Here is a 245,386-nt window from a genome sequence, read left to right as displayed (position 1 = left end):
TTCGCGCGTGTTTTTGCTTGTATTTTATTTAATAATTCTATACGTTTGAGCAGTTACGATTTGAATCTTTTGGCTCAGCAGCGGGAGCAACACATTAACGGTATTGAGTTGTGATGATCAGCAACGCAGATATCAGATACGTATTAGGATGGATCAAATTTTTAGGAAAACACTCAAATAATTACAAAAATATAAAACTTTCTATTATACCGGAGTCTAGTTGTGCCCGAATTTATATCCTGTTTGAAAATAAAAAAAAACTTCTATAAATGACCAAAATTAGTCTTTCTGAAGATTATATTAGGGTCTATTGTGACCTCTCCTAAGTCCCAACGTCTTAAGGTGTTCTGGTGTTTCAGACTCCAAGTTACAGAACCGGGAATTCGCACAACTTGAGCTTACAGTGGCCAGTGTAGAAGGAGACAAGTAGTCTTAACATGGACGTGTGATGGATATCTGAAACATGGATTCTGATTTATTTACCAGCTTGATGGAAAAGATTCTATGAAGGGCTCAAATTAGTGTTTCCGAAACTGAAATATATTATTTAATGGACAATTTTTTTGCAGATCTGTTTAACGTTTTCAACAGGTATCCAGATTTATATCTTATCTCAAATTAAATCCAGAAATGGAAACATTTTTAAGAATTTAAGATTATTTATATTAGCAGAAGTTATTATCTGAAAATAAAAAAGTCCCTATTAAAGTCTCATGTTTCCAAAACTTTACAAATAATATTCCACTGAATCAAAAAGACCTTTCCCACGACAATCGAATCTAAGTAACGGGAAGGGACCCGGATTTTTATCCAGTCAAGCACTGTCAATTCGGTACTACTTCTCGGAATTACTTCATGGATGGTTTTTGCCGCTACAACAACAACAACAAACAAACAACAAGAACTATGAACTATAAAAGACATGACTTGTTTAGCAGGGATGCTCAGACCATTCCAAAACAGGTAGGTACATAATCGAAACACCGAAACAACCAACCACTAAAAACCAATGATTAGATACATTTCTTTCAAGAAATAGGATACAGAAAGTAACGAAGTATATGGATTTCTCATATCTCAGAAATTTCCTTAAACCTTACAAAATCAAAAAGTTTGTGTGGCAGTTATACGCTATAGCATTCCGATCTGGAAAATTCGTTCGGATATTGTAGTAATCCTTTGGAGAACAATCCTTACCAAACGTTATGAAAATGCCATGCCAGATAAAAAAAGTTTTCCATACAAGAAGTTGTTACCGATCGTTCAGTTTATATGGCAGCTATATACTATAGTGATTCGATATTGGTCATTCCGACACTTGAGCACTTTCATGGTTAGAAAAGTACGTGTGCAAAATTTCAGATCGATATCTTCGAAACTGACAGAATAACTCTCGTCTATACAGACGGACTAACAGAAAGACAGAAAGCATGGCTTAATCGAATCACTTTAAAGGGTCTCTGCCATTGCCTTCTGGGTCAAAATTCATGCCAAACTTAATATACCCTGTCAAGGGTACCTATAATACTGTATAAGTTATGGATATTATTAAGCATACTGTAGACTTAGACCTAACCACTTGGATATTACTATTTCGTGTGAGATAACGTCATTCACAAATTTCACATTGAGAGATGTCACTGATAATCTTCTCATGAAGTACTATATTCACTGCTGTTGCCTTAAACCATAAAATACCGCCAGACAATACGTCATGGAACTGGAAAACCACTTTATAACTTTGACAAATATGTAAAGCTGCCTTCCGACAGTTTAAGAACAACTTATATTGCAAATTGGCACAACAAGATTTCAATATAATCTTGGACGACAACAGTTATGGCATAAACAAAGTGTGATACACGATTATGACGATACGAGCCATTATGTGACGTTAATGTCAATAATATACTCTTTGAGAGTACTAGGCGAAGAGAGTCAACTATGTTAAGAAAAATATAATATTAGGCTAGATGAAACGAAATTTCGAAGATTTAATTAATACACTACTCTCTTGTCGGCTAACTCGATACTTCGTTAAAAGAGCACAACAGATTTATGCGAGTATTTGCTGGCTTCGATTCGCCATTTCTCTGCTCGCTATACTTGAGCGCTGCTCTCTTGTTAAAACTGTTTATTTATAAGAAACAACGAAGTTATCAAGTGTTGAGTAATTGGTACAAGAGAATATCACCTGTTTGATTAAAGTGTAAATATCGTCAATGATATCAAAGTTTGTTTAAATATTTATACCAGTTAAACCATTGTAAACTATTTTATACCAATTTGTTATACCAGTTTTACCATTGTCAACCATTTTATATCAACTCTACAAGAGTTTCCTCGCGTGCGCTGCTAGTTTACTTGATCAGCTGGTATAATTTGTTCGACTCACTACTCTTTAAAGCTAGACGAATCGAAGACAGCTTTTATTTTCAACTTTGAGCTTAGTAAAAAGAACACTAACGAATCGATTCAAACAAAATCCTTTAGAAATGATTTATAGCAGTTGCTTGTTCGATTCGCCACTCTTCTCTCTAATAGTCAAAATTTGCTAACAGTACGGCGATCCATCCTAATATAGAACTACTGCATTTAAAATATGCACACGCTTGTACTTTCGTGTACATGAATGTCATTTTGCCGGAGAGTAGTACAACGATAAGATAGTAAACAACTCAAGTAGTATGTCAATTAATGTTAAATTTTTTAGATTGACAGCCAGGGATATCCTTAGGGAGATACGTATACTTGTGACACATGCTTACACACACATATATATTTTTTAAGTACGTATATCTTTAAGTACAATATATTACGCACACACGCCCGATAAGATTGCTGTATGTTTCCGGAGATTAGAAATGACGAGTTATCAACAAAATTAAAGAGTTATATACAATATTCATGAAACATTTAGAAGCAATTAAATTTGTTTTGCCTTTTGAACAAAGAAATGGTTTTTCCAAATTTGTTGGTAATTTCAAAATAATTTGTGGTACCGAGTAGTCTTAATGATTCTTAGTGATTTACTATTGATGATTTGAAAAAGTGTGCTTGTGTCATATAAAATTTGTTTACAATTAACAAGTTTGCCAACTAATAAGAATCAGGTAATTTCATTCACTAATTCTTTTAAGAAATATAGAACCTTTATATCAATTAAAATAAACAAAAGGAAGTGAAATCGCCAATATGTTGAAAATTTTCAATTACTTATTCGAGGAAAAATATTTTCACCACTTCTTCCAGAACAGACGGATGTTCCTTGATAATAGTATCGATTTCAAACTGAGTCTTCGTTGCAGATCCTATTTCTTGGTATGATTCAATCAATGAAAGTCCGACCCCCGCTCTGTACACATACATATGTGTACTTTGACAGCTGATCAGTATGGAGAAGCAATTTCAAATCCGGGTGACTGTCTGTCATCCGTTCCTCCTTTTTGTGGACTGGCAGAGCATACTTAAAATCCAAACGTCGGGATTGCTTTCGTCCGACCATATTCTGCAAAGAAGCTGATACATGCTCCTTATCAGTTCTTCGCCGCCGTGTTGATGGCTTTTCGATCCGGACACAGTCAGCTAGCTTAATGAATTTTCTTGCGCTGGAATTTAGTAGTAGCCCAGATAACCTTATTTCGGCATCGTCGAAGTCGATCAGCCTTTTCCTTCAGCGGGTCCCGAACCCAGCACACAGCCCTGGGAATGGATGGTCCGCCTTCTCACTTAAGCTCGACTTCAAAAAGATGGTCTTTCGCTACCCAGAGGACACTTGGTCTAAGACCGGAAGGCGTGAGCTACTTGGACCACATGTAAAAAAATCATTTTTGGCCACTCTCACGCGAATGGCGCTCAGAGAACTTTTCTCAGTTGCGTGAACTTATACACATGACTCCATCTTCTCCATTCCTATATATGTAGGTGCTCATGCAAATTATATGATGTACATACATGCATATGTACAGAGCCAAGCCTCCTGTGGCCATTAATAATGAACATTTATTATTAGCTTGCCTCCAGATATTTATTTCGGTTTTTGCATTTTTTTGTTGCTTACAATCCGTAGAGCTGGCGATTTCTATTAATAAAACACATAAATACATAGATATGTATGTATATATTTGAATATGTATATCAGTACATTATATATCATTTTTTGCTTATCCTATTCATTAAATTGTGCAGGCAAATTGTTGCTGTCAGCTTCCCTTTTTCATATGCCGGCAACTTCACCCTCCTTTCGCCGCGCACAAGAACACCCACATAATTGAAACTGAGTTCATTTTGTAGATTTTCGCAATAAGTTTTTATATAATATATATATAATACATATATACATGACTATGTAAAGTGATATGAATCAACAATGACCCAGAAAAACAGCTCACAGCACAAGGACACGTTCAAGTTCATGTGTATTGATAATGAAATTTTCCACAGTTGAGCAATTGGACAACGCACCGAGGAAGTCAATGAACGAGACAATTATTGATGTTCGCACAAGTGTTATAGGAATTTTAATTAAAGTAATTATTAATAATTTTAAGATATTTAAAAATTCGTAATTAGTATTGCTTATAAATGTTAATGCGATTTTATGCCCTGAAGAGGGTATATTAAGTTTGTCGTGAAATCAGATCCTATAAAGTATAGATATGCGCATATCTGTCCATCTTTCCGTCTGCCTGTTTTTTTTTACACGTTCTTTCCTTCGCAAGAAGCTGCTCATATATCGAAATCGCCTCTACTGGATCATTATAGAATACAGCTGTCATACAAACTGGCCGATCAAGAGCAAGATAACGATTTGGTATACCCTCTAATGCCTTCTACATTTATATTATTATTTGTTTAGGGTATCATAGCTTCGAAGCTTCTTCGTCGAAGTTTCTTCTTTTTATAATTACTTTTGAATATTGCTAATTATTTGCTTTGCATCACACTTTTACTTTTTACTGTTATCGATAAAGCACAAAAAATTCGACTGTGCAGGCACTTAATGAATGCTTCGGACTGTTTTTAAGATACTCATACACACAGAAGAAGCTAATCGGTTAATTTACCACTGATTGTTTGCCAATCATCATACTTGCGCTTAAACACTCACTTCAGAGATAAAAGTAATCACGTGGCCACCATGAGGATCGTTAAATTTGAAACTTTTCCCAGAATTGAATGAGCTGATACTTGAAAATAAAACAAAGGAAATGGACAATAAAGACTACAAACCGGGTGAGTGTGTCGAAAAGAAGTCTTAAAAGCAACAAATAATGCTTTGTTAGTAAATGAATTTTACAACGGTTTGAAATGGTTCCACAAGATTTCATATTTTCTTATGTTCTATGAAAGAAAAGAAACCGTATAAAGTAGTGGTTGCACCGAAGCTGAACCCTTCGCAAAGAAATTTATTTTGTTCTAACAGTATTTATGGTAACTCCATACTATAGCGATTCGAACTGAGCAATTTTTAGGGCAATATAGCAGTTTCTTGGACAATTCATGCCAAATTTTAATTCACGAAGACATTTCCTCAAATAAGAAAGTTTTCCATTACAAAACTAAATTTTATTCGGTGAGTTTATATGGCAAATCGTAACTCAACTTTTTGTGGAGGATTTAGACGAGATATTTTTCAGGTAGTTGGAAATGAGTTTTGAATTTGTCTATCGGATAATAAGAGAGAGCTCAAAGTTGAAGAGATTTTCTTAGAGGTATTTAAAAATGTATTTTTCAGAGAACCAAGCGAACTTAATATTATTTTTTTTTTACCCACCCTAATGTATTTATTATATAGGATATCCGTCGTTTCTTTCTGGGTGCTACAAACTTAATATGTCATGTTTGGAAATTTGGGAATCATTGTGTTTCAATATGGCAACTCACAACTTTATCATTAAGTTTGTTATTTCCAATATTTTGACATACGATCTCTATTTGTTTTATTTACAGTAACTTAAAATGTGCATCTCGGTCAAAAAATGTTATTAAGTCGCGAACATTTTCGCACGATTATCTTTTACAACTTTCCACGTGAATATCCCCAGCAACTTTTGGCAAAGGAGTTCCATCAGGGTTCAGTGTTTATGAAAGATATGTTAAATTCAATTGAGGTCGTTAATCTCTCCATAAAAAAAAACCAAAAATTACACTGTGTTGGAAGTTTAAGAAACAAAGTTTAGACCAAATTTCTTGAAAGACAAGATAAAATAAAAAACCATCGATATATGAACTTTTCACATAAATTGTGAGGTTATGTACCAACGGTGTTAATACAAACGTTTTTGGGTTGTTTTGTTACGTTCAACTTTGCCATGCAATTTGTTTCAATAGGATTTGTAGTTTTGCCGGAAACGGATTTAAAGCACATTTGACCCTTAAAAATTCAACCACGCTTGCTTCTCTTTTGCCTCCAGCTTTGTTATTTCATCTTTCGCTTCCTATGAGTTCCATACATCAGTTTCGAAGGCTTCTAAATAATCTGTTATTGCGTATTGTTTGACGATTAACGCACTTGAATTTCAAAATCAAGAATTTTAATCACCCTGAGCCGCCGCTTACATTCTTATTTCCTAATATAATCTCTGCTTAGAGTGGCTAGATTGGCGATTTAAAACTAAAATAACATATGTATATCAAAATTTTAACTCAAAATAACTTAACAAATAATATCATTTATATCACAGCGCATAATATCAGACATTTTTGGATTTTATCTGCAACTGTCACGGGCTGGAATGTCCGCAACAAGGAGCGGTACTTCAGTTGTGAGTTGCTTAAAACCCGCCTTATCACAAACCAATTTATGGTCAAGTGCGTCAATAATGAAGTAATAGCAAAATATTTCTTCTTACCACTGTAGTTAGTTATAGCAAGTACAAGCACGAGCTTATGTTCTTAAGTGTTGCATTTGTCAATATCGCCACTGCGACTTTGCATGCCGAGAACAATTTATTGCGTGATTTTGTGGCAAAAATTAATACACAAACACTTGAGAAGCACGATTGTGCGATTAAGTGATAACTTGGTTACACTTTTGCAAAGTAATATTTGTAAATAATTAATTTTTCTTTTTAATTTAATGTTAGTAAAACGTTAGAAGTACGTCATTTATATTTATTTGTAAACAAAAAGTAATCATATTTTAATAAAAGCAAGAATCTAGCAAGTAAATAACAGTAAAAAGTGTGTAAACTGTGTGCTAATTGCACGGTGAAGATAAAACTCTCATTGATAACTTTATTTCGAACTTCTTGTGACATATGATGTACACAACTGGCATACAGAAATAATTTCTTGATTACTCATACGCCGTGGGGGCACGTGAAGTGACAATGGTCGGGTTTTTGGTTTGGAAATTTTTGACATGTGATTAATGGTTGTGTCAATGATATTTGATTTTTGGAAACTTCGATTTATTTGTGGAATACAACTCGAAGTTACTACAACAACAATATACAAAAAAATTATTTTTTTATTTTTTATACTTTAGAAATGCTAAGCTATTGATGTATGCCTAATTTGTCACTAGGTTATTCCAATTCCATTATTTACTTTTTACCGAAATTATTTCTTGGGTTTTTGTTTATTTTAAAGTAGCTTTGATAAGAAAGTTATTAGATGAGAATTCTCAAGAAAACTTTTGAAGGGCAGTAATGGACTAACAAAAAACAAGTCATCTTCCTCTTTGGCACCAAAAGCATTACACTGAGTCGATCTGGATCGAGAATACAAAACTTCGCTAGTTGCTTCGGACTCTATCATTTGGAAAGTCCTGTCAGTTGTACATCTCAAGATGTTTGGAGACAAGTTCCTATGATCTAAGTGCTTTCATTGGTGCCCACTTATTTCAACCACGCATGGGTTTCGAATCGAAGAAACACTTCGTTGGAACATCATCTATAAGAGATCTCTAAGAGCTTTGTTATCTCGGTTTGTCCTTGTCCATGTTTGTGCGTCCTATAATATTACGGCAATGATAACAGACTTATGAAACGTAATCTGCTTTCGAATTGCCTATCAAACACAAAGTAGCACTTGATTTTCTGGCTTAGAGTGTTGATGGTATTAATACTCTCACCGAAATAAATTTTTCAAATGTATGGCTACCAGCAGTGACGTAGTTTTCAAGATACCAGGAATCTTTGTGTTGGACCTCCAGGTTCTTTGTCTTGTCCTCGTTCACCACAATACCACTTCTTCGTTTATTTTTCTAGGCGTGAAAAAGCTACGCTGACGCCTCTGTGGTTAATGTCCTTATGTCAGTGTCATCTGCATTCCCTTTCAGTAAATCTTTCTTTTTAGAGTAGATAGAGCCACTGTGATTCAGATCAGCAGAGGATATTAATTTATCCTACATTATATGGGAGTGGTACTGAAAATGAAACAGCTTGAATATAAATACTATTTATTCTATAAATTAGACAGCATAAACCTCTTCCGTCTACCAAAGCACTGCAGTGTCGCCCAAGCGGGGATCACAGCAATTATAGAAAGCATTTTTGTGCTGAAAAGCACTGTGGTCACAACAAGAAATACATATGTCACTAAAAACAGATTAACAAGCGACTTTGAAATCACTAAAGTCTGAGTTTCATCTAAGATAGTGAAGAAATGCCTTGATCTCTTGGTGGATCTAACATTCTATTCTCCGATAAACATGCAATTTCTGTCGAGACTTTATGATATTCCTGGAAACTGAAAAGCAGATGAACTAGCCAGCTTAGTAATTCATAGTCAATATATGGTGACAATGACTATTGTGGAAGCTAGCAGTAAGTACAAGGAGAGGGACTATAAGACAACTTCTATGCGAATGCAAAACTTTGTATGGAATGACAAACGAAATTATTGGACGAGCTTGGAGGTATTTCGTCCAAAAAGCGTGTTTACTCTCTGAAGGATAGACATGTACCTTGAATGTATTGTGTCTGCCATAAGACAAACTCGTATTATATATAGGTACAATTTGAGCAACAGTTTCTGAATTAACGATTACTGATACCTAGATAATTCAATCCATGAACGTTTAGAGTTTGTGTACTTTTTATTTTATGCTTCCGTCCGCACTCATCTCGCACCTCACTTACTTCTAACTACAATTATATGGAAATATAAACTTTTTAGTTCAATTTTAAATGAGTTTAACACATTTGAGCGCATTATCAATTGCCCGAGGTTTATTTAAATTTTTTTAAGTGCTCGCATTATCGGTTCAGTTAATTAAATATAATTAAATTTGACTTTATTTACGAGGTATGCCTGACGTCATCCACTTTCAGTATTGAAACCCCCTACTTGGTAATATCTGATGAATGACTGACTGAGTGCTGAAATTTTCTCTGCTGCTTTTCACGTTCGATTAAATTGCAATAGAGATGAAATGAGATAAATGGTTGGAGATAAAAAAAATTAACATTCTCAGTATATAATATATAGTTTAAGTTAATGTAATTACTAGATACTTAATGGCGTATTGCGACCTAGTCGCTTCGTTAGTGATGGTAAAGTCGTATGAATTGCGGAAACTACAATACTGAAGCACCTGACCTAAAAAATGTCGAGGTAGTAATTCCGATTCTGAAACCCATTCAAATGGCTATTTGATAAACAAAAAGCTTAGACCAGAAATTCTCGATTGTAGGTCGATACTTTTACTGCTAATGTGTAACTATTTCACCAATAAATTCAAATTGAGATCAGTTTCTTAGTCGAACTACGACTATTCCTTTTTGACCTTCCACGCATCATCCTAAGTAACTCGTGCCTACGACTAGTAAGTTCCCAAGTCCTCCATGCAGTGACTCATCTGCTGCGGTTGCTATGGAAGGTAATTGCGTTTATTAATAATTGAAAATTATCTTTGTTACAAATATCAATAAATTACTTGCAAGAATTCAACACCTTCATTTCTCGTCGTTATTTCTAATTTCAATTCTTTTGCATCACATCCTGCCGAACGGTACGCTAATTGGTACTTTAGAGAATTACTTCAGTAAGTAAATATTAGCTAATATTATCTGCTTACTGCGTTCTGGTTTCTGTACAGTTTGAGCTCTATTGTAAAACTTTATATGCACTTCTTATTGTTGTTGTTGTTGAGTAGCTTTTTAACTCACCTTAACCTACTTGAGAGTCAACATAACACTTCATTTGATTATAGGAACATACCCACGTACAAGCATATTTACATTACAGCAAATATTGATGCAAACGATTGTAATTAATTATTATTTATTTTAGATAAATTAATTGTTGTGCTTTAAATTGTTCATATTGCGTATGTTAAATAATTATTGTGACTCACTTAGAATATAGGGTTTCATCTAAAATTTCCTAGTGGCGTTGCTATCAAAGCGACTGTCAAATTAAACACATGCTTTTGACATTGAGATGTAGTAAATGATAAGGCTTGTTTATCAAAAAATCATATAAAATATTACAAAAGTTCTCATTCCGTGTCGAAAACTATAAATTTTCTATACAAGTACTTCATTTTGATCGAACGATGTGAATGGTTGCTACTACCCATAGCACTGCACTATTCGCGCTCCGCCAAATGACAAGCCTTTTGAGAAGATAAGAGCGTCTGCAAGATTTCTGATCGATATATCACAATTTGAAGTAATAGTTGCCGTTTATACAGTCAGATAGACGGGAATGGCTAAATCGGCTTAACCAGTCACGCTGATTATTTTTATATATGGTAGACTTCATAAGATCTCCGTCTAACACATATGTATACTACATAACGACTCGTTTTTGACTAAAATTTCCTAATGGGATAGCTGTCAAACCATGAAAGTCGATTTTAAGCACACGTGTTTGACATTTATATTCAGTATGGTTGAAGCTAAACTTCCACTGTATATTTTGTGTTAAAAACAAACGTAAGGGGTGTATAAATAAAAGAATTAAATTCTTTACAGTCCGCAGAAATCTTGAACTAATCTGCTGGCTCCATAAATAACTTCGAAACTAACTAACACCAATTTTTTCTCGACAGGACGCAACAATGATAACAGTAATGTTCTAGCTGGACTATTGTTCGGACAAACTTCGCATGCTAGCAATCGTTTCGAGATAAAATCTTATCGAAACATGTATCGTCAGTTGGTCATCTTGGTTAGTACTAAGTGATTGCGTAACATGACATTACACTTTGTGAAGATATGTCAAGTAAAGGAGTATGACGCAAGCATCCGTTTGAAAGCGAGCTAAAGTGAAAAGGCGTGTCATCCCTACCCAGTGTTGTGCGCTGGGTTTAGCGCCCGCCAAGTAAAAACAACACCAATGAAAAGGACACAACTGACGTTGAGAAATATCAAAAGCTCAGTCCGGCTCGGGCAGGACTTCCGAGGTTTCAGACAAGGTGAAGGCGTACGCCGATGACATCGATATCATTGGCCATAACAACCGCGCCGTTAGTTCTGCTTACTCCAGGTTGGACAAAAAAGAGAACCAAATGGGTTTGGTAGTAAACGAGGGTAAAACGAAATATCTCCTATCATCAAACAAACAGTTGTCGCATTTGCGACTTGGCTCCCACGTCAGTGTTGACAGCCATAACTTCGAAGTCTTTGATAATTTCGTCTAGCTTGAAACCAGCATTAACACCAACAACAACGTCAGCCTCGAAATCCCTGTCCTACTACGTGGTGCAGAGCTACTTATGTACGATGACAACATCTGATAAGTCGGCGTTTTCGAGAGAAAGCTTCTTCGGAAGATTTATGGTCTTTTGCGCATTGGCAACGCTGAATACAGCTGTTGATGGAATGATGAGCTGTACGAGATTTACGACGGCACTGGAAAATAAGGAACAACGGTTACGCTTGCTAAGTCATGTCGTCTGAAATATAGACGATTTTAACCTTTTGTATCCATTTTATTTTACATAATATTTTTAAAGCTCCAAATGAGTACCCTCTATATTTATGCATATATATATACAAAATACAAAAAGTGTGCTAATATGGAAAATTTTAGGGTTTTTTCTTTGCGAATTGATCGCAATCAGTTTTATTATTATGTATATTTCTGCATTATTTGATTATAATTGTGTTAAATAAACGTCAAGTTAATGGAGCAGCAGAAGTTTATTATGTTTATATTTGAGTTCTAGCATTTGATAACGGTAAAGGACTCTAATATCGTATCAGCAAGACGTCCGACCAAAAATCGTGTTTTGCGTGATATGGTTTATGGCAGCTCTACCATAAAGTACGCTTTTATTATCAAAAGCCATATAAAGCGCAGACATGACCTATCACTATAATTTATATACTCTCGCAAAATGCTGCAACAGAGTATTTTTGTTCATCTAACGGTGGTTTGTAACACCTAACCCGAATCGTGATAGACATAATGGGAAATATGTATGACGCAACGAAAATTCATATCACTCAGATGAGTCAAAATATTATTGAAGATTAGCGGAATAGAACCATTGTCATCCTCACCAATTAAGATATAATTAAAATTTTTTCGATAAAGTAATCGTAGCACATTTGGGGTGTAAACTTTTTAAAGTTTAGATGGCCTCGTCCTAATACGTTTATTGTAAATATCTCACAAACCGTTCTTCTTCTTTACTGGCGTAGACACCGTTTACGCGATTATAGCCGAGTTAACAATAACGCGCCAGTCGTTTCTTCTTTCCACTACGTGACGCCAATTGGATATTCCAGCGAAGCCAGGTCCTTCTGCACTTGGTCCTTCCAACGGAGGGGAGGTCTTCCTTTTCCTTTGCTTGCCCCGGCGGGTACTGCGTCGAATACTTCCTGAGCTGGAGTGTTTGCGTCCATTCGCTGAACTATGTCAATATCGTCGTATATCTCATACAGCTCATCGTTCCATCGAATGCGATATTCGCCGTGGTCAACGCCACAAAGAACCATAAATCCTTCGCAGAACCTTTCTCCTCGAAAACTCGCAATGTCGACTCATCAGATGTTGTTAACGTTCATACCTCTGCACCGTATACCAGGACGGGAATATTGAGTGACTTCTAGAGTTGGATTTTTGTTCGTCGAAAGAGAACTTTACTTCTCAATTGCCTACTCAGTCTGAAGTAGCACCTGCTGGCAAGAGTTATTCTGCGTTGGATTTCGAGGCTGATATTCTTGGTGGTGTTTAACTGGTTTCAAGATAGACGAAAGTATCTACGGCTTCAAAGTTATGACTGTCAACAGTGACGTGAAAGCCAAGTCGCGAGTGCGACGACTGTTTGTTTGTTGACAGGAGATATTACGTCTTGCCATCGTTCAGACCCATTTGCTTTGCTTCCTCGTCTAGTTTGGAGAAAGCATGGTGTTGAGACGGATGATGAAATCGACGAAGAGGTGGTTTGTGTCGATGTCTTTCCACGGGTCGTTTCCATGATTTTGCGTATAGTGAATATCTAGTCGCTTGTTAATTTTTCAGGTCTAAAGCCACACTGATAAAGTCCAATCAGTTTGTTGACGGCGGGCTTTAATCTTTCACACAATACGCTCGATAGAGCTTTATTAGCGGGGTACTCATAAACCATTAAAGCTATAAAAATTTAATGTGCTGAGCGCAAGACATTATAGAAATTGCACTCTGCAAATGGATGAAGTCAGACAATAACCACACCCGTTCTCATATCCTTTTTTTATTGAAAAGTTTTTAAAGTGCCATAACTCACTAAGTAAAACTCAGCAGTATCTAATTTCATAGTTAAGTTAGTTACTTTTTAGCAACTATGTTAAGATTGTTTAATGGGCATCCACTTAAGGTGAAATCCTATATCTCAAGAACGGCTCAACCAATTTGAACCAAATTTGATACAAAACATACCCTTAACATTCCAATGCTATTAATAATAAAATGAGCGGAATCGGATCACAGCCACACATGTAACATATGCAATATAACACAATTTGAGATTCCATACGATTATTTGACTTTAGTTTATACAAAACACCAACCAATTTCGAAGTAAAACTTTGTAAAAATAGTGTCTTTAAGGCCACGATACTTCTAAAAACGTGGCATTAAGTTACTTCTAAACAACTAAAGAAGAGTTAAGTTCGAGTATAACTGAACATTTCATACTCTGGCAACTTGCAATGACTAAACGGGGTAATACTTTCATTAGTACATAAGGCATGTTAAATATATGAGGTTTACAGCAAGTTTTCATCCAATTTTATTCATTTTAAGCACAAAAATGCACTGAATGAAAAAATTCTGTGAAATTTTCAATTATATGGGAGATTGGCCGATATATCCAGTACAAAGTCACTCGGAAGTTCGAATAGAGAGAAAATATAATAAGGAAAGGATTCTCTTCAATTTTCATTTATATATCTCACGCCCCGAAATTTTCTGTAACTATAACTATAGGTGCCAGGGTCCTAATATTCGCTACCTAGGGTTTGAACAGTTTTTGTTCCATCCATACAACGTTTGGTCATAAAACTAGTGAAGACAGACCACAAACTGTTTACAATTACTTTTCCCAGATACCGAATATGTGCCTACAGCCTACTTTTTACCGTTACTGTCGGTCAAGCTGTGAGGTATATTATTGAAATTCAGAGAGAATATCTTCCCGAAAACACATGTTCTTGTGCAAAAAATGGGTAAAATCGAATTCATATTTCTCAAAGCCCTCATAAAATTACCATAAATTGTGGTAATAGCTTATTGTTTGTACAATTTGCAAAGTAATATGAGATTTTATGAGTTCAGATACAGAACGTGTGCTTTTGAGCTTTGGACTAATATATATTTCGCAGATCTCTTGACTCTGCTCTTGTATGAGTTCGATTTAAAAACATAACAACTCAAGCATTTAAAATAATACAAGTATCCGATAAATACCGTTATGTTGTTTTAAATCTCATAAATCATATTCACTCAATTGAAGTCTCGAGCCGTTGCCTCTTTCGGCCTATCAATACCCTTGTCCTCGCAATGCAGGGCCACAGATCTCTCGCAGCTAACTCCACTAGAGCCGCAATAAAAAATTACCAATGTTTTTATGGCTCTTATTTATGCTTAATCATTTTTAGTTTACACACTTTGTCAATCAGTCGAGTGCCATTAAAGTGATTATAATGTTAACTCAAGTGTTTGTGTTATATAAAAAAAATTAAAATTTTTTAACAAATAAATTACGCCGGCAAAAGCTCATTCAGATCGAACAACAACAATCGCTGAATAACAACAATTATCATCAACCATAATTGTTGTTAGCACATGCCTGGTATATGTGATATACACCAGTGGTTATGTGCATGTGTATGTGCCTGGTATGCGTGTCAATAGCGCTGATAAGCTTCAGTTCGTCAAAAAGTCGTTCGAAATTAATTAAACTTCCACTAGTATTCACGGTAGCGCTTTGACTCTGCGCAAATTGCGTTATGAGCAAAACAGATTTATTTACATGAATTCTAATCGCGAGCTGTATTAGCCATTCTCATTAAAGTGTTGTAAAAAGTGCTTGTTAGGAAGGAATTAACTGTGATTTAAGCATATTTGTGCTATTAACTTATAAATACAATAAATAAATGTATTTTGTACAAAAAAATATTGTTTTGCATAATAAAAGCAGTCGAATTAATTATAATGACATTCATGGGAGTTTTCTCTGTGACTAACGGCATTGGAATTTCTAAGCAATTTAATATAACAATTTAACATTTCACAACAGCGTGAGCAGCGTACACTTAAAATTCCATGTTGATGTGTCTACACTGGTGGTATGAGCTCTCTTATTAGAAGACACGGCGTAGTGTGAAAGTTTTTTAATTACTTTTCGCATGCCAGCTAATACAAGATTGTTGGGGGTTGTACATACATATTGTAACAGCTTGTAAAACATTTCATTGGCTTTTAAGCTATTATGTTCGATTCGAAGAAATTCAGCTTTTAATATCTATTATTTGCACACATTTTTCTCCAGAGTTAAGTGTAATATAAATGGCTTGCTAAAAACCCAAGCATAATTGTCATTAGCTGAACTCTAGGGTATTTAACAGTTATTGTAGATTGTAACATACTGAATTCTCCACCATAATTTTATAGTTAAAATTTCAACAGCAAATCTGTTTTTCTTCAGGAATAAAAGGTGTGTCCCAAAACGAACTGAATATGCACATAATAAAGTATTATCTTTAAAAGTTATAATTTATGCAAAATAGATAAATTAAACACAAAATAACGCATGGAATCAGCACATGCATGGATTTTCTTATATCACTTATAAGTATGTTCATTCACACTGTAGCCATAACCAAAGCGAATGGCTGGAATATCATCATAAAAAACTCCTGTAGTTTGCCGTTTGGAAAACATAAAATATTTATAGATCAAACAAATATTCATTTTGTCATCGAGAACTCGTTTACTTTTTTTGTCTTCAATTAATTAATGTGCAAGAAAATGCGCAAAGACCTGTTTCTTACCAAAATCTTCAGATAAAGTTCTCCAAATAGTGTTTTTTTTACACATATTTAATCCCTCTGCCAACATTCTCGTGGTAAAATTTGCATTGCTACTAGTAATTTCACGAACTTTTTCCGTCAATTCAGCAAAACTACAAGCTATTAAACAACATGGCCCTTGATGGTCCTTTAAATATTCGCACCCATTTTTAATAATGTAAACCACAAGCATAAACTTTTTCTTATCAATTCGTATACCCAATATTTTTTTTCAATTGCACCAATTTTTTTTTATTTAATATGACTAAAGCATTAACAACTGTCATCGGATTTACATGTGGTTAAATGCGTTTGAAAGGGAAGGACGTATTCTTATAGTGTTGATTATAGGTAGCGCCACGTCTTGAATATTTTATATACAAAGTTCGGCGATTTTTGGGACTTATGTGACCAATACGACCACGCCTATGAAGACCATCCTGATGATCCGATTTTGCAACACTTCTACCAAATAAGGCAGTCTTATAAATGGTCAGAAATAGCACGTCTGTTTGACATTACGTTTATTCTTCCTCAAAGAGTTTGCTATGTAATCTATTGAGTTTCATTATACTTTTTTTTAAAAACCTTTTTTGACAGATCACGCGTGAATTTCTTGTTCTGCATTATTTGGAATTGCATCATGGAAGTACTTATGCCTGAACAACATTGAAAAATCGCTCAACTTTACTACGAAAATTCACGTACTATTCGCAACAACGTCACCCATCTTGAGACCCAGCATTCATGATTGGATAATATTCGACCGAATAAACCACGTCCAGCAAGCAGTGAAGACAATATAGCAGCCGTAGTTGAGATGTACACGAAGACTCCGTGAAGTCGCTTCGGGGCCGCTCAGCATCTTAGACTAACGTATGGAACGACTTGGCGCATTTTACGTCGAGATCTTAAATTTTAAGCGTACAAAATACAGCTTCGCTCTGTGGCCTCTAGAAAACTTCCATGCGGATCCTATGTTTTCGAGCCAAACTTTGTTCAGAGATGAGTCCCATTTTTGGCTCAATGGGTATGTAAAAAAGCAATACTGCCTCACTTGAGACGAAGAGCAACATCACGCTTGTCATTCGCCAGTTACCAGTCGAAATTCTCAAAACGAGCCATCGGAAATAAATGCCAAAAAATGTTCTTTCGAATGATAATGAACCTTCCCCATTAAATTTGTAGTTTATGAGTGGTTTCTTTAAAGAAGTGGGGAACCTCGAAATAGATCACCCAATAAAACCTAAGAAATGAAAAGGGCAGTGTTGAAAAAAACGCTGTGTTTCTTTAACATTTTTGATGTTATTGTCATTAACTGAGGTGGGTAGACCACTCACATGAGGCATTTCTCAGTTTAAACTGACCAGTCTGGGTCATTTATGTTTCAATTATAGCTTTGGGATATTTTGAGTATGTTAATGTCAGATGGCACCTGATGAGCGAGAAAGGTGGTGAGGTGGCTTGGAAACGCCATCAACAACTTATATATAACAAATAATTTTGATGAAATGAACACATAAAACTCGATTGTCTTTTTCAAAATATTAATCTATGAATATTCAAAATCTGTTATTCATAGACAGCCATAGGAATCCTTGAACAGTTCCTTCAAGTAGCTTAACAGAAATTGGTGGAAATGTATCGAGAATGAAGTATTTTATAACGATACTGCTTCGACATTCATGTGAGCTGATAAAAACATTAGTACTAACTATAAAAGTCAGTTGCCACTAACAAAATAGTTGCCAAAAAAGCTTCAAACAGTTTTAGATCAACCACCCCACATTTGGAGGTTATAGCATTTTTATTAGCCAATTCGAATTTTTTCGATTCCTACATTCTAAGCTAGCGCTGACATAAACTTAGTGGGCTAAAAATTTAAATGACTTCCACTTGCCATATACCATACTCGTGCACACTTAAATGGTGCAGCGAGGGCAGACCTTTTTGTGATTTCTCCATTTTCCACGATTTAATTACTTGGTACACAAACAGTTGGAGTGCAAAACTGAAAAGTCAAAACGGCGTAATTAAGTGTTTTATATGCCGAGCACGCGCACGCAAGTGTCTAAATTGATTAAAATGTTTAATGAATACTGAAAATCATACTGTACATGAACTTGAAATGCACAAATGTTGGAGGGAAATATTTTGCACAAATGTAGACGCCAGTTCATATGCCATACGCCAATTTCAGTTGGAGGTCTCTCGAATTTGCATATGAGGATGACACATAGCTGGCATATACAAAAATGGTATAATAAAGGTTAAGCATTTTGAAAAATGCACAAAAAATCGGTTCAATATACGGTAATTGTGAACATTTGTTTTTCTGTTTGTTTTTTGTGTGTTTCGGGTGTCACTCCATTTTGGCGGAACTAATCTCAAAAAAGTTATGAATCAGTTAATAAAACCTAATTACAAAAGGTTAATAAATACTTGCTTCAGTTAAATAGTTCATAAAATGCATCGAAGCACTAGACTTATATGGCTTAAATATAGAAAACATTGCACACTTTCAATCTAATCCAGGCTATACGGCGATCTGGACGGAAGTGTGGCAAAGAAAATAAAAACGCGATGGAATGAACTATTTGTGCGCAAAATTCTTGTGCAAAACCATATATGGGAAATATACAAAGTTCATACTGGCATTCGATAGAAGGTACTATAGGAACATGATTGGAATATCTAGTGGTCATAGTTTGGTGGTGCCAACCGTCTGCAGAATAGGGCTGACATATCGAGTAGCCTGTAGGAAATACCAAGAGCGATCCGCCAGCGAAACAACAGAGCATCTCTTGTGCATGTCTTGTTGGGACTTTATGCATGATTAAATTTGAAATCATAACCGACCTATGACTTGTATTAAACGGAAATCCTTTAGCTAACTCTTTCCGCCTACTTTAATTAATATAAACAACCTTCAACTCGAACTAACCATTTCGTGAAGATATCTCGTTAACTAAAAACGTTTTGTAAACAAGACGGATGCGTGTAATATTGGTAGTCGAAAAAGTATTTTCGTAATTCTAATCAAAATTCAACTTAATTTTTATATTTATAATGAATTTAGATGAACCAAATATGTACCATTTTGGTCAACTACTTTTTGCCATTTTTCCGTTAGGGACATTATTCCATCAGCGTAAAACTGTTCTGGTTTCTCGGCGAAAAACTGCCAGAAGTAATTTTCACAGGCTTCACCTGAAGCCAGCTTTACGTCATTAAGGGAGTTCTGCATTGACCGAAACAAAAAGTAGCCCGATGATGCAAGGTCAGGGCTATATGGTGGATGAATAAAAATTTACCAACCAAGCTCACCCAGTTTTGAACTACTTTTCATGTCCAGTTACCATTCGCTTCAGAAATCGATTTAATTTCGTTTTAACAAAGAATCGCAGATGTTAATTCGGTCCATTAAATTTTTCACAGACAACTCATGTGGTACCAAAACATGGAACTTCTTTTTGTAGCCAGACTTTTTTAAAGGGTTCAAAACCATTTGATGATGCATGTTAAGTTCCTTGGCGATGTCATGGCTGCTTATGTGATGGTCCTTTTCCATAACTTCATCGACTTTTTCAACAATAAGTCGACCAGAGCGATGTTCATTTTTTGCATCGAAATTTCCGGAAAATGACTGATACGGCATCGTCTCCGTAAACTTCACAAATATCATTGGTGGCTTACGTGGCATTCTTCCCTTTTTTATACAAAAATTTCTAATTATAGCGAATTTCTTCATTACTTTCACTCATTTTGAACAGCTCTAACTTTTTTTCAACTTACCCGAATTTATGTTTGGCTAAATGAAGCTTAAGATCTCACCTTTCCAACACTATATGGATGACACAATGTATTTGGTAGCACTGGAGATGTACGACTGCAACGACATCTATTGTCAAAATACGAAAAGACTTTTTCGACTATCCAATATTTCAGATCGATATCTGAAACACCGGTAATATACCCCGATGAGGGTATAAAATTATGTTTGCTGAGCGGTGATTCCCAACAAACGTAACATGGCAATTCATAGCTCACATTAATAATACTTATAAAAACCAAAACATATTCGATAGTAACCTTGTTGTTCTTCTAGTCGATTCAAAATTTACTTCGCTACGCTTATTCAATTGTCGTTGATCCGCTTTGTGTTTTCTCAGAATTCCAAGAACTGCTCATTGCTTTGATATTCCGAATTCGCCAAGTATCTTCAAATGATGTATTTATGACATACTTTGGCACTTAAATAACACAATTGACGTCATTAGCAGACCAAATGTTTGTTTATATTTTTTTACCAAAATAAATAGTAATAAATAGTGCCTGCAGCACATATGTATACATCCTATCGGCAGTTGCCTTCCTTACCACCAGCAGTTTAATTGATTTGCGATCCATCTATTCCGTCAAAAACAAATACCTAGAATAAATGTCAGTAGGTGAAATATAAACTGTTAGCATATGTTTGTTTGTTTGTATGTATGTACTGCGATTGGTTTTGGCAATACCCAACTGCGTGTAGTTACCGCAAAAAGCGACCGCCTTGGAATAATAAACACGGTTTCAATTCACCATTCGGTCATTGAGTTGGCTCATTTGCATGAGCGGGCTGTTCGTAGCAAAACAAAAACGAAATACATATACATATAGTACATACATACATTTGTGAAATTGTGTGAGGTGAAGTAAAAAGCAACAGGTAAACTGAGACTGTGTACAGCGTGACGTTTATATGACGCTATTGACCGCAACAGCACGTGACTTGACAGCAAGCCAAATGATTGACCGATGTTTGGTTCATGAATTTGTAATGGATGGTTATGTACGGCCAGATTGTCTGATAACGCCATCAGTTTGATGGAACTGCTTTAAAGTTAACAGTTTAAAAAATCACTGTGGTATAAAATATGGTACTGGATTGGAGACAGATCTATAGATCTCAGAATTATCTACATGTACATACATGGCCATTGAAATATATGTCTGCTGAACCTGAAATAGATAAAGTTTCTGAACATTATTTGATGAGATTGAAAAATATTTTGGAATAGGGTTGCCATCTATAAAACAAATAAAAATGAAAATTTTACAAAATTTCTACTCAACAGATGGTATTTCAAAAAAAATTGTGAAAATTTTTAAAAATTTCAAAAATTTCTGATTTTGTATTTTTTTAGTAACATAGTTGCCATCTAATAGTCTAAAAACATAAATAACAACAAAATTTAATAAATTTAAATAAATTTTATTAAATAAAAGCCTGCCGAACCTAAAGTCTCTAAAAGTTTTTCGGATGTTTTTCGATGAGGCTATATTTTAAACATACTTTGGAATAGGGTTGCCATCTATAAAACAAATAAAAATGAAAATTTTACAAAATTGGTACTAATTGTAAGATATTTCAAAAATATTTTGTTATAAATTATCCCGCAAATTTTCGGTTTTGAATGTTTTTAGGAATAGAGTTGCCATGTACCAGTCTAAATATCAACAAAATAGAAATAAATGTCTGCCGAACATGAAATCTCTAAAGATGTTTGTTACTCGATGAAGTTTTATTTTAAATTTTAAACGTATTTTGGAATAGAGTTGCCATCTATGAAAAGTAAAATTTATAAAAAATAAAAGATTGTACTAAATGCCTGGTGTTTAGTAAAGGCTGCCATGAAATATTCAAAAAGTTCTCGAGTTTGATTTTTGTTTGAGTAGAGTTGCCATCTAGGACATTCAACTTAAATGTTATAAAAAAAAAACTTAGAAAAATCGCTGCCTCACAAAAAACGTTTAAGGAAGTTCTCCGAATTATATCGCTTTATTTTAAACATATTTGGGAATAGGGTTACCAACCATACTTAACTTAAAAATAATCGAACAATTTGTATACTCCCCAATAGTAAAATTAGACATGCTGCTAATGTGAAACCTCAAAAATAATTTTATATGCCAACCACCTGGCACGTGGTCGAAACTCGTGGCTGTTGCCGCCTTTTCACTTGAACAATGGTAAGCACCGTCGCTAAGCACATACTTGATATACCCATAAATTTCTTGTAACTGTTATAAAAAACTTAGCAGATATAGTAAATTATTAATACTTAATTGATTGCTTAATTGCATTAACGGTTGTTCACCGTGTTCTGTAACTTAATAGTTAAAAACACTCATAAATACTTGAAATAGAGTCCGCGTTTATGTAAATAGTTTTCTGTAGCCAACTTAACCACATGCTAATTTACAACAATAAAACTGTAGAAATTGTGAAATTTTTTTTCATTCTTCTGTTTACGATACTTTAGATTACCGCAAATACTTGTGAAATGGCAGAAATCTGTATTTTTTGTCAATAAAATTTATAGGTATACTATAGAATCGGGAACCACCATTCAGAACATGTTCACTTCACATATATTAGAATTTTTTATGGTTTCCAAACTGATACCATATTTTCGATGAAATCTAAAATCCCAACACAATAATAGCGTTTTATATAATTTTTTCGGTTTTTTGACCAAATCAAATCTTCGTGTTTATAAATACTAATTATAATGTAAGTAAGTATATATTTTATGTAGCACCTTCTTTGTTCTTTGTACAGATCTGGCTAATGGTATCGTGCGCTATATATTGCATATACGTTCATTATAAAAAGTAATTACCTGTCTAAGATCACCTGAATGAGTTGTTCCTCACTTTGGCAACCACTGTCGAGCGGAGTACGTCCACTAGGTAGCTAAAACATTTCGAATGATCTAGTTAAGGATCACCAAGAATAGTATGATAAAAACGTTACAATTAACTTTACTAGGTACAAATATCACACTTAGTCGGCCACTGATAAACAGAGCCAGTTTCATCTTCTGTTATTATTTCACAAGTTTTATTTGCTTGTTTCAATCATCATTTTCTTATCAAATAAATAATATATTTAAAGTGAAGGAAATGTTTATGTCACTTCATTATGAACACTTTTCGTTTCTTTAGTCTGCAGTTCGTTCCATGGCTGCGCTACCATTTGGCCAAAAAACAAATACAACAAATTCGTTACGAAGAGAAAAGCAGCTGTGAACAAGAATATGATATTCCACTGCCAAGGATCGTTCTGAAAAGATATGATAAAACTAAGTGTGCTATATTATTTATATAACTGTTCATCAATATGTCGATACCAAACAAGGTTATTGATAGGGTGATTTGCTCTCTAAAACAACTCTTCGATATAACGCTAATATAAGCCGCAGTGGTATTATCTATTTACTTGCAAAATTAAGGAATTTGCCTATCTCGGAACCGGCAGAAATCAGAAAATTTATAAAAAAAATACCAACAATTTAATCCTGGAGATCAAACACAGCATAACTTTTCTCCACTTTGGGATTGGTTGACAATTCAGAAACAGAACTCTCTCTCTACGAACAAAAATTACTCTATAATTGTCTTATCATTCCCGTCCTATTACAAGAGAGAACTGCTCATCGCAAGAGTTTTGAAGACGTCGAAGGGTTTCAATGAAAAGACCAAGGGTATAGGAATCTGTATACACTTGGAATGTACAACTGGAGTGACGTCGTAAAGCATAGAGGCTACTGGCGAATTCTTATATTCCCTATGCAGATCAACCAACGGTTGTAATTTGAAAATATCGTTATGGACAAAATAATAGGTGTGAGTTTAGCCGCTATAGTTTATTATGCTATAGTGCTTCATTAAATTTAGTTGCCGATATAATAAGCGTAAGTAATATTAAAAAAAATATGTGGTTATTTCCAAGTATTAATCGTATAAATTTAAGTATTGGAGTATTTGTAATTTAGAATGAGTCGTAAGCGTCAAATGCGACCTGTATGCAACTGCCTAGTCACCCACCTGATCCCAACCCAATGGAGAACTTGTGGAGTGACCTTAAAAAGAGATATGCAGCCTTTTCATGTCAAAATAAATAGCAATTGTGGCGGAAAGCTACTCAATTGGAAATCTGCAAAAAATTAAATCAATTCATGCCGAAAAGAATTGGAAAAATTATGAACACTCACGGAAGATGTACAGTTTATTAAAAACCCGTGGACCGAATAGAGGTGAACTTGATTTTTTTGTTTTCATTTAGAAAAAAAATATTTTACATCTATTATTTTTACCAATGCTAATACTTGTTTAAAAAACAAAATCAATTCGCAATAATTTTCGACATATTTAGGTTTAATAAAGTCTTTTTTTTTACTTTATTAAACCTAAATATAACTAAAACGCAATTGTTTAACTTGCAAATATTTCAAAGCTATTAAGTAAAAACTATTATTTTGTCCATAGGTGATTGGAATGATATCGTTTCGGATGAAAATTCATTAACTTCTGGACAATATCTTAAATTGACGCATAGTGCCCGGCTTTGGTGGATCATTGCTTTATTCCGACTATACCAGTTATCTTCGACTTTAACCGCGTAAGCGGTGTCTACGCCAATAAAGAAAATGTCAAAGTTTGGATATATATTATATATATATTAGTTGCCTTGCCATAAAGGTGACAAGGGAACACTCTATGAACTATACTACCATATCAACCTCTCAGAAGTCGGACATCGTCGCTAGATATGAAGTCTATCGGCAAACTTTAATCACAACTGCAAGGGCAGTGGAGCCATAAACAGAAATCACAAATACGATGTTAAAATATTTTTTTGTATTCCGTAAAGAATGACTCTACATTCTATCGAGAACCTGAGCTTAATTAATCTATTTTATTTTGCATCTGTGTATATTCATCAATTTATACTTAGGTACTTATTTTTCTTAAATAAAATCGCCAGAAAATTACAACCTGAATGTTCTGCTCTAGCATCTACGGCAGATCCTCACTTTAGCTAAACTTTTGCTAGAACTGATTTAAAAAACTTTTGATCACTTAGATTACTCACCTCATCTTTTACGACTTCTGCCACAGCTATGGGCGAAAAAATGGCCGCTATCATGACGAATGTGCCGGTAACACCAGAGAGGAGTGGAGCAAAATTTGGCGCCAGGTCAATGTGATTCAATGAACTACCAAGCGTAAAAGTCGAAAATGCGACAACGGTAATAACGATACAGGAAATGTTACCCACCGCATTGTCCTTGGACAGCAAGCTCATAGTCGCCAATGCAGTGGCGGGCACCCAGTTCGAAATCGTATTTAATGACTTGCGCACCAGCGACAGACGCACTTTTCTGACTTTCAGCAAATAATGCGAGATGATTGTCACCATATAAGTGCTGATTAACATAATGAAAAATGGCAGCGCCGATATTAAAGCATTTATATGGATCTCGTAAGCGTACATGCCGTTCAAATATATGGGTATCTGCTGGCCCATGGTCGCGATCGTAAAGGCGTGACTAATTTTATTTAACAGCAGCACCAAATAAGGCACTGAAGTGGCGATCGCGCACCAGGGTATGGCAGCCTTGCGGCGGTTTTCGCGCATACTAAGAGTGCCGGCAGATTGTATGAGCTGCTTTTCAGTGACTGATATACGTTTGGAGACCCATGGTGATTCAGCGCCAAAGATTGACCAGAAAATGCACCACACTAAGCCGGCGAGACCTGCAATGCAAATGTAAAAGAAAATAAGTTTAAATTATTGCTTTAACTCACTTAAGTACCTGGCATATAAAAGGCCGCTGGCCAATATAATGATGACACTGATAAAAAGCCGCTATTCATCAAGCCTAAGGCTACGCCAAACTCCGCGCCAGATTGCGAGAAGCCACCGAGCAGACTTCGTTCGTTGAGTGGACACCACTTGGCTAGATGTCCAAAGATTGTGGGAAATAAAACGCCCTGCGCCAAGCCTTGCAACGCGCGTAACAAAATAAAAGTGATGAAATTGCCAAATATCAGACTCAGCGGCAGCACAATGCATATGAATGAGGAGAAGAAGAGCGAACAGAACAAGAGCTTGATGCCACCATAGGTACTACAGATATAGCCGCTGGGTATTTGTACCAAAATTGCACCCCAATAAATACTTCCTAGCATAGTGGACTTTTCGTGCGGCGTCAATGAGTAACCCTGCCAATAGAATAGTGAAATATATTTAAAAATTCGAGTTATTCTAGTTTGCAGAGGGATCGAGAGCGGCATTGTTAAAACAAAAAATAAATTTAAAGTTTAGCCCAAAAACAGCTTAAATGAGGCGCTAGAATTATTTCTTTCCCAAATATTGAGTAATCGAACTAGCTCATCCCATAGCGGACTTCTATACCAAAATTTAGCGTCAATCTAGAGCAAAGGCATAATTCTCGAATCTGCCCGTCACTTCCAACGTGGACCTCTCCCGAACTACTGATTTCTTTTACATACCTCCGGCATAAAATGAGCGTACGTGCCGTTGGCGGTTGTGAGTACAACAATAACTTCGGGCACATTGACACGCTGATGGAAGGTCAACACCAAGGAAGTGAACAACAGCAAAATTTGTGTGTAACGCACTGGAAAGGAGCTACCTGGAAGAAAAATATGCGACGTTTCTTCCAAGTTCCATCTCAATCTTCAAAGCTTACCTAGACACATAGCCAATAAACTCTCAGCATTCTTTGATGATTGTAGACAATGCTTTTCATCCTTATTTTTTGTTTGATATTTCGATGCAGAATATTAGCAGTTATGAATGTCGTGTAAAAATATATATTTTAGATAACACACACCAATTTTGATTACTCTTGAAAGAGTAATGAAGTTGAAATATTTTGAAATTTTCAATATATTATATGAAATTCGAACACAATTTATTTTCTTTTTGTTACATCAAATATACAGAGGTGGAAAAATAAAGTTTTAAGTCAGTCATCTTCTGATATTGTTATAGTTCTAGGACGAGTTCTTGAAAGAGTTTCAGCTTACAAATAATTTACGCGATGTGTCCTCTTGATCTTAAAATTTTTGAAAACCTTAGAACAATGAAAACGAACCATAGAAGAATAAAAATTTTAAAGAGAATTCTAAAAAGCCAAGGAAGTATGAGTAGCTGGATCACCTTACCGAGGCTCATTTAAAAATCCAATTTCAATGGCCTTCTTAAAGTGTTACTTTAATTCTAAATAATTTAAATGAATTTTGATTTTTAAGCACATCCTTTTAAGATTTTTTTTCGTTTGGGAATATCTAACCCTCATATCTTTGAAAACAAAGCGAAATATGCAAAACAACCCAACGTGTCATTTATTGGAAATATTCTGTAGAATTTTGAAGACCCATTTGGCTAGGCAGCTCATCACACCTCATCGCAAAATTTATCGAAAGAAATAATAACAATTTCGTTTTTGACGAACTAGAAAGGTAAAAGGATCAAAAACTACAGAAACATGAAAAATAATTAAACCTAAATTAAGTTAAGTAGAGAGAGATAGAAAATGGGTGTTTTTGTATTAAGTAGTGAAAACATTAATATGTAACAGTATTATATATTAAACAATTTTCAATTTATTTTACAATATTCCGAATTGTGTCGACTTGAAATGACACTACTGTATTGTTTGCAGCCCGATTATCCTTGTTTTCGATTTTGTCCCAAGGTTGTACCACCATTTCTCCAAAGATTAAATAAAGCAGGTTTCCCAAAAACAATAATGCAGCAATTATTAGAAAAATTATGTTCCACTGTGAGCGATCATTCTGCCAAAAATATAATTAACATTTAATATTTAATTCAAAATAACTTTCAACACGCTTAAAGATAACCCACCTCATCCTTAACGATCTCTGCGACAGCGATTGGGGAGATCACACCCATGCCTGTCATGACCATATTTGTCATACCCACCAACATGCCACCGAAATTCGGCGAGAGATCAATATGATTTAGCGAACTGCCCACTGCAGCCGCCGCATAAGTGGTCACAGCGACAATCAAGCACGCAATATTTGCCGAAACATGCTCTGTGCTCAGCAGCGTCATCACGACGAAAGCAGCGGCAGGTACCCATGTCGAAAGGGTGTTCATGGACTTGCGCACCAAAGCCAGTGAGCACTTGCGGACGACAAGCAAATAGTGAGCGGTGTAGGAAACCAAGTGTGACGTCACGAACATGAGGAAAAATGGCAGCGACGAGAGCATGGCATTCACATGTATCTCATAGTCATACAGACCGTTAATATATAATGGTATTTGTTGCATCAGAGTGAAGATGCTCAAACCATGACTCAACTTGACTAGGACTAAGACTAGATAAGGCACTGAAGTCAAAATGGCGCACCAAGGTGTTGCCACATTGCGTTTGGTGATGGTAGCAGCTACGCCAACTTCGTCGATGAGTGTACATTCCTTATGTGAAATATAACGGCACTTATGTGGTGACTCTGCACCAAACGCCAGCCACAACGCCGACCATATTACACCAGCTGCACCTGTTGGAAGGCAACACGACAATTACATATAAATATCATAAGCAAAGCAATTACAACAAACACACGCACCGGGCACATAAAATATCGCCATCCAACCAAGCGACGTCACTGCCAGCAAACCGCTACATAAGAAACCCAGTGCCATACCCATATCCAAGCCCGATTGTGATACGCCACCCAGCAGACTACGTTCTTTCAGTGGACACCATTTGGCGAGATGTCCATATACGGCGGGGAAAACAATGCCTTGGGTACAGCCCTGCAGCACGCGGAACGCTATAAAAGCATCGTAACCGCAGTAGACGAGCACATATGGCAGACCCAAACTAATGAGTGAGGAACCAAGCACGCAGCACAGCAGCAGCTTGACGGTGCCGTAATGACTACTCAGGTAGCCGCTGAGTAGTTGTACTGAGAAGGTGCCCCAAAATACGCTGCCCAACATGCTGGAGCGCTGGTGTGGTGTTAAGGATGCGTAGTCCTTTGATAAAGATACAATAATTTTTATTTATATCTGAAGTGTTTTATTAAAGAGGATAATTTTTTAAATCGGTAAATTATAGGTAGATTATCATTTAAATGCAAAACCCCTTATTTGACATAAAATTTGTGGAAAGATAATATCCAAAAATGTCAAAATTTTTTGCTGCTCAACGAAGGATGGACCAAATTCTCTACGGATGTGTCCAGAGTTCAGGAATATTTGATGAATATTTCCGTAAAGCATCCGCAATTCCCGCTTTGTGAAAATATTATTCAAAGCTAGTAGATAAACTTGGCCAAAAAGCATAAGCGCTGCAGCTCCTTGTGAGCTGTTCGCATATGTGATCTTTAGACAAAGTTGTTTTGGGTTATTATCCGAGGCACTTTTGTTGCTTTCATGACAATTAATTGCCGCCGAGTGGGCTGTCAGCCCTGCGTCGACGAGGCCGTACTGTAGCCACGTGTTAGCTTTTATACCTAAGGCTGTCAGGTAGGCATTCTATCTCAGATGATGTCTAATTGGGGTATGCCGCCCTTAATTGGTCATCAGAACCTTTCGAGTGAGTTCAACTATGCATAGATGACAATGAACCGTAACTGTACTTATAAAATCTTGAATTAAGCGTCGGAGGCCCTATAAAGTGTATGCTTGTATATAAAAGATCAGTATGCTGAGCTGAGTCGATTTAGCCAAGCCCGTCTGTCTGTCTATCCGTCTATCTGTATATATACGAACTAGTCCCTCAGTTTTTAAGATATCGTTTTGAAATTTTGCAAACGTCATTTTCTCTTCAAGAAGCTGCTCATTTGTCGGAACCGCCGATATCAGACCACTATAACATATAGCTGCCATACAAAATGAACGATCGAAATCAAGCTCTTATATGGAAAACTTCCTCATTTGAAATGGTATCTTCACGAAATTTGACATGGATTACTGCTTAAGATGATAATATAATCTCCGAAAAAATTGTTCAGATCAGACTACTATACCATGTAGCTTCGGTGAATTTAAAGCAAAAAAAAAATCTATTGCTAATGTTGTACTCTCAAAATCATCGACTTTTCAAACTACTTTCAATTTTCAAACAATTATTCTTCTTGTACCTACAAATTGTGGTTGAGTTGTGTTTGCTGTTTCATTTAATTTGTTAAGCACAACAATTGCCACGGACAAATTAACCCGCTGATAGAAAACCAATAGTATTGCGGTGAACATCAGCAGCACTTGGATGTAGCGCGCAGGTATTATGAATCCTGGAGTAAAAAAAAATATTATATTAATGTTACCTTAGAAAACTTTCTATTGAAACAATGAAGGCTAACAGAGACTCTCCTACAGTATTTGGCAATGTTTGTGTGCATTATATATTTACAAATATTAAAAGGTTAAAGAAGAGAGTTGATAAAAAATGTAAGACACAAGTTTTTCACAGTGTCCCCTTTGTGGAATTCCATTATACCATTTCCACGTAATTCAATAAAAAAATTTATTGTCGCTGTCAAAATAAGCTCTTTTTAACCCAATGCAACCATGCCAAAGCAAAAGCCTCGGCTGCGATAGCTTTCAGTGCCCTCAGACAATGATTTTTAATGGCCGGAATGAACTCATGACACCTTCACCGAAGCGGATTTTCCAGTTTCGAAAACACAAAAAGTCACAGAAAACCAAATCTGACTAATATGGTGACTCTTGACTAATCTGATGACTTTTGTTTCGTATTTGAGCAAAGACTCAATCGCAATGAGGCTAAAATGTGACGACGTATTATGGTGATGAGAAATTCATAAATCTTCCGTCTAAAAATCTGAAAGTTTACGACGAACTGCCTTTTGTAGGTGGGTAACGTTTCAACACGGCCAAATAGTACTCCTTACTGACCGTTCGACCCTGTGGAATGCACTATTCCACAGTAATCAGAGAAAACGATGAGAATCACCTTGAATTTCGACCGATTTTCACTTGATTTTATCGTTTTGGATCGCTTTTACAGCGTCATTCGCTATATGTTTGGACCGTCTATACATTCTATTTATAAACCCACACTTCGTCACCATTTATTATGCATTTTATGTTTGTAGGGGCCTCAAATGCGTTGTCAAAACGTTGTTGCGAAGAAATCCGACCTTTTAGTACGCGTCTTGCATTGACACACTTCATACCCAAAACATTAACCAAAATGTATTGAGACGAGCCATAAAATATTTTGAGATATTTTGATATCTTTATGAAGTCAACTTGGTTATTTTGAAAAATTAAGTTTACGATGAACTGCCTTCCGTAGGTGGCTAACGTTTCAACACGGCCAAATAGTACTACAAAATGAAAGCAAGCGAACCATTGTTGTGCTACACGAGCCGATACAACATCGTCTCCGAAAACTTCACAAATTTCATTGGTGGGTTTAGTGGCATTCTTTACTTTTTTATACAAAAATTTCAAAATATAGCGAATTTCTTCATTATTTTCACTAATTTGTGGACAGCTGTAACTTTTTTCGAACTTCCCCGAACTAAATATTTTTTTGGTTAAATGAAGCTTAAAGTCTCATCTTCCAAAACCATGTGGTATGACCCAATGTGATTGCTAGCACTGGAGATATACGACTGCAACGACATCTACTGACAAAATACGAAAATACTTTTTCGACTACCTAGTAGATAACAAAAATTTATACGATTTCTGACCGCAGTTTTTATGAACCGGGTCAGCTTAAATTTGAACAGATGGTACTTTTTCACAATTACTCATTTAGGAATCGAAGTAATATTTATTTATTTTATTTCTTAAGTATTTTTGTGCACATAACTTATTTGTATTACTAACGCCTTGATTACCATCAAAATAAAAAAAAATATCAAAATCTTCTATAGTATTTAGCACGGTCAATGGCTTTTCTAATGGAACTCTCTGCATTTGAAGGTAAACACAAAAGACTTTGGACACAAACTTGCTTCTTCCACGCATATTACCAAACTGCCAAATATTAATGCAAACAAAATTTACAGTTAAGTACCCAAAACTTTTCACTTGCCATTTTGAATTAAGTCGAACGATTTTGTCACCATTTTGCGATTATATCAGGTTCTTAATAAAATCTTCTTCAACATAATTCTAGTTAAAAGTACTTTGAAACTACACACAAATTTGCAACACCAAACTATTATGCGACTAGCCACCAACTGCCACAAATAAGCGCTTTGTTATTGTCTTCACTTGCTAAGCACTTGTGAGGAAACCGGTTCACCGTGATCGTTCTACGGAGAGTCCAAAGCTTGAGTAACTGGAAGGCAACATGAAATAGCTTAACGCACAAATGCACTGGCAGCGACGATTTATTTTTAGATGCTGCAACTTATGCCGCGACTGAATGCAGTTGCGTTGCATAAAAAGTGAATTGAAAATGAAATGTGCAGCATGCCAGCGGAGAAGCCTATAAACAGCTGTGTCCCAATTGAGAAAATTTTATATGGGAAATGCAAAAACCATAAAAAACACAATCTTTACAATGTCATTGTGTAAGCTCGCACATGTTCTTCACGACACTCGTAGGCATACTTTACAGCGCAGCGCACAAGGAGAAAATACTTGTGTTGTCAGAGCACTTAACAATTCTGTTGTAAACACTTATACTATTCAATTACTACAAATAAGCAGTTATAAAATCAAATATTAGCTGTAATGAGTCTAATTATGAGTTGTGCAATTGTTCATTCAGAAAAATGTTACGCTATGGACTTCTGTTACATATAGACAACAGCACGTGTATATTGTCATACTAAGGTTCAAGATCTGGAATATATTTTTACTATACTACTACTAATAAGACTAAATTAGAGATAGATAATATATGCATTATCATAATAAATTTAAATGTACAGCCCTTATGAATAACTAACAGTCAAATAACCGTAAGTAAACTGATGGCATACTTTTAGGCACGAATAAATAATTTTACTCCGATTTTAATTATACTTTTAGCTACTTTCCGCCTCATCTATGAATAAATATAAATAAGTAAGGAAATTTTTGCGCCTTGTAGCATTTCGGTCAAGTGAAAATACTCACAGCGCTGAAAATTTAATTTTTGTTAACCAAATGTTTTACTTAACAAATAGTGACTATTATATTAAAAAATAAATTCGCTATTTTTTTGCTTTTTCTCTTTGCGCTCTGTTCTTTCATACACAAATTCACATGTAAAAGCTAATTTATTTATTCGATTCTTCAGAAAACAAACTTAACTCGAACTAGTCCCTCTCAAATACGTGTGCGAACCATATCGGTAAAGAAATTTTCGTGGAATACTAAAACATTTAAACACAAACGTAAAAATGTTTATTTTGTTCTCTATAAGTCAATTGGTTTGTGTTTGACAGATACTTATGTTGTTACGAGGCGATAAGTTTGACTGGCGATTTTCACCATGGAAAAAAATGTATCATAGAAGTTTTTCGAAATTTTTCATTTCCAATGAAATCTCTGATGCGGAAACATTAAATTAAGGCAGAAGTATTTTAGGGAGTCGACTTTATCACGAACATTAGTATCTTAGTTGCACCAAGTATTCTGTGAAGGTCGTAAAGTCATCAAAACATGCGAGTCCACATCTTTTAACGGTCATAACTTTAAAAAAATTACAGAAAGAGGGCTTGAAAGTCTTCGATTTGGCGTCAGAGAGATAGCAGAGGATCTCAATATCTCAGTGAACTACTTACGAATAATCATTGGCGGGATTTATGATCATGACATTCAAAACTGTACAACATTCGCTCCAAAAATCAGCCAAAATCGAAAATAAATAAGTTTTGCTAAAGAAATTGGAGGCCATTCCAGTCGAGGCTTATGACAATATTGAATCAAGCGTTGTCAAGCTTCTACTGGCTGGAGAGGAGCTCATTTTGACGGCGATAATAATTATTTATACTAAATTACATGAAAATTTGCTTATATTTTGGTGTGTCTACCAATATGTACGACATAATGACCAGTCGTGGCGGCCATGTTTGTTTAAGGATTTGTATCAAATTTGGTCAGTGTGTTCAGTAAAGTTTGCCATTTCATCATGTCACTTTCATGTTGGTACAGCGATTAGATATTTTCCAAGATTATTAAAGTAAATTCACGTCTTCCGGTGGCTACTGTAAGAAGTCTTCACGCATAACCGGTCGACTTAAAGCTCCTTCTGAGCGCGCTATTTAACGCATAAATGCAAAATTCTAAAATGATTATAGTTTCTACGATAATGTGTCACCTTCCCGTCAAAGAAAAGCTTGTAGTTAAAGAAATATCGCCGCCGAACCAGTCGGTTAAACGTCATTCTGCACATTCGGGTCTCTCTCCAAAGATAACATAGCGAATTTTGTGGTTGGATTTGGCTTTCGTATGGCATTCGTATGAGATTGTGCTGGCACAAGAACTGAAACCAATAGACCATTTAAAGCACCGTAGCATTGCCGATTAAGTGCTGAAAATAATGGAAGTTAACTATGACGGTCCAGTTAAAAGCCCCCACGATTATTTTATTAAATCGTAACGCCGTCTTGTTGGAAGACCATTTATATACCTTATTGATGTGATATTGATACTTCCTAATCTCTCTTCCCTTGACTTATACCAGTTTTTTTAATAAATTATATTATGATTTTATTATAAATTACAAGTTATATTTTTTTATTATTGTTATTATAAATTATATAGTATATATTTATACAGCATCAGATTGCTATAAATCGAGATCTTCATTATTTACTGCTTATCTATAATTTTTGTTATTTTATTATATTGTGAACTTTATGATTACAACTGTTTTTCTATCGAAGACTAATCTTCGATACAATATTGCACCACATTCCCGTCTCTTTTCATTATCTGGTCACCAAAGTATCATCCAAATGATGTGACGTCCTCACGTGTTGAAAAGCTGAACACAGTATTATGTCAATGCTGGAATTAAGGGGAGTTAAAAATGTCGATTGAGTTGCTTAGCGAACTTAATGTAATGATAAAGTGTTCTTCATACCTACTCGGTTTCAAAGGGTGATCAATTTCTAGGTTCCCTGCTGTTTTGAAGAAAAAAAAACAGAAACTTCAAATGTAATGCGAAATGTTCATTATCAATCGAAAGAACATTTGTTGCCGTTTATTTTTTGAAGATTATTTGCCGCGGCTTTATTTTCAATGACTCGCTCGAGTATTCGTGATGTTTATCTTCAAGGCTTGAATCGAAGCGGGATTGTCCGCGTAGACTTTAGACTTTACATATCCCCACAGGGAAAAGTCTAAACATGTGATATCACACGACCTTGGTAGCCAATCGACCGGTCTCGAAACGTGAAATTATTTGCTCACCAAAGTGTTCTCTCAATAAATCCATTGATTGATGCGAAGTGTGGGAAGTTCCGCCGTCTTGTTGAAACCAAATGCCGCCGAGATCTCGAGCTTCAATTTCAGGCATCAAACAGTCAGTTAATATGGCGCGATAACGGTCGCCATTGACGTCCACATTCTTGTCATCATTTTTTAATAAATATGGACCAATGATTTCAACGGCCTACAAACCACACCAAACTGTTATTTGTTCTGGATGAAATGACAGCTCTTGAATCTCCTCAGGTTGCTCTTTGTTCCAAATGCGACAATGGGCCTCATTGCTAAACCAAATTAGGCTGGAAAACGTCGACGTTCTTTATAGAACGGAACTTTTCGTAATAAAGTTGAAAGGTTTGCAAACGTTGTTCAGGCGTATGTCTTGTAATCATGAAATGCAATAATGAACAAAATTAACATGACAGCTTGACATAACTCACGCGTAATGTGCCAAAAAAAGGCTATAGAAAAAGTAACTTTACTTGGATCACCCGATAGAGGAGTATAATGTCTCCGATAAGCAAACAGCAGTAGAGTCCCCTCATATAGTTCGAAACAGAAGTTCGAAAATATTGTTTCTGCTTTACTTAGCCGTTAGGAAGTAGTCGTCCTCGTCTCTGATCATAATGAGACCATTTTGAACCAGATTTTTCAAATGTCACTATTCGGTTTTTGGCGTAATTCCTTAAGTTAAAGATTTTTTAGTCTTAAAATATTCATAGTAGAAGATTTGGGCTCCAAAAATAAACTCTTTCAGACTTTTTTATGAAACTATGTTATAATAAAAGGGAATGCTCCGCTCAAATTTAGTTTACTTGAAGTTCTGCAGATTCTTGAAACAAGAAATGAAGCGACAGCCTAAAAATGCCGTTTTTTTTAATTTCTGTTTATGATGAAATTGCATTATTTTAAAATTTTTCGAGTTATAAGCGATCTTGACGCCGCTAAGACTGTGATTATCCACTGCTGTAATGATTCTGGACAGTAGATAAACCCCATAAAGATATGAAACTAGAAGATATTGTCCGTACAATGACACACGGTTGAAAAAATACCAGAAATTTTGAAAAGCAGCATTTAAAAAAAATTATTTTGGTCGTGCTTTGACTGCGAAATTTAGATTTTTGACCATAATCTAATAATCCATTGCGTGGAGTACCAAACTACAACGATTTATTTTAGTCATACAATGTGAAACTGTTAGATAAGTTTGCATTTTTGAATATTTTTTTTAATAATGATTTGTTTATCTTTCGCAATCACGAACTATTTCAGCAATACAAAGTCCAGTGACTGCAATTTAAATAGCATTCCCGACAAGCTCAATCTTATCGGAATTATAATAAAAGACTATGCCATAGAAGAAAATAGTAAACGACTTCTCTAGCTTGATAAAAATGAATTTGTTTATAAGCTGCAATTAGACAGTTGAAAGCAAATATTTGAGTTCCGTAAATACACGCATTGACAGCCGCGAGTTCAGATCAGCATTAAGAGTAGTGACTGCTACTGCAGACGTTTCACCCAGTCTACTGGTAAATTAAAAACAAATTTCATGTCACTGTTAGATTATTTTAATAACTTGGTCTAGACACACTCATTTACAACACGAGTTACATTATTTACTATTATATACATATATAGTTTATACATTATTATTATGTTAGGACTACATTCACGCCGTCTTCAGAAGATTGCATACTTCTAAAAGATCGGAAAAAAACAATAAAAACTATACAAAACCAAATATGAAATCACATATTTTCCAGAACATAGTTATTTTAAGCGTTAATCATGTTTCAGCTGCTGGTTGCCAGCACTACCATTGTCTACTCCTTCCTCGCCTGCATACGTGAGTTCGGTCTGTAGCATTTCTGCTTTCACCAACTGCACTGTGCTCTGAGTAAGCGGACTACTATTCAATTCAGATTTAGAAGCATCGTTTTGGTAACTCTCCATGTTATCACGCATCAAAAAGTCGGGTGCATCCCATGGTTGTGTTAACGCAGATCCGAATATAATATAAACCAAATTTCCAAAGAAGAAAATTGCTGCTGAAATAATGAAAACAATTTGCCAAAGCGCGCGATCGTGCTAAAAGAGAGAAGAGAGAGATAGAAAGATTAAAGTTATAATCGCACTGTGTACGCATAGCAGTACTCACCTCATCCGTTACAATGACGCCGACCAGCAGTGGCGTTACGATTGGCACAAAATTGGCAATCGTATTGACAATGCCCATCAGCACACCCGCATGATTCGGCGACAGATCGATCGTATTCAAGGTGCTGCCAATTGTAGCGCCCGCATTAAAGCCGACGTTCAAGATCATCAACACGATCGCCAGCGTCTTTTGTTCTTCGTCCAGAAAACCGATGGCGACCATTAAGCCGGCCGGTATCCACAAGGCGATCGTGTTGCACACTTTACGCAAAATCGTTAGCGTAAGCAAGCCTCTGGCCATGACGAAATCGGCGCTGAAGAGAAAAACAAAAGTCAAGCAAAACATTGCCATATATGGCAGTGCTGAGAAGAGCGCGTTACTCTTTATCTCCATATTCAATACGCCCGCCATGTAGGAGGGTATCTGCGCTTGGAGTGTTGTGTAGCCCCAAGCTTGTGCACAGCGCACCACCAGCAGACTGAGGAATGGCACCGAAGTGAAGATCGCCAACCATGGCACCGGTATATTCTGTTTATGGAAATCATCCTCACGCATCAGATCGGACTCGATATACTGACGTTCCTCAGGCGTTATGAAACGTGCCGACGGCGCATTATCATAACCAAAGAATAGCCACAATACGCACCAAACGAAGCAGGCGCCAGCCGATACGTATGATATGCCAGGCCAACCGATCGCACTGCTGGCAATGAGACCACTTACACCCATGGACATAATAATGCCGCAATCGGTGCCGCAGTGACTGATGGTGCCCAAGAAATTGCGTTCCTTTTGCGGTGACCATTTGCCCAGGTGTTGATGTATAGCCGGAAAAATCACACCCTGTGCGAGACCCATTATAATACGTATGGTGCAGTAAGCTTGCCAGCCGCCAAGTGGTATTAAAATCGGTGTCAGCACACTGCAAATGGCAGAGCAAATAGTCGAACCCAGCATTACGACCTTTGTACCGAAGCGACGGCTAAGGTAACCGCCAGGGAATTGTGTGACGACATAGCCCCAATAAAAGCTTGAAATGATGACCGATTTGTGCTTCTCATTCCAATCGTATTCCTGGAGGGAAAGTGGAGAAAAGTGGAAAATAACATTCGATTGGACTTATTATTTTTTGTGACAAAAGAAACCATAAGTCTTTTAAATAAAATTACGAGTTTTCTCTTCAATTTTGAATAAAAGATATACTATATACCAAAAGCTCCAAATAGTAGATTTCACAATTTTGTGGCTCTTCAACATTCCACCATTGATGCAAATATTAGTTCTTCGACCTAATCAAACCTAAAATAAGGTTACCTGGGTCTTGATATATAATTCCGCTCTCTTATAATCTTATATATGGATTGTAATATGCTCAGCACAATTTAACACAAACAATTAATACACTGAGAGCCGCTTACCGGAAAATTTGGATTTGTTGTATTGGCATTGGTCATAGCCACCACCGAAACGGACACATTGATACGACTAAAATAGACGACCACAATATTGAAGAATATTAGCAATGCCTGCAGATGGCGTATGCCAAACCAGGGCCCTAAAAATAATGAAAAGAAAATATAATTAAAATACTTACTTCATTCAAGTTGCCATACACAGCTTTTATTGACATAAGTTGTATGGATATATGGTATATATTAGGCGTAAGTACTCTACTACATATATATATTATTGTACTTCGCTGCTACCTGTAGTTGTGTTTGTATACGCATTTGTTAACAGTACACTCAAACACCGAAATTTGCGACACTCCATCAAGGCATGCGCGGCAATCGCGATAAGATTTTGATCACCCATACCACTGTATACATAACTGATTAATCGTGTTTTGGTTGATCCACTCATACACTTAAGCACAGGTGTAAATATTTGAATTGCTTTATAATGGTTTTACGGCAATTAGCTTATCGCTTAACTGCTGAATGAATTTATAATGCATTCAATTGAAGTTGTATTTGTTGTAGTAAATATTTGATAATACTTAATGTTGCATAGGGTGAAACAGCACTCTTATACTAATCTATAACCTATTTCCGCGAGAGATATTTTTCTGTAAAATCGTTTACGTTCTTTCATTTAGACAAACCCTATTTTTTTGCTTATTTCAGGGAACTCCGATGTCATATAATTTACTGCATGTTTTTTGTTAGTTCGATTTCGTATTGACTACTATGATTTTTATAGACTATAAAAGTACGTGACTAAGATAAGTATGCAATGAACCATATATTTTAGGCGGGAATTGTTAATTAATACAAACGTAATGGCATAATGGCAATAAGTTGAAGCCATCAAAAATGATTCAGCATCAGAGCTTCCGGTAACATTTTATTTTATGGCAGTCGTCGAAGTTAAACCATAAATATATAACCAAATATTTACTTGAAACATGAAGATTATTATATTAAATACAGTAGTCTTTATACAGTTTAATATCACGGTGAAAAAATTTCAAATCGATCTTCGAATATCAAATCCTACTAAATTGAAAAACACATAATAAATCATAGACGTGCGAGTGACATACAAAACGAACTTCCTCTACAGTGACTTCAATGTCCAGATGTGTGTGCAGCAACGTCAGGCCGATCAATCTATCTTAAAGCATGTTTGTGCTCAGCCACGTTTCCACGTAACCAAGTGTCGAAAAAGAGCGTTCAGAGCTCGCATTCGTCACAGGGAGTGTGCAAAATATGCGAAGAAAACTATGAACTATGGGGTATAGGTCTACATCGTAGTTCTTCAACGTTGTTATTAACCAAAAGGCCTTTAAATCTGTCTATAAAGCAGTCAATGAGATTTTCCATTTCTTTGGTATTCAAAGCACATATTTTTCTGGAAGCAAAAAACTCAGTTGAAATCCATCCAATCATCCAATATTTCTCTAGAAAAGCGCGTGTTCAAATCTTCACCAGAGGAATGGACGCTAAGACCCTGTAGTATTCTTCGCAAGTTCTCGCGCAGAAATTTTCGCGTTTTGATTGTCGGCCGCAGATTCTTGGTTTTTCTTCGTCAACTTTCAGTTCTGCCGCCATTTTTGTAGTGTCTCAATAAATTGATCGAAAATAATGCTCAGCTTTTTGCCTTCGATTTCGGAACGTTAAAAGCAACGTATCTATCACATTTAAAGCTTTTGCCAGATCGATCGATTCTTTCTAAAGAATCACGCTGAGTGAATGAGTTAGGGATAGAATATCACAAACGTAAAAAGTCCAAATTATAAATTCAAATTTGCTCACGGCTGCGTTACTTTTCCCGTTGATTAATTATTTTTCCAGTTGCTAATTGTTAGAGCTTCGACGAACAACGAGAATTTTGCGGCAAATTGTATAACTGCATCGTGCCGTTGAATCCATCTTGTTTCTCATAAGATTCCAGAGTAAAAAACACTCCGTGCAATGTCAGAATGCTCGATACACAATGGCTTTAGCTGTCAGCTATTGGCTTTTCTATGATGGAAAATAAAAGTGTCCCCCATTTTCCTCCTCTGAATCCGCCACTGTCTTAATTATCTGTTGTAAAGTCGTCTACACGTGAAACAGCTTTCCTCAAAAGCTAAGCGACCAATCAGACAAACAGATGCCCGGATAAAGTAATGATTTTAAGTAAAGGTGTTAAAAACTCAGAGAATCATAACAAATATGTAGAATCCGTTAAGGGATGCAAACCCCTCAACCCCTTATCTTATTAAAATGCATAAGAATCTGCCTGAAACCATAGGGCATGACATATTTTTTAAAATATGAGTAAAGTTACAAGTAACTAAGCACCGTGACTAAATTAACTGCAATAGGCTAGTTTGTAAAGAAGTGTCAGTACATATGTGTTTAATCAAAAATTAAATCACTTGCCTAGACTGAATATAAGGTTAGAGAGAGCGATTGAGATTTAGTCGTTTGTGAAAAAATTCAATTCTTTTAGATTTACGCACATATTTGTATTTGAAAAAATTCTTCAAAAATTTAAAATTCATCCGGCAATTTGAGGTACGAACGCATTTGGATGAATTTTCTGAACTTAATGTAATCGGTTACCGAAGCTTTAAAAGCATTGCTCTCGGAACGCTGTTTTCAGAAACGGCGGAAAAAAATTCTCCGAAACGGTTAGACCGATCAACTCGAAATTGTCACACGGCTTTCTCTGACATATTTATCAGGTAATGATTGCAGGAATAATAAATATATTTTGATATTAATTTTGTTTTTTTTTTCAACCATTCAGAAGTGTAAAACTATCTTTACTTGGGAAGCCGATCGCTACCTGTATTCAGCTGTCTTAATAATAGATTTTTTGGGTTTTGGTTTTGAGATAATTTGAAGCACAGAAATTGTCCTCAACACCAAACACGTTTTTCCGAGGTCTTCCTGAAGATCAGCTGCGAGATCAGTGTAATTCATAATATTTCAAAATAAATTGCCAATTATTATAATACTTCAAACTCTATAAACAGAACATATTTTTTATTTAATAAATAAAAGAATTTCAAGAAAAAATATGTATTTTGTAAATTACAAGTGAATATAACCCTTTGAGCGCATTCATTAAAACTACTTGAAAGTTATGTGAGCCTATAAAAATGACACAGTTTAATCATTTTATCAATTTGATTCAAAACAAGTAAGGAAGAGGTAAATTCGGGTGCATTCGGACATGTTACAAGAATAAAATCCAGTGAAATACCTTAAGGTGCCTAACGTCAACCAGAGGTTCGAAATCCCAGCAGTTTTATATACATATGTACGTATACCATATACAAGTATACTTGTACAACTCTTACACTGAGTGACATATTTGACAAAAGGTTGTTAAAACAAGTAAGGAAGGGCTAAGTTCGGGCGTCACCGAACATTTTATACTCTCGCATGGTAAAGTGATAATCGAGATTTCATTATCCGTCATTTACATATTTTTCAAATACCGTATTTGTGTAAAGTTTTATTCCGCTATCATCATTGGTTCCTAATGTTTATACTCGTATTATACAGAGAAGGCATCAAATGGAATTCAAAATAGCTTTATATTGGAAGAAGGCGTGGTTGTGAACCGATTTCAGCCATATTTCGTACATGTCATCAGGGTGTTAAGAAAAACATTATATACCGAATTTCATTGAAATCGGTCTAGTAGCTCCTGAGATATGCTTCTTGGTCCATAAGTGGGCGGCGCCACGCCCATTTTCAATTTTTAAAAAAAGCCTGGGTGCAGCTTCCTTCTGCCATTTCTTCCGTAAAATTTAGTGTTTCTGACGTTTTTTGTTAGTCGGTTAACGCACTTTTAGTGATTTTGAACTTAACCTTTGTATGGGAGGTGGGCGTGGTTATTATCCGATTTCTTCTATTTTTGAACTGTATATGGAAATACCTAAAAAAACGACTCTGTAGAGTTTGGTTGACATAGCTGTAGTAGTTTCCGAGATATGTACAAAAAACTTAGTAGGGGGCGGGGCCACGCCCACTTTTCCAAAAAAATTACTTCCAAATATGTCCCTCCCTAATGCGATCTTTTGTGCCAAATTTCACTTTAATATCTTTTTTTATGGCTTAGTTATGACACTTTATAGGTTTTCGGTTTCCGCCATTTTGTGGGCGTGGCAGTAGGCCGATTTTGCCCATCTTCGAACTTAACCTTCTTATGGAGCCAAGGAATACGTGTACCAAGTTTCATCATGATATCTCAATTTTTACTCAAGTTACAGCTTGCACGGACGGACGGACAGACGGACGGACGGACGGACAGACGGACGGACAGACGGACGGACAGACAGACATCCGGATTTCGACTCTACTCGTCGCCCTGATCACTTTGGTATATATAACCCTATATCTGACTCTTTTAGTTTTAGGACTTACAAACAACCGTTATGTGAACAAAACTATAATACTCTCGTTAGCAACATTGTAGCGAGAGTATAAAAAAATCGTTATATATATGTAGTATCAGTAGTTCGGGGTAGTATCGGCCCGATTTCATTTATTCTTGATGTTACTACATACTACTAATATGCCACATACTAATAAAATGTGCCCTGAGATTAATTAAAGTACCTCATATACTAGCACAAATCATATGGAGTAAAGTCAGCCGGATGTTGGAAAATTTTGATATTAGTTATAGGCAGCTAGGTCAAGTTTTCGCCCAATTTTATCCATTTTATAGACAAAGATACGCTGTAATGAGTTAAAAATACGCTCTGTGATTTTCATATGTTGCCCGATATGTGCAAAATAAGGTCAATTGAAAGTTCGCAAATCGTTAGGTAAGCTATTTGGAAGTTAAGGGAAGAATTGACAAGATTAAACACGTTGATTTGGCAGTCAGCTATATTTCAACTCGTTTTGCCATCATAATCATTTATATGTATGTTTAAATCTTATATACATCTCGCTTAGTTTTAGTTGTAAGATATAACCGTTAAGTGGCCAAAACTATTAAACTCTGTATCAACATGTTGCAAAAGTATAAAAATAGTTGGGAGCTCTTTGCAAATATATCTTTTTCTTGGTCCTGCTAATTTCACATTCATTTTTTTACTACTTCAGATAACTTTTGATTTAAAGTGATCTATAATTTTGAAACTCTAATCAATTTCTCCCACAAATATTTCCAACGCAATCTTCCTTCACCTCCTCTTGAGTTATAGTAATGTATTAGTTTCTTAATAGATATTTGATTACAACATTTGATATGTCTTAAAAATTTTCTCCAGCAGAAGGCCGCTTTTAGTTCAGGCGGAGCCTTATTAACTAATCACTTTTTTATTGAAAATTTTTGAAAAATCGGCAATCAAATTTTACCAATAATTATTTTTAAACTCTAAGCTTCACAAGCATCTCTTTCGATCATTTTTTTCAAATTTATTAGCATTAAATTATTAAATCGGCGGTAATATTTCACAATACAATTTTTCAATTTTCTGCTTTCTTAACCTTTTTGAATTTGCATTTTTCCTTTATAAATAACCATTTTTTATTAATAATTTTAATAGTTGACAACCTTTAGTTTTTTTTATGTTTTAAACAACCAGAAATTGCACCGAAGAGTCGGAAAAAAGTTTAATTCAAAACCAATTTCATTCGCACTTCACTGTTATTATATTTTATATATTACGAGTGTGACACTATTTTGTTACGCTACACAATTGCATTGCAGTACAACGATTTCACTGCCGTATTTAATGAAATTTCCCACAGAAAATCCGCGAATATACTTTTTAGTCGGGATTGATTTACTATTTACTGCAGTGGGTGTTTATAAGTACTGCGACTACTTCACTTCATTTTAACGATGCACAAATATATGATAATAAATAAATATTCAAGGTATAATAATAATTAAAATGTTCGATACTGATCGCTTTTCATGTGTCGCAGTTGTTTACTTTTCTACCTCGAACTACTGCTGTTGTCATGTCTGCTGCCGCACGCCGCCCGACACTTCAAAACAGCTTCAACAGTGAGTGTCGCTTAGTGACTGCTGTCTGGGCGCAATAAAGTGCGTAAATTTCAACTGCAATTTTGTATTAATTTTTTAATTTCACTCTTCGCATTCATTGAGCTATTGCTACACCACACATACACACACTAAAAGTCTCTCAATGGTTCGAAAATCGCCGCGGAAATTTCGAACTGTCTGCGCCGCTGGCAAGTGGTGAACTGCGTTAAATGTTCTGCATTTCTAGATTGCTCAGTCCATTGAGATATCCTTGATATAAATAAGCACACAACGGCGGGCGAGCTAATCTTATAAACAAAATAGCCGTTATAAAATATTTTATTGCCTAGAACGCTTGCGCACGCTTAAGCACAGACCGGTTGTGACTTATCACTTCATATGCACATAGTAAGTACATGCATATGTATATACACTTGTGTTGGCAAATATTTAAGCGTGCTCTCAGAGCCATATAGAGAATTAATAAAAAATATATGAAAAACTAAAATTCCATGGTTTCCCGCTGCATGCTACAGACGGTGCTGTGACTTTTGTAATTTACATAAGTAAGGTGAGGCTGAGAAAAAAATTTTCGAAAAAGTCCGCTCAACTTGAAATTTTCACCCCACCTTCTTAGATATATTGCTCAGGTAATGATTTAAGTAAAAACTTGTTTGATAATTATTTCAATTTTTGAGCGTCTCTAAGTTTTAATTTGTTTACAAAAAACAACTTTTTTTTGAAGCCTCCAATTCGTCATGTATCAAAATTTTTACAATTTTGTGGACAATAATATTTTTGAGGGTTTATGAATTTGTTGTAATTTTAAGCCGAAAATTATTCCTCACCGCTAGGCACCTTTCTTCGAAGGTCTTCCTGGAGATCGAATACTAGATCAAGTTAATCCAAAAATTTAAAAAATTATTATTAAAAATAATGTAAAATTTTTTAAATGCTCAGTTTTGTATATTTTACATTTATTATACAAAATGCCTCTTCAAAAGAAATTTACAAAAAACACATTTTTCCTTGAGAAAGCTGCCTTATGTCCAATATTCCATTTGTGCTTAGTTTTGTTGCCATATCTTCATCTATGTATTTATAAGTAAATAATTTTAATAAAAGAAAAGTCAGGAACTGATTGTGGTAGTTCTCAGATTTCTTCCGCCTTTATAAAAGTGCTTATAGGATATCATGAGAGTTCGACATTCGAAAGTTTGCCTACAACGAGTTTATAAAGTATGTAGGTTGTAAAGTAACTCTAGAAAATATCTATCTTTCAGAATTTTCAATATAAAAAATAGCGTAGTCCAAAATTTCCCTTACATTACCCATACATTTTTACTTGCTCACCCTAACATATAGTATATATACGAGACCTTACATGTGGTATGTAAGCATCAGCTTAGAGAGTACCAGTCACAAACCGCTTCAAAAGAAAGTGAAAAATCCATTACATAAAAATCTACTCAAATCCTTATCACTTGCATTATATGACATAAGTACTCTACTATACTATACTACAGATATGTATGTGTAAAATATAAAGGTTATAGGCTTTATCGACTATACAAGTATAGATCATATATAATAGGGTGTGTAGCGGAATTTTTTGCGATGCGCTATTCACATCTTAGCTAAAAATTCACAAGAATATGATTATGGAGAGAGGAGTGGAAAGTATAGTAAAATAAAATGGCAGAAAATATAGATATATTGGTAGTCCAAAAAATCTTTTCGTGTTTTGTAAATAGATGTTGTTGCAGTCGTATATCTCTAGTGCAACCAAATTCATAACAAATTTCAGCTTATTTTTTTATATCTATAACGAACTTTAATGAACCATATATGTAAAATGGTACAGGTCGAGCACTATTTGCCATTTTTCCGCTAGAGACATTATTCCTTCAGTGTAAAATTTTTCCGATTTCTCAGCGAAAACTGCGACAAATATGTAATTTTCACTGAAACCAACTTTACAGTACTCCATTAAGGGAGTTCTGCATTGACCGAAACCGTTGGTATGTAGTCCGATGATGCAAATCATAAAAGATGTGTGTGGTCTAGCGTTGTCCTGATGGCAGAAGAAGCCCTTTCTGTTGATTTGTTCTGGCCGTTTTTTTCGATTGTTTGCTTCAGTCTCATCAGCTGTTGATATCAAAATGTAGAATCAATCGCTCGACCAGGCTGGAGCAGCTCATAGTGGATGATTCCTTTCCAATCTCAACAAACCCTCAGCATAACTTTTCGAGGAGTCAATCCTGGCTTTGTGACCATTTGTAGAGCTTCACCACGCTTGCACCATGAGCTCTTGCGGACATTATTGTCGTATTTGATCCACTTTTCGTCTCCTGTTACCATTTGCTTCAATTTTCATTTCGTTTTGGCAAAGAATCACAGATGATAATTCAGTCCATTAAATTTTTCATAAACAATTCATGAGGTACAAAAACGTCGAGCTTCTTTTTGTAGCCAGACATTTTTAAATGGTTCAAAACCGTTCGATGATGAATGTTAACCTTAACGATGTCATGGCTGCTTATGTGATGGTCTTGGTCAATCTTTTCCATAATTTCATCAACTTTTTCAACGATAGGTCGACCCAACCGTGGTGCATTTTTCACATCAAAATTTTCAGAACGGAAGCGGGTGAACCATTGTTGTGCTAAAATAACTAAAATAAAATAACAAAATAACGAACTGATACAGCATCGTCTCCGTAAACTTGACAAATTTCATTGGTGGCTTGCATGGCATTCTTCCCTTTTTTATACAAAAATTTAAAAATATGGCGAATTTCTTCCCTATTTTCACTCGTTTTTGAACAGCTGTATTTGTTTTTCAACTTCTCCGAATTTAATTTTTTTGTGAAATGAAGCTTTAAATCTCTTTCAAACGCCTTGGTACGAAACGACTTTTTCGACTACCCAATATTTCGGAATTTCCGTACATAATACTATTATTTTATATCTATTTTCTATCGGGAGTAGCGTGCGTTTAGAGTTTAGTTGAGACGTTTGTTTCAGTGGCTCTGTTAGCTCTTGTCTTATTACAGAAAAATTATTATGGGTCAAATAAGAATTCTTAGTTCAGGCGAATCTGCTGTGAACGGCTCCACAAAAGATTGCCCTCAGTAGTTTTCATTAAAACAATTGCTCGAGTTGCTGAGTGCTACTGTAATTCACTTAAACAGCCAATATTTTACAACCGAGGTTTTCATTATACTACAGAGATAAAGTTTTATTAATACAAGCTTATATTTATATGTTTATATTTTTATATTTGGTTAACACCTGGGATTTAAGAGTTTTATGAGTATTTATTAACACGAAAGAAATACCTTATTTGTTTATTTAGTCTCCATAAACACAGGTTTAACTATGCCTACATGCTATAATATTTCAGCTGTGTTTAAATTTATTAAAAGCTTATTGACACTCAGAAGTAAATATTTTTTAACGCCTAAAAGTATGTAAGTTACAAGCAATTAAACTTTGAATCTTTTTACTACGCAAATTCCACTTGGACTTTTAGTAGAGGTATGTATGTATATTTAAGAAAACTACACTGAGAATTACTTTACTTTAAAACCAAGTTAGAACCTCAGAACAGGGTAGTTTGCCACGAAATTTGTGACGTATAGAAGAAAGCGTCGAAGACTCTATAAAATATTTACATAAATGATCAACGTGTCGAGCTGAGTTGGTTTAGTCGTGTATATCTGTCTGTCCATCTCTACGACCGTCTTTTCGTATGTCTGTCTATACATATAGCGTGTATATCAATTTTTTAAATATCGATCTGAAATTATGCACACGTCTGTTTCTCTCCAAGAACCTGCTCATTTGTCGATATCGTTATAACATACAGCTGCCATACCACATATCAGCTCCAACTCAGGTCCTTATATGGAAAACTTTCTTATTTTAGAAGTTATATTCACGAAAATTGCTACGGATTATTATCCAAAGCAACGCTTCAATTTTCGAAAAAAAAACTTTCAAATTGGATCACTATAGCATATAGCTGAGCGATGAAATCAAGTTCTTATGTTTTTTTTTATTTATGAAGGGCATTAGAGCTTTGTTGTTACCAAAGGTGACAGTTTTTCTTGTTTCTTTTTTCTTAATTTCTTCTTTTCTACAATAAATTTATGCATGGTTGTCATACCGACAAATATATATAAATATAAGTTTCAGTTTACTTGCTCGTGGTATAAAATTTCAGCCATTAATTCTTAAACACATTGACAGTCAGTTGGCAACTCTCTTAAGCAACGTTTTCTTACAAAGTATTCTAAAAAGGCATCCGACTCTCGAAAAACCTCAAGCAAATTCAAAAATTAAATCAAAAAATTTAATTTTTCAAATTAATTTTATAACATTGTTGCTATAAGAATTTATTTTCCATTAAATTATAATATCAGGAATAAACTAATTAGTATTATCTAAACTAATATTACTTTTATCATAATTAATACTTAATAATAAATAACTTAAAATTCAAAAAAATTATGTACAGTAAAAAAATTTGGTAATGAAGATAATAAACAGCTTATAATGATACCCGGTTTCAGCTGAACTCTAGCTAATTTTAAGGGTACAATATAGCATCACAGAATTTTTTCAATATTTTCTATTTTTTAGAACATCTTTAGATTGCTCCACCAGATAAGGCATCCCACTCCCGCTAGAACAGCCTTCACTTTCGCACCGGGCAACACTTGAGACATTAACTCTCCTAAGCTTATCGCTACGCGCAGTTTTTGGTACTTCCTCAATATTGTTCCTTAACAGATAGTCAGGCGCGTCCCATGGCTGAGCCTCAGCCGTGCCGTACATTAGGTATATCAAATTGCCCACAAAGAAAACACACGCGGCAATTATGAAAACAATTTGCCAGTCCGAGCGATTATGCTGAAAATATAATTTATAATTATTAAAAATATGTATATAATTTATGCAAATTAAACAAAAACGAAAGAAAGAATAGACATACCGCATCGGTGACCACGAAGCCCACAACCAGTGGCGTAAACAAAGACACCACATTAGTCAGCGTATTCACGATACCCATTACGACGCCCGCATGATTCGGCGATACATCAATCGTGCTGAGTATACAACCCATGGTAATACCACCGTTGAAGCCGACATTCATGGTCATCAAAGCAATAGCCAAAGATCTGTTTGTATCATCAAGGAATCCTATACCGATCATAAACAACGCTGGCAGCCACATGGCAAACGTATTGGCGATCTTACGCACCGTCGTCAAGCAGAGCCAATTCCTTTCGATCGCCATATTACCGAAGAACAAGTAGATGTACGACATAATCCAACGCGCTATGTACGGCAGGGCCGAGCACAACGCATTACTCTTTATATTCATATTATATACACCATTGAAGTATGAGGGAATCTGCGATTGCGCGGTGCTAAAGCCCCACGTTTCGGCACAACGCACAACGAGTAACGCCAAGAAGGGCACCGAAGTGAACATTGCCAACCATGGTACAGGTATTTTCCGTTCGTGAAAGTCTTTCTCACGTCTCATAGAAGTCTCAATGTACTCGCACTCTGCTTTCGTAATAAAGCGTGATTTTGGCGGATTATTGGCGGCAAATATGTGCCAAAATAAACACCAGACAAAACCAGCGCCAGCTGAAATATACGAAATACCCGGCCAGCCGAGCGCGCTGCCTGCAATCAAGCCACTTACAAGCATTGCCAACACCATGCCACAATCGACACCCGAATATATGAGTGCGCCCAGCAAGTTGCGCTCTTGTGGCGGAGACCATTTGGCAATGTGCTCATGTATGGCGGGAAAGAGTGCTGCCTGGCAGAGACCCTGTAAAATACGTATAACACAGAATATTTGCCAGCCGCCCCAACACACCAGATATGGTGTGGCTAAACTGCATACGGACGAACCGAAGACACCTATGCTCATCACTACTTTCGCACCAAAACGTCGACTCAAATAGCCACCGGGAAACTGTGTGACCACGTAACCCCAGTAGAAGCTGGAAATTATATAAGATTTTTGTTCTTCAGTCCAGTCGAATTCCTATAAAATATTAGTTAAGGTTAGTTCTTCTGAGGGAAAGACGAAAGGAGTTATATGCTAACCTGAAAATTAGGATTCGTGCTTTCGGCGTTTGTCATCGCGACCACAGCCACCGAAATGTTTAAGCGACTTATAGAAACCGCAACAATATTGAAAAATAGCAGCAGAGTTTGTACATGGCGTACGCCAAAGCGTGGTCCTGAAATAGACAAATTGGGCAAACCAATTTATTTAAGACTATAAACAGAAGACATTAGAATATTTTCAATCATACCTCAATTTATCCACAAACAAGGAGAGCTATTTTGTAATTTTTAATGACCTCTTTCGGCCATGTTGAAGAAGAATAAGCGGATTATGGTAACAGCATTTGTAATGGCCCTGAGATTATAACTTATATGCAGATACCGTTCATAATCTAACGGGCTTAACAGTTTCAACACTACACTCGATCACTCTTAAGCTTCATTTAACCAAAAAAAAAATTAAACTCGGGGAAATTGAAAAAAAAGTTTCAGATGTTCAGAAATTAGTGAAAATAATGAAGAAGTTCGCAACATTTTGGAATTTTTGTAGAAAATGGAAGAATGCCACGCAAGCCACCAATTTTGTAAAATTTACGGAGACGATGCTGTATCAGTTCGTGTAGAACAACAATGGATCGCTCGCTTCCGTTCCGGAAATTTCAATGTGAAAGATGCACCACGCTCTGGTCGACCTATTGTTGAAAAAGTCAATGAAATTATGGACAAGATTGACCAGGATCATCACATAAGCAGCCATGATATCGCTAAGGAACTTAACATTCATCATCAAGAAGTCAACCATTTAAAAAAGGCTGCCCATAAGAAGAAGCTCGATGTTAGGGTACCACATAAATTGTCTGTGAAAAATTTAATGGACTGAATTAACAAAGAAATGAAATCGAACCATTTCTGAATCGAACAATAACAGGAATCGAAAAGTGAATCCAATATCACAATAATGTGCGAAAAGATCAGCCTTGCTACCATTGCTCCTACCTTACTACTAGCCTATAATTTTAATTATAAGTTAGTCATGTATAATAATAATAATAATATCATGTTCCAAACGTGGTGAAACTCAACTAATGGTCGCAAAGCCAGGATTGACGCGTCGAAAGATTATGCTGAGTGTTTGGTGAGATTGGAAAGATCATCATCCACTATGAGCTGCTTTAGCCTGATGGAACAATTGATTCTACATTTTACTGTGAACAACTGATGAGATTGAAGCAAGCAAACGAAAAAAACGGCCAGATTTGTTTAATTAAAATTAATTATAAATATAAACCCACTACCCAATATATTAAGACCTTCACAATATATATATGCTCATATTTTTTAATATATGTATATAAACCATATCGGCTTTAAAAGTCATTATTTATGATTTAACTCCGGTCGACTTCTTTATACTTTTCAATATATTTAGAAATATTTATATGATTACCATCTTATCCATAATTACCACTTGAGACCAATCTGCTTTCACGACCATCATAACCTAGCCTAACCCTTTATACATTGTTTTCTTTCAAACTCTTGCAATAAATCACCTTGAAAGTCGATAATAAATTTAAGAACCATATAAATCATTAAAAATCTTGGCACTGTGATCTAGCGGTTATAAAGATTAAGCTCCTTGCAAGTGCCTAATGTTTTATTACTTTGGTCGAGCCGGATATTTTGGCAGCAATGGTAGCTATTGTTCTCCCAAATATAATCATAATAAATAACATAATCAATCTAAGTAAATGGTATATATTATCAGAATACAATAACCTGCTTGCCTCGGTTAACAACAAATTAATTATTAGTCATCTCATAAGCTATCGAAAAAAACAAATAAACAATAAAACAATAGACAAAATTCAAACTTATGTATCTTTTTAAAATATCCCGAACAAATATTCTATCGGTGAATTTCATAAAGATTATACAATATTTATTATAACTGTACAAGTACAAATAACAATCATTCGAAATAAAAAAAAAATTAAAATGTTTTAAAACTTTTGTAGTTTCATCTCACAATGTTGGATGCACTTAGCTCTATTCGTTATCTATGTTAAGGAGTTTTGATCCACTGAACTCTTTCAAAATTATATTACTTCTCTTAATAGTCGACTCTGACGCGTCTATCAAACGCAGCTCGGCAAATCGGAAGAAGATCTTTAGTGATCTAAATTCGACTACTAAATCCTTTTTGGTCAAATTTTCTCCTCAGAAAAAAGTGTTCTTTTTTAGTAGAGTGATATCAAATAATATTAAAATCCTAAATATTTTATTAGTAATAAAAACTTCTTTGCAAGTACAGCTGGTTTCTCATACCACTCAAATTTAAACACTCCCTGCCTGCTCGGTCTAACTCAACTATTCTGTTTTTATACATATATCTAGGTACACGTCAGGCTTTGTGTGCTTTTTATACTCTCAACTGGGTATATTAAATTCACGATGAAGTTCATAACAGAAGGAGATCCTATAATGTACATAAATATGTATACATATACTCGTATATAAATGCTCAGGGTTTCTTGCTGAAACGATTTAGCCATCCTATATCCGTCTGTCTGTCAGTCTAATTGTATATACGCGAATTAATCTCTCTGCTGTTATTGTTGTTTTAGCGCTAGGATGGTGAGAATTAGCTGAGTTGTCGTCAAATGAAAGGCCCAAGAAACGTGCTTTTTCGACGGAGCGGGGTGTCAAATGAGTGGGGTTGGTGGGGCACGCAAAGAAGTGGTCAGTGTCAAGCGGAGACTCATTGCACACGGGACATATATTGGACATGTCGGGGTCAATTCTGTATATGTAGGAGTTAAATCTGCTACAGTGTCCAGAACGAAGCTGCGCAAGGGTCACTCTTGTCTCTCGCGGCAACTCGAACTCTTCGTTTGTAATGGGTTATTTGATTGATAGCTTGGTTTGACGCCATTCACTAAATGGGTGTCAGAGAAGGAGTTGATGGTTCCACTGTCAATGGCGGACAGTGCCTGTTGGAAGTTTGTTGCGTCCGAAGTTTGATTGACGTATTGTCTGATGTCGTCAACGTAATTGAAGAATGGCCCCTTGATGTTCCTAGGAGGCGGTTCCGCTCCAAGCAGGTGTTCGATAGAATACATCAGTAAGCATTCTGTCGTAGTCCGGAGTGCAGTATTCTGACAGGTCTGAAGCTTCCTCGTCTGCGCTGCACTGCATCCAGGAGACCATATTGGTGGGGCGTAGTTAAGGACCAGCCAGCTGGTTGCCTTGTAAGTTGTCAAAAACTAAGTGCAAGTTGAGCAGCCGTAGATGCTAAGATCGCAGTAGTGCGTTGGCAACATGGGGTCAAGTAACTTGTGGTCCACTCCCTGTGCGTCTTATGGCCTGAGCTGGTTTTAAAATGGCTCCATCCATTACATGTATTACGCCAGATCGAAGTGGAGTTTGGATGCAGCCTCTTGGCGGATACGCAACAGAAAAATTCCTCCTGGGCCGGGTTGGACTCAATGCCAGCGCGAGTCAGGAGAATACGGAGCAACCCTGCTGCAAGGAGTTGCTCCAGTGACGACAAGCTTAAGCTATGATTTCTCCATACAAAATAAAAATTATATTTTACTACATTACTTCTTAATAGAATTGAAATCGGCTTGTAACTGGAATGCAACTCTTTGTAAATTTCTGATATTCCAGGATGTACATTCGGTTGAGTGTATTGATAAAATGGCAATAAGTTGATGAATTTTAATTATTAGAAAAAAATACAAAATGAAGAACACAACCAAGTATCTAGTTACCGTGCGAAAAAGAAAAACAAGTTTCTCAACTAAAATCTCTAGGTAAAAAATTAATTCGGCAGTGCGAAATAGATAAAAAGCCGCCATACGAACAGACCAATCGTTGTATATAAAACCTTTTAGTTTAACAAATTTTATTCATACAATTTGGTGTAGATTATTGCTCAGGGCAACGACACAGTCCTACAAAAATTTGTAAATCGGATCATTATAGCTTATAACTTGTTTGAAAGAAATTTTACATAAAGAACAAATTGTCAGACAGATCACTATGGTATATAGTTGTCATAAAAACTAATCAATCTCAATAAAGCTCTTGTATGGAAACTTCTGTGACGAGCCAACCAAAGCTGACGTTTCTTCTATTTTTTTTTTATTTATATATGAGTGGTTATTTCCTTTCTTTGTAAATAATCTAAAATATTTTCATGTATTTGGCTTATTTTATTTTCCTTTCTCTTAGGTAAATGTTCTCATAAATAATGTTAGCTTAAGAACTACCGCCCGCTTCGATAAGAAAGTGTTTTCTTTCCTAAGACCTAAGGTCACAGTGCATTCCTCATTATTAATCACAAAATTTTTTTTTATTCTGATATAGTACATTTTAGAATTGCAGCAACAATTATAATACCAATAGGTAACTAAACTTTTGAACTATTTTGCACTCAATGTAGTAACATTTGGATCTTAATGAATTTCATATGAATCGGAACAACTTTTTATAAACCTTGTTAAAAGACCGACGTGTTTCTAATTAATTTGAAGAAATATTTATCATTTTATTGGACTATTTTCCTTTTTATGTATGAAAAATTCCAATACTTTAGTGACTTTGTAGACTACTTAGTCTCTATGTTAGGCAACCGTTTGATTTTTACAATATAAAATAAAAACAGATAACTATACCAGTGAAAACCAAACTATGCTTCCTCATCTCATGCAACGGAAAATTTCGAAAATGTGTTCCAAATCATGGAATAACAAAGTTAAGTTTTGTTTGGAGTACTTTGTAGTTATATAGTAAGTTCCCATCCCGTGTCTTAAATTCAATTTAGCTAAATTATTTACATTTCTAAATTATTATCTGCTGAAATGATTCTAGTTTCTACTATATAGTAAAAATATTATAACTGTCGCACGTGCATCCCACGCAGGTATCAATACACGATTTAAAAAACACAAAACAGAACGAACGATGGCGTCTATTTTCCACACAAATTGAATTTAAGTACTGGAGAAAATAGATAGTTGAAAGCGAAATGAGAAATATTTGTCACCTAATGGAAATATACGTCACCTATGCCGTCTAATTAAAAAAACACGTGAATATGTAATAATGTTACACGATCAGTGGATCGCATTTTACAAATAGTTACCTTTCGACATCTTTATTAGGTTTTAAAAAATTGATCGGTCAGTTTGTATGCTAGCTAAATGCTATGGCGGCCCCAATAAATGAGCTTCTTCTTGGGGAGAAAATGAAAAGTGCAAAATTTCAAATCGATATCTGAGAAACTCGAATATATACAGACAGATAGATTTGGCTAAATTGACTCAGCTCTTCACGCTGATCATATATAGATATCCATTAAGGTGACGTTGTTGTGAGCGAAACGAATTCCCCCTGATGTTGTTGAGAGGCAAAGCGAGCAAGCGGCCAACCTTGGTTTAGAAAATTATTCAATTCATATTAATTTTGAATAAAAACGTGATAAGGTAAGTGATGGTTATAATATCATGAACAGTTTCCACACCATGGTAGGAGATAGAAAAAGAGAGTTTTCACTGTTGTATACTAATGACTTGCAGAGGTGAATAGAGAAGATACAATCTTCCATAAAAGTATACAAATGCTGGCAAAAGCCGATGATATTGATATCATTGGCCTCAAAAACCGCGCCACTAGTTATGCTTTACCCAGACTGGATAACACAGCGAGGAATATAGCAAGACGAAATATATCCTATCATCAAAGAAACAGTCGTTATATTCGCGACAGGGTTCTCAAGTCACTGTTGACGGTCATAATATCGAAGCCGTAGATAATTTCGTCTGGCTTGGAACCAGTATTGACAGCAACAACAACGTCAGACTCGAAATCCAACTGAGAATAACTCTGGCCAACAGGCGCTACTTCGGATTAAGTAGGCAATTTGGAAGTAAAGTCCTATCTCTTTACGAACAAAGACCAAATTCTACAAGTTACTTATCATCCTTGTTCTGCTAAGTGGTACAGAGGCATAGACAATGACACCTGATGAGTCGGCATTACGAGTTTTCCAGAGAATGGTTCTGCGGAAGATTTATGGTCCTTTGAGCCTGGGCCACGGCGAATATCGTAGTCGATGGAACGATGAGCTATACGAGATATACGACGCCATTGACATAGTGCAGTGAATTAAGAGACATCGGTGACGCTGGCTAAGTCATGTCGATCCATTCGGACACTACACACTCTCCAGTTCTGAGAGTATTCGACGTAGAACCCGCCGGTAGAAGCAGAGGAAGAGGAAGACCTCCAATCAAAAGACCAGGTAGAGAAGGACCTGTCTATACTTAGAATGGCCAAACAGTGAGAAAGAAGAACTACTGACGTGCTTTTGTAAACTCGGCTACAACCAATAAAGAAGAAGAAATTCACTTTATTCAAAAAAATAAAAAGAAGAGTAAAATAACCACACGCTTGTTTATGCCAATGGTCTTGACCACTCTAGTGGCACATAATATGAAAATAACAGAAAGGGGTTTACAATAAATTTATAATTTACAATAAATTGAATATCGCCAACTTGATTTAAGAAGTACATATAAACATATTTAGCAATGACGTGTTTTGCTAATACTAAATTAGTCAAGGATCTACCAACCTTTATCCACACCCACTAAAATTTGCTCCATACTCATTTTCTTAAAATTTTCACAGGTTCGAATTCACTTTAAATTTTTCGAATAATATCCCTAATTTTTTTCTATGTTTGTCCTGTTAAAATTCTTCTAATGCCAATTTGCAACAAATCTTTCGAAAGCACAATGCTTTTGGGCAACAGCTACTCCGCGACTTTACTAAAAACCCAAAGTATCGATTGTATTTATTTGTTTCGATCTATATTGTTAATACGTTAGTGCATTCGTAAGTATTTGTAATCGCCTCACAATCTTGCCTATTTAGTAAAAATATAGTATATCACAGTCATCGTGTGATACTCAAAGCGAGCGGTTGTGTGTTTTTGTGCTATTGGTGAGTTTTGGTAATCTCTCACAAGATGTTTCATTTCAAGCACGAGTTAAGGAGTGTTTACAGTATTTTATAGCGAACAACGAGAGATTTGCCCCCAGTGGGACACTCTCTTGGGGATACAAGGTTCGCCCATCAATTGTTATCAACGAGTACCAAATCAAACATCAAAAAGCAAAAAAAAGTCAAGCATTTCCCATTAACGTTTTCCCAAGCCTTCCGCCAACAACAAAAGATAATCCAAGATATTTAGTGCTAAGTGCAACGAACACTCAAAAAACTATAAACAAATGCTTGTGCTTTGCTGTGCACAAAGCGTTAAAATATATTAACTATTAAACTATTATGACTAATAATTAGTGGTTTTTATTAGTCATAATAATTTAAAATACATAACTCAAAAATTCATAAATTTAATAATATCTCAGAAGATGAAATCATTGAACATCGAAAAGAACAGGAAGTTGTATCAAATTCCCTAAATACTACATAAAGCAAACGCCAATACATAGTGGAGTCGTTCTCCTGACCTTTGATAAATATCGCTTACCTGAAAAAATTTAAGTGTCATGGTAAGGCAGTACTATCCAAAGCCTATGAGGTGCAAAATCTGTCAACTTTTGGGTCATACAACAAAACGATGTACTAAAGCCCCTGCTTGCGACAAGTGCGCTCTCCCCTCGTCCCAATTCCCTCCCTGTACTCGTTCCTTTTGCATTAACTGTTCAGGTAAACACTCATCTTCTGACAAAATATGTCCCAAATTTAACAAATGAAACAAATAATAGCCATAAAAACGGACAAAACGTGCTCCATGCGAGAAGCAATAAAAATACAAAAAACTCACTTTTCTCCTACTCTCAGCGAAAACTCTGCTACATTCGCTAGTATAACAAACAAGTAAGGAAGGGCTAAGTTCGGCTGCAACCGAACATTCTATACTCTTGCAACTCGCTAGCATCAAAGCCAGGGAAATAATTTGTGGGGTAAAACCAATCATATGGAGTAAAGTCTGCCGGATGTTCGAAAATATTATAATATATATTATAATATAGTATCGAATTTTACTTATTCTTCGACAGTTTCTCGTAGAAAAAAAGGAAGATTTCAAAAAACTTGGAACTAGATATCTTCAAAACTCTTTCTTTAAGATTGGAAACCGTTTTGAAAAACATCATTCTGAGAAAAATGAGTTTCAAGATTGGAGTCGCTATAGAAACCGTAATAATTACAACTTCGATTTCAAACTTTAAGAGGATCTTTATTATAGTGTATGCTGCCCGATAATGCAAAAATCGATTTTTCTAAAATTTCACACTGAGGCCGATCCCTTAATATTTATTAATGATGTCGGTTTGCTTGGATTAACTTTTTATAAAGTGCAAAGGGTTTTCTAGACTAGTTTTCCTCTGTAGAAGTTATTACTAGCAGTTGTAAGTAGTGGCAAAACGGAACACTTAGTTGTAACGACTTTAAGGGGGGAACCTGCTTAATCCTGCTTCAAAAATCGATCTTTTTTACATAAATCTCTATAAAAATAATATAAGAATATGTCCCCAAAGTTATAGATAGGAATTCGAAATATTTTCGAAGCTTGAAGGGAAATAGTGACCGTGCGTCTAGCAGATATATAAGCGCTTGGGCAGAAAGCTGAAAACTTTGACGCGCGATTTCTCGGTTTTTCATTTGCACGATTTTTCCTAATTGGCGGGCAGGATAGAAAAAAAAAACTAAACGTCATATGAAATTGAGGTAAAGTTTATTTGGCATTAAATTATTTTTTATTTAAACTAAAAAAAAAACTATGAAAAGTCAATTTTGAACATATTTTTAAACAACATAAAGTAAAATTTTTTTGGTCAAAAACCACTTGCTTTAAATTTATACAAAAATTTTAAAATTTTACAATTTTTTTTTGGAATTTTTTTAGTTTAACTAGAAGATAAATTATTAAAAAACATGAATCTCTTTGATTTTTTTGTTTCCGACAGAAATTGCGACCTGCATCCTGCCCGCCGTCCGACAAATGCACATGCGAGATGCAGCGGGCAATTGCTTCCCGAATTTGTGAATGATACTAAAACATATAACTATAAACTCTAGAAATTTCGCTTTAATCAATTAATTTTTTTCCTCCCAAAAACCTCCTCAAAAAAATCGAATTTTTTAAGCCTCTAAAGCAGGCTCCCCCCTTAAATCGATATAGTGTTAACAAATAAAACTTTATTATGCAAATAAGTATTTATTATAATAAGTAAATTATTTAGCTACAGTAAAATACTTTTATTTATATTTCTGAGTCTAAATATGCCTGCAAATAAAATGAGATGTGGAAAAAATACAAAATTGACTGAAATTGATAAAGCCACAATTTTGGCTTTGAAATCGCAAAACTTGAGCATATAAGTACTACTATCGGTGCTTTCCTTCTTAAATATGTAAACGTCAAACTAGTTCCGAACGCTCGAAGAAGACTACTACCAAGGATGACCACCATACGAAGCGGATTAGTATTTAGAACAAATTTAATACAGCTGAAGACATCAGAAGCGAAGTTCAAAAATTAAAGGGAACCAAAATCAGTACGCGAACAGTACGACGGTGCCTGCAACAATGCGTACTAACTGCCTGTCGAGAAGAGTGTTTGAAAGTTTTAATAATGATTGGGGTTTTTCTATCTTGGTATTGGAAATTTGGCTTTGTTTGATGGAAATGTTAACGCGATTTAATACCAACAAAACTTACAAGAAAACCTGGTCCCTTCAATTGAAGAGCACTTTTCCCATATGAACAACGTAATTTTTCAGGAAGATTTTGCGCCGTGCCATCAGGCCAAATGAGAAGGTAATATTTTTTATAATACATCACCATATTAACATTTCATTTCTAAAAAGATATGGTTAAAACACATTTTATTATTTTTTTTTTTTTTTCAGATAAAAAAATATTTAGCAGAATTTGGTGTTTTATCACTGGACTCGACTGGGAACGGTCCTTATATGAACCCCATAGAAAACCTCTGGTACATCACGAAAGCGCGGATAACCAAAAAGAGACCAAGGGTTTTTCCCGAACTTGACCGAATAATTGAAGAAATTTGGTATAACGGTGTACCGGCACAAATCTTACAGTCATTAATTGATTCCATGCCCGAAAACCTTGGTAAAAAATAAAGAAGGCACCATAAAATATTAAATAAAGACATTTTGTGGCCTCTACCATTTATACTAATTTATAAAAAAAATGTTTCTAAAGTATCGCGTTTAGTTTTGAGCACATTTTTTATAAGTATCATATCGGAAATCGAAATATCAGATATACTTTGTTTCGGCTTCTAATCGAAAATGGAAACATTTATTTTGAACTGCATTTTTTATATTTTTTAGGAATACTTATATAAATCAAGTTTCTTGCAATTTTTCATATAATTTTTTTATTTTAAATAAAATCAAATAATCACACATTTCTAAGGTGTCCTCTTTTTTTTTGTCCGATACTGTATGTACTTTTAGCGCTTTCCTAGTCTATATATTCATTGCTAATAATATATAAAATTTACATATATTTTTTTAGTATAAACAAAATTTTATAAGTCTAAAATTGAATATATACATACAAACTTATACAGATAAAGTGTTAAACTAAATAGCCCAGTTCATATTTGGTAGCGACCTCGACAAACCCCGCTATGTTTGCTTGCCTTTGCCAATAGCGCACTTCTAGGCGCCACGGGAGATATGAAAGTGTATGTGGCTTGAGTTCTAGTGCTGTCAAAAATCATTATAGCTTTTTTCCGTAAATTCAATGTTAACATAATCAAATAGCCAGCAATGTTAAAAGTTAAGAAAAATATCTAGCTGTAATTTCAGCATTGAGAAATCAACCTTACTAAATAGTCGTTGGAAAGAGAATTATACGGCGAGCAGGAGCAGAAAAGCAGTGTCAGAGGCTACTAATTACAAACATTGACTTCCAAGAAACCAAAGTAAGCTGCTTTAGTGTTATTAAGTCTAAATAAGCTACTTTCTGGCTGATTCTATTTGTATTTCTGTTATCTAAGTTAGACCTTGTGGTTCGCAGTTTGGAATCACAAACGACTATTTACTACTTCCTTGATTATACTGACTGTTTCACCGCACACTAACTTTTTTTTAGCTTGTACTCTTATGAGCTTGGCCCTAGAAATCTTTGTTTGATCCGTGTATGATTAAAGCTTAAAGGCACTTTCAATTCTTGAGGCCACTCGAGCTCGTCGTCTGCAATGAGTGGTGGCTTGACTCCAAGTATGCCATTGACTGAAAGTGAAATCGGTGAAGGTGTTTATGGCTTGACTGTAAATGGCGGTCAGTACATGTCTGAAGATAGTTGCGTCCGAAATCTGGTCGGACCATTTCTACTAAAACACCCCAGCCGAAATTGCTTGGAGAGGAGTCCACTATGCTACTTAACTGGCAGCATATACGGACCTCACTGTGCAGATGTTTATTAAGAGACATGAAGGAGAGAGTCCGGAGTGCAGTGTTCTGAAAAAATTCCGCAGGGACACTAGATTCCGATTGAGGACAGACAACAAATACTTAAGCACTTGATTCCGATTGCGTTCGAATAACAAACTCTTTTCATTTCGATTCTAGAAATATGCGATGAAACGCTTTGTCCATTGTTTACAGAGTCGGCAAGTATTCGTACGAGAAAGGATAAGCGTTTGTCCGGTGCAACATAGTCAGTTGAACAAAAATTTATTAAAAATCGTTACTAAAATAATAAACCATGTTAATACTAATAAAGCCTTTCGTCTTTAAACTAATTCTTAATCTAAAATTTTCACGCTCTAATATATAATTTAATAATATATAACGAAAACAATTAGAAGCTACCAAAACAGCTTATTAATAAATTGCTTGCTTTCGCTCCACTAATTATTAACTAGACTTAATTTAAGTCTGTCCACAACTCGACTAACTATTTAATATCACTTATTGAGCCTCAGTGTTCCGCACGTTTCTCTTTCGACTTCGTATCGTCAATTTTTTCCACCACTGCCCAACCTTCTTTCTCATCTTTACCGCCATCAGCAGCAAAAATTTCCTTGAAAGTGCTCTTTGTTGGTACCTTTACTGGTTCCTCTACGTTGTCCTTGTGCAAGTAATCGGGTGCGTCCCACGGTTGGGCTTCTGCCGAACCGAAAATTATGAAAATCAAATTGCCGACGAAGAATACAGTCGCAGAAATGATGAATACTGTTTGCCATTCAGCGCGGTTGTGCTGGAGGAGAAAAGAAATTTACAAGCAATTCATAAAGAAAACGTTTCAAGAATCCGCGAAATACCAACTTACCACATCTTTGACTACAATACCCACAACCAATGGCGTAATCAGTGGTATAATATTAGCCACCGGGTTTGTGATGCCCATCACAACACCGGCGTGATTTGGTGACAAGTCTATCGTACTGAGTACACAACCGACAGTTGCACCAGCGTTAAAGCCGACAGTCATGGTCATTAATGAGATGGCCAAAGCTTTATTGCCATCATCGAGGAAGCCAACGCCAATCATGAGTAGCGCTGGCAGCCATAATGCCAACGTATTGGCTATCTTACGCATAGCGGTTAATGACAACCAGCCCTTCCTTACAGACATATTTCCGAAGTACATGTAGATATAACCTAATATCCAACGCGCTATGTAGGGTAACGCCGAGAAGAATGCATTGCTCTTGATATTCATATTCAACACGCCGTTCATGTAGGAGGGAATTTGCGATTGCATCGTGCTGACGCCCCAAGTTTCGCAACAGCGCACCAAAAGTAGTGATAAAAATGTCACAGATGTGAATATACCTAACCATGGTACAGGTATTTTCTTTTTATGGAAATCTTCATCACGTTTCAACGAATTTTCGATATACTCGCACTCAGCTTTCGTTATAAACCGCGATGATGGCGGATCGTTCGATCCCAAAATCCACCAAAGCAAGCACCAGGCAAAAGAAATACCGGCCGAAATATATGAAATTCCCGGCCAACCGAGCGGACCGCTAGCTATCAGACCACTTACAAGCATCGCCAACACGGTGCCGCAATCGACACCCGCATAGGCAAGTGCACCGATAAGATTGCGTTCGTGTGGCGGCGACCACTTGGCAACGTGCTGATGCAAAGCTGGAAATAATGCCGCCTGACAGAGACCCTGTACCATGCGTATGGCACAGAAAATCTTCCAGCCGCCCCATGGCACAAGGAAAGGTGTGAGTAAACTACATAGCGCCGAGCCAAAGAGACTGATGCCCATCACAATCTTGGCGCCGAAGCGTCGACTCAGATAGCCACCGGGAAATTGTGTGATCACATAGCCCCAATAGAAGCAAGATATTATGTAGGACTTCTGCTTCTCCGTCCAGTCGAATTCCTGTAATGCAAAGAGTTTTACTTTTTTAAGAAATACTAAACTTCCAAGTAATGTTTTAGTAATTATTACCTGGAAATTGGGATTTGTGCTTTCAGCGTTTGTCATTGCCACTACCGCTACTGAGATATTCAAGCGGCTCATATAGGCAACAGTAATTGATAGGAAGAGCAGCAAAGTCTGCACATAGCGCACGCCGAAAAGTGGACCTGAAATATAATAAGTTTAATTAATAGATCTCTGACAATAAAAATCTTAATGTTATATTAACTAAGCTTAGATTCTGGTGTTTGATCTCCGCGACTGAGATAATGTCGATCACATTTGGGTTCTTGAAACACTAGTACTTTGTGAAAGTCTCATACATGAGTGCATCGTCAAAGCTTTTGAGGCTGTGAAAAATCAGTTGAGACAAAGTACTCCATTAACTCAGTGACTGGCCTTTTAGCGTCGATATTCTTAACTCGCACAGCGAAGATATTGATTAGTTCTAGTAAGTCTCTAAGTTAAAGCGCAGACAAACCAGCACTAAGTGGAACAACTAAAAAAACTAAACAATCGCTTCCAATACAGCCGAGTCTACGAAATTGAAACGTATCCCAATTTTTTATCCGGTCAAAGACTGCCAACGTGGCAGAATTTTTTCCCTACAACAATAATAACAGCAGAAACGACCAAAATAAGTTTTAATTACTATAGAATTTATCACAGCAAAGTTTCAAACCCATTTTCAAAATTACTTAGCCCTGTCACCTACCTTAACGTCTAGAGTAGCGGTGAAGTAATTTTTGGTAAGACAAATTTTAATTTAGCAGAGATTTTGAATTCTCTTCATAAATAAGTAACTTTTATCGAGAAGTTTTCCTTTTCTGCTAGATTAAGCCCTTTAGCTTCAGAGCGGAAACTCGAAATTAATTTTATATGCAATTTTGTTAACAGTTATCGATAGAATACTAGGTATTTAATGCTACAAAAACAATTAAAGGTATTTTCTCTGCAACACTCTTAGCTTATTGGAATAATTTTTAGACAATCCAAAGACTTAATGCTGATCTCTGCCATTGTATCACCACACGAGCCTCAGTCTCTATCACGGACATTTATCTATAGTTTTTTCAAACCTAGAATTGTTTTGGATACTATGTATACTTTACTAGTTGTCAAAGCAGTATTTATTATTACGTACACGCGTAGATAGTAGATAAAATGGGGATAATAATCTACATAATTTGCTAAGGGTGAGTGTAGTCTTTCTAGTTTGAACCGCCATCAACAGATGTCTTCAAACCTTCCACTAACACACTTTCCGCCTGATAAAATGCAAACGTTTTCATTCATAAATTAATCTAAAGCAATTGAAGAGGAAGTTTCAATGAATATAGATTATAATCTAAACAAATTAAAACATTTAACTGCATATACTTGAGAATAATACATACAGTAATTGATAATGATAATGTCAGCGAAAGCGTAAATACTTAAAAATGTCATGACTTCGCAGAGTTTTGTTATGGTAATTTCCATAAGTACTTTGCAGTGCAATATTTGATGACGTTAATCGTCTGTTAAAGAAACCGATATAACTGGAGCATGCAAAAGAAATGGAAATTCCGATTTTGATTTCGATAACAGTGTGCGGTCTATTAACTTTTTTCAAATTTTTTCTACGCGTCTCTCTAATACGAAAACTAGTAAGGAAGGTCGGCGTTTTACACACTATTAAAAATATAACTTACATAATGACCGACAAATTGAAGAGAAAGACCACTCGAATGGCGAAAATCTGTAGTACATGGGAGCTGGGGCAATTCGTGAACCGATTTCAAATATTTTTGGCATTATTATAGATTAAAATAAATTTCTTATGATATCTTACATATTACAATGCAGGAAGTTAGAACAACTCTATATAGACTCACTACAACCCCTGACCTGATTTTATCCATTTTTGGCAGCTTGACATGCTTTAAAAAAAAAAGATGCTCTCTGAATCTCATTAAGTTATTTTACAGATTGACCGCTATTTCCGGTATATGAAGCCATTATTAAGCTTCATCTTGTTTGTGTAATTTAAAGCTTCTATATGGGCAGAGGACGTGGTTGTCAACAGATTCATTAGATCTCAGCAAGCTTGATCGATTTAGCTTTAGTGGTTTGTGAAATATATATGTTAAATCTAATATGGGACGGAGATACGCACACTTTTTAAAAAGTTTCAAACCACTTTGTGGATTAGTTTTAGCTCTTTAAAGGTTTCAATTAACGAACTAACCATATTTTATTGCGCGGCAACAGTCCTATTTCGCTCATCAGCAGCACACGCTTTCGCATAGTGCCAAGGAACACATGTACCAAGTTTCATCAAGCTATCTTAATAAACAGATAAACATCTGCTATTCAACTCGTCTCATCCTCCTTATTACATATAACGGTTAGATGGACTAAACTATTATACAATCAGTTTTAACACGTTGCGAGAGTATAAATGTAGTCGCTGTATGCACAAAAGTTAATTTTTCGAATTCACAATCTATTTCAAAGGCTGCTGAAGAGTTTCCACTTCAGTCTTAAGTATTCCGTAGTTATTAGTATTATTATTAAGTATTTAATAGTTATTACTTTTCAGATATATAATACTGTGATCAAATTGAAATTTTTAATTTATGCTTCGTATTTTTTTTTCTCTAAGTTGGTTGTACTGTTAGTGACATCTATGCTAAATTTCACATTAAAATATTGACTAGTGTTTGAGATACGTGTCGTTTTGTGAGGCCTAAAAGTGAATTATTCGGTTTTTACTATGTCTGAATTTACTGAATAAAGAAGCGCGATAATGCACCATCTCATACTGCATTGGTTATTCGTAATCATTTCGAAACATTTTCAATTAATATGGTTCCTCAATTACCGCATTCGCCTGAATTACCTTCGTGTAACTTCTGGCTATTCAGCAAATTCACATTACCACTCCTAGGAAACCGTTTTGACTCAATTGAGGATATAAAATCTGAATCGAAGAAGGAAGGCTCTGATGACCATCCCGACGGAGGATTTTTCTGAGTGCTATGATGACTGAAAATTTGTTGGCATAAGTGTATTGCATCGGGAGAGGATTACTTTGAAGGAAATGAAATGAAAAAAAGTCACCTTTCAATTTGATCATATATTTGTATATTTTTTTTTTTGTCGAAACCAACGTGTTCTTGACATGGCAGTTCAAGTTATCTTTACACAGATATTTCTATTTTGAATATATATCTTGAGCGATTTTGCCATTGTTACAGTTTTCTCAGTGTAAAAGTTTTGAACCGATCTTTTTTCCACTCATATTTCTAAAGCTTTTATCTATTGGTTTTGTTCGGAATATATCGATTCATGAACACCCATTTTATGCCCTTCGAAGTAATCATACCAAGATATATAGCGGTTCTGCCAGCGGTTTTTCCAATAATCAGAGCACTTAAAAATTAATTTTTTTGATATCTTTAGCTTCTCCTTCGATGCAGCTTTATCTCCTCAATCATAGCTTAACGTCGACCTTTAATGGACCTATTCAGTTTTGAGAACAAACAATGCCACAGAGGGCCAGGTCTAGGGAGTACGGCGGCATCGCTAAGGTGTTCCTTTTGGTCACATATTCGCAACGATGTGTGAGCAGGACCGTTATCATTGTGCAAAAGCCAAAATATATATATCTTCTTGACCCTTTGAGAATGTTTTGAATCGACGATAAACGTTGATTTTGTCCAAGGTAGCCACAGTCAAAATCGAAATGCGCACTTAATTTGGTTTTTCACGCAAAATTTTTTACACGCTATTTGATCCAGTTTTTGACATAAGCAACAAGCGAAGACGAACCAAAGCCGTCGAAGCAAAACAGCTGTCAAAGCCAGCCAAGCCAGCAAGTAAGGGATATGTGTGCCAAGATGATGCCATGAAATAACCGAAAATATACGTAGCTTCCAAAAGTTCAAAATTCGCGTTACTTTTTGTAGAAACCTAGTATCTGTATGCTTTATTTTCATATTTATTAGACCATATAATCAGCTTACTACTGCAAAATTAATTGATAAACAATTATTTTCTCTTAAAACCGCGTTAAAATTAATATTTTCTAGAGTAAAAAAAAGGCCGAAACTAAGCGAAGCACCCTATATTGTAGTAAACAAAAAAAATCTCATAGAACCCAACTTCCTAAACAGATTTCGGCAAACAAAAAGCGAAATAAACAAAAAAAAAATATATTTCACTAAATTCTTTTAACTATTCACCAACCTTTGTCCACTTCTGCTTCGATTTTCTTTTCACTCATTTTTTTCACTGTTGGCAATCAAAACTTAATACACAATTACCGTGATTTAAAAATTTTATTTAGGCGTTACTAAGCACTTTTCCACCGCACGTTTAGGATCACTACTCTCCTCATTAAGCGAAAGCTGTCTGGCAACTTCGCCAAATATTCAACGCGTCTGTTGTATTTATTTATTTGGACTAACTACTGTAAGCGCACTTCATGCGATGAAGTCTGTCGATATGCGTTGTGGCTAGTCAACGGATCAAATGTGATAACACAATGACAATTAATTTTATTTACATACATTATACATTATACATATACATATATACGAAATTGATGGATGTCAATAAAACCGAAGATAAACAAAAAGCTGATAGCACAAAATATTTATTGACAGCGATCTCGTCTACACAACGCGATTATAGGTGGAAATACTCGTAAAGGCCAAAACGTGCTACTTAAACTTAATTATACGAAAAGTTTATTAAACTTAATCTAACTACTTTAATTTGAATAATAAAATAGCAAGCCAAGTGCATGCTCTCCATGGGTTGCTAATGAGACTAAGAGAGAGGGAGAGTTTTAACGAGACTGAGGAGAACTACTAAGCAAAGACTGGTGCATCATATAGATAATGCTATAATGCGAACCAATTTACAATCTTCAGGGTATAAAAGGTTTGTCGCGATGTTTGCAGTACACACAAGGAAGCGCCGCAGACCCTATGAAGTATATATCGTCAGCTAAAATGCAAAATACCGTAATATCACTTTTTATAAGTTTACAGCCAAAGGAACACTCATATTGGAACAAAACTTGAGGTTTGGTTATAAAATAGTTATATATTGGTTATGCATTGGTTATATATTGGTTATATATTAGTTATATCTGACAGCAGCAGCTAAATTTCGATTCTTCTGATGATACGTTGTTTTGCATTTTAGGTGACGATACAAGTATATAAATGATCAGCGTGATGAGATAAGTCTGTCTGCTCACCCATGTGGCTTTTTAAACGCGAACTAGTCACTCAGTTTTTGAGATATCGCTATGAAATTGTGCACAAGTAATTCAACAAGAAACTGTTAATTTGTCGATATCGCCGATATCGGCTTATTTTAGCATATAGTTGCCATACAAACTGATCAAAATCGAGATATTATTTAGAAAAAATATTTGATAAAATACTTTCACGAAATTTGGCGTGGCTTATTGCCAAAAGCAGCGGTATAATCTCCGAACAAATTTTTTCCGATCGGACCATTAAGTGTATGTTTTAATTGTTTGATTGAAGGAAATTTAATTAAATATTATTACTAAAAATTGCCATGTTCATGTAGCACCCTTTGCGAACACTTCGCTATCAATTTTGGCCGCAGTCGACACGTCCATGTTGACGCTGGCGCTGGTGGGACATAATTTTGTTTGCTTCGGTTCTGCTTCCATTCACACTATAAAAAACCAGAAAAATATATTGTTACTATAATTTTCTATAATTACCCGCAAAAAACATGCGCTTTTTGCTACTGGATGTCAATTACAATGCAAAATTATTTTTGTGTTTCAGCGTTTTTCTTTTAATAACTTTTAATGCCCTGGACTCGGTTCAGTCTAACTGTGTATAAGCGCACTAGTCCCTCAATTTTTGAGATATCGATCTGAAATTTTGCACACGTCATTTTCTCTCCTAGATGCTGCTCATTTGTCGGAGCCGCTGATATCGCACTACTATAGCATTTAGCTGCCTAACAAACTGAACGATCGATATGAAGTGCTTGTTAGGGAAACTTTTTTATTTGACGAGATATCTTCACGAAAATTGGCACATGTTATTGCCTAAGGCAATAATAAAATACGCGAATAAATTATTCAGATCGTACCACTATAGCATATAGCTGCCATACAAACTGAACGATCAAATCGTCTAGCTGTATGGAAAACTTTTTTATTTGACAAGAAATTTGGTGTGGTATCTTGCGCAAGACTACGCCACAATTTCCTAACATATTGTAACATATAAGTTCCACACAAACTGCTCCATCATAATTAATATAAAATTCTTTATTTTTACCCTTTATGCTCTAAAGAATGCCTGAAGGGTATTATAGCTCTGCTGTTACCGAAGTTAACGTTTCTGTTTCTTTTTTTATTTTTTGTAAATTTTTCAATTAGTTGTCAAAAAACGGTTGTTGATCAAACTTCGCAAATCTATTATCGCATTTTTGTATCGGGAAAAACACAAAGTGCTTTTTATTGAATAATCAATTAGTACGTCAAAATAATAATAGATGATATAATGGTTACAAAACTTCACACTCGAAATTAGTAAGGCGAAAACTATCGCTTCCAAGTACAGCGTTTGGCAATCGGTTTTCGCGTATTTATTGGTCAGTTTGGTTGTGATTTTATTGTCGAAATCGAAAGTTCTACTTACAATATTGAAATGAGCATAACAGATAGTTTCAAAAAGTCGTTATTTCTAGCACACCAACATTATCACATGCTAGCATGTCCCACAGCCAATTATTTCCCATAGACCGCTGTTAAAATTAACAGCAATGTAAACAGTTGTTAACGACTTGAAGCCCTAAAAAATAAATTATACAAACAATATATATAAAAACAATCATTGCTTTTCTTATTGCTATCATAATTTTTTTTTGTTTGATAAAATTTATTTCCACAATAATTAATTAATTTACAGCACTAAATTGATTTCAATAAAATATTTATTTGATTCTTTAAGTCTAAAAATCATCAACCCATATTATTCACTAATCAAGATTCATAGTAATAAGCCAATTGAGTAATATTAAAAAAGCGAAATTTTTACAATCGACGTATAAATTCGGCTCTAATTAACACCTGTTATATACGCACACACTCACATAAATTTATAGAAACATAAACATGTATGTATACCTACCAAATTCTGTCTGCTATAATTGAGTTCATACACATTTTTGAGCGAGCGTAATGGCAGAGTTAAAAACGCTGTAAACAAGCAACTAACTGTTAACGAACCGGTATGAAACTGTCAACCAACAATGTTTGAAACCCGAAGCTTTGCGCAAACCACAATAGCATGTAAGTACATACTAAGGGAGCTTTATGCACGAGTACACACAAACTCTCTTCCTTCACAGTGACTATGATTAATGTTGAAAGCTTTTGGCTTTTGCTGTTCACTGTTATATCGAAAAGAAAAGCTTCGTAAGTATAGCAAATGCTTTCCGAACGAAAATCGAAAAAAATTTCAATAATTTTCACGAAAAAGTAATACTTGTTTGCTCTCGTCTTTGGAATTTCGTGTTCAGAACTCTAGAATCTATATTTCTTATAGAAACTATCCCCTCAAATGGGCCCACTATATATCAAATACGAAACATAATATGTTTTTAATATAAATTGTGACAAAAAAGTACCCGGAAATTTTAACTCCTCCGGTTAAATGATATTTCAAAAAAATTTGGCTATGTTGGTAGGACTGTCCTAAAGGGGGTACTCTCATGTGAACGCATACATTTTACCACTTTTTAGGGAAGTTTTTTTATGAGACAACAAAGTTTAATCATTTTAATTTTTTAATATACATATTTTTATTTGTATTTTGAAATGTACAAAAAAAAATTTTTTTTTTCGTTTTTTACATTTTTAATATATATTTTTTTTTAAATCAAAGTAGTCCCCAACAAAAAAAGTAGTTCACTGGTCATGTTGTCTGAAATAAAAAGTTATTATTCAGTAGTTCTGCGGCTATCGTCCCTACCAAATATAATCAATTTCATTAAAAAAAAATGTCGAACTTCAAAAAAAGTCACGAAAATCTTGTTTTTTCCGTTAAAAAAAAAAAATAAACAATTCTGGGAGGTAATAAGTGGAAGAACATACATATGTAAATTTTAAAGCAATCGGTTGAATACTTGTTTTTTTAGGACCATGACAGTTTCAGAGAATGATGATTCGAGAAAAATGCGTTTAAAGTTTCAAGAGAGGTAGACAGTCGCTTACGACACGTTGGCGACTATGAGCTGTAACTTAACAAATACTATGAATTTCGGTCTGAATTTTTCACAGCATGTTTTCAATAGGTTTTATTGTCAAAATATAAAAAAAATCGATTTTTCGAAGTGTTTACATGAGAATACCCCCTTAATTACTTTGCTAAATATGAACCCGATCTGACAGCCAGTTTGTTTACAACAGCTGCTTTAATCGGTACACCTCAGTCGTCCGTTGTGATTTTTACATTAGATAAAGCAAGTAAGGAAGGGCTAAACAAAATTCGTTGAAGAAGCTGAAGGTCATCCCAAAAAGTGCTTAAGAAAAGTGTTTCGCGGACTGGAAAATTATTGTCATACTTGTATTACATCTAGTGGAATTACTTTAAAGACGACAAAATAAATATTGAAAAATAACAAAATATTTTGCGTTTTATTTACAATTTCCAGCTTCTTTTTTGTCACAATGTAAAACTTGATTTAATACATATGCACATATATCAAGAAATTGTATATACAAGCATTCCTATGTAATATAAATTTACATCCTTGACGTTAGAGCTCACTTCAGCTTGTTACAGCTGGAGTGCATATCGCCGTTACCGCACACACATGCTCACTAAGCACTTTATGCGGAAACTCCGAATTTTGATCACATTTCTTCGATAAATAATCTTTATCATCCCAGGCCTGTAGATCCATCTTGCCAAAAATCAAATAAAACAAATTACCCGAAGCAAAGACGACGGCTGCTATTATGAAGACTAACTGCCACTCCACGCGATTATGCTGTAAAATAAAAACTTCGAGTTAATACTTTTTCACCCCCCCCCCAAAAACTCATTTCTGCACACCTCGTCCTTTACCAGCACACCAACTAGCAGCGGCGTAAGTATCGGTATCACATTAGCGGCTGAGTTCACGATGCCCATAAGAATGCCAGCATGATTCGGCGAGAGATCGATAGTGTTCAGCGCACTGCCAATTGTAGCACCAGCGTTCGAGCCAACGCTTACCGTCATTAAAACAATCGCGAAATTCTTCTGCTCCTCTCCGAGGAGTCCAATGCATATAAGACCAGTAGCCGGTATCCAGAAGGCGAATGTATTGAAGGTCTTGCGTATAGCTGTGAGTGAGGCTATCTTACGATTGAGCAACACATCCGAGACAATCAAATATACATAGGACATGCACCACATCGCCAGATAAGGGAGCGCAGAGTAGAAAGCGTTGCTTTTCATGTCCATATTCAGCACACCCTTCATATAGGAAGGCAGTTCAGCTTGAAGTGTGGAGAAACCCCAAGAATGGGCTGAGCGTGCGACTACTAATGCCCAAAATGGCAATGAAGTCAATATAGCATGCCAGGGCACTGGAATCTTTTGCACTACTTCATCTGACTCTGTTTTTTTCGTGACATTCTGCGAGGCTTCTATGTAATCAAGTTCTGCTTTCGTAATAAATTGGGACTCCGCTGGTTTATTGGCGGCTAACAACAGCCAAGCGACACACCAAACTAAACCCAAGGCACCAGATACATAGAACAATCCTGGCCAACCGATGCTTGAAGCCGCAATTAAGCCGCTTAAGAACATGGAGAGCAATGTACCGCATTCGATGCCCGTGTTGGCTAGCGCACCCAACCGATTGCGTTCATTCACCGGACACCAGGCTGCGAGATGTGCATGTAGGCAGGGGAAGAGAAATCCTTGAAAAAGTCCCTGTACAATACGTATGCCACAGTAGATGCTCCACCCGCCCCAATTAACGCAGAGCGGTGGCAGAAGAGCAAATAAAGAAGAGCCTAGTGTTGAGATAAACATCGTGCGTTTGGCGCCCAGGCGACGACAGAGGTAGCCACCGGGGAATTGTGTGAGGAAGTTACCCCAGAAGAAGCTCGACAATATGTACGATTTCTCCATATCACTCCATTTATATTCCTGGAATGAAACGAATGTTTATTAAATAAATATGTCAAACGATAATTACTTAATCCTACCGGAAAGTTGGGATTTGTAGTCGCCGCATCGGTCATGGCCACCACAGCTACTCCCGCGTTGAATTTGGCAACATAATTTACAATAATTGACGTGAATAGCAAGAAAATTTGTACGTGACGTTGCCCGAAACATGGTACTGAAAGCGGAAATAGAAACACAAAGAGTTATTAGCTTTCTGCGCTATATTTTTAAAAACACATTTAAAAAAATTTGAAATAACGAATAACTTTGAGCTTAGTGTGACAATCGTCAGCGCCAGGACTCTCTACTCATTCGCCTAACTTATGGGATTAAAACTCTTTTGAGGACTCAGCTGATTATTTTTGACCGAATTATTGCGGTAAGTGAAACACTGGACTCCAAATGGGCTTAGGCTGTTCGACATCGTAGGGGGACGAAATATACATAGTTGTCTATAGTACTAGATTCCAGCACAAGAAAATTCGAATCGAAAAGTTTGTGATGGATGGAAGACATGTATCCAGTGTTCTTGACGTGCGTGCACTCCGAGGACCTAACATCAACTCTAAATACTATCTTGTCGTAATGAAAATACGCGCCCGCCTCTGTACAGTAAAACACGCCCGTCAACAAACACCGGAAAGCTACAACGTTGAGAAGCTATTGACACAACCGGAAGTTGAAAAGTTTTCTACTCGATTTGAACTTCTGTTCTCTGAGAGCACTCAACTCGATTAAAGGAAACTGTGGGATGGCATCCTTATGTACAGCTCCTTACGAACAGCTGCAAGCAGAACCATTGGTTTTCGTAAAGGTCGAAACAGCTGGTCCATGGGAAATGTCGTGTCGCAGTGGGGAGAAAGCGGGCAGCCTAACTCGCAATGTTAAGATCGAAGTTATGGAGGGAATACTTCTCCAGCCTGCTGCACGGCAGTATAAGTGTACCATCTCGAGAAGACGAACCCGATTTCCCAATCTATGACGAAGGAATAGATGTTCCATTGCCCGACTATGATGAGGTTCAAATTGCAATTACCTGCCTGAAGAACAACAAAGAAAGATAGTCACACACCACCTTTTCGTCGTTTTAAAGCCGCCTTCGTCCCCCGGAAAGGTTATGCCTATATGCCGCTATGTCTGAACTTGGTACACGATACTTCTTCAAAAAAGAAATCCACTCATGAATCATTATTAAGACTGTTTAAGAGAAAGGTTTTACGGAAAATTTATGATCCTTTTCATATTGGCAAGGGCGAATACCGCCGATGAGCTGTACGAGATATACGGTGTCATTGACATAGTTCAGCGAGTAAAGAGAAGCTCCGCTAGCTAGGTCATGTTGTTCGGATGGAAAAGGAAGGAACACTCCAAGAAGGTTCCCTATTCACTACCCGTCGGTGCACTCAGAGGAGAGATCGGATGGAGATGGATCGGGCCGCACTTCTACACTGCACTGTCTACGTCATTATAGAAGATGGAGATATATTATCCTAATTTCCTTCTCCATTCTCGTATAGGGAAATCATTGATCACTTAAAAACTCCGAAAATTTTGAAATGTAGTTAAAAGAATCAAGTTTGTTCTGCGTGATTTGTTTAAAATAAACAAAAATTTGATCACTTGATATCACCGAATTACTTTAACTGTTCGATATTTCTTTTGCTGTTCCTTTGGTGTGTTTAATATAAATAAATCTCATCACATCCCTGCTTGAAAAAAAATTCTATGAAAACATTATTTCATCTATGTAAATAAATATTAGACACTGTAGGTCAAATTAAGGCTGTCAGCTAGGTTATCCATGCTCTATTTTAACAAGGCAACTTAACACTTTAACATTAACACCTTCAAGATTTTCATACATTTCATTTTCGTTGCTTGGAGTTTATCAATCATAACAAAATATTTTTAAATTACTAAATATTTTAAAATTATTAAAAAAGATTTTTATATTATTAAATATTTTAATAACATAAAATTTTTTTATATTTCCGCCAGTTCAATTTCACTTCGATTTTAACAACGAGGGCAGTTCTATACAAGCTGCATTCGTCTCTTGACTCCAGGCTCAAACTGAAATTAAATTTTCTAATAACACCAATTTTCAGCTTCAATCTTTTAACCAATTCATACGTAGTTACAGCAATTGGAGTTTTTTTTATTTTATTCAAAAAGTGCAGCAGCTCGCAATAATGCCGACTCACTCAGTCACTTTGAGCGTCCAGCTGGAAATACGAGTTAAAGCAAATTAATGTAAAAAGCGTATTAGAAAATGAATATATTGAAAAAATATAAAATACCTAATAAAAAAAGTATAGGTATATTTGCCGATATTTATGTTTATATATATATATATATATATATATATATTTATTACTTTTAATATTGAAAGAACTCTGATATTAAGTCCTTATAATTTCAGCATTAAGAAAAGGTTTATAAATATTATTTGTTGTAAAGCAAATACACAAATATTACATATATATATATAGATGGAATATTCGATTTGATATATCTCTATCCATATACATATATATATAACTTTGTTAGCAAATTTATCAAATCCACTCCAACAAGTTCTTCACTGCATACTCATATGCTTTAAACCAGGTGTCTTTTAGACTACAGCTGTTCATCCTTTTGATAATAAATCAGCTATTGTTTACTAATTTTTTGCAATGTTAAATCATCAAAAAATATTTGCTGAATTTGATTAGTCAGTAAATATGTTGTGCAAATTAAAAAAACTCAAACCGATGACCTATATTTTCACGTGCAACTTTTTATCGCCAACAACTGTTTTAGTTTGGCGACAACTGGAATTCACCGGAACAACAATGCATAGTCGCGCTGTAAGCTTTTAGAAAACTATTCATAAAATGTAATAATTAGAAATATGTATCTCAATGTTTAAGCGTAATCAAATCGAGGTGAATAGCATTCTGCTGATTTGAACTGAATCGCGTGTTAATATGATTTTATTGTAATTTTTATGAGCACCAATTATTGCGATTTTCAAATTTCGATTTGTCGTGCTGCTTATAGCAGTTTAATTTACTTTTGATTGGGATATACTCGAAAACTAATCGATCAAGTTTTTAACACTCAAAGCATATACTTTTTTCATCGTTAATCTTTTCGTTTAAACATTTGGTAATTAAACGTTCAGTAATGACCTCTCCCTTTGTAGCCCATCGAAATATGCGTAAATATATTCCCCCTTTTAATAAAGCATATAACGTAATAGACATGTCATCAGCGTTATGCCTTCGCAAATATTAGGCAAAAGCAAATTGCCTTACATTATTTCGCTAACAATTAATTTGTTTACTTTTTGGCACTTTAGGTGAATTTTGTTCTTCAAACCTGATCATAGAAAGTTCAATGAATTGCAGTTCGTGCAAACTGACTACGGTATTTACAAATATACGGTATTGTATACAGCAAATTAAACGTCTAACACCTTTTGCTTAAAGTACAAAGTTGTCGGCAATTAGATCTGTAGAGTAACCGGTATTAAGTTTTCACAAATATTATGAACTGTGAATGTTCTTAATTATAAAAGAAAAAGAAATAAATAAGATAAAAATAAATGATAAATAATTTTACTCACGCAACTCTGTTCTGATATATCTCAAATTTTATCAAACCATTTAGTTTGCTGCTCATTTCATTATCTCAGCCTTTATTTTTTTCATCAATTTTATTATATAAAAATTCAAAAAGAGTGGGAACTCAATTTTTTAAGCGTTTTAGTCAAAAAAACATTTTGTAATAACTACTTTTGTGTTACCAATTAATGCAATTAAAATATTGGAACAGGTGGCAACACTAAACAAAATTTTAAATTCAATTTTGAGCCCAATGCATCGACTATTTGATACATACATATCCTTAAATGCTTCAATAAGCTTTTTTTAAATTTTCATACCGGTGGCATCCTTTTAATTTGGAAATATTGGACATATGTATGTAATTAAGCTGTGAATACGGTACACTACAATTAAATTCAACAAAAATACATAAAGTATATATTACAGCCTTACTGCAATAGTAATTTATTAAATTAATTCGTTTGCAAACAATTTGGCTTCGATGTGGCAACGCTTTTGAAAAATCTATAACTTTCTCAAGTTTTTCTGGTCTGTTACTCATATTATTATCTAAACTTTTTTTATTTAAACGATTTATTTATATTCAAAGAACTGAAAAGGTGGCAACTTTCTACAAAAATTTTTTACTCATTTCGTTTCTTAAAGTTTCTTAATTCAACAAATGTATATTTTGTAATAAATAAATTTGTATCACTAATGTAATGCAATAAGATTTTTAAACAGCTGGCAACCCTATAAAAAAATTTAAATTCCATTTTAAACCCTCCAAAGCGTCACCCATTTCTTATATATGCTCAAATGTTTCACAAAGTTTTCTTAAAAATTTCAAACAAGTGGCATCCCTTAGATTTGAAACTATTGAGCTTAATTAAGTGGTGAATACTGTACACTATAATTAAATAAAACAAAAAGCTTTGTTATATATAGTTCATCAACTCAATAATCATTCAGCGCGATAAATAGAATTGTCTGCAGCTTATAATATTCACACATTCAATACAACACACAATACATACTATATTTTTCAAAATTTGTATATTTTTGTCTTATAATATTTAGCGTTATTTATTACAACTAACTCTATATTAACATATTTACATACATCGACACTGGCAACACACTTTACTACACTAACGGCAATTCTTTTTACGTGATACTTTTTCTAGGTTTTTCATCCAGCTCTGACTTTTCGCTCTTCTCCGCTGGTGGTTTCACGTCAACCACGCTTTTGGGCAGCAAGAAATCGGGATTGTCCCATGGCTGTAATTCCATTCTACCGAAGATAAGGTAGAACAAATTACCGAAGAAGAAAACGGCCGCCGCTATGATGAACACTATTTGCCACTGCGTGCGACTCTCCTAAAGTTTCGAAAGAGAACTAGAATTAATGAAAAGTCCCAAAAATGCGTGACTCGTATTCAATACTTACATTCTCTGTAACTATCACACCAACCAGCAGTGGCGTGAGTATCGGTATCACATTAGCCGCTGAATTCACGATACCCATGAGGATGCCCGCATAATTCGGCGACAGATCGATGGTGTTCAAAGCGCTGCCGATGGTTGAACCTGCATTTACACCCACATTGGCAGTCATCAGCACTATCGCCAGTGTTGTTTGATCTTTATTCAAAAAGCCGACAGCAATCAGACCCGCAGCTGGCGCCCACAGTGCCAGTGTGTTGAATGTCTTGCGTAAGGCAGTGAGTGAGAGTATATTACGATTGAGCAGCACATCGGACACAATCAGATACACATAAGACATGCACCACATCGCCAAGTATGGCAGCGCCGAGTAGAAAGCATTTTTCTTCATGTCCATATCAAGTACACCCTTCATGTAGGAGGGGATTTCCGCCTGTAGCGTCGAGAAACCCCATGAATGCGCCGAACGTGCAATCACTAAGGCCCACAATGGCAGCGATGTTAGAATAGCACGCCATGGCACTGGCACCTTACGTTGCACTTCGCCCGCCTCCAACTCCTTTGTGACAGTCTTTTCAGCGTTAATATAATTGAGTTCTTCGGTTGTAATAAATTTCGATTGGCTCGGTTCATTGGCAGCTAAAAATATCCAAGCGACACACCAAACTAAACCCACGCCACCGCCAAAATAAAATAGACCCGGCCAACCGATGCTCGAAGCCGCAATCAATCCACTTATGAACATAGAGAGCAGCGTACCACATTCGATGCCCGTATTGGCTAGCGCACCCAAACGATTGCGTTCGCTCACCGGACACCAGGCGGCGAGATGTGCATGCACACAGGGAAACATAAAGCCCTGAAAGAAGCCTTGAACAACACGTATACCACAGTAGATACCCCAACCGCCCCAACTGACACATAACGGCGGCAAAAGACCCATAACTGCAGAGCCCAGTGTTGACACAAGCATAGTGCGTTTGGCGCCAAAGCGTCTACACAGATAACCGCCGGGAAATTGCGTGATGAAATAACCCCAAAAAAAACTCGACAGAATATATGACTTTTGTAAATCGGTCCAATCATATTCCTGAAACCGAAGTAAGCGTGGTATTAATGAAAGTTATTTGCGAATCAAATAATCTAAAGTATTTGTTACTTACCGGAAAGTCAGGATTCGTCGTTGCGGCATCTGTCATGGCAACAACAGCAACACTGGCGTTAAATTTTGCAACATAATTCACCACAATCGAGGTGAACAGCAGGAAGACTTGTAGATGTCGTTGGCCAAGCAACGGGCCTAGATAGGGAGCAAGATAATTAGTATTTTTTACATCATGTAATATAGCTTAATATTAAACAAATTAGCATTATTGTGTTATGGAATTGTTATTGTTCTTTGATTTTTTTTAATTATAGTAACTGAAATTTTATTCAAAATAAAAAAATGATATTTTTCACTTGCACTAACACTCGTTTGCTGATAAAGATTTGCGTTTTCCTGTGATCAGTATTTAAAGGTTGCCACTTGAGTTGTATTGTAAAATATATAATTCGTTTTTATTACGGCTAATCTTTATAAGCTTTGTATCGCATTGCTAGTATTCGTAGTGATTTATATGGCGAGTAATGGACTCGCTATCTTTGAGTTGCGTCAGTTGTATTACCTGTATTAGCAATATATACATATGTATGTATGAGAATTCGGTAACTAATCTAACACTAGTCGATATATTTGTATGTACAGTGTCGGACAAAACATATTGGAATCATACCTACGAATTACATTATCATCTCCTATTATCACAATTAATTTTTGAGCAACGATCCAATTTGCTACTAATTTCGACGTATGATTTGGGTCGTTGTCGTGTTGAAACGACCATGAAAGTGGCATATTCCACTCGGCATGGGAAAGCATCACGTACTCAAGGATATCCTTTATATGAATCGATCCATAATGCCATCGATTCGATAAAGAGGTCCAACACCAAACCCGGAAAAACATTTCCATACCATAATGCCACCTTCACCATGCATGTACCTTGGCAGTATCGCGAATCCAAAATCTTATTTTTTGGTCGGCGAAATTTTCTCATTCCGTCTGAATATTTCAAATTAAATTTTGATTCATCAGAGAAAAGTGTTGTTTTCCATCGTTTTACTCACCAGTTTATGTGTTCCCGAGCAAATCTGAATCGTCTTAATCGATTTTTTGTTGTTATAAAAAGCTTTTCAGCTCCCCTATAACTTGCTAGCCCACTTGCACACGCTCTTCTTTGCACAGGACGGCTGCTAACTTTCCAATTGAAAGCTTTAACCACGCTCGTTGTCGACCAACCTTCAAACTTTTTTAGTTCTCTAAGTATTTTTGAATTGTCATGTCGCGTTGTAGCTTTGGGCCGTCCTAAACGATGGTGACTTTTCACAGCTCCACTGTCCCTAAATTTTTTTATAATAAAGCTCACGGTTGATTTATTGACATAAAATTTTTTGCAAATGTCGTTTTGTGCTTATCCATTCTTTTAGTCTTTAATAATTACTTGTTTTAATTGAATTGAATGTTTGTTTCCAGCCATGGTCAGTTTTGTTATTAATTTCTTCGAAGTAAGTAGAATTTTAATCGCGTCACAACTTTATATGGAAAGACACTTGGTTAAACTAAAATGATGCTGACTTTTAATGTCTTTGTTCAAATTGCGTGGAGAATGTAAAATCGTCAGAAAATAACTGTATTCTCGACCGTTATCGTGGAAAACTGCGACTAGTCCTATATGTTTAGTCGCAGTGAATATTGGCTACTTATACATAATTTCTTTCGTACAAAATATAGATTATTAAAAAAAAGGTTTTTCATTGTTTCACTAAATAAACGATATGCCTTTACATTTAAGTACTTTTTTTATATCCAAAAATGGTAATACGACATGTTTTTAGCATTCGTAGCCATCAGTTCAATATGTTTTGTCCGACACTGTATGTTCCTGAATTGCTTTTTTCTGCTTTTTATTCTATGTAATTACGTATTTACTTCTGTATTAAGTTCAGTATACTGTATATATATGTATTAATAATATATTTGTTAGAAAAAGAGAGCTATATTAATAGAAAGAGATACGTCGAGGATGCGTTCTCTATTGGGATAGTGACTCTGATTATAGTTACAGAGCTGTGTTCAATTCAAAAGTGTGCTTTCTTGAACCGACCTCGTCAGGCCAACCCTAAACGGATATATAACAAAAATGTTATTAATTGTTCAATTATTTTAAATAGCTTTCTAAACTGACTGGGTGAACTAGAAGCGGAAAAGAAGTTAGCAGACCACACATGCATTCAATGAACTTCTTGACCTCTAGCAAGCATTAAAATACATTTTCTACTGAAACATAGCCCTCATAAGCATAATATTTCCGAGACGTTTTTTTCTGCCTGTTGAGTCACGCAAGTTGAGAAAAATTAGGTTTTGCCCAGCGTTCGTTAAATCTTATCGTCGCTGATCTACATGATATATGGATACATGTTCTTTATATTGCAGAGAAATTATATTTACAACTCACATAATTCTCTTTCAATGATAAAAAAAAAGTGAACGAATTTGTGCTCGCGAGAGAGAAAGCAAGCAACTGAACATGCTATTTAGGTCGACTTAATCGATTTATGGTTGAAGTTTTGAGTAAGAAATAAGTAGCAGTCAGACATGTATCAAAAGATTTGAATTTTCCAAAAATAGTATTGATGAGATGTGGGTCTATCTTTTAGGAAAGACTGCTCAAAAATCTTTCGAATTCCAAAATCTTCCTCGTTTTGTGAAATGGCAACTATTACTTAAAGTTTTGTATACATTATAAAGCATATGATTTTTAACTGTTATTAAGGTGTTACATGGGTTTTCGGGTTTAAAAAAATCAAATTTTTTATTATCTTATTCAATTCTACAATTCCTTCAAAATATTTTCCTAAATTTTTAAGTTGATTCGAGTAATAGTTTCGGAGATACAGCATTAAGAACTTGTGCGCTCGAGGCTAGCTAAGCTAAATGCGCCGCCTTTAAACGCATTTTTCTCGAAACTGTATTTTTTACTCCATTTATCTTCATAAATTTTTTTTTTAAGATACAATTCTTAAAGACCTGGAGAAGAATTTTTTTTTTTTGATTAAAACTATTTGAAAAAAGGTCGCAAAATTTTCACGGAAATTTTCAATTTTTTGTAAAAATATCTGGCAAAAATCCAATTTTCAGTTTTTTTCCTTCGTCCAAGTTCATGGTATAGGTTTTAACTGAAACATGTATTTTTTCACTTTAGATGATCCTGTAAGGAGTTATCCTGCCGACGCGGGCGAATCTGTTTTCCGAGAGGTTACCGGAAATGGCAACGCAATGGCCGAGTTTATAATATTTTTATGCAAAAATTTTGGAATTTCTTTGTTAATAGTGTCTGTTTGTAACAGAAAAATTTAAATTAAAATATTTAACTTTTATATGAGAAAAAAATGGTTGCAAAAAGTCTGTTTTTACCCGAGGAAACCCATGTAACCCCCTAAAGTTTTGATTAAGCACATAATGAAGCTTAAGATTATCAACTCTTTGCGTTGACTCGAAAATAGATTCCTTTTGTTAATGGTAACCAAATAATCAATTCTAAATAGACCACATCAATTTTGCTAATATTGACATATTATGTTTTGCTAAGCGCTTCGTCTAGCTTTTCTTTCAATTTGGTGCTTTCCAATAAAAGGAGAAGCCTTCAAATGTTGGTCTGATTCTCAACGAGTAATGGATCATATCAGAACCATTTTCCTGACAGAAATATACTTGCAGGTTTGTCATTGACTGCCAGGTATTTTTGATATACTATAGATCGGAACTAGAAACTATAAGGATATGAGCGCTTACTAGTTGGAAAATTAAGGTTCGCTGACCAACAGGTTTATACAAATTACACTCATATAACATATTTTCTGGAAGGATCAACCAACAAACAACGTTGCTCAACAAACTGGATTTCCATCTCAACCACCCGCCTTCAAAATTTTTTAATAACTTTTAAAATTTGAAAACTCAAACTTTTATTTTAATTTTCACTTCATTTGCACTTTAGTTATTCACCTTTATTTATATCTGCGGTCATTTTGCCTAAACACTTAACAAATCCAACCAAAACGTATTTATCCTCGAGAGGGTATATTTGGTGTACGCGAGAACTGCCAACCAGCTGCTAAGGCAATCGAACGCGAACTCGCCAATAATACTCAAAACAGAAATGAGGAAGCTTCTTTCAGCCAATTCTGCCTGCAAACGCTTACTAATAAAACAATCTTTTCAGGTATTTATTAAATATATAAATCAAAATCTCGACCATTGCACGACCAAGATAACTAAATCCAATCGAGCATGCGTACAATATTTATATACCATATAGTATATATATGAATGCTACAGGTGTACGTCTCTATATGTGTGTGTACTTTGATTGGGTGATTGCGTTGAATGGGCTACTAATCCCCGCCAAACTATGGTGTGATGTGGGTAATCATTACACTTCCCATGCTGTTGTTGTAATCGTCTAGCGCGTCGATAATACATAGTAGACTGAACTTAATAAGCTGGATGTCCAAAGAGATATAAGTGCTTATGGAGTTAGTAAACAGTCTCAACAACTGTGAAGTAGACTGCGCTGGTAACAATGTAACAGCACCAGTTCTTATCAGGTTTCCCTTAAGCGTGTAATCGAATGGCAGCCAATGCAAAAAATTAGCGTTTAGTGTAGGCATCATAACATTCAAATTAGCGTTCGAAGAGAAATGTCAATCGATGGCATGCATATATATAATATACAAATACATACATGTAAACAAATATCTGCGCCTTTTCAACACCCTAACAGTACAATATCCGCATCATATCAGCGATTTACTTTATCAGTTTTTTTTATTTATTTAGGCACACACAGAACGCATGAATCAAATAAATCATGATTTACACTGCTTTTTGTTCTCTATCAGCCCACATATTTACAATCAACTTGATTTAAAGTTAAACTGTCAGAGTTGTATGTACGTGTTTGGTTGACATCTTAGTCAACTGATGAAAACTGAATCAATGCTCGTAAAAGCGAAACACAAAATAACATTTCATTAATCGTAATGCGTAAATATTATTTATAAGCACAAAGTCCATTGGGATTTCCCGATTTGCAATTACTTCTAATCAACATTTGGTTATTATCCGTATTGGTTTTATAGCTTATGGGGAAATGCTTTTTACTTTTTATAAATTATAAACAGTATGGTAAACATGCATGGAGCAGCTAATGTGGTAACGCAGCTGTGCTTCAGGTACTATCAAACATCTTAAGATTTAGTAGCGCGTGAGATATTTTCAGGGGTCCATTGATTAAAATATCGAACAAAGAATTTGTACCAAATTTTGTATTGCTAACTAAATTTCGTGTGCGGTATCGTGGCGAATGTTGGAAAAGGCTTACGGTGACTCAGTTGTTTCAAAAACACAAACCTGCTAGTATTAAGAAGTCTTCAAAGACGGTCGAGAGATAGATCGTTGAAGACATGCCTCATTCCGAACGACTTTTGACCTCTTCAACTGATGAAAACACTAAGTAAAAGTGTAGAATATGATGTCTCAAAATCGTCAGGCAAGTATTAGACACCTGACAAAAGAACTCTGTATCTTTTGCGAGTCCGTTCGAATAATTTTGGTAAATATTTTGGGTATGAAATGCGTTCTTGCTTGTCTCGTCCCGATGAAGCTGAATTTTTTTCAAAAAGAGTACCATAAACAGGTCTCTTTAGTCATATTTGGTAATGCGAATTTCGATCCCACATTCATGAAAAGCATTATAACTGCCGATGAGACATGGATTTATAAGTTTGACATGCAAACAAATCAACAATCCTTATCCAAGAAAACATTTATACATAACTTTGTAAATATATATTGTTTTTTTTAGCCAAATAGAGCTTAGTAATGCCTACTGTCAACCATTAGATGTGTGAGAATCATTTCAAGTTATTTTCCAGTACCACACCACTAACAAGAGAAGATGAATACCTTTGCGCATAAAAGGGCAAGGCAGTTTTTAAAAATTAACAACCGTTTTAATTGAAGAAAAAAAACTACTTGTATTCGTTATGCTTTTGGCAGACAAACATTCAAAGTTTGGTACCTGATGGGTTCCAAATATTTTATGTCGAGATGATGTTAAAACTGGGCATTCACAGGGGAAGTGGAACACCGTTTCCCTAGTCCCTTCAAGCTCGCAGCTGCGAGAATTATTATAAAAAGGCAGGCTAATTTTTAGCGCTCTCCAAAAGGACAATGCCCCGTTATACTATATGTAACTGAGTATACACCATTTCTGGACCTAAATATTAGATCATTGATTCTCTTTCTGCCATATTTGGGTCATATGTATCTGCTTTTTTATCTTGCAGCTTGTTATTGAGTTCCATCTACTTTGAGCTATTTCTTCAAGGTACGTTCTGCAGCTATGGACTACATCGGAGTTTATACAAGTGCGTATTTGGTATCAACAAGGTTAACAATGCCATCCGGTTGCTTTCTATATCCTCCTGTAGCTATACAACATAACTTCACAGATCTACCCTATACCTAGTACTTCCACTTGGAAGAGATATATCAAAATCATTGCAGTATACCTTGACCTCTAAACCACAGTCCATTTTGGACTCGTAGGTATAGAGAGAGCTACTATCCTCCTTCCTTACAAAACCTGTTCTCCATTCATGGCATAATTCCATTATCCTTATACCAGGATGCAGGAATATATTGAGCGCATCAGTCGAACATGATTTAATAGCCCTTGTAATCCCTGCACTGGCTGTTCTCAGTATTTTATTTAGCTTATTGATATTATAGTGTTTCCTTATTATTTTTAAAAGATTAAAAAAATATTATAAGAAAAATTAATTGAAAATTCATCTATAAATTCGTTAAATGATCAAACCACAAGCTGAGATCTTTATACTCGGTAACAAGGAGATAATAACCGATTTTGTTAATTTTTGGATCAGAGTTAAAGCAAAATGCTTATTTTAGGGCTAGGTGTGATGAAACAAAAGTGAACTCATTAGATCACTGAAACTTTGTGTTTTCAAATATATTCATCTTTTGTTAGGCGCAAGACTGGACCCCAAACTTCTAGGTATAAATCCAGCACGCCGCTGGAAAGGCAGCAAAAGTCACCTAGCAAATTAGCAGACTAATGGCCAACAATGGCGGCCCCGGGTAAGAAAATAGAAAGCTCCTAATGTCGACGGCGATTTGGAGAAGTCGACTTTTACATAACCCAGCTATTATCCGGTCACTTATACTTCAAAAAGTACCTCCACAGAATGGGAAAATTCGAAGAGCCGTCAAGGTAGTTTTCAAAGTAAACAGGACTTTAAAAAAAACGGAACAAATGGCTTTTTCGGCAAAGTCAATTTATTTTATTCAAAATATTTTCCTTCTGCTTCGATCTTTTTGCACGGTCCAAAAGTATGTCGAACGAGTGTTTTAGCTCGTTGGCCGGTATGGCCGCCAGTATGCCGGTACAAGCCTTTTGAAAGGCCTCTACGTCTGCATAGCGCTTTTCTTTCATGGGCAAATGCATTTTTCCGAAAAGGAAGAAGTCGCACGGTGCCATATCAGGTGAATACGGGGAGTGATTAATGGTTAAAATGTGATTTTTGGCCAAATAATCGTTCTCCGAATGTTGGATTCTGAGCAATTTTTGGCCACCATTCAATTCGTGCGGAACAAACCGTGCACACACCTTTTATAAGCCCAAATGTTCGGTCAAAATGCGATAAATCGATGTTTCGGAGATGTTCACTTCCATTTTCATGAATTTCAATGATGATTTCGGTTAAGTTTTGATGAATTCACGCACAGTTTCGGTGGAATTTCCGGTGATCACGGATTTTGATTGGCCCACATGTTGATCGTAATTTATGTCCACACGACCACTTTGAAAACGTTGAAACCACTCGTGCACTCTGCTGCCGGATAGGCAGTCATCGCCATAAACGTGTTTCATCAGTTGAAACGTTTCGGTAAAAGTTTTACCAATTTTAAAACAAAACCAAACTTAATGTTGGCTCTTTGTTCGAAGCTCATTTTCGCACCGATAACAAAAACATACTGACAGTTAATATGCAATAACTTCACTTTCAATCAATAAAATGTCATGAATGTCTCACTGGACAATCGATAAAGATAGCAGATTCTGACGCATCAGTCGACATATAGATGGCGCCACCAGGGGGCGCTAGATTGGAAAAGTCCTGTTTATTTTAAAATACATCATGTATATACTTAATCACAATCAAATTTTCAACCGTTATGACATGCCTTGATTTCCGGAAAAAATTAACTAATTTGAAATTTAGTAGGTCAGTTGGCAATATTTCAAAACGTAAATGAGAACTTATTACACAAGGATGATACACAGCAAGTAGTAACGACTAGTGCCTACTGTCATTAATCATAATTTACACGTTGCTGCCGACAACAGAGAGCTAAAATCTGAAATTTGATAAGCACAATTGTTTTCAAATATTTTGTTATATTATCGCCTTTCACAGCTGTTTCCGTTCAGTTCAAAGCCAGAAGTATTATTTATTTGCATACCAATTACTTTAATTAAGCTAACGGCTATTTGCACAGACGAATGTTATTATGATATTAGCTATGAAGTGTTTATTAAAAACAAATAATAACGTGAGCCTCGATTGCGCTGAAGCTATAATACCCTTTACAATTAAAAAAAAGTTTTGATAAAAGTGCTTTATTTTGATCGTTCAGTTTCTATGACAGCTTGTATATGCAATAGTGCTTCGGGCCAAAACAATTATATGAAGATAGGAACGTTGGTTTGGCAATATTTTGTACAAAATTTCATGAAGACTCATCAAATAAAAAAGTTTTTCATACAAGGACTTGACTTTGATCGTTTCGTTTGTATGTGAGCTACATGCGATGGTGGTATGATTTCGGCAGTTCTGACAAATAAGCAGCTTCTTGAGAAAAAAACGTGTGCAAAATTTTAGGTCGTTATCTCAAAAACTGAGAGACTAGTTCGCCTATATATGGACAGATCAACATGAGTAAACTAACTCCGCTCATCACGGTGATCCTTTCTACACATATTTATATTTTCCTGGGTGTTACAACCTTCGCTTTTTCATTGGTAGTGGTAGGCTTGGACGATGACAACAACTGATGAGTCGACGTTGCAAGTTGCAAGGTTCTGCGAAAGATTTATGGTCTTTTGCGCGTTGGCTACGGCGAATATCGTATTCGATGAAACTATGAGCTGTATGAGATATACGACGCCATTGACATGGTTCAACGAATTAAAAGACAGCGACTACGCTGGCTAAGTAATGTTGTCCGAATGAACGAAAGCACTCCGGCTCTGAAAGTATTCGAAGCAGTACCCGCCGGGGGAAGCAGAGGAAGAGGAAGACCTACACTCCGTTGTAAGGACCAAGTGCAGAAGGACCTGGCTTCGCTGGAATATCCAGTTGGCGCCACGTAGTGAAAAGAAGAAACGGCTGGCGCGCTGTTGTTAACTCGGCTATAATCCGGTATGCGGTGTCTACGCCAATTAAGAAGAAGAAGAAGTTACAAACTTCGTGACAAACTTTATTTAACCTTTTCAAGGTAAAAATATAGATATTTGCGGCAAAATCAAAACTTATTTATAAGCACACAACTGTAAACGTATTTGTAATCCATCGAACGCAAGAGCGCACACTTGACCATTATATTATCGACCGTCGGCACTTAGTGACAACCTGATAAGCTTGATAAATATACAGCTTGTTCAATTTAAGTTCAATTAATTTATTTAAAAAATCTATGAAACACCTGATTATCAAAAAGGTACAAATTCTGTGGGAAAATCTCATGCAATCACTTTCGCTATAATCGAACTGTGATTGCCTTTCTTGCTTTGTGATTTATTTTATCAGTAAGCAACAATATATGCCAGCTATAAAAATCTATTTTAAGTTTCTGTATTTTATCTAAAAATTATTTGCCACTTTAGCTGTCTACTCCTTTACTGTTTTGTACAGATTTCTGTTTACCCACGTCACACTTACCTACATAAGTGTATTTGTATTGATTGTATGGAGTGTAATCGTTACCTACCGGTTATTATATATATACTTATTTGTTTTGATTCCACATCTTAAGTATGCGTTAAAGCCACTTAGATTACACCTAATATATTTAGAAATTTCAAGCACCCGCTTACATATTTCAGAATTAGTTAATAATTTAAATCAAATGAAGAGGAGTATTATTATTTTGCAAGTCAAGTACTCCAAGTTACTTTAAAGCAAATAGATTTGTTGTCAACTGTGTTATTGTACTATAAATTTATTTAGTTGTTAAATAATTTCGTCAAGTGTCTATTAGAAATGATGATGCAAGGAAAAACAACATTATTTTTGAATTTGCAAAGCAATTTTGGTACGAAAATCTAACTAGAACCGATTAAACCGCAGCTGTTACACTACTCGTCAAAAGTTAGAAAGCGATGAATCGAACTCACAACAGGTGTAACAGGCATAAACTCTCTCTCTCTCTCCATCTTTCTCTCTGTTGGATTCAAAAGTAAAATTTTATCAAGAGAGCAGAGGGATGACGAATAGCAGACAGCTTATGCTGGGTTTTCACGTAAACCCTTTTGTCGTTCATTATCAACGAAGACATAATAAAAATCGAAGAATTCACTTTTAGAGCCTAACAAAACGACGCGTATCTCAAATACTAATGCATATTTTGATGTGAAATTTAGCATAGATGTCACTAACAGTACATATTAACAACTTACAGAAAAAATTTACCGATTCGTAAAACACGCGAAGTATAAATTAAAAATTCAATTTGATCACAGTTGTACGCGTTGCAAAAAAATATCATTTGATCCCGTTGCGGAATTTAACCTTTTCAAATCAGACGGTAGTAAATCAAGTCCCTTAGTAAAGTTAAATTTTAAGCAATTTTTATACCCTCAACATGGTATGTTATGTTTGCCACGAAGTTTGTAACATCCAGAAGGAAGCGTCGGAGACCCTACAAAGTATATATTTAAATGATCAGTATGTTGAGTTGAGTTGATTTAGCCATGTCCGTCTGTCTGCATATATACGAACTAGTCCCTCAGTTTTTAAGTTATCGTTTCGAAATTTTGCAGACGTCATTTTCAATATCTTCAAGAAGCTGCTCATTTGTCGGAATTGCCGATATCGGACCACTATAACATATAGCTGTCGTACAAACTGAATGATCGGAATTAATTTCTTGTACGGAAAACTTTCACATTTGACAAGATATATCACGAAATTTGGTATAGATTATTTTCTAAGGCAACATTGTAATCTTCGAAGAAATTTTTCAGATCGGTTAACTCCATAGCTGCCATACAAACTGAATGATCGGAATAAAATGCTTGCATGGGAAACTTCCTCATTGGACGATATATCTTCAAGAAATTTAGCATCAGTTATTGTTCATAGAAATAATGTAATATCGAAAGAAATTGGTCAGATCGGATTATTATAGCAATTATGCTTGCATTGGAGACTTATTCAGTTAACGTTTTTCCATTAAGTTTAGGTTAATAATAAATCTCCTTAAAATTTTGAAGAACTATAAACGTCTGAAAGATCCATTTTTTTATTAAATAACCTTAATGTTTCTAGCAAATAACCTGCCTAAAAAAAATCAGTAAAATGTTTTCCTTTGGATGAAAACCACTGGCCGGTTACGTCTTTAGATTTACTTAATCACATAGTTACTAAAATAAATGCACCTGTGAAGGGTATATTAGCTTCAGTGCAGCCGGAGTTAACGTTTTTTCATGTTTTTATTGTTTACGTCCATTTTACTTAATTGTATTTAAAGTCTCCAACACTTCTTTTTATACTTAATACTTTCAAGTTTTACTCATTTTCATTTGAAGCCGGCTCTATATAGTCGTCCCCAGCTTTTTTCTATGCTTAATAATGCAATAATTCTAAAACACTGCTTCCTTCCGCGAGATTCCTTATACTTATCTGTTTTACTTTCGTCGCAAATCAACCGATGAGTTAGCGTCTAGCACTTAAGCGTAATATTATCTAAATAGCAACAGTAAATACTTATAAATAGGGATTTAATTGTACTTAAGTATATATGTATCCCCTTCCTTTGTGGTACCAGAAAGTTCAAGGTTTGAATCAAGAGATTCTCATACTATATATCTGCGCTATGTTGACGTAAAAATTATAAATCGACCAATGGTAGAAAATTTTTTAGACCATAAAGTTTTTCAGACTGAGCAAGTTCACTGCATACACTTATTGACCTCTGAGTTGATTAAAGGATATTAGGAAAGCTGAGTAAAAACTACTTTTCATGGTAATGTCTAGGTCTCATACCCTAAACAACGTATACTGAATTTACGCGAAGATTGTAACACCCAGAAAGAAACGTCTTGGATTTATAAGATTTACAGTGGTGGCAACTAATAAATTTTAGAAAACGTATATGTATCTTACCGTTAAACTTTGCAGACTGTTGATTGAACATGAAGTTATTATAAGTTGGCATTTTTCTTTTTTTTACTTAACGCTTTTAAACAAAAAAAAATTTCACTCGGAAAAAAAGTCCATTTTGAGATCAACTCTTAATAATACAAATGCAACTCTGAGTTTGAGTTCAAGTAACACTATTATAAAGGTATTTTTCCGTTACTGTTGAGCTTCCACATTGGAAATTTTGCAATATCGTTAGTTTTTGTAAATAAATTCTTTTGTTAATTCAGGCAAATCAACGTGATTTTTGTTTTATTGAAAATAACAAGAGACAAATTTAGAATTATAAGAGAATTATATCCGATTTCCGAAAGGAATGGCACAAAACAGCATTGCTATAAAATATGATATGCATAAAAGCACAATTTCGTGAATAACTAAAGAAGTTTCTGTTATTCACCGATACGATCGCGCACGCAAAACGAACGAAAGGGCAGAGAATTTAATAGTCCACTATTGAAATTGTCCCATCACAAATCATTAAAGGTTTAGATTTGCAAATATTCACAAGAAGTGTGCGTCTGTGAAAAGCTTCACCTCCCGCACACAAACCGATGGTTTCGGTAAAACACAAAGTCAAGCGTTTGAAATTCCCAAAGAGCATCTAAGTTGGTCAATTAGTAAATGGAAAACCGTTCTGCGCTGAGATGAGTCAAAGTTTAACTTAATAGGCAGTGATGGAATGCCTTATGTGCGAAGATAAATAAAAGATACGATCCTTATTATTGCAAGAAAACAGTTAAACATGATAGAGGCCATATAATAGTGTGGGACTGCTTTTCTGTTAACGTAGTTGGGCCATTATATAAGACTAATGGAATTAGAAAGCAATGCGACAACAAATTTATTTTGGAAAGTGTCATGTAGTCCTCTGCTGAGTGGGAAATGCCATTGTGTTGGCTCTTTCAACAGGACAATGGCCCAAAGCATACGGCTAAATATAAGCCAAGTCTAGGTTTGAAGCAAATAACGTTGACGTAATGGAATGGCCACCAGAGTCCCCAGATCTCAACCTTATTGAGAACTTGAGGGAGCTGAATAACATGAGCATTGAGAGGAATAACCTTACAAATGGCGAGAAACTTTTGTTTTATCTGAAGCATCTGACTACTATGGAGCTTAGCTGCCATATAAACTGGAAAACCAAATTGTTCAAGGCAACGTGAAAATATCTAGCAAATTATTCTAGTCGGAGAGTATTAAGGCTTTAATGCAGTGGAAGTTTGTTCCTGTTAAAACTACAAACACACAAAAAACAAATAAAATTGCTCAAAATGAGTTTTTTATTTATTTAATTATGCTTTTTACTAGCAACTATTGATTATATATTTCCAACTACTTTACAACTAAACTACAATTTATCGTCTATAGAATATCGGTAAACCCGCTCAATAAACAAAGTAATTTTTGTGCTAAGTGTATGTATGTCAGTGTCATAGATAAAACTTAACCCAAATATATACTTATCTAGAAAGTTTTATTCGAAAACAGAGCCGATTTTTGCTTTTCTCTTAAATATTACGATATTTTGCTAAAACAAATTTTTTATTAACTTTCCATTTATAATTTGACACAAATTTTCTGTTCCTTAAATTTCTAAAAAACTTTTTGATTTTAATATCTCATTAAATATCGAAAATATTTTTAAAATATTGCTTTTATAAGAGATACTGCTTACTATACTAAGTATTTTATGATAATTTAACTTTCAAATCTGCGCAGAAAAGCTTTTCGCATTCTTTTCTTTGTAATATAGAAAGCTTTATTTAACGTTTTACTTAAAAAATTTAGGCTTCACACCAACTAACTAAATATTTAGACTATTTAGAATTTCAATAAGCCACTTTGGTATCAAAAATGCAACCCTGTCATTATAATGTTTATGGATTTCCACTCCTAACTCTTGCAAGCTTAAAATACGGGCTTCCCTTTCTTTATTTAGAATTTCAATAAGCCACCTTGGTATCAAAAAATGCAACTCTGCCTATTATACTGATAAGCACTATGAGTGTTTAACGGTTCTCCTCCTCTTCCTCTTGCAAACGCAAAATATCGGCTTTATTCATAAAATAATAGCTTGGCTGACGTCCTTTCAGATCTTTGGTTGTACGCTTGGCACCTTTTTGTATGAGTATGCGACTTAAGCTTTCGATGGCGTTCGTGCCCATGGCATAGTGCAAAACAGTGCGCTCCAGCTAAAAATATGGCTGTCATACAATCACCAGTTTTGTACAAATAGCACTACTTACATTATCACCGATTTTCAGTGCGTCAGGATAGATATTTACAAAATGTTCGACCAATTCCTCGTTCTCTTTCAAAACTGCAATGTGCAAAGCTGTGCGTCCTGTTGTGTAAATATAAGGTTTAAATTTCCTGTTGAAGTTTTATGAATTGAAATTGTGAGTTACCATAATAGTTTTTGGCTTTTAAGAGCCATTTGCCATTCGGTTCTGCCACGATTTCCTTCGCACGTCCGACATTACCGTCTCTTATCATTTGATGCAATTCTTCGCGCAGCTCCTGTCGCATGTTTTACCAAAGATAGCTTCAATAGAGCACATTTAATCAACATTTACTTACCTCTAATGTGCGCAGATTACGTAGAAAGTTTGCAAGCTCCTCATGCCCACGCTCGACAGCTATATCCACTATACTCAATTCGTTGTCATCGGTAATGTCGACGATGTGGTCATAGCCTTCCACAGCGAGTATTTCGAATGGCTTAACATCGCCTGCAATGACGAGGAATTATTGTTAATTCTTCGTTGGAAATATTGAAAAATTCTGGTTTGCTCTTGCAGTTTCTCCTTTACTTTTTCATCGTCTTTTCAATTTTCTGTTATAATATATTCTAATATCCGTTCTTTTGAGAAAGGTTCGTGCTACTATTTTTCTTTTCATTATTTACCTGTCTATTACTAAGCTCTATCTCTGCCTATTTCCAAAATATTTCGAATTGTTTAACATCGCCTGTGAAAATGATAATTAATCGAAAACTTTTTGATTAAAATATGCAATTTCACCCTATAATTTTCTCTATTAGTTTTTTAACCTTTGAAAATTAAATTTTTCACATTCTCCGAATACATTTTTTAGCTGAAGACTGTTATAGCTTCGGTGTAAGGTCTTTCATGTCGTTTTCTCCGGCTATGCATTTACTCTCATTCTCCTCTCTAATGGCTTTCCAAATTTATGATTCACCCTAATTTTTACCTAAGTCTTTACTCTATTTTTATTTGTTTCTGTTTAAGCTTTCCTTTCTCCGCTTATCCTCTTCTGATTCTCATGAACAATCTCTTTTCCTTCCACCAACAACACATCCGTTCACACTCACCAATCACAGCCAGCGATAACACATAACGATCGATATCTTTCGCATTCGCTGGTTGATTTGCCTGCAGCGATACATCACGCGCCGTGCGATACAATTCATCGCGATATGTTATATCGACATTCGATTCCTCAATTAGATGCATTAGCGCACCGCGTCGATGCGAACGTGCACATGCGAAATGGAGCATACTTTGTCCATGCTCATCGCGATCATCAACATTTGCTTGCGTTTCCTCGTCCTCATCTGCATTCGAAATGTGATCTTCGTCAATGCGATCCGCATCGCCATTTATATTGTTGGCACTGCGCAAACCGGTGCCAGTGCGACGTACCATGCCCGTGTGCGACGTTATTGTCGCGGTGGAATTTGTCTTGCCACTATTACTCGTCTCTGTCGGATCGCGCTGGTGTAGATAATTTTGCAGGTAATTAGCGAGAAATGCAACGGGGTCCTCGGGTCGTTTGTTGGCGATTTCCGTGAGAGCTTTAATGAGCGGATCTGCCAGATCTAAAAAGTGTAAGCAAAAGTTTGAATATTACCAAATGAGCTTATCGTTATACCAACTTACTGTTCGCCAAATATTTGCCTTGCTCCGTTTTGAAAATGGGGTTCATTTGACTACTCGCATTTTCAGCTTGACCTGAAATCGAATGAAAGTTGCACTAAATGTGTTGTTTAGCACTAAAATAATATTTTGTTTACAATATTTATATATGTAAGTTGAAGTTCTATTAAAAAAAGCGAATTAGTTGAAAATTGCCGAAACTTTTTTTGGAAGAAATACTATATGTGCAATGGGGTGGAATCTGCTACCCAGAATCGTGGAAATTTTAAATTATCTGTCAGTGATTATTATCATGAATTGCATTAGAAAGAATTTAGTGCAATTAATTTTCTTTCGAAATTCAAGTCAAAAACATCTCCTATTAACTTCTCCTGAATCTGAGCAACTTTTCTTGAACTAGTTCTTAGTATCTGTAAATTAAATTTGTCAAAGCCCAGTTGTGTATTGGCTCAGGATGATGTACTTGCTAGGCCAAATACTTTTGTCTCACTATCTGCAGAATGGGAACGGGTAGGATTTCCATTGGCTTCTTGCGATTCTCTACTAAATGCTTGTGGCTATGGCGAGCTCGGCAATCGCTGGTCAGATACCAGCAACTGTACAATCACAAGGTACTGCTGCTCCTCGGTATACTGTAAAAGATCTGAGGAGCTCCTAAGCAAAGTTTCTCTTTCAATAGTTATAGGAGTTTCAGCTGGAAACTTCCCGAACGTCATTGATGCGGTAAGATTGACAGGACACCGATTGCAATTAGAAAGAGGATGAGATAGAATATATCAAATACTTAATTCTCGAATGTCTAGCATTTTAAAATTTTTAACAACCATAAATAAAATAACTTAATACATATATTTCTCAAAAATTATTGGACTTTATTAGCAGTCTTAGTGTGATCATCTTCAATCCTAACCAAGTTGGGTCTCTAAAACTTTTTTCCCAATTCGGCTTAGAGTGAGATTTTTGACCCTGCGTTCTAACGAACTGATTTTGTTGCTGTTATCGGGAAACCGGTTTACATAGTTTAGAATTTAGTTTAAGTTGTTCTACTTCAAGGACCGTGTTTCCAATAGGGATGAATTGATTTCTGAGTGTCGTGAAGAAAATCCACAAATTATTCAAGAACAACCATCATATTCACCAAAAATGACAGTTTGGTTTTTGAACAGGTGGAATCATCCGTTACCGTCAAGAGCGATAAAGATCGATGTTAACCAACTTTTTATTGCCGTAATTGTAAGTAATTGATCTTAACAACATCTGGTTCCAACTACGTGCCACATAGCACCTGCAACAACCGAATAGTTTTAAAAAAAGTTTGAAGATCGGATTATTTCAAGAATTTGTGTTATTGAATGGCCTCTAAGAAGTTGTGATTTAACACCATTAAACTAGCTCTCGAGGAGTAATTTGAAGTCATTGGTCTTCAGCTATAAAAAAGACTCTCTCCAAGCTTTAGAAGTCACTAGTGAACGTGCTATTCATGAGATACGACTTGATTTAGTGGAAAAAGTACTCGCAAATTGGGTTCAAACCAGGTCTTCTCTAGTGTCCTTAGCATTATTACTTAAAGTTAATAGAAGAACTACTGTTACAGTGAATCTCAAAGTCCAAAATTTTCGGGAACTAAATATGTAGTATTATATCATTCATTAGTTTGGAACATTGAGCTATGGAGCGATGGTATGAATATTATTTGAACTAGTTAATAACTAAGCATACACGAGAACCTTTCACAGAATTAAAACAAAAACTTCTGTTGTAATTAAAAATATCTAGATGAAGCTAACACCGGTTAAAAGTGGAATTTTCAACGGTGTTTCGAGTATGTAGAATCTTGCTTAATCCTAGGGTATGAAGTGACTTTTAATTAATTTTTTTTGGAGAACTCTGGGGTGGGATATATTCAAGGCTAAGGATCAACAAGCCGAACGTAGATTTATTTTCGATCCGATTTGTTCTAAGTGATGAAACGACTGTTGTAATGCGTAAAAAAAGTCAAATTAAATGGTACAAGTTTCAAATTTTATTGTGGAACAATCACCAGATAGAATCTTTTACTGTATAACGATAGTTGAGTCAGCAAAATCGTGCAAACTAACAGAGCTAAGAAGCAACAGAACATATGTAACATATAAAGCACGATAAAATCTTATGAGGCAACCAAGTCAAGGCCAAGCATAATACTCAAGTCGAAAACTAAAGACTGGAATTCGAAGCAAACTTTCAACAACTGTGAAAGAACTCTTAAGCAATTGAAAAAAAATAGTAAATGGCAACTGAAAGAAAAATGTATTTAGACATTTCGACTAAACATAATTTTTGCAACAAAAACCAAAAATTACAACAAAGACACAGGACACACGAGTGAAGACTAATAAATGTGTTATGAGTTAAAAAGAAAATGTACGAACCCGAGTTTGTTGTATTGCAAGTGTTCAGAACCCACAAAGTCTCAGAAGTATGTACGAGTATTAGGGATGCGCCGCAATCGAAAGCATTCAAATTTAGTACGCTTGCAATTATATTTACAGTTTTATCGAGGGTGATTAGCAAAGACGAGAGAAAATGATATCTTTATGTTTTGTAGAATGTGGTAATATGTTGTAGAATTTGTAATGCTTTGGTGTAAATTTTCATATTTGGCATATCTTAATGACTTATGATGACATATTTTAGTTTTGATATTTTATTTATTTTGATTTAATTACTTAAACTCCACTCCTTCTTCTTCTACTTCTCACACGCCACTACTAACGCACTAGTTACGCTCCACTAGGCTGTTCTTTTTGCGGCGAAATATTTTCACCAACATCGAGGCGATGTGCTTCGAGTTCGTCAGCGACATGTCCTTCTCCAGCGACACAATATTGGTCACCGCTGTGCAGTAGTCCTGAAAGAGCACATACTCAATTACACCCAAGCTCTGCATATTCACTAACTGTACATCCGATTTAGAGGTCGCGCAAGTGATTAGATTCAGGCCACGCACCGAGCACAGGTGACGTAAATTGTCCACTTCTTTCATCAGATTTGGCAGATTAATTGTCGTTGTAAATTTTAAGCCCGTGCCCAAGTAGGCTGGACGCGCTTGCAGATAACCCAAAAAATAGCTCTCCTTAAAGTGCAGCTCACGTTCGAGAAACGAGATAACGCGTCCAACACGCGTATATGCCACACCCATATTGGCGGCATTCGCGTCGCTCGATGTAGAGATCACGCGCAAATGCTCCTGACAGTTTAGCCAAAGCGCCAAATTATTCGCCGAGTTAATATATACACCACGTCCATAAGGCCAGAGGCTGCCATTGAAGGCCAACGACTCGGCACCTTGCACTGTATCTTTCATATCCAGCAGTGGTATTAATAGACCCAATTTCTGCAGCGTTGCATATATTTCGGAGTTCTCCTCCAGTATCTCCGTCAATGTATAATAGCTGCCGGACTCAGTTTCGCCGATAGCCTCAACAAAATGATTAGTGAATATTTTACCCATGATCATGCGTTCGGCCTGTTCCACTTGTCCAATTGTCAAATTAACCGGCAGCTCGAAATCTTCTAAGTTTCGTGAACACTCTACGGTGCAACGTTGTATAAGATTTGATTCGTCATCGAAGATAAAGGCGGCCGTATTGAGTCGCACAGCATTCTCCATGGGAAAGAAGGCAATACGCGGATGTGGCTTGAAATCCTCATTCACACTCATGCAATGCATATCTTTGATGAGTGGCACGAGAAACTCCTGAAAGACCACGTAAACATCGAAATCCGGCGCTATGATGCCACAACTGATGTCCTCTTCTAGCAAACGCACTTTTGAAGTCTTACGCATTGAAGGCCAAATAACATCGAAGAGATTGTGATCGAGTCGGGTTTGTCGCAAGCGTATCTTCTCGAAGACGCTACGTTTTAGAAAGCGACTTAAATAGCTTATGACCGACACTTGTAGCGTTGAGGCAGTCAATGGTTTACGATGCGCCAGCGCCGAGGCTGCCGAACCACTCAACGCTTTGCTCGACTCTTCGATTACACTGAAGCAACGGTCGAGCGTCCGATTAATATCGACATCTTGCAGTTGTCGCCTCGAACTGTGCAGATCATCTGGTACTGGTGCAGGTTGTTAGTTTTGTGGTTTGTTGGAGGTGCGATGAATGTATGCAGTTGTTGAAAAGAGTTGAGGAGAGAGAGAGAGAGAGATAGAAACAAAGTGTGAGGGTACATGTGTTGTTGCGCCGATGAGGGAGAAAGTAAAATTTATGAGCGGTTATTCTTTGCGATTTTTTGTCATCATTTAAGCAAAATAAGCAACATTTAGGCGAAACGAAAGAGCAATACTTACGGAAGCAAACATAAATTGAAAAAGTGCAGACGAAGTTTTTTTTAATTAAGATGAAATAAAATCATATATGTTATGATGAGCTAAGTTGAAGTGAATTCCAAATTGTTAATTTGGTTTAAGTTTAAATAATATCATCAAAGAAATTGTCAAAATTGGCCAATACTAAGCTACGTAGAATGAATGTCTGACGACACACCTGGGACTTTAGAACACCTATTGTGAAACCACCGACACTGAAATTCTCTAACTAGACTGTGCTGATGAAATTCACCGATACAAGTAAACCTCGACCGATATTTGCGACTATTTTCGTATATAAAGTTTTGCATTCCCATAGAAGATATTCTATAGTCTCTTCCTCTTCTATATCTTGGCTGCTTATACAATAGTCATTGCTTGGGAACACGCTGCTGGCAAGTCTGTCAATCAAACAATGAGCTTTTAGCACTCTTAGAAGATTTTTTATGTCATTCCTTTTGAATTTTAATAGACGGCATGTATGGCCCATGTTCCATTTAAGTCCCATTTGCCAGCTTGTTGAGCAAGTTAGAGATCGTCTTCACCGCGACTCAGCTATACCTCTAACATGTTGTTCTATTAAATATCTACAAGATCTATAACAAGCTTTCTCTCCTATTGTTAGCCTCGTATCATTTACTAATGGAGTCATAACCTCTGGAATTCAGTGTTTCTTAGTTAACAGTACCGGCTCTGAATTGCTTGCATTCAAGTTTAGTGCGCACGATATGGTCCATTGATTTATGCATGTTCGAAGTTTCCATTTCTAGAGAGAATAAAAATGAGTAATTTTGGCTTCGAAAAACTTCCTGTGAGGACAAAAAAGTTTGAATCAATGCAGATTGTTGACAAATACAAGAACGGCAAAGAGTAACCTTGAGAGTCACTCGAGCAACGATTTCGGCACTTAAACACAAAAAACTCAGAATTCGTGACTAGACACGAATGAACAATTTTCCATATTGATATAGTTTGACCTTATATTGCAAGGCTGGTAAAAAATTAAGGGGCGATCAAAATAAAGGTAGTTTTTGCACTTCCCTCAACGCATAGTCAACAAAATCGGGCTGCTGAGCACCATCACCAATCTTCATTCATTACTGGATAATATTCGATCAAATAGACCTCGTCCAGCACGCAATGAAGAAAATATAGCAGCCGTAGCTGACAGTATACACGGAGACCGAGGAGACTCGATTTGGTGCCGTTCACAGCAACTCGGAATGACGAGTGGAACGGCTTGGCACATTTTACGTCGAATTCTGGAATTGAAATCATACAAAATACAGCTTTGCAAAAACTGAAACCACTCGACATTCCCAAGAGCCAACGCTTCGCTCTATGGGCATTTGAAAAGTTCCAAGAAGATCCGACGTTTTCAAGACAAATTTTGTTCAGCGAGGAGGCTCATTTCTGGCTCAATGGATATGTAAACAAGCAAAAGCGCTACATTTGGGACGAAGAGCAACCAGAAGAGATCCAAAAACTGTAATTTCATTCAGAAAAACACGGTTTATTGTGGTTTGTGAGCCAAAAGAATCATCGGTTCATATTTCTCCAAAAATGATGCCGGTAATAATGTCAATGCCGACCGTTATTGCGCCATGATAACCGACTATTTGATGCGTGAAATTTGAGCTTGTGATCTCGGCGACATTTGGTTTAACAATACGACGCCGCTTTCCACACATAGCATCAATCAATGGATTTATTGAGAGAACACTTCGGTGTGCAGCTAATTTCAAGCTTTAGGTCAGTCGATTGGCCACCAAGATCGAGTGATATCACACCGTTAAACTTTTTCCTGTGGGAATATGCAAATTCGAAAGTCTATGCGAACAATCTCGCTTCGATTCAGGCGTGTCATTCTCCAGTTACCAGACTCAACGGATGGACAAACTGAGACCTAGCCGCGGACAACATTTGAAAGAGATAATCTTCAAAAAATAATTTTTTTTTCCAAACGTAAATAAGCAATCCCCATTAAATTTGAAGTTTCAGTGTTTTTTTTTTATGTAAAGAATATCGAAATTGGTCACCCTTTATTTAGAAAATGGCAAATAAAACTACCACTTGGCTCAGAGATTACTCCATGTCTACCATTTTTTCCGGCCGATACAGAACATACTCACTGGAATACGGTTCAAATTGGAAAAGGTTAGTTAAAAGGCCAGATAAAACCCAAAATTGCCAGAAATCTGTGAACAAGTTAAAGCTTCAGATGATCATTACCTTGAACAATATTATATGTATATTATATGAAATGTTTTTGTTTTTAATAAACATTAGAATATTAGTTAGTTATAGGCTAAATATACTATATGTTGCAGATTTTTAGCCAAGCGAGCTATACAAAGCTCTGATATCACTCTCGGCTATAAAATATTACATAATGAGGGTAAAGAGTGATCAACTCAATTAAGTAAACTAACTTAAAATATCGCTGTAATGAGTTTTTCACCATATCCAGGACACCCAAATATAGAGTTCATATAAACAAAACTGCACTTAATTAGTGTACATTATACATTTTCCAAGAAGGTAGTGCACTGCTGTTAATTTGCTCTATATTCTCAGACTTCACTTACTATGAACGAGCCTTGCAAGGCACATGGCACCAAATATTGAATTAATATTTTACTAGTTTGGAGCACTCAACAACACAGCAAAATGAAGTCTGTTCAAATATTCGTAAATAATTGAGTTAGTACTTTTGAGTTAATCAATAAAAACCGTTTAAAAAGTTTACATACAATTTAAAAGAAGAATATCTAAAAACAAACTCACATAACCCACCTAACTAATTTTAAAGTACTCTTTTAAACTTACATTTATAATTATTATACTTTTTATAAACTTTTAGTTAACTTTTTATGACAGTAATTATAATTTATGCAAACATACCAAAAATGTCGTCAATATTATTGATGAGACTGTTGAAAAACTCACGATCGCCGATTGCTCGCGACATTTTTGTAGATTTTATGACAAGCTTTTTATTCGAAAACTAACCAGTAATTAATAAAAAAGAGTAAACTTTTGCGTTAACGGGCGCCACTTTTACAATAATTACACAATAAACAGGGTAAACACTAGGCACGAATAAAGGCGGTCAACGCAATCAATTGTGACCCAGAAAAACCGCAGGCAGACGTGTGTTGACCACAACAGTAAATCAATGACTGGCAGCGGCGAAAGCACACGACTCCCCCATACAAATATGGTACATATACTATGTACATATGTACTACATATGTATAGGTAAGCACACGGCTAAAGTGACTACACAGTTACATATATGATTATATATATTTAAATAAATGGTTGGGTCTTTGGCTCTAATGTATGGCCGCTAGGGATTACGGTTTTAATAGTGAACCGCACAGGAGGCCCCATGACATTCAGTATCTATTTTAAAATCATTTTTAATTATTCTACTATTATTTACAATGGTATTTCTAATGATTTAGTATGCTTACTAAATAAAACTTTTTTATACACATCATAATTTAAAATTTTCTAACGAAATTCAAGCGATTCAAGAAAAGTCAGGCAACGTCAAACGTTTTAGTTTGCTAAAACAAATTGATAATTCACTTAACCCCTATCTACAAATTCTATTGGGTAGTCGAAAAAGTCTTTCACATTTTGTCAACAGATGTTATTGCAGTAGTATATCTCCAGTGGTACCAATCACTTGTATATATTGTTTCAAATGTGAGGCTTCTTTTAACCAAAAAAAATTAAATTCGGGGAAGTTGAAAAAAAGTTACAGCTGTTCACAAATGAATGAAAATAATGAAAAAGTTCGCCATATTTTGAAATTTTTGTATAAAAAATTAGAATGCCATGGAAGCTCCCACTGAAATTTGTGAAGTTTATGGAGACGATGCTGTATCAGTTCGTTTAGCATATCAATGGTGTAGCTCAACAAATGGTCGCAAAGCCAGGATGGACGCCTCGAGTGTTAAGTGGGATTGGAAAGAAATCATACACTATTAGATGCTCCAGCCTGGTCGAACGATTGATTCTGCAACGCTAAAGCACACACATCTTTCATGACTTGGCAAAAGCTGGGAGAGCTTGGCTGTGAAGTTTTGCTTCATCCACCATATAGCACTGACCTTTCACCATCGGACTACAATTCGTTTCGGTCAATGAAGAACTCACTTAATGGAGTAAAGTTGGTTTTAAGAGAAGCCTTTGAAAACGACTAGCAGAATATTATCTTTAGCAGAAAAATGGCAAAAAGTGGTCGAGAAAAATGGTACATATTGGTTCATTAAAGTTCATTACAAATAAAAAAAAAATAGTTGAAGTTTGATTAGAAATGCGAAAAGATTTTTTCGTCTACCCAATATGACTTGTCCAGAATTCGTTTCCGTACTCCTAAGAATGCTAAGTAATTTTTCAAAAATTATATAACCGCCATTTAAAGCATTATCGTCTCAATTTTACTACAGAAAGTTGGAAAACAAAGTATAATCCTTACAAAAATATCTCGGAAAAGTTAATATAATTTCCTACAGGGCACAAATTTGCACACATACAAACAAAAGTATCCGTCTTTATGTGTAAACTTGTGCTAGCAATTCAGTCGGCAGCAATCGCTGCCTACAATGCCCTACACAACGTCAAAGGCTGATACAGAAAATGAGGCCGCAAGCGAAAGTAACCGCTGCAACCGCAAAACAAATAAAATTATTAATTTAAAATGAGCTAATGAAGTCTACCGTGAAGCCCACAAATCGACTGCTAGAACAAATTATAAGCTGTTATACTAGAAACGACAGCAGCGTGGTTAAGTGATGAAGGTGGATGTATTTGTGAATGTGTGTGTGAAACTATTGGAAAACCCCACATGTCAAGCGTGTTAAAAGGAATGTAAAACAAATCAAGATGAGGTGTTCGAGAACTACTTTTCGCCTCGTTGAAATGGAAAGTCTAATAAGAAAGAAAAATATATTTACACAAGTGCGCAATTTCATGAACAAAGACACACATTTCAAATAAATAAAAATTAGAATAAAAAGGCATAAGGGCGCTAGGTAGCGGCTAAGCAAAGCTCACGCTGCTACTTTTGTTTCTATAGCCTTAGTGTAGCTACAACAGCAATGCATGATTTTTATTTATTTTTTATTTAATGTATTGAAGATAAACAAACGACGCCTTACCTTGATCATTAAGCAGTTCATCTTCCAGCTCTTCAGCGCCAAAATTGCTCAATAACTGTTTATAGTTGAGTATATCTTTGGCTTCGTCTTTATTTTGATAGAACTCTGGCGTGTGCCCAAGCTGCATTTTTTTGGACGGTGGAAGATAATAGAGGGTAGTTTCATATGTACAGTTATTAACAGATTTAAACGCTATTAATAGACTATTGATTTTCATGATGTTGATTTTTATATGTTAAATAATATTTTTAAATTGGTAATTACTGCTGATATGTTACTCATACGACGTGTTATACCTATATTGTCAAGATATAAATTGTATTAATAATTAGCTGTTCCCGAGAAAAATATAAAAATTAATAAATTGGTTAAATAAAAGCAGAATAGAGCATTTTTGAAAGGCAAATTAAACTATAATACCTTTCACAGCTACATTTCATAAGCATAAGAAGGTAAACAAATATCTATAGCTTGAGTTTGATCGATCAATATTTATGGCAGCTATATGATATAGTGATCTGATCTCAACAATTTTTTCGGAGGTTGTAGTGCTACCTTGAGTTACAATCCATACCAATTTTCGTTAAGATATTTTGTCAAACAAAAAGCTTTCTATACAAGAACTTTGAGTTTGATCAATCAGTTTGTATGACAGCTATAGGCTATAGTGGTTTGATCTGAACCTTTTTTTCGGATGTTATAGCACTGCCTTAGGTAACAATCTATGCAAATTTTCGTGAAGATATTTTGTCAAACAAAAAGCTTTCTATACAAGAACTCTGAGTTTGATCGGAAAGTTTTTATGGCAGCTATGCCCTAGTGGTCTTATTCAAAATTTAGAAATCAATCAATAAATTGCTTAAATCATGATCTCTTCATTTATTATCTTACCTCAGCCTTTATGCATTTGCTCGATCTATACTTCTTTAACCAACTTAAAGCTGAAGCCATGGCGCATGAGTAACAATTCAGGATTACACAAGTATGCATATGAATTTAAAAACTCAATTAAATAAGCACTTTGATTAGATAGGTGAATGCATACAAATTATTTCAGTATATTTTTGAAACCCTCTCTTCCGGTTTTCTCGAATATCGTTCATCATACGAACAGTAACATTAGCTTTTCAGCACAATAAATTAAAAAATTCGCCACTAACCTTATCCAAAGCTTTGCTGTTGGCACCGAGCTGTGTGAGTACATTGTAAAAGTGTCCATTATCATTAATTGTGGCGGCATAATGTAGTGCTGTACGTCCATCATTGTCGGTGATTGTGGTGGTTTCTGGAAAGCGTGCCGCCAAATACCGCACAATATCTGTGTGAGAAGATAACAAGTGAAAAATTAAAAGCCATTAATTAGATAAATTAAATATGTTTCTATATATGAAAAACTGCATACGGTTGGGAGTGCGTGAGTTAGAAAAGTTATATTTGGGTCATTTTTTAGTTAAAATCAATAATTGTCTGTGTGTAGAGTAATGCCTTCATAGTATATACTATATATGTATACGTAAGTAAGTATGATCGATTTGGAAGAATGTCGATAATAAGCACACATGTGTGTACTACATAATTTAAAATGAGAGTAGCATTTTTAAAAAGATTCAAATCAATAGAATTTGTTTTTAGCACGGAATGCAATGATGTTGTAGGTATATACTAAGGAAATGGGCTCTGAAAGACCAGTGCGATCTTTATCACACAATTTAACACTTTAAATAAAACCGAACATAGTAAAACTACCAAAGAAAACAGCCTAAGCTTGGTGGGGAAGGTTGGTGAAGAGGTTTGCTGTCGGGAGCTCTCTTTCAACTCCAGTTTTAGAATTCCTGACTATTGTAGTGTCTTGCAAGCTGCGGTTGTAGCCATCAAGTTTGCAGTAGATTTGCTGCTCCGGAATACGGCCTCCTTTAGAGAATCCTTTAGATTCACTCAGATAGCAGAGCGGCGATACTAGCTTTGAAATCATTTACAGTGCGTTCAGGGTTAGTCGCGGAGTGCCTTACCGGAATCGCAGGTAATTGCAAAGCTGATGAAGGTCGGTGCTCCCGTATCCCCTTATATTCTACTACTGGATAGCAGAGGTTCGCGGAGCTTGGCCAGCGCCGGGCCACAATCGGTAATTGTGCAGTCGCAAAAGCCTTTGGGCCCAAGATTGATCGCAGAAGATTAAGTGATCTCTTTGCCCTCAGTAAGGTAAGGCCCTTGGTAGTGGGCCTTTTAACAGGCCATTGCCTTTTTTTCGATCATGCTGTATGATTGGAAACCTTACCAGACGCCGTTTGCAGAAAGTGTTTGGAAGACGATGAGTTAGAAAAAACTCAAAACTTCTTTCTTGATTGGCGCACGTTTGGGAAATCAAGACTTAAACACTTGGGCACGCATACCTTCAGACTGGCGGGTGTTAAAATTAAGTGTCTTTGGCGTTTTGCCAATATATTAGTATAACAGTACGCGTTCGATTATCGACCAGTCATCTAACCTAACCTAACCTAACTTAACCAATTCTACTAAACCTATTATAAAATATCTTCATGCGAATGGCATAGAAAAGAAAAAGAGAGAATATTGTAAATAACTTTTTTTTTAATCTAAGTAAGAAATAAATTGGTTGTTTTCTTTCCCTTTTGTAGTTAAGTATTTTTAATAAACAAATATGTTAAATTATTATTATTAATGCATTGCAAAAAGAAGTTTAAAGTCTAGCGAAGTTTTCTTCAAAAAACAGTCCATACGTATAGAGTGACTCACCTGTATTACCGAAAAGTACGGCCACATGCAATGGTGTTGCACCATTAGGTGATATATCATCCTTAGCAATGGCAAACTTTCGACGATCCAAAGCTTGTTGCAAGGCCAACAGGCTACCTTCGCGAGCCGCTTCATGCACACGGCGAATTTTACTCTAATGCGGAAAAACAAATGAAATTTTAGAAATTATTAAATAAAAGTTTTTTAAATGCAAAAATATAAAATAATACTAATAATTCTTAGAAAAAAAATTTATTTTTTTCATTTCATTTTCTTTTAATTTTTTAGATAAATATAAAAAAAAATTTTAGAATCAAAAATCCTCTACACTCACCATATAGTTGGGCACATTACTAAGGAACGCCTGTATGTCCGGATTGTGTGAGTGCATATTCACCAGCTTCTTACCATCACCATTGAGCACAATCTGCGCCAATTGTTCCATGTCACCGGCCTCGATGGCTTCACGTATATCTGACTGCTTGTGTTGTAACACCGGTTTTAGTAAGTAAGCACAGAAGTTGGATTAAAATTTATTACAACAACAAAACACACATAAAAACTCGCACACACAAAAACAACCAAGACTACCGAAGAAAACCCAAAAAGTCAAATTAACAAAATAGTTTATTAACAATTAAATTTATTAATTAAATAGCACAACACCTTTTTTTGCACAAAACAACAACACTCAACTACTTTCAAACTGAAGAGAAACAAAAAAATAAAAGAAAATAATTAAATTATAACGGATAATGAATAAAGACTTCACAGCAATTAACTTGTATGCTTAGCGTTAATACTTCGTGTACATAAGCAGCGGATTGCGACTGAACTCTATTATCCTCCGACGCGCCAGTCACGAAGCCTTCAATGGCCAGCGATGAGGTCGGCGAACTGGCGCCATCACCGTTATCATATTTCGCTTCATTGTGATTCTCATCCAACTTATCGGCTGTTTGTGGTTCTGTAACTACTTGTACCTCGTCGTCGTTTTCGTCGGCTTCAGACTCGGCTTCATGCTCGGATGCGGTATCGACTGCGGGTTCATTATCCGATTCGTAACCGTTATTAGTTTCATTTTCACTGTCGGTTGCTGCTTGGTTTTCGTTTTCATGCTCGTCCTTTTGCTAAGTGAAAAATGTTCGTTGGTCACAAAAGGCTTCGGATTTTAATCTAACAAACACTCCTAGTACATATGCTACAAATTTTGTTTCTTTTTTTTTGGAAAATAATTAAAACTCTACGAAATACGGTACAGCTTTTGCGCTACTTTTTGTTGACGAATAGAAGAAATAAAACAATAACAACTAACTACGGTGCTAAATAAGAAAAAGGATTTTTTTGTGTTTGAGCACGAAAAATTTGATTTTGAAGGAACTACAACTAATCTAAAGGTGTATCTGATGTTAACTTAAATTTTCAAACAAATTTAAGAAACCTTAGCACTTAATGAAGAAGCACTTTAATCAATCACAAATCTACAGAAGAAAATAATAGTAAATCCCTACATCTCGAACCGATTTCGACCAAGCATTGCAAAACCATGTCGCTGAGAGTATGACTAATGAGAACGACCAATATCTACAGTAACAGAGCACAAATGAGTTTTAATGAAATGATATCCATTGATTTTGTGGTCAAACTAATCGACCTACTGAGCGTACTATTCGCTACACCATCACCCATCTTTAGACCCAGCAATCACTATTGGATCATAATCAACCGAATAGACCATGTCCAGCACGCAGTGAAGAAAATATAGAAGCCGTAGCTAAGAGTGTACACGAAGACCGTGGAGAGTCGATTCGGTGCAGTTCGCAGTAACTCGGATTGACGTATGTAAGGACTTGGCGCATTTTACGTTGAGATCTTAAATTGAAAGCGAACAAAATACTGCTTGTTCTAGAACTGAAACCGCTCAACCTTCCCAAGCGGCATCACTTCTCTCTATGGGCTATCGAAAAGTTCCAAGAAGATCCGATGATTTCGAGACAAATTCCGATCAGCGATGAGGCCCATTTCTGTTTCAATGGGTGTTTAAACAAACAAAATTGGCGCATTTGGGGCCAAAAGCAATCTGAAGAGATTCAAAAGCTGTCATTTCATCCAGAAAAATGGTATGGTTTGTAGGCCGATATATTTCTTCAAAATGATGCCGGCGAGAACGTAACCGTCAATGACGACTGTTGCCACGCCATAATAGCCGACTATTATGTAGATGCTTGAAATTGATGATCGTGATCTCGGCGCCATTTGGTTTCAATAAGACGGTCCCATTTCGCACACATCGCAGCAGTCAATGGATTTATTGAGAGAAAACTTCGATGAAAGATAATCTTCTCCAAAAATAAATGTTAAAGGATGTTCTTTCGAATGATAATAAACATTATCCAAAAGATTCTATGTTTCTATGTTTTTTCTTAAAAAAAAGAAGTAGGGAGCCTCGAAATGGATCATCTTTTATCAGCTTTTAAAATATTTTAGTTGTTTAGGTTAGCTCTCGAAACTTTCTTGATTTTTCTGGTTCGGCCGTATGTATCAGGATTGTCAATAGTGTAATTAGATCAGGAAGAAGGTAATCGTTGGATTATTATTACTATGAAACTTTGGAACTCAGAGGTCAGAATAAGCTTTAAATACGCCACTATTAACCATTACCAGACCCGTTTGTTATTAGTATTAAGATATCATTATACATATTACACTCCGTCTTTTCTAATATGACCTATTACCATTACTACATTAAACTATATATTTCTACCTAAAAGAAGTAAGTTAATTTACTGCAAATAACAAGCCATTTAGATGTATTACCAACAGATAACCGCGCCTCTACTATTATAACGCTCGAAGTTTAAAAATGCCCGCCTTTCCTTTCCACCATTACACATCACGATACAGACAGAAAATAACAATGAGAAATAATGCATTTAATTCAAATAGAGTTTTTTAAAACCATTTATTCCAATATCAACAAAATAAATCAAACACCAAAAGGAAATTGTACGCCATAAATGCAGCAACTATTGGTAATCAACCTGTGTTCGTGTAGATGTAAAGCGATGAGCTAATTTACGACTTCCTCCACTGGTGGAAGATCGAACACTTTTGATAAATTGGCGCAATGCAACACATGTTACGAGAAACAGCTGCAACGAAAGTGTCAATGACGGAGGCAACTGCATGTTGTAACGGTGAATGCAATAAGCCAGCACTAGTGACTTATTGGCTGAGTGGCTGACATGGAAAATCGCACTCCGGAAACGATGAAAGCAAAAATAGTTACAAATATTTTGACATTTGCATGTTTGTTTGCCTTTCGTCACGATATTCTCATGGGAAGGAAGTGGCAGGCAGATAATATAGATCAATATAAATATATCTGCGACAAGAATTGAGAATTAGTATAGATTGTAGAGACAAGTAATCTTTTTTAAATTAGCGACCATCGCTTTGTAAAAATATTATATAAATATGTCTCATATTTTTAGGAAACCTTTTTGATAATAGATCTCCAATATTTTTTGGGGTACACGGTTCATAAGTGCTGAGTACTGGGACTGCATGTATATTAGTATATAATACTGACTTTTTTATGTAAACGAAACACGATTAATTTTCACTTATTTCTAAAACAAAAGTGTCTAGAAGTCACTTAAGTGATATATTCGCTGGCCTATTTTTAGCTTTTCGGCAAATAATGTAATTTTACAACTTGTGATCGATTCGGTAATAATTGTGTTACCAAACACTTATCAGTTAAAGTTTTTGAATTCCTTTATTTATGTATTCTCTTACTTTGAAGAAAATTTGCTGACCCTAGAACACTTCCTTTCATTAGTTTAAAAAAGTATTTCTTACAAACTTGCTCCGTCGTGCCAATCAATTAATGCCCTAAGCCGTTCATACGAGAGTCGAGTCTACGTAACCGGAACGGATCCGGATTTTTATCGAACCAAGGACTGTTAACTTGACAGAATTCAGATTTCTACCACTTCAACAACAAGAACAACCTTAATGGCTGAAGTTGTCCGATAACATACTGTTAGCAAACTACAGAGCAGAGACTAAAAAGAAACTCAAACAAAATTTAAAATACCACATATTCATTACATGATATCTTAACATTCAGAGCCCTATTATCTAAGAGTAACATTTGTAACGAATTCTCTAAAGGCAGATCACACTGGGACCTTTTCAATCATGTCTATTTTCAGGGAACGTCCAGTAGCCGCCACAAGTCTGCTAAAGCGGCTGTTTTCCACAACAGATAGCGGCAAAGGGTAGCAAGATCTGATGGCTGTCGGTTCTACATAACCTGTACCGAACCGAATCTTTTATCCGACCAAAGACTAATATCTCAGCAGTTTTGCTATCGGGCTGATTTCTGCTGCTACTAAGTATTGCAGGGATTGTTTAGATGTAATAGGACTGATTTTATCCACCGCAACTGTATTTCGGAGCGTGCGCGCACCGACAGGATTCGGTAGAGGGCGTTCCTAGCTAACGAACGAGCACCTGGAGAGTCAAGGCAAACCATTCCGCGATGTGTTTCTGTGAGTGGTGCAGGCTTACCCGGATGTTGCTTTAGCAAGAAATTGTGTGTTTCAGTGGCACCAGACCTTTTTGGAGGGCCGGAAAAGGTCGCTGATGAAGACGGAAGCATGAGCAGATTCAAAGTGAAAACGATGCTCATTGTCTTTTTTGACATCAAAGGCACCGTTCACCATGAATTTGCTCCACCTGGACAAACCGTCATCGTCAAGTCTTATGTGGAAGTCCTCAAGAGATTCAAACGAAGGGTCAATCGGGTCACGACAACGCCCCACCGCCTTTCTTGTGAACAGCTACCTAACCTAGGCCCGCATGCCAACGCTTCCGCAGCCGCCCTACAGTTCAAATGTGGCCCCCTGGACTTTTTTGGTTTCCTTGCCTGAAAAGGCCAATGAAAGGCCGTGACGCCTTCAATGCTTGATAATTGCGCTGGCAGCGTTGCATCGATGCCGAAGGAGCCTAATAGTGAAAGTTTTAAAGAATTGTATCGATTGTTTCAATAAATTTCTTTAAATCGACTCAGTCCTTACTCTTTTCGGAAAAAATCTGTAAGTCTAGTTAACCCCTAGTTCCAAGTCCCTAAACTAAGAAATACGATGAAACTCACTAAACACAAGAAGCTCATACGACCTCTTATGATTTTTTCCAACTCAAAATGTGGATGACGAGGTTTGCTCCTAGTTGCCTAGCACTCTAACGAATTACGTAAGCATCTTATTATTTTACAACTGTACGAATTCAAAAATTATTGTAAATATAGATAAACCAAGCACTACTTTAAACTCGTATAATATGTGCAAAGCATGTACAGTCGTTTCTAAAATTTCAAACCTCCTTTTCAAGTGTTGATTATACTTTTTATCAAGTAATATGAAAGAATCTATACGGCCAAAATCAGCACCATAATCAATAATCATGGTCTCATCTAGACTCTTACTAATACTAATAAGAGATCAATAAAGGCATGAAAATAAATACCGCAATTACACAAAAGGTTACGTTCAGAATAGGATTTCAAAAGGTTGCTTTTCCAAAATCTTTATAAATTTACTGCAACTCTACGTTCTAAATGAATAATTTACACAAATTCAAACTACAATCCTCACTTAATCTTGGCCACCTCTTTACCTCTAACATCATAGATGAGAGGCGAAAATACTCACACAAGGAAGAAGAGAGGAACTATATTTGTGCAAATTAAGTGTAGAAAGAGTTCATAGCTATTTAATTAGTAATGCTAAACTAACAAGGAGTGTAGTCTACAGGATAAGTGATCTTTACACAATTACAAAACACTTTCAATTTAGTTTAAACGTTTACATATATTAATAATTCGCACGTACATAGTATAGGTATTTGTATTATCTTACATAATTTTTTAAAAGTGTGAGTGTTAATATCGATTTTAGAGATACATACTTCAAAGTATTGCCAATAGTTTAACTAACCGCTACCACTTTTACAAACACATACATAAATAAGTCCAATTATTGTGTGTTAAATTTTGCAAAATATTTATTTTTATAAATAGATTCGGTACAATAGTTAGTCCATGGGATAGTTAGAGTAGTGCATTGGCTACTACAGTACGTATACACATAATTAGCTATATTTCTGGTTACAGCAACGTACATCAGAAGAACTATTACAGTTGGTTTTTGCTTTTATTTTGCATTCCTCAATTAGTGATTAGAAACAATTATGTAATTTTTTTTTTTGTTATTCAAGGATGTCAATAATTTTGAGAATTTTTTCCGTAACGATTTTTTTAGTCACTTTAGACGTTCTCGTAAAAGACTACAACATTTTCATAAAATTGCTTGGAGAAATGTATTTAAATTTCACAAAATATCTTCTCGTGGGTGCTCTTTTTAATGCTTCGTGGATTTTATGTTTTTCAAAAGATTTTCTTGGTTAAACTTGTAATTTTTGTGTCATTAGAGCATGCCATATTGTACCTCGTCTTCGTCGTCTTCATCATATTCGCCATCACTTTCGTTTTCCCCCTCTACCAACGCATCGGTCTTCTTCTTCCCACTACCACTTCGCTTTGCACTGCCATTTCTCTTGCCTCTACTCAATTTGGCTGTGGTCAAGCGTGGAATTTTTCCACCCACCTGCTCACCTTTGCTAATTGCATGCTCATCTATTGTTTCTAATTTCTCTTTGCTCATATTTTCGCCTGTTTCTTTGCAATATTGTTCGGAAGTGACTTCTAAGCCGCCATTTTGTGGCAACACTTTTTCTGTTGAGTCAGTTTCTGTTTTTGTCTTTTCATTATTTTCTCCTACTTCTTGTTTTGTTTTGTTACTCACTTCCTCTTCTTCAGTCTTATCGTTTGCATTAGGTGCTTCTTGTGTGCTTTTTTCTCCATCATTCTTTTCAGAGCTGCTTTCTGGAGAATCTTTCACTGTTGTGTCAGGCTGTACACTTTTAGTGTTGTCACCATTTGTTGTGTCTTTATTTTCTTCGTCTTTTTCGATTTTGCTTTCATTGCTTTCTGAATTTATAACTTCATTTGCTTTCATTTCTTCTTTCTCATCACTCAAGTTAGTCTTTTCTTCTGCATTTTCCGTTGAATCCTTACTTTCTTTAGCTTCTATCGCCTCCAGCGCAATCTCTTTATCATTTTCCGTCGCACTCTTTTCATCCTTTTCAATATTATCTTCTTTATATTCTAGCGAAACATGTTCTAGGGTTTCTTTTGCTTCATCCTTCTCTGTTTCTTTATCTTTCTGAACCTCTTCATCATTGTCTTTACTTGCATCTTCTCCAATGACACTTTTGCTTGTTGTTTCCTCTCTTTCATTTCCATTATCTAATATCTCTTTCTCACTTACTTTTATATCGCTATCACTTTCTTTGTTTTTTCCATTTAAGCTTTTATTTCCATCTTTATTTTCTCCGCTTTCTTTTTTTAACTCCTCTAATACTTCCTTTTTAGTATCTACGTCTTCACTTACTTCCTTTACTATATCCTTGACTGCTTCTGTTGTATCGGCCGGTGCTGTCTCATCAACTGCTTTATTAACGTTTTGTTCCAACTCATTTACTTCTGATTCGCTTTTATGATCTGCAACTTGCTCACCAACTTGCTGTACTTCTGCAGCTTTATTCTCTTCCTCATCGCCGTTCGTTGCTTCCGCTTGCGCTTCTTTTTGCTGTTGCTCTTCCTCACCCATTGGTGTCTGTTCCTTGTATTCTTCGGTATGCGCGTCTCCACTCTCAATATGCGGTTCTATCGACAGATCAGAGACCTTTGTATCTTCAATTTTCCCCTCAGTGTTTGTAGTTTCGCTTTCTATTTCATTTTCTTTAACCTCATTTTCTTTTGTTTCATCTTCCGTATTGACTATATCTTTCTTTTCAGCTGTTTTTGGTTTATCTTCATCTTTCATTTCGTCTTTCTCCTTCACGTTCGATTCATTCTCTTTTGTTTCATCTTCTGTATTGTCTACAACTTCGGCGGTTTTTGGTTTCTCTTCATTCTTCACATCATCTACCTCCTTCACGTTAGATTCACTCTCTTCGCTAGTTATCTCTTTACTTTCTTCTTTCCTCTCTTCAACCTTTTCTGTCTCTCCGCTCTCCTCAATTTTTGTCCCATTTTCAACAATCTCGCTCTCTGCTGTATCCTTGTTATCGTTCACAGCTGTTGCCGCTGCCTCGCTCTCTTTCTGCTCCGCATGCTCTTCGTTCCCATTTGTTTTAGTTGTTGTTGTGTGATTTAAAGCTTTCATATTAGTCTGCAAAAGTAAACAATTGTCGACTGATATCTTTCTGTATGTTTGAGTTCAAAAAAGCAAAAATTGTTTCTTGCAACTTTTTTCAAAATTCAAAAATAATTTATTTTTTTTTTAATGGTAAATAAATCAGCACAAAAATCGAAACTAAATTATTATGAGCTTAAGTTAACAGATAAAGTTATGGACTGTTGTGTTTTAAGCTGCTGACAGAGCAGTAAACAAAATATAAAAGTATTGAACAAACGCAAAAATTTTGTCAGTGTATATTTTCAAAAACATGTATTTTTAAAAAATTAACGAAAATATCGGAAATTCGAAAGACGCATCAATGCCGACAATGGCTTACTTTTGAGAGTTGGAAAATAGTCACTAATTATTGGCTACTCATCGTTCTCTAATTTCCTCTACTAAAAAAGCATTTTTGAAAAAAAAATTCTGCCAATCCAACAATATTTTTTTTTTACAATTTCAGTAAATAAAAAGTTCAGTGAAGCATCCAACAATTTGCGCGTAGTAAACTACAAGCGATAATCTACCAAAGCGACAACAAGCATAAACTAATTTAGCTTTCACTATTTTTTTTTGTATTTACAGCGTTCAAAAGCGCTTGCAACTTTCGAAAGCTTTAAGCTTTAGTAAACAGGGTGCATGTTGAATAAACATTCGAAAGTAGTTGACATTCGGTGTGTACGTGATAAAACAAATGTAGTTATGTTGTTACAACGGGATGAGTGCTTAGCGAAAATGTGCAACTCACCTCCGGTTCTGTGGCTTCTACCTCTGGATTGACCTGAGCATCGGCTTCGACGTCAGCCTTAATATCAGCATCAGCACCAACATCAGCCTGAGCTTCTGCCTCAGCATCTGCATCCACAGCAGCTTTAGCTGCCTCAGTGTCCTCGACTTCGACATCTACCTCAGCTCCGTCATGCCCATTGACGTCGTTTGTTTCTGCCGCACCATTTGTCAGCGCTGGGTCTTCTTCGCCACCCTCCTCTGCACCATTTGCTGCTTCTTCGTCATCTTCTGCTGGCGTTGGTGGTGCTGAGTCATCACCATTGCCATTGGTTATAGCTGCGACATGTGGCTCCTCGTCCGTTGCGCTTACGCTTTATGATTAAATGTTGTTTTTGTGGTGTGACGCAAAATGTTTGAGTTTGAATTTGTGTCAACGGTGTTGTGTATGAGTTGGTTTTCGAGAAAACGGTTATTTGTTATACAAAAAATGTTCAAAAAGCTCTACACAAAAAACATAATATTTATAAAAAAAATATATATTTATGTAATTTTTAATTCAACTTTAACTGAAAAGCACTTTGTGGCACTTCAAAAATATTTTACTATGTGTAAATATGTTTAATGAAAGCTCTCTATTAACTATAGCATTCAATTTTTGTATAGTAAATTGTATTTTTATTATCTTAAAAAATCTGGCATGCAAGAAAAAGTTAATATTTGGAATTCCTTTGGCTGTTTTATATTTTTTAATATTTTTGGTGGTGTTGCTATTAAAAATTATTTTTTTTTAAATTAATATAAATTAAATTTAAATTATTATAAATTTTTTAAAACAAAAAAACACATCAAATAAAACTCAGATATAAAGTCTTATAACACAAAATTTCAACAAATTTAGCTTCCGTTTATCTCCTGTTTGAGAGCTTGGTTCTTAAAAGAAAGCAAGTACTAATGGAGGGTTTCCAGTAGCCAATGCCTTTATGTCCTGTAAGACTTTATCAAAAAACACCTTGAAGCCTCAACGTATTGACACATGAAGATATACTATATATTTCTTTATAATATTATAATAACTACCTTTTTCAATTAAGGGAAAGTTCAGCAATTTTTATATCATTATTATACTAAGTTCTTCTCTGAGAGTCTTGTTCAGACACATTGTTAAGTTCTTGTCAAATTTTCGTTCCTTATACAAAGGAAAACTTGAAGACTTTTTGGGATAACAAAAAACTACAGATAATGAATCTAAACTTTTATGTGTCCTCAAGGCAATCAACATTAATTGTGTAGTTGGCTTCCAATATAACTGGTTCTAATCGCTAAAGGAAAAGATTTCTAGTTTCAACTTCGCAAATGCTCTATAATATTTTATAAGGTTTAAGACGCTTACGTCACGTTTTTTTTCAAACAACTTTTAACATTTTCAAGCCAGTATGGCCGCCAGGGTTTTTGTCCTTTTTGACCTCTTTAATGATGTTCTTCGAATATTGGATTCTGAGAAATTTTTGGCCGTCAGACAATTTGTGGGGAACAAAGCGTGCACACACCTTTCGTAAGCCCAAATGTTTGAACAAAATGACATTTCTACAGTCTTCCCAATCTATTAAACCCGTTTTTCGGGCGTATGTCGCCACCAAACAATGACCAGTTAGTATTCCGATCATATTCCTGCAGTCTCTTCTATCGAGTGCCAATAGGATAGACGATTACCGTCACCAGCAGACACTTTTTTTCGGAGATCCGCCTGTTGATCGACTACGGGATCAAATGAATACAAAATTTCTCACAATGAGTCGCCCATTATTACATTACACTAAATTATGTAAATGAACATTTTTCGATTTATTTTTTGAATATAACGCCTCTTCGAAAAAAAATCACAAAATATGACTCCAAACAAATATAATTCCTTGAAGCCAAAACTGCTCGTCACTCAAAGTATGCCGATCTATGTTGGTCTAGGTTAAAATATTCAAAATTGATTTTTTGCAACATTTTCAAAAATTGTGTCTTTGATTCTAACCTTAAATTTTTAATTTTAATAAAAGCTAGACATAAAAATAAAAAAAATAAAAATTAAAATAAAACAATTTTAAAATAAATGTTGCGCAAACGCCAAATGCGTTCCAAAAATAATAATCATAAGGTTTATATTTGTTTTTTATTTCATTATTAAAATATGTGCTCTGAGTAACACAATATTCAAAATTATTCTTAAAATTATAACTACTAATCGAATATCTTCAAATTTTTTGTGCACCAAATTCCAAAAATTAACACATTCTGCCAAGAGCAACTCAATACTCTAACAACTACCACTACAACTACCAACTCACTACGCAAACAACACAGATACTCACCCATCATTCAAGTCCACCTCGGATGTATTTTCAATACTGTCGTCAGTGGTGCGACCATGAAAACCATTCGTATCTGGTATTTTAATATCTAATTTCTGTTAGAAAAAGAACGAACACAAACCGGATGGGTGGCGGGATAGGGTAGGGAGTGGGAGTAAACGAAAGAAACAGAACGCAAATGCGTACATGCATAAATACATAAATACACACATCATAATTATTGACAAATCTAGAAAACTTGTTTAAATAAATCTCATAACGCAATCAACGACAGCTGACAATCAAAGAACTCACCTTGCCACCATCGCCGATATCTTCACTCAGCGCCTCCCAGTCGGTGGCGACATCTGGTGAGACACGTGGCGCCTCCGGCACATAAACCAAGAAGGCACGCTCGATTTCGTGCGGCTTGTGGCGATAGTAAGTAGGCGATTTCATTTTCTAAAAATAACAAAAATAGAAATGTCAAAAAAAGAAGAAGAAGTGTGAATTTTTAGAGTATACACAATTTCATTTGAATGTGATTGCAATTTTATTTTCAATTACAACACAACACTTTGACGCATGACACGCAATTGCAGTAAAATTACCGATATGATATGATATTATGTGAAACAATACAAAAACAGCAATCATGTTTTAAACGCTTTACACTTACATAATCCAAGGCCTCCTCATCGCAGCCGGCCTCCGTGAGCAGCGTATAGCAGCGCATGTTATTCTTGTGACTTGCCGCCCAATGTAACGGGGTTTTGCCCGTTATATCCGTTTCGGCAGCGCCATCCGGCCAAATGCCAATCAAATATTCGAGTATTTTGGTATGACCCAGACCCGCCGCTTTGTGTATAAGATTCAGGCCGTTTGCATCGCGACAGGTAATGAGTGCCGGTGGCACCGGTGACTCCATTTTCGCCTGCAACGTCTCCAAATTATTGTCGATGACGGCTTGATGTACGTCCTTGATCGAATTCTAAAAATATTTGCAGTGCGAAATATGATTTCAATGCAAAAATAAAAAATATGTTTGTTTATTAGCTTTGCTTTTTGGCAAATCTTAGCTTTCACTGCAATTATTGGCAAATCTTACTTACCATCACATATGGCACCGCTGCCAAGAAACGCTTGACACGCGGATTTGTGCTCGCCTGCTGGCACAGTCGACTCCCCTGCCCGGCCCAAAGGATGCGTGTCAGCTTGCCAATATCCTTTTCGTGCATCCATATTCTTATGGTGGATAGTTTGACTGAGAAATCTATGAAGTGAAAAAAGACAGCTGCTTTTAAGGTGTGTAAAAATTCAATTAACCCTGCACTTTGGTAATAGAACTTTGGCACACAATTTTTTGTTGTTTCGTAACTAAAGTACTTTTCTCATTAAAGTTTCAGTGCTACCCTGCCCCGATTTGTAACCGTATCCGCTTAGCGTGTTGACATGCTATTTGAATAGTATATTTTCGTAAGGCGAGCGCTGTTCTGGTTATAGTCTTTTAACCGTTTTAAATGCTGTTAAATTATTGTCGAGTGTTTTCTTCATTTACGTGTAAAGAAGACATTGGTGGTTTTGTTGTTAGGTGCGCATAGGAATGTGAAGTCAGCTATGATTATAGCATATGCTTAATTTTTTGAATATTAAAAACGTATACATTTTAAAATTTTCTCCCTAAAATTCTTCAAAAAAAATAAATCTATTGAAAATTTTGCTTTTTCAGTTCAATTCATTCTAAACACTAGGGATTTTTTTAGGACTGATACTGCTTAGTTTTAAATTTAATAATAATAATAATTTGGTAATGCCTCTGCAAAAATGATCCTAAGACACATATGTAATTCAGAAATACCTTAAAAAAATTATCCTAAGACATCTTCACACATATTTCTAAAAGTTTTGAAAGTCTTACACCCACCCTAATGTTTTTTATTAGTTTTTGACGTGGTTCTATATTTTATTTTTGCTGAATTGTTACAAACTTTATTTTTTTATTGCAATTTCTTAATTTTTTTTATGAAATTAATTTTAGAAAATTGTAAGATGAAGGCACATGAGTTTATTTTTTGTCTCAATTGGCTTATGACATCACTTGCTTTAGATAATTATTAAACGCAGCTGATTTTTACATGTTGGGGATTCTTTAGAAAGTAAACTAGAAACCACTTTTACTTTAACGCAAATGTTACTCATACGCCATGTCGTCAGATTTGGTATAAAATTCCTGAGCATATAAAAAGTCAATTAATGTTGCGTATACGCCATGTCGCCAAATTGTTATAAAATTTGCTATCAACCCAACATCTTCTTATGTTGCGTATACGCCATGACTAACATATGTGAAATGATTATATTTGCGGAAGTCAATTTGACGTATACGTCATGTAAAGCTAAAATACATTTTTTTTAATAAATTTACTCAAGTCTCTTAAGGATTAACTTATCTACACTTTCTGAACTAAAATTCCCAGAACACGAAGCGAATGAGATGAAATTTACATTCTTTATTCTTCGAAGTTAGACCTTCCCGCCATATCTACTAGCTATTTGGTCAACTTTCGAAGCTGGTTTGCGAAACAAAGCATATGCAGCTTATATATAGAGATTATATAGCTACTTATAATATTTTCGCAGAAACACAAAAAAGTTTTAGTTTGAGCTGAAGAGTACCCAATTACACTTTCCTTTCTATATCGCCCTGCACAGTATTTCATTCCTTGAATCAAAATCGTTTATTTTTATTATTTTTTTTTACAAAAAACCTTTTCTCAACCCTAATGGAAGACACTACCTCATATTCGTACAGCTCAAGAAGATGCCACAAAAACACGCGCTGCCATTTAAATAATCGCATGCGATATCATACATACTACTTAACTCACGACCAACAGCTGAACTAATTGAATAATACAATTGGTTTATTAATTATTGATTTCTATATGATAACAATTGTCATATTTCACTTAGCATGTGAAAGTAAGGTAAATTAAACAACAAAACAAGAAACAATTGTTTAAAAACACACATAAGAGAAAACAACTAAAAGTACAGAAGCGTTAAAAATAAAAATATAAATAAATAATATAAATGTAAGTTCATCAATAAAAGATAATATATTTCTCGAGAAGTATTAATGTTAGTGTTTTTGATCTCGAACCTTTTTTGTAGCAAATAAAGTTTCCTACAAGTTTGTCATGTGCATTTTTTCTACAGCTCTTGTCATTTACGAGATATATACACAAAGATGCGAGTTTCGTGGAAAAATCAGGTTTAGAGCCCCGTACTACCTCGCCGGAGTGAGTTTCGACTTTGTTGCAATGTTGTTCAATTCTGAGGAATATGTGTCTAAAGTCAAAGCGAGGCCTCTAGAAATTTAAAGATAAAAATCACGATTGTCGTGTATTCTCAATGGAAATTTTTTACATGCCTTGGTCTAGTCCTTAATGTTAATATTTTTTTAGAATATTTTCAAGGAAATTTCATGCTGGGATTTAAAAAAAAAATTAAAAACTAGTTCAAAAAAACAAAACACCCTAATTAATATAATGTATGTATACAAAAATAAGTTGCAGCCGACTACCCAATATATATGTTACACCAAAAGGAAAAGTATGGCAGATAGTTGTAAATAATCTTATTTATTTAGAATGAAAAAAAAATTAGTAAGGTATTATTAATAAAATAATGACCTTTAATTATTAAAAGTAAACAACAGGTAAATAAAAAGTAATTATGAAAATATGATTTTTTTTATTTATTATTTAAATATAATTAGCTTTAATGTTGTCTATGTAAACATACTATTGAATAATTTATGCGCGTATAAGTAGCCTTCTATTGTTGCTTGGGTGTGTGAGAAATCAATAATGTTGCTGTTTCTTGTGGAAATCTAATTTATATAATAAAACTCTTTATTTATTTTTTTTTTTTTTTTGTTTATAAAAAACAAGTCTTCAAAGCTTTAGTGAAAGCTAATTTTAACTGTGAGTGAGTGTTAAGAAAACACTGACTATTGTTCTAAGCAAAAACCACACTGGAGTGTATTTTAAACCTTTATATTGTAGTGGTTTATATCTATAATTTTTTCCCCAGAGTTGTGCACTGCGTTTGGGACTCGTCACATAAAAACACTACCTATGAAAAAATCTCATTCTCTGCTGTTGTTTTCATCCTAGACTTTTGTGACCTTTTAAGCTCACCTATAATCACCTAGGCGATGTCTATGCCAATAAAAAAGAATTTTTTCAGAAGTCTAATCAAATAGATATTTATTTAATCAATTTTCAACTTCTTAAACTTTCATGAATGAAACAGATATAAAATTTTTTAAAATTTGTTGCAAGTAGGTCACAAAACTCGGAAAGTTTGCCATTACAATACTCTTTGCTCGTTATTAACTTTTATATATAATATAAAATAAATAGCACCAAACAATTTTTATGGTATCAGTGTACAGCGAGACTAATGCTGATTGAAATATATGAACAATGCTTTATATCTTCTCGCATCCAGTGCGCTATAGGATTACATATATTTACGGTTTTAAAAAATTGAATCGAAATCGACCCACTAGAATATTGTCCTAAATACAGCCTTGAGAACTTATGCGCTCAAGGCTAGCTCTGCTAAGTGCGCCATCTCTTAACGCGTTTTTCTCGAAATTGATATTCATGAAATTTTACACAAGTCTCTGAAATAAGGATTACAACTACATATTTGAAAAAAAAACATCTCAAAATTTTCATTGAAATTTTATTTTTTCTGTAAAAAAGTTTGCCAAAAATCCAATTTTCAGTTTTTTTCCTTAGTCGGAGTTTTGGATTAAAGTTTTAACTAAAACACGTATTTTTTCACTTTAGATGATTGGAGGAGTTGTAAGGAGTTATCCTGCCAACGTGGCGCATCTTTTTTCCAAGGAGTCACCGGATATGGCGGCGCAATGACCAAGTTTAAAATATTTCTCCGAAAATTTCAAACTTCCTTTGTTATTATTTTATGTTTATAACAATAAAAAGCTCTATTGAAATATTTAATTTTTTATATGAGAAAACAATTGTTGAAAAAGGGTTGTTTTTTACACGAGGAAAACCATGTAACCCCTTAAGACTAGTCCCTAATTTTATGTGGTGGTTTCTTGAAAATTTTTCTCTGTATTTCTGACTGCTTAGTAAGAGAATGTACCTTAATCCTCATTTCAGTCCCCAATTAAAAATATTAAACATACAAATGGCTACAATAGTTAAGAGAAATATCTCTCTTAAGGAAAAAATTAAAATTTATTTAATCAGTGAAACCCCCTAATGGCAAAATTCTTTACCTTAACTGTCTTTCGACCAAACGCTTATTTAAAATAAGAGTTGGAAATGCGTTAAGAGTTATTCTACTTATAGCACAGAGGATCAATAAGATTTATTCGGCCATAGCAACTTTTTAAATCATTTTCCATAAATGGCCGCTGAGTAATCAATCTACTAACAACAAGCACGCTTATCTGACAATAATTACGTATTGCTTTTTTCAAAAAATTTTCTAAATAACAATAGGATAACAATAATTGATAGACATGAAGCCATGCCATCAGAATTATCTAATTTTGAGATATGGTAATCAATTTAAAAAATAGTAATATTTTTATAATAATAATATTAAATTTAATAATTAAAAACATTAAAATTTTAAAATTCAAAATATATTTTTAGTAATTTTACATACCATCTATGTCACGGCGCTTTCGCACTTGGTTCGACGATTGTCCGTTCATTGGTAGAACTGAAAAAAGGAAATATGCATTTAAAGTGCGATTTTCGGCATACAAATTAACTGAAACATTTTTTTATTAAATATAATATAAAAATAATCAATACTTTAATATTCTAAAAGTCTAGCACAAAAACTCTGACAATATGAGCTTAACATTAAAGTACATTGACTTTTAGGAAAGCAACCATAGAGAATTTTAAATAATATTTTATAGAGCCATTCCTTATAATCCTGTATCGTATAAACCATACAATTGCTACAAGCAATTCAACAGAATTAGCGCACAAAATCAATAAACACAAAAATTGTTGCCCCCAAAAAGTAATCGATACATTATGCGAGTGCTCTTTGTGCCGCTAAAACAATGTGAAATTCGGTTTACTATTTATTACTCTTTTTAGTTGACCACAAAGCGAGCGCACACACTTTACTGACGTTGACAAATTGTGTAGTTTTTGCAGCGGCGACTTCAAACACGTCTTCTGACTGGCCTTACCGGTCAACAACTGATTTCCAAAAGTCCGCGACGGCCACCAGCGAATTGCCGGCCGAAAGGTGTCGAAAATTCCACAAAACGGACCCCATCAGCATACCAACGAAACCGGCTGGCAGGCAACACAAGTGACCAACAAACCGACAGCCTCTACCAACCGTGTGTGTCTAGTCAAACGGGCAGCCACGGCACCGGAAGCCAAGCGTTGAAAGGCTATTTGTATGAAACGGACAGTTGGTGCGGCCGCTGCGGCAGGTGGAACGGAAACTTTTGTTGGTCAAAGTTAAATGCGACATTTCTTTTTTATTTCGACATGCTTGAAAAGGAAAGGAAAACAACTAGATTCTTTAATGTTGTGCGTTGTTGTTCTTTGCCTGCCGAAAAGCAAACAAAAACAAGGTCAGCTTGTAATGAAAATTAAAAGTAATTGTATAATATTCACCCACGCCGACACTACATGCTTCCAGGGAATTGAATGGAAATTGATTTACTCTTTTACAAGTGCACTCTTACACTGGAAGCCAGCGCTGAGAGCTTCGTGGGTAGCGTAAGTCAACAATTAGTTTTGTCTTCCACGAAGCGCTTACATACACAGAGTAATTAACAGCATTATTAAGCTTATTTCAACACACTTATGGGCACAACAATCACTTCTATTTATTTGGAAATAAACTAATAAGCAATTGGGGCGAAGCAAGTGTTAAGGTGAGTAGAGTAAACAGTAGACAATACTTGGAACAAACATTGCAGCGCCTAAGTGAATCACACTGCGTATACGCAACATACGAATTAAGTGACAAGTGTGCGGAAAATTTTCTTGCACTAACTGAAACTCACATCAGTATTTTGGTGAATCTATAAGCCAATATAAATACAGATTGCCCTAAATAAAACATATGCCGCATTCTCATAACTCTTACCACACAAATATGCAGCTAATAACCTATAGCTAACCTATACGTACTTATATACATTATTAGACATGTACATATGTGCTTTAAGTATATGCTGCGCTTTATTGACTTTTAAATATGTCAAGGTGAGCACATTTTCGGCATTTCCATTAGCATACAGGCCACCACACACAGCTTGCAACATGTACAACTTACGAAAAGTAGGCTACAATTAAACGTTTTTGGTATGCTTTGGCAAGAAAAAGAAAATTATAGTAAATTTGAATAGCATACAAGGTGGTGGGCGGCAAAATCAAAGCCAAGGCTGTGCATATGTAAGCATGTCTCCCAATTGCCCTTAAAAACTACAAATCACTTACATGCCACATGCCTAGTTACTGCCACATATACTTGTATACTTATGATGAATATGTGTAAGATGGACAAGGCATTTCTTGTTCGTAAAACCTATTTTTAGGCGCTCTCCTTAGGCATTTAAGCAGCTCGCTTGTCATGGCTTGTGACGCATTTACCTAAGTGATGCATAAAATTAGAATCCGTTTAAGTATTTTGTTTTTCAATGCATTTTTTAGATTTTAAAAATAGCACTTAAGTTGGTAAAAATACATTAAATTCTCTATTTCAGTCACCGCATTGCAGTTTGAAGCTTTTTTTTGCATTGAGGAAGACTGATTGTAATAGAAAGCTTGCATAAAGAGGTCTTTCGATGGCTTGGAAGTTTTCGTAGAAAAAATTTAAGTGTAGAAGAATTGTTATCTTAATCTATTCTATCCTTTCGATATTGAAAACAAGTAAGACCGTTAACTATGGTTGCACCGTAACTATAGCACCTTTTACATATAGAAAATATTCTTTGCAAGAACTTTGATTGGCCAGTTTGTATAGCAGCTGTATTCGATAGCGACTCGATCTGAATAAATGTTTGAGCGATTGCACTATTACCTTCCACAATAACCAATCCAAAATTTCGTTAAAATATCTCATCAAATAAAAAAGTTTTCCATACAAGCACTTTTTCCGATCGTCCGGTTTGTATGACAGCTATATGCTATAGTAATGCGTTGTAAACCATTTCTTCGGTGGTTACATTATTGCCTTGAACAATAACATATGCCAAGATTCTTGAAGATATGTATCTGGTCAAATGAAAAAAAGTTTTCCCTCGAAGCATTTAATTCCCATCATTCAGTTTGTACGGCAGTTATATGCTATGGTATTTCGATATTGGCAGTTCCGACAAATTAGCAGTTTCTTTGTGAAAAAAGAACAGGTGCAAAATTTCAGATTGATATCTCAAACACTGAAGGACTAGTAGACTAAGCTCGTCACACTGATCTTCTTGCCATTTTTCCGCTAGAGACCCTATTCCATTAATGTAAAACTTTCATTAGTGTAAATCGAAATTTCGAAATTCGCAGAACGGAAGCGAACGAACCATTGTTGTGATCCACGAACTTATACAGCATCGTATCCTTAAACTTCACAAATTACATTTGAGGGTTGTGTGACATTCTTACCTTTTTTATACAAAAATTTCAAAATACATGAACAGCTCTAACTTTTTTTCAACTTCTCCGAATTTCTTTTATAAAACAAAATATTTGTACTGAATACCTACCATAAGGATGGATGGCACTATAAACAGTCACGACTACGTGAGTATTTCACAAGCAGGGCTTTAATTATAATTTGAAAAAATTCTTCGTTTCCAAAATAAAAACTGCATTTTCAATTTATCTTTTTTGAGATTTTTGAACATCGGAAAACTGTGAAACATCCTGCAATTAAGTCTTATAATAAGCTTTCTTTATTGAAATAAAATTAGGCGCAATAAAATCTACTAAGTAAAACGAAACTACAGCTTAAATATCGGCAATGAGACAATTAGATTGACCTTAATAAATGGATTTGAATTTTTTCAACAGAACACATTATTTTAAGGAAGAGCGGTTTTCTCTGTTAAGGGGGAGCCTGCTTTAGAGGCTAAAATAATTCGATTTTTTTTGAAGAGTTTTTTGGGAGGGAAAGAAATAATTGGATTAAAACGAAATTTCTAGGCCTTGTATTTATATATTTAAACATCATTCACAAATTTTTTGGATACGAAATCTTTGATATTCTGCTTTTGGAAACAATTTCGCGATGCATCTCGCATACGAATTTGTCGGACGGCGGGCAGGATTTCTGTCGGAAACAAAAAATTCAAAGAGTTTCAAATTTTTTAATAATTTATCTTTTAGTTAGACTAAAAAAATTACAAAAAAATGTAAAATTTTAAAATTTTTTTATAAATTTAAAAAAAAGGTGGTTTGTGACCAAAATTATTTTACTTTATCTTGTTTAAAAATATGTTCAAACTTGACTTTTCTTAGTTTTTCTTAGTTTAAATAGAAGATAATTTAATGCCAAAGATAATAAACTTTGCCACAATTCCATACGACGTTTAGTTTTTTTTCTAACCTGCCCGCCAATTAAGAAAAATCGTAAAAATGAATAACCAAGAAATCGCGCGTCAAAGTTTTGAGCTTCTGCCCAAGCGCTTATATATCTGCTAGACGCACGGTCACTATTTCCCTTCTAGCATCGAAAATATTTCGAATTTCCATCTATAACTTAGGGAACATATTCTTAGATTATTTTTAAAGAGATTTAAACAAGAAAAATCGATTTTTTGCAGCTGCTAAAGCATCCTAATAGATAATTCTTATATTAGGTATATTGAAGCTAAAGAAGTTGCGGCCAGATCCTACTTATTTTAGACACAATATGCACCATTCATATACCGCGTTTTTCAATAGGGATGATATGATGTCTAAGTGACGTTTCGGCCATTTTTAATAAGTCATGCATGATCCGTTTTTTTTTTTATTTCATTCAGTTATGTTTACAATTTCATTATGGAAAGATATACGCAAAAACAATATTTACAAAATTCAATTTTATTATCAAAATAATCGTTCTACAATTGCAAGTGCGCTTTTGCCATTGTATGTTCGTAATAATCGTCCCCCGGTGCCCGCTATTCGTCGAATTGTTGAAAATTCCGAACGTACATTTTCTTTAGATAATGTTAAAGTATGGGATAGAGAGCTGCTCGAAGAAATGGAAATAATACTGCCGTTTAGGCTACTATTGCTGAAGACCGCAATTTTTCGATTACAAACTGTTCTCAAGAATTGGTACTGTCTGAAACCACAACCAGGCGGATTTTGAGAGTGGATTTTGGGCTTGCATCCGTATAAAATTGTTCTCACTCAACAACTAAAACCATTGGATCACCGTAAACGTCGTGAATTTGCTGATTTTGTATTGGAAAATTTTCAAAATTATAACGGTTTTTTTTAAGAAAATCATTCATCTTCGTCTGAGTGATGCGGTAAACAGAATTGTCGATTCTGGTGCAAAGCAAATCCACAAACTATTCATGAACAATCATTACATTCACCTAAATTGACAGTTTGTCGTGGTTTTTGGTCTGATGGAATCATCGGTTCACAGATTTTTGAAATGAAGCTGGTGACACCGTTAATGTCAATGGAGTGCGGTATAGATCTATGATAACCAACTTTTTATGGCCACAATTGGAAAAAAGTAGATTTTGATAGCATCTGGTTTCATAAACGTGGCTACATGCCACATAGCACGCGCAACAACCAATTTGGTTCGAGAAAAGTTTGGAGAATCGATTATTTCAAGAAATTGTGACATTAGATGACCTCCAAGAAGTTGTGATTTAACACCATTATACCACTTCTTGTGGGGTTATTTGAAGTCATTGGTATTTGGCAATAAAGCAAACTCCCGTAAAGCTTTAGAAGTCAATATGGAACGTGCGATTCATCACATACGATTTGATTTAGTGAAAAAAGTACTCATGGAGGCCATATGAATGACGTTATATTCAGAGCTTAATTGTTTCCATTGTACTTCACAATAAATATATCAATAATCATATCAATCTTATTAGAAAACCATGTATATGCCATGTATATAATATTATATAATACCTATATTTTCGCGAAAAAGTTAGCCATATTTATATTTTGCGTAAAGTAGGTAGGATTGTATTTCAATTTCGTCTATTTTCAATTATACTCTAAATATAAAAATTGGTGGAGAAGTAATTCTTGAGGTATGTATATGATTTCACCTAAAGAATGGATGGTACAACGCCCACACCAATTCATATGCAACCTTTCCATATCATCTTAACATTAAAATTTAATCCGTAAGATGTTTTTTTGTGAATTATAGTTATTTAAGTTGTTTTTAACATTTCTGTTAAATGGGGATTCGGCGACCAATTTCGTCTGCAAATTTGTTTGATAAAGTTTTAGTGATTTCTGAGCTATACATGGTACATTAAGTTAGATTTCCCGTACCAAATCTGCGTTTTATTTCTTAATTTCTGGTTTAATTATAGAATGTAAATTTTTCGAGTAAAAGCATTTTGTAGACGTGCCAATAATAACATACATAAATATTTCCGCTGTGATCAAATTGAAAGGTGAATTTTGTCCATTTCATCTTTTTCAAAGTCATCCTCTCCCGCTGCAATACACTTATACCAACGAATTTTCCAGTCATCATAGCACTTGGAAAAATCCTCCGTCGTAATAAATATTTTGACTTATACTCTGTACTAGTATGATGTGAGGGCATAAAAATGCAAAAATAATTGGTGAGGTCACAGCAATTTTTTTTTTATTTTCCAAACGAACAGAACAAAAATAGTAGGCTATGAATCAAAAAGAGTCAAAAGTACATGTATTCTAAAAATATTTACTAGTCATTGATAGATATTAACTCTAAAAAAAAGTTAAATCAAGCACCATGTAAAGACTTCTACTAGTAATTAGCTCTAATTTATGCAACTTGTTATCCTTAATTGCTTTATTAAGTTGTCAGAGCTGTACTGTTGTTCTCCCCTATCTATCTTCATATGAATATACGGAACTATTCCTTCATATTCATATTCATTTACATATATCTATCAATATATATATATATATATATATATACATATATTTGAAAGTATTTTCATATATCCCGCATGGCTTTCCGTTCAGCACACTGTTAGTTGGTCGTCTGAGTTACCTTACCACGAACATGCAAATAATGAAAACGAGCAGGAAATGAAACGGAAATCGCACACTAAACATTTCCGCTGTGCCATTTAAGATGGCAACAAAAAACAAGGTATACAGAAGAATATGTGAACTATATCGTGAAATTTATCGCGGCAAATTGCCACTTGTTGCCTCACGTAACGAAGGTATGTGCTGTGATACATGTGCTTTATGTGCTCGAACAGTAATTAAGAGTCATGTAAGCTTATATATAGTAAGTAGTATATGCAACTTTTTTATATAAAGAGAGCAGTTCAGATACAACAATCCCGAAATAACGGGATTAAATAATGAAAAAATAAAAACCATAAGCACACAAGATATTTGATTTTCTAACGAAACCAGCTGGCTCCTATATACACTGGTTTGTAACGTTTTATTTAGTCTTTCACTTCAAAAGCAGCTTGGAAAATTAGTTGTGAGTTTTCTCTGGGAACTTTACGAATTTTCGAATATTGTTGCTATTTTTCTAGTCCCGATAATATCGTAATACTCACAAAATTTCAGTTTTCCTAGTGGTGCATATTAACACATATTGAGCAAAAGCTTTGTTTACTCTTTTACTTATGTACTCTCGCTATATATATATTCTCTAATGCATGTATATGCGTAGTATTATTATATACATATAGCTTCATTAGCTACACAAGGTTTGATATAGATACTGAATACCTAATCTACACAACATTCAACAGCCGATATTCCCTCGCTGCTTATCGCCTTTGAAAGCCCTTAATACCGTTATTCAAACTTATTCAGAGTGTCACTGTGCAACTATATATATACAGACATACATATCTACACTTACTAGCTTTTGCCTTTACTCATAGTTAACTTATCATTTTTTGTACACCCACCCTCACTTTACTTCATTAAGGGAGCTTCGCTTTACTAATTTGCATGTGCTATGTTGGCATATCATCATAAAAATTCCAGCACCTGAACGCCAGTTTCGCGTGACTTTTGCCGCAAACATTCCACCGAAAGGCGTTTTAAGTCGTACTTCCCTTTGGGTTGGCGTTATATTAGCAGATACCCTTACACACTCAAACATAACTGCTTTGCTAAGCGTTTTTGTTTATTATGTGATTTTGTGTGGCACCATTTAAGTTTACTACGTTAATTCACCGTGGGCAATTAACAGCAACCATTATATTTGTATACATGTATGTACTTCAAGTCGCTTTGATTTTATGTTGAATTAATTATCAATGACGAAACTTGAAGTTGGCAATAAAATAGTTTTGGCATGATGACAACACAAAGTTTCTTGTTCTTCTTATTATTATATCACAAAGTATAATAATTCACCATGCGTCTAATCTTGGAAAAGACCCGTGAAAAGAGAATCGACTCGCACCACCTCATTGCCGATATCAATGCTTCTTTTGACGGCAGGAACGCTATGTCTGAATTTCGTTTCCCCGCAAAACTAATACGGCTGTGTAAGCTGACGTTGAGAAATACCAAAAGTTCCATCAGGTTCAAGGAGAACCTTTCCGAGCCTTTCAATAACAAACGAGATTTGAAACAAGGCGACTTGCTTTCATGCACTTCTTCAATCTACTCCTACAGAAAATAATTGGAGCTGCAGAGCAAAACAGGGAATATTCTATAAGCAAGCATACAGTCGTCGCACTCGCGACTTGGCTCCCACGTCACTGTTGTCAGTCATAACTTCGAAGTTGTAGATAAGTTCAAATATCTTGGAACTAACATTAACTTCAACAATAGCGTTGGAGCGTTATTGTAAACTCGGCTACAATCGAGTTAGCGGTGGCTACTCCAATAAAGAAAGATATGTTTATATAACACATATAAAGATAAACTCCAAAAATTTAAAGTAAATCCGCCAAAAAGTTCCGAAGATTAAGCGTATTTATAAGAAAAACTTTTTCTAAAATTTTCTTGTATAGTAGTTCTAGTTTTATACGTCGTATCGGGTCATGCTATACCTTTTTGGAAAGCGCATTTCACGCGCTAACACGTGTTTGATTGATTGTCGTTTCTTTTAAGTCGTTCGTGAGTTATAGCGTCGCAAACATGGAGCAAAATAAAGAGGAAATACGGCATATTTTACAGTACTGCTACGATAAAGGCAAAAATGCATCTCAAGCCGTCAATAAACTTTGTGCAGTTTATGGACCCGATACAGTTTCCATTTCCACCGCACAACGATGGTTTCAACGTTTTCGTTCTGGTGTAGAGGTGGTCGGAGACGCGCCACGCTCCAGAAGTCCTGTCGTCGAAAATTGCGATAAAATCGCTGAATTGGTCGAAAGAGACCGGCATAGTAGCAGCCGTAGCATCAGTCAAGAGCTGGGCATGAGTCATCAAAAATTCATTTCAATTTCAATAAAAAAAAAAATTCAATAAAAATACCGCAAGACTTTTTTGACAACCCATTATATAGTTAAACATTTGAGATATGTCACTTTATGAATAAAAATTTCCTAAGCCGAACCAAAACTGTTCAAGCCCCTAAATACCAAATATGTGAACTCAATGCTCATAGCTGACTTTTTGCTAAAAATATCGGTCATTGTGTGAGATGAGGTGGTTAAATAGGGTCAGTACTTCCCTTGGCCTCCATATACCTAATATAAAGATTTTCAAATTTCCAGGCGACTTTGTACCGAATATGTAGGTTTTCTTGATAAAATTGAGAGAGCGTATTTTTCTTATAACGGTGCATCCTTATGCTTAGAATGAATAAAATAGAGTCAAAACTCGCCCTAGACCCCACATAGCTAACAGGTCTTATGTACCTGAAGGTACTTCTCTGACATTAATCCATGAAAATTGCAAGAGCATGAAATGTTCAGTTATACCCAAACTTAACACCTCTTTACTTGTTAGTAAAAAATTTTGTCAACATCTGAAAGTATATCCCAGGTCCAACAATGGGTATTAATAAATTGCGAGAGTACTCGTATAAAATGTTTGGTAATAGCGGTACTTAGCCGCCTAAATAAAGTACAAAATGCGAAATTTTTACTAATATCTGTGCGATAACTTGAGTTTTTTACATGCTGTTAAAAGCACTGTCTATCTTTAAAGTAATCGAATCTAAGGTGAAACCGAGATCTAAAAAATCACCGAGATCCACATTTTTTTCTTATATTTGGAACAATGTTTTATCGATATTCGACGATATTCGCAGACACCAAGCAAAATATTGATTTTTTTAATTATAAATTGATATACATATTAATTCATTAATTGAAATCTCCAATATTTTGCAAATTTTCTACGAATGTAAAATTTTCTTGAGAAAAAGCAAACTATGCAATTTAAAAACTCCACTTAATTGAACAATTGTATTTTCTTACTCACCCTTCGGCGGCGACGAATGATAGTACAATCCCTGGAAACGGCGTCTGCGTTTCGGTGGCATTTTCGCTAAAGTTGTATGTTTGTATGTGTGTGTTTAAATGTGCACTATCAAGACTGTGAACAGCGGACTGGCTGCTGATGCGCCGCACGTGGCTGAAAGACGATGCTGCCGCTGAGCGTGATGAATGCGAATGCCACTGCAACGGCGAGAACAGCACTGAGACCACACTTCAAAGAGCTCGTGCATGCAGCCGATACGAAACTTTCCGGCAATAAGTCATCCACATAAATATGTAAAATAACGGTACACCCACTCGAAAGTAAACCAACAACAACAACGATAAATGTCGAGCAATATGTACAGACACACGCACGCACAGCCCTTAAGGAAAAAAGAAAAGCAGTGGAGCGTTCGGACGAAAAAGAAAATGAGCGTTTTGCGAATTTATCAGTAGATAGACAAGTTTCATTTTGGTTTCTGTTTTTTTTTGCACAGTTATTTGCTCAGCGTATTGGTCATGCAAACGACGCTAGACAAAGTGGCACAAAAATATTTTTGCTGTCATATACCGTTACATGCATTTCTACTTTTGTGACACACATACAAACACATAACTGCAGGCTGGTCATTTGTGCGGTTTTCCCAGCTAACTGTTATGCGATTTTCTATATATTCACGCGCACACATGCACATACGCAGCTCTACTATGTGCCGTTTCTCACCAATGTATTATTTATTTCACTAGTTTTTACTTTTTTTTGTTTTTGTTGTGCTCGTATTTCGATAGAACTCAATCGGATTTCGTCAAATTACACATTTGTGCGACTTTTAACGAGTTTGTATGCAGATAGCTCGGCATTTTTCCAAATTGCGCGGCACGCCCGCTGGCTATTTGTCACACACACACGCACATACACCGCGGCACAATTACTTTTTTTCATAATTGTTGTTTTTTATTTGCACTCAAACCACAGTTTTGTTGTTGCTTTTGTTGTGTTGTTCACGTATTTGCATTATAATTTGCTTGATTGCTCATTCGCGCACTGTGCCACACCACCTTGCCACTAAATTCACACTTCCTCTTCCTTTTGCATGGCACACAATGTATACGGCTGCCCAGCACCGTTAAGCCAATTGCCCATTATCGTTTTGGTCGCTCGCCGACATTAGCTTTGTCACTCATGCAACGCTCACAACACAATGCGACTCACCACACTGGCGACGGCGGAAACAGCAACGGAAACGTGTCCACGAGCGTTGACGGTTCGATGGCGTTTGCTGCACATATGACTATCTTCGACAAATTTATCAACTAGCACGCCACTACATAGGAATTATGGTGCGCATGCAACGAGAATGGACACGAGTCCGCACGAAGCCTGCTGACCGCACACTTACATGACTGGGGAAGGAGCTGACGGTGACTGGGGCATTAAAAAAGAAAAAACAACAAAACAAAAAATACAAATTGGAATTGTCTGCTGGCGTGTTGCATACGATTTCGTCCTCATTCAATGTAGGAAAAGTTAGTTGTACATTTTTATTGAACCCGTTAAGCACACAGCTGTTGGTTCATAAACTTGTGCTGCACTCACTATTGTCCTTCTGGTTGCTCTTTCTTTGGTTTTAGTTATACACATTTATAAATATTAAATTGCTAATTTGAATTTTATACAACTTTAATATATTTTCGCATTATTTTTATTTTACGCTTCCAACGCTTTGAAATTGTCGTTTCATTTATTATTAATTTATTTCACTGTTGTTATATAATAAGATATTTTAATTTAGTTTATTTTTCTCCATCACTATTAATAGTTATTTTACTTTATTTACTGGTTATTTTAATGCTTTGCCTCACTTATCTATCATTTTCAGCGAGCGCATGCGATGCAACTGCAGGATGTCGAACACGTATACGCACTGTAGTGCCAGCGGGTGAGTTCACTTTCAACACTGTTGTGCAGTTATCATCCTGATTTAGTTTTGTTGCTGTAAATTTTAAAAAAGTGGTTACTTTTATGATATTATTTTATTACTTAATTAGGAAATCAATATTAATTTTTTCCGTAATTTTCGCTAATTAAGCTAATGGGACTTACAAAGTGTGAGTTCGTTGTTGTAATTCGTAGAATTGCTTGAGTCATCGTTTGCCGCCGCAAATTCATGATTTGGCTCCATTTCATGCAAGTTTGGTTTTGATCAATTTCATATGGGGAAAATCTGTTTTTAAAAAAGCTTCATGAATATAAATTTTTTTTTTGGCAGAGACATTGTTATTATTGGGAATACTAGTATATAGTATTTTTCTCGAACGTTTATTGAAAAAAAATATACCAAAGTATTATGCGAAGTATTGCTCATTGAAGCTATAACATTTTCTAATCTTTCTGGCAATTTGTGGATGCCAGTCACTACAGCTGCGCCGGCTTTGCAGTCAAGTATAAAAAGCATAAAGCAAATTTGTAATATTCTGTTCTGATTTGAATCTTATTCCAGTGAGAGCATTCTGCAACTATACCGGTAGTCAGAAGTGGCAAGATCTAGGCTCTATTCATTGACTTTATTGTCCTTATTGAAGCCAATTAATATATGTTTCGAAATTTTTAAAGCAAAAAATTTGGTGAAAACACACGAAGAAGTTTGTTAGATTTTACCAAATAAAACTCAAATCTTCTTAAAGATAATAACATTAATTATCACAACCTCTTTTTGGATTCAAGTGTAGCTCGCGATCTTAAATTCAGAAAGCTTAAGCATAGTCAAAAGATTGATGGCAGAGTTCACTGAAATTGGCAGGGTTCAACAACGAGTCTTTACCTTACAGTAAAAGACTCGAACTTTGCGTAGAGTTTCCGAATAAAAAACCAGTTAATAATTCTATTAATCACCAAATGAAATTTTCAATCCTTAATAAGTAAGGACCATGTACCTACCTTATAAAAATTAGTATTGATATTCCTCAACCAAGAAATTCCGACGATATGTAAAAAATAAGGTCCTTCTTACATGATAGCAAAGTTTATGGAAGAAGAAAACTTCTCTGAAGAGTACTAGTTGTTCAAAGCAGAGCATAACCTCTTAAAATTATCAAAATAACGCCGCAATGGAATCAATGAATTCTTACTAGAAAAAAATTGTGAATTCAATACCTTGAATGACAAGATATTTAGCAACCGAAAACGTTAGAAACTCTAGTAAAAAAATATAAAAATTATTAGCTTTACGAGCTGAGTCGATTTAGTCTTAACCGTCCATCTATATAGTATGTCTGTTTTTAAATATGTAAGCTAACTAGTCCCTGAACTATTGCTTCGGCATCACACAATATTGCCAATCGTTTCAAAATCTATTGGCTAAAGAGTTAAAGATGATGCTGCTGGTGCTGCAAAAAGAGGTCGGTGTCAAGGCAACGCTATAATCTTCGAGCATATTGTTCAGATGATATAAATATAGCATAGCTGCTATACAAATTGACCGCTAAAATCATTATAAATATCATTTTATGCCTTTTAAACAATAAAATATGTTTCAGAGCAGACGAAGTTTACATTTCTTCTTAACTAAATACGGAAATCAACCTACCGGAAGCCAATAGAAAGGATTCAGAGCCTCGCTGCACTGTCCAAAACGGGAGCATTAAGAACAACTCCAACGGCGACTCTTGAAGTGGAACTAAACCAGCCACCTATAGACCTCTTCGCTGAAAGCCGCGCAGCAAAATCAGCGGGACGACTACTAGCTGCAGGAGAATTTACTTATAGAAACTTAGGGCATAGCTCAGCGTGTAACGACCGTTGGGCAAACACCGACTACATGATTCCACTTTTCAACTGGGAAAGACGGTTCAAAGTAAACATAGAAAATTATAACTGATAGAAAGGTATGTCAACTACGCGCAACATTCTAAACATCTATACGGATGGCTCGAAAATAGGCAATGGAGTTGGTGCGTGGATATTCTGTTCAGATTTAAGCATAAGGCAACCTTTTAAGTTGCCGGACTACAGCAGTATGATCAAGCTGAGGTCTTTGCTATTGCGAAAGCCGCAGAGCTAGCCTCGTAGACAGTCAGGCAGCAATCAAAGTAGTAACCTCGAATCGCATACCGGCCATAAACGTCTTGGGAAACAAGACGGTAGTAGAAAGTGTTGCCAGAAATAAGCACCTTGACTTCTACTGGGTACCAGGCCACAAAGGCATCGACGGCAATGAAAGTGGACGAGATTGAATTTTATACGGCTAACATCCAAAAACGTGAACAACTTTGGGAAATTGAGCAGGTATCGATAGTAAGGCCACAGAGTATGTTAAAATTCGCGTTAAGCGCAGGTATCCTAATAGATGACTACTCCTCTTGAACATAGCTTGGACTGAGTTCCACATGGTAACGCAAGGACCAAAACTAGTCTACGCATGACTTATTTAACCTATATTAACCTTTTTCGTACTACCAAGAAGACATAATTGGAAAAATGCAGCATCTTAGTGGCAAAAAAAGTTGGCGAGAATAAAAAAGAAGCGATACAACAAAATATTGAGGGAAAAAGTTTGAAAAGTCGTAAGAATTAAACAAATATCGGTAAAAATTAAATAAAAAAGATTTGACTGGCCACCAACTTAGTGACTATTAATTATTAGTAAGACCTCAAACCAGTGAGCAGAGTTTATGGTACATATTTGTGTCTAGTCTTTGCTCGCCAATTCCCCAACAAAACTTGATCTTGGTTAATGTAACCATGATAAAATCACTATTTTTTACATAAAAATTATTATATACATATACCCATAATTTCTAAGCAAAATTTAAATTAATCCTTAACGACCTGCTGTCTCCGGTTATAATAATTATAATAACTTAATACCCACATCAGTAAAATAATGATTTACACAATATTGCGAAATCAGCTTGATCGTCATTAGACGGGACTAGTGGACCACAGTGCGTTATGTCCGCTTAGTGCATTCCTTCATTCATCCCACGACCACTAACCGAACATAGTCGAGTGGAATAGCAACAACGAACAACGAAGTGCTTAAATATTTAATAATGATTGCATTGCATGTGAACCGCTTGCGCCGCAGACAGGCGCATAGACAGCCACCCGCACACACATGCATGGGACATGCACTTAACGAATAACCAACAACACAGTTAACCGTGCGACCAACAAACGGACACAATACCGTTTGACATGAATAAAGTGAATGTAGTTTTAACGGTAAATGCACTGCTGACCACTAGCTAGCGGCTGACCAGCTGGAGTGTAGGCGTTCGCAAAAAATATAGCAAAAGCAAAAAAAATAGCAAAAGGAAAAAAAAATTGAGAATGAACTAAATTAATAATGAAACAGTGGCATAGATGTGGTGAAGTTGAAATGTGAAACGTGGTGGCAGAAATTAAAATTGAAAAGACGACGCAAAGAAGAGCCCAAACGGCAATGGAAACCAAATCGATAACGCATATATAAAAAATTAATATTTTGTTGTTATTAGAAAGCGGCAATTGGACTTGATCGATACTTAGTTATAGTTTTCTCAGCAAAAGTTTCTAACAAGAAGCATAAAGTTAAGAGAATTTAGGTTGGCTCAGGGGTGGCTTGCCGGTATGCGAGTATAACTTTGCGTGTTTTCTTTGCAAAAAAAAAATAACAATAACGAGCACTACTTGAAAATGTACACAGGAAGCGATAGAATTGACACCATTTAATAGCCAATTGGAGAAATTGATAAAAAAAAGTGTTTCACAACTAATTCACTCATAGCATTTGCGCTTAGTCATCGAATTGTTGCCAAGTGGTAACGCTCATTCAGATAAACACTCGTCAAGTCAGCCAACTGAATGGCAATTAAGATAAAATATCAATTGGTTAATTGAATGCCACAATAGCTTGGCCAAAAAGAGAAGAAAGAGAATAACTTAACCAAAAAACAGCAAACAACTGTTTTCTTCTATACAACTCAAGGTTGCTTTCCTCATATTTACATAAATTAACTGTCTCTTCGCACAGGTTTTAAGCATGCCTGAGTCTTCCTTAATGTGCTAGTGGTGAAAGTAGAAATAGGAGAGTCGAAAGTGCGAGCGTACGATGAACCGACTAAGGTTGAGTTTTCGGCCACGAAGCTCAATGGCTGCCAGTGATAACTATTTGACAAAGCCACAATTTAGCTATTACATTTAAATAATGGCTTATTGAGCCTACCTTCTCTTGGCTTATGATAGCATTTTTGTTTTCAATGTCAAATGCGACTGACGCACTTCACATGCACGTGTTCAATAACTTGACCTACTTCCTAAGAAAGTTGACACACTTAAACAAACGACACCAAGCAAATACAAATATATAAATTTTTTTATTTTTATATCATATACATAGTTTTTTCTGGGTTTTATTGTCGAAGCTTTACATACACGTATTGGAACAGGCCTTCAATTGCTTCTTAACTTTAGTATTATTTTGGTTTCAACTCTAATTGAGCTGTCATTTAATGTTTCACACGCATGCAAGGTTAGCCACAAATTAAATACCCATAGGCACACACCCACATATATGTACAAATGTATACATATGTCAACAAATGTTAACAATGATTAATTGAGCTTCTGCTTTTCACTTATATGTATGTACGCAAATCTCCAAACATATAATCTCTACTTTGCAAGAGTTAACACACGGGCAAACTAATTCAAGATCATTATCATAAGATCATTATCTTAGAAAGCATTTAGGCATATGTAGTGATATCTTAAGCTCTGGAATTTTCTTCAAAAACTACTTCATTTGGCTCCGGAACAATTCTTCATCCCATAAAATGATGTTAAGGACTATTCTTAGTTATAGTATTAGTCTTATATTTATAAAAAAATAAAAAACGGCATGTATTATCATGTATTTTTATTCAGATACAAGGGACGCACTGAACTTCTACCTTCTACTGAGTTTCCTGTCTATTTATATAGCTGCGAGGGATTTTTGAGCCCAGCTCAGGAAGAGGTGCAATGAGCTTTCCCACGAATAAGAGGGAGGGTATGGGATGAAGTGTTCTGCCGAGAACTGTCTAACGGTTTTAGTTGCAGGCTACAAAGACGTCTTTTCAATGATTGGCTGCCATTAAGGTAGCAATAGATCTGCTGCTCCGAATTGCAGCTTCCTTCAGAGATATATGATTTCACTCCGATTGCCTAGCAGCTATATAATTTTTGAGCTCGCTGATTTGCACTCACAACTTGTCTAGGAGGGCAGGCAATAGAATCAAGTTTCTTCCGTATTATACTTGCTTGGGTACGTGGTCATCACAGAATCGCTGAAAACTACAAAGCCGATGAGATTGCTAGAGAACACACTCTTACTCCATTATCATAAGTTCGGTCATTTACGGTTCGTCAAGCGAAAACGGAATGGTTTAATGCTTTTTGCGGCGAAAATGGTGGTCAAGGCAGGATTGACTGCAAGGAAGAGTTTACAATATTCTTGGTGAGATTGTCAGGGAATGATCTACTGTGAGCTGCTTCTCGACTCTTATTTTGAATCTGCACTGACAACAATTGGTCCATCTAAAGGAAAAAATCGAAGAAGCGAAGAAGCGAAGTAGATTTGTGTTTCATCAGAACAACGCCTGGCCACACACATCGAAGGCGCCTTGTCAGAAGCTCCGCCTTCTAGTGCGTACATAGCACCAAATGATTACTACCTGATCTATGGCAAACGCTTTTGCTGCTGAAAAATTCGCCTCAACAGAAGCTTGTGGATATCGCCGGTTCCAGTTTTTTGCAAGTAGCGAGGAGGGCCTTCGAAATGGCAACAAGTTATCGAAAGAAGTGCATATTTAAATGAATATTTAAGATTAATCATCGTAACATATACACATGTATATTTAATAATATGAAAGAAAGAGGCAATGAGAAAATGCATATTTAACGGAATCGATTGCATTAGTTTGAATGCAACAAAATAATGTAAAGAATCAGACGAAAGATTAATAAGAACGTAGTGGCACAAGCTTAAGCGATTTTATCTATTTCTTACCTATTGACACTTTCCTTATTTATTGACACTTTTGTAAATTTCCATGCTAATTAAATATAATTACATCGACTGTCTCACACACATTACTATTAATTATATTTCATGTCGATAAAATCAATCAATTAAATTTTATGCTGCTAATTACTTGCTCCTATGTACGACATATAAGCAAAATATATATTATATAATACTTATATATAAGAATATACAAGCGCGTTCCAAAGTAAACAGGACTTTTTGAATGTGACGCACCCTGGTGGCGCCATCTATATGTCGACTGATGCGTAAGAATCTGCAGTTTTTATCGATTGTCCAGTGACATCATGTCATTTCATGACATTTCATCAATTGGAATTGAAGTTATTGCGTATTAAGTGTCAGTATGTTTGTGTTATCGGTGCGAAAATGAGCTTCGAACAAAGGGCCAACATCAAATTTTGTTTTAAAATTGCTAAACCTTTTACCAAAACGTTTCAACTGATGAAACAAGTTTATGGCGATGATTGCCTATCCGGCAGCAGAGTGCACGAGTGGTTTCAAAATTTTAAAAGTGGGTGTGAGGACATAAATGACGATCAACATGTGGACCAAAAAAAATCCGTGATCACCGGAAATTCCATCGAAACTGTGTGTCAATTCATCAAAAATCAGCTGAAATCATCATTGAAATTCATGGAAAGTGAATTGAACATCTCCGAAACATCGATTTATCGCATTTTGGCCGAACATTTGGTCCTACGAAAGGTGTGTGCACGGTTTGTTCCGCACAAATTGACTGACGACCAAGAGTTGCTCAGAATCCTATATTCGAAGGACGCTTGTGACCGATTATTTGACCAAAAATCACATTTGAACTATTAACCACTCCCTGTATTCACCATATTGCACCGTGCGACTTCTTCCTTTTCGGAAAAATTCCTTTGTCGATGAAAGGAAAGCGTTATGCAGACCTTGAGGCCTTTCAAAAGGCTTGCACCGGCATACTGGCGGCCATACCGGCCAACGAGCTAAAACACTCGTTAGACATGCCTTTGGACCATGAAAAAAGCTGTTGCAGAAGGAGACTATTTTGAATAAAATAAATTGAATTTGCCGAAAAAACCATTTGTTTTTTTTTTTAAGTCCTGTGTACTTTGGAACGCACCTTGTAGTGTATTAACATTTTTTAAGGTCAAAAAGACACGTGTAGGTTTTGGATATAATTTTTGGAATGGGAAGACCAAAATAATTAACGAACAACAATGTCCATTTTATTCATTATTTTTCTAACACGGTTTTCCTTAATAAAGATGTTCTCAAAGATACTCATCTTATTTTCTATAGGCTTTTCCATTTAACTTTTTTGGACTTCTCACTGACTTTTATTATGCATTTTTTTAACAGATGTTTCTTTGCAGAAATACACTCACAAGTTTTGACACTGTAGGCCGAGCGGCGACTGTGAGTGGAAAATATCTTTTATATAAACATGAATCTTAAAGAGGAAAATGAAGTCTGTAGGACTGAATGCTAAATATGAACACGATCTGTCTAACAGTTTGTTTTTGGTAACTACTTAACTCAGTACACCTCAGTATTGTGTTGCGACTTTTACAATTTATAAAAATATTGAAGAAAGAATTTGTCTCAAATTTTATATTTCCAAACAAATTTCGTGTTCGGAAACGTTGTGAATGTTGGAAAGGGCTTACGGTAATTCAGTTTTATCAAAAACACAAGCCTACGAGTGGTACAAAGCCTTCAAAAACGGTCAAGAAATCGTTGAAGACATGCCTCGTACTGAACGATCTTCGACCTCTTCAACCAAAGCAATTATTAAAAAAAGTGAAGCATATGTTGCTTGCAAATCGTCAGGCAAGTGTTAGATCGCAACAGAGCTCGAAATCTCTCGTTTGTTCATTGGAATGATTTTGATGGATAGTTTGGGTTTGCAACGCGTTCTTGTTCGACTCGTCGCTATAAACCTGAATTTTTTTCGAATGAGTACCGTTACAGGTTCCTTTAGAGATGTTTGATCGTACGAATTCCGATCCCACATTCATGGAGAGCATTATAACTGCCTATGAGACATGGGTTTATTAGTTTGACATAGTCATAGTCAACATCAGCAGAATGGAGAGAAACAAATGAGCCGAAACCAAAAAACCAAGGTGACGATCATCGTTTTTTAGATATTCGTGGTTTTGTGTATCATGTATTTGTTTCGGAAGGAACGACAGTCAATAAAGAGTTTTATTTCGCCGTACTGAAGCGTTTACGTGAGAACATCCACCGCAAACATGGCAAAATATCGTAGAAATTGCGAAAGAACAATTCATCGATTTTACAAGATGATAATGCACCATTGGATCGAGCCATGATTGTGACCGAATTTCAAGCCAAAAATGCAATGACTACTATCAATCACCCACCGTATTCACCATATTTGGCTCCATGTGATTTTTTCATAAACAAAATTCGCTAAAGAAGCTGCAGGCCATCTCAAAAACTGCCTATAAAAAGTGTTTCGAGGTCTGGAAAAATCATTGGCAAAAGTGCTTTATATCTGGTGGGGATTACTTTGAAAGCAACAAAATAACTATTTATGACTAATTAAATATTTTGCGCTTTATTTACAATTTCCGGATAATTTTTTTGACAATGTATATACCATAAATGATCAGCGTTATTCTCCGTGTTTATTTAGCTATGTTTTTCTATGTGTACGTTCAAATTATTCTCTAAGGTTTTGAGATATCGATCTGAAATTTGTGTCCTTTTCTCCACGAAAAGCTTTATCATCATATTTTATCAGATTTATCATAAAGATTTTTATAAAAGATCTGGGCAACTATAAAAAGAACATATTTGCAGAAATCGTTTTAAAACTATGTCAAGTGAGATGGATTGCACGACCAGCTCAATGTCAAGATTTTTTCGAGTTGATCTTCATATGAAAGTCTATCGCCGGTCAACTGGTCATCTTCTGACAAAGCGCTTGAAACAAATGAGACTCAACAAATGCAAGCCGCTGCTTCAATGGCACGCGGCCAAATGAAAGTATACTTTTTTCAAATGAAAAAATGTTAAGTGTTGCAGACATTTTTAATAAGCAAAATAGCAAAATTACAAAATCTCGGCAAAAACTTTGGAAGACTAAAAAAATCGTATTCCAAGGTTTCAACGTGGTAACCATCCAGCTGATGAAATGGTTTGGTTTGTTTCACTTATGTGAAGAAGGGGTTAAAGCTGAAGCAAAAGTGTACCAAGAGGATGCTTAAGAAGGCGTGGCAAGCAGTTAAGTGAAAATTTTTTCGATGGAGAGCATTGGATCTTCCAGCAAGATTCTACATCAATACACAAGACGTAAAACCACTCTCTGGTTTTAAAGCAATATACCTAGTTTCTTAGCGGCCTACGATTAATCGTGTGGAAGTCTGGTGAATACAATAGACTACAGTTTGGGGTCAGGGTTGCAGAACACGATATGTTGCATAATTCACAGAAATCTGGAGAGTTTCAAAAAATACTCTGCCCTGAGCAGCGTCGTCAGCACTAATAAAAACTGTGCGCGCTGTGGCCGAAGGGTTTTGAGGCTTACTTGAAAGCAAATGGAGATCATTACGAATAAAATTTTGTAAATCGTGTATTTCATACATGCATTATCAAGCAAAATTAACTTAATAAAAAATGTGTTATGGTTTCAGTTTTAAAACGGTCTGATTTTGTAACAGAATTTATGATGGGACTAAGTATGTATATTACCTATAAAAAATACACCTGTGAGGGTTTTATAGCTTTGTTGTATCTGAAGTACTATTTTTATATATAAATTTTTTAATATAATAAGCATAATCTGTACATACACTTTGTTAAATAATTTCCTAAGAATGCTTTACCTTCCCAATTTAAGATTTCAGTTGTTCAAAAATATTTCAGAAAACACTTCTAATACTTGTTGTGCATATAAAAGCTATTAGTTCTAAAAATTTGCATAATTTAATAAACAAACATGTTCATGGCATTGCTTATATGCATTTCCAACTCCTTAATACGATTTCGAAAAGCGCATAGAAAAACACCACAATAAATCTCTCACTGCGGTTGGCGCAAAATAGATTTATATGCAACACTTTATTCACTTCATATCACTTTATCTAAATCACTTTGTGTCAACAACCGCAAATAACACTTCAAATCGTTATTTATTATCCGTTTTTATGATTACTTTTTTTTTTGTTTTTCTAGAATAGAATTCGCTGCGCGAAGTTACGCGTCGCATATCCTGCCGCCGACTGTGACCTACCGTATGCGACGCGGGTGTTTTATCTAATTTCTTCCTTGGCACGTAGCGGCGACGATGCCAGCACCTGCCACACACTTTCCACAACTAAACATACATACACACACCAAACTACCAATATTTGTTTGTATGTATGTCTGCACTCTTATTTACTGGCTGCCGTCTGCAGAAGTCGCTCTATCGCCGCTGGCAGAAACAAATATGCGGCGATATTGCAGTCATTCACTGTGTTGGATTCACATTATTGGCGCAATCAATTTGCCCTACTCTACTTACACAGTTGTACACACACACACGCACACTCCAACATATGTGCAAATGTGTGTACCGTTACTCACATACTTATATTTTCATATTTCTATTTGCTTGTTTTCGCACAAATGCATTTTCCCACTTTTTCGATTTGCATATTGTCCGCCTTTCGCACGCTTCCTTCCTGCACAACTCAGCCCAGCTCATATTCGCCTTATCTGCTCATCCTCAATGGTTCATATTTGTTCGGCAAGACACTCACACACACACACAAACACTTGCTTCGAAGTGAATATTTGCAGTTTCATATTTGCTTTTTTCGCATTCGCTTTCGTTGATGTCTTCACCTTCGTGCTCGTTTTTCACTTTGCACTTCCTCTTTCACTTTCGTTGAGAAAGTGGCAGTGGCAGTGGCTTTCGCAGAATGTTGCGCCTTGCTGTCTTCGGACTCTGTGCCAGTGTTGTTGTTGTTTGCAGCAAGTGTACAAATAAAATGGCGTTAGTAGTTTTGTTGTTGTACACTGTAAGTGTACTAATGGCATTTCAATGTTCGCGTGCCGAGCCAGCTCCATTCACAATGTGGTGTCGTATTTCAGCTTTTCGAACTATCTACCGAAATTCCTCATATTTTGCACTAGCGGTTGCCACCCTCCGCTCCGTCTTCCGTTTATTAGTTCAAGTGGGCTCAACTATGTGGGTATTTACAAACCGATGTACTCTGTGTGGAGCCGGCGCCAAATGGAGGTGTGGCACGATATGCAGTGTTTGATGGGTGCGAATACTCAACACTTGCCACCTTGATTGCAGCTACTTGCCAACACACGGGCTTTTCGACTTAATGCCTATGAAAGTTAGTTTTATGACAGGCCGGATAATGCAGCAAATTTATTTTTCAATATTTCATACATTTACCAATACGTTTTATGGCATGTGTGCAGGTGTCTACCTATATTTGTATTAAAATATGTTTGATTGTGTGTGTGTTAAGTCGCAAATGTTGGCGTTTTAGCCGCTGATCGATTTCTTATTGTTTTGGCTTAATAAAGTTCATTTAAACTTTTCTTTAGCCGTTGGTATATTGTTTCATTTATTTATTAGGAAAACAGTGGAAATATATAGTATGCTTTTAGGCGCGTTTTGATGCATATTTTGCACTTCCGAAAAGTACTCTTCAGTCAAAGTAATACAATGATTGTTATAAGGAAACTAACGGCATTTTGTCACTAAATTATTATTTTTGTTGTTGTATCATAAATACGTCTATTATAATAAGCCGTTATTTAGCATTTTTCGTTACAAATGGATCATTCTCACTTTCTGACAGCTAAAAACTGAAAATCTTTGTTTATTAAAATTGTTGCTATATTTAATTTAATTATATACAATTTTTTCAAAATTTTCTGGTATCGAATATAGTTTACCAAATCGTTTTTAGTTTTGCAATTTTCAAACAGCTGGCCACCCTATTTAAACAAGCGTCCGATGGAAGTCATTCATAAGCCTTTTTAGTTCGATATTAAGTTGCTAATATTAAATATTTGCCAAATATTTAATTTATTTTATCAGTTCAATTTCTCATTCAATTTCAAACAAGTGGCAACGCTTTTCAAAAATATGTGTAGTTTCAACATTTAACCGTGTTAACACTGTTTCTTCCTATATTTCAGTAATTCGATTATTGTATATGTACATTTTTTAAAATATTTCTTTGAAATGGTGGCAACTTCTTTTAAAAAAATATTTTCGACTGGAAGATTTATTTAGTTTAGTTTAACAAGTTTGATATAGTTATCAATTTGATTATTTTATACATTTTATTAAATGTTTTTTAAAAGGTGGCAACATCTTCAGAAAAATATTTTCGACAATAAAATTTATTAAATTCAAATTATCTAATTTAATTTCCATATTTCAGTAATTTGATTAGTTTATAAATTTTATAAAATATTTCTTTAAAAGTGGCAACTACAAACGGAAACAAATGGAAACTACAAAAATTCAACTACAACATTTTCCAAACCTTTCAAGTCGGATACCAATGCGGAACAGTCTCTGTACATTTTTATAAATTTTCGCTCAACACTTTCAAAAAATTGGCAACCCTTTTCAAAAGCATATCCGTTAGAAAAAATTTGTAAACTTTTTAATTCGAAACTTTGCAAATTGCACAATTTAATTTATTTTATAATTTAAATTTTTTACATAGTTTACATCAGCTGACAACCCTTCTCAAAAATATGTAGTTTCAACGTTAAGACTTCTTAACCCACTTTAGTCAACTTTGCAGCAATTTGATTATTGTAAGAGATAATTGTAAGATTTCCGAAATATTTTTAGTTTAATAACCCTATTACAGTAATTTTAGTTTTTTTATAAATTTCAATACACAATTTTTTTAAAACGGTTGCAACATCTGCAAAAACTATTTTCAATTTAAATTGAATTTTTCAAGGTGGATATCCTTTTCGATGAGTTTATTTACTTCTTATTAATTTTTGCTTAATATATTCAAAGAAGGGGCAATCCGATTCGTAATCCCCTCCAGTGGAAATCAATTACAAACTTTTTAAGTCTATGTCTTCGTATTTACATACATATGTATGTATGTACATTAGGGTGCTTCAATAAAAAATTTTTAATTTTTTTTTCAACTCTTACCCCCGCAAATGATAATGATTGACAAACAAAAATCCTCCCTCAACCCTGACGCTGTAGCTTAACTCCAAGGGGTCGCTATTTTTGTTTTAGGTTCCCATACATTTTACATAGGAATTTTCGTTTTTTCATTCAAACTAAAATTTCACCAACTAATTTTCGTTGCACAAAAATAACCATCACATAATTACAATATTTTATAAATGTAAAAAAATTAATTTGTTAAAAAAGTGGCAACTTCATCAGAATTATTTTCAACTGCAAGATTATCTAAATTATTTTAGTGAGCTGCTCGTCTGTAGCAGTTCGATTGTCATACCAATGTTATTAAATTAATATTTTTGAATAGGTGGCAACTCTTCTAAAATAATATGTAGTTTTAAACAAGAGTTTTCTTAAACTACTTTGCTTAAATGACCTTATTGAATTATCTTTTCAACATTATTTCACGAACATTTTTAAACAGGTGGCAACTTATTAAATAAAAATAAATATTGTCTAATGTAGGATTTTCAAGTTTCTTTGGCCATAGCCTAAAAATTCAGTCATCTTAACAAATTTTGTAAAATTAAAATTTTTAAACAGGTGGCAACACCTTCCCAAAATTTGTTGTTTCAATTGAGTTTATTTTTATATTACCTAAGTCTTCTTGCTCTATTGTAATATTTTAATTACCGTATAAACTTTATAAAATTTAAATTTGAAGCAAGTGGCAACTTCCGAAAATAGCTTTCCCACCTTCTAACTTTTATATTTTGTCAACCCATCATATATCGTACAAAAAAAAACAAACAAATTTTAATTTTTAATTAAAAATATTTATTGTAAATACATATACATATTCTACAATTCCAATTCGGCCAATAAGACACCCTATAAGCATATTATATTATACGCAAATAAAGTACATACATTTGTACATAAATAATGTTATCTTTTTCGTTTTTAACTTAAGATCAATTCGAAAGCTATGATTTATTAAAAACCCTAATGGAAATATCACTACAAAAGCGCACACATACAAAATCCTCATTTTGTTCGTCGATCGAGCACACAAAAAATAAATATATTCATATTAAATATGGATGTGTGCATGTGTTTAAAATATTAGTTAGATGTCTAGGTATAAATAATTTTCAATTCGATATTTGTTGCTGCTAATTCACAAAGAAAATAGATACGAGAAATCATGTAGTCGCTGGCAGTTCCGTTGTTGCTTCTACTTCCGTTGATATGTGTATGGGATTATTGAATTCGATGTGATCCCGATTGAGTAATTCATCTGAAATGAGATAGGAAAAGGCTATAATTCGAGGGGTTTATGAGCAATAAGATGAGGAATATTAGTAAAAAAATATATATGATATATACAACTGAGGAGTTTCAGCTTCTTATCTTAACCCTTAAAGCCTGCTAGGGTCATTTTGACTCGCTTTTGAATCACTGACTAAATCTCGATATACAAGTATATACAAAAGATAGAAGGATGAAGTTCGGAAAATATTCTAAAAAAATCAAGCTAAATTTATTAAATCTTGTGATATACATATATGTACATACATAATTTGATGCTGCTATGACATATATTGCCTCTATTTAAAATCGTCTCATAATTTTTTATTTTTTCCTTCGTCTTAGAACACAAAATACAGTAGAAGTTTATTATTGAATTCTGGTGACATTTCTCTCTCCTTTTACAGATTGTCCGGCACAAATTTATAAATCAAAGGATAAAGTTCATAAAAATGAACTATTAGAAATCGAAAGATTTATTTTTTCCACACAAATTGCTTTTCATCTCGTTTTTTTTTCGAAAACTAAGATAAGTTACCCCGGCTGGCTTTCTAACCATACATTGGCCTTTATGTTCATTGTGATGCCAGATTGAAGTTATCATAATTATTAATACGAGCTGAAATTTATGTCGTGCAGGACGTCAACGCTTTTGGTGAAGTTTGTTACTTCAACTCAGTCTCATGAACTGCAAAGCTCCGACATATCTATGCCAAATCCTAGATAAGGCCGCACAGAAGCAGAGGAGGTGTTCTACGTCTCTTTCATATCTACCGCCATCGTTAATACAATAATTCCCATACGACTTTGATCTGACAGTAAGTTATAACTTGTGACTAGGCTAACAATTGTCTTTTCGCTATGGTTTGAGTCGAAAACCAATGAGTTTTCCGTCAGCTCTCTTGCACATGATCTTGGCGATCTTGCATGCCTCTAAGACATTCCATATCACCCAGTTTGAATGTCAGCCCTTTCGGAAGTTTCATTGTACATCATTGTTAGCGACTTGTGTATTTCTTGAGCCGGTTCGCTAGCCAAGCGGATGCCTTTTCGTTTCCAGCATTATTAGCTACCTTAACAGCTTTCCTAACCGCAAAGACTTCTGCTTGGACGATACTGCAGTATTCCGGTAGCTTGAAGGGTCGGTTGAGGTCAAGCTCCTCGCAATAGATCTCGGGATACATACACCGTGATACACCGTGGATAGCATACCCTGGGCAATCCACCTTTTTTATTGTGACTTGAAACCTTCTCCACTAGATAAAGTGGAAGGGTATGTTGTTTATTTTATACACTTATCGCGCTTTTTCCGATGGATCTTGTACAAAATTCACTTAACGCCGCCAATCTTTGCAGCTAAATTCACTGTTCAGCTTTACACCCCTATGTCAATTGGTGGCAGGTTGAGTAACTTTAGTTGTGCAGCCGTGGGTGTGGTTCTTAGTTCTCTTGTTATTTAAAATTAAACTTTTAGACATTACCTTTCTTCAACGAGCCTTTGCTAATTATTGACTACCGAATATCGATTTATCGATTTTCCTACAAAATGATTTCTAGAGGCTTAAAAAATCATTCCTATCTACTATAAAAGTAGACGCTAAAAGTATTCCACATTAAGACCAATAATTCTTTATGAAAAAATATGTCCATAACTATTGTCGAATTTGTAGGGAGGTTTTAGCAGAAAAGTTAAAAATACCATGGAATGGAATGTTAGTAGGTCGAATTTTGTATCAAATATTTTCAAGACTTCCACAAATTCACTCACCTTCGACACTCTTTTGCTCAAAGTCCATTATACTCATCACAATGGTGTTTATAAAATCTTGTGTGATTGTTTCCGTGATATTTACGGGGTCAAAGTAAAGATAGCTACGACGCTGGCGCACATTCTCCACCGTAGGCAACACTGGTTCGCCCTGCGACAACCCACCATCAAACGACGGCAGCGAACGGCGACGGCGACTGCGGAACAAGGCCAAACTGATATGCGACTGCTGTAATGGTATATTGTCTGGCCCAAATTCCAAGCACTTGCCATTGACGCAATAACGTTCCTCGGTGTTTGAGCATTTAGTGCCCAGCGGAAAGTGCCCATACCGGCCATTCACCAAATAGAAGCGATACTTAATAGATTCATCCTGGCAGCCGACACGACAGCTCCTATCCGGCTCATCGACGCTCGCCGCAATTTGCGTGCCATAGCCGGAGAGGCCGCGCACCTTCTGCTTGTAGCGCGCGCAAGTGTGTTCCGCATGTTCGGTGGCCGACAGTAAACGTTCACAAGGCTGCAATAATTCAACAATAAATTGGAAAATTAATATTACACAAAAAAAAGCAACAACGAAAGCAAACTAAAAGGTGGAAAATTTATTGGCGCACAAAAGTAGTGCTCCTATTTGGCTTTATACCTTGGCGGTATGCGTGCATAACTGTATGTTATTGGCACCGGTACGACGCGAGGTCACCACTTGAATGCCCTTCGATTTGGCCATACAACTCGAATGACAACCCGATTTAACAATCCATTCAGGCTCTGCTGCCGCCGCCGTTACTGACGTGTCCAGCGCCACCAAAGAGGCCGAGACGGGAGGTGGCGGCTTCGGTGGCTGTGGCTGCGCCACGGGTTGCGCTGTGCCACGCAGCGGATAACTGTATTTATTCCACGGTTGATAGCCGCCCGATTTGCGTTTGTAGGGCGATTCGCGCTCCTGACCATGGAAACTGCGTACGGCCACCTCTACAATAAAAAAGGCGAAATAATATATGACACTTTTTGAAATGCACCGAAATTACTCACCGTTCTCGTATTTACTGCGATATGTTGTTGGCGCATAAATGTTGTACTGTGGTATATTGTTGTTGTGGTTATGATAATTTTTATTATAACTTAAGTTGTTGCCACTGGCAGTGGTGGCATGCACCGTGTTGTAGCGTCGACTCTCCGATTCCTCGGCACGTGCTGGTGACGTCCTACGTTGCTCGCAAAAATGCGGATCCAATTTGTAGTAGTTGTGTGTCGAGTTGTCACATGAGAACTTCTCACACCGCCCACCAATACAGTATGATATATCTTCGGCTTTGTAAAGCGTTGTGCGGCATGTGGTGCCCTCAGGGAAAGTCCAACGACGCGTTTTAGTGCCATTCGTTTTCGTGCGGCAGTAAACTTTGCAAGATTCCTCTACAAAAATGTACATGAAGTCATAAAAATGTAGTTGTAATAGTTTTGTTACTTACCAATATCGCCAATTATCTGCACGCCCTCGCCCGTCAGCTCTGCATCCGACTTCTGCGCACGACTGCACTTGTCATAAGCGAATTCTTCAATTGTCATAACGATTTTCGAGCTGTAACAATCTTTGGCTACGCAAGACTCGTATTTATGAGCAGGCCCGAGACAGCGTCTATAATGATCGACACAACGACGTGAGTACGTGCGTAGACCCGTGCTGCCTTCGAGCAGACGACGCGAAGGTCCATATAGGCAGCCGGAGGCACATTCACTCGCCTCGCTCCATTCACTCCAGCTAACAGGCTATAAGCATAAAAAAACAAACGATTTTAAGATAAAGTACGAATAGGTTTATAACGGTTATCTAAGAGAACTACAGGGTTTGTACGGAAAATTATAGGACTAATATTCTTCTGCGGCGACTGTACTTCGGAGCCTGCGCGCACCGACTGGATTCGGTAGAGGGCATTATCTCCGAGTATCTGAAGAGTCAGGACAAACATAGCGACGTATTTCTGTGAGTGGTGCAAGCCGAAAATGCAGCGTTCGTTAGAGCAGAGGTACGCGATTAAATTCTGAATGAAACTCTGTAAATCTGCGAAAGAGACTTTTGATATATTCAAGCAGGCTTACCATGTCGCTTTAGCAAGAAGTGGTGTGTTTCGGTGGCACCAGGCCTTTTTGGAGGGCCGGGAAGAAGTCGCTGATGAAAACCGGAAGAATGAGCAAATCCAAAGTGAAAACGATACTCATTGTCTTTTTTGACATCAAAGGCCTCCTGGATAAACCGTCAACGCCAAGTTTTACTTGGAAGTCTTCAAGAGACTCAAACGCTAACCAAGGCCGGTTTCCCAACGCTTCCCCAGCCGCCCTACAACCCAGATGTGATCCCCCTGGACTTTTTTTGTTACCTTGCCTGAAAAGTCCGATGAAAGGCAACCATTTTAAGATGAGAGGGGAGATCCAAGCAGCATGCTCCTCGGTTCTCAAGGCTATTCCGCAGAATGCCTACCGTAACACCTTCAATGTTTGGAAATCGCGCTGGCAGCGCTGCATCGACGCAGAAGGATCCTATTTTGAACGTTTTTAACGAATTGTAACCATTGGTTTAATAATTTTTTTAAATCGACTCAGTTCTATTACTTTCCGGACAAACCCTGTATGCTTAGACTTCTAAGAAATATTACGCATAAAACGAAAAGTGTGACCGAGATTGGCTTGCTGTATATAAACTATCAGTTCTGAGATATTCTTTGTAGAGCAACAGTTATCCCAGCTTCGTAAAAGTTTCAAATTTTACAGAGAGACCACGGCATGGTCCTCCATAAAACTACCATATTTCAGGTTCCATTATTTATTTAACTTACCACTTTATTTTTAACCTTAGGTGCAGTCAAAACGAATAGTATAAGTCACTCACCTTATTGTAATTGTATTCATGCAAATAGTGTCCCGTTTTACTGGATTCCAGGAAATTCGACTTCTCATAACCCACTTTACTCGCAGTTGATGCAAGCTTAGGCGTATGGTAGGGCGTAACATAAGCAGGACGTATTACACACGTACCGCTACGGCACCACTGTAAGATTCAATGATCTAAATAAAAATCAAAAACAACAGAAACGCCAAGAAAACTAACCATATTTGGACCACACGTGGTGCCCTCCAAAGCCGGATGCGATGTCCAAGTATGACGATCGCGCTGGCAGTGTAAATCGGTACAAATATCGGATTGCTTTTGATTTTTAGCACGCATTGAGGGGCGTCCATACTTAAGCATGCACTGCTGATCGGCATCAAAGCGTTCCCCCGGCAATATACCCTCAGCCAAGTGATCCAAATTGTTGGCGAATTGACCGTGATCGAAGAGGCAGCTGCCTAAACCTTTTCTGGAGAGAAAAATAACGATTTAGGATAATATATTTCTTTATATTGTAAATATATTGGTATTCGAAAAAGACTTTTCGTATTTTGTCAACAGATTTCCGTTCTGGAAATTTCGATGTGAAAGATGCACCTCGCGCTGGTCGATGGAATTATGGAAAAGATTGACCACGACTGTCACATGAGCAGCCATGACATCGGAAAGGAACTTAACATTCATCATCAAACAGTTTTGATAACTCGCTACAAAATGAAGCTTGATGTTTGGATTCCACATGAATTGTCTGTGAAAAACTTAATGGACCGAATTAACATCTGCAATTCTTTGCTGAAACGAGATGAAATCGAACCATTTCTGAATGATAACAAGAGACGAAAAGTGGATCAAATACGACAATAATGTGTGAAAAAGATTGTCCAGGGATGGTGAAGCTCAACAACTGGTCGCAAAGCCAGAATTGACGTCTCGGAAGGTTATGCTGAGTGTTTGCTGGGATTGGAAAGTGTTTGCTCTAACTTGGTCGAATGATTGATTCTACATTTTACTATCAACAACCGATGAGATTGAAGCAAGAAATCGAAAAAAACGGTCAGAACTGATTAACAGAAAGGGCTTCGTCTTCCATCAAGACAACGCTAAACCACAGACATTTTTGATGACTCGGCAAAACATGGGAGAGCTTGTCGAGGAAGTTTTGATGCTTCCACTATATAGCCCTGTTCTTGCATCATCGGACTACCATTTATTTCGGTCAATGCAGAACTCCCTTAATGGAGTAAAGTTGACTTCAAGAGAAGCCTGTGAAAATTACTTGTCGCAGTTTTTCACCGAAAAACCAGAAAAGTTTTACACTGATGGAATAATGTCTCTATGGAAAAATATACATATTTAGTTCATTAAAGTTGATTATAAATATAAAAAAAAAGTTAAAGTTTAACTAGAAATAAGGAAAAATTTTTTCGACTACTTATATTAAAACCGATATTAAAATTTATAAAACAAATATTTTTTCACATGTTACTCACCTCAAAAACTTTTCCAAATAATCACGCGAACAGTCCGACCATGTCGTCTTGCCGCTGCCCAATGTAGGCGACATAATATATCGTGTGGGATCACAATTCCGGTCGTTTATTGTATCGTGACGCATGCCAAGGCTACATAAATTGTTATGGAAAATTGAAAAAATATGGCAATAAATCAAATATTTTACTGCATTTTGCATTGCACGAATTCACTCACTTATGTCCGATCTCGTGTGCTACAACGAAAACACTTTCGAAATGTTTGCCCTCGTTGATGGTGCATGAAGAAGTATTCGTGCACATGCCGGACACTGGTGCAAGACCAACCACCTGATTGATCTTCTTGCCGCCTTTATCCACAACGTACAAGTCGAGACCTAAACAAAAAAATGTTATGAGAAAATGTTTGTACATGTTTGTAGATAGCAGAAAGCTTTAAGAGAGATAACAGTTTTAAACCAGACAAAATATTAATGAAATATGGGATAACTATAAAGCTTTCGCTTATTTCACTAACTTTATCAAAAAACACAATTAAATGTGAATAAAAAACTCCAGTGACACTCTCAAAAGTTGCCATGCGCCCTGTAGCGTCTGCGTTTCTCACAATCATTTCCAAAACTCACCTGTTAAGATCACTGCATGATCATAATGCATGGTGTCACTATCCTGAGGCGGATTTAAACGCTGCTGCCACTCACAAAAATTACTTAAATACGTGTCAATATCATCGGAGCGTCGTAAACTAGACGGATCATTGTAAAGTATCTCCAAACGTTTCAATACGAAGTTAATGCGACGCCCCAGCGAGCGATCGTGATACAGCAATTGAACGGCATTTATCATTGCCAATACAAAACGTATCATTTGACTTTCGGTATTGTCTGGAAAATTCTTCGACATATGCTGGAAGAGATCACGATCAACGAAGATCGCCGTCTCAATGTACAGATCTTGTGGTATCATCGTGCTGCCCGAGGCTATGTTACGGCGCCGGCGACGACGTCGATGCTGTGGTTGGTCATCGTGCTTTTTGCTTTTAACAACGTTTTCTTCGTTGTTGTTGTTGTCATCGTGCATCAAATCGATGTGATCAAGCAGTATTGACGCTGCTTTGGCTTGTTGTTGTTTGCGATATTGGTGATGTTCTTTTAGTTTTCTTTGGCGTTGTGGCAGTTTCTCCGGCTTCTGTTTAGCGGCTTGTGCTTCTTGTTGTTGACGATGCAAATGTTGTCGCTGTCGCTGATGTTTCTGATGCTGAAATTGGTGTTGTTGCTCGCCGTTGTTGCGATGATGATAACGTGGCTTATAACGTAAATTTATGTCCACATATTTCTTTAGTTTATCGTCTCTTCCATTGTGATGATATGTGTAGTTATGTGTGGTGTCTTCTGCGTATTCTTCGTGGGTCACATAGCCGGTATTACGCACTGGACGTGCCGTGTATTCACCTACGGTGGGCTCTAACGGGAAGTTGTTCAACTCATTGAAACCCTCCTCTTCAGGCTCAAATTGTACGCTTGCGTTGAGTACACTCGCTGCCAATGGCATAACGGCAGATTCTCTTGTGTCTTTGGGTGGCAGATGATAGTTCGATTCGAGTATTACGTGGGTTGAGTTGCCGAAACGTGCTGGCAGTGGATGGATTATGTAGTTGGTGGAGTTGTGATGGAAAACGCCGCGCTGAAAATTCGTAATAATTTAGTGACAATTTTCTAATTTCGTGGGATTAGTTTTCAGTAAGTTGGAGAGTGGCGAATCGAACAACAACTGTAAATCACTAATACTGGTATAATTAAATAGCAAAGCGGTCGATTAATTCATATACATACTTTCTTGAGCTTAATCTGTGGATTAATATGTATTTCTTTCGAAAGTAAATTGTTTGACAAGAGAGAGAGAGAGAGAGGAAAGCCCAATATGTTTATACTCAGAAGTTTCATATCCTTTAGATTTGTCACGAATTTTGTAACACTCAGTAGGAAACGCCGTCACCCCATAAAATATATATGTATGTACTATATATGTATTTAATATAAATGATCAGCGAGACAAGCTGAGGCTACTTAGTTATGCACGTCTAGCCCCTCCGTTTTTGAGATATATATCTCAAATTTTTTCCAATTTGTTATGTCCTTTTCATGGGGTGTGTTTCTTACGTGGCGGGTCCCAAACCCAGCACACAACCCTGGGGAGGAATGATTCGTCTTCTCACTTTAGCTCGGCTCCATCGTCCGCAGTCTCGAAATGCAACGCAGAAAAACTCTTTCCAAAAGGTGCTACTTCGGACTGAGTAAGCAATGGACAAGTGAAGTCCTCTCTCGACGAATAAAGACCAAATTCTACAAGTCACTCATCATTTCCGCAAAAGGCTTGAACGATGACAACATCAAAGTAGTCGGTATTACGAGTTTTCGAGAGAAAGATTCTGTGGAAGATTCGCACTCGACGGAACGATGAGCTGTACGAGACATACGACGACATACTTATAGACATAGTTCAACGAATTAAAAGAGAGCAGCTACACTGGCTAGGTCATGTTGTCCGGACGGAAAAGAATACTCCAGCTTTGAAGATTTTTGATTCAGTACTCGCCGATTGAAGCAGAGGAAGAGGAAGATCTTCACTCCAGGTGGAGAAGGACCTGACTACACTTAGAATATCCACATGGCACCACAAGCTGCTATGAACAATCAAACAGTTCTTCTACGGAAACTTTTTTTATTTGTGAAGGATATTTATTGCCATCTTTACAGTAATCGAAGTTAATGTTGACAGATTTGACCTTTTGAGAGGACAAAGAGTTTTAGTATGTAATCTCTCGTCTGGTATAGTCCTCTGCTTTGAGCCTTACGGTTTCCCTTCTCTCAAGTCTTTTGAAGTAGCTCATTGAAATAATGAACAAATTCTCTTAGCCAAAAATCTTTGAAACAATTTTAATTTTTGAAATTAGAATAACAGTAATCGAAAACCAAATTTTTTTGGGTCTAATAAGAAATCCCTTTATTATAAAAATACTTGCTAATGAGACCCTATCCATGCTATGTCAAGTGACCCGTGCACTCTACTTTCCACCTATGTATATATATATATCTAAACAGCTTGCTTAAATAATATACATCCAGACACACATGCTAACAGTTAGCCACATTACTAGCAGTTGTGCGTCTAACTTTTGTGGTTTACACACACGCTCGCGCTCTTCCCAATTGCCGCGGCACACACGCCACATCACAAATATTGCTCACCGCTTCGTTGATTTTCCATTCATCATTATTTTATTGTATTGTATCTTGTTGGCATTGTTGTTTTGGTTTTGCTACTTACCACATTTTCATCATCGCAAAGGTCAAGTGCTGAATTTTCATTACTGTAAAAGCAGCGCTCATACCGCTCGGCTAATTTATGCGAATCCTCAATGAACTGCGTCGAGTTGGCATAGCGTCGGATGAATACAAAAGCATCGTCGATTAGTTTCGGTGTCTGGCGTAGCTGTAGGTGCACCGATTGGTCGTTGTCTACACATAAAAAGAAAAACAAACAACAAAAAATGATAAATAAATGCAACAAAAGAAATTAAACAGTTATCTATGTACATATATTGAAAATGAACAAGGCTGTGAAGATCGAAATGTGTGGCGCAGATGCAAAAGCAGTGGAACAATCGGCGCAGAAGTACTCGCCAAAGTTGGCAAAATAGCATAAATGTACGCGCATATATTAATATATTCTCGTATATGCAATCTGCATAGATATGTAAATATTAAGGTTAGCGCTCGTTGCATGCAACGGTGATCGCGCCACTGCAATGCTGTACGCTGCGGCATCCACTAACCGCTTTTCCGCTCATCGCACCGACACTTCACTTCAAGCAGCATTGACCGGAATAATAAGTATTGCTTCCGAAGTACGAGTAGTTTGCTGCAAGATCAAAGACGGCACTAAATCATATGCGGTAACGATCTAAATGCAAAAGAAGAACACCGAATCATCGAAGTATGCAATATTTACTTATAGCTCGGAATGCGTGCGAGATGATGACTGCAATCTATAGAATTCTTTTTCACTTAAGGTCAATTTTCTAAAGCAATTTTGATCTAAATTTGTTCCAAGTGCGATCCTCAGAAAAACTTAAAGCTGATATAGAATGCAGATTAACTATTCTTTTCTACTGCCAGAGATGAAGGCAGTAGACGGTTTATACCCTCTGTTTCAAAAATGATGTGGAAGTCGTATTTGGCTGAATCAAATTTAACTCGGGCTGACAAAAGAGCTACAACACTTGCAAAAAAATCTTCATCTCTTCATCCAACTTTCCATATATTTATTTGCCTTTAGCAAATTGTGAGTCGGACCAAAGGGAAAAGGGTGTTAGATGAGTGGTGTTAGCGGGGCATGCAAAGAGATGGCCAGTGTCATGCGGAGACTCATTGCACGCAGGACATATGTATGTTGGATATGTCGGTGTATGTTCTAGACAAGTAGAAGTTTAACCTGCTGCAATATCTAGAACTCTCATTTCTCGCGGCAACTCGAGCTTTTCGTCAGTAAGTGGTGGTGATTTGACTCCAAGAACGCCATTCACTGGAAGGGAATCGATGAATATGCTGATAGTTCCACTGTGAATGGCGGTCAGTACCTGTCGGAAGCTTGTTGCGTCGGCGTATTGTTCGATGTCGTCGACGTAATTGAGGACAGACCTCTTAATGTTCCTAAGAGGCGGTTCCGCTCCAAAGAGGTAGCTTCAGGGGTGATTTCTGCGAAAACATCCCAGCAGGAACTACTTGGGGAGGAGTTCATTATGTTTCTTAACTGGGAGCATAAGCGTCTCATGTTCGTAAATGTTCGATGGGAGACATCAAGAGACAGCCTGACGTGGTCCAGAGTGCAGTGTTCGGGCAGGTTTGTAGCTTTTTCATCTGTGTTCCACTGCATCCAGGCGATCATATTGCTGCGGCGTAGTTGAGGACCTGGCGGCCGATTGCCATGTAAGTTACCAACAACATTTATTTGTCTTTTCGCCATGTGCTGCTGGCCAGTGACATGAGGATTCTGTTGCGGATGAGTGAAGAAGCATAGACATGTTACACCTAAAATCTTAAGGTTATTGACCGTCGGAATCTTGGCGCCATCGACTGCGATATTAAGCCTTCATTCAGTTCGTGAATATTTCAGAACACAATAGATTTATGTGCAAAACTCCGCCAATAAGTAGCCAACATAGAAGTAATCTAGTAAATTTAATCACATAATCCAGCTGCAATTATGCACAAAAAATAGACCAAAAGAGCATTTATCTCGCAGTGACTGCGCCAGCTGTCAATCTTCTGACACTTAAGAATGCACTCAAGCCAGAGCACATTTCAACCGAAACGATTTGATGTATTGTGTTTGTCGTGATTATCATACCTTTTATTTGCACGGAGACGACGTCCTCACTCGTTGCCGTTTGCGGTTGCGCGTCGGCGCTTTGATTCGCTGCGGTGGCGCTGGTGTCAGAACGTTTGACACGATGCGAAGAATTATGCGTTGGTTGTTGCTTTTGTTGTGACTTGAAAGCTGCCGGCGTTACTGGATCGGCAGCAAAAGTGGCTGCAGCGTCAACTGCATTCCCTACATCGACGTCGCTGGCATCTGTTAGATGTTGCAAATGCACCAATTTCAGTGGACGCCCTGCAAGCAAAGAATGTGGTGGGTAATTATTTACAAATTTATATACATATATGTAGGTACATATGTGCACAAACAAGTTCTAAAAGGCAGAAAAGTAAACAGCCAACAGACAGGGTGGTCACGAAGGAGCGGGGTATACTTGCTGTCTGTCCATTTATAGCCTTTTGGCTTATATCTGCGTCTATCTATCTGTCTGCCTGTCCAAACAGCTAATCGTTTATTCAAGTACAATGCCTTTGGCAGCTTAGAGTAGAGTACAGTATGCAGCCACCACTATCGATTCCAATTGAACTTCGCATTCAGTAGTACAAGTATCTGTGCTGTCGGTATCGAATGTGTGTGTTTTTTAGATTTATTGCGAATTTATACATTGACCCTATATTTATAAATACATATACATATGTACCGTATATTTAAGTAACGTTTTCACAGCATTTCTGTAATATTTATGTTCTAAGTGGCAGTAAAGCAACATGTTCAGGCTGCCAATACCGGCTGCCATTTACATGTATTTTATACATCACAAAGAAGAAGAAAAAGTAACGGAAGAATACTTATCATATTTTATGTATAAACTATACACTAGCACTCGGGAAATCCCCTTATTAGTAAATAATAATTTTCATTCATTAATCAACCGATTACAAAGTTGTACGAAACCTCGACTTATCGCCTGCAGGCGCCATTAAATCAAAATATTTACTTACAATTTAACTAAAACTATATGAGCTTATTGCAAATATTATCACTGATTTTGCAAAATCATCATTTTCACTTTCTGAATGACCTTATACACGTCAGCATTTATATAAACATATCTCATAAGAATCACAACTAAATAGAAGTGTAAGATAAGAAATATACTGGGTGACCCACATACCCGAAGAATGTTAGAAGATAAAGGCAGTTCGGTTCGCTTACTTTTTTGGAGTTTTCTTTTTATAAATAACAGTAATTAAAATTTAAAAATTTGTATTCTATTGAGTGTTGTCATAACCGTGCTTTTTTGTACACAATTTTTAATTTACTATTCTCATTCTTTGACTCACCTTCTTTTTCTTTTCCAAATATTAACTCCTTTTCATGCTCAGCCAAATGATCAGCGAGTGAACTTTCCTTAATCTGAAAATAAAAAGGGAGTATGTGATTAGTAAAAACTGGAAATGAAGATTTTCTAGAATACTTTATAAAAAGATAAAATAATAAAGTTAAATTTTAAAGTGTAAATTCTCTTCTCTACTAAGCAGACAGAAATTCAGAAAAGGATCTTCAACAATTTTAAGGGGTTGCATGGGTAAAGGAGTTTCAAAAAATCTATTGTTTATAATATCAATTAAGTTCTACAACACCCTATAATAGTATTGTCCTAAACTTTCAAGTCCGGATCCGGATACACGGAAATGGCGTCGCAATGGCCAAGTAAATTTTTTATTTTTTTTTTTTTTCAAAATGTCCGAATTTCTTTGTTAATAGCGTATGTTTGTACCAATAAAAATTTCTAACAAAATATTTAATTTTTTATATGAGAAACAAATTTTGAAAAAAGGCTGTTTTTACTCGAAGAAACCAATGCAACCCCTTAATAGCTACCAAATATCCATATAAAAATTGCAATTGAGTTATAAAAAAAACGAGAGAACATTAGGATATTTAGGCTTTAAGCTTAAGAAATTTTAAGCCAATTCTTCCTTTCTCAGAAAATCGACGGAAACAGCAATCAATTGTTACATTTTTAGACTGTAAACAATCCCTGAGAATAGGTTCAAAAATTTTAAAATTTTATAAAAATTGGATTTAACAAGTAAGGAAGCGCGAAGTTTGGGTGTAACCGAACATTTCGTACTCTCGCAGCTTGCAAGGATTAAATACAGGGAATTATCTCCACATACATAACACCTGTTAGTTCATTCTAAGCACAAATACGCAATGTCAAAAAGACAGTTTTTTCAATTTTATCCAGATAACTCACATATTGGCTGATGTACTAAGTCACTCAGATGTTCGAAAATCTTTATATTAGATATATGGGGGCTAAGGGAAGTATTAACCCGATTCATCTTATTTGTAACAAATAGACATACTACTGTCAGGAAAGGATTCTCCGTGAATTTACCTTTACTTTACTTTGACCCATATTTTCGGTAAAAAGTCAAAGGTGGCATACTGCACTATCCAAAAATTTGTAACCTGATATATTAATTTCTTATTGATTTGTGAAAGAATCAAAAGGAATTTAAAATTGTGTTATATGCGAAGTAGGCGTGGTTGTAGTTTGATTCGGCCATTTTCACACTGTGTTCTATGTTAAAATAACGTACCAAATTTGGTAGGAATCACTCTAGCCCAAAAGTGGGTGATTGCCTAATTTTGACCGTGCTCCTATAAAGCACTCTCATACCATCTCTGGGCTAATATCTAATGCCTCTGCCGTATTTGATTAATGATTTATCGCTCTTAAGTAGTTTCTAAAAGTACCGTTATGTGGGGAATGCATGAGATTATCATACGGTTTCATCCATTTTCACAGTGTCGGTAGGAGTTCTTATAACATTTGCGCTAGGCGAATTTCGTTATTGGAGTTTTAGTGGCTTCTGAGATATGTACATTAAATTTATTAGAGGGCGGACCACCTCCCTTTTTTCAAACTTTTCTGCCCACAGCTGCCCCTTTCCACAGTGATCCCATCTGCCAAATTATAGTTTTATATGTAAAATTAGTGATTCGTTACTTTATATATTTTCGGTTAATGGCGTTTTGTGGGCGTAGCAATAGTCCGATTATGACCATCTACGAAATGTGCCTTACTTTTTTGCATGCGTACCAAGTGCCATCAACACATCTCAATTTTGACTTGAGTTACAGCTTGCTCGGACGGGCGGACAGAAATACAGTCACCCGGATTTCAACTTTTTTCGTCATCCTGATCATTTATATATACATAACCCTATATCTATCTCGCTTACAACCGTTAGGTGAATAAAATGTTATACTTTGTAGCAACAAGTTGCAAGAGTATAAAAATTAAGTAGTAGCTGAAAACACAAATATTTTTTGTTCTATAATAAAATTAACTAGATCCCACTTGAAATTATTATATATTTAAGCATACGAAGAAAGGCATATTTTGGTAGGAATTTGCTATATACTGAGGCTGCTGAGTGATAATTTTACGCAGATCTTGGCTATTATTTTAATGTGGTTTGATCGTACTAAGTCTACTGCGTGCATATCAAAACTAAACAGGTCTAAAGCGGTATAACATTTTTTTAATCTCAGAAACTTCATTTATTATTGCCAATCAGAAGCTAGAGCTAAGAAAAGCCGATTTTTTCAAAATTTTGTTCATAATATATGTATATACATACTTATGCAAATATAAAGTAATGTAAATTATTAATTTTTACCTGATATTCTGATAAATAAATAAATTAATAAATAAAGAAGTGATATTGCTTAAGGTTTTCTGATTCTGATCTTAGCTAATTTTAACACTCGTTGTTATTTTCTTTTTTTCGAAGTATTGTTATTCTTCGAAGATTTCTCTCTTAATACTCAACGTGTAAAAGAAAAAAAAATCTATATATGTATAATTGCTGAGTGCGTTAATAAATAAATAAATATGTAAAGTTAGCTCATATATAATGAAGATAGACAAGAGGAAGTTTATAATCACAAGATTAACACCTAACTAGACTTATTTACTACCTTTTAATGAAGCTGTCAACAGCTGCTCGAAATGCCCAGCTAATGACGACCTAAGCAGCTAATGATGAACTTCCTAACGTCAATCTAAGGCACTCACACACATACAAAAACATGTAACAAAGTGTGAGTTTTCGACAGCATTTGAAGGTGTCTGAAAATTTTCCATACAATTTAGAAAATGACAACAAATTTAATGAACAAAGTAAGTTGCAATTTTACGCAAATACGCGCATGAACTTCAGCTACAGATTTTGCCACTTAATTTGGAGAAGAAAAGAGGCGTAACTGCCATCAATTGAAGCAAAAGTCAAAATACAACAACTACACTGCGAACACATCGTACTTTAGCTTCCGCTAACATCAAGCACAAAGTTGAAAAATATGCATACATATTATACAAATTATGCCAACAACAACAACGATATAACGAGAACAGCTACACACAGCGGGCGATATAAACTATAAGCGTCTGCAGCGAACCATGAAGCGCCGAGCAGCAATATTTGTTGACGCGCTGCAACAATTGCCGCGGTAAACACTACTAATTGCCGGCAAGGGCATTGAAGGCTGGCTGAAGTCAGAAGGCAACAACAACATCAATATCGGGCAAAAGTAGGTGGTGTTTTTTCGCCAAGAGAATGTGTGTTTGCGAATAAAACAAATTAAAACCACACAAATAAAAGCCGAATTCACCAAAAACCATTCACGCATAGTACACACGCATACGTACACAAACACACACACACACAAAAATGCGCAGACACCGCCAGGTGGCGTTGAAAAGTGCCGGAAAAGCACGCACGAATACGAAGCACTTGAACCGACCGAATGAATGCGCTAAAAAACCAACAAACACAGCAATAATGAGCACAACAATGGTAGCAACAACAACCATCGAGTACCAAAATCAGCGAACCGTATTAATAGAAACGTCAATGTTAGTGTGTGGTGGCGCTTCAGCCAGCTTCCGTAGCCGGCAAAAAGAGGCGGTAAGCCACCCATTATGACCACTCGCATTTTAATTTATTTACAAGCATGTCACAGTCAGACGCGTACCGCTGAGGTATGAGCCATTGAACTAAGCACGCGAACTTTGGCCTCAGATATATACATTTTTATACCTGAACAGGGTATAATAAATTTCTCACATTGTTTGTAACAATCAGAACCCTATAAAATACATCTTCTTCTTCTTTCCTCGCGTAGACCCCCTTACGTGGTTACCGCCGAGTTAGCAACAGTGCGCCAGTCGTTTCTTCTTTTCGCAATGTGGTGCCAATTGGAGATTTCAAGCGAAGCTATGTCCTTCTCCACCTGGTTTTTTCAACGGAGTGGACGTCTTCCTCTTCTTCTGCTCCCACCAACGGGTACTACGTCGAGCTGGAGTGTTCGTCCATTCGGACGACATAACCTCGCCAACGTAGCCGCTGTCTTTTAATTCGTATCGTATATCTCATTCAGCTCATCGTTCCATCGAATGCGATATTCGCCGTGGGCAATGCACAAAAAACCATAAATCTTCCGCAGAATTTTTCTCTCGAAAACTCGTAACGTCGACTCATCAGATGTTGTCATTGTTCATGCCTCTGCCCCATATAGCAGGACGGGAATAATAAGTGACTTATAGAGTTTGGTTTTTGTTCGTCGAGAGAGGAACAATTGCCTACTCAGTCCTAAGTAGCACCTGTTGGCAAGAGTTATTCGGCATTGGATTTCGAGGCTGACATTATTGTTGGTGGATGATTTACCAGATAATAAGTGAGTCTTTGTTCAGATTTCTCGAGCCTTAAGATATAGATGACAACCTGTCGCCATATTTTTCAGGAATTTAATGATTTCTGTAATAAAAGTCATAGCATCATAGCACCGAATCATAAGCTTAGCATCTAACTTGATAACCACATGTAAATGCTTTCAAAATAGTCGATAGCCTTAATGTCATCTAACGATCTGCATTCTACCGACATCGACGCAAACGAACTAGGCCGAGATGAGATAAAGCAAAGCTTTCCATAGCAACAGGAGAAGATTATTGATGGGTTCATAACTACACTCACCAGTTTTACCCCTATTTTTTCCCTGATGACCCATTAAAACTATGTAAAAGCAGGAAGGTCTTATATAATTCCCTTTCAGCAAGTTATGTTTTTGAAGTAGAAGGTCTCAACCTACTAAAACTTGTATTTTGCTTAGGGTATGTTGCTTAAGTCGTAGGGCTGATCCTCGCACCCAAAGTAGCGCGGAATCCCATTTGGTTGCCTGTAAACGCTGATCCTTTATAATTTCTAAAACCTCTAGATATGAATAACCAGACCTTTACAGATCGATGAGTCTACAATCTACCTCGCGTTTTTCTATACAACTGTGGTATATTGCGTCCGACAAGATATGTAACCACACTCCATGTGCGAATATTGTGCAGTGCTCGATCAGAAATCCTTCCTTTTCGGTGAGATGAGCTTTGCTAAGAGCAAGTAGTTCAAATGATCTCCTATATCTTACTAAGCGCAGAAACACAGGTTTTGGTATTTAACCAGCTTTTGCAAAGCTCAATAAAGGTCCATAGATCCAATGCTAGAGCTCAAATGGACAATGGAGTACTGACTCTTTGCCAATCTTATTAAGGGTACCCACTTTAACAAGCTCACCGGCTTTGCAGTTGCAGTTACAGTTGAAAGCCCTTCACTGCCATGCTTTGCTGCGGCTCGTGACATTCACGTTTTAATAAGATATGGAACTAATGGTTCAAACTCCTGTGATCACTTCTTCTTCTTTATTGAGATAAATATATATTACAATGAATATATTACAAAATTTCTGAAGACATGTTATATGTATGTAAAATACATTCTCATGTGTGCAAATTTTTTTTAATTCCGTCTTTGCATTGGTTATCTTAAGTATGAGCAAAAGTTTCATGCATGCAATCGCTGTGTGAAAAGTTCTCATGCGCATGCGTAACTTTTCAATGCTTATATTACATTATATGTATATAATAAAACACATATATACATAATAAATTAGTTATTGCACACACGTAGTCATTATAGTCTGCTCCCCTTTCGGTCGTGATTCAAGTTAGATTTTTGCATTTGCGTATTCTCGACTGAACTCAACTTGGCAAGCCATTATATTGTTCTATACCGGAACGAGCACTTGTAATTTCGTTGATGCATAGTACATATATACTATGTATATATACCATACAAAGTCACCTTTCTTTGGGGTGTAATTTATGGGCTTTATTATCGGTCATCCAATTATTTTTCTAATTATGTTGTTGTCCGCTTATTAATAATAATTCTTCTGCTTCTAACCATGACAATATGAGTTCCTCAGTGCAGGTCAACAACTTTGAATGTTACTACTACTGTTCCAATTATATGTTTGGAGCATTCAATTAACACATTAAAGTTGACCTTTTACTTGGAATGTGACGAATCGAACAAGTAGCTGGTGGAAACCAAATTGAGTAAGAATAATCGGCGGTTATACACATTTAATTCTTCAGCTGCATACTCTTCTGTATTGGACTTTTTTGGATAACTTCGCTAGTAAATAAGTGGCGAATAGAACAGGGTATAACATAACTAATATATAGTCTTAACAAACCCTCTATCAACTAAGCTTCATCGAAAGAAACCCTGCAAGTTATCATAAAATATCTTCAACGACAATACCGACCACAGCTGTTCAAGTTTTAATGTGCCATCATTATTGTTAAGGCTTTAAAGCCAAGCACAATAATAAATATATTTTATGCCAGAAATCTGTCTTTTAAGATTTTTGTATTAATTCTAATATATAGTTTACCATCACCAAATGACAGCATACTTACTCTCACGTACGAATCAAACGATCAGCGATCTAAAGTGTTGATAGAGTTCAATAGCTGTTGTCACACAATATCACGGCCATAATTATTACTTCGTATCCGATTACTTGATCGATTCACATGAGTCAATAAAAATCGCATGCCATTTATATTATTTCGCATGCATTTGTTTGAACTGTGGCACATAGAATGTAAAATGCGACGCTTAAAAGATGCGATCATAGAAAAATATTGAAATGCATGTTTGTAAATAACTACCCTGCAGGAAAATGAGGTAGTTTAAAACTGGTTTGATTTTAGTTCAAAAAATATAATGATATGAGTTAATGTAGTTTTTGATAAGAAACTCTTCCGTGGGTATTACTCGGAAGGATCAATTGAGATACCTTTTTATAATTTGTAACTAGCACGTATTAGTTCACAAGTATCCAGACGACGATTATAAATGAAAATGTAGTAAGCTCAAATATGCAGAGCCCCTCGAAGAGGTTGATATGCTAAAGCGTGTGCTTTGATCAAATTTGATACGGCATCGATAAAAAAAAAATCCAAGATTGAACTATACAACGGATTTTCTTTAATTTTTAGTTTACAATGGAATCAGGGTTGCGGAATCGTTGCAAATGTTGCTGAAGTGTTTTGGGAAGTTTATTATATCACGAATACAAGTATTTTAGTGGCAAACATCTTTCAGGGAAGATCGTGATGTCATCGAAACCTTGCCTCATACGTGTCATCCACCTTTGTTAATGACGATAACATCGAAAGTCCGAAATTCATCGTGTTAGCATCAGAGAGATACTCTGCTATCTCTCATATCTTATGGAACAACTCAACAAGTCTTGGTTAATCTTTGGGATAATATTTTGGTTAATGTTTTGGTTAGTGTATTGGTTAATGTATTGGTTAATGTTTTGGTTAATGTTTTGGTTAATGTTTTAGTTACTGTATTGGTTAATGTATTGGTTAATGTTTGGTTAATGTATTTATTAATGTTTTGGTTAATATTTTGGTTAATATTTGGGTTAAGAATCGTGTTAGTACTTAAATCTTTTTCAAAAACGACATTGAGAAATATTGCTAAGTACCCTATATGAGAACCGTTACTGGTGACGATAGGTGGGTTTATGAATATAAAATCTAAACTGTCCAACAATCTAGCGAATATCTATCCAAAAATGAACCGAAACCGAAAAACCACAAAACCGAAATTCGCTGAACGCACTTTAAGTCAACGCAGCGTAAGTTTATAACAAGGATATGGATAATTGGATTAAACATGGATTGAACATGCTTGTATCGGCTCAAAAGAAGCCTATTTTGAAGGGAATAACTAAAATGTAACACCAATAAACATGAAATGTTCGTTTTTTGTGTCGGTACGGCTCTAATTTGTAAGCGTTTGTTTTGCTGCCACAATATTAAGCTATTGTTATATGTATAATTATAACTCAAATTCATTTAAATTATTATTATAATTGATATATGTCTCGATTTCCAACAGGGTAACTTTATTTCTTTGAGTAAGCGAAATAAAACATGAAAAGCCGCCGATTTTTATGCACATGCCTCTACTTATCTACATACATATAATATACATACTTATATACCTATATATACATGTATGTATATATTTATATGTGTGTATAATTGCTTGCATTAATCAAAAATCGCATCTGAGGCGTATCTGGTAATGAATATGCAGCACATGCACATACTTACATCTACATACATACGTAATCGCCATGTGGCTGCAATATTTTGCAATTACGAAAAAGTTGCTTAAGAAAAATGTTTAGACAACAATTAATTTCTATGAAATAATAGACAAAACCCTGCAGATGTGAATTATTGTTTAGTAAGAATACAAAACAACAGCAACAACAAACAAAGTGTGAAGACAATTAAGGCTGATTTTTTCACATGAAAGAATGTGTCTATGAAGTAGCTATTGCAATGGCAACAGCAACAACAGCAAATTACAAGAGACAAGTGTGAAGGCACCACTCGAATTATGTGCCGATTATGCGATTTCGTCTGTCAAGTGTCAAAATACAGCTATGCCGAAAAACGAGACAAGCTCGCTGCTCAATAAAAAAATATTAGCGAAAAACCAAAAACTACTGGATTCAACTTGCACATAAAAAAATGTCGATATTACGTGTTGCACGTTTGGAAAACTGACAAGCACACACACACACACACACACGCACAGAAAGTCGAGCTATTTTCGCGTTGTAGGTGTGTAGCATTCAAGACGCCAAGTGTCAATTGGTGCCGTCAGTGCGGCTGTCGCCGTTATTTTTAGCGTTGTTAACTCTAATTGCACTTGGATTAGTTGACGCCATGCAAATACGCTAGTGATTGCGCGCGCCCGGCCGCCAACACAGAATAGAGCTATAGAGTTCATTAAACGCAAATTAATGATTTTGTACAAATCACTATTATTTTTTGTTTATTTTGTTTGTTTTGTTTATTTAAGCTTCTCGTTAGCAAAAGTTGATATTTTGCTGAAATATTTTTTGCATTTCATATGCAGGTCAAAAAATTTTCAAATATTCAAATAAGTATATTTCGACTTTTGCAACTAAAACCATTTTTTATAAATTCAAATGATTTTTGTAAGTGAAATTATCATTCTTCACATTTTGATCCCCGTGATCTCCGTTGCAAAGATATGGCCGCTAACTCTACCTAGAGGGAAACGGTAGCTAATAAGAGCTAAGTAAAAGTACTTCAACGTCTAACATTTTAACCCAATTTTGTCTTCAATATTCTGCTTATTATAAACAATTGAACGGTTATCTTTAAGAATCTGGTACTTTTTTTACCTTCGACCTCTTATTAGTGTTCAGCAGTAGTAAATTGTAGAAGTCAACTAAACTTCTAGAAAACTTATTCAATCCAAGTTAATCAGAAAAAAATGCTTGTAAATGAACATATCTAGAAATGATTTTATGAATATGATGAAATTAGTCAATAATCCACCATTTTAGGTCCAAATATAGTAAAAAAAACCAAATTTCGATCAAGTTCTAAAAGTTATGACGATGAATTTTTTCGACTCCATAAAACTCCATCACATGTGTAGTGATTTTACAATCCAAAATCAGAATAGACCCAAGATTTGAGCAGAAAGATACACAACTTTCTTAAGAGATCCAAACTCATTTATGGATTATGAATAAACCATACAAAGATTTATTTCAATATCATACAATAATTTCTAGCACTGAATACCCTTGTATTTCAAAGATTATCGAATTTAACTGTTAATTAATTAGTGAATTGAGGTGGAGAGTAGACTCGGCGCTGTCCGCAGCAACTCGGATGACGTACATGTAGAACAACTTGGCTCATTTTATGTCGAGATCATAAATTGAAAGCATACAAAATTCAGCTTGTGCACGAACTAAAGCTGCTTGACCTTCCTGACTTTGCTCCATGGGCTCTTGAAAAGTTCCAAGAAGATCCGACGTTTTCGAACAAAATTTTGTTCAGCAATGAAGCCCATTTCTGGCTCAATGGGTATGAGAACAATAAAAACTGCCGCGTTTGGGACGAAGAGCAACCTAAAGAGATTCAAAAGTTTCCATTTCATACAGAAAAAACAACGGTTTGGTGTGGTTTGTGGGCGGGTGGAATCATCGGTTCATTTTTTTTCGATACATATTGCATCAATCAATAGATTTATTGAGAGAACACTTTCAGTGTGATATCACACCGTTAGACTTTTTCCTGTGGGGGTATGTAAAGTCTAAAGTCTATGCGGACAATCCGGCTTCGATTCAGGCCTTGGAGCAAAACATCAAGCGTGTCATTCGCCAAATACCAGTCGAAATGCTCGAACGTGTCACCGAAAATTGGTCTCAACAGATGGACCATCAACACTTGAAAGAGATAATCTTCTAAACAAAAAAATGTCAAATAATAATAAACATTCCTCATTTAATTTGAAGTTTCTGTGTTTTCCTTTAAAAAAAATTGGCAACCTCGAAATGGATTACCCTTTATATACCGACATAAACACACCGTGTATATCTAAAATTTTGCAAATAGCCAAGTCATGCAATTAAATAATAATCACTGAAGTATTTTACACAGAATTTAATTACCAGCCCTGACTTAATCTGGTTCAGCATTTGAATGACAAAATTGTTTAATTTAAACGTTATATAGTTTATAATTTGTGAATCCTTTATGCAAACAATGACTGTTCATTCTAAATTTATTCAATAATCGTATATATTATATGTATTTTATTTCCTTGACTTTCATTGGATTATCAGAGAGTTTGACATTCAACCTTACTTTGATTATAATCAAATTATCAAAAGATTTTTATTTCAACGCACTGATCTGAGATATGATATTTCTAATAAAATTTCAGACAACCCTTATTTAATCGATTGATAAAATATTTACTTGCAGACAGCTGCTTAATTTAGTCAATTTGTATTCTTTTCACCATTGCCCGTGCCATTTCACTAAGGAGAAAATTGATAAACTGACTGAAATGCTTCTAAGCAAGCCAAAAATATATTGCTTTCTCTGTTAGATATTCTATTATTGCCCATCATAGTAGTATGCATTATTGTAATTAGTGCTATTTCTAATTATGAAAATCATCATTTAGTATGACAGTATATGTAATCATGGAGATAACATTTAAAAAAGGTCATTTATTAGAAAATAAAAATCAATTTTCTATATATTGTCATCGGCACGTGTAGTCGCATCATTTTTCTTCTTAGACCTGCTTGCGTAGTTTTTGTATTTTTGTTTACGTTTTCAGTATAACAACAATATTTACATGACTCAACGTTCTGGCATTATGGCATTGCGTTTCCAGGCGACTTTTGCCAATTTCTTTTAGTCAACACTGCAGTTTTTCAATACCCAAAAGAAAATTACAAATATTGTGCATAAACAGAAAAAATGTAAACATATATATAATATATATCGCCTGATAATCACCTGTTCGGTAGTAAAATATAATAGTGTAGTGTATTGAAATATGTATAATGGAAGAGGTCATTTACTTATTTATATATATGAAATAAGAAGCGAAAATGGTGCCATTTCTGCTACTTTTATTTTATTTTATTTATTTATTTGTAGTATTTTTAATGCTCGCGTCATTTTGTATATGCAAACCTTGCGCTCGTACTGAGCGTTCGTTTACATTGTCGCATATTTGATTACTAGTAATCAGCTATACAATTACAACGCCGTAATTGAAATCGAATGGGATTTTGTTTCTAAATCATTGCAGCTAATTAAATTTAATTTATGTGATTCATATAAATCAATAAGACAGTCTTAAAGAATATAAAAATTACTCTGCAGTGCTTGCGTATTGTATCCATTCAACAAAAGCTGTAACGCATGTGATTATCATTAAATTTATGCATGCCTATCAGCCAAGTTAAGTGCGATTAATTCATCTAAAAGATTAATAAGACTTTTTCAGACGTTTGCCTGCAAATGTGTGCAACAGCTGTCAAGCCATCAGCACTAGCGACAGCACTGATGTGCATAGTAAAATATCAAGTGACAATTGATCAGATTGATGGCTGTGTAAATAAGTATGCATACAGGGTGTGTCATCTTTAGTATAAGTATAGAAAAAATTAATGAAATTCGGAAAGGAATCACCTTTTTATAGTAGAAATATATTAATAGTATTCGGTTTTTTACAATTCACAAACAGCATAAGTCAAGTTACTGCATTTATTATAAAAAGCACAACTTTGTCGAGCATTTCGAGTGAAAGACCACATATTTAAGTATGAAAACTGAAGAAAATATATTTACTTTAATCAATACAAGACTCAAATACAGTTTGTATAAAAGAATCTTAAATTTTATGAGGTCTCTTGTCGACTTACATTGCTGTCATTGGCTTTCTCGCGTTCGCCTGTCATATAATATGTTAGGGCGGCAGAGTTGTCATCGCTCACACGAGTGCAATAGCGATCCTGTCGGCTCCTTTGTTTATGTTGACCTCGTTAGTGGTCTAAGGGTTTCTAACTATTCATTTACTTTTCAATTAACTCCACGGATTGAGGTCATACGTTCAAGAAATTTTTTAGCAGAAACTGAATAATTTGATCCTCAGTGACAGCTGAGTCGCCGTATTTTGAGGCCATAAATGGTCAAGATCGGGCTTCCTATTTCCCAAAGTTGGCAATCATCAGACATAATAAAATTGGTTTTGACATATGACATATTTTGAGGCCATAAATCATCGAAATCTCATCGGATTTCCCGTTCCCCAAATTTGGTAATCACCAGACAATGTAAAATTGATTTTGAGTTAACATAGCTAAACGACTATTTTCAAAGCAAAGCGTCCTTATTTCGGCAAATACTTTCCCAGATAAACGATTCATGATTAGAACTAACATATCGTCACCTAAAATACAAAATAATATATCATCAAAAAAAAATTGAAAATTGTTGTCAGTTATAGTAACCAATATATTGGGTAGTCGAAAAAGTTTTTTCGTTTTTCTAATCAGACTTCAACTAATTTTTTTTTAATATATACTAATAAATAGATAAGCAAATATGTACCAATTTGGTCGACCACTTTTTGCCATTTTTCCGCTAGAGACATTATTCCATCAGGGTAAAACTTTCCTCAGTGGAAATCGAAATTTCGGAATTTCCAGAACAAAAGAGCGAATCATTGTTGTGCTACATGAACTGATACAGCATCGTCACCGTAAACTTCACAAAATTGCATTGGCAGCTTGCGTGACATTTGTCCCTCTCATTTTTAAACAACTGTAACTTTTTTTCAACTCCCCCGAATTTATTTTAAAAAAAATCTCACCTTTCCAAAACTACATGGGATGACAAAATGTGATTGGATGCACTGGAGATATACGACAAAACGTGAAAAGACTTTTTCGACTTTTTTTATAACGAAAAAATTTTGTTTCAATATTATTGGTTTCGATTATATCGTTTTTCCTTCGACTGTAAACTAATGAAAAGTGATGTTACGTTATTTTGCATTTTAAGTGACGATATACTGAATTCGAGTTTCCAAAACCTATCTAACCAATTCAACCGATTAACACTGGTTATTGCCAAAGTGATTGAGTCTTTATACATATATACAGGCACACCCTGTATATGTAACATTTTACAAATGGCCAAGTCATCCAATTGAATAGTTCTCGTTGAAGCATTTATTAGAGGATTTAATTGTCAGCCTTGACTTATTATCGTTCAACATTTGAATGAAAAGCTCTACACATTTAAACACTATGAGTTTGATTAATTTGTGGCAACTTTATGCAAGCAATGGTTGTATATTATAAATGTATTCAATATTTATACTAATTATATACAAAAATATATAAGAAAAAGCTCGTAAATAGTAATCACAAGAAAGACAATAATCAGAGATCTAGTCGATAGATGACGCTGAAGTCGGAATATAACACATTGTTTGCCGCAGAGTCTGTTAAAATTCGCGTCAAGCGCAGGCATCCTTAAGAATGACTACTTCTTTTGGGCCTAGGAATCTGCTATCGCAAAGAACCAAAACCAGTCTATGAGTGGCTTAATGGAAGATCGATCAAAGGGTTAAACACATTTTGATTTGGTTTGAAAAAAAATTAATATTACATATTTTTGATTTCAGAAATATAAAAAAAATTACAATAAATTATTCAAATTTTCTTCTACAAAGATAAATATAACACAAGAGCCATAGAATAACAAAGCCACATTCATAAAAGTTAAATCTGTAGACAATTTTCAAATGAAATAAAATTTGCATGCACATTACTATAACTCAACTTCCACTATACTTCATACGATGAAGGCATACATACATACATACATACATTCATACTTGCATATATTTATACCATCATACATACATGTAACAATCGCGCGCATAAATAGGCTAATACGCCGAGTCAATGTTCAACCTTCGTCGACTCCAGAAAAATGTAAATTCTGGCCTTTGTTACAGCAATGCTGCCAAGTATTTGCTTCATATTTACCAGCATTTGTAGATATGTTTGTGGGTAAACCATTTTTCAACCAAGTTTTCTAGAACACATAGTGTCTTTAAGAGACGCTTTTCATTAAATTGCTTGAGCTGCGTGGCACACTTTGTAACGCCTCAGAGATTCGCTTTGAGTTCACTGTTTGCAAAAGCAAGCTCTTAACTCAAAAAGAAAAAACAAAAATGGCGATATGTAATTCAGAAAATGTTCTATATATTCACAAATATGTTTTGGAATATTCTATTGTAACAGTTGGCAGCGCTATTTAATGGTAACAACGCCCTAAGAATGAAGAAACGAATAGAAGAAAAATCCTATGAATTATGAATAAATTGAGTTAGAATCTGTTCGGTAAAAAACCAGATTACTTATAGATATTTTTTTACGTAGACTATTTTCATAAATTTCATCCAAAAGCCTTTCTTCGAATATTTCTGCCGCCGCCAGACTTCTTGTGAACCAAGTAGATCATCGAAATTGCTACTTGACTATACACTAGGAATGTAATGGGATGTCTGGTTAAAGCTGAAGACTAACGCTACATTTGCTAACGATGACAGATCTTCGGCCTATTCTATGTACGCTGCTGTAAAGGTGTTAAGCCTACACATATTTATGTCTCTTTTTGTCTTTCAAATTCCAATATATTCGGAGTTCTGTAACAGGACTAGTTATGATATCGCTTCAATAATGCCGCTGAGCTTAGCGGAGTTGTCTAATGCTTTGAAATGGCCGACTCATACCCCACTTGAATATTAATACTTTAAAAAATTAATTAACTGCACTGCTGACTTTATATAACACCAGCAGAAAGGCAACATTTACCAAATTTCACCCACAATTTTTTATCTGCACCGAATATGACTTCAAAACTTTTTATGATTGCAAGCATTTTTCACATTTCATTTTTCTTCGAAGCGCAGCAAGAAGTTACCTAACTCATGAAATATTAACAATCATTACAGAAACCATAAAATGAAAAAAAAAAACAAAAACCAAAAAATAAATTAATGCATTTTTTTATTTCTTTGGGCCATATTTACATAAATTACGTCAGTTTGGTCAAAAAGCGTGAAAATTTGTGCGAAGCTCAAAAGCAAAAGTAAAGTTGCCGCTTGTGTAGGAGCTGAAGCAATTATAAGCCTTAAATGGCTGCAGTGTAGCCAAAACAATCTGCATTTCAATTTACAAATACACTGTCTAATACTTTCTCCACTTCCTAGGCCTAATAGAGAATTGTGCAACTGTTGCAGAAGATATAACAGAGGCTATATACATAATTAAATAAAAGATTTTGATCAAGCAAAAAGCGATTCCGTAAGTCTTCCAGACAAATCATTAAAAGATGTAATTCCTTGATTTCATCTTGAGATTGCTTCATAGATTTGCATTTTTTTAGAAGGTTCTTGGTATAGGCAGTTCTTGTTTTAGGAATCCTACAAAGAAAGTATGTGGCCGAAAAGTTCATCTTCACTGATTATTTGAAATAAAATCTCTCTCGATGAAAGAATTAAATAATTTACTAGATTCTAATTACACGCGTGTGTGAAACAATGCTTTTTCAGGGTTTAGCCAGTTTTATTTGCAATTTCATAATGAATAGACAGACAGACATCAAGCTCTTCGCAAGTTCCCTGAATGGACCCAAAACCAGATGGCCAGCGATCCCGATTTTCAGAAGAAAATTTTGTTTAGTGATTTTGTTTAGTGATCAAGCTCTATTTTAGTTGAATGGGTACATCAATAAATAAAATCTCCAATAGTGATAGTTCACAAGCCATGGTGGAGACTGCCTTACACCCTCAAAAAGTCACTGTTTGGTCCATATTTCTTCAAAAATGAAGCCGGTCATAATGTTACAGTTAATGGGGAACATACCTGAATTAGAAGATTTTAATGTGTTCGACCTTTGGTAATAACAAGACGGCGCTACATGTCATAAAGTCAAAGAAACAATCAATTTATAAAAGGAATCTCTTGGTGAGCGTATTATCTCACTTCGTGGGCTTCTATTGTAGCTTCCAAGATAGTACGACTTAGCAACGCTAGACTGATTTTTTGTGGGGTTATGTGCAGTCGCTTCTCTACGCAGATAAGCTCGAGACAATTGACGTCTTGGTAGAGGATATTCGGCGCATAATTGTTGACATATGGCCCCAATTGCAGTGGTCAAAATTGAGCTCTTTGCTGGAATTTATGAAAGCCAGCCAGCAGTAACTATATAATTTTTAAAACATAGAATTAAAAGATATAATTGATTTTCTAAGTATAAGTATGGATCGATTAACTTCTCCATGGACGAAGATAAATCGGAGATCGAATATTGTCAAGCTATCTTACGATTCTTTTATTTATTGTCTTTTCGTATTTCTAATCAAAATTCAACTTATTTTTTTATATTTATAATGAACTTCAATGAACCAAATATGTACCATTTTGGTTCACCACTTTTTGATATTTTTCCGCTAGAGACATTATTCCATCAACGACAAGTACTTTGCACAGGCTGCTCTTGAAGTCAACTATACTCCATTAAGGGAGTTCTGCATTGACCGAAATAAATGATAGTCCGATGATGCAAGGACAGGGCTATATGGTGTATGCATCAAAACTTCCCAGCCAAGCTCTCCCAATTTTTTCCTAGTGATCAAAGATATGTGTGGTCTAGCGTTTTTCTGATGGAAGACGAAGACCTTTCTAGTGATCAGTTCTATTCGTTTTTTTCGATTGCTCGCTTTAATCTCATCACTTGTTGACAGTAAAATGTAGAATCATATTTCGACTAAGCTGGAGCAGCTCATAGTGGATGATTCTTTCCAATCCCACCAAACACTTGTGCGTCAATCCTGGCTTAGCGGCCATTTGTTGCGCTTTACCACGCTTGGGCCATGATATTTTTTTCACATTATTGTCGTATTTGATACACTTTTCGTCTCCTGTTACCATTCGCTTCTGAAATGGTTCGATTTTATTTAATTTCAGTAAAGAATCGCAGATGTTAATATTAAATTTTTCACAGACAATTCATGTGGTACCCTAACATCGAGCTTCTTTTTGTAGTCAGCCTTTTTTAAATGGTTCAAACACTTTTGATGAAGATTTTTAAGTTGCTTAGCGATGTCATGGCTGTTTATGTGATAGTCCTGGTCAATCGTTTCCGTAATTTCATCGACTTTTTCAACGATAGGTCGACCAGAGCGAAGTGCATCTTTCGCACCGAAATTTCCAGAATGGAAGCGAGCGAACCATTGCTGTGCTATACGAGCTGATACAGCATCGTCTTCGTAAGCTTTACAAATTTCATTGATGGCTTGTGTGACATTCTTACCTTTTTTATACGAAAATTTCAAAATATAGCGAATTTCTTCATTATTTTCACTCATTTTTGAACAGCTGTAACTTTTTACGTTTTAAGTTTATATTGGTTAAATGGATCTCAGTTTTTCAACACTATATGGTATGATGAATGCGAAAAGTCTTTTTCGACTACCCAATATATTTGGTGTTATTGGATTTCACGATAAGATTCTATAATATTTTTTAAAATACTTTATCTCAAAACTAGAAGTAACCAATATGGGAATAACAACCCACCAGAAATTGAGACCGATAGATAATAATACGAACACAATACAGTGTGAATTAATTAAAGCCAGGGACGACGAAAAGACAGCCCTCGATGTTGTGAGATGACGAAAACGTGTTAATGCCCTATGCTCCAGTGAGGAGAAATCAAGGAAAAAATATTTTCTATGCAATGTAAACTCTAAAAGGCATGGAGACTGTTTTTAATGATTTTTTTAATTTTTCGAAAAAGATAATATTTTACCACAATACGTTTAATAATAAATTTATTGTTTAAAGTACATACTAACATACTTTAGAACTTTAACTAGCTTGATAATGACCTGATTTCAGCTTGACTATCGTACGATTGCCAAAAAGAAACCACACCACATGTTCTTCTTTATTCTGACCTCAACATTGCAAGCTTTGTTTAGTCTTGCTTGCTTCTATTATTGCTTACATGCATTTCAAAGTCAAAAAACTGCTGACCCACAAGGGTATTTGGATGTAAATCAGGAAACGGACTGAGAACTTACCTCGACACCATTCAGATGAACGCTGTGCTTCCGCGTGATATCGATGCGCAGACGGCGACCGCCAACAGCGCGAGCGTTACTATTCGCATTCGTGCTGCTGTTGGTGTTGCTGGCATTGTGGGTGCTGCTGCTGCTACTTCTCCTGTTATCTACCACGCTTTCATTGGGACCGATGGCGGGGGCCACATGACTGTGGCTCGTTGTGATTGTGCTGAACCAACTGCGATTGCTCACCACAGTTTTGTTGGCGTTGCTGCTGTTGTTGCTACCACTATTGCTACTCTCATTGATATCGTTGTTGTTGTCGTGCAGCGCACATTCAAAATGCAAGCAATTCCAAATTAAAGTAGCAATTAAAATGAAAACGAAGCCACTAGGTGAGCACATCATCAAGCGTTGGCGTTGGCGTTGGCAAAAGAGTCTTCCGCAACAACAAATATCACAAAACAAAAAAACTTAAACAGTTATAAAAATCGTTGAAAATGGAAAAAGCGAAGCGCGGAAAAACGAAAGCGAAGCAATCACAGCCATATGCAGCGCGGCGAACGGGGGGCAGGAGGAACGCGTGCGCTCAGCGTGACGTGGTGTTTCGGTGGTGAGCTGGGCATAAATGGGGGCAGCTCAACCAGCAGCAGCAACAACAACAACAGCTGTTGCCACAGCTAATCCGTAAGCATTGCAGCTGTTAGCCGCTGGAGCACGGTGTTCAAGCCAAGTTGGTGGGCCAACACTTCTGCAAGCGAACGCGCGGCTCTCGCTGTGTGGCTAAGCCAAACTAATTGTTGTTGGTCGGCTGCTTGTCGTAGGGCTGACAGGCGTGCTGCTAGTTGGGCGTGCGCACACAACAGCTGCGCGGGCGTTACTTTTGTTGTTATTGCTATTTGTGTTGCTGTTGCTGCTTATGCGATTTTTCAGCAGGCCGCCGCAAGTTTTTTGCCGCGTCGCGATTTGTGCTTTTGTTGCTGTTGTAATTTTTGTTTACTTATTCGGTTTTTTGCTGGGTAAAATGTGGGCTGATTTTTGCTTTGATTTAAATTGCTTCAAAACAATGTTGAGCGTGTTGTTTAATTGTTGTTTTTATACTCGCCGATGATGTTAATTTGCGTTTTCTTTACCGTTTTCGTTGTTGTTGTTGTTGTTATACTCACTAAAATTGCCCGCTTTTTTGCACATAATTAAAGATTGCCTATGCGTTTTATTGCCGCTGTTGTTGTTTTTGTTGTTTTTTTTTTGCTTTTATATTTTTGTTTTTGGTATTTTTCACTTATTTAGCTTTTTCTTATTAGTTTTATTACTATGATTGCGGACAAGTTAATAATTGTTGCATAAATTTTTGTGCCGTTTGCTTAAAATCGCAGCTCCTACTGTGTCTTCTTCAACTGCAATATGCGTTTGAGTATTAAGTTGGGTCGAATCATAGAAATATTAGATATTTTGACTTATTTTTTTCAGCTTTAGGGGAAAATAGTGTTTAGTACATTCCAAATTTCTGGCCGATACCGATGCCGATTAATAGATCGGGCACGACAATTAACCTCTTAGTGATGTCGATCTTGAAAATACAAATTTTCTTATATAATATATTCCGAATAGGTTTTTGAAACAATATAAAACATAAGTAACCTTTTTTCAGAATTATTTCGAGACAAATTCCACAAAATTGATGAAAAGCTTTAAAAAATTAGTGTAGCATATTATTACAAAACTATCAAGACTTCGGCAATTTTAAGGAGTTACATGGACTTACGGGTTTAAAAAAAATCGATTTTTTTTATTATCTTATTAAATTCTACAACACCTCTAGAATATTGTCCTAAACTCTCAAGTTGATTCGGGTAATAGTTTTGGAGATACAGCCTTAAGGGCTTGTGCGCTCGTGGCTAGCTAGGCTAAACGCCTTTTTCTTGAAACTATGTTTTTAAAGTCGGTTGGTAAGATTTCTCGAGAACTACTGAGCCTTTCTTCATGCAATTTTACACTGGTCTTTAGATACAATTAGGATTGGATGAAGAATTTTTTTTATTACAACTACTTGAAAAAAAAATTCACGAAATTTTGACTGAAATTTTATTTCTTGTTAAAATGTCTGCCAAAATTAAATTTAAAGTATTTGTTTCCAAAAATTTCACAATTTCTTTGTTAATAGTGTACGTTTGCAAAAATAAAAAATTTAATTTACAATTTTTTATGTATACAAGGTGCGTTCCAAAGTAAACAGGACTTTTTGAATCTAGCGCCATCTATATGTCGGCTAGTGCGTTAGAATCTGCTATCTTAATCGATGGTCCACTGAGAATTTCACGACATTTCATTGATTGGAAGCGAAGTTAATGCATTTTAAGCGTCAGTATATTTGTGTTATCGGTGCCAAAATGAGCTTCGAACAAAGAACCAGCACTAAATTTTGTTTAAAAATTGGTAAAACTTTTACCGAAACGTTTCAATTGATGACACAAGTTTATGGAGATGATTGCCTATCCCCTAGCAGAGTGCACGAGTGGTTTCAACGTTTTCAAAGTGGTCGTGAGGACATAAATGACGATCAACATGTGAGCCAATCAATATCCGTGATCACCGGAAATTCTATTGAAACTGTGCGTGAATTCATCAAAAATCAGCCGAATTTATCATTGAAATTCATGGAAATGGAATTAAACATCTCCGAAACATCGATTTATCGCATTTTGACCGAATATTTTGGCTTACGAAAGGTGTGTACACGGTTTGTTCCAAACAAATTGACTGACGACCAAAAATTGCTCAGAATTCAACATTCGAAGGACATCATTAAAGAGGTCAAATTTGACCAAAAATTACATTTTAACCATTAACCACCCGCCGTATTCACCTGATATGGCACTGTGCGACTTCTTCCTTTTCGGTAAAATGCATTTGCCCATGAAAGGAAAGTGTTATGCAGACGTAGAAGCCATTCAAAAGGCTTGCACCGGCATACTGGCGGTCATACCGGCCAACGAGCTGAAACACTCGTTCGACATGCTTTTGGACCGTGCAAAAAGCTGTATTGAAGCAGAAGAAGACTATTTTGAAGAAAATAAATTGATTTTGCTGAAAAAAATATTTTTTCTGTTTTTTTCCTGTTTGCTTTGGAACGCTCCTTGTATGTTGAAAAAATTCCGTTTTTTATTTGAGAAAGCCCATGTAACCTCTTAGATTTCGGGAAACTAAAAACTAACAGTAACTGCGGCAACTTTATATTAGCATTAACAGGACTTCCTAAATTCGGTTAGTATTTCAATTTTTATGCAAAAAGTGTCGAACAACTGTTGAGATCTGGTGAAGCCACGCTGGAACCATTTCACTCTTCTTAACAAAAACAACTTAATAGTCCAATATCATCAAATGGACAGAAAAACTGCTTACAAAATATATTTCGAAAATTTTAGAAACTTTTTTGGTATAAACATTTGAAAGAAGCTATAAAAACTGGAAACTACGAAATATTGCGCTTCAACTTCTAGATTAACAGAGAAAGACCCGGCAACAACTATACAAAAAGTAATGATTGGACGAAAATTTTCCAAAAAAAACTATAGCTGAATGGTTGGTCTGGTTCATCCGGTGCGAGAGAGTTGACTTCTTGGCAATAGTTTTCAACTTCAGAACTTTGAAGCAATTTTTTTTTTACTTTGTGTGTGTGTGAGGTTCTAAAAGGAACAAAAATTATCCAAAATGTAAATAAGTCTTGTCTTAGCAATTCTCGATTCCATTGCATCAGAATCCATAGAATCAGTTGAGGCTTCTTTCTCGAAATCGTAAATATCAACTTAAATAATTGAAATTCTCATCGACTTGGTACCAGAATATTTGAAAGCCAAGTTTGTAATAAAAACCATAAGCATATCAATTATTCATACAATATTTCTCTTACTTGGCTTCCGACCCACTCTAATGCGAATATGTTTACAGTAGTTATAAGCGCTATAAAAATTTCTTAAGCCACCTTTTTGCATTATTGGAGTTGTAATTCCGAGAAAAATGTGCAATTTACGAATTTTAAGCATTTTTACTAGTACAACAATAGCAACAAAGCGAATTTAGCCACATATTGCCAAACTGAAGAAATCAAATAGCGCGTCAGTATAAATTTCAACATTTATACTATATTATGCTTTTCTTTTAATCGCAACTAAACAAGCATCTTAATTTCTGTGAAAACGATCGCCGTTAATGAAAAATAATTTGCACATATGTATTTATGCTTATATTAGATTTTAATTAGATTGAAAGCGAATTGCAACAGTGCAACTGCAGCTAATCATATATTCATACATATGTATGCGTATATGTGTGTGCATGCACTCAGAGAAATTTACAGCTAGTGCACAAAATGCAACGGTTAGCACACGAACACACACACACAATTTAACATTTAGTATTCTTTGTTTATTTCGCCTGCCCATTGACTATATGAGCATTGTAAATATGATTGCCTCACTTGTATGTTTGTAATTGTGTGCATATGTGTGTGTGTGTTGCTGTTGTTGGTTTCGTGTCTTTTGGTTTTCTCATTTAACGGCAATGTAAATTATTTATGCGCGTTTTATGCACTAATTAATCGTTTTGATTGCTTGTTGTTGCTGCTCTTGCTGTTGTTGTACTGTTACTTTCTTATTACACTCATGTACCATATGTGTGTGTGTGTTTGTATTTATGTGTACATGTCTATTTAACTGTTTGTTTGTTGTTATTGCACATGTTTTAGCGGTGTTTACTGCGCGGTATTTACGTTAAAGTTTTGCTGAAAGCCAGTGTATTCAATTTTCTTTGTGGCTTTTCTTTAAGTCATGTTTTGCTTGGCTCGTTTTTCATTTCTACATACCTTTCACATGTAAATACTTCTGTTTCAGTGCTTCATATTATATCACTAATTCTTTTGTAAGAGGTTTTCTTCAAGTTTCCAGGCTAATATGTTAATATTCAGAAGTATTTTGAAATATTCCTGTGGTAAGGAGGTTTAATTGTGTTACATGCACAAGAGTGTTTTCAAGGTTCAAAATTTTAGAGGTTATGTTAACTATAAATAATACATAATAAACTTCGCAAACTTTCCAAACAATTTATGATGCGACATTCCTGATTATTAGCAATACCTGATCAACCAATCCGGCCTTAGAACAGTACTTTAAAGTTCTTCAAAACACTTTCTGAAACAACGTTAACAGCAGCTGTGCTTTTTCTAAAATCTAGATATGTAGCAGGAATCTGTAATCTCGTAAGATAACAAAACTTGCTTTGTTGACGAAATAATTTTGAACTCGAAAGAATCAAGGATTGGTAGTTAAGTTGAGGGGTGCTGAAATGAGCACCAAAGACGAACGCGCAAAAGGTGTTGTTACCACAAATTAGCTCACTTTTGACTAAAAACAACGGCGAGTTGTTAATTCGGAGCAGTGTTTGGAAGTGTTCAAGCGTAATAAACCCGAACTATTGCGTCGATATACATATGTACAGGGCGCAAAAGTAATCCTTCTATCAGAAGATGCTAAAAATTTTGCAATTGACCTCTAATGTCAGTTCTGTTTAGACATTAGTGTAGTAAACACATGCGAAATACACATAAATAAACAATGGTACGATGCACTGCTCCAGAAGGTGGGTTATTGGTGACAATAATCGGTCGGTGACTTTGGCACCACGTGAATTTCGTCGCAGATTTTCTGGCCGTCCGACACCTACTGGTGAAACACTGCGACGTTTAGCCGCTCGCCTCGAAGAGACTGACATAACACGAGATGCTGCCAGGCGTGGCAGACCCCGGAGTAGCCGTTCTGCAGAGAATATTGTCGCCAAGGATGTCATGGAAGCGCCGTCGACATCGACCAGACGACGTGCCACGCAAATAGGTATCAGTCGACGGTGCTTACTGCGAATTTTGGTACAAGAATTGAAGATGTTTCTGTACAAATTCCAATCGTGTCTAACATACGATCAAGAAGATGATTTTTCATCAATAGTAATCCTGAGTGATGAGGCCCATTTCCATCTTAGCTGGTACGTAAATAAGCAAAATTTACGCTTCTGGGGCACTGCAAATCCGCGTGTAACCCACGAAGAGCCATTACACCCGCTCAAAGTCACTGTATGGTGTGCTGTTTTTGCTGGAGGAGTCATCGCACTTTTTTTCTTCGAAGACGTCACGGGCCAAACAGTTACTGTAAGTGGTGAGCGCTACAGAGCAATGATCAAAGGTTCATTTTTGCGCAACTTGATGAATTGGATTGGTTCCAACAGGACGATGCAACGGTACACACTGCACGTGTCACAACCGATATGCTGAAAAATGTATTTCCCGGGCGACGTTTTGGAGATTTGCACTGGCCAGCAAGATCGCCTTATTTGACCGCTCCAGACTTCTTTTTGTAGAGTTTTTTGAAGTCGCGGGCTTATGTCCACAAACTTCAGATTCTTGCAGCTCTTAAAGACAATATCCGTCAAGAATGTGAGAACCTATCGCCGGAAGTTCTGGCCAAAGTGATGGAAAATGCCATAAAAAGGGCTCAAATGACTATCAACTGTGGCGGCGGCCATTTACATGATATCATATTCTCGACTTGATGTAAAAAAATTTAAAAGACCAAAAAATAATAATTCACAAGCAGAACCAAAGTTTTTCATTTTTTTTTTTTAAATTACAGCCAAAAAACATCGGAAAACAATTCTCCATCATTGCACTCAAAGTCATATCGACAGTCATAAAAATGGACTGCGCACGAAAGACGCAATAGCCGGCTGGCAAGTTTATGACGTCTGTATTTTGGGATGCGTATGGTAAAATCATTATTGGCATTTAAAAAGGAAGGATCAACTACAGCGACTATTTTATTGAATCGTTGGAAGGACGAAGTCGTCTAAAACCGGCCGCATTTGAAGAAAAAGAAAATGGCGTTTCACCAAGACAATGCATCGTATGACAAGTTAGTGAAAACCATGGGAAAATCCTTGAATTGGGCTTCGATTTGCTTCCACATCCACGATATTCTCCAGATTTGGCCCCCATCGATTTTTGGTGTGATGTTTCTCTTACAATCAGCAGTTACGATATTTTACCTAAATCTCACTCTGTTCATTAGTTAACCGGGCGCCATAGCTCAGTCTAATCAGCTATAAATAAATTTTTACTTTGATACAGGTTTTCTCAAACCTGTCGAAATTTTCTTTCTCCGAAAAGATCTTGATTTCTTTCGTACTATATTTTTTCTTATTTAAAATTTACTTCTATACAGTATTAATGAATATTTTCTTGCCTTAATCTCAGATTATTATTATTATAATTCGGATTTAAATATTTTCTCTGCAACAAATAGAAAGATAGCTACAGTCGATTTTATGAAGGTGCTGTGAATTCATGATCCTAAGACCACACTGTTGAACAACTGTTGAGCTCTGATCATAAAACATTTTCATAATTGTAATAAAAATTGTAATTAAAACCAATAGGTTACACCTACCTACAAAAATATTTCACAAACTTGAAAAGCTTTTTTGTTCTGAATATTTGAAGAAAGTGTATTTTCTAGAGCACCAAAGCTATGGAAAAGGGAAATACTTACTCAACAAAAGTGGTACATAATTTAAAAAAATAATCTTAAGACATAAATTTGCAAAAACAAAACAACAAATAAAATGTTTTATTTGCTGAAGAAAGTAATATATCGGCAATTTTTTTCGATTCTACCATAAATACTGGTATCTGAATGAGATGCATTTAGCCAGTTAGAAGAAAAATGCTACTTTTCCAAAATACCTATATATTTTAAAATGAAAAACTCTCACATTTCTAATATTGAGATTTAAAAGAGAATTAATTTTGTGCCTAAAGTATAAATAATTGGGTTCCGGGCCACTAGGGCGTTCCGGGGAACCAAATAGCTAATGAGATTGCCAAAAGTGCTATTCGCTTGATTGCCCAACTATATGGTACAACGGGATTACCGAAAGGGCTGATAGACGGCTCAAAATGACAAGGAATACCTACGGGCATGCAGAATGGTCAAGACCATGTGCAAGTGAACGAAAGGAAAACACGCAAGCACTCTACGGTCTTGAAAAGTCACAGATCACTACTTACTGGCAGCACATGACAGCCGCATGGGCACCACTAACGATGACACATGTAGAAAGTGCAGGGAAGTAGGTATGAGAGACACCAGAACACACTCACTGCTAACGTCCGGCTTTATCAAGAATTAGAGTAAAATATCTAGGAGCTTCGCGGTCTGAATTGAGTATCAGAACTTGGTATAAAGTCTATATTAAACTTCACAAAAAGCGCTGACATTTTGCAAGACGCAAACTTCAACTCGTATTAATATAACAAAAGGACCAGTAGGTCTATGTATAACATTCCAGGCAGCCAACCTAATCTAAATATTCTTTTATTGGCACATTAAATTTAATAAATTTATGTATATATCGTCACATAAAATACAAAATAACATAACATCACTTATCATAAATTTACAGGCGAAGGAAAAACAAAATAATAGAAACCACTCATATTGAAACAAAAATTGAGTTTTGGTTATAAAATGGTTATACATATATTGGTTATTTCTGATAGTGGAAGCTGAAAATTTTAAGCTTGTTTTTCATTTTAGGTGACGATATATAGTTATTTAAAATTTATTTTAAGTGCCATTAATGAAAGGGTATTACTTGAAGAATTCTGCAAACTTAATGAGCGGCAAAATTTTATTTTGATTTAATATCTCTATTATTATGGAGTTTTTAATCAAAAATTATTAAAAAAAAATTTTGTTCGTGAAAAATATATTTTCTATTCAAATAAATTTTTTTTATCCAAAAATAAATAACTTAATTTTTTTTATTTATTCACATAAACAAATTAAATTATATATAATTTATTACCATTATATATGATATATTTATTACTACATACATATGTATATACATATTTCAAATGCGCATGGGAACAAAACTAAAACAGCTGGAAAATTCAAACATAAAATTAACACAATCAAAAAATGTTGAAAACTGCCTCAACAAGCCGCTAAGTGTTAAATAATTTCAGTTTTCAAAAGTCAAAGCTGCTCTCAAGACTTGTCGCCAACAGAAAAATTACAGGTAATCAAATATATGATAGTAAGAGCAACTAATTTATATTTAATTACTTTGACGCTACTGAAACAACTTGAAGTGATAAAAAAAAGTACAAAAAAATAATTAAAGAAAATATAAAAAAAATTAAAGTAATTTTAGATAATGTTATTTTGTAGTTTCACGCCACGCAACACTTCCAATGATTTTGATACACAAAAGCGCACAAAACTTTTTGTAAATTATTATAATGAAAAACATTCTCTATTGACAACTGGAAATTCATTTTGGAAATATACGCCAATTATTTAGATAGCTCTGAAAAAATTGGGTTTCGTCGCTCAAGCGTAACGGTTTATTCTAACATTTCTCTGCAACATTGCGCGCCAGCTAGAAGCTGGTATGTTCCAAAAGTAATATAACATCGACGTGTGTCTGGCAAAGGCACGCAAATTATAAACGCAACGCTGAACAAAATACGCTTATAGATTCGAACAATATTCAAAATAATACTCAAAATTCTTTCCTAGCCCACAATTTGAATAACACTTTTTGTTTGCGCAGGCGCGCCACTTTTCACATCGCAGACACACAATCCTGGGCGCCACTTACATGCGAACACACTCTCTCAACGCGTTCTGCAATTCAAATTCACCTTAATTCAATTAACAATAAATACAAGTATTCACATTCTATTTATTCGCACTGTTACAATTATTTAATATTTATGTATGCACTTATTTATCATGGAACACAATTCGTTTGGCATTCAGCGCGCGCGTCGAGTGCTTTTCCGCGTGTGCGATATGCCACTTCGGTGGCTGTTTGGCGAATGAGTGAAAAGCGCAGAGTCACAGGTGGAAATTTGTAAAAATCCGCAGCGCCACGAAGCGACCGGCAGCACAGCGCCGCAAAAAAGCAGCGTTAGCACACGACCACGGCACGATCGGTGAGTGCTTCGCGCGAATTCTGGCATGGCACGAGCGTGTGCTTGTGTGTTCATGTGTGTGCTTGCATTGTGCAGCTCACCGTTAAGCCGCACAAGCACAATCGCTGTGGGGAGTGGGTGTCGGCAACTGGTGAGCAGTGCTTGTGGCGGCGTGCGAGTGCAGCAGAAATGCAGATCGCCAGTTGGTCTGACGAATTTGCTGTTTGTCGGCTGACTGGCTTCCTTGCACTTACACTTTGTGACGACATTTCTGCATTTTTAAATAAGAACACGATGGTTGTGGCATGTTGGAATGCAAAATAAAATTTCGTATGAGGAATTGAACAGAATTAATGTGGTTAATGTGTAGAGGGGTCTTATCTAACAAATGGGTTTTTGACAATAAGGCTAATGTAAGGAAAAGCAGCAGGAATAAGAGCTTAGACTTTAACCCAACCATTTCATTAGAATACTTCGTCCTACAGACTTCATCAGCTTCGTTTTTACGATTTCATTTTCTTCTGGTTAAACTCAACTTTCGTAGCACCGTTAAAAGTTTAACCAAACTGTCTTCGAACCATTATCTTTTTTTTTTCCTTAAATCTTATCTTATTTCTTTAAATTAATTATCAGTATACCATCTGATCATATTTGACCCGCACTGGTCAATAAAATAAAGTTTAACCCAACTGTCTCCGAATCATTGTCTTTCTATTATATTTCAAGTCTTATTCCATTAAATTAGTTATGTGTATACCATCTGATCAAATTTGACCCGGACTGGGGAATAAAATACATTTTCACGTATTTTAATTTATTACCACCTTCAAACAGGTTTTTTGGCCAATGGAAACTTTTAATCAAATTTTCCATACACTTGCTATAAGCCTAGGCTGGGATAGAATTCAGTGCATTCAGCGAAATTTGGGCTTTTCGGCGTCGGCTAAGTGCTGGAGCGCTAGCACCAATATAAGTGATGTGTTTGATAAACGTAGGGTCCTTAGCTAGGTTGTCAGGCATTCCTACTCGACGTCGTTTTTGCAAAAGATTCAGGTCTTTTGGTACGAGTCTAGCATTAACACGCTTCATCCACAATACATTAACCAAAATGTTTAGGATCGATCCATAAGAGATGTTCAAATCCTATATCTTGCTATGTATGTATATCTTTGTTGCTTTTATTTCCAAGCACTATTTCTCTAACTTTTTCTATATTATCGTCGTTATAGCAGAGGTGGACGGACGAGTCGTATGAAGCAAGTTTTCAATTAGTTTCCGACCTTCACTGAATGTTTTGTAGCACCCAAATATTCATGTTCGTAACAAAAAAAACTGCTGCAACATTTTCAACGAATTCGAGGCCGCGATTCCATTAGAAACACAAAATTTCAAGAAAACTCGTTATCCAGTTTTTTGTTTTTCATGGTGAAAACCGCAGAAAAACTGTTTTGAATGAACCACTCCTAGTAAAATTTTATCGGATGGTATAACATTATGGACCAGTCCGGGTCAAATTTGATCTGAAGGTATAACACACGCATTTGAATAGCGTTCTAAGTAAAACTAATACCAAATTTAACTTCAAATAAAATTCCCCGGGTCAATTTTGATCAAATGGTATAACTATATAGACCAGTCCAGGTCAAATTTGATCCGAACGTACAACACATGCATTTGGATAGTGTTCTAAGTTAAATTAATATCGAGTTTAACTTCAAATGAAGTTCATGCTAACGAGGCACGAAAAAAAGAAGTTATCCGATTCGTCACTCTACAAACTTTCCAGTTCCTGGAAGCAACCATGAAGCAATTTAGAAGTAAAGAATTTGTATAATGGTTAGTTGAAAGTGCTTTAGGTGCAACAAAAACTCCAAAGCAATTTGTGAGTGGTTTATTTTATTAAAAACAAAAATGGAGAAATTCCTAACTAAAACCATAGCGCTCTTGTGCATTTGAACTACAAAGAAACTTGAATGAAATTGTTATCTTAATGGCATATTGTTATTAATATACAAGCAGTAAATGTTTATTTACTTGTATATAAGTGCATTTGTATGTTAACACATAAGAAGATAGCTTAAGTTAAAATAATGCTGAATAAATCCATTTCATAGAGATAAATATTGTTTACTTGAAGCAGAAGAGCAAGTTCACGGTATATTGCCGACAGTCATTTACCATCGCCGATTGGAATGCACATCTATAAAAATATGAACATATGTACATATATGTATGTAAATAAACATTGCACATTTTTTAAATGCAACATCAATTAGGCCGTCCTGACTTATGCTTTGATATCTTGGTGATTGTAAGCGAAGGCAGCGGAGCAGCGAAAGCGACACCCATTACCATAAAGAACCAATTAAATAAGTGAGGCACATGTTGCCGGCCATCACTCACAATCAACGCAAATTAAAGGAATGGAAAAGTGCAAGTTCTAGTCTTTTTAACACCAGTGAAATTAAATTGGATGAAAATGAAAGCAGTGAAATCGATTGGGGAAAAATGAGCAGCTACTGGCAACGATGAATGGTTGCAGTAGTGGGCTACCAAACAGTGGATCGTGGCTGCGAAACGCGTCATCATCAATAGTTTGAGCTCCAAATATCTAAGTTATTGCGCAAGAAAGAATTTCGCATCGGAAATTTAGTCAGAGGATAAAGATCCCCATCATTGCACGATTGTCAAAAAGGATTTCTTAAGGTCTTCTGATAATCCTTCAGGAATTCATTTAGAAAGATATGGTTAGGCGAAGGAAGAAAAATTTTTGTCATCAACTTTCTTATTACATTCTTTTAGTTCGAAATGCGTATTTTCTACAAAATACTCTCTCTCAGTGAGTCAATACTTGATTTTTCAATTACTGTGAGCAAAAATAGTAAGACTTGGTTCACAATATTAAAATTTTTAATTTATTTTTGAAAATCTATCTCTTACCCACACAAAAGTGATCCCCAACCTTGCCAACATAACCTTATTGTTGACCTACTTTGACGTGGTTTTGCTCACTTTTGAAACGATATTTCGCCGTTTGATCGTCTGTTTCCGGTTTCTTCATAGATCCACAACTCTTCGACATTAATAGTACGCTTCATGACCTCCTGTTTTTCGAATAACTTGTGTGATTTTGAAACTGATGGTGTTTTCACTTTTCGTAGATCCAAATGATATTTCAAAATGCTTTTCACTGATTCTTCCAATATTCCAACGATATCAATAAGATTTCTGACTGTTAATCGTTAATTCTCAAGCACCAATTTCTTTATTTTATTGACTTATTGATCATCGGGTGATGTTGATAGCCGTCCCTGACGTGTTTCGTCGTCAACGTGTTCTCGACAAAATAGCTTGTACCAATCAAAAACAGTTGCTCGCGACGAACAATTATCACTGAAGGCCTTATCCAACACTTTGAACGTTTCTTCACCAGAAATTGATTTCACTTACTCAATCATAAAGCCAATAAGATCTGTATTAATTTTTTCTATCTCAAAAAATTGTTTCCTTACTTACACATCAATAATAATATATATTTATTGGTCTCATGATTTTTGCACTTTCATTTCATAAGCATTTATGGTTATAATATAGTACATACACGTGCGCTATTAATCAAGCAGAAACTGTTGCAATTGCTTGGAAAATTGAATACAAGTGTCACACAACACAAATCACACACACTTGTGAGAAATGAGTACATACCCTTTACTATTACATGGGGCAAACTGGAGATGTGCCAAAGTTAAGGGAATTAAAGACACGCCCTCCTTTTTAAGCGAGTGGCAAAAGAACGCTCGCTAGAGTAAAGCAATGCAAAGAAACGCAGTTATTTATTCTAGTTCTGTGAAGTTGAAGTTCAAAAATAACATTCCTCAAATATGCATACTTTAATGGTCAATAATGCCAATACGAATACAATAATAATAACAAGTAAGGAAGGGCTAAGTTCAGGTGCAAGCGAACATTTTATACTCTTGCAACTTGCAAGAAACAAAGCCAGGGAAATGCTTTAAGGTGTAAAACCAATCAAATAAAGTAAAGTCAGCCGGATGTTCGAAAATCCTGATATTAGTTAAATAGGGGCTAGGCCAAGTGTTCGCTCAAATTTGTCTATTTTATGAAAAAAGATACACTGTTATGAACAAAACACGCTCTCTATAGACTTAGACATTATTCGTGCTAAGTTGCATCTCGTTATATTAATTGCTTCTTGATTTGTGCACTGGAAAGCGAAAGAATGAAGTGGAATTTAAAATTGCGTTATAAGGGAAGTAGGCGTGGTTGTAGTCCGATTTCGTACTGTGACAAAGGAATGTAAGAAGAATTTAACGTACTAAATTTTGTCGAAATGGGTCGTTCGGATCCCGAGTTATAGAATTTCACCAAAAAGTGGACACTGCCACGTCCAATTTTCACACTGGCTCCCATAAATCTCTCTCATCTCATTTTATCAACTCGGAAATAAAATTTAATGTTTCTGGCGTATTTAATTATTGATTTATCGCGCTTTTAGTAGTTTTCAACAGTACCGTTATATGGCGAGCGGAGTTATATACCGATTTCATCCATTTTCACACTGTCGGTAGGAGTTCTTATAAGACTAATGTTGGGTGAATTTGGTTATTGTAGCTATAGTATTTTTTTCAAAATTTTTTGCCCACAGATGTTCCTTGCCACAGCGACCCTCTGTACCAAATTTCAGTTTTATATCTTAATTTAGTACTTAGTTATGGCACTTTAAATGTTTTCGGTTAATGGCAATTAATAAGTTGCCGTTCGTAATGAATAGATCTACAAGTTTTGTATGAACACCTCTTTCACATTACCTCAAAATTTATTCGAAAAAATTCAGATATTCAAGTTTTTGAGTTTTGTGTTTTTATTTTGTACAAAAAAAAATCTTTCACGAAATTCAGTGTAAACTTACCGTCTTATGTCCCAAACCCAAATTAAAATATTAAGAAGAATTTTCTTTTTTTGGTTGATGAAAAAAGTCATACTTCATTATGCATTAAGACCAAAAAGTACCTGGAAATCGGAAATAAAACGCAACATATTTAATTATTCATTAATATTTATTTTCTTCGCCACTTATGCCAATAATTTTTATAATCTTCGAAACACTTTTCATAAGCCCTTTTTGGGATGAGCTTCAGCTCCTTCAGCGAATTTTATTTTATCTCTTGGATCGCCAGAAAACGGGTTCCATTCCGATGACTGTTGACTTATTTGCATGTCAAACTCATAAACCCATGTCTCATCGCGACTTATAATGCTTCCAATAAATATGGGATCGGAACTCGATCAAGCATGTCCAAAGAGACCACAAAATATCTACCAAAATCATACGGATGGACTTGCGAGAGATGTCGGGCTCTCTTGCCATCTCTCTAACATTTGCCTGACGATTTTGAAGTACCTTAACCTTCACATTTTTTAATATTTTCATTGGTGGATGAGATTGAAAGTCGTCCAGAACGAAGCATGCCTTCAACGATCTGTTGACCGTCTATGAAAGCTTTTTAACACTCGTAGGCTTGTTTGTGTTTTTGAATCACGGTAAGCTTTTTTCCAATATACGCAACGATTCCGCACACAAAATTTCGTTAGAAATACAACATTTGAGACAAATTCTTTGTTCGATATATTTATCCATTGTAAAAATCGCAACACGATTTTTGTGAAGTATCGTTAATCCAGTATCGTTTATCCAGGTTTTTTTCAATGTATATTGGAAATAAATATATTATTTATATATAATTTAGAAAATTTGATTTTGAAAATTTTTAAAGGGGTCCAGATACATACATATGTATATCCTCTCTATCTTTAACCTTTAAATACATATCTACACATATTGAAATATTTCTTCGTACTTACATATAAACTGGCATACAACCAAACCGACATGCCTTATTTATGTAATGCAACATGTCATTCATTTATCTGTGCAACAAGTGTGAAAGAAAAAAGAAACTTTTGCTGGAATTGTTTTAATAATTGTGTATGCTGAGGTGCCTGTCTATATACAAGTATTTCAAATTTATGAGTGTTATATACACATGTTTATACACAAGAAATGAAAACAGTACTTAAGTGTTATGCTGTGCACTGAAGTATGGCAATTAATAAGTTACCGTTGTTGTTATACAACCACAAGCATGCCACTTGACAACTTAGAATGGCAATTTCAGACAATGTACATACATATGTATATGATGGAAAGAGTGAATAAAAACAGAAAAGTTAAGTTAAATAGAGAATTCTAACACCAGATATGCCGCTGATAGAGAAATAACCACTCAGTTGTACTTTTTCGCCGAGATTTATGTTTTCCGCTCAGCGTTTTTAAGCTATAAACTTTTTTTGTTTACTTGAACTCGCTTCCTCGCTGGCGACCGCATCACTGGCAGATCAATCTAATCGTTAGACCGTTACGTGCACTTGTATGTACTATATATATGTGTGTGTGTGCACATATCAATCTTCTAACAGCCGAAATGGTCAAGTGATTCTAGATTCTGTGGCGATAACTAATATTGTTTTTTTTTTTTGTGAAAAAATGTTTCTTGCATATTTGATATACATATGTATGCATGTAAGTATATGTGAGCGCTTAGGAAGCATCTGCAATTCTACACGAACAACGCAGGAAATCCTTAAGCTTCTTGAATTATTTTCACTGTTTGTTTTTCATATTCGTTCAACCTTCAAACTCACAAGTCGCTGAGACGCCGCTCGCGCACTCGTTGGACCTGCATCACTGAGCAGCATTTAGAACAATTGCGTTAGCAGCGATTGCCGTTATGGTTGTAGGAGTGTTTGTAAGACGTTTACTTGATCAACACCAAGATTTGGCAGAAAAGATATAATACTTACAGTACACACACATACAAACAAACATATGTGCATAAAGGCATCTCTGCTGGTGGCATCAATTTGTTCTTGATTCTTGGTTTTTGCTGCAGCCACCGACTGAATGGGATCTAAGGTCTTTCAGCAAAACCAAAGAATTATATTCATGCCTTTACATATGTATGTAATTTGCGAAGCCATTCTGCTAGTATTTTCCTCAAAGCACTTGACCATAACTCTCATGCTCTTCAGCTGGAAACCTCGTTCGCCCTTCATTTCACATGCTAGCCACTCAATTGGAATTCTTTTTGCGTTTAATTTTCTTTTTATTGCGTTTATTAGTTTGTTTTCGTTTAGAATGGCGCTTTGTTTCGAGTTTTAATATCTACATATAATTAACATATTAAAGCGTTTACCAGTTTTGACACATTTTGTTTTTGTTAACAGAACACCCCTCTTTAGTGGGTGGAGCGAAATAATTAGACACTGAAACTAAATAGGTGTTAAGTTGTAGCTGGATTAATATTAAAATTTATTTTTTATCATACATACATACGTCGAAATTATTCTGAATTTGAACTCCATGGGAAAATTCATCGCTTTGAAATAAACGTAGCAAGACTAAGCTCGACATAGTTGAACATTATACAGTCGCACAATCAAAAGATATACATATACATATGCGTAATATATTTGTACATATGTAGTGATCGCTCGCTTTTTAATTAAATGAACCTAAGGTTTGGCTTATATGCTTATTGAATTCAATATATTTCGTTTAGGGTCCGAGAAAACTTTAAAGTCACTTTAGTTGGCGAAAATTATTATTTTAATCCAATAAGTGAGAGAAGAGGCTTTTAAAGTAAGGATACACGTGTATAAAAAAAGTTGTGAATAAAAAGCTCCGTTTGCTAAGTTGGTAGGACTGTCCTTAATTACTACGCGAAATTTGAGCGCGATCTGTCAACCAGTTTGTTTACAGCAGCTGCTTAAGTCGGTACACCTCAGTAGTGTATTGCGATTTTTCCGATGGATAAAAATATCGAACAAAGAATTTGTCACAAATTTTGTATTTCTAACCAAATACCGTACGCGGAAGCGTTGCGAATGATGGAAAAGGCTTACCAGGATCCAAAAACATAAACAAGCCTGCGAGTGTTAAAAAGCCTTCAAAGACGGTCGAGATATCGTTGAAGACATGCCTCGTTTTGGACAACCCTTGGCCACTTCAACTGATGAAAATATTAAAAAAGTGAAGGTTATGGTGATTAAAAATCGTCAGGCAAGAGAGCTCGACATCTCTCGCTGGTCCGTTTGAATGATTTTGGTTGAAATTTTGGGTATAAAATGCGCTCTTGCTCGACTCGTTCCATTAAAGCTGAATTTTCTTCAGAAAGAGTACCGTTAACAGGACATGCTTAATCGTGCTGATTCCGATTCCACATGCATGGAGAGCATTATAACTGCCGATGAGACCTAGATTTATGAGTTCGATATGCAAAAGCCGCTAAAAAATTAAGGTGACGAAGTTGTTCCGGAGAAGCGGACAGTCAATGAGAAATTCTATTTGGCCGTATTGAGACGTTTGCGTGAAAACACTCATCGGAAACGGCCGGAGTTGTGGAAAAACATAAATAAATACCATCGATCAACTACTGTATTCACCAGATTTGGCTCCGTGTATTTTTCCCCAAACTGAATATGCGCCTCCGTGGAATCCGTTTTCAGTCGATCGAAGAGATAAAACAAAATTCGCTGAAGGCCATTCTCGAAATTGCTTATGAAAAGGGTTTCGAGGATTGGAAAAATTAAGTTGAAGGCAAAAAAAAAATTATATTGAAGAATAATTAAATAGTTTGCGTATTATTCATAATTTACTTTAAATGTCTGTACTATAGATATGGGTGGGTGAAAAAACGATTATTTTTTGGCTTGCCACTCTGAAAAAAAAGGTTCTTAGACAGCTCTAAGAAAGCTCTTATTTGTAACTACTTGAAAAATATCTCGATTCGTAGATTTCGTAAGAAATTGAATTATCTACAAAAAGGTCTCGCACCTCATTCTCAACGGTTAAAATTTGGTTATTTTAAGGCAAATTTAATTCTATCTTATTACTTTTATAACTCACTGAATCATTATAGAGCGGAAAAGTCATGAATTTTTAGGAAACTTATTGCTCTACAAAATAGTCTTTTATAACCCACCCTACTGTTCGTGGAGAATTATTCAATATTTTAAATTAAAAAAAGACATTTTTCAAATTTGATATGGTATACATTTAAAAATAACATACTAAAATTTTAATTTAATGGTATTTAAGTAACAGCTTCCCTAAAAACCATATTTTTCCGGCATATTCTTCGTTATGTTCTCCATACAAGGGCCCACTAGATTTTTGATATAATCAAAAACCGATTTTTGCAAACCGAAAACGACCAAAATTTTGGAGGCCACTCAACTTTTTTTGTAAACTCTGCCATTGTCAAGTTTGATTTTGTTCGACGGTAGGTCATTGTGCAAAAAAATTTGCAATATTTTTTTTCGAAAAATTTACTGTGTGTTTTTAAGATATGTATGTAAGTACATATGTCTGTACGTATGTGGTTTTAGTTCGGGAAAGGAAGGAGAGAAAGGTGATTGAATTTTTAGTGGTTGAAAATACTGTTCTCGATTTCCGGTAAAACTTTGATTACTGTGGAAAAAATTTATGTGTCAAGAATGTAGCTAATAACAAGACTTGTATTTACATCTCTTTCACATAAGCTCAAAATGTCCGAGGAAAATTAAAATTAGCAAATTTTTTGTTTTTATTTTTCATAACAATTTAAAGAAATTTTGCAAGAAACCAAATTTTTCCATAGCTATTATTGCATCTTTCTTTTCCAATGTGTTTCAACCTTTTTATTATGACTTTTTTCACTTTTTACCACTTTTAATGGCTTCTGAACTGGCCTTTGAAGAACAACTCTCTTTTAAAATTAACGGACACAGTCGTGATAAAGTTATTGAGACATTTTAGGGCTTAAAAACTGTTTTTGTGGAGATAATCAGAGCTGCATTTTATGAACTTATTGGAAAAAATATAGTTTGAAACTTTTTCCAAACACTTGTACTAAAAATGTCGAAAATTGCTTTATTATAAAAATAGAAAGCTTTAAAAGCAGCTTACATAAAAATATTCGTTTCTTAATCATAACATACTACAGAAAATTACTTTAATTTCCCTACCTTTTTAGGCAAGTCTATAAAAAACGCAAGGCAACCCTAATTGGTATAAATTTGGTGTTGCAGCGAATTCACTGAATATTCCGTAAAAATAATCAAACGAATTGGTAAAGTAAACGTGTGGTCTTTGAGGCCTTAAAAAATTGTTTTAAAAGTTATTTAACAGTTTTTTAATAATCAAATAGACGTTTAGAATAAGGGAAAGTGCAATTGTGTGATTTTATTTAGTTAAAAAGTGCAATCAATTTGGTGTTTGTGGCATATTGAGGCGCTAAAGGGATTTTGCGTCATAAGAAACTTTTGTGATAAACAGCGAGAAAAAAACATAATAAAATAATAACGCAAAACAAATATACATATATTAAAAAAACGTATTGTTGCCCGGAATTAGGTTTTGTTAAAATATACACATAAATCGTAATAAAACAAGTGTCTAACCCCTCCCATTCAAACGATAACATTCCAATTTGTTTAGGAGAGGGGTGTCGCAGGCAAAGCGATAGCAAACTAGTCGTGTTGGTGAGTCATCCAAGATAAAATCGCAGCGCATACCGCTCAAACAAAAGCAAACCACAAACACAGTAGCTACGAGTGACAGCAGCAACAGTTCCAAGGCCTTGTACATATTTCGTGTTGACAAAAAGCAAAACAGCTGAAGGCACTATAGCCGCGCACTCACATACAATAAAATTTACTAGAGTGACGTCATCACATTGCGGATAGGCCACATTCACACACAATATAAGGATTTTACTATGAAAACCACTATCAGTGCAACAACAACTACCAACACAGCTCTGACGGCTAACAGCAGCGCAACGTCGGTTAATATCTTACCCAAAACGGAACCAAGCGATATCAATTTAACTTTTCAAACACCAAACGCCGCTGCTCCTAGTAGCAATAACACCAGCGTGAATACGAATAAGCGACCAATTTCATTGGATTTGAATAAAATGGCGGCAAAAAAACAACGTTTGGTCACACCGCTTAGCATTGATTCGCCCAATTTGGATAACATGAAAACCATAAATACGCCGGACATTGAGAAAATACTACTAAGCAACGTGATGCCGACACCGCAACCGGGTGTGATATTTCCCAGCAAAACGAGTACGGTAAGTAACAAACAACCCACACTCTAGAGAGAAAATCGGGAATGGGACAGCATTATAGTGTATTGTTGTAGCAAAAATGTGCAAACAGTTGTTTCAGAGCACCGGTTTCCACCTGAGAACTCTGTGCCCCGGAGGAAATATCTCCGACTCTGAACAAAAATCTCCTTTACTGCAAACAGCTATTGGAATTTCAGGGCGTATACAGCAAATTAATTAAGAATTTTTGTGACTATTGCAGGTTACTTCGGAACAGGAAGCCTATGTGAAGGGCTTTGAGGAGGCGTTAAGTAACTTACATCAAAGCAAAAAGTCGCAGGCCGCACAGATAACCAACAGCAGTAGTAGTAATGTGGTAACGGCCGCGCCGACAACCACGGCAAGCGTAGTGGGCACGGGCGTTAGTGGCGGCTCCTTCACCTACACTAATCTAGGTAAGTAAATCCACTATTATTACCAACATATTATTAACTTTCTTTTATTACTCCACAGAAAACTTCCCCGTCGCTATCAAAGATGAGCCACAAAACCCCGGCTCGCCAGCGGCGCTCAGCCCCATCGACATGGAAACGCAAGAGAAAATCAAGTTAGAGCGCAAACGGCAGCGCAACCGTGTCGCCGCATCCAAGTGCCGCAAACGCAAACTGGAACGCATTTCCAAGCTGGAGGATAAAGTAAAAATGCTCAAGGGTGAGAACTCAGACCTTGGCGCCGTGGTGAAAACATTGAAGGATCATGTTGCGCAACTGAAAGAACAAGTGATGGATCACTTTAACTCCGGTTGCACAATCTCCATGTTAACGGAGCAACAAATGTTGGCAAGCAAATAACATGAGGACACCGTTGTGGGCGCGCGAAAATTAGAACATAGGCAAAAACCGGAAACGCAACTGCATGAATTCGAGTCAAAATCAGGGTGTGGTGGTCTTATGTTGGAACGTGATAACCGTACGAAAATATTGGATTTGAAAATAAAAAATGCTGACAAGCAACAACAACATAACAACCACTTAAAAGTGACTCGCAACACGCTACAACAGCAGCAAGACGAAACTGAGGCAAATACAGATTTATCGGATCTACAACTCAATAACAGCATAATTAATGTGATTGAACAGCACATGCCCATTGAATTATTCATGGAGACACCACCGTTGACCGGTGACTGCTCATCGACGCATTCTACCAACTCGATGTGCTCCACTGGTGGCATTAGTGCCGATGCTGAGCTACCAAATAACAATCAACAAACAACGACCAATGCCGCCGTACTCGCGCTGGATGCGAGCGCAACAACACAAACAATGACAGCAGACATGCAAGAAGATTTCAACGCCACCATGGATAACGACGGCGAACGGCCACTTGTTCTAGTTATTATCACGGATTATGATATGCAACAATAAGCAATAAATACAGCTAACGAAATGTGTGCTTTTAAAAACAGTAAATAATGTAGCTTACGTATTTATGCTTTTAGCAGCGAAGTGCCTTTATCGAAAAGCCATACAATTGCCTCAGCAAACGGAAAGATTTAAATTCATAGACGTGATTTTGTATTTGTAGACGTTTTCCGCTAATAATTGCCTTATAAATTTCTAATTTGCTATGCTTTCAGTAACTACTTGTAGGTGTAAAGATAAGGAATATTTTGATAATTTGCATATGTTTATAAGACATACTTATATTTTTTCGCTTTACAATAATTTATGTGCTAGCTTTACTAATGATAAATTAAAATTTATACAAAACTTCTAGTTGTAAGGTTTCCCCCAAAAATTTATATATTAACAAAGATTATATTTAATGCAATAAGCACAAAAAGTACATGTATATATGTATATTTGCAAAATAAATTAATGAAAAAAATTATACAAAAACGGTAACTGTTATTGATTTTAAATACAGGAACATTTTAAAAAAATATTTAAAAACAAAAAACAACGTTAATAACTGTTACACAGAAGCTTTGATACCCTTCACAGGCGCATTTCTAACAATCAAAAGCAATAAAAACTTGTTTTGATCGGTCAGTAGTGGCCTGATCTGAAAAAATTGTTTAGATACATGCCAAATTTCGTGAAGATATCCTGCCCAATAAAAAAGTTTTCCCTACAAGAGCTGAATTTTGAACGATCAGTTAGCATGGCAGCTATATTGTACAGTAGAAAAGCACATGTGCAAAATTTCAGACCGATAACTTAAAAACTTCATGTAAATTCAGGCGACTGTCTACCAATCGTCCCCGCGTGACACGCTGATCATTTATATAAATATTTTATAGGGCTTCCGATGTGACCATCTAGGTTTTACAAACTTCGTAGCAAACCAATTCTGCCCGGTTCCTATTCTAACGGTGTATTTGGATATTAGTGTGCTCCCCTCTCAAAATTACAGAACAATTAGGAATTAATTACTCCCGAATGAATACTTTTCTGGCTGTTGTTGTTGTTTTAGAGACAGAATTCTGCCGAGTTGACAGTCCATGACCGGATAAAAAATCCGCGCCCGTTCCGGCTGTCGTAGGAACGGAATACTTTTCTGGTATTGTCGGATGCTAATTATAAGCTGGTAAAAACAACACTCCTTACATCGAGTTCACCTAACTGTTCTTTTTACAATTTTTGAGAAAATTTAAAGCATTGAAATTACTTTTGGAAATGTTTACTTAAACTACAGCCAGAATATAAATTTTATGCTAATTATTGAAAATAAAGATTTTTTTTTTGTATGAAAAAGGGAAATATTGATATTTTTTTGTGATATTTATCGATTTTAATTTTAATTGGCGACCCTAGCCTAACTTTGAGTAGCGCATTAAACTAGAGCTAAGATTTTAAAATTAAATATTTATTTGAACATATTTTATTAAACGATTTCCACATAACATCAACACTTTCTTTCTTACACCTTCGACAAATTTGAACTATATTACGCAATGCAATGAAATAAATATGCAAGTACCATATATAAGGGCAGTTTATTATTATTTTTCAAAAATATGTTTACAATTTTCGTTCGTATTTTAAGAAGTTTGCTGTTGTTTTCCTTTATTTCTCATATGTATATTTTTTATTTTAAATAATAGTTGCTTAGGAGCTTGTTTAAATAGTAAGTTTGTTTCATATTCTTGAGATTTTACACAACTTGTTTTAAATAAATTTTTTTAATATACATAATTTTTTTCCAAAAAAATGTCTTTTCATTTATTATTTTTATCGACAATTTTTTTAACTTAGTTTTCTTCAAAAACTTATTACATTTTCTTCAAACACTTATTATTATTTTTTTTTAATTATTATTTTGTTTTTCAAAAATATTATTTTCTTTTTATAAATATATTTTTATTGCATTTTTGTCATTTTTTTAATAAACAGCATAATCCATATATTTATTTGATGCATTTGTGCACAACTTTTTAACACATAACACATTGAAATATTAAATTTTTCCATTAAAATACGCATATAAAAACTTTTAGCGATTTATTTCATATTTTTTGAAGGTAAAGTCAATTTGGTAAACAATTTAAGAAACATAAAAATGCAATTAAGAATTTATTGAAATAACGAAAGCATTGTTTTTATTTAATGTAGGGAAAACAACTAAATTTTTTACAAAGAATACTTAAGACTAAAGAAAAAACCACCGCAGGACAACCCATAATAGGGTGAGCGCGGAAGCAACGGTATTTTAGTGGACAAATTTGTAAGCGTAAACGATATTTGAAACATTATAGCTAACAAAAATTGTTTTTAAACATTCTCACTCGCAAAAAATAATTTTAAATAAATATGAAAATTAAATTCTAAACGTTTCGCACTTCCAGTTCGAGTTCGAACATTCTAACTCTTAAAAAATAGTTTCAAATAAATATGAAAGTTAAATTTTAAAGGTTTCTCACTTCCCAATTCGAGTTCGAGCATTCTAAATATCAAAAAAGTAGTTTTATAAACTTGAAAATTAAATTCTAAACGTTTCGCACTTTCCAATTCGAGTTCGAACCTTCTAACTCGCAAAAAATAGTTTTAAATAAATATGAAAACAAAATTTTAAGCGTTTCTCACTTTCCAATTCGCATTTTACCGTTTAGTAGGTGATATACCCTGCTTTTAGTCATAAAAAAGCTGCGACATTTATTATGAATTGTCCAAGCGGTTGAAGAAGAAATAAATAATATGTATTATGCAGTAAAAATACAACTAAGTACACGCCTCCAAGTCGTCAGTTTCAAGTGCGTGGCGCAACAAACTCGAGTGCGCCTCATTAAAATTGGCAACTGTGAAGGGTACAAGAAGCGGCCGATTATACTTAGCATGTGTTCAATGGTCCGCCAGTGTCATTTAATTTATAAATAACCTATAGCGCCTTAATTTCCTTTTCAATCAACTGGTTACAAATACGCTATTGTTCATTTTTCATGTGATATTTTATGTATGTATATTAATAGTTAGTGTGTGTTGTTACGCCTATAAGCAGTTTATAAATTAAATTTACGACTAAAGTGCAGCAGCGCTTTATTTATTTCTTAAGTAATTTAATAGTTTTATAGTTTTGTTCATTATTACGACGAGTTCCATCATCCAAGAAAACATTTTTTTTATTTAAATACTTAATGGGTGCGCTTGTGCGCAGCACATTTGTTATATTTTAATTTTTATTATATAACTATTTTCAAAAACAATATTTTTTTTTGTTAAATTTTCGTTTTAGAATCAACACAAGCAGCAAATGTACGAGTTTTGCCTTTGCAAAGGTAAGTTGCTGTTGCATTGATTGTAATTAATTTGCTTCTTGCATATTTTTTGTCGCTGCCAAATATTTTATATTTGTAATTTCATATTTCCTCTAAAAATAAATTAAAAATTTCAAATTACCAGCACTTGTCACATGTATACATATGTATACGCGTGTACGTTGTGCATTTCCAACAACTGTTGCGCAATTGGCCGCAACAACAACCCAATTAATTTCAAATTTTTATATTTATTTTTAATACACAATCAAAATACGACCACATGTTACAATTCGTGTTTTTTGTTTATTTTTTGTTTTGGTTTTTGCATTCTGCGTTTTTGCAATTTTCTGTTTTATCCTTTAAATCCACGCTGCTTTCTACATTAATTACAAATAAAATTAATAATTATTTATAATTTCTTGTTTTGTTTTGCTTTCCTTCAGCATTCTTGCGTGCAAAAATGTGCGATTAACCTCAAAATTGCATGCAAAAATGTGGTTTATCATTAATCTCCAAGTAAGCTGCCCTCTTTCGCTACAACATTTGTGGTTCAGCAATCAAATTTAAGCTGCGCTTTTGCTCACATCCAAATGAATTTCATGCAACACCACAGAATACCGCGTATATCTCACGAAAACAGATGATTTTGCGCAATTTTGACACGACTGTTTGTGTTTATCATACATATGTCAAAAATGCTGTGGCTCGTTTGTTATTTGCGAAATGTTTATATGATTTTTCAATGACTTGCCTTTAAATTTTAAAATTTAATTTATATACAATCAAAAAGTGTTTTTGCTAGCTTTTATTCAATGCTTTAATGCAACAAAATTTTATAATTTTCATACAAAGCTTAATAAATAAATATTGTTGCATTTTTTTTTTACTGAACACAAATAATATAAGCTAAGCATAAGCATAGCTTTTACAAAATACTACAATATAAACAAATTCTAATCATTTTCACTTTAACATGCGGCTATAAAGCAAAAAAAAGTAACAGTAAATTGGTAAGCAGCTAAACACCTTTGCCAGAAGGTGCGCTGTATCGCATTGTGAGCGAGAATCTCACGTAAATAGCAGTTGAAAGGCTTTACAGTTAGCAATAAGTATAGAAACAAGCTATAACTTTGCCGCCTTTTGTCTAATTTTGAACTTTCATAATTGTATATGAAATATTTTTTATAATTTTTTTTTATCAGAAAACACAATGTGTTCGCCTACTAAGCGTCTAACAAATTTGACTAAGCATAAAGTTAACAAAAATTATGGTAAAGTAAATAAATTAAACAAATGCAGCTCAATGCCAATATACATTTGAGTGTGTATATGTTAACAAAATAGGAAGGAAATATATGTATATGTAGCAGCATTGTTCATATTTTGTGTTTGTATAATTTGTTAAGACTTTTTTTGCACATATTATTCAGCTTTTGAATTTTCTCTAATATAATGACTTTGTAAAGTAAGTTTTGTTACTCCATGTAACATTACAAACGTTTTTGTTGTAACTAATTTATTATGCAATACTTGTTGTTGTTTTTTTTTCAAATAATATTGATATTCACTTTTGTTGTCCATTTAACGACACTCCATATCTTATATAGATTTTGTGGCGCCAAATTCAATTTGAATTTCATTTTCTTTAGAAAATATAATATTTTGCGAGATTACAATTTTTGTATTGTAATTTTTTGTTTAATTCGCCGCATTATTCAAGCCTAATTTACTAAGCAGTTTTAATGCATTTTTAGCCGCATCATTTTGAGATTCCTCAGCGCTAGTGCCCATGCCGTGACAGATTTGCGGTGGATTGGAAGAAAGCGTCACGATCGTTAGGAATTCGCTGTGATTTCCCTTGGGAAAATCGGAAAAGTTCACCTATACGATTTGGGTTTATCGAAAAACGGAGAAAACAAATATTTATTAGGAAATAATACTAGAAACAAAAAAGTATAAAAAGCAGCACTAACCTCAAAACCCAGCAATTTTGCCAGATATAGCAACTGATCTTTCGTGTGCACGCCTGCCGGTTTCGGCTTCGACGCGCTGCTGCTCGATGGCGCGGCACTGCCAGTGGTGCTGCTAGCGGTACTTGTCGAGTCCGCCACAGCCGGTGTGGCAGTAGCTTCAACAATGGGTTTAGCATTTGCAGCAGCAGTTGGTTGATTGTCAGTGCTGCTTGCGTTGTTTTGTACCGCGGCAGGTGCCGTTTGCGTTGTAGGGATTACCGATTCCTCCTGCTTGTTTTCAATTTCCTCGACCACCGGTAGACGTGCTGTAGTACTAATCATGCTTTCTTTTTTCTTTGTTGCATCTGCAAAAAGGTTACTCCCACAAATGAGTTCACAAACACAAACATATAAAATATATATTTTCACTCACGTTTTTTGTTGTGACGCAGTATTAGTATGCCTGGCACTTGACCAGCTGTGGTGGTTACAAGTGGCACATCAATGTGCGCTTCAGCGGCAACAGCTGGCGTTGCGGTGATTGCTGGCGCTGCAGTTGCTTCAACATTTGGCTGCAATACTGTATTGGTTTGCTCTTTACTGGCCTGGACGCCCGCTGTTACTACTGATTCTACACAAACTACTGATTGTGTGTAAGCTAGCGGTGTGTTGGACTTCAGTTCAGCAGCCGCGGTGTCTCTTTCTCCCATCGCCAAGAGCAAATCTGTAATTTTGTATTATTAGTTATGTATTGCTAAGTCAAAGTAACTAATTGGAACCTACTTTGTGCTGCATTGCGTTTGGCCAGCTTTTTGCTGTTGCCGGTGCCACGTGCTACCATGCCGTGTGCCGTCACCTCGATAATGAATTCGCGTCTACGCGAGTTCTCATTGCCGTTCTTCGCTATCAACTCGAAAATCGGCTCTTTTTCCTTGCGATTTTGTTGCAACTGTATTAGTCGCGTGATGGGGTTCTCAGTCTCGGTATCAGCATCATTTTTCTCCTTGATCGAACTACTGCCACGTTTTCGTCGTTCACCCATGCTGCCACCCGATTTGCCACCACCGCCCGAAACGGAGTCCGCGCCGGCTGCTGCTTTGCTGGGCGTTTTCACTTTAATACGCTTTATGGGTGACTTGGTGGGCGTTAATGGTGGTAGTTTCCTCAGCTCCTCCAGCATCTTCTCCGCAGCGCGTTTCTTTGATATCTTCTTACCGTTACCCTCACCTTCTGTTACTATGGTGCCCACTACGCAAGCTGTTACGAATTTCTTCATGTGCGCTGGACCCTCTTCGCGCAGCACCTTAAAGTGTACCGTTAGGCTGCGTTGAATGCCAATCTCATAAACCAGCGAGATCGGCGATTTGTTGTCGCTCTCCTCCAGACTGTTGTTGAGCTCTTCATTAAGCTGTGTGGCGGCTTGCGCTTTGAGCACTTGCAAGGCACGCGCCGCGGCATCGTGCTTGGCTTGCTGCAATGTACGGCCCAGCCCTACGAATTTCTGCTTTCCCACGACTAGTGTCACCCTGGTCAAAGCAGCAGGCATGCCATAACGATGTGGCATGCCACCATGGTGTGGGTGCTGCGGGTGTGGCAAAGGAGGCGGCGGCAGCATACCGTTATGTGGACCACCGGCCATAGGTGGTGGCGCCATTAACGGGTAACGTTGCTGTTGGTTATATTTGGGCATGTACGCACGTTGTGCGGGCGCACCATAACGTGGACGCATAACCGAGCCGGCAGCGGGAAGTCCGTGCATCTGAGGTTGTGGTGGCGCTGTGGCATACGGGCCGTTGCGGCGCACATATGCCGGATCCATCAAACGCACATGTGGTGGTGGGTGCTGCGGTAGCATATGACCACCGGCCATGGCGTGTGGTGGCAGCGCATGTGGTGGCGGCGGCACATTGAAACGCGGTGCCATCATAGCATCTGGTGGTGGTCCCATGCCATCGCTCGGTCCAACTTGTCGTGGATCGAGCAGATAATAGGTCTGTTGACCCAATTTCATAGCGAGCGCATTCAACTCCACTGTAGGCGTGATGTTAGCACGCGATGAACTCCCCTCACCATCCGCGCCGCGGCGTATCACTTTCGGCACGGGATGTTTGTATTTAGTCTTTTCGATAGCCTCAGCAGCTGCCAAGTGTTGGGCTTTCTTTATTTTGAAACCCTCAGCTGAATACTCCTCCTCACCCAGTTTCAGGGTGACCGTGAAACGCTTACAATGCGCTGGTCCCTTCTCGCTGGTTAAGCGATATTGATGTGTGATCTGTGAATGAATTAGAGCATGCAAAAGATTAAAATAACAACAATAATAAGGAAATGTATTTACTTTATTGTAACGCGCCAATTCGTTGACCAAGCACATCGGTGTCTTTTCTTTCGAATTTTTCGCCACTGTGTTGTCTTCATTGGACAATATGTTGTTGTTGTTTGTCGTGCTGCTGCTAACTTCAATGCTGGAATTTGTGGTTTGTGCTGCGCTAGTCATATTCTCCTTATTAGACTCGATGGAGGCAGCTGTCAATTCAAAAATCGCAAATGAAACTTCTACGAACTATATATATTATATATCCAATAAATTATGCCACTTACCCTCTACTTGGTTAGTGCTTTGTACGATTTGTAAACTCTCACGTCTCGTAGTGCTTTCGGCAGCTGCTGTGGTCACGTTATTAGCAACGACCTCACTTAGATGTGTCTCTGTGGAGCTAACAACATTGTTGCCGCTGCTGCTAACAATGTTGCCAACGTTCTTAGCAGTTTTATTAGTATCGTCAATACCCACCGACGGTCTCACAGTACTCACGTCAATATTATTTGCAGCCGAACTGGCATGAAGGCGCGCTTTCAGCACGCGATTTGGATTCTGCAATATGGTTTTTGGTGGCACACCGCTGCCAACATCGCTGGCGGCGCCACCACTGACCGACACAACGCTATTATTGTTGTTGTACTTAGATTTATGCACATTATTGTTGTTGCTTTGCGTGTTACCGGCAGTATAGTAGTTCAAAGTCGTAGGTGGTGGTTTTTGCTGATGTTGTGTCTGTGGCAGCGACGGTGGTGGCACATGCGTATTGATGACATTCTTTGCAAGAACCAGATTTGTGGTTGTTTGCACCGCTTGTTGTTGTTGTGGTTGTGTTTGTTGCAACGGCTGTTGGTGCTTTACGTGCCCGTGTGACTGCTGTGGTGGCATTGGAGCCACTGTATGCTTATGTTGCAGCTGTTGTGTTGCTTGTTGTTGTGGTTGTTGTTGATGATGCAACTGATGCTGCTGCTGCTGTTGGTGATGTCGCGACGTATGATGTGGCACCTGTGTGGTTTGCTTCGATTGTTGTTGTATTGCCGCTTGTACCGGCAACACATTGCCGTGCGTATTGCTGGTGCTGTTGTTGTATTGCTGCTGTGCTTGATGATGATGATAGTTGTTCTTGTTTGTACTATTATTATTGTTGCTGTTTATATGCTGATGTTGTTGTCGCAGCTTTTGCAGCTGCGTGCTGGTGTGCATAGATGAGGGATGCTGATGTTGTTGTTGTTGCAATGGTTGCTGATTCAAACTAGAAATGGACGAATGTTTTTTTATGGTGTGGTTTCAACGAATCATTTAGGAATTTTAACTTTATAACATAACAGCCATTGTTCAATTAAAATTAACTTTTTTGCAATTATGTACCTTGAACTTGAAAAAAATTTAACAAAACGCACTCAAGTGGATACTTGTTCTATTCTGGAATACTCGAAAATCACAAATCATAAAAATTTCCACACATAAGTTGATGTCTCGAGTTACCACAATTCTCCTCTTCCTCACTTATTAACTATTTTCACTATAAAACACACATAGTTATAAAAAAAAACACACAAACACACTTTTCTTAATAAATATTAACAAAGGTGGCACAAACCATAGCTCTCAAAATATGAATACTTCATATTTAACATTTGACAAACCGCAAAACAATCTTGGCGGAATAATAAAAATTTGACAATCAAACAATGCACATTGGCAAAAGTGTCAGAAAAGTGTCGAAAAATTGCGAAATACACCAGAAACGTGAAGAGCCAAACGCGATTTAAAGATATACTGAAAATAATATCGTAAGCAAAATAATATAGACTGCACCATGCGTTTTGCTGTGCTGGGCAAATGATCTCAACTGTTGGCTGTCGTCTTGCCGACAGTGCATCCGCGGCCACAGTGAATACATGAGAAGGAAATAACTGTGAGCAAGAGCAAACGCGCGGAAATATTTGTGCAAATAGACCCACGTAAGCGAATGGCAACGAATAAAGGTAAAAAATTGACCCCTCCCATTGTTGTCACTGACGGCAGACGGACGTTGCAATGCTCGTTGTTGTTTTCACATTTTTTAAGCGCTCGTTAGGGTAGTCCATGCTTTTTTCAAATACAGTATCCTTTCATTGTCAAGACATTCTGGTTTGTGTGTATGCGTGTGTTGGGTATGGCACAGAGCACGAAAAGGATTGTGACAAACACAAAGGCGAACGTCATCAAACACAAAACACATAAGCCTAAAAGCACAAGTACACTTTGATCCGAATACTGCAATGGTATTGACTCAGGTTTGGTTGCTTTTATTGCGGACGGAAAATTGCAAAGCAATAAAGTGACGAGCGGCAACTTATGCTTGATTTTGGCGCAGCTCAAATAAATCAATTTCAACTTTATCGATTTGTTTCGAAACTTTTCATTTCAGCTTTGGAGACGGAGTTGAGATGCATGGTTATGCTAATAAATAATGCCAGAAGTGGCATCGTGTAGTTCAATGTCGAAGTATATACATATGTACATATGCTGAAGCAATGAAGCATAACAAGCGACAATACTATCAAAACCCAAAAAGAAGAAAAGAATCAGTTCAGTTCAGTTGCACCGAAGCTATTATACCCTTCACAAGTAAAAATGTCACTCAGTTTGTATGGCAGATATATGCTACAGCGATCCGATCAGAACCATTTGTTCTAAGATTGTACCGTTGCTTTGGACAGTAATCCATGCCAAATTCCTTGAGGATATATTGCCAAATATAAAAGTTTTCTATATACAAACTTGATTTTAATGGTTAAGTTTAAATAGCAATTTGATGCTATTGTGCTCCGATATCGGCAGTTACGATAAATGAGCAGCTCCTTGAAGAGAAAAGGACGTGAGCAAAATTTCAAAACGATATCTCAGAAACCGAGAAACTAGTTGTCATATATACAGACAGAGAGACTCAGCTCGTCACGCTCATCATTTAATATTTAATAAACTTTGTTTAGGGTATAAAAAATTATAGTCAACTCTTGCTCAGCATATAAGACAGGGCTGTTGGCACTCCTTGACACTGCCGCTGGTGCAGCACGGCTGTCACTGTTGTTGCATGCACAAAAGCAGGCACATTTTCTAATTCGCTTAAATACTGACAACGGGCGTTTTGTTTCGATTGTTAGCCGTGGTCACCACTCTACCACTTCAATCGCCGTATCCGCTATCCCCTCCTCCTGAAGATCGCACTTTTTTCGGGGGTTTGCAATTTTTTTCATTCGCACTTCTTTTATAGCTTTGTTTTGGTGAATTTGGCAATTACGGTTTGGCTGCAGTGCTTTAATAGGTCAACGCCATCACCATAATCAGCAACGCGTTTCGTTTCATATTCGTCATTATCATCAGCATCAGCATCAGCAGCGGCACCGGCGGAGTGGCATTGTCAACGTCATTGACGCTGCGGCATAAATACTTTCAAATGTGACAAATTCAATTAGTGTTCAAAAGTGAGTGCGCTCAGTGAGTGTGAGGACGAGCCTAAATTTTATAATCCCTTTTTCGTTACTGTTCTCCATTTCTAATTGCATTTGCGCATTGTTGACAAATTTTACAGTCCAAAGAAGCATTTACCAAATAAAAAACTCCAAACATATCTGCATATAATGTGTAATGGGATTATTTAGTTGTTATATACATATGTATGTAGATACATTCCGCAGTCTCTTTAAACGTGAATTCCGAAACCTATAGATGTGAATGTAAGAAAAATCCCGAATTTTGCTTCGAGACTTCTGGAATTTAGCACTTAGAAATTTATCTTGACTTTGGTCAGTTTAAATGGCATTTATATGCTATAGTGATCCGATCTGAGCAATTTCTTCGGGGATTGCACCGTTGTCTTGGATAATAGTCCGTACCAATGAATGAAAATATTTTGTCAAATAAGCAAGTTTTGAATACAAGAAGTTGATGTTGATCGGTAGTTTGTATGACAGCTATATCCTATAGTTATACGAAATGGGCGATTCCGCTAAATGAGCAACTTCGTGGAGAGAAAATGGCATGTGCACAATTTCTGAACGATATCTCAAAACTTATTTCTCCTATATACAGACAAACAGACGGATATGACTAAATCGGCTCAGCTCGTCACTGTTAACAGTTATATATGAATATATGAATATATGAATATTTTTTATAGTATCGGTGACACTCTGTTTCCTAGGCAAACGTTAATATGATAAACGATCGTATACCCTGTCCTAGTCATAATTAAGCGCTAAAATAAATAACCTATAATTACTTTATTGGCAAACTTGTATGCTTCAACATCTATTGAGTCGTTGGATCAGTACCAACTTTAGTTCCGTCTAGGTGTAAATATGTATATAATTTATGCAGAATAATAACGAAAAAAATTTAATTTTCACACGTTACTCTCAAGCGAAACAAAGACGAACCTTTTTTCTGTTTTTTTTTTTAATCGAATAGTGGCACGAAATAAATGTCTTCAAAGGCGGTGAAAAATTAAATGAATGTATGTTAGTATGTTTGTCCGTTTGTACACATGTGTGTTTCAGGCGCAATTCTTAGATGGCAAAACAAGAAAGAACATACGCGCAAGAGAAATATTAGCTGTGACAAAGGTAAGTGTTGTTGTTTCGAAGTACTAACAACTAACTGCAAATGCCTCCACTACTTCAACGTGAAGTGGGAAAATGGTAATGGTACGGTAAGTGACAGACGTATGGAAGATATATGCATAAATACACATACAATATATACATGTATAAGCACACTTCCAGGAGACAGGGTGGAAGAGCAAGAGAACTCGTTACGCCTGAACGGAAGTCATGCTGCGAATCAAAGCAGCTAAGCAGACTTGCCAACCCATCATATGACAAGGTAGTCATATACATAGACAGCGACGTGCACACACACACACATACATATGCAAAGGTGACTACACTTGGTTGCATAGAACGACAGTAAAAAACAGCATAAGACATCAAAAGGATAAGAAAAAAGTAGAAATTATAATTTATGAGTTGAGAAAATAGAAAAAAGTTCAAAGGAATCATCCCAAGCAAATGCGTGCATACACTTTCAACTGACATATGAAGACATTTACATAAAAATCACCGTTAGAAATACTCCTGAATAAAACTACTGCTGTTAAAACTATATCAATTTCCAAGTTGTGGCTTACCGTGCTGTATGATGATCGCGAACATGTGACGCCACCGCAATGGACGAGCCTGAGATCACTGCAGCAGTACCAGCAGTTGCAGGACCATTACTAAGATGTGACTGCTTTTGCTGACTCGTCTGTTGTTGCTGTTGTCCGGTTGGTTGCGGCGGTGGCACATGTGCCAAATTCATTTGCGGTATATGAGGCTGTGATTGGGTATGCGGCGGTGGCACAGCCATGTGATGGGCACGCAAGTGGGGAGGTGCTGTACGTGCCACATGTGCATGATGCTGCATATTGCTGTTTTGTAGATATGTGCAACTGCGTCAAATAACACTTTATATTCGTATACCTCCGAAGTTAATGAATAACTGAAAATTTAAGAAAGAAAGTAGGTTTGCGATTTAAAGAGGTACATAAATAGCACAGCAATTTAAGTTAAGCAAACTTAATTATGAAAACAAGAAAACACGTAAACTTCAGTTGCACTAAAACTATAATACCCTTTACATATACAAAAGATCCCATATCATAACTTGATTATGTTTGTTAAATTGGTGTGGCAGCTACAAACAAATATGTATGCTATGGTAATTCAATAAGAACAATTTCTTCGGAGATTACATCGTTGCCTTGGACAATAATTCACGCCTAATTTGGTGAAGTTATCTCGTAAAAAATCCATTCAAGAATTCTCGTCAAATTAACAGCTTATGCAAAAATGCATACCGATATCTCGTAACCTGTGAGATTAGTTCGCGTAAATACAGACCGACGGACATGGCTCCGCTCCGCTCATCATGCTGATTATCTATAGGGTCTCCAATGTTTCCTTCTACAAACTTCATAGCCTGTTCAGGGTATAAAAATGTACTAAATGCAAGCCAACGCATTCATATTGATAAAATTATATTCATTCTTATACAATCTATTTGCATTTGTACTTAGGGTAGAAGAGCGGTCGTATGCAAAAATTGCAAAATTGCTCATTGTTAATGGGCAATTTCAGCTTTCAACACATACATTGTTTCAAAATTTTTATGCAAAATGTTTGCTATTGTACCGATATGATGTATACAACTTGTGTTTATTGTTTTTGCCAAATCACCTCTACCAAGTTACCTAAAGCAAACTGTTAGACGCTCCTATCCTGCAGCTTTTAGAGAGCAATAAGAACAAACAAGTACGAAAACTACCCCAAAGAGAAAATACAACTGCATTTTATCCAGCGAATATGTGAAACATTAAATAATGGAGCTGCATTTCTTATTTCTTGCTGTTTATTCTTCTACTTGTAAGATTTATAATTGGATAAAGTTGCAGCTGCAGTTTCACTTTTCATCAACACCGGTCTTCATGCATTCCAACGGGTTAACGAGTACGTGTCGAAGGGCTGACTGCAGTAAGCAAACAACAAATGCAGTATAAAGAAATATAATTTGACAATTGTGAGCATTAAGTCATCTGGAAATGTTTTGTTGTTAATGCTTTGCGTCAATTCTTTGAAAATAATCACTAAAGTATACAAACATTTAAAATATTATAAACAAAATGTTTAACCCAAATGTAATACACCTGATGATCAGTGCGGAAAGGTCATTAAACTTAGATCTACTTATTTATGTACACGTAAAATAGTGCATATTTATTAGAAATAATTACGGAAAATTACTCGCTTAACACAGAACAGTATAAACGTTAACAGCGGTTACGGCGAAGCTATTATACCCTTCACACTGTCATTTCTTATAGTAAAGAAAGGATCATTGATCGGTTAGTTATATGGCCGTGGCCGGATCTGAAGAATATTTTGGGCAATTATACCATTGAATTTAGTGAAGCTATCTTGTCAAATAAAAAAATGCTCCATATAATAATTTTATACTGAACAATCAACGGGTTTGCGGATATACAGACAGACAAACATTGCTAGATCGACTTAGCTCGTCACAATGATAGATAGATAGATATCCGATGTTTTCGTGCAGGTGTTAAAACTACGTATCAAACTGGGTAAAGTCTGTCCCGGTTATAAAAAGTAAACCTAAATTTGGGCGTTGATTTTCCGAAAATTAGATGCAGTTTACAAACCTCCATTTATTGCAATTGTCTCCAAAATAAGGAAACATGATCAAGACCCCGACAAGAGAGCTGAAGACATCATTTAATACATAACACAATTCTATAACTTGAAGATTTTAGTAGTATGGCCGAAGAAATCCAAATTGAAGTAGTCTCTTGACATTGAAAAACAACTGTAACGGTTGTAGACCCGTTTCTTGTGACATAAATTGGCGATAAAAACTATTTGAAATTATTTAATAAATTATGGGGTTGTGTGATTAGCCGTCTAACCTCAATGGAAATAGAGGGGAAGAATGCACTTATTACTTCTTAATTTAAAAAAACTCTAATAATGGTAGCAGGCTCACAAATATTTTCAAAGAATATTAAATAATAAAGAAAGGTATAGAAGAATTTAATTTTATTTTTAGTACATTTCAAAGCTAAATAACAGTTATTTACCAGATCCCTAACCCATTCTCTATACACATCAAGACTAGAAGACAGCTGACTACTTTGCCTGCGTCATCGTTTCTAAAGCAATACACTATACAACAACGTGAAGCAGCCAATTTAAGCTGGGAAGCTTATAATCAAATAGGTATGCATAGACGAACGTAGGTACATATGTAGGCACAACTTACCAGCTGGTACTGCTGGCACGCTATGATAGGCAAAATTGTTGCCGTCGTTACAGTATTATTTACTCAGCAGAGAAGACGTCGGTCTTTCGCAATCCTGCTGCCGCTTTTAATCGTAGCCCGCCAAGATAGTTGTTGCTTCTGCAGTCGGACGGCAATTTTTTCCTTTACTAGCTTTTCGGTGACGTTGTATGGAAAAAGCCAACAAAACGATTATTCTCACTCGTTTTTTTTTTCTTTCGATACTTTTTGTTTTACAAATTTACACCTCACCTACTTCACTGCATATTTTCCAATTGATTTTGCTCTTTTATTGATTACGAATTTGCACTTTCTTTTTATGTGAACTGAATTTCGCCCTTCTTTTACCTTGGATTTTCAGTTCTTGTTTTTTTTGTTTCTATGATGAACTTTTCACAATTCTCTTTGCTGTGCCGACCAGACTTTTCACTTCACCGTTTTCAATTATGAACTAATTATACTTAAATTTAATTGTTGAACTCTATTATTATTTTGTACACACAACTTCCACTAAGCTGTTTTCTATTAGTAATCTTATTGATTTGCTTATATTATCGCAATTTACTTAAATTGTAATTAACGTGCGGCCATATTTTGTGCGGCTGCGATGGAACTCGAAGAATAATAAATGCAGAATGCAGAAAACAAGAACAAGAAGAGCAGAGAACATGGTTGCATTTGGTGATTTTAATATGCTTGGTTTTCAGCTATTTGAATTTGCGTGGATAGAGGGCGCAAAATGGCAATTGGTACATCAGATGGCGCTGCTAGTTATTTCGAATTGGTCGAAAACATACATTGCTATATATGTACATATGCATGTGCTTATGAATGAAGTGGCATAAACATAGCAAATTGGCGGAATTCTTATTTAATATTATAAAATTACGCTGCACCCAAGTAATAATACCCTTCGCAGATGCATTTCTGATGGCTTAAGAGGCTAAAATTGAAAATTTTCTGAAATTTGATCGCTCAGTTGTACGGCACTTTAATGCAGTATTGGTCCGATCTGAAAAATTTGTTGAGATATTGTAACGCCGGCTTGGACAATTATCAGTGTTGAATTTCGCGAGGTTATCTTGTTTATCCATTCCAACAAAAAAGCAGATTTTTTTGGAAGAAAAGTTTTTTTGTAAAATTCAATATATTTAGACGCAACGCTGGGAATAACATGCATAAATATTCATACATATACATATGCACATATACTTTCCGTATATACGAGAAATAAAATTACATTTTTTTTGCATCTTTTGATTGAAACCACATTTGACATCTTCCTCGCATTCGCAAAAAAAGACAAAACCAACCTTCATTCATATACTCACCAATACCAATGCACATGTATATATGTATGTACATATGTGCGTATGTAATGAAATCGCAATGTTAAACTAAAGCCAATTCATCATTTGCCCACGAAAATTTGATTGATTCACATACCCACCCATTCACCGCTTCATTATTGCTTTAATTGTTCATCAATAGCGGATTACCGTTACAACCACTATTCTTCACACACAATCGTTTCCTCCACTGAAAGTAATCAAAAGTTATAATTTCACAAGTTTCAAATCACATGACTTTTTTCCAACAATTTACATACAAAACGAGATTCCGGTCACAATCGGATGGGTTCAGCATTGCATATGTACATATGTATGTATGTATGTATACGATAGGTTACATAATCCAGCTGACACTAACCAACTCAGCCAGCGACACCGGTATTACCACAGCCACCACCACCGAAAGGTGCGTTTTTGCCGAAATCCGCGCGAAAGAAGCGAAATGTTAACATAAATACATTCATTTGCACATTTCTTTTGCATTCTCTCGATTCCCTCCGCGCTGAAAAAAAAATAAACAAAAATAAATTAGATATTACCGACAGTTAAGCAATAAAATGGGTGGGCAACATATGCAAATAACTAAAAATGCGCAATAACAATAAAAATATAAACAATTTCATAATATCGCGGATTAACAGCGACAATAAATTAATCAGCATGCCGGCCTGACATTGGCGCTGTTGGGAGTAACGGCGCCTGAGGCAGCACCAAATGAAGGGAGAGCAATAATAACAACAAATAGTAAGGAGAGTGGCCGTGCAACGGTGCATTGGTGGCTGCATTAAGTCAAGTACTATATGAGATGCGCATTTAAAAAAATTTAATTGAAGCATGAATTGTGCAGTTAACGGGTTAAATTTAATTTTTTGAAAATTAATTTGTAAAAGAATTTTATCAGTAAAAAATAAATAAAAGAAAATAAAATATAAAACTTTAAATTTTTGATCCCAAAATCCAAATTTAAATTAAAAAAAAATATTTTTAATATAAAAATGTAACAAATAATAAAATAATTTTGTTTTTTAATTAAGAAAACTAACAATTTTTTTTACTTTTTATTCCAATATTTAGGACTAAAATTTTACTTTTTTAATTTTCAATTAAATTTTTTTGATAATTTTTTTTATAACCCGCGTCGGTGCTCCCGCCACCACAGTAACGCTAGCCTCTCTCAGTTATGGGGCTTTTAACAGACCATTGCCCTATTGGCGTCCACGCAGTAAGATTGGAAATCTTACCAGACGCCGTCTGTAGAAGCTGTTTGGAAGAAGATGAGGTAGAAACAGCTCAACATTTCCTTCTTGACTGTCCCGCGTTTGGAAGACACTTCGGAGCGCATACCATATACAAGTACACTTACGATCATTGATCAGCCATTTAACTTAACCAAACCCGGGACCCCGATGACAACAACTGATGAGTTAACATTGCGAGTTTTCGAAAGAAAAGTTCTGCGAAAGATTTATGGTCCTTTGCGCGTTGGCCACGGCGAATATCGCATTCGATGGAACGATTAGCTGTATGAGATATGTATGAGATATATGACGACATTGACATAGTTCAGCGAATTAAAAGACAGCGGCTACACTTGCTAGGTCATATTGTCCGAATATACGAATACATCCCAGCTCTGAAAGTATTCGATGCCGTACCCGCCGGGGAAAGCAGCTGAAGAGGAAGACCTCCTCTCGGTTGAAGGACCAAGTGGAGAAGGACCTGGCTTCGCGTGGAATATCCAATTGGCGCCACGTAGCGAAAAGAAGAAACGACTGGCGCGCTGTTGTTAACTCGGCTATAATCGCGAAAGCGGTATCTACGCCAATTAAGAAGAAGAAGAACCCGGAATTTGGTATTCGAAATTTGAAAATTATTTTACTTGTATATTATGTTTTCTGGGTTAATGAAATAAAAATGATCTTTTTGGTGCATTATTTTCTCCGCGCACTACCCCCGAGGTAGTATAGGTGGGTGAGGTGGAGTCACTGGGGAAGATAGAAACGCAGTGAGCCTTTTCATGGATAGATGAGAGCTCAAAGGGAAGGTTGGAGGAGAGTCTTTGTTGGGAGCTCTTAATCAATTCTAGTTTCGGTCAAAGAGTGCATGACCTTACATCAAGCTACTTGCAAGCAAACTTGTCTGTACTCGAATCCCATTAGGATGGAAACAAGCAGATATTAACCAGTCTTCATGCACTCGGACGTTGGTTCTATGGGCTTCGCGCGAGCTCAGTAAAGGTAGCAGGGCTACAGATTTTGGAGGACGCAACTTTCCAAAGTTTCAGGAAGGAAGATGAGGTGGAGACATCTAGATACTTTTTTCTTCACTATCCTGCTTTCGACAGACTAAGGATGATGTATCTTGGTTGCCATACTTTCTGTGAACCCGGCAAATTGAATGTAGTAGATATTTAATAAATTTGTGGCTGCCTATAGGCACATTTCAGATTTACAGCGGTCTTTTTGAACCGAACCTCGGAGTTCTGGACATTACAACGGACAAGCGTCTCTAGCAGAAATGTCAAAGATCCTGAAAGGTATATTAATGATCAGTGTGATGAGCTGAGTCAATTTGGCCATGTCCGCTTGTCTGCCCGTCTATTTGTATAAATGCGAACTGAGGACAAGTTTTTGAGATATCGACTTAAAATTTTGCATCCGTCCTCATCGCACCAAGAAGTTCCACACATTCGGATCGGCCGATATTGGACCACAATAGCATATAATTTCCATACAAACTGACCGATCAAGGTTCTTGTAAAAGATTTTTTGTATTTGTGAATATTCCCGTAACGGGTGATCCCCTTGGAGGGACTTTTTCAATTGCCCTTTTTTGAGCGAGGCTCATTTCTGGCTCAATGGGTATGCAAACAAGCAAAATTGCCGCTTTTAGGATGAAGAAAAACCTGAAAAGTGAGCCTCTTCAGGCTGTCGTTGATTGGCCACCAAGATCGATTGATATCAAACCATTAGACGTTTTCCTGGAGTCTATGCGGACAATAGCGTTTCGATTCAGGCCTTTGAGCAAAACATCAAAAATTGTATGTAAATACCCAGCAATAGCTACATTTAATATTTTTTTGAGCTCATCTACAATATTTTAACCCAGTACCGGCGTCTTTTAGTCTACGTTAAATTGATTTGAAATGCATATATTGATAATTTATGTTTCACCATTGACGAGTTTCTTTTCTTCTGCTCATTATATAACAGATCTTTTCCATGCTCTCTTGTTCATTTGAATATTTATCGTCGTTTAGGTTTAATTGTAATTAATTTCGTTTTTAACACACCAAAGCTGGAATGCAGTGCCTTTAACCATAAATATTTACATGCCGTTGAATATATTCAAAAAAATCGAATGCATACGAGAAATGGGAAGAAAGATAGTTGATTAAGGCATCTGCATACACAAAATTTAACTGTGACATAATATAAGGGTGAGGAAATCGAATTATTCAAAACACCAAAGTTCATTACATACATATGCAAATGTATGACATAACGGTCGTTGCAGTGCATTTTTGTATTAGCTGGAATGTTGATGGCGTGAATGCAACAAAATTAGTTTGGCTTAGCTGATTGATATTAGGAAGAAATATAATATTTTAGTTCAACCTTAAATTTTTTTCGGCTTCGAATTAAATAAAATAACATTTAAGTTTAATGGAAAGAACAAGTACAAGTAAGGAAGGGGTTGTAAACGAAAATTTTATACTCGTACAACTTGGAAGAATCAAAGCCAGGAAATACCAGAGGATCGGAATCCAAGCAATTATATAGTATGTAAAACTTGCTGGAATAATCATTATCATTATAAGTAATATATGGGAGTTGGAGTATCGACACGATTTTATCTATTTTTGCCAACACTACATACGATTAACATGCAACATACTAATAAAATGTTCCCTGATACTCATTAAGGCACCTCACAAACCGTCACCAATCATATGGAGTAAAGTCAGCCGGATGTTCGAAAATTTTGATTTTACTTATATGACGGCTAGGTCATACGCTCTCTCATTTTCATTGAGATTAGTCACATTATGGCCGATATTTGGGGTATAACGTCACCTAGTAGTTCGAAAATCTTTATATTTGGTATATGGGGGCTCAGAAAAGTATTGACCCGATTCAACCCATTTTTGACACACAGACAAATCATTGTCAGGAAAGGATTGCCCCTGAATTTCAATTATTTATCTCAGATATTGGCCGATATTTGCGGTAAGAAGTCAACTAGAGTTATTGGAGTACAAATATTCGATACTTAGGAGATTGAACAGTTTTTATTGGATTTGGACAATTTTTGGTCAAAGGCACTATTCTTGCAAAGTTCTATCCCGTTATATTAATTGCTTCTTGATATGTACACTGGAGTCACTGGAAGAGTCAGTTTTAATTTAAAGTTGTGTAATATTGGAAGTAGGCGTGGTTGCGGTCCGCTTTAGCATATTTTGACACTCTGACAAAAGAATATTAGAGGAATATTGCGTACCGAATTTGGTTGAAATCGGTCTAGCAGGTCTTGAGATATGTAACTTTACATAAAAGTGAGCGGCGCCAAACACATAGTCTAATTTACACCGGCTCATATAAAGCCTTCCCATACCATCTTGGAGGTAAAATTGAATGCCTCTGGTGTAATTAGTTATTGATTTATCGCGCTCTTAGAAGTATAACCGTTATATGGAAAGTTGGAGTGAAATCGTGCGATTTCATCCATTTTGACATTGTCGGTAGGAGTTTTTAGAATGATTATCTTAAGTGAATTTGGCTACTGTAGCTTAAGTAGTTTAAGAGATAAGTAGATTACACTTGTTAGAGGCCGGCGCGACAACATCTTTTGTTCAAAGATGCATCGATAAAACAATGGAAATCACTTAGTGCGACCGTCATGCAGGATCAACATTGCACAAAAAACCACTTGGAACTGCAAAAAGTAGATCAACTTAAGGGTGCCATAAGAGTTAAAGCAAAAAAAAGCAACTCATGGACTAGATTTCCAGTTCCAAAGTCGATTAATTTCTGAAGATAACTGAATCACTTATAACCACCGCAAGCGAGAACGGTTGTCATAAAATTAAGCGTCTGTACTGCCAACAATTGGACGGTCTGAAGGAAGCAATCGCACAGAAGTGATAATTTTTGGTCAATAGGAGACGAATTGTGTTCCATCAGTACAAAAATTCGGTAGTGACCGGGTAGATTAACCGTTAGATACCTAATTTCATGCGCTCAACAGAACCTTTCTTCATCCTAATCTTTATTTTTATGCAAATAAATACAAAAAAAACATCAAAAATCTAAAGAAATGCCGCATAAAAATTTGCCATTGAGAAATAAATGCAATTAAATAATCCTAAGTTAAGAAAATGCCAGCAGAGCAGGAAGAACAACAATTATGCTGTTGGATACAACGCTTGATATGTTTTTACGTGAGTATCCGCCGTCGACGGCCTTACCCAAAGGTGCTAAAAGCACATAGATCGGCGCCGACTTTAAACCTTGGATGTGCAGTGGGTCTGGCACCCGGCCGCAGTGCGACTCCACACTGAACTGAATTCACAACCACAGCCACTATAAATCTCTCCAAAGAGCCACACCTTGACCAAATTGGTATCAGATTTAAGTCTCCTGTCAGACCTTATAGCTTTGGCTACTACCAGTTGAGCACCCACCAAACTCAATGACTGGTGACGTTTGTCGCTTGAACTTCGAATGTCATTTCATTAGAAGGAATCTCCTTCAAAGTATGTAATATCAGTCCAGCTGAGTATTAGAGCACTATTCCTGACAAGACTATGCAGAAACTTCCCGGTAAGTCAAATAAGAGACATAGTGCATATTGGATTTTAGTCGTCTCTTACGATAGGCGTACCTTAACGCAGGCAAATTCTACGCAGACAGGGGGTTCCAATAACAAAAATCACAAGTGAATAAGTAAAATTATTTATTGGACCCGAAAACTAGTTGTATGTATGTAAATTTTGCTGCCGAAATTCGTTTTTGGCCGCTCTAAAATGCCATTAAATCATGAGGGAGTTAAAATCAATTGCATGCTGCTCCTGGAAGCAAGTAAGATGCATATTACAATCAAAAAACAAGCAAAAAGTGTGCATCTTCGCTTGGAAAACTACTAAAACAAATGAAAGAAACTGCAGGTGGCAAGAGTCCAGCCTCAATGTTATCGCGCGTGTAAAAATCATGCAGACAATTACGTCAAAGTATCGCTATGCATATGCACACTTATGTAAGTAGCATATATACAAATGTATGCAGACTACCACATACTAAATTTACAATTCGATGTGCTTCATGAATATGTAAGTCTTGTTTAAAAAATTTGCCTTAGCTCGGATTAATTTCTTTGATAACAGTCTGTTTTGCCGACCGGGCTTGGTTTCGTTTCTCCCCAAATTTTATTTATTTTAATTTATTTACTTATTTTGGTTGCTTTGGCATGTGCTGCGTTTAGGTGTTTCCATAATAGTTTTATAATCGCGCAAATATTCGTTACATTTTCATAATTTCATACGTGTTATTATCTAATACGCCATTATTAGCGAATATTAGTGGAATTTGGCAGCATTTGATTCGAAAATAAATGCAGTTTTGTTTATTTTAAGAAATTTTATTGACTTTTATAAAAAGATTGAGGTTTGTGTATGCAGGATTATAACATTAGATCTACTATTTCAGAAAAATTTTAACCAAGCTTGGCTTTGTCCTTCAAAAGCTAGTCAAAAATCATTTTTTAAATAGATATTTTTTGTCAGCAATTGGCTCGCTAGTTAAATAAAATATATTTAATATTTCTTTAGTATGCTTGTTAATATCTTAAAATAAAATTTAATTAACATTACCTTAATTTTAATGCAAAGTTCTTTGACTTAATAACATGCCTAACTAGATAATTATTATTTTATTTTGCCGAAGCAAATCAATGAAACTACGCCTAACACAATTTCAATTTGCTTAGCGTACAAACATTTGCATCCGACTAAAGACTTAAGCAACAAACTTGGTTAGCACATGTGATTTGTAGTGAGTTGCTGCCTTGGTTGAAGAAACATATTGGGAAGCAACAACAATTAACTATAAAATGGCAATGATAAATTTGAACTCTGAACTTGTAAAATACAAATAGGAAAACATTTCTTTAAACTTATACCTGAGCAATTAACAATCTTTAAATTTAGTAAGTACATAGATAATTGAAAAAAAAAAAAAACTTTCAGTTTCGCCGAATACTGAAGCTAATAAAATATGTTTGTAGAATTGGCTATAAACTCATGAAAATTCAAGCGCGTGCCAAATTTCTATTTTGACTCTTTTTATACATATACATATCTACATATGTATGTATATGCAATTATAACTATTTAAACATACTCATAATAGATATTTTCCGAAGAAGAGAATTGGTAAAAACGAAACAACAAAATATGCCTAACAGCGTTTTTTTGCTGATTGCAAATATAATTATCAAAATTGCCGCTTTTGTGATTGCCCCGACAGCTGGTATATGACAAAGGCAGTGTCTAATTGTGAATTGCCCGTAGCTTTTTAAATTATTGGCAAATTTGTTTAATTATGTCCTATGCGTGTCAAGAACTATCAGATCGATGAACTATTTAAATGGAAGTCATATCTTGTAGCTTCTGCTACTATCAGTTGAGCAGCTTACAAATTCAAAGACTGGTGATATTTGTCGCTTGAACTTCAAATGTCTTTTCATTTGAAGAAATCTTATTTAAAGTCTTTAATATCAATTCAAGCTGAGTAGCACTATTTCTGACAAGAATATGCTGAAATTCCGACATAATACTTATTCGATTTAATTTGCTTAATTATCGCCACGAAAATACTAATAATAATATGTCAATTTAGGTGAAAACCAGTAAACTCAGTCATTCTTCTATTGTTTAATCTTTTACATTAAAAACTCCATTATTTTAGTATTTATTAGGTAGGCCATTGTTATACATTATCTGGAATACCTTTTAATATTGCTGCCTCGCTTCATTGTTATATTCAAACTATTTGGTCCCCTCAATGAAACTGTTTATCTTGTTTTCATACTCCCGTCGAGATTGGAGCTACGGCAGATATTGTTATGAGGCAATGACATTTTTAATGCGTGTTCTACAAGCGGCCAATGCCCCATTATTACGGCGGATTCTTATTAAAAATATTTTTTTCTTTTCATGTCATATTTTGGCCATATCCGTTTCGTTATTTTGATTGTAGAATTTCATTTGTCCTGAGCTCTTTGTTCAAATCATGTATTCAGCTCCCTCTTCATCGTTCCGAACAAGCACAGTGTTGTCTCTGCCTCAGACTCATCTAGAGAGGCTCCTAACTTAGTCTACTTTTTCGTTGCCTATAATGTGCCTATCACCCGGACCTCAAATTTTGGTTAAGTGGAATTGTCCTGCCAGTAAAAACTTTCCTACAATTTAAGATTAAACATTTTATCGGATGCCAGTTACATCAGCTGCTTGAAAGAAATTCTATCTTCAGAATCATCTCAACACTTCACTCTCAAATGTCTCGCCTTTGCCAAATAAAGGCTAAATCATTTGAGATCTTATACATTCATATGAAGGAGCGGTAATGGAAATAAATGGATATAAACCTAAACAGATTTTTCATGAAACTGCGCTTTGTCGATAGTTGATATCCAACCACTCGAGACTTTTTATCTGGATTCGCATAGTAATGTACATAGCATTCTACCACTACCAGCGCCTTCAATTCAAGATTAAGGAATTACGATCTCACAACTTTTTGTATCGTTGTAATATTCAATTAAATTTAGCATCAATAAAATAATATAAATACATTAGCGCCAACAAAATCCAAACAAGTTTGACTAAAATTAATTTTGATGTCTTTTTATGTAATCATCTCTATGAAATATTCTTGTTCAGCGTTTACATTGATTACTTGGCGGAAGTGTCAAGAATTCCAATTTGCAGACTCTTTCAACACTTTGAGCCGATAAGTCAATCAATTCAAAGATGAAATCTAATGTATTTGCGACTAATTGCATTCAGATGTGTAACTAATCTGATTAACTGTCCATTTAGCGCTCATAATTTGTTATGCGTAATTTATTATCGAGTTGCTTATGCAAAAGTTGAATTGCAAGCTCGTGATTTGGAAGAATACGATATTGTTTGCGAAAACAAACTAAAAAGTATCACAAAAATATTAAAAAAATAATAAAAAAAATTAAATCAAAACCAAAAAAATTAAAACAAAATAATTTCAAAAACAATAAAATATCCAAACAATGGGTAAATCAGACAGTTAGCGCGCAGAACAACTCAAGTGGGTGTTATAGAACAATGAGCCAAGCTTTAATATGCATTTTTTGCATTGCTTTGAGGAATATCAAATTTCTAAAGAATCCATTAAAAAATTGAGATTATTTTTAAACTTTTGCTTTTTAATATTGTTTTCAAGCACGATAGAAACTCTAACACTAACGTATATCTTCTTTTGTAGAATTTTTTTTATAAATCTGTTTATATATACTTAACACTTCTTAAACGCTTATGCAAATGCGCTGCCTAAAACATAAACAAAGCCTGCAAAGTGGAATAACAAAAGCAAAAGCAACATTTAAAATTATAATGATGAAAACTATAACAGTGTAACAATAATAAAGCTGGTAATACTTACAATACTTAGAGTAGTTATGAAATCTGAAATCTGAAAATTCTTGACCACAAAAAAGATGGGGTCTCTTGGAATAATACCACAAATGCTCCCCGCACTTCGCACACAACTTCAGCAATTAAAGTACACGCTTCGTTTTGAGCTACCAACAAAAAAAAAAAAACTATGAAAAACTAGCAGCAAACGCTATTGACCACTTGACCGAGGAAGCGTTTTCGCCATATGTCATGTACGCGCTTGTATCTCGGACTCACCATCTGACAGAGTGACGTTTTTATTCGCTCAACAATTTATTTGACGCACAAATTGATTTCTAATCTGCTTAACATTAACAAATTAAAGCATACAAACACACGCACATACATACACATGTATCAAACACATGCTCTATACACACATACACAGATGTACAGCAACTAAAACAAAAGTGAATAAAGCGCGTGCAAGCCAAAATTATAGACGCCAATGCAGACATTAATCTTAAGAATTCGAGGCATGAGAACTTGTGTTCAACTTGTAATTAATATCTGTTGCTGTGACCTTTGCCGTGAAATTTGATACATATCGGCTTATCATTGAGGAAGGAATTAAATATTTGCTATTTACATATCACAGAATTCCAAGCGTCTTCACTTTAAACCGGTTGCTGTGAGGTGTGCAACGAGCTTCGAATAGAGTTGTCACGATTTTCAGAAATTTTTTCAATACTTTTTCAATACAATAATATTTCAAAATAATTTATTTTTATAATGTAAAAGATAGTGGCGTGCATTTATATATGTATTTCCCACCAAAACAAATACTGATTCCGCAATGACTATGCTAGAAATGTTAGTGTTCGTAAACGCTTTACAATTTAAGTGTTCATATAACAACAAAAACAATATGACACATATTTACGTGTTGAACTCTTATAAATGTAATCGTAAGACATAGTATGAATTTCTGACCCCAGAAGAAACCGTCGGAGATCTAATAAATTAATAAAAAAAAATTACCAACTTGATGAGATTAATCGATTTAGTCACATCCGTTTGTATGCATATGCGAACTTGTCCTCCAGTTCTTAAGCTATCGATCTAAAATGTGAGCACGTCCTTTTCTCCCCAAGAAGTTTGCTGATTTGTCGGAAACGCTGTATATATTGGAGCACTATAGCATATAGCTGTCATACAAACCATACCGTACAGAGAACTATTTAGTGTCACCTTTACATATTTATTCAGTAGTATTCCAACTGCTGAGGATGACTTTCATGATTAAAATTGAGTTTTTTGATAAGAAGACAATTCACAAACTAAGGTTTTCAAGTAAAGACATCGAATCGACGAAAACAAAATTCCTTAACGGTTGCAATATGTACATATATGTTTTAAAATTAAAAGATTGGTGGCTGCAGTGATTGTTTGAAAATTGAATTTTATAAGAAATTTTTATCAACTTCCTGCAGAAAATTTATTTCTATTTCAAAAATTTAATTCTATTTCAAAATTGTACGTCAAAAAATTGTATACGAGAAATAAATACTGTAGCAGGGGTGTTAACTGAGGAGCATTAAACCGGCTTAAGGTTGATAGATTGTAAATTATTATCAATATTTAATTTAAGTCAGTTCAATTAAGAATTAAAAAAAAATGGCAACTCTTTTAAAAAATATTGTAAACTTTAGGCTTATCAAATTTTATTTGTTTCACATATTTTTCTTATTAAAATTATTAAATTAAAAGAGACCGCAACCTTACTACTTAAAAAAAACTAAAACTTTTTTTAAAAGTTTAGTGAAAAAAATTTCACGATTGATAAACACAAACAAAGAAAGTTTATTTGCCATTGACTAATAATTTTAATTCAATACCATCAATTTGTACCTATTTAATAAACTTCTTTTTAGAAGGCACAAGGCAACATGAAGGCTTTCAGTTGAACATATTTTTGGTTACAATACCATTAGTTATTTCATAATCTCTAAAAGCACCGTCAACATTAGCGCGGAACGTAAAGTTTACTAATCCTGAAAGATTCTAAGGGAGTCGTTTACCGTCTAAGTTATAAAAAATCAATGAAAAACCTTATAAAGAATTTGAACGAAAACATATTTTTGAAGAAGATGTCGAGTCCCAAGCCTAGCCCCGCACTGACTATGAGACTTTTTTAAAGCGTTCTTCCAAAAGTATTGTATTTGTGAAGCTTTGGCATCATTCTAACATTAAAAGGTAGTTTAAACATAACAATTTTCTTAAATTGCTGTCATTTTGTCAGGTTTTCAAATATTCAAAATAGCTTTTATCTAGGCATGTCTTGGGTTATAAACATAAAATTAAAAAGAAAAAAACTATATCTGATTTGTTTTGGGTTCAAGCTACTTAAACTGAAATCTAATATCGACGACGTCGCTCCGCCAGTGGTGCATTCAAGGGCCAAACAAGGGTAAATAATTTGCAAATATCATGTGTAGTGTTTTTACAATCCATCGTCAAATATAGGTTAAAAATTTTTTAGCGAAAACAGACGATAATCTAACAGGATTCAGATGTTCTGTTAAGCCTCTTTGAACAGAGTCCATGAATTAAAAATGGACACACGTTTAACATTGCCACTAAAAAAGTTGGATTTAAAATTATGTTTGTACATTTCGAAATGTTATTCAAAATAATTTTATTTTTTCAGAAATTTTTTCATTATGGCCTTGAAATTTTGAAAGAATCTGAAGTTGTTTTGATGGGATTGCCTTGATATCTCAAGGGTTAATCAGTCGATTTACTTAAAATATCCCATTAAAATGCTTTAAATATCTAACTATCTTATGAAGCAATAAAAAATGAAACATGTAATATTTTTAAAAAATCCGATAAGGTTAAAAAATTAAAGAAAATTTGAAATTTGACCGCGATTCACCTATACTAGGACAACAAGGTATAAATTTACCATATTGGAGACCTTACTGACGCACAGCAACCTTTCAGCTAGCCATATAAGTGGCTGGGTGTCTAGAAGCTTTTGATAGACATTACCATTATCTATCTTTTACGGACTTCACCGGTTCTGCTATTCAAATTTGTATGACTTTGATCTGTATGACTTGTGATTTCGGCACATGGGCGCCAAAGAAGAAGAATATTTTATTTGACGACTATTATTATTGTACTAAGCTTTTATTATATTCAACACACTTATATTGTTCTAATTAAAATTCAGCTCTACACTTGTTGAAGTTGCTAACAATTGCAAAGGCAAATATGTATCTAGCATTCATATATATTTTTTTTTTTTTCAAAAAGATAAGTGAGAAAAGCAAATATTTACTTGCATATTATACTGGTAAGAAAACTGCTTAAATAGATCAACATTTTTATTGATTTTTAATGAGTGCGAGTGTTAAGAAAATAATGAGAATATAAAGAAACGATTAACGCAGTAAATGACGCGGCAGCTTCTGGCAAATTATGTGGCAACATATACAGGCACAAAATTATATATGCTTAACTGCCAGCCAGCGTCATCCAACCCATATAAAATTATATAATAAAACAATGTCTTATTAAGATATTATCAGCGGGTAGTAAACTCAACAAAGGGGCATTTTGTGAGTGTGCATAGCTATGTGCTTATATTATATATGCATATGTATTTTATGCATATTCATATGTTTGTGTAGGGCTATTTTCTTGCGCTTATTGCGCAACACCCCACAATTTTTTACCAAAGACCTCTCTACCAAATTATGTAAGTGAATATTGAGTGGTTCTTTTGCTTTAACTCCTATAGCTAAAGCCATTTATGTTTCTGCTTTTGTTGTTTTTTTCCAACAAAATGTTGCACAGCACTTCCTGCACAGCTTCCAATTAATGTTACTGTAAATTGTAGCATGCAAAATCGATCAATTTAATTGATTGACCATTCAGGTGAGACGCCTATGACTGCAAATTTGTTACTGTAATAGCACCCACGATGGCCAGAAGACAACATTACCAGCAGCAACAACAACCATATTTAGCAGCCGTAAATAGCTGACCTTGCCATAAATCGAAAATGTTTGAAACACCCGAAACGTATTGAAGTAATGATGGAGTGCATGACGCGTTTGGTGTGTGTTTTGGCGTGTCTCAAAACTGTATCAAAGTCATCGTTGCAGCAAATCTAGCTGTTTAATTAGTATTGTTTTGTGTTATGCTAAAATCTTTTAATCGCAGTCGCATGAGCGTAGCGAAAGCATTTACTAAACACAAGCTTTGATTAATCATCTGAGATACTAACCCCGTGCACTTGGCCCAATTATGGACGCAGCGAATCGACAATACGTTGCTAATTATGTTTATTAGTAAGAAATTGTGTAAAAAATTAGCAACAAATGAGTTTTAATAAAAAATTATAAAAACGATATAAACTTGTATTTTGATCTTTGGGGGCGATTTACATGATTTTAATTGAAAGCTGAAAGTTTTTTAAAGTGCTGCATTGCAAACAGAAGTGAGAAGGACGTTGCTATAGTTTTTTTTAAACGATTTCATGTTCGAACCGATTGTCGAGCATAAGGTCAGCGCGACTGCATCGTAAGGCAATCCAATTTTTCTTTAAAATGTTCAGCATAGCCCGACTTATCTCAACAAAAAAGTTATGAATATTGCATAATCAGCTTAGATAATTGATTTGATGTACCCATACAAAATTGGTCTAAGTAACATGATCAAGGAGGAACATGGACATGGTCAATTTCTTGAATGGTTCTTCTTGAATGGCTGGATATCCAAGGAAGGTGATGCTTTGTTTGTTTTTATGATGCTCCATGAGTGTGTCTAATGGCTGGAGATGATTCGACGGCAAAAATGTTAATGAAAGCCAAAAAATATTCAAAATATTTTTCATGAAGGCTGGAAATATATTTTTTCTTATATGGTAATGCATGTGCATGCAATTAACCAGCATCTTCTCTCATCATCTCTTTTGCTCTCTACATTTGAGGCATGTGATTTATTGAAAAAGCTTGAAGGACGATGTTGTCGTATGACTATGCAGATGATGTTGCTCACATGTTCAAAGGAAAATTCTTGTATATCATTTACGAGCTAACACGAGAATACATCGACATGGTAGTTAGCTGCGCGGAAAGAAGCTGATTAGCTGTCAATCCAAATAAAATTGAATTGGATTTATTTACCAGGAGGTATAAAACTCCGGATGAATGCCTACTCCCATTGAGAGGCTCTCGATTTCATACTATCAGAAAGGTGAAGTTACTTTTAATCCTTGATAGAAAGTTATCATGGAAACACAATATTCAGTAGATCGTCGCGTTCGCATTAGTTGCCTTATATTGTTGTAAAAGAGCTACTGGGAAGTGATGGGGTCTCTCACCAAAAGTTGAGCTTTGGGCCTACGTACTGTTTAATGATGTATTTTTCTGGTGGCGCTAGAACATGTTCAATGAGCGGCTCTCATTGGCAGCAGTAATGCACTGCGTACAACACCAACGATGGCACTTAATGCCTTCTGCACAAAGCACTCGGACACATAGGCGGCAGATGCATTGCTGCAAAGGTTACTATCAAAATCCCGGTTTCAAAGTCCATATTTAAGTTGTGCCCAAATAAAATTTGCTATTTTATTATTTTATCTTTATCGTCATACAGCTTGAAGGATTTTGGCCGGGATCTGATTTCTTTTGTTCGTCACATTATTATAATATTCCACAGGTCATCATATTCTGGGTCACTGTCAAAATCGCAAACCCAATCCGATTCCATATTTTTTACATAGTGAATTGAACAACGCCGCGGAACCTACTTCCAGCGGCACCTTCTTTGCGCACATACTTTCGAGTTATATGTGGGTGCGGCGGAGTTGCTGAAGAAGAAGCTTTTTCACAAATGAATCGAAACTCAAGTGAAAGGTTCAGACCACTTTTAATGTATTTTATGCAGCAGCAGAAGTGCTGCTTCTTCTATGAAGGCGTGTATCCACTCCGATAGCAGAGCTGCTATACATGCCTTCATATAGCTAACAAAGAGCAAGGCTCGTCGCAATAACAGACGTTCTAACTGGACACTGACCCATTGGCATTTCCGTAGTGGGATAGGTTTTGGAGGGCGCAACATGATAAAGTTGCTATGAGAAAGATGAGGTGGAAAAATCTAAGCACTTAATGTACACGGCGAATCGGCTACCTCAACAAATGTGGGAGTCCCTGGCCGTTTTGTTGATATGCGACGGTCTTTTTTATCCATATAGCAGTCTGGGCATCACAACGGACAAGAGTCTGTAAACGACCAAGTGAGATTATTTGTGGCCTCACGAGAAATCAGCCTATTTACCTAACATTACCTAACCTATACCTTGAATAGGGTTTATTAAGGGTATGTTAAGGGGTATGAATTTACGGGTTTCAAGAAATCGATTTTTTTTTTTGTATTATTAAATTCTAAAATACCTCTGGAATATTGTCCTAAATGGAAAGTTGATCTGAGTAATAGTTTCGGAGACACAGTCTTGAGAACTTATGCGCTCGAGGTCAGCTATAAGCACGTTTTTCTCGAAACAATGTTTTTTAAGTCGGTTGGCAAGATTTCTCGAGAACTACCGATCTTCCTAAATTTTTTTTTTAGATACAATTCTTAAAGACTTTGTGAAGGATTTTTTTTTCAATTAAAACTATTTGAAAAAAAAATTCCCGAAATTTTAATTTTTTTGTAAAAATATCTGCCAAAAATCCATTTTTTTTCCTTCGTCCAAGTTCTCAGTTAAGGCTTTAACTAAAACAAGTATTTTTCTCCTTTAAATGATCCTGTAAGGAGTTATCCGGCCAACGCGGGCGCATCTTTTTTCCGAAGGGTCACCGGAAATGGCGTCGCAATGGCCGAAAATATGAATTTAAAATATGTTTTTCCAAAAATTTCAGAATTTCTTTGTTAATAGTGTTTGTGTTTGAAATAAAAATTCGAATACAATATTTCATTTTTATATATGAGACAAAAATTGTTGAGAAAAGGCTATTTTTTACTCGAAGAAACCCATGTAACACTCTAAATCTGCAACGAATCTTGTAACATCCAGAAAGAAACGTTAACTTGTTCAGAGTCGATGGCTTCAATAGCTCGTACTCTCTTTTTTTAAATTAGGTTTAATACTACTTTGTATATTTCTCCTAATAAATAAATAAATAAAAAATAAACTATTATATGCCATACCAACTAACTGATCAAAATCAAGATAAAGATATTTATACCCTGAACAGGGTATATTAAGTTTGTCACGAAGTTTGTAACACTCAGAAGGAAGCGTCGGAGACCCTATAAAGTATATACATATATAAATGATCAGTATGTTGAGCTGATATCGTTTCGAAATTTTGCAAACGTCATTTTCTCTTCAAGAAGCTGCTCATTTGTCGGAATTGCCGATATCGGACCACTGTAACATATAGCTGCCATACAAACTGAACGATCGGAATCAAGTTTTTGTATGGAAACTTTTGCATTTGACAAGATATATTCACGAGATTTGATATAGATTATTTTTTTAAGGCAAAAATGTAATCTCCTAAGAAATTGTTCAGATCGGTTAACTATAGCATATAACTGCCATACAAACCGAACGGTCGGAATCAAAGGCTTGTATGGAAACTTTCGCATTTGACGTGGTATCTTCACAAAATTTGACATGGATTACTGCTTAAGGTAATAATATAATCTCCGAGAAAATTGTTCAGATCGGATTACTATAGCATATAGTTTCCATATAAACTGAACACATAGTTACTAAAAGAAATGCACCTGTGAAGGGTGTATTAGCTTCGGTGCAGCCGAAGTTAACGTTTTTTCTTGTTTTTTATCCTTTTAAGCTATAAAAAATGCATCTCTGAAGAGTATTATAACAGCCGAAGTTAACGTTTTTGTTTTATGTTTTGGAAAAGTTCGATTATGACAAATGATGAGAACTCTATTTTGCACAAGTAAATAAATAAATCTAATTAAGTTAAGACAGATATTATAAAAAGTCTTAAGGATCATAAAAAATATTGAAAATTTGCAAACTAGTTCAACACATTACGAAAATCAACGTGTGGAAAGATATCAGTAAACAAGTTGTCAAAATAATTAATCAATAACATTGATCGATGAACATTTGCGGATTTCGAAAGCGTGTGATCAAAAGCGGGAAATTTTGAATATTAACATTTCATTAAAATCAATATACTCGTACTCATATGTAAAAAAAAATTATATTTTAAATAAACACAATTAGCAACACAATTTCACTAATAAGCTCCATTAGTATTAGTCTAACTTAGGCAGCGGAATGACAAAAAAAAACCGCGCAACTAAATTAATTACAATCTGGAGTAAAGAGCTAAAAAAATTCAGTAAAGAAACATAAGCAGATTAAAGAAGAAACGATGAATTTCACATATTAACATGCATTAGCGGATGTGAAATATATCTCTCGCTCAGCCATATTTTATTTTTAAAATCTTGTGAAAAACAAGTATTCGACACAATCGTGCGATCAAAAATTAATCAGTCGCATGTTCGTTTATCATTCGTCGCTTTTGACAACTTAAGCTCATTCAAGAGATGACCATTGATATTATGTCTAGTATGAAAAAAAAGGTCAATTCGAACACAATAACTTAAGTGTGACTACTAGTGTGGTCTACGCGAGTCGATTGGCATGAGCGTACGTGCTCTCATTGATGGCTGTCATTCATCAAAATGTCAAAAGCTTGACATGCCACATGCGTGTCTGTATTCACTGAGCCTATGCGTATTAATTATTAATGCAGGAAATTTTTGTTTGATTTTCTATAATTTTTTAATAATATGGCACTTCCAAATACAGGGTGCATACTACTAATAAAATTGATTGAAAAAAGTTTAAGGTGGGAACAAATCATGACTCAATTATTTTTTTAGAAAGAGTCTTAAAAAGTATATATTTCTGTAAAAAAATGTTTGCGTAGCTAATCAAAAATTCCTCAAAATCAATATATATTCCTCTTTTTGCCACTAAAATCGTTAGTCACGGTTTTACGCAACCTTCTATTGCTTTTTAATACCCTGTCATATTTTCTTATTTGCCCGCTTACGGAACTATTTTTGTATAGAAATAGTTGCGGTTTCACAAAGCAATGCAAAACAGTCTTTTAAACACTGTAAATTTATATGCAACAAATGAAATTAGTAACCCAAAGGCTTTAGCTCTGATTTTGTAAAACAAAAGGTTAGATAAAATATTTACGTGACATTTAAGCGCAGCACCAAAACGAGCCGTGAGATGCAAGAAGAAACGAATAAAAATTGAATATTTAGAAAAAAAAAGCAAAAAAGAAAGAAGAAATGACAAATTGTTAGTGTTGTTGTAGCGCAGCCACTGAACCAGTTGAATTCGTAACACTTCAGTTGATAACAGCACAATACGCTATATATTCACGCATACATGTGGTTGTAGTCGACTGTTGGGGCTCTACTAAGGTGTGAATGTGTGTGGCTTGACTGCTGGCAGCGGTCCCCATGCATTGCCGCTTTTATTCGATAATCACCGTGGTGTGACTGAGTTAACTTCCAACGGCACATGTGTGGGTATTTCGGAAGGTGTGTCAATATTCGTATGTGTTTGTGGTGTTTGTATTCAATGAAAATGAAAGTGAATGTTTCGATGAAGAAACGGTTCTTTTTAGTGGAATTTGCAAGCCCAAAAATTTTTTAATTATGAAAAGAGGTCAAGTGCAGGCTGAAATAGAATGAAACTTTTTTTAAATAATTAGCACATTTAATTAATATTCGGCAAGTATTTTGTACAAGCACTCGCGCCCATGGTGCGAATTTCGTCGGTAAAATTAAATTAGATGAAATGATTATACCCTGAACAGGTTAAATTAAGTTTACCAGGAAGTTTGTACCACCTTGACGAAAACATCGGTTAGGCTGGGTTAGGTTAAGTAACTTAAATAGGCTGATTTTAGGTGAGGCCACGAGTGGTCCCATTTGGACAGCTAGAGACGGCTTTTCTTTTTAATGGCCAGAACTACTAGATATGGGTCAAAAATATCGTCGCATATCGACAAATCGGCTATTTTATTTTGTCCGTCCTTATTTATATCGAAGCACAGAAAGAGAATTCCACTGACTAAGGGTTATGATCCTGAGCGTATTCGTGGCCGAAGGCCGTAGGGCCTCCAACGAACAATCGGTATTTTGATTTGTCGGTGTTTTGATTTTTAGGTATTTTTTACTGTTGGAATTCTAAATTTCGAGATTTTGATTTTCGGATTTACGTTATACACCCGTATGACAGATCAGCTACTACTAAAGTGGTCTAGCAACTTGAAACAAGCGTAGATGAAGATCGCCTGACAGCAGGCTCGTCGTCGAACTTTCCCCTTGTTCTTTCACCATTCCTGAAAAATCTCATTGTTCCTCTTCTTCAGCGACTCCGCTCCATCCACATATTCCTGGGAAGTATGTGCGCGGAAAAGATGCCACTAGGAGTAGGCAACGCCACCTATTGGTCCAAGATATCAGAGATGCAGTCAAAGGAAACACCCGAGACCCTATAATATACATACATAAACGGCCAGCGATACTAGCTGAGCTTAGCCCATCTTTCTGTTTGTATATAGGGGAAACTAATCACCCAGTCTTTGAGATATCGATCTGAAATTTTGCCCAGCTCGTTAACTGCCATACTAACTGAACGATCAAAATCAAGTTCTTGTATGGAGGAGTTTTTTATTTCATAATATATGTATGTATGCATCTTCACAAAATTTTGTTTGGATTAATGTCCTTGCAACGATATTATTTCCGAACGAATTGTTCAGTTCGGGCCGCCATAGGATATAAGCTGGTCGATCAAATTCAATCTCTGGAATGAAAAACTTTTTGGTTTGAAAAGGATATTGTAGCTTTGATGTAGCCCCAGTTATTCGGAGGGCCACGTATTATTAGTTAGCGGTTACAAAACGTACACACCTCCCGAAGCACAGTACTTCGTCCAGTGACAGGTTGATGTTAAAGTTTCTTTAGCATCACTTACATTAGCGAACTTCTCTCCGTTGAATATGCGCTGAGATGATTTTCCCTTAATCACGCCTGAAGTTAAACCAACTATTCAGAACATGAAGAGAGACTAATAGTTCTTTCATAAATTGAAGATCTGAAAGCTCTATTTATCGCAAATATAAGGTTATACTTCTTAACACAATTACAAACAGGTACGGCACCCAATAAAATTCATTACTCTAGTTTGATTTGAAAGTATCTACTTTTTCCTGGATATAAATCAGTTTTGATAGTTCAGTTGATACATTTCTTC

At 35.7% G+C, this 245,386-nt stretch overlaps 11 protein-coding genes across 29 annotated transcripts; 1 reads left to right on the top strand and 10 right to left on the bottom strand.

Annotated features, from left to right (window-relative positions):
• Nucleotides 1-23,390: 23,390 nt before the first annotated feature.
• On the bottom strand, nucleotides 23,391-27,722 carry LOC120773090 (putative inorganic phosphate cotransporter). Its single transcript, XM_040102059.1, has 5 exons — nucleotides 27,718-27,722; nucleotides 26,802-26,988; nucleotides 26,102-26,510; nucleotides 25,378-26,042; nucleotides 23,391-23,565 (listed from the first exon to the last, which is right to left on the bottom strand). Exons 1-5 carry the CDS (start codon nucleotides 27,720-27,722, stop codon nucleotides 23,410-23,412), a joined length of 1,422 nt encoding a protein of 473 aa, XP_039957993.1. The 3' UTR covers nucleotides 23,391-23,409.
• Nucleotides 27,723-27,920: 198 nt separating this feature from the next.
• LOC120772851 (sialin-like) lies at nucleotides 27,921-32,445 on the bottom strand. The gene is made up of 5 exons (XM_040101667.1): nucleotides 32,363-32,445; nucleotides 30,439-30,584; nucleotides 28,914-29,325; nucleotides 28,183-28,844; nucleotides 27,921-28,112 (listed from the first exon to the last, which is right to left on the bottom strand). The coding sequence occupies exons 1-5, from the start codon at nucleotides 32,394-32,396 to the stop codon at nucleotides 27,921-27,923; spliced, it is 1,446 nt and encodes a 481-aa protein (XP_039957601.1). The 5' UTR covers nucleotides 32,397-32,445.
• A 4,803-nt stretch (nucleotides 32,446-37,248) lies between these two features.
• LOC120772765 (putative inorganic phosphate cotransporter) lies at nucleotides 37,249-45,520 on the bottom strand. Of its 2 annotated transcripts, none has more exons than XM_040101539.1 (4): nucleotides 45,266-45,520; nucleotides 39,280-39,416; nucleotides 37,862-38,935; nucleotides 37,249-37,791 (listed from the first exon to the last, which is right to left on the bottom strand). In XM_040101539.1, exons 1-4 carry the CDS (start codon nucleotides 45,285-45,287, stop codon nucleotides 37,486-37,488), a joined length of 1,539 nt encoding a protein of 512 aa, XP_039957473.1. In that variant the 5' UTR covers nucleotides 45,288-45,520; the 3' UTR covers nucleotides 37,249-37,485. The 2 variants fall into 2 exon arrangements, with proteins under 2 accessions (XP_039957473.1, XP_039957474.1); XM_040101540.1 differs by lacking the exon at nucleotides 45,266-45,520 and adding an exon at nucleotides 44,806-44,821.
• Nucleotides 45,521-49,935: 4,415 nt separating this feature from the next.
• Nucleotides 49,936-58,112, bottom strand: LOC120773086 (putative inorganic phosphate cotransporter). The gene is made up of 4 exons (XM_040102050.1): nucleotides 58,052-58,112; nucleotides 51,445-51,581; nucleotides 50,309-51,382; nucleotides 49,936-50,226 (listed from the first exon to the last, which is right to left on the bottom strand). Exons 1-4 carry the CDS (start codon nucleotides 58,086-58,088, stop codon nucleotides 49,936-49,938), a joined length of 1,539 nt encoding a protein of 512 aa, XP_039957984.1. The 5' UTR covers nucleotides 58,089-58,112.
• A 5,112-nt stretch (nucleotides 58,113-63,224) lies between these two features.
• LOC120771704 (putative inorganic phosphate cotransporter) lies at nucleotides 63,225-69,260 on the bottom strand. The gene is made up of 4 exons (XM_040099839.1): nucleotides 69,103-69,260; nucleotides 64,900-65,036; nucleotides 63,757-64,830; nucleotides 63,225-63,684 (listed from the first exon to the last, which is right to left on the bottom strand). The coding sequence occupies exons 1-4, from the start codon at nucleotides 69,137-69,139 to the stop codon at nucleotides 63,406-63,408; spliced, it is 1,527 nt and encodes a 508-aa protein (XP_039955773.1). The 5' UTR covers nucleotides 69,140-69,260; the 3' UTR covers nucleotides 63,225-63,405.
• A 4,336-nt stretch (nucleotides 69,261-73,596) lies between these two features.
• On the bottom strand, nucleotides 73,597-77,159 carry LOC120772713 (putative inorganic phosphate cotransporter). Its single transcript, XM_040101461.1, has 4 exons — nucleotides 76,949-77,159; nucleotides 75,125-75,261; nucleotides 73,980-75,065; nucleotides 73,597-73,914 (listed from the first exon to the last, which is right to left on the bottom strand). Exons 1-4 carry the CDS (start codon nucleotides 76,980-76,982, stop codon nucleotides 73,693-73,695), a joined length of 1,479 nt encoding a protein of 492 aa, XP_039957395.1. The 5' UTR covers nucleotides 76,983-77,159; the 3' UTR covers nucleotides 73,597-73,692.
• A 2,561-nt stretch (nucleotides 77,160-79,720) lies between these two features.
• LOC120772688 (putative inorganic phosphate cotransporter) lies at nucleotides 79,721-85,427 on the bottom strand. The gene is made up of 4 exons (XM_040101427.1): nucleotides 85,233-85,427; nucleotides 81,289-81,425; nucleotides 80,130-81,215; nucleotides 79,721-80,059 (listed from the first exon to the last, which is right to left on the bottom strand). The coding sequence occupies exons 1-4, from the start codon at nucleotides 85,252-85,254 to the stop codon at nucleotides 79,847-79,849; spliced, it is 1,458 nt and encodes a 485-aa protein (XP_039957361.1). The 5' UTR covers nucleotides 85,255-85,427; the 3' UTR covers nucleotides 79,721-79,846.
• A 9,563-nt stretch (nucleotides 85,428-94,990) lies between these two features.
• On the bottom strand, nucleotides 94,991-149,231 carry LOC120772186 (putative ankyrin repeat protein RF_0381). Of its 15 annotated transcripts, none has more exons than XM_040100644.1 (21): nucleotides 148,846-149,231; nucleotides 139,042-139,162; nucleotides 136,939-138,931; nucleotides 127,019-127,075; nucleotides 122,413-122,573; nucleotides 121,980-122,291; nucleotides 121,616-121,762; nucleotides 121,322-121,416; nucleotides 118,981-119,332; nucleotides 117,441-118,223; nucleotides 110,703-111,050; nucleotides 110,255-110,401; nucleotides 109,921-110,074; nucleotides 108,327-108,484; nucleotides 107,167-107,287; nucleotides 97,642-97,713; nucleotides 97,074-97,580; nucleotides 96,320-96,471; nucleotides 96,148-96,259; nucleotides 95,986-96,083; nucleotides 94,991-95,931 (listed from the first exon to the last, which is right to left on the bottom strand). In XM_040100644.1, the coding sequence occupies exons 3-21, from the start codon at nucleotides 136,997-136,999 to the stop codon at nucleotides 95,749-95,751; spliced, it is 4,020 nt and encodes a 1,339-aa protein (XP_039956578.1). In that variant the 5' UTR covers nucleotides 137,000-138,931; nucleotides 139,042-139,162; nucleotides 148,846-149,231; the 3' UTR covers nucleotides 94,991-95,748. The 15 variants fall into 15 exon arrangements, with proteins under 15 accessions (XP_039956578.1, XP_039956579.1, XP_039956580.1 ...); XM_040100645.1 differs by having other exon boundaries at nucleotides 110,255-110,398; XM_040100646.1 differs by having other exon boundaries at nucleotides 110,724-111,050.
• A 3,750-nt stretch (nucleotides 149,232-152,981) lies between these two features.
• Nucleotides 152,982-194,839, bottom strand: LOC120771175. 3 transcript variants are annotated; one of them, XM_040099065.1, is made up of 15 exons: nucleotides 194,634-194,839; nucleotides 184,941-186,319; nucleotides 166,314-166,386; nucleotides 165,001-165,264; nucleotides 162,919-163,109; nucleotides 160,218-161,274; nucleotides 159,809-159,968; nucleotides 159,592-159,723; nucleotides 158,321-158,570; nucleotides 158,102-158,260; nucleotides 156,687-156,984; nucleotides 156,250-156,630; nucleotides 155,861-156,189; nucleotides 155,218-155,737; nucleotides 153,344-153,438 (listed from the first exon to the last, which is right to left on the bottom strand). In XM_040099065.1, the coding sequence occupies exons 2-15, from the start codon at nucleotides 185,328-185,330 to the stop codon at nucleotides 153,344-153,346; spliced, it is 4,299 nt and encodes a 1,432-aa protein (XP_039954999.1). In that variant the 5' UTR covers nucleotides 185,331-186,319; nucleotides 194,634-194,839. The 3 variants fall into 3 exon arrangements, with proteins under 3 accessions (XP_039955001.1, XP_039954999.1, XP_039955000.1); XM_040099066.1 differs by having other exon boundaries at nucleotides 194,677-194,839; XM_040099067.1 differs by lacking the exon at nucleotides 194,634-194,839 and having other exon boundaries at nucleotides 152,982-153,438; nucleotides 184,941-185,330.
• A 10,274-nt stretch (nucleotides 194,840-205,113) lies between these two features.
• On the top strand, nucleotides 205,114-207,561 carry LOC120771691 (transcription factor AP-1). Its single transcript, XM_040099825.1, has 3 exons — nucleotides 205,114-206,150; nucleotides 206,389-206,581; nucleotides 206,640-207,561. Exons 1-3 carry the CDS (start codon nucleotides 205,788-205,790, stop codon nucleotides 206,975-206,977), a joined length of 894 nt encoding a protein of 297 aa, XP_039955759.1. The 5' UTR covers nucleotides 205,114-205,787; the 3' UTR covers nucleotides 206,978-207,561.
• Nucleotides 207,562-209,485: 1,924 nt separating this feature from the next.
• Nucleotides 209,486-223,649, bottom strand: LOC120770311 (maternal effect protein staufen). Of its 2 annotated transcripts, none has more exons than XM_040097682.1 (9): nucleotides 223,288-223,649; nucleotides 223,018-223,188; nucleotides 220,328-220,680; nucleotides 215,436-216,406; nucleotides 215,173-215,360; nucleotides 213,621-215,109; nucleotides 213,271-213,561; nucleotides 212,859-213,202; nucleotides 209,486-212,766 (listed from the first exon to the last, which is right to left on the bottom strand). In XM_040097682.1, exons 3-9 carry the CDS (start codon nucleotides 220,603-220,605, stop codon nucleotides 212,584-212,586), a joined length of 3,744 nt encoding a protein of 1,247 aa, XP_039953616.1. In that variant the 5' UTR covers nucleotides 220,606-220,680; nucleotides 223,018-223,188; nucleotides 223,288-223,649; the 3' UTR covers nucleotides 209,486-212,583. The 2 variants fall into 2 exon arrangements, with proteins under 2 accessions (XP_039953616.1, XP_039953617.1); XM_040097683.1 differs by having other exon boundaries at nucleotides 223,018-223,184.
• Nucleotides 223,650-245,386: the final 21,737 nt, after the last annotated feature.

Source organism: Bactrocera tryoni, chromosome 3 (genome assembly GCF_016617805.1).
Source record: "Bactrocera tryoni isolate S06 chromosome 3, CSIRO_BtryS06_freeze2, whole genome shotgun sequence".
NCBI lineage: Eukaryota > Metazoa > Arthropoda > Insecta > Diptera > Tephritidae > Bactrocera > Bactrocera tryoni.
The sequence above is the reverse complement of the archived record's forward strand: the minus strand, read 5'-3'. Positions and strand labels throughout refer to the sequence as shown.

Excerpts from the sequence above, each read along its gene's own strand:
- LOC120773090 (XM_040102059.1), bottom strand. Across the intron at positions 26,043-26,101 it reads AGCGGCCTTTTATATGCCAG|GTCTCGCCGGCTTAGTGTGG; the intron begins GTACTTAAGTGA and ends TTTGCATTGCAG. Across the intron at positions 23,566-25,377 it reads CAGAAGTCGTAAAAGATGAG|AACGATCCTTGGCAGTGGAA; the intron begins GTGAGTAATCTA and ends ATATCTTTTCAG.
- LOC120771175 (XM_040099065.1), bottom strand. The coding sequence starts at position 185,330 with ATGATGTGCTCACCTAGTGGCTTCGTTTTCATTTTAATTGCTACTTTA. Across the intron at positions 159,724-159,808 it reads GCACACGAGATCGGACATAA|CCTTGGCATGCGTCACGATA; the intron begins GTGAGTGAATTC and ends CAATTTATGTAG. Across the intron at positions 155,738-155,860 it reads TATGCACGCATACCGCCAAG|CCTTGTGAACGTTTACTGTC; the intron begins GTATAAAGCCAA and ends GAATTATTGCAG.
- LOC120772765 (XM_040101539.1), bottom strand. The coding sequence starts at position 45,287 with ATGACAACAGCAGTAGTTCGAG. Across the intron at positions 39,417-45,265 it reads GACAACAGCAGTAGTTCGAG|GGCCCTGGTTTGGCATACGC; the intron begins GTAGAAAAGTAA and ends CATTATTTTTAG. Across the intron at positions 38,936-39,279 it reads CAACAAATCCAAATTTTCCG|GAATACGATTGGAATGAGAA; the intron begins GTAAGCGGCTCT and ends CTTTCCCTCCAG.
- LOC120770311 (XM_040097682.1), bottom strand. The coding sequence starts at position 220,605 with ATGCAGCATCATGCACATGTGGCACGTACAGCACCTCCCCACTTGCGT. Across the intron at positions 215,361-215,435 it reads AAGCACTAACCAAGTAGAGG|CTGCCTCCATCGAGTCTAAT; the intron begins GTAAGTGGCATA and ends TTGAATTGACAG. Across the intron at positions 215,110-215,172 it reads AATTGGCGCGTTACAATAAA|ATCACACATCAATATCGCTT; the intron begins GTAAATACATTT and ends ATTCATTCACAG.
- LOC120771704 (XM_040099839.1), bottom strand. The coding sequence starts at position 69,139 with ATGAGTGAAAAGAAAATCGAAGCAGAAGTGGACAAAG. Across the intron at positions 65,037-69,102 it reads CGAAGCAGAAGTGGACAAAG|GTCCACTTTTCGGCGTGCGC; the intron begins GTTGGTGAATAG and ends ATTATATTTCAG. Across the intron at positions 64,831-64,899 it reads GCACAAATCCCAATTTCCAG|GAATTCGACTGGACGGAGAA; the intron begins GTAATAATTACT and ends TTTGCATTACAG.
- LOC120773086 (XM_040102050.1), bottom strand. The coding sequence starts at position 58,088 with ATGAGTATGGAGCAAATTTTAGTGGGTGTGGATAAAG. Across the intron at positions 51,582-58,051 it reads TTTAGTGGGTGTGGATAAAG|GACCACGCTTTGGCGTACGC; the intron begins GTTGGTAGATCC and ends TGTCTATTTCAG. Across the intron at positions 51,383-51,444 it reads GCACGAATCCTAATTTTCAG|GAATTCGACTGGACTGAAGA; the intron begins GTTAGCATATAA and ends AATATTTTATAG.
- LOC120772713 (XM_040101461.1), bottom strand. The coding sequence starts at position 76,982 with ATGATTGATAAACTCCAAGCAACGAAAATGAAAT. Across the intron at positions 75,066-75,124 it reads CTACAAATCCCAACTTTCCG|GAATATAAATGGAGTGATAT; the intron begins GTAGGATTAAGT and ends GTTTCATTCCAG. Across the intron at positions 73,915-73,979 it reads GTGTGCTGGTAAAGGACGAG|CATAATCGCGTGGAGTGGCA; the intron begins GTGTGCAGAAAT and ends TTTATTTTACAG.
- LOC120772186 (XM_040100636.1), bottom strand. The coding sequence starts at position 136,999 with ATGCCACCGAAACGCAGACGCCGTTTCCAGGGATTGTACTATCATTCG. Across the intron at positions 110,075-110,254 it reads GTAATGTGCCCAACTATATG|AGTAAAATTCGCCGTGTGCA; the intron begins GTGAGTGTAGAG and ends TTTCCGCATTAG. Across the intron at positions 108,485-109,920 it reads CGTACTTTTCGGTAATACAG|ATATTGTGCGGTATTTGGCG; the intron begins GTGAGTCACTCT and ends CTTCTCACACAG.
- LOC120772688 (XM_040101427.1), bottom strand. The coding sequence starts at position 85,254 with ATGACCGCAGATATAAATAAAG. Across the intron at positions 81,426-85,232 it reads GACCGCAGATATAAATAAAG|GCCCGTTGCTTGGCCAACGA; the intron begins GTGAATAACTAA and ends CTCCCTATCTAG. Across the intron at positions 80,060-80,129 it reads GTGTGATAGTTACAGAGAAT|GAGAGTCGCACGCAGTGGCA; the intron begins GTAAGTATTGAA and ends TCGAAACTTTAG.
- LOC120772851 (XM_040101667.1), bottom strand. The coding sequence starts at position 32,396 with ATGGTGACAAAATCGTTCGACTTAATTCAAAATG. Across the intron at positions 30,585-32,362 it reads GTTCGACTTAATTCAAAATG|GATTCATAATACCTGCGCGC; the intron begins GCAAGTGAAAAG and ends TTTTTACTCCAG. Across the intron at positions 28,845-28,913 it reads GGCGATATTTTATGTGCCCG|GTGCAGCTGGTGTAATATGG; the intron begins GTGCGTGTGTTT and ends GCCTTCCAACAG.
- LOC120771691 (XM_040099825.1), top strand. The coding sequence starts at position 205,788 with ATGAAAACCACTATCAGTGCAACAACAACTACCAACACAGCTCTGACG. Across the intron at positions 206,151-206,388 it reads TTCCCAGCAAAACGAGTACG|GTTACTTCGGAACAGGAAGC; the intron begins GTAAGTAACAAA and ends TGACTATTGCAG. Across the intron at positions 206,582-206,639 it reads CTTCACCTACACTAATCTAG|AAAACTTCCCCGTCGCTATC; the intron begins GTAAGTAAATCC and ends ATTACTCCACAG.